The sequence below is a fragment of the Acinonyx jubatus genome, chromosome B3, assembly GCF_027475565.1.
Source record: "Acinonyx jubatus isolate Ajub_Pintada_27869175 chromosome B3, VMU_Ajub_asm_v1.0, whole genome shotgun sequence".
Lineage (NCBI taxonomy): Eukaryota > Metazoa > Chordata > Mammalia > Carnivora > Felidae > Acinonyx > Acinonyx jubatus.
This window is the reverse complement of record NC_069386.1, coordinates 9,941,824-10,230,181: the sequence shown is the minus strand read 5'-3', so window position 1 is coordinate 10,230,181 and position 288,358 is coordinate 9,941,824. Positions and strand designations below refer to the sequence as shown.

At 43.3% G+C, this 288,358-nt stretch overlaps 1 protein-coding gene, 1 long non-coding RNA gene and 2 pseudogenes across 6 annotated transcripts; 2 read left to right on the top strand and 2 right to left on the bottom strand.

Annotated features, from left to right (window-relative positions):
* The window catches only part of LOC106980221 (S-formylglutathione hydrolase-like), an 8,986-nt pseudogene extending 314 nt beyond the window's left edge, over positions 1 to 8,672 (bottom strand).
* Positions 8,673 to 68,178: 59,506 nt separating this feature from the next.
* SV2B (synaptic vesicle glycoprotein 2B) lies at positions 68,179 to 287,548 on the bottom strand. 5 transcript variants are annotated; one of them, XM_027067989.2, is made up of 15 exons: positions 287,434 to 287,548; positions 278,646 to 278,899; positions 275,514 to 275,757; positions 144,400 to 145,237; positions 115,274 to 115,454; positions 114,783 to 114,934; positions 108,514 to 108,647; positions 106,297 to 106,386; positions 100,741 to 100,851; positions 99,845 to 99,933; positions 97,366 to 97,530; positions 82,347 to 82,480; positions 78,619 to 78,819; positions 73,804 to 73,963; positions 68,179 to 71,162 (listed from the first exon to the last, which is right to left on the bottom strand). In XM_027067989.2, exons 4-15 carry the CDS (start codon positions 144,848 to 144,850, stop codon positions 70,979 to 70,981), a joined length of 2,052 nt encoding a protein of 683 aa, XP_026923790.1. In that variant the 5' UTR covers positions 144,851 to 145,237; positions 275,514 to 275,757; positions 278,646 to 278,899; positions 287,434 to 287,548; the 3' UTR covers positions 68,179 to 70,978. The 5 variants fall into 5 exon arrangements, with proteins under 5 accessions (XP_026923790.1, XP_026923787.1, XP_026923788.1 ...); XM_027067986.2 differs by lacking the exons at positions 275,514 to 275,757; positions 278,646 to 278,899; positions 287,434 to 287,548 and adding an exon at positions 253,009 to 253,149; XM_027067987.2 differs by lacking the exons at positions 275,514 to 275,757; positions 278,646 to 278,899; positions 287,434 to 287,548 and adding an exon at positions 252,270 to 252,410.
* Positions 90,051 to 113,115, top strand: LOC128315867 (uncharacterized). Its single transcript, XR_008298981.1, has 3 exons — positions 90,051 to 90,293; positions 109,884 to 109,915; positions 113,004 to 113,115. It is a non-coding gene; the product is annotated as an uncharacterized LOC128315867 (long non-coding RNA).
* Positions 153,714 to 153,831, top strand: LOC113602060 (uncharacterized; annotated as a pseudogene).
* Positions 287,549 to 288,358: the final 810 nt, after the last annotated feature.

Below are 288,358 nucleotides of genomic sequence, written 5' to 3'. Positions count from 1 at the left end.
GAACCTCACACACCCACTCAGAGGCCGACAAGTGCTCCTGAAGTCGGAAGAACTCAGGGATTGCCATTCACATCTGAATCAAGTCCAAGGGCAAGAAGGTTGGACTGGAGGGAGGGGACAGAAAGAAGAAATAACTGAATTGGGAGGGGCCCATACTTCAAGTTAGGCTGGACAAAGGTGCGCGTGTGTTTTCCCAAGGCCAAATATGGACTCCACAATAGAGAACCAGCCAGAGAGATTAAAAGAGACTGCCCCCAAAACCTTCCTCCCGGGGGTGAGGCAATCTCTGTGGGAAGAGGCCACCAGAGGTAGGTCGCGGGGGCGTTCGAAGTGGCCATCCAGACGATATTGCCTAAGTTAGCAAACCGCAGCCAGAGATTCCTACTAGAGAAATCTCTGTGGAACCCACAGACAGGTCCCCTGAGAAGAGGATGACAAGTGCAACTGACCTATTCAGTACGACCCTCTTGCTTCTCCTGTCTCCTCTCCTCTTAGTCAACCCTAGAAAAGCCTGAAGCCATTACTAAGAGGCTATATGAGGTGGACAGACAGACACCAAACGCACTGCCTTCCTCCCCTTTCCCCACTGCAGATTTCTCAGGCTGAGGCTGTCACAAAGAGGGGGAGGGATGAAGAGGTTTGGGGCCTTTGTTTTTTTATGAAAGTGTTCAGACACACGGCAAAGGTTGAAAAAATGTTAGAGAACATCTGTACGCCCACCACCTAGATCCTTGCTGTATCACATATCTATCCATCTTTCTAGCCGTTCATTACTCCATATTGGTTTTTATGCATTTCAAAGTCAGTTGCAGACACAAATATACATTGCCTAAACAGCTCAGCATGCATTAACTGGAGTTCAGTACAGTTTTTGATAAAAAGTTTACATATGATGAAATTACAAATCTTAAGTATGTATTCGCTGAGTTTTGACAAAGTATAATATGTATAACCTAAAATTCGTATCAAATACAGAACATTACCATAACCCCTAAAGTCCCTTTGTGTCCTTCCTCAGGCAATTGCCACCCATATACTCTTAGATTTTTTTCAAGCCAAGGATAGATTGGGTTTGCCAAATTTTAGAAGTCCATGTAAATTAAATCATTTAGTTAAAAAATTATAGAGTAATGACTTCATTTCAGCAAAATGTTTTTGATATTCAACCCTATTGCTGTACATGTCAAGAGTTCTTTGGCTTGTATTGCTGGGTACTATTCCACAAATGAATTAATATATTTGCTTATGCATTCTCATGTTTATAGACACCAGAACTGTGTCCAGTCTTTGGCTGTATAAATAAAGCTATTATGTTCTCCTACCAGGTTTGTTTTAAAAAATTTTTTTTAACATTTATTTATTTTTGAAAGGGACAGAGCATAAGCAGGAGATGAACAGAGAGAGAGAGAGACACAGAATCTGAAGCAGTCTCCAGGCTCTGAGCTGTCAGTACAGAGCCTAATGTGGGGCTTGCACCCACGAGCCGTGAGATCATGACCTGGGCTGAAGTCGGACGCCCAACCGACTGAGCCGCCCAGGCACCCCTACCAAGTTTGTTTTTTTAAATATACATTTTCCTTAACCTTGAGTAAATACTTACCAGTGACGTTACTGGATGTATAGAGTAAGTGTGTGTTTACTTTTATAAGGAAACTCCAGAAATTTTCCAAAGTCATTGTACTTTGTATTCCTACCAGCAATATGGGAGAGTTTTGGTCACTCCACATTCTTACCAACACTACTGCTTAATCTTCCGAAACACCCATTTTGGTGGGTGTGGAGTGGTACCTTGTTGTGGTTTAATTTGTATTTCCTTGATGAGTAATCATGCCGGGTACTCTTTCCCATCTGTGTATCATCCTTGTGAAGTGTATCCTGAAATCTTTCCTTCTCCTGGAGGGTCGTTTTTGTTGTTGCTGTTCTTTTATCTTTTTATGGTCAGGTTGTAAAAAAATCTTTATATACCTTCAAATCTTGTCTTTGGTCAGAAAGTGCATTTAGTTTTTTTTTTTTTAATTTTTTTTTTTAACATTTATTTATTTTTGAGACAGAGACAGAGCATGAACGGGGGAGGGTCAGAGAGAGAGGGAGACACAGAATCTGAAACAGGCTCCAGGCTCTGAGCGGTCAGCACAGAGCCCGACGCGGGGCTCGAACTCATGGACCGCGAGATGGTGACCTGAGCCGAAGTCGGACGCCCAACCGACTGAGCCACCCAGGCGCCCCAGAAAATGCATTTATAAATCTCCCAGTCTGTGGCTTGCATATTCATTGACTTAATGTATCTTTAGATTGGCAGAAGCTTTTACCAATTTTTCTGCTAGATCCTGTGTCACTTGTTATAAGCTGTATTTTCCAAAAAAAAAAAAATGTGTTCATTTCATCCACACTGTTGAATTTGTCCCCTTAAAGTTGTTCATAATAGTCTCTTTTTTTTTCTCCTGGTTTTATATATTTACTCAGAAAGTGATTCAACTATGGAATGATGTATTTTTAGCACTCTGAAATCCAATGTCTTGAAATCCTCTTTCCCTGCAGTACTGTTTATTACAATTTTATAATCCTGAACAAATTCTCTTATCTGAAGTTTTTCATGCATTCAGGTATTTTGCATGATGTCTGATGTGATCAGTAATGAAGGTTGCAATGAAGTAGTAGCTGTAATCTACTCTACATAGCCCTCTTGTAATCTAAAAACAGGGGAAATTCTTTTCTGTACTGGCAGCTATAAAGTTGCCAAGTAGTAACTGTCCACCTGAAAGGAACTGGTCATCTTTTCCTTGATCAATTAGTATGTCCAGCTGAGAACCCAGATAGGATTTCACAAGATGGGTAGCATCATAAACCTTCCATTTACTTTGATCTGTTCCTAAATATCCACTAAAGGGGTTTTTTTTTGTTTTTTTGTTTTTTGTTGTTTTTTTTTTTTTTGCCCCAAGGACAGAGCACTGGGTTACAAATTGGAGCAAATGCTGATACAGATTTGTATTTTCCAGGATTCTTCAAAGCACAAATCAAAGCTCTGTGGCCTCCCATGGAGTGGCCAAAAATAGGCATCCTTTGGAGGTCCACCGGAAAATGGGCATTTATGAGTTGGAGAAGCTCTTCAGTTACATAAGAGTACATTCTGTAGTTAGTTTTCCAAGGATCTTTATGGCATCCACATAAAACCCTGCACCTGTGCCAAAGTCCCAGTTCTCATCTCCTCCTTTAATATTGCAGCCATGAGGGCTGGTATCTGGAGTGATTACAAGGCTATATTCTGAGGCAGCTTGATGAGAACCAGAGTTTGATATAACATTTTGTTCTGTGCCAGTGAAACCAGACAGCCAATACAGTGCAAGGCATTTTCCAGTTTCTGCCTTTGGTGGTAAGTAGATAGCAAATTTCATTTTGCAGTTCAGTTCAACACTGTCATGTTCAAAAACTTTCTGCAATCCTCCAAAGCACCTGTTGCTGGAAATCGGTTTATGAGCAGCAGCCAGAGTGGAAAGGCAGGGCCTCAACTTCTAACGTTGTTCCTGATATTTTCTTATCTTCCTCATGTCTATAGGATCTGTAGTGATAATCCCTCTTTCGCTTCTGATATTGAGAACTAGTGTTTTCTCCTCTTTTTTTCATGATCAGAGTAGCTAGTGGTTTATTAATTATAATCTTCTCAAAGAGCCAGCTTTTGTTTTGTTAGTTTTCTCTCTTTTCTGTTTTCATTTATCCAATCTCTGCACTTTTATCTTTATAATTTCCTTTATACTATTTCCTTTGGGTTTTCTTTGCCTTTTTTTGTTTCCCCTATATTCTTCAGGCCATTGAGTTGAGATCCTTCCCTTTTCCTAATATTAGCATATAGAGCTATAACTTTCCCTCTAAGCACTCCTACAGCTGTATTCTACAAATACTGATATGTTTTATTTTTATTGCTATTCATATTACAATGTTTTCTATTTTCTCCTGTGATTTTTCTCTTTGCTCCGTGGATTATGTCTAATCTCCAAATAGTCGAAACTTTCCTACATATCTTATTGCTGATTTCTATTTTAATTTTATTGTGGTCAGGGAACATACTGTGTGTGGTTTCAATTTGATTTAAACCATTGAATTTTTTTTAATGACCCAGACTATGATTTACCATATGCTGGTGAATACAATATACACTTGAAAAATATGTGTATTCTGTGGTTGTTGGGTATAGTCTTCTATAAATTAGCTTGGCTAAATTTTGTCTAGTTGATCTATCAATTGCTTGAGAGATGAGTATTCAAATTACCAATAAAAATTGTGGATTATCTATTACTACTTATTTTGCTTCATGTAGATTAAAGCTCTGTTATTAGGTACTTATATATTTTTTTAATGTTTGTGCTTCCTGGTGAATTGATTTTTTTATTATCAGGAAAGATCCTTCTTTTTCTTTTTGACTTATAACACATATTGTCCAATATTAATATAGCTACTCTATCATTTTGTTTACATAGTATATTTTTAAAGTATATTTATTTAAATCTATCTATAGTTTTATATTTGAAGTGAACCTCTTATAGACAGCCTATAATTGGGTCTTTGAGCTTTGTTGTTTTTTTTTAACCAAGTAGCAATCTTTACATATTAATTGGAGTGTGTAGCTTATTAACATTTAATGTTATTAAATATTGACTTACTGGTGACTGAATGATGTGATTGGATTTAGGTCCATCATTTCATTGTTTGCTTTGCAATTTTGTTGGTTTTCTGTTTGTCCTCTCAGCTTTTTGTCCCTGTTCCTTTTTTCTGACTTCTTTTGGAATATTTACATAGTTTTTATGATGCCACTTAAAATTATCCATTGAATTTTAGCATTTCTCATTGATTTTTCTAAACATTAAAATATGCAAGGAAGAATAGGTTTTAAATTGGATGAGATTTTAAAATTTTGAAATTAAATGGGATAGGATTTCTTAAACCCTAAAGTTGTTTAAAAAAATACATAGGATGCCAAATTCTTTATCTAAAGGATGGATAAGAATGAACCCCAGAGCAACTTTGAAGGATAAGGGGAAAAATTAACCATCTCTGTTTCCTCCTTACTAGAGTCAGTGCATTCCAGAAATTCTGGAATTCTGGAATAACTGTTTTTGTTATTTTTTATAATTGTTACAATCATTACAATTATTCCCAGACAAGAGAATAAAAGCAGTGGGAAACTGATGGCAAGAAAGCAAGAATTATCAAGAGCTGCCTTTCTGCCTCACTTTACCATTTGAGAAATACAGTCCACGTGATGGCTTTTCACAAAGATGACTGAAGAATTTTGCCTCTATTACCCTTCTTTTTACATTCTGAATGGACAATATATCTTTCTTTCCATAGGAATCTGTTAGAGATATTGGAGAACAATTCCAGCTCAAGACCAAAATCTGATATGAGTGGAAATGTGTTTCATTTCCGTTTTTGATACTTCCTTTTTGCTGAGAACGAGGTGAAAAACAGACATTGATTGAACCTCTACTATGGTCCAAACTCTGTGTACAAACTTTATATACATTATCTCATTCAGTCCTCAAACTACCTTATCATTGGGGCCCCTGGGTGGCTCAGTTGGTTAAGTGGGCAATTCTTGATTTTGGCTCAGGTCATGATTTCACTGTTCATGGCATCAAGCCCCAAGTTGGGCTCTGTGATGACAGCACACAGCCTGCTTGGGATTCTCTCTATCCCTTTCTCTCTCTCACTGCCTCTCCCCTGGTTGCATGTGCACATTCTCACTCTCTCTCTCTCTCAAAATAAAGAAGTAAACTTAAAAAAAAAAACAACTACCCTATCAGGCAGTTACTATTACTTCCACCATTTTACACAAAGCATAAAGTTCACAGAATCGACGTACTACGTCCAAAACCTACCGAGAAGTCACCAGTTTATCAGGAACTCAAAAAATTGGTATGTAAAAAGCACTTCTAGAAATTTTCTCCTGAGGCAAATGTCCAAAGATGTCCAAAGACATTTGCAGGAATGTTTTCCCCAACACTGTTTACAAATGGAAAACTGGAAGCAGCCTAAATTTAGCCCATAATTAGCAGAATTTGGTTAGTTATGGTGCTTCCATACTATAGAATACTGCACAGATGGTGACAGATCATATTAAGTTAAAAAAATTTTATGAACCCAAGAGACATGTTCAATAACATTCATTGTATTGGTGCATAAACACAAATAGGAAGGAAAAAGCACAGGTTATCTACAAGTGGTTATTTATTGGATAAGGGGGACAAGATTGTAAGAGGATTTGCACTTTCCATATGCTCTGGTATTGCATGTATATGCTCTGGTTTCATGTATAACTTGTATAATTAATTTAAGTATATTTTATGGTCAGCATGATTAGTAGGTAAGATGATGATGAGAGTTGCTTTAATAGAATCCTTCCTGTTACTGCAGCTGATTTCTATAGCCAGAACCTTCCCAGGGAGGAGAAGGGGAAGAAGGAGAACTCTAGAACCAGAAGACAGCAATACTGATGGCGGTGGAGGGCTGGAGAAGGTAGATCTGAGCGGCCAGGCTTGGCAGCAGCCCTGCTTAGCAACCTCAGAAAACCCTGAACTTGATGAGTACTCAATAAATGAGTTGAACTGAAAAGCAAATCCACACCAGTTGTGACTTACAAATAAAAGTCACATGTATCACCAATAATAAGGTATAGGCAACATACAATGAAAGAAGCCATTTTACGCTCTTAAGATTAGCAAACACTTTAAAGCTTAGCAATACCAAGTGAAGCCAAAAACAAAACGAGCTGTCCAATGTCGCTTATGGGAATACAAATCATTACGACCACTTTAAACAATTTGTCAATGTCTGGTAAAGTTGGACACAAGCCTGCCCCACATATTAGCAATGCCACACATGTTAAGAGATGCTTTTCAAGAGACCTACATGGGAACGCATATGGCAATAGTGTAGATATGTCCATTTGGTAGAATATTAGTCAGCAGTGAAATTAAATAGACTAGAGTTTCACATTTCAATATGGATAAATCTTGAAAAGATAAAAATGAGCACAGGGAGCATCAGCCGTATCTGTAATGTTCCATTTTGCCAAAAAAAAGGGGGGGGGGGAAGAAGAGGGACACTGGATAACAAAAAATAAATAAATAAAAGAATCTGAACTATATGTAGAAAAATATTCATATTGTTGATACTTTGATGTTGGATACATGGGTGTCGGTTATCTTAGTCTCTGTCTTTTCTGTAGTTTTGAAGAATTTAATAGGAAGAAAAAAGAGAAAAGGCCTAGAAAAGAATATTCTGAGAAAATACACCAAAATTTTAATGGTGATTATCTGGGAAGATTCTAAGTGACCTTAGTTTTCCTTTTTATGTTTTTGTATGTGTTCTATTTGTACATATAAAGCATGTATTTCATTTATAATAATCAAATGTGTTATTTTAATGTAATATAGGGACACCTGGGTGGCTCAGTCAGTTAAGCATCTGACTTTGGCTTGGGTCATGATCTCATGGTTCATGCCATGATATGGCATCAGGCTCTCTGCTGACAGCTCAGAGCCTGGAGCCTGCTTCTGATTCTGTGTCTCCCTCTCTCTCTGCCCTCCACAGCTTGCACTCTGTCTCTCTCTCTCTCTCTCAAAAATAAATGAACATTAAAAAAATTTTTTTATGTAATATATATACAATTTTTGTGACATGTGATGAAACTATATGAAATACAGGTGCAGCAAAAAGGACCAGAATTAGACTAAGATTAACAGTATTGTTTAATCTTTGGAGTTGGGGTAACAGATGGCTTTTTGTTCATACTTTGCTCTAAACACCAATTTTTCTAGAGTGGGAAAGTACAATATTTATGAACATTGGCTTATATAAAAGGCTACAGGTTTTAAATGAAAAGAAATTCAAATAGGTTTTTCCAGCACTGTAAAATGTTCACGGTCCTAATGATAAACTTAGTTATAAAAAAAAAAAATTCTGTTCTTAAAGAAAAATTGAATTAGAGCAGATAATTGTTAAATGAAGTCTGGTATGATAGTGCAATTTATATTGATATTCCATGAATGCTAGCCCTGCTAATCAAAATATTGAGTTAAATAGCATGAGCTACTCCCTAAATAAATTCTATGAGTGGGGGTTATTGGCAAAGGGGAACATGAGGTCCTAAGTAGCCTACTGACCTGAGTTGTCTCCATGGAGAAGGACGCATCACAGTCATTTAATCAATGCTGTTTCTTTTATAAATCGTCAGGGACTCTCCTAGGAAACCTTTAAGAGATTGATTCCTTATTACCACTGATATATGTTCCAATTAAATTTTTCACATTGCCCTCCTGGGACTGCCCAGCCTGAAGGGAAAGAAGATGTGATCCCAGTCTTCCATGCCCCGTCATTGACAAGATTCTTGCATGTTAGGGACGCCATGACCAGCCTGTTGCCTAAAATCTGTAATGGAAAACCATGGCACTGCCCAAAATCTTAAAGCGCTACTCTAGAATAAGCACAAAGCTCTGACAACCTTAGGATTTCCATATGCCTGTCCAGAGATGTGTCTTCAAATACAAGTGCAATGTTTTCTTTCTGGAGAAAAAAAAAGAATCTATGAAAATCCTAACATCCCCTCCTCTGACACTGCTCTCCAGTCCACCCTGTTGGTACCAGGCAAACCCCAAGAAACAGTTGCCCTCAGCCATGGTCGGTGGTGAGTTTTCCAAAGCCCGTATGTAACCAATGATCTTAGGAGATCTGAACAATATTATCTCAAGATATGAAAATCCAGGATTATTTCCCCAAAGTGTATAAACTCAAAATATAGAGAATTGAAGCAACTTGCCCAGGTCACCCTTGTAGCTCATAAGCCAGGTGGCCATAGACAGGAAGAAGGAAAATGTAACTGTGATGACAAGAAAGCATCAGAAGCAGATAAGCAAATCAAACACTGAATTTTAAAAATTTACATTGTTTTTAGTCCTTTCTGTTTTGCACTTTTCTTGGGTTAATGAGACCCTATAAACATATTTCCATCCACAGTTTTAGAGCCTTCTATCTGGCTATCCATAAGAGATACGGCTGACCACATCCCTAGGTGTTTAATGGCCTCATAAGCTCTCCCTTTTTTCACTTTGCTGTCTCCACCCCCATAGAAGACATACAAGGATTTTGCTGCCCCCGAGATTTTGCATCTTTCTGCTCAGCTAATTATCTCCAACTGAAAAAATGACTGTCCCTCATACTTGGAGAAATATGGTAATCAAGCAACTAAATGCTCCTTTTGCTAATGACATGTTTTTTCAATATGTTCAAATGAGAGGCTCATTGGAAATTATTCACTTTCTTCTAAGTTGCAAAGGAAAATGAAAGGCAAATTATGGCTGTCTAAGCACGTGTTTGCATGGATCCTATCTCCCTGAATTAATTTGCCATCCGCAGAGCTATTGACAGCTAGTGCTTCCCTTCAGCCTTTGCACTTACCCGGTGGAAATGATTAAAGATTTCATTTCCGTGAGGGGTCATTTAGGTGGGAGATGACACCAAAAGACAACACAGAAGTCATAATGTCCGAAGGAGAGAGTGAGACAACAATGGTTTCCATAAGTATTTCAACAGTAGGAAGACAGAGAATGGAGTGTCCGATTTGAAAGGAACTCAGGCCTGCTTATTCACTCTGGTTTTTCAGATGAGGAAACTGAGGCCCAGAGAGGTTATAAGGGGATTGATCAAATTCCATTTGCTCATTTGTAGCAGAACTGAAACCAGGAGCTAAGTGTTGGCTCCTCTCTCCCTCTCCTCCATCCCGTAGCCATCAGTACCAGTAAATAAAAGTAAGTTCAAGATGATGTGGTTTCTGGGGCAGGGGGGCGGTGCTTAAGACAAAGTATGATGGCATACTTGGAATTTTCTACCAATTCCTCAATTGCGCAACTTCATTGATTCAAAGAAACTGCTTCACTCATACATAAGCCAACACACACAATCCAACAGAGGTCATTCATCATTATGTCACTGCACTCAGGGTAGGGAGCTCCACGTAGAATGCAGAAAAGGCAAGGGTCAAGGGCACTATAGAAGAAGCCACTCTCCTTCACCCTCCAGCCCCCACCCCGTCCCATCAGCCCAGGTTGATCCATTTTCATTACATTTCTCTTTGATGCAAAATCCCCAAACCTTGGGCAGACAGCTCGGCTTATCAAGTCTGTTCTTAATAATCCATTTTTATCAAACTTTATCTGATGGAACCAAAATATGTTTGATCTTAGTATAAAGTATACTTATCAGTCCTACTGCTAGAATGACACTGCCCTAAAGTGAATGGTATTAAGTGCAAAGTCTTTAGAGTCAGAAAGAAATGAGTTTAAATCCCCAGTCCGTCACTTCCTAGCTTCGATGCCTTGACCAAGTCACCCACAAACTCAGCAATATCTCCCTTAGCATGCTAGGCTCTAGGAACTCAGATACCAGCCCTGCCTTCCTGGCTTTACACTTTGGAGGCAGAGACAGATACCAGCATACCTGTTACCCAAGTTATAGCAACTGTTATAAGTGTTGGGAAGGAAGGTTCCCTGGAACTATGAGGGCATCAACCAGGAGGATGTGTCTTTCTTGCAAAGGTCAGAGAAGGCTTGCCTTAGGGGGAACGCTAGAGCAGAGATGAGAAGGATAAGAGGGCGAAATGAGGAAGAGCCAGCATCCCAGGCAAGGGCACAGTGCTGGGATGGACCATGTCCAGCCTGGGAGAGTGAGTGTGCACAGTACGGAGCAGAGAAGAGGGGCCCATGGAGAGGTCTGAACAATGGAGAGGCACCTGTGACCACGGTTAAGAGGTTTGCTCTCCTTCTGAGTGGCATGGGGCTGTAGGACATGATCAGTCCCAAGCGTGAACACATCAGAGGACAGCAAGGACACCGGTACCCGGGTAGAAGGCCAGTGCCGTGATTCATACAAGAGCTAGTGATGACATGAATAGAAAGAGTGAACAGAATCTAGGGGATACTTAAGAACTAAAATCATTTAGGTTGTCATGATACATTGGATCAGGGAAGTAAGAGAAAGGAGTACATCAATGCCAACTCAGAGCACTTTGGCTTGTGAAACCAGTTAAGTGGTGGTCCATATTCTGAAAACTAAGATTCAAAGGAGGCAGACAGATGACCTAAACATCTGAGCCTCAGTTTCCTCATCCATAAAACAAGAATGGTAATGCCGTCTTTTAGGTTTTCTTACCCAATCCAACATGGTGGAAAGGGAGGTGGGAGTTCCCACACATACAACCCCAAGCAATTCTCGGACACCAGCAGGGTATCCAAGGATTCACCTGAATTCTAACACCATCTACCCAGAGATAGCATCAGATCCCACAGGTCAAGGGTTCAGTCCTACAAGACTGCCCCCAACCCCACTTCAGACTCCCGCTGCAAGCCCCAGGTTTTACCTGTGCTTCTGACCTACCAGCTGCAGATTGGAGGTTCCAACAATCTCTTCCCCAGGTTCGACTCATATGCTAGAGTGGCTCACAGAACTCAGGGAAACACCATTTACTTAGGTTTGCAGTTTATTAAAGGATATGATAAAGAATATGAATCAACAGCCACATGAAAAGATGCACAGGGTGAGGTGTGAGGAAAGAGGGCGGAGCTCCCATGCCCTCTCCAGGACACCACTCTCTCCAAACCCCCCTCCTTCCATGTTCACCAACCTGGAAGCTCTCCTAATCTGGTCCTTTGGGGTTTTATGGGGGCTTCATTACATAGTCACGACTAAGTCATTGGTCATTGGCTGATTCAATCTCCAGTCCCTTTCCCATTCCCCACCCCCACCGCCCCATCTGGGGGTAAAACTGAAAGTTCCACCCCTCCAGTCACACGCTTGGTTCTCCTGGCAACCAGCCCCAACCCCCATCCTTTCCAAAAGTCACCTCATTAACATAAAAAAGGTAACTTTGTTGCCCTTATCACAGGAAATTTCAAGGGGTTTAGGAGCTATAAGCCAGAAACCCTGGACAAGAACCAAATACATAAGGAATATTATATTTTGATCATTTGAATGACCAAAAATATATTTCTTATAAATCACAATATTGCGTACATAAATCACAACGTTGTCGGAAGGCTTAGAGAAGGTTCCTAGAAAGTGACTGGTATATGGCACACCCTGAAATAAATGGTAGCTCGTCTCAGAGGTTATTCTTTCTTGATCTGATTGCAAATTCAGGATCTCAGGCACTCATTTCTCTTCACTCTCCTCTCTGACCATTCCTTCAAACTGTCAGTTTGCAGATCTAATCACCCTAAATCATCTCTATTATGCCATACTAGCAAAATAGGCAAGGTAGCGATTGCTCTTATAAACTTATTATTGTAAATGTCACAGCTACAGTTTAGCTCACAATGGCCCACTTTGCTGTTGAAGGGAAAACATGTATTGCAAAGGTAGTTCCCATTATTAGCCAAATGCTCGTGCACAAATGTGTTTATTAACCAAGGGCAAAGTGTTGGGTCATTTAAGGGGAGCTGAAAAGCACTGCTCTCAGATGGAAGGGAGGGGAAAAAAAATAACACCTACACAGCACTTAGTTCATAAAGCACCGTCACAATCACTATATCAGCCAAACCTCACACTGTAGGTAGGGGGTGGGGAGGAAGGGCAGGTGTTTTCATGGTTATTTTTACATGTAAGATTAATTTAGAAAAAGTAACTTGCTCAAGCTTACAAAACAAGTGAGTAACAGAAATGATTTAAATACAAGCTTCCGGTTCTGTATGTGTATCAGAATCCCCCCTTCGACCTCTGCCAATGTCAAACCACTCCATAGGGACCATAAAATTCGCACAGCCACCAAACAGAGGAGCGGGGGCAAAATCAAAACTCAGCGGAACTCTCATGCTGATATGTTATCAATTCATTACTACTTCACCATGATTGTGGTTGCCATTAACAAACAACATGAGCTGAATGATTAGTATATGCCAAGCTACGTGTTAAATATTCCGCAGGCATGATCTCATTGAATCTTTACAGCAACCTATAACATGGATGCTTTTATAAATTAGAATTATAAAAAATACAGATGAAAACGGAGGCTTAGAAAGTTTAAGTTGCTTGGCCAGTTCCTAAATCCTGGTCTCTTTCCACAGCCACTATACTAGACGGGCGTGCTTCTACGGGACATACATATATACATGGCAGCAACATGACTTACCAATAAAGCTAGTAAAGTGAGTAATTTCAAGTTATCCTGATTTTTTTGGAAAATCACACCATACCTCCCATTATCCTACAAGAAAAGTATGTAATCTAGTTCCCCCATTCAGTGAACAAATGGGTATGAGCCCTTGTCTGGGCCAGGTACCACCACAGATTCTTGTAATGGTCCCTTTGGAGTACTGAGGTTCCTGTCTCAAATTTCAATCTTGGCTCTGCTCCTTACCTGCTAGAAAACCTTGGACAAGTTACTTAGCAGCTCAGACACTTAATTTAGTAGTCCATGAGGCGGGGGTGATAATAGTTCCAACATCATAAGATAAGTGGGACCACATGCCTAAAACATTCAGCATGGTGCCTGGGACACGGTCGGTGCTCCACACATATTTGCTATGATGATTTTATATTTTGATGATCCTCCAGATAGCAGAACAGATGTTAGTTTCATTCTACAGAAAGGAAACTTGTTTCAAGACATAAAGTATTTTGCATAATCTCACACAGTTTGTAAATGGATAAGACAAAGATAAGAAATCGGGTCTTCTAAACACAACATAACAAATTTTTGTCATTAAAATCCCGCACAGCTCTCTACGGAGAATGGATCCCGGTATCTGGAAGATCTTGGAAGTAAAAGCAGGGTGGAGCCATATGGCTTGTCACACAGGGTTGAGAGGTTAAAAGACCTGGAAGATGATTCAGAAGTGGGAAGGAAGGACCAAGGATTAGAGGCACGGAGGGGAGCATAGGAGAAAGTAGGGGGAGGAGGTGACAAGAGAGAAGGGCTGGAAAAAGAGAGTATGTCCACAGGGATCTGAGAAATTGGCCCCAGGGTACATAATATACCTCCATCCTCCTTCTGTCTTCAGAATTGCCATGAAAATCTAGACTACTTATAAATATAGATGACCCCCATCTGAAACTGGATAAGGAGTGGCAAGAGATAGCATACAGCACAACACCCTCCGAAGCACTGTCTCGGGAAAGCAGTGGGGCCCGTGCTTCACGTTTCATAAGGAGGATAAAAGGTGTGGAATTGGACTGTATGGACCAGGTGTGGCTGAAGACAGAAAGAGGGAGGTAGGGAGGAAATCACCCAATTCTGCACGTTCTGAGAAAACACAGCAAGCAGCGTTGGCTTCTAGGATACCATTCTTAGTCTAGCCATCTTATAAGGGGGGACCCAGGCCATTTGTTCAGAAAGCTTCCATCCTGTCACAAAGCCTAGAAGAGGATTCTTCATTGAAATGCTCGCTGACAGTCTTGGAAAGGACATGCCAGATTTAGATAGAAGAGTAAAACTGGATATTTTTCATGATTGCTCCTCATTTATTATTTCACCATGCTAGATAAAGGCCAACCAGGGAGTTCCAATAGCACACACTGAAATAAACGTGTTGTCCCCTTAGTTCTGTCCTTCCCTCTTTGATGAAAATATAATTGATGAAAAACAGAATCTGCATTGGCCACATGTGACTGAAGTTCAAATACTTAGGTTGTTGGGTTTCAAAATCAGATCTGCTAAGATATCATTTGCTTTTATGTCCCTGAGCCTGGATGTAGTAATAATTGCTGGCAACTGCTGGCGGTGGGTAGCAAGAGGGATGGGGAAGAGAGACAAGGGTGGGGAGCAGGGTACTCAGGGAGGAAAAAATAGACCAAGAAAGCTGATCACTCTGCTTAGGAAACTGAACAAATACATCCCTGCTATGTTTTGTTCAGAAGTCAGACTCGGGGCACCTAGGTGGCTCAGCCAGGTAAGCGTCTGATTCTTAATTCAGCTCAGGTCATGATCCCAGGGTCATGGGACTGAGCCCCACCTCAGGCTCCATGCTGACAATGCCGAGCCTGCTTGGGATTCTCTCTCTCTCTCCCTCTCTTTCTGTCCCTTCTCTGGGCTCACTCTCTCTTTCTCTTTCTCTCTCTCAAAATAAACAAATAAATATTTAAAAAAGGAGAAGAAGGCAGAGTTGGGTGTTCCATTAGCCCTCCCTTCTCTCCTCATGCCCCCTTCAACTCCTTTCAAAAGGTACCGTATAAAGGATCAGGTAGGGTGGGTGAAAGATAATAGCATTTGGAGTCAAATGATCCAGGGGCGGGTCCCAACATCTACCATTGATTAGTTGAGCAATTCGAAATGGAATATTGTATCCCTTTTGGTTTTGCTTCTTCTCACAGGAAACATGATTATGAGTATGATCGATGAGATAATGCAAGTACTATGTATATTTCCATGAATACTTATTAACATTAATGGACAAAAATATATCGGATCATGGATTTGAACATAAGACCCGAGAGTATAAAACTCCTAGAGGAACACATGGAGGAGAAGCTCCATGACCTTGGACTTGGCAATGTTTTCTCAGATTTGACACAGGAAATAAATGCACAAGAAATAAATCCCAAATTAGACAAGCAGGACTCCATAAAACTAAAAAGCTTCTACACAGCAGAAAGCAATCTATAGAGTGAAAAGGCAAACTACAGAAGGGAGAAAATATTTTCAAACATGAGAAGGAATTAGTATCCAAAATACATAAGGACATCCTACAACTCCATAGCATCAAAACAAATAAGCTGATTTAAAAGTGAGGCAAAGAGGGTGTCTGAGTGTTTCAGTGGGTTGAGCGTGCGACTCTTGATTTCAGCTCAGGTCATGATCCCAGAGTTGTGGGGTCAAGCCCTGTCTCAGGCTCCACACTGAGCTTGGAGCCTACTTAGATTCTCTCTGTCTCCCTTTGCCCCTCTCCTCCACTCACATGCTCTCTTTCTCTCTTAAAAAAAAAAAAATAGGGCAAAGGACTTGAATAGACATTTTCCAAAGCAAGACTGGACCTTACATTGCCGCACTAAATGTGCCAGATTGACATGTCTTCCCTTCACCCAGCTCTCCCATCACCACCTAATTTGCAGGCATGTTTTTCTGTCTTCTGAGCCCAGCTATTCCATCCATTGGCCTGACTGCAGTCACCAGACCCCAGCCTGGGACAACCAGTGCAGAGGCACATGAAGAAAGTCTGAGTTAGAAATTCAAGGATTCCCCCAACCTGCCCACAGAATCTCAGCAGCCTGTGGGGAAGATGGCCCCAACAGACATGCATCCTCCGCTTTCTTGTGCTGCAGCTCTACTATCTATGGGTGTGTTTCAACTCCAAATGTGACCTGGAGACGGAGGTTGCCCTGTGAAGTTTGCATTTACTATGACTGGCACGCCTGCATGTTCCAAGACCACACAGGTAAATATGGCAATGGAATTGCAATAGGCTACCATGAGTGGGCAAACTATGGCCTGTGGGTGAATTGCATTCCATTGCCCGCTTTTGGAAGGCCCAGGAACCAAGAATGGGTTCCACATTTTTACATAGTTGAAAAAATTCAAGAGAAGAATAATATGTCATGGCATGTGAAAATTCTATGAAATTATGTGAAAATTATATAAAATTCAAATTTATCATCCATAAATAAAGTTTTATTGGACCACAGCCAAATGCAATCATTTACATATTGTCTATGGCTGCTTTCCCACAATTGCAGAGTCGAGTATTTGCCACAGAGACCGTATGGCCAGGAAAGTCTAAAATATTTGCCATCTAGCCCTTTATGTAAAAGGCTTCTTGACCCCTTTGAGCTACTGCTCAAAGGCTAGAGATTCATTTATCCTTAAGTACAGGTCAAGACAAAACTCTCTTTCATTCCAGTCTGACCCACTTCATCAACTATGAGCTTACTGCTTTCATTCTTGCCCTTTTTATAACACATTTTTCATAACTCTCTTCATGCCATCACCCTGTCCAAAAGCCTTCTCTATACTTTTATAATCAAGAAAAGATCTTTTTTTTAATTTTATTTATTTACAGAGAGAGAGAGAGAGAGAAAAAGAGAGAGAGAGAGAGAGAGAGAGAGAGAGAGAGAGGACAAGCAGGGGAAGGGCAGAGAGAGAGGGAGGGAAGGAGGGAGAATCCCAAGCAGGTTCCAGGCTGTCAGTACAGAGCCTGACATGGGGCTGGATCTCACAAACTGTGAGATCATGACCTGAGCGGAAATCAAGAGTCGGACACTCAACTGACTGAGCCACCAAGCTGCCCCTGAGGAAAACGTCTTTTAATATGCCAGTGGTTCTCCACCATGTATAGAACTAAATCCAAAATAGCTATGATATGCCTTCAGGGCCATTCAAATCTAGCCCCAGTCCCCCCTCTCTTTTGAAACAAGCTGCTGCCAAGCTCCCCACTTTGCCACAATGCCTTTCCCCTTCACTGACCTAGAAGCTCCCTTACTGCCCTCAAAGTCCAGCCCAAAGCACCACTCCCCTTCTCTTCATATCCTTGAGCAGAAGACTATTTTGTCCACCAATGTTTCCACCAAGGCACATACTTTTAATGAACTTCTGCAAAGAGATGTATCCTACTACCTTGAAATGACTCACATGTACATCTAGCCTGACTGTATCTGCCATGTCCACCAGGAAGTGAGCCGCAAACCATGGTTTCTTCCTCTTTATGACTCCAGCACTTGTCATGAAGAAAGACCATACTATGTGTTTATAAAATTTAATAATAATAGTTATGATTCCTTTTATTGCCTTTTTCATCTCAGTAGTCGAGAAGAGGATTTTTTTTTTTAAGAGAGAGAGTGGGGAGCCTGGATGGCTCAGTCAGTTAAACATCTAAATCTTGATTATAGCTCAGGTCATGATCTCACAGTTCGTGAGATTGACCCCTGTGCCGGGCTCCATGCCGACAATGAAGACCCTGCTTAGAATTCTCTCTCCTTCTCTCTCTGCCCCTGACCTACTTGCACATTTTCTCTCCCATTTTTCTCTCTCTCCCTCTCAAAATAAATAAATAAACATTTAAAGAGAGACAGAGAGAGAGCACAAGTAGGGGAGGGACAAAGAGAGAGGGAGAGAGAGAATCTTAAGCAGGCTCTGTGCTCAGTATGGAGCCCAACACAGGGCTCAATCCCACAATCCTGAGATTATGACCTGAGCCAAAATCAAGAGTCTGACACTCAACTGATTGAGCCACACGAGCATTCTACGAACAGGATTATTAAAAATAAAAGATAACCACAGACATATCTCCACAGATTCATCCTAAGTAGCTCTGTGACCTTAGATAATCCACTTAGTTTTTCTGAGATGCACATTTCTCATGTGATAGAAAATAATGATGGGACCTAAGTGGCTGACTTTGCCTATTTAAAGGGAGAGGATGATAATCAATCATAAAAGTAACAGCCAGCATGAATAGTAGACATTCACATGTCTAAACATTACTAGTTTCAAAAGAACTTTCATAAACAAGTTATTTGACGTTGGCAACAACAACAACAACAACGACAACAACGAATGCCCAAATAACATACCGTCAGTAACAGCTATTTATAAATTGTAAAATACACATATGAAATGATATGGCTTTTAGTTTGTATTATAATAACCACCTGACATGGTTCAAAAGCTTCCACCCTAGGCTGGCAGATAGAAGAGGCTGTTTGGAGGCTCCTAATGCATTGCAGAGTAGCGTAATTTTATTCTGTATGGTAATGAACCTGCCGTCTGGCTTCCTATACTTCAGCTTGCCCATGAGGAAATAAAACAATACCTCACAAGTTCACAGACCTTAGATTTACAGGATATGTCCACATCCATTATCTGTTATAACCCTCAGGACTGTCCTCACTTGAGATCAGAAATCCATTCTTCAGAGCTGTAAGTGGCTTGCTTTAGACCTTCCAGCAAGGGAGAAAGGACTGCAATTTGAACTGAGGTCCTCACTCTGTAAGTCCCTGATTTTCCATCATTTCAAGAGCCTGTAGCATCTTTAGAAATTAAGAAATTGAGACTAAGACATTACAAATCATCTAAGATCATATAATTCATGAGAAAGTTAGGAATCCAGGCAGAACACTTCCCCCTTGGTCCCTAAATAGTTATATTTTCTCTTCTGTGGTAACCAGCCTCAAAGATGGCCTCCAGGGATCCCTATCTACTAGTATTTACACTATAGTATCATCTCCTCCCGTACCGAAGAGGGAAGACTTGTAGAACTAATAGGATATTGAGGAAATAACAATGTGTATTTCTGATGCTAGGTCGTAAAAGACATTGTGATTTGCATCTTGCTTCCATGAATCATTTTCTCTGAGGGAAGCCAGTCACCATGCTGTGAGGACACTCAGCAACCCTTTGGAGAAGTCCACATGGCAAGGAGCAGAAACATTCTGCCAAGAGGCAGCACCAACTTCCCAGTCGTGTGACTGGACCTTTTTAGAAATGGATCCTCCAGCCTCATTCAAGTCTTTAAATGACTGCAGCCCCTGCCAATATCTTAACTGTGATCTCATAAGAGACCCTGAGACAGAACCACCCAGCCCAATCGCTCCTGAATTCCTGACACACAGAGGTTGTGTGAGACAATAAATGTTTGTTGCCATCTAAATCACTGAGCTTTGGGGGTGCCTGGGTGGCTCAGTTGGTTAAGCATCCAACTTCAGGTCATGATCTCACAGATTGTGAGTTCGAGCCCTACGTCAGGCTCGGAGCCTGGAGCCTGCTTTGGATTCTATGTCTCCTTCTCTCTCTGCCCCTCCCCATCTTGTGCTCCATCTCTCAAAACTAAATAAATGTAAAAAACAAAAAACCTTTTAAATCACTTAGCTTTGAAGTAATTTGCTATGAAGCAATAAATAACTAACATACTTTTCATTGTGGGCAGTAGTTACTCTGAGGTATGTGCACATTCTTCTTTCCTCTCCTGGATTCCAGGGTTTTCTTCCTAAAATGTAGTCACAAATCCATTTTTCGGCTGTTTCCCAAAGTCGTTTTCAGAGACATTAATCAAATGAAAGGTGTTGCTTCAGTAATCTGATTCTCCATGGCCTTCACCCAGCTAGATGCCCCAGAAGCTTTCCATCTTGTCCCCAAGCAATTTCCTCATGGTATACTCATGTCTAAAGCCCGAGATAAGGTTGAATAGAAAGTGTGGATGTCACATGCTCTATATCTGATGTGTCCTCTGAGGAACACATAATAAGATCTCAGTTACATCTGTTGGAAAATTGGATCCCGAAATGATAGGATCATGGTACTTAAATTATTCTTGTTTATTCAGTCCCGATCCTATGTTTCTCTCTTCTTTAAATACTTCTACCCTGCTCCTGTCCTTTATGATTTATCATCCTTATTACTGAGAAACCAAAACCACAGAAACTGGTTGTTAGCAGTAAATATGCTCATCCTTTTAAAAAATGTATTTATGAATCAGAGCCCCTTCTTTTTCCAAAGCAAATAAATTGTGAAGCTTCTAGTCCTCCAGAGACTGGATCATTTATACAACTCTCTTGAGAAATGGAAATAAAGGGTGAAAATCCCGAATTCATCCCCTGTATGCCCTATGAAAATCTAAGATGCTTGTCAAGAGAAAGGAAACAGGATGCTGGCCTATCAGCGTGTTGCCCCGTGGCCTAGCTACACGACCAGGAACAAATGTCACCAAGTCTTTGCAGTGGGGGTGAGAAAGAAGCAGAGCTGGCCACACCTTCCCGAAATACCCAGTATTATAATGAGAACCGAATGAGCTGATTACAAGCGCTTCTCAAACTTTCATGAGTGAGCAAATGATGTAGAGATTTTAGTAAAATGCAGATTCTGGAATATGGCCTGAGATTCTGTATTTCTAGCAAAGCTGCCAGGAGATGCTGGTCTGAGGACCGCATTATGAGTAATGAGGATGTAAAAGAATCATAGCTGTTAGCAACGAGTCTTGCGTTGTTAACATGATCTCCATGGCAAGACACGCAATGCTGGCGAGTGGCAGCGGGAGGACTTAAATCCAAGATGACCTACCCTGGCCTTGCAGCCCCCATGTTGCCTCTGAAAAGGAGCAGGATGTGCTTGGAGAAGGTTTAGGCAACACTTCCAAAGAGTCATCCTGCCAATGGTTTACCACCAGCCCAGTGCCTTCCCTTGTGACAGTGCAGCCCTGATCTCTCAAAGGCTCCAGAAAATAATTCCAGCAGAGGAGTTATGGATTCATTATAGCTTCCATCACATTATCACATGCTGAGGACTTTCCGGGTTGCCCAGAAAACATCTGTCAGCAAAGACAGATTCAATCAAAAATAAAAATTGAGGCTTAATTCAGCCTGGGGAGGAAACCGATTAACCAGGACATGGGAGGTTAACCCCCTGGGCCACATCTCAGGGAGGAGCCGGGGCTGACGGTTCTGTGTTCATTAGAATCAATTAAGAACTGTCTGCCCCCAGGGATCACAGCGGGGTGAGGGGGGGGGGTGGTTTCTCTTCCAGGACTGAATGGCCCCAGAGATGTGGGCTCAGGGCTTAACTCTATTGCTTCTCAGTGGAGGGCTGGGCCTGAATAAGCAGATATTTGGCTTTGCAGAGTATCTGATGAGGTTGCAAAGACAAGCCTGGCATTATTATTTTACACTTACAGCACTTTTGAAGCAAGAGTGCTTTGCCCTGTTTTATGAGTTTGTCTTAAATATGCCAGTAGTCATGGGGAAAAGCAAAGACAAATTCTGAGAAAGAGAAAGGAGTGGGCAGTGCTTACATTCCAAAACCCTGGCGTCAGACCCTTTAGGAATCATGTTCTTGGAACCTGGGAGTTAGGGCAGGTGCATCAGCAGCTAGCCACAGAAAGTTGAGACCTAGCGAAGTACTTGAAATCACAACTAATTTAAAATTGGACTAGGAATAGCCTATACAGCCTTCGGCCAGACACTCTATTACATATTAGTACTCCAACGAGTTCTTTCCAAATATATGTGTATGTGCAATCTACATCTGTATCTGTAGATATATAATAAATATATAGAAATTACTTCTAACCTAAAAAAAAAATAAAATAAAATTGGACTAGGAAGAGTTATAATTAATAATAGCTACTATCTCTTCTCTGGTGCTTTGTTGAGCACGATAAATGCATTTTCGGAGTAAATCTTTCCCTTAGTCTCGCAGAGGATGCGACCCCTATTTTACCAAGAAGTGGAGTGATATTACTTGCCTATTTCCATAGGCAGAATCAATGCTATAAATGAATCTACCATTTCATTTCAATTAAATCTGTGGTAGAAACACAGCACCAGGTAGACTCAGCACCAGTCAGAACACAGAATTTGAGAGAGCACACAAGAGAGAAGAAAATGGAAGGGTCTTATTGTTACTGACCAAAATATAATCACTATCACCTAGGGTTTGTTTTTTGTTTTTTGTTTTTGTTTGTTTGTTTGTTTGTTTTGTTGGGTTTTTTTTCAGTTGCACATAAGCATTCAGTAGAATATTTGTAAGCTTTATTTGAGGGCAGCATGCTGGAGGTTCAGATTAATTCTAGATGTGGCTATAGTTTCTTACTAATGCTTCTTTCTTGCCTCCATTTAGAGCCACACCCATTGGAGGAGGGTGGGACTGATCTGATGGAATTCTCACTTGGCATCACGAAGCGTGAGTCTGCACCCAGGTCACTGATGGGCTCTGGCAACTCCGAGAAGACAAGTAACCTTTCTGATCCTGTGTCCTTATCTGTACAATGGAGCTAATCCTACTCACTCTAAAGGATTATTGAGACACGCAGACATATACTTGTGAAAATCCTTGAGTGTGCTATACAAGTGTTAGGTACCATCCTTAGGGACAACTGGCTCTCCTTTCTTCCCCAGGGAACACACCCTGCCCCAAGTGTCTTTAGTTACTACTTCCCACAAAGGGGAGGGACTACAAGAGATACATAAATCATCAGAGCACACAGCACATCTTTGCTTTCTTCAGGGTCATCTTCCCTCTGTCATCTCTTTCTATTGGCCACATGGCCTTTGAGGACTGACAGTGACCTCAGTCGGGTGGCTCACTCCTTCATGCCCGACCAGAAGTCTCTTTAGGAAACTGAAATACGTTTCCAGCCAGCACCCACCCTGTAAGGGGCAAGTTGACATGAAGATAATCTAAAATCATGGGCAAACCAACCAAAGCAGTTATATCTGCACTGTCCTCAAAAATCTCAGAAGCAAACACAAGTACACATGCCTGCACACGTTCACGTAAGACATGCAACCTCAGTGTGACGAGAAACTCTCGCCCTATGGCATGCTCCCTGCCAGAGCAGGGGCTCCACCAACTGGCAGTAACATCCTAGAAGGACAAAAGCTCTCCACTGAAGTCAAGGTGGGGCCGTTTACTGATCATCTTGGGTCAAAGCCTCGATGCCAAAGCAAGAACAAGGTTAGGAATGGGCTGAAGTTCTTCCCAGTCTGAGAGGGGATCTCCTCATCTCTGTGGCCATCCCCTAGTGCCAAAGTGGTCTAGCTTCTGGGAGTATTGACCTCGGCTTGTCGTGTTGACTGCCCCAACCCCTCTTCCAGGCTACTACTGTGCACTGGCCGAGCCACCTCCAGCTGTCTAGAAGAATGCCCTGTAGTGGGAAGTGGAAAGAGGCTTGGTACACTTCAGCTGGGATGCAGTAGCCGCCCATGCAAGCAGAGGCACGCCTTTCTAATTCAGCCGCAGCAGCGATTAGAGGTAGACCCACCAGGATGTGACAAGCAACAGCAAAAGGGTCTGCTACACACAGATACATATCATAACCCCTGTCTGCTCCTTTCACCATATGACTCTTGGGCAACTTCTATGGAGAGCAATTTAGCAATGTCTCCAAATGAAAAATGCACGTGCCGCTTGATCAGGAAGTTCAGATTCTAGAGATTTGCCGTATGAATGCCCTTGCTCATGTGTGAAATGTCCTATGTCCAGTATTTATTGAAGCAACATTTGTAATGGCAAGCAAATTGGGAGGAAAATAAGCGTCAATCAATATGGAACCCATCAAATAAGTAATGACATGTCCATGGAACAGAGGAATCATGGTGATAATTAACCATGTTTAGCAAGCTACATGAATTGGTAACTAACAAATCAGAATGGACACTCAGTAGATAAGAACAGAAGCCAGCTGGCACACCCATGACTATGCACATGAGCCGAATGTCAGTCACGAATGGCAAACCACGTGGCAGTTAAGCCATGTGACCTCCCTGTGGTCACAGTTCTTGCTCCTGCTTTTAAAGTTGGTTTTAGATCATTGTTCAGTTAAGAAGCTCAGGCTGCAAGTTCAACCATCTTGCCCTCAATTCCCCTGGCTGAATTCTTCTGCCCTGGGAACAGCCCAGCCTTCCTACAAGCATGGAATGTCCATGCTTATTTAAAGGGTGAATGGAAGAACATATTTATTACACTAGGCTTATTATGTAGTTATTAGTAGAGGGTTTTTTTTTCCTGCTCTGCTCTTCATTTTATTCTAGATGTTTAGGCAGCTGATTGAATCATAAAGCCAAGAGTCCTGCATTTGAATGGCCAGACCTCACAGAGTTAAACTAATTTCACAGCAGGATCACTACATCAAGCAAACTGATAAATCATGCTCAGCAGGGTTTTTTCTTCTTCCTGATAGCTTTCCTCTCAGTTTTAATATGCAAACAAAATTGTACTAGCCGGAAAGAAAAGGAGTCCAGAACCTAGAATCCTCCTTGGTCTCCCCAGTGGGAGCTAAGAGGCTGGAGAGCTATGTCCAGCCCCATCTGACACAGATCCCCCCATCTGGCCTCCTGTATTCTCTCTTTAAAGGCAAGGAAAATTCACCAAATCACACCGTGCTTTTTAAATCTCAAAAGAGTCTCAGCCAGGATCCCATGCCTAGAATCATGCCTTATTTTCCAGGTGAAAAAGAAATTTCTGGTCCTGGGCTGGACCCTCCTGGAGAGTTAGTTAACCCCTGCAGGGTCCCTCCTGCACCCATTTATGCGGCCATCCCTCTTTCTGCTTCAACATGTGCTCAGCCATGGGCAGCATGTCAACAGAGTGGGATGCACCCAAAGCAAACATTAGCGTTTAGACTATCAGGGAAGCAAAAGCAGTCCCTATCTGGTGTCCTGTCTGGTATTCTGTCCCTTTTCCCAGTGGGAAGAAATCCCTGAAGAGAAGAGGAAAACTTCCCATAGCAGGGTTAATTCCAGGAGTGGTGCATATTCTGCAGTGTAGAAAGTCTCTGTTCATTAAAAACAACTTTCCTTGACATTTTATGAAGGACTGTGAACAATCCCATAAAGCACTTCCCCACCTCATCTCCCAACCACGGAGATAAGAGTTGGGATCCACAGCAGCTTATAACAAAGCACATGGTGAGAAGGCTCATTCATCACACTGACAAGGACTGCTGTAAAATTTCAAAGAATTGGACACCACTCAGCAATGTTCACAGGGACTGAATATGATGATAAAACTTGTTGATTCCCTAGTCTTCAGGAGGGATCCTGGAGCCCAAGAAGCCATGGGGAGATTGGGGGCTGCAGAGGGAGACAAAGGGGCTGGTGGGGAAATGAGTGGGCAGAGCAGAGAGGAGAGGGGCGAGTGCTGGCATCTGGTTGGAGCCTCCGTCTCCAGACAGGCTTGTCCTATTTCCCTGTCTTGCCTCTGAATCTTGCTCAGGACTGAAACAGACACAGAGATGCTAAGCTCACATCATGAACTCGGAAAAGTGCAAAGTGTAGAAATGCAAGATTAGGCATCTCTCATCTAGATCTTGTAGCTAATGGAAGGTAAACAGGACACAAGTTTTTTTATTATTATTTTAAAATACTGTTTAAATTAGTGGAGGCAATGTCCCTTCCACTAGGACCTTTATTTTCCATTTGTCATTTGAAATATTTCAGATACATGAAACAGCCCTGTCCCTGCCCATTAGATTCTCTTCTCTCTCCACATCCCCCATGACACTTCAAGTTTAGTGCATATTTTTCCCATAGGTTCATCTGTACTTTATTTATATACGTATATACAGTTGGCCCTTGAACTGAATGGATCCACTTATAGGTGGATTTTTTTCTTTTTTAAGAAATGACAGCAAAAGGCACAAGGCATTTATTCACAGCTGCTCACCCCAGTCTCCAAGGGACAGAATGGAAGGCTGTGCCTTTAAGCAGAGATTGTGCCTGCTGCCCTCTGAGCACCCTGGGGGGTGGGGTGGAGGGAGCCCCCCCAACCCCCTTCAAGGCCATCAGCAGCCCCGGGGCTGATACCAGAAAGAGTTACAGCCCCCCCTCCATGTGCAGACAGGCTGGTGGGGTCAAGCATGGGGACTGGTGGGCAGGACGCTGGGCTGAAGCAGAGTATCCAGAGGGCAGGGGTGATGCTGTGCAGGGAGCTTCGAAGCCCCAGCGCTCCCGCCCTCCCTCCCCGTAGTGCTCCAGGCCAGGCTCAGGGGCGCAGACCCTTCCTGGATCAGGCTTGTAACCCTCCTCCCTGCTACTGCACCCCAACCCCTCCACCTCCTGGAGCCCAGCACACTCAAGATTGACCACAGCTGTCCATGGCCACAGGCAGATGGTGCACCTCTGGGTCCTGTTGCCGCTTGCCTGTGCACCCCTCCCCCTCCACCCAGGCTTCCTACTGGACCAAGGTCTCCACGCTCAGGAAACTCTCCATCCTGGGCCCCCTGCCATCCACCACCCCACTTTGTCCAGTGCATCCAGCTTGGCCTGCCCACAGGCAGATAATTTTTCAGTAAATATACACACAGCACTATAAATGTATTTTTCTCTTCCTTATGATGTTCTTAATATTTTTTCTCTAGCTTACTTAATTGTAATAATCCAATATATAAGACATGTAACACACAGAAATATATGCTACCATTAACATGTTCATATTACCATTAGGGCTTCCAGTCAACAAGGGGCTACTAATTATGTTTTTAAGGGAGTCTTAAGTTATTCATGGGTTTTTGACTCTGGGGGCATCAATGCCCCTAACCCATGCATTGGGCAAGGGTCAACTGTACTACTAAATAATACGTAGTGTAATTTTGCATGCATTTAACTTCTAAAAGATACACATACTTCCTTCTGCATTTGCTATTCACCCATATCGATACAACCCCTCTAGTTTAATCTAGCTGCCATGTAATCATCCATTTTATGAATCCACCACAATTAGTTACCACGTCCCCTGCGGATGGGTATTTAACTTGTTTTCAACTTGTCACTAGTGTGGTAGTAAACACCAACACACATCCTCGTCCTTGTCTCCATGTGCACACGTGAAATGGTTGTGGTACATTTTTAATGATGTGGTACATCTTGGAGATATTTTCATGCCCGTATGTATGTTTAACTCATTTTAACAAGCTTAGGAAAACACTAAAATATATCTGATCCAGGTTTATTGCCGGACCGTTCGATTGCCCCTTCCTTCCTTTGTGCGGTTAACAACCATGCTCACACATCTCCACGGACACGTGTGACAGCTGCTCCTGAGTACTCACCTACAAAGGCAATCACTTGGTCAAAGGCTGCGTGTACTTTCAACATGACTACATATTGTCAAATCACTCTCCAAAGTCGTTTTACTCATTTGCAAAGCCATTAGCAGTGTGTGAGGATCTCCATTGTTCTGCCACCTCACCGTCTCTTAGTACTGATGATCTTACACTTTTTGGCAGGTGGATGGATCTGAAATGACGCTTCGTAATATTTATTTTCACTTACATGATTAAGATTGAGGATCTTCTTATGTGTTTATTGACCACTAGGTTTTAATCTTCCATTAATTGCACGCCCATATTCCTGGTTCCTTTTCCTTCTGGGTGAATCTTAGAAAAGTCTGTTCTGAATAAGCTCTATATTCTATTTACTTTAGAGGAGGATAGTCCATGGAAATCTTGACTGAGAAAAATCTAATAAGTGAATGATAAATAAAATAAACCTAATTAGGTAAAGTAATTTAAAAATCCAATAAGTAAATAAAATTAATTCATGGCTGCTTCTCAGGGCTCTGGAAATTCAACAATGATGGCTGTACTATAGGTGAAAGATATCCTCCTTGAGGAATGTGGGTCTCTGCTTACAGTGTGAGCCAGACACTGCTTCCTGCTCCTTTGACTAAGGAAATAGGGAAGGAACAAACATCATTGAATATTGACTCTTCACTCAGTTTAACAGATATCACATCATCTAATCTTTGCAAAAGAAAGCTGTGAAAGAAGTATTATTTCTCTCCCTCAAGGATGAGGAAATGGAGTCTCAGAAAGAATAAATGTTTATCCTGAGGTCACAGACTTTGTATTCAGCAGAGCCAGAATTTGGACCCAGCTGTTTCTGCCTCTAAAGCACACGCACTTTCCATTATACAAAAGAATAATAATCTTTATGGATAATGTAGTTTGAAGAGACGGTTAGTATGTAGAGTGGTGGCCATTCTTTCAAAAATAACCATTTGAGGAGCTGAATATTATGCCCAACCTTCTCTGAATCTAACCATTAGAGATTGTCAGAGTCACACTCTCCCCACCCCCAACACATCCCCAAGAGGAAACTGTGGCCATTGCATTATTTTTCAAATACTATGCATGCCTGTGGGGAATTGATATGCATTCTCTTCTTCTCCTTCACTTAGACTACGTGTCCTCCTGCTAAGAAAAGAGTGGTTAGTTTTTCAGGAAGCAATTATCAGCTGCTTCCTCAGGGGGTTGATGATTTGACAAGGCATGCTAAGAGATGAGTCAGGCTTTGAGAGAATATAAAACAAGTTTTAGTTTCAAAAAATGCTAGAATTTATTCTGAAAAAAGTTAAATCACACACACACACACACACACACTCAGTGAATATATTACACATTTTTTAAAACTAGTGGTTTGTTTCTCAACTATGATTGTTGGGTAGTTACAGAAGGAAGCCAACTGAACCCTGATGCTGTGTAACTGTGGGAAAATTCAGGAATTTCTGAAGTGGTTTTCATAGCTCTTAAGATGTCTTGAATGCTGGCAAATTTCCCATGAGGTTTAGGGCAAAGCGTTTTTTTTTTATCCCAATGGGTAGATAGATGGTCAAGGCCCTCTACATTGTACATAGTCACCTTGGATGTGATTTCAGCTGAAGCTCTGCTGGACAGTTCCCCCTGCACCCTCCCACCTCCCACAAACCTTTCTCCACTTTCTGCCTTAAGATTCTTCGGATGTCAAAGTTGGCTCAGCCTCTTCTAAGTATAAAAAGTATAGCTGAACTTCCCTTTTTAACACAATATGTGTTACTTTACTCTTTATCCATATTCCTCATGAGCCTGTGAGCTTTCTGAAGATAGGGACTGCATACCAGCATGCCTAGCCCCTAGCACATCTGGCACTCAATAAGTACCTGATGAATAAACAGAGACAGGTACTTGGCAGTATGTGCAGGTACTGGCCTCAGTACTCGTTAGTCATGTACCAAGATTAACAATATTCATAGCACGCCTTTTGGTCAAAAGGATCCAGTGGACTGGAAGTGACAGATTAAAAAAAAAAAGATAAATTACCAACAACATGTTTTGAACTTCAACTGAGACCTGAAATAACCATTGCCTAAGCTCTACCTTGAAAAGCCAGGAAAAAAAAGCTCTCAGAAAAGATACTTGAGCAAATACTTTAAGAAATCTAATGTATCTTAATAAAATGAGTAGGTAAAAACAATTAAAATAACTCACATTTGTTGGGCTCTTATTTCATGCCTGTGACTTGCACAAGGGGCTCTCCAGGCATTATCTCATCCAGCCTCTGTAGGTAGATATTGATCAATTCCATTTTCCAATTGAAGGTTGAGGCTCATGAGGTTAAGAATTTGTCTCTCTTTGCCCAGGCAGCAAAGATAAAACTAGGATTCTAGGTTATTTAATGCCCAGACTCTTAACCTAGCATTTATTATCACAAAACTTGCTAATGGAAAAAAAAAAAGAGTCAGATCACGGGTTATTCCTCATATGCCATGAATTCGCACATGAAACAGGCTTTGCTTAGCAATGACAAAGAAAGCCTCAGGCAAAGAGATATGGTGTCATCTTTGAGGAATGACAAACATTACCGTGCATGCCCACATATGCCCAGCCACATGCTCACCCCACACCAAAGCTCGCATTCATCCTTCTGTAACTGGAGAGTTTTAGGGTCTGCCCCCCTCTCTAATCTGAATGGGGTGCACTAGTCTCTTTCCAAAATCTCCCTAAAATGTGATTCTAATCAGAATCAGCTTATAGTTCTTCAAGCACTTCTCAGTCATTTTAAATCAGTCTTCAGAACCTCCCCAGAGGTGCATCTTTCCACTCTTTCCACCCTACACACACACACACACACACACACACACACACACACACACACGTACACACGCACACACATGCACAGAAAGATGCACCAAAGAAAGATCTCCAACAACCATCTGGGTTATACATAGAAAGGATAACTCACTATTCACTAGTTAGGAGCTGATGCAAAATATTTTAAAGTGAAATTCTCAAATCCAGACTTCAAATTTCCTCTCAAAATCTGATCAACTCGACTGTAGAAACAGATTATTTTTGGTTGTTTTCATTCTCAGGAGATTCAGAGCACTATTTTGGCAATTCCTCAGAGGTGAAATTATGCAGAACATAATCTATTATAGAAGTCACTGTATAAAAGTGAGAAAAAAGAGAGAGAGAAGGCAGGAGGAAAGGAAGGAGGGAGGAAGAGAGGGAAAAGAAGAAAAGAGGAAGATGCTTCTCTAAGAGGAATAAGTGTGGCTGGTGAATAAAAAATAAATAAATGGTAGGGAAACAAAATCCTTTTCCTAGGTTTCTTTTCCATGAAAACAAGAGAGGAAGCTTCTTACATTGCCTCTGTTCTGCAGGACACCAGACAGGAAGGAAAACTCCAGAGGAGGAAAAATATCTCTGCCCTTAATCGAAATGCAGTGTGGAGAGTTGAAGAAATTGTAGACCTTCTAATGGCCCAGAAACGGCAGAATTGATTAAGCGAGATCAGGAAGAAATGAGTGACTTTCTTTTATATTCTTTAAAGGAGCTGGTCCAGGCTCCAAAGAAGGAGGAGAGGCCAGTCACGCAGGGGCAAGCTGTTATCAGCACCATATCGAAGGTTTGTTAATAGGATCTTGGAAAGAGAACAGGGTTGGGCGGGGAAGGGCTTCAAGCTGGTTTAGCTGAAGACAGTAAGAACCTCTTCCGGTAAGACTCTAATCCCCACAGGATCCTAGAGAGTGGCTGCACTGTGTAAAACATGACCACAATTTATGGCACGCTTTCTGGCGAAGATCTCAGGCAGCCCCTGAGGAATCTACAAAGCTGTGACTCCATGTTAATTGATGCAAAGGGTGCTATTTTCCAGATGATGTCAGGCCTAATTGAATGAGGCAGACACACTTAGCACACGTGATCATCTTTATTGCATGCATCATCATTATTTGGCATTTAGCATCATTTACCAGGAGCACATAATGGTTAAGAGGAGTGGCTCTGTACCCTGACAGATCCAAGCCCTGTAAAAAAAGAAAAAAAAAAAAAAAAAAAAAAAAAAGCTCTGGGGCATCTGTGCTGCTCAGTCAGTTGAGCATCTGACTCTTGATTTCAGCTCAGGTCATGATCCCAAGGTTGTGAGATCAAGCCTCGCGTCAGGATCTTCACTGAGGGTGGAGGTTTTTTAAGACTATTTCTCTCTCCCTCTGACCTTATCCCCTGCTTGCATGCCCTTTCTCTCTAAAAACAATAAAAATAAAATAAAAAATAAAATAAAATGATGGCAAAGCACAGCATCTACCTCAAAAGGTTGCTGTGAGTGAAGGAGCCTGATGATTGAAAAATATAATATTAGATATACACTAAACATTTGTAAGTAGTCCTATCATTTGCATTTTCTGAAAGCATTATGGATGGGTTTGTTAGCTATGCTTTGTTCCTTGGGCAAACTCAACCGGTATCTTTCAAGCATCTATTTTGTACACAATGCTAAATTCATTCATATTAGAGCTTTCCTCCTCATAGTACTCCAGTGAGGTAGGCATGATGATTCCTACTTAAAAGCTAGGAAAATCAAAGCCCAGGTAGGACAAAATAATTTTCCCTTCATCACTTGGCTATAAGGTTGTAAACTGTTTGACTTGAGCTCCCATTTCTGACTCCATAGCATGGACACTTGCACTGCATCATACAGCATTGAGCCTTTTATATACATGAAGTTTCATAACTCATGCAAATTGCATCCACCGGCATTCTGGTCAACCAACTCTCTAAAAAACAAGCCCTGATTTGTCACATTTGCCCCTTTCTGTGGTATAAATACTCTCACTGTGGCTAACTTAACCTACCACCAATCAGCTTGGAAAATTCTTCCGTACTTAACAATCTGCTCCCACTCGCCATCATAAGGGGATGGTTAGGAGGCTGGCGAGGGAGACGCTGGTAAAAAGGTACAAGCTTTCAGTCAAAAGATGATTCAGGCCTGAGGATCTAATGAATAACATTAGACTATAGTTGATAACACTGTATTGTATCACTGAAATTTGCTAAAATTCCAACATTCTTACCAAAAAAAGAAAAGGGAGAGGGGTAAATATGTGAGGTAATGGAAGTATTAATTAACTCAGCGGGAGGAATCCTTTGACAATGTGTACATATATCAAATCATCACATTGTGCACTTAAATATCTTACAGTTTGTGGGCACCTGGGCGGCTCAGTCTGTTAAGTGTCTGACTTCGGCTCAGCTCATGATCTCACAGTGAGTGAGTCTGAACCCTGCATCGGGCTCTCTGCTGTCAGCACAGAGCCTGCTTCAGATCCTCTGTTCCCCCCATCTCTCTGCCCCTCCCCAGGCTCTCTTTTTCTGTCTCTCTCAAAAATAAATAAACATTTAAAAATCATAAACATTTAAATATAAATTATCAATTAAAAAAAATAAAAAGTATCCATTTAGCACTAAAATTCAAACTTCCAACCAGTAATTCTCAGCCTTGACTGTATACTGCAGTCACCTGGCAAGCTTTCTGAAAATGTTTGTTGCCAAGATTGCACCCCCTACTAGTTATATCAGAATCTCTGAAGATGGAACTTGTCCACCCATATTTCAAAGTGCCCACAATCACAGCCGAAAGAGTTAAATAAAGCCTGATCCTATGCTTCTTTCTGCCTACTGCTGCCTGTGTTCTTTCTCTCTGCCTCCAGCGCCCTGACCTTGGGGATGCAATGCTGGAGCCACCCTGGTGAGGTGCAAGTGTGTTGGTGAACCAGGAGAGAGCCAGCCTGCACATCAGGGCCAGACAGTAGCATCAGAGAGCAAGGCAGGTGACAGGAGACCAGTGACTCGGAAAGAAGACAAACACCTGAGAGAAAGGAAGGAATCCAACTCTAGACATGAGGAAAGGGCCGAAGAAGCTGAAGAGACACAGATGCTAAGTTATGGATGATCCAATGGGAACTGCCAAGGCTCAGGGTGGGAATCACACAGACTGGAGTTCAACCCCCTGCCCACCACTACTCATGGTGTATCTATGGACAGCTTACTTAAATTCTCTTTGCCTCAGTTTCCTCTCATTTAAATGAGAGCAATGTTGCCTTCATGTAGAAGATTTAATGATGTAAGACAACCTCTCATATAGTAGAATTCAATAATACTAGGTTTTTAAAATTGGTGTTATCCCTGCTAAGAAAGCCCACTCTGCCTCAAGCAGGAGAGACTATCTTTCTATTTTACTTTATTCCATTTTTTAAGTTCAGGTACAGATTTGAATGGATCACCTTCTCAAACACATGGCACACTATTATCACCCATCCATGCATGGCTCTCTTTTTAGATTGTTTTTCACCTTATTTCCTGCCCCAATACCATTCTCTTTCCCTCACAGTCACCTCCACTCCGGAATGTAATACACGTACTCCTGATCTGCACACGTGTTTAGTCAACTCCCTTTGTATCTGTGGAAAACACAATCATGGCTTGCGGGTGAACCCTTTACAATTAGATGAATACCACCATATGAGTTAGCTCGGGCTGCCATGACAAAACACCACAGATGGGGTAGCTTGACCAACACAAGTTTTTCACAGTTTTAGAGGCTAGAGTCTAAGATCAAGATGTCAGCAGGGTTGATTTCTTCTCAGGCCTCTGCCTTTGGCTTACCAATGGCTGTCTCTCACTGCAGCCTCACGTTGTCTCTCCTCTGTGTGAGCACAAACGTGGTATCCCAATTTCCTCTTCTTGTAAGGACATCAGTCAGATAGTACTGGGGCCCAGGCTGAAAACTTCATTTTAACTTAATTACCTTTTTTAAGACTTTGTCTCTAAATATGGTTACATCCCGAGGTCCTGGTGTTAAGTCTTCAACATATGAATTTGTGGGGGAACACCATTTGGCCTACAACAATTAGTATTCTATTGTGGCAGATTGTTGCTGTTCTGGCATCCAGTGACCCACCCACCTCCTTGGATCCATGCTGTCATGTACCCTCTTCATTTGTGACCCCAGGTGTGGCACATAACTTGCACGTGATCAAGCAAAGGCTTAATAACAGCTTGTCCTTTGGGGCCTGACCTCTCTTGCTCTGGCAACTCTCCTGCTACTATGTGAGAAAGCCCAGGCTAGCCCACAAGTTGTTGCAAACATGAGGCCCTCCGAGACAGAAGAAGCCAACATCAGTGCCAAGATGGGCAGGTAAAGCCATCTAAGACAACCTTGTAACAACTGTTCCAATTGCCAACCAACTGCAGGGGAATGATGAGCCCAGAAGAGACCAGCAGAAATGCCCTGCACATCCCAACCCCAAACGCGGACGCATAGCCTCATGAGCTAATAAACAGTCGTTTTAAGCCAATAAATTCGGGGTGGTTTGTTAGTAGCAACAGACCTCATTCTATGATCTCATTCTATTTCCTTTTTTTTCATTTAACATTATGTGTTTGAGACATTGCTATTTGTAGATCCGTTTCATCCTTCTGGCTGCTATATGGCATTGTGTCACATACACACGTTGTATTTTACATACCCCTTGTTTTAGGGATAAACAGTGCCGCTGCCTCCAATTTTTTATTCTACGCATATTCTCATAGATTCTCATCCACCCATGGGCGAGGTTCTCTGGATACACTACTCACAAATGAAATTGTTGAGTTACAAGGCAATTACTTAACTGCACTGAATATTGTTGGATTGGTCTTCAGAATAGCTGTAGCAATTTACACTCCTTCCAGAAGTACAGGAGGGTCAGCCAGGGGGCTTTTATGCTTCTTATTAGAGCAGGAATCATTCCTGGACAATGGCCAGCTTTCAGCATGCAAGAAAAAGGAAGTAGTGGTCCCTAGCTGGAGGAACAAGGAGTGGTCCAGGGATCAAAGCTCAGCTACGGTCACGGGCAGATCTTAACACTCTTTCCCCTCTACCTCTCTTCTTCACTAGCCTTACCTGGAATTGACATATTATTGAGGTTTTCATTATTATTGTTATGCACCTGATATATTATCAAATTCAGTTCTCTGTTCTCTAGTGTTAGATCGAAATTTTATGATCTTCAATATTTTTATTTCTCCAGTATAAAAGATCTAAAAGGTAATCAGAATTTACTGGTAATAAATTTTGCTGGAAAAATTTGTTTAAGTTCTTAATACGGTGGAAATCCTGTGAAGATTTTTTTTAAGCAGTTTTTGGGACACCCAGGTGGCTCAGTCAGTTAAGCACCTAACTCTTGGTTTCAGCTCAGGTCATGATCTCACAGGTCATGGGTTACAGCTCCACATCAGGCTCTGCACTGACAGTGTGGAGTATGCTTAGGATTCTCTCTCTTTTCCCCTCTCTCTGCCCCTCCCAAGCTCTTTCTCCCTCTCTCAGAATAAATAAACTTTTTTTTTAAAGCAGCTTTTGATAACTCTAAAAAAGAATTACATTATTTTGTTAAAAGATAAACATCAGGTATGGAGTATATGGAAAACATAATGTTAAGAGAAAAAATCAGGATGCAGAATATCACGCAATGAATAATCACAAGTATAATGAATGTAGCACTTGCTCTGAGGTTGTCAGTACCAACTTCTTACCCTCTGGTCCTAAGGCTTCGCAGAGCATGAGGGCAGAAGTTCAGGCCCAAGACCTGCCTGAGTTTGGGATTATTACAGGAGTTCTTTCCTTCTATAAACATGACCCTTAAGGGTAGGGGCAAACCAGATCAAAACCCATCTGCTAACCTCCCGTCCACAGACATGTATAGCCTAATGCAGGCCAGGAAACCTCAAGCTTCTAAGGCACTCTGGAGTAAGGCCCATTTATCTCTGACCTCAAGGAATCTGAACAAATATTTTTCCAGTGCAATGACCAGGAGGCTGGCAAAGATAACCAGCTGTACAAGGAAGCAAGGCAACATGAAAGAAAATGAACAAAAGGAATAGAATTGCACACTGATTATAAAATAACCATGACGTCTACAGAAATAAAAAGCAAGCTTGAAAATATTCAGTGGTAACAGAAAACTGTAAGAAATGATACAGTAGATTTGAAAAAAAAAAAACCCCAGAACTTCTGTATATAAAATATACAGTAGAAGGAACTAAGAGCTCCACAGTTGTATTGGACAGCAGATTAGACATAACTAAAGGGAGACCAGGAAAGAAGATGATGTTTTCCAGTGTCTAAGTCACTGGGGCTGTTTCAACAGAATACCACAGACTGGGCAGCTCATAAACAACTGGAATTTATTTCTCACAGTTCTGGAGGCTGGAAAGTCTAAGGTCACAGTACCAGCAGGTCCAGTACCTACTTCCTGGTTCATACACAGCATCTTTTTGTTGTGCCCTCACACACAGAAAGAGTGAGATAATTCTCTGGATTCTCATTAATAAGTGCACTGATCCCAATCATAAAGGTTTACCCTTATGACCCAATCACCTCTCAAAGACCCCACCTCCTCGTACCATCATTATGGGGTTAGGATTTCAGCATATGAATTTGGGGAGAACATAAGCATTCAGACAATAGCATCCACATACAGCCCAGAGACAGAAAGAGAGACAGAAATACTGGTGACTATAAGTTTCAGAAGGAGAAGAAAGAAAATGGAACAGAGGCAATATTTGAAGAGATAATATGTGATAATTTTCCAGAATTGATGAATGAAATGAATCCACAAACTCAGGTTCAGAAAACCCAAGCAGGATAAATAAAAAAAGAAAATAATATCTATATGCATTATTGCCAAACTGTGACAAATGACAAAGTGACAGAAAGAAAGAAAGAAAGAAAGAGGGAGGGAGGAAGGAAGGAAAGAGAGAAAGAAGGAGGGAGGGAGGGGAGAAAGAAAGAAAGAAAGAAGAGAAAGAAAGAAAAGAAAGAATAAAAGGGAAATAAAGTAGATTACTCTCAAAGTTTAGCAATGGATAGATATATGACTTCAATATCAACCATGAAATCCCAATGTACTGAAAGAAAATTCATGTAAATTTATTTTTTTTTTTAATTTTTTTCAACGTTTATTTATTTTTGGGACAGAGAGAGACAGAGCATGAACGGGGGAGGGGCAGAGAGAGAGGGAGACACAGAATCGGAAACAGGCTCCAGGCTCTGAGCCATCAGCCCAGAGCCCGATGCGGGGCTCGAACTCACAGACCGCGAGATCGTGACCTGGCTGAAGTCGGACGCTTAACCGACTGCGCCACCCAGGCGCCCCAGTAAATTTAAAATCCTACACTGCGTAAAATTATCTTTTGAGAATGAGGGTGAAACAGTCTTCAAACACCAAAACCAAATTCACGATCAAACATCTCACTGACAAAGAATATAGTTCAAACAAAAAGGAAAGTGACCCCAGATGGAAAGCTGAGATGTTGGAGCGAATGAAGAGCAAAGAAAGTGATAAGTATGTAGGTAAGTGGACACTTACCTTAATGTCTAGTCACATATACGCACATAAATAATGTCACACATATATGCATATGCACAGCACAGAAAAGCACATCCCTAGAGAGTAAAATACCATATAACAATAAGATAATGGGACGGGTAACTGAAATTGAAGTATTCTAAGGTCTCTCAAGGAAGAGGGTAAAGAGTTTTATTAAACTTTAATTTTTAATAAGTTAGGTGTGCATGTTGTAATTTCTGTGGTGACTACTAACACAGCCATGGAAAAATAATAGAAGGAAAATATAATACCTAGAGCAACAATTCTCATATTTCTATGCATATAAACAGCAATTGAACAATTAAGTAAGTGGGTGGTGGATACCAGAAACTGGTTTTCTCACTGTTGGAATCCAACTTTACAGATAAGCAAGGGAAGAAGCTGGAATGATCCATGAGGTAACGAATGAAAGTTGGAGACATCGGTAAAAACTCATGCTCAGCTTAATACAGATACATTTGTTTACATAACAGCAATATTTATAAATATGTGTACACCAGCTAACGTATACGCACATATCTCTTTGCTCTGTCAGCGAAGCGGAAATAAAAGAAATGATACCCCATTAGCAACAAGCACATCCAGAGCCCAGATTTTCATTCTTAAAATCATTCTCCAATGAAAGGAACCAAGGCTCTTTGGAAATGTGATTGATTCTAAGATCAGCAAAGGAAATATATAAGATGAACCCAGAATATCTTGTATTGGCAAGAAGTAAGGAAGTGTTCACACACACACACACACACACACACACACACACACTGATAAGAGTATGGCAGGAAGACACGGGACACAACTGACAGAGCTCCCAATGGCCAAAGATGCCATAATTTGAACAATAAAGTATGGATTATAGCCCAAAATGCAAAATAGATATCCATGAGTCAATACTGACATAAATACATAATTGAGTAAATTAATAAGTGGAAAATAAGAGACAATTCTGTGCAGAAGAATTCCAAATAATGTATGTAGCTACTCAGCTCTCCATTGCTTAGGTGTGAACCGCTCATAGTAAATTCCTTCCAAAGAGGACAGTATGGAAAGAAGGGGGAAAGAGTAACCTTGCAGTGGGACAATGAATACTGCCTTAGTTAGCCAGGTGACCAAGGTCAACATCAACAGGCACAAATCACCTTTTAGATGATTTGTATATATACCTTTTAGATGATGTGATGACTGTGCCACTGTGTCTCTGCAATCTTCCCTCCCAAAGCCCAAAACTCCAGTCTAATCATGAGAAAAAAAAAAATTTTTTTAATTCCAGGAGAGGATGCCCTACAAGATACCTGGCCAGTACTCCTCAAAACTGTTAAGGTCACCAAAAACAAGGAAAGTCTAAACAACTGTCACAGCCAAGAGGAGCTTGAGGAGGCATGACAATGAAATGTATTGGGGTGTCATAGATGGATCCTGGAACAGAAGAAGGGCAGTAGATGAAAACTAAGGAAATCTGAATAAACTATAGACTTTAGGGGTGCGTGGTGAGTGTCTTGACTCTTGATTTCGGCTCAGGTCATGATCCCAGAGTCGTGGAATCGACCTCCGTGTCAGTGTGGAGCCTGCTTAAGATTTTCTCTCTCTCTCTCTCTTCCCCTCTCCTGCTCATGCTCTCTCTTTCTCTCTCTAATAAAAAACAAACAACGACAGCTATAGACTTTAGTTAATAATAATGGATATTGGTTCATTCTTTGCAACAAGTGTTACAATTAATGTATAGTGTAGGGACACCTGTATAGGTACTAAAACTATACAGAGAAGCTACAGAAATATAGTGATTATACAAAAGGAAGGTTGCAATCGCAAGAGCCATAGATATTTTCTGGGGTACTTATAATGTATTTCCTGACCCGAATGACAGATAATAGGTGTTAAAATAAATTTTCAATTTAGTAATACTCATTAAATTTTATAACTATATGTCAAGGCATACACATATGTTTTATATACTTTTATCACCATAAAAATTTTTTAAAAAGGGAAAGAGTATGAAATGCATTGAAATAACAAAGGAGATTTTCTCTGAATGGTGAAATCATGGGTATTTTTTTTCTTTTTACTACATTTTAAAATATTTTCCAATTTTTCTGCAGTGATCCTGAATGCCATTTATTAGCGGAGAAGAAAAAACTCTACCTACTTGTAAAGGAGACAAAATCAAACCATCAAGGAGTATCTGGCTAGGAATTGTCTTTTTCTTTCTATTTACAGCTTTTTGTTGTGCTAAGAGTTGACTGGAATATACCAGTTATGGTCATTTAATTGCATACCAAATGGAAATGTAAGGTAGAGTACAATGCCTGAAAAATCTAGAAATGCTGTATTATAGTTTGCCATAAGTCATTCTAATGCCTTAAGAGATCGTTTTCATAATTCCCAGTTTGGAAATAAGCTAACAAACAACAAAAATACAATGACTTTGGAGAAGACACAATGACCCACAGAAAAGATGGCAAAAAGTTGCTTATCATTTCACAGCCTCCATTTAGAAGCAGTTAAGCATCTGGCCTTGTGCTTTCGTGTGTAATGTCAAATACCAGAGGAGAAATTATATGTGAAATAGACAACAGCCTCAGCTTGATTTTGTGCAGGCATTTCAAGGGAGCTGCTCCACAAGATGTTCATCCTTAGAGAAGTCCAATATTGGAGATTTTTTTTGATTATATGTGACCTTCTTCAAGCCACAGAGGCCTCCCTGGGCTCTGTGTCCTCATCTGTAAAATGAGAGGCTTGAAGAAATGACCTCTAAGGACTCTCCTAGCATTAAAATCTCTGGCTGAAGCCACATACAAGAGGATAGATCTTATGCTAAAATCAATGGTGATGATAATAGCATTGAATATTCTGTAACATTTTAATCTATAACAATGCTTTTCAATTTGTGTTCACTTTATCCACAACAACTTCTATTTTGGGTAGGAAGAGAAATATCATTACACCTACCTTGAAATGAGAGAGCTGGAATGAAGTGGGATATTGACATAATGCAATGGAAAGTAATACAATGCAACATTCCAGTGTATTCTGAAAACTAGGATCTGGAACTAAATAACTGTGGGCTCTTGAGGATTCTGGTTGTCAAGGTGTTGTGGGTTTTTTTTTAATTTTTTTCCCATCTGTAAAGTGAGCAGGTTGAACAAGGCTAGATGATCTCTATGATTATTCACATTCTAGTAAGTAGATAAGCATATACAAAGTAAGCATAGTAAGCACCATACAAATATAGTTATGAATACAGTCTTCCCTAAACAATGGTCACCTTATAGATAGCTCAGAAAACATTGATGTGCATGGAGGGGCGCCTGGGTGGCTCAATCGGTTAAGTGTCTGACTCTTGGTTTCAGCTTAGGTCATGATCTCACGGTTCACGAGTGCGAGCCCCACATGCGGCTCTGTGCTGACAGTGTGGAGCCTGCTTGGGATTCTCTCTCTCCCTTTCTCCTCTGCGCCCCTCCCACTCTCTCTTTCTCTCTCTCAAAATAAATAAATAAACTTAAGAAAAGAAAACAGATTTGCATGGCAATAAAAGCAAAGTAATGATACTGGTTAATGCCGTTCTTAAATCTCTCCAAATTCTAAGATATTTGCTTTAAAAACAGTCATTATATCCTATCTGTGCTGCATTATTCTTTATTAATTTGAATATGTCCTCTCTCCCCAGTTTGATTCCATAGGTTTCATTCCAAGCTCTACATTGAGAATAGATATATTTAAATAAATATAGAGGCATACGCCTCATAGAGTTAAAAATCCACAACTGCTCACTTCCTAGGAAAATGGATTGACTTGACTTCGCAGAACTAATGAATTCAGTGTTTGCTCACAAATGCATTGACAGGTTGCTGGTTTTCATGCTTATTTTTCATTTTCCCAACACCTTCGCCCTTCTTCTGACACCCACCTACTGCATCTGACAACTCCATCCAGATGGTTACCAGGAGACCCCTGTGAGTCAGGCACCTCTCCCAAGTTAAGCCAACCAGAGGGCTGGCGTGGGCGTCTTGGAACTAGAACCAAGGAAAAAGAAAGTCAGTCGGTCCTTGAATGGTTTACTGTAGGATAGGACGTGCATGCTGGGTTTATATTCTAGCTTCCTGTGATGTAAGTAAATGGAAGGACCACTTATACATAGAAAAGGGGAAGAATGAAAGGGATATGTAGAGAGAATCAGAGATAAAAGAAACAGAAATTGAATCCTGAGAGCATCCCTGTTTCTGATGGAAATAGAAATTGAACCCTGAGAGCATCTCTGTTTCTGATCCCAGGAACTGGTCATATTTGTGTTCCCAGATTCTGTGGGACATCCCAGTGTCCTTAAAATAAATCCCTCTTTTGTCTAATTCAGCCAGAGTGATTGTCTTCCACTTATACTTAAATGATCCTGATTAATGGTATGTCCGCCCAACGCAACCAGTCTGAAGGTCACCATTCATTTAGGTATAATTGAAGCCATCCCCAGAATTCTCTAGTAACTTAGGTTTTAAAATGATATGTAAAAAAATATATGGCCATAAAAGTATTCATCTGAGATATAATATAATATATATATAATATATATTTTGGGTAAAATTGAGGAAGGTCAAAGTCTGAATCTTACATGAGGTCTACAGTCAGTAAGAAGAATTAATGAAACAGACAGGTGAGCCCAGGCACAACCGGGTTCATTCTCTGGTTCAGCTCTGAGATTTTGGCTTCAGGATAAAATGGTATCTCAGCCTTCAGTGAATGTGGCACATTCAAGGCCCACCCTCTCATGTGAGGGAGCCAGACCGTAATAGACAATCTTGATCTCAAAAAAAAAAAAAAAAAAAAAAAGTCTAAGACAAAGGAAAAAAACGATGAATAAAAAAGACCACGCTTTTTTTGGCTCTTCTTGAGAAGTCTAAGCTACATTTCTGCAGTCCCAACCAACCAATCAGAAGACAAGCCTCCAGGGGGCTAAGTGGTAATGGAGGAGAAAGATCCATGGGCCAGGCTTGGAGATGCACCCAAAAGAGGCCATGGGCCATCGCTTTGCATACCTAAAGTGCTATTTTCTCCATTGTCCAGAATAGTGTTAGATGCTGCTTTAACAGGCACTTCCTAGAACAGACAAACTATAATCTGGCTTTAAGGGTTTCCTCATTATCTCCAAAGTAAATTTACAAAAAAAAAAAAAAAATCAGGGAGACTTGCCATGCTAGCCATGGCTACAGTGAATACTATGGCTGTTGGTAATATGGTTTTAGATTCCAATCCAAAGGGAAAACCCTCATCCCACCTCCTCTGGCTGATTTGTTCTATCTTGTTGTTCCATCCGATTGAAGACCTAAAAATTAAACCAGCCTGCAGAGGGAATATTTCAAGAAAACACAGGAGGGGGTACCTGGGTGGCTCAGTTGGTTGAGTGTCCCACACTTGGTTTCAACTTAGGTCATGATCCCAGAGCCATGTGATTGAGCCCCGTGTTGGGCTCCACACTCAGCGTGGAGCCTGCTTGAGATTCTTTCTCTTTCTCTCTCTACCCCCCTCCTCAACTTGCTATAAATAAATAAACCTCAAAAACAAAAAGCAAGAAAGAATGAATGCCTGCCTGAGAGAGCTGCTACATCCTAACCCATTCATTCTGTCAACCAGGGTCTATGATTCAATCTGATAACTGCAATAAATGGGTTTGAATAAAATCCTATGGCACAAACAAAAGCAGCTTGGTTGATTCTGCCTGGAGGACTTAGGCAAGGTGCTCAGGGAAGGCAGACTGGAACTTGGAAGGTCCATCAAGTCAGCCGCGACCAGGGATCATTGTGAGAAGAGGCAGGAAGTCACAAGAGCCACGTGAGTTGAGAGATGACATGTGGGCTCCGTGGATGGAGGCTCCCGCAGGCAGCACTGGGCATATGGAGGCTGGAAAGGGAGGTTGGGCCCCGATCGGGATGCTTGGAATCCAATGGGAAACTGCGTTGGGGAACATTTTCTAAACTGTAGAAGGAACGTGAACATCTGCTGTTATGATTATTTCTTTTCCTCTTTCCTTCCCTAGTCTTCCTTAAGTGCTGCTGGAAATGCCAAATTCTATCAGGGTTTCACAAAGAGAAGCTGTGAAGCCTTCAAACCTGTACTTGAACCTTAGCTCCACATACTTGCCCTGGGAACCTCCATCTCCCCATCTTTAAGCTGGGGATGATACCACCTACTCTTCAAAAAACGTTAAGGGTAGTAAAGATCGCTTATACGAAATGCCTGGCACATTCTAGGTGGTCAATAAATGGTAGCTATTAGTATACTTTTATTAGCAATACTGTATCTGAAGTGCCAGGATCAATGCCTGGCACAGAGGAGATGTTAATAAATCCCTTGCATTTTCCTTGGAGGCGACAAGGACAGCTTCTGAATTAGCATTGTTTGAGAAGAGATCAGAATTCTAATTCCCCCGATGATTCTCCCCATCTGAAATTTTCACTCTCCTTCCATAGGTTGTGAGAAAATATTTCCAAAGTGTGTTTTTCAGGCACATTAGCTCTATGGTCTGAATGTGTATTAGAAATACACACACACACACACAGAACCATGCAGCATTTCTCAAACTTATGTGACCTCAGGACACTTGCCTCTGTAGAGTCAAACTCAAATGGAGAAAAAGGCAGATTCAGTCTCTATCTGCAGGAGGCCCCTGTTAACATTGAGACATCTTACCTACAAGGAGATAAAACTCAAACATCTTGTAGTAATAGTGATAGTATCTACAATTCAATGCCTTTATATGCTTAGAACGTTAACTGGCTCTATCTCATTTAATTATCTCACTTAATTCATTAAGGTCTCAAGATAATAATGGCCACATTTAGGTAACACTTTATATAGTTATATAAACATCAGGTCATTTATCCATTAACTTGGGGATCCATTGCTGGGCATGTAAATTGAGGCACAAAAACAGAAGAAATGTTCCACAGGGAAATCAAAAGATGCTTACGGGAAATAGGATAAATACTCAGAGTACCCTCTGAAGTTCCTCGACGTAATCACCTCTAGAGAGATGCTGCTTATGACATGGTGGGGTTCGGGACCCTCAGGGAGCCAGTCTCACCTCCACAAGGCAATTCACAAGAAAATGTTTATCAGACAACCCCAAACAAAATCTCTTTTCCTACATAAACGGAGTCCCTAATTTGACATGGAGCCTCTGGAAGCTAGTAATGGACAAGCCTTAGCAACAGTGGCTTGTCACATGAGTCCCTTCAAAAGAGCAGTGACTTGCTGCCCAAACCTTCCCCAATTGTACTGAACCTGCCCAGGGAATGGGGTTCACCTGCCACTCGCCACACCTGTTTAGCCACTTCCTTATTAAACCAATTCTAGGTCCACTTCACTTACTGCTTTCAAATTTAACAAATGAGCCAATATGGCTCCTTCATTGGATTTACAAAACCACAGATCTAGCCCTACATCCGGCTAAAATACCTTAGACCACAAAATCAGCTCTGTGGGGCTGGAGCTGGGTGCTATGTGTCATTGTCATTGACAGCACCTGCAGATGGCTTTGTTTTTCCTCCCTCGGGCACAGTCACACTAATATAACATTGAGGACTTTATTACTTTTCCTGCATGCTTGCTTGTCTTCTCAGGGAAGAGAGGATTTATAGGAGCTCAAGAACCCCCATGCCCCGAGACCTTCCCCGCCATCACTCAGCAGGTGCCAACACTCTGAAACCAAAAGGACACCAGCCCAGGTAATTGATGCTCAGGCTAGAGGCCTCAAAACCTCTCCATGAAACAGTTTGCCTCATATGGTCCAGCCAAATGATAAACTATCACAAAGCCTCAGAAAGAGATTATGAGGGAAAACAGTGTAAGAAGTATAAAACAATGTTTTGTTTTGTTTTTTTTTAATGTTTATTTATTTCTGGGAGAGAGAGAGAGAGAGAGAGAGAGAGAGAGAGAGAGAGAGAGAAAGAGCGTGCACGCGTGAGAGTTGAGGAAGGGCAGAGAGAGAGGGAGATACAGAATCCAAAGCAGGCTCCAGGCTCCAAGCTGTCAGCACAGAGCCTGATGCAGGGCTCAAACCCACAAACTATGAGATATGACCTGAGCCGAAGTCGGACACTTAACCAACTGAGCCCCTGTAACACAGTGTTTTGATGTGAGAAAATTTTAAATAGCAAAATTCAGAATGGCCCATATACTCAGGATGCAAATATGCAAAAGTATGTGTGCACAAGTATGTGTGCACGTGGTATTTAATACGTAATGTGGAAGTCATTATTGTACTAGGGTGTTGAGAAAATCATTTTTTTAACTTATGGCCTACGCTTTTCAAATTTTTTCAATTTGATCAACATGGTTTAAGATTTTGAACATAAAACCGTCATATATTCCAATGTAGCTATTATAAAGCAAGGAAGTTAATAGCCATTGATTATGTACTACATGCCAAGGGATGTACCTACAATATTGCAACTAACGCTCAACACAAAATTACAAAGGTGCATACTATTATCTCCTTCTTTCAGATAACACAAAGTAACTTGCTCACAAATGACTATAATAGACCGAGCAATGGTTCCAAATCTTTACTTCATCCCCAATAACAGGATCATGCATCCCTTTGTGTCGCCATGTACGTAAGCTTGCAGTGCTCTGGTGACTCTGGGTTCAACTACGTGACTTGTTTGGCTGATGGGAGGTTAGCAGACAGGATGTAAGCAGAGGCTGCAAAAGTGCAGAAAGATTACCATAGTTGAGGGTATTCTCTTGCACCTCTGCCATCATCAGCCTAGTTTTCTTGCCAGACACATGAAGCAAGGCACCCCAACTGAGCCAAGGCTTGATCAGTCTATCCCCTGCACCCCCAGCCTTCATTAGTCCTCATTGTTGTGCACTACTGGGATTTCACAATTGGTCATTATCTAACATTATCATGGCCATTGTCAACTGAAATGGTGACTAACGTGAATTCAAACTCAGCCACTCACTCCAAATCCGTAGCCTTTTTTTCCGTGCCATACTAACACACAGTCTAAACTTCTACTAAAATCACACTTGATACATGGGAAATTGGGCTGAACCAAATGGAATACTGATCAAGTTCATCTTTGTCATCTTCTTCTTTTCCCACTGTGACCTCCCATGCGTAAGTATTCACAGGACAATGAATTCTACTGCAACTATTCTAGCACAGGTATTTCCCTGAACTTCTAAAATTGGGCTAGATGTGGTTGGGAATAAATTTTACATGGTGATGACTGCTATTAGATAAACAGAATCACAGTTTTTAAAGATCTAACAAGGCAATGGTTGAATAGGGAAATAGCTACATAAATCGTGATGCATCAAACAATGGAATATTATCCCTCTATATTGTATATTAAAAAGCTAAATACGTAGGTTTGCTTATTTTTGCATGAGCATGTAAAAAAGTCTAGAAGGATACACACCAAGCAGTTGTACTGGCTGCCTGAGGGGAGGGTCAGGAACACAGTTGTGAGTGAAAGATTGTCAGCATTTACTTTATACATCTTCATATTGCTTCACTTGCTAGAGCAATCTTACATAACTTGTAAGCCACTATTTCTTTGAATGTTTTTTCCTCTCTCTCTCTTTCCTCTCCTGTTCGCCCATTATGCATGAACTGGTACGATTGATGGTCTCCCACGTTTCTCTGAGATGCTGTTCATTTTCATTCACTTTTTTTCTATTTCTCATCTTGCACAGTCTTTTTTAATCTACAGGTTTGGGAATTCTTGGGTTTGCTGTTTCAAATCAACTGGTGAGCCCCTGTAGCAAATTTTTATGTCAGTTATGTATTTTTTCAACTCTGGAATTTCCACTAGGCTGTATGTTATAATTTTTATTTCTTTGTGAATATTCTCTATTTGATGTGACACTGCCTTCTGTTTCTTCTTTAATCATGGCTTCCTTCAATTCTGTGAACATATTTACAAAGACTACTTTGAAGCCTCTGGTTGTTAAATCTGACATCTGGTCATTCCCACAAGCAGTTTCTATTGTCTTCTTTATTTCCCTCATGTGTAGGTTACACTTTCCCATTTCTTTATAGGCCTCATAATTTTTTGTTGGTAACCGAACATTGGAGATTAAATATTGTAGCAACTCTGGGTACTGGTATTTTGTTACTGGTATTGTGGGGTGCCTGACCAGATTTTAGTGAAGTCTATTCCAAGCCACACCTCCCTCCCCGCCCCCAACACACACACACACACACACACACACACGCACGCACGCACGCACGCACACACGCACATGCACACAGTGCTAAGCCTCTGGTGTTGCTCTTCAGAAGGTGCAGATTTGGGGATAATGAAGGTATTGGTTGGGTTCTCTTTGTCTCTTCCTGACTTTACCAGAGCTGTTAAACTCTACTCCTTGTCTACTGTTTTCAACAACTCTCCCGGGGACATAAATTGCTCTATACTGTAATCCAGATTGTGGCTCCTTTGGAGGAACGGTTCCTGTGAATCTGTGTCTGATATTTGTTCTGAGCCCAGAAGAGCTCCTACTAGCTCCTACCAACTCCTTCCCCAGTTCTCTCCTGAAAACTAGCCTGCCTATAGCCTGGGCCGTATCTTCATTAAATTGATGAGTCCCTACCCAATTAATTACCTTTTACCACAACCTTCACCCTCCCTGAGGTTTGAACTTCTCCACGCTGAACTGACGAGATTAGAAGCTCTCTGTCTTATGGTCTGCTAATCTCCTAGGCAAAATCTCTGAGTGATATCTCCGGAGCTGGAGGCTAAGGGCAAGCTTTGCTGTGAGGAACACTCTGTGGTCTACTTCCTGAGCACTTTGTTGAGGGTTGAGAAGGAAATACAACCTAAAGTACTCTTGCTTTGCCTTTGCTGGTATGGAACCACCACCTCACAAGCCCTGCCAAAGGCAACAAGACCCCAACATTGACTGCACACGATGCCTAAGGTAGAACCTTGTCCCTCACGTGGGGGCTGGGCAGAAGAAGGGAGTCTCCACCTCCCACGCCCACTAATCTGCATCTTTGCCTCAGCAGCAGATAATTTGGGGCAAGATAAGAGGGCTTTCCTGGGAAGAAAGTCCTCCAACTGGAAGCAGGGACAAGGGAGCCCAGTGTTCTTGGCCACAGCAGCCTGGAGTGGAGTCTCCTCTTTGCTGAGAAGGAGTGGGTGATAAAGGAAGTGTCTTGATTCAGATTCTACAAGCTCCACCCTTTACCTAATTTGCATAGATTTTTTTGAATCCATGTTTTTTCACTTGTCATTTGCAAACGGGACCATTTCCAGAAGTTTTTTTTTTTTAATTTTTTTTTAATGTTTATTTATCTTAGAGAGAGAGAGAGAGAGAGAGCGAGCATGAGTGGGGGAGGGGCAGAGAGAGAGGGAGACACAGAATGCGAAACAGGCTCCAGGCTCTGAGCTGTCAGCGCAGAGCCCGATGCGGGGCTCGAACTCACAGACCGCAAGATTATGACCTAAGCCAAAGTCGGACGCTCAACCAACTGAGCCACCCAGGCGCCCCATCCAGAGGTTCTTAATGGTTGGGTTTTTAAAGCATTTTCTCCAGTCTCACTGGTGAGTGGATCAAGAGAGGACCTCATGCTATCATTCCAGAAGTCTCTGTTCCACCCACTGACCTTACACGACATGTGTAAGCAATGAAAATGTAAAGTGAAAAGTAAAACATCTGGAAGACTTTTTACTCCAAACCTGATTATTTGTGGATGTAGAACCTGAGGCCCAAAGTCAGTGGTTCATCCTTACCCTCCTTCCTTATGTTATCTCTCCCCAGTGCCATGGTGTGCTTGGGAGCCCAGGCAGCCCCACTAGAGATGGGGCAGGTGTAGATTAAGACAGGATGATGAGAGGGATGCCCAGATGGCTCAGTTGGTTAAGCATCTGACTTCAGCTCAGGTCATGATCTCACGGTTCGTGGGTTCAAGTCCCATGTCGGGCTCTGTGCTGACAGCTCAGAGCCTAGAACCTACTTTGGATTCTATGTCTCCCTCTTTCTCTGCTCACACTCTGTCTCTCTCTCAAAAATAAATTTAAAAAAACACTCAAAAATTTTTGAAGAAAAGATGACAAGAATTGTCGTGTTGTCCACTTCACCCTCCCTAGTTCAACAAGGGTGCTCCCCTTGAGGGGATAGTTTATTTATGAGGCACAGAGACCCCCGACAATGCCGGTGAAATCAAGCAGCACTGTGGAGTCAATTCCCAGACTTCCTTAGAATTATTACATTCAGTCACTGCTCCTTCAATGTTCTATTACTAAAGATAACTCTGCTTTGTTTGACAAAAATGCATCTGGAGTACAGAATCTTAAAAGAGAATGTGCCCAGATGGTAGTGATATTTAAGGAAATATAGTTTTCCAATTTGGGAATTTGTAACCCCCTCTGATTTCATTTGTATGATTTTTCAGACCCTCCTTTTGCCCATACACTGTTCAAGTTGCCAGGGGAGTTTCGTGGTGTAGTCATGGTAACCACGAAGCCTCACTAGGATACCCACCCCCTACACACACGCACGCAAGCACGCACACACACACACACACACACACACACACACACACTTCACATGCTTTACCCACCAACCACAACTCCAACTCCAAAAGTCATTTATACCCTGAAAATGAGTTTAAAATAACAAATTCCAAAAGTTGTATGAGCCACATGTTGTGTTTTTGTCACTATGTCTAATTACTATTCACACTGAAGGTACAAAATATAAATGGAATTCAGTAGCAGATTGCTTGCTGTTGAGGATTTCCTTTTTAATAGGAGGAGGATGGGGAATGGGTGTGTTCCCCACTCTGCTAAGGAGAAAAGCTGAAATTGAAGGTGGCTTTATTGAAAGTGGCCTTCCTGATTGTTTTCACTTTCCTTGGAGTAATAATTATTCTTGGCTAATAATGTTGGTTTTTAAAGCAGGTAATTAGTGCTTCCAACACTGTAATTGAATTCTCTGAAAGCCAAGATCTGTATTTTACTATCTGGGTCCCAATTATGTGACCAAGAACTAAGTCTCAGTGACAAGAAGCAAGAATCCCCCTGCAATTGCTTTGGTCAGGTCACAGCTGGAGGGATGTCCAGGGTTCAGGAGACCAACTTGGGGGGAACGTTGATGACTAGGTCTGCATGCATGGGCCAGAGACCAAATCCGTGAGCAGATCTGGAAATCCTATCTTAAAACTAAGCTTTGTGGAAACTGAGAGCCTTTGGTCTGGAGAAGTGTATGGGATTTTAAGTCTGAAACTATGTGTTTTCTGTGACATGATCTCTGAAGAGCAGAGGAACTGAAACAGGAGTGTCCTTAACCAGGGAGAAACCCGGCCCAAGCTGTACCCTCCAAAGCAAAGGAGTGGGAAAGTGTCCCCACTGTTTGCTCTGAAGCCCCTCCTACCCCTGCCCTGCAAGGTGATAGGTTATGTACAAGAAGCCTTCCCAGGGAGGCTTAGCTCCTTCTCACTCAGTCTATTATTTTCCTAGCCTGTGTCAGCCTGGAGTGGAGCCGGAAATAAAGGTTGATGTCAGAGTAGTTTATTTGGGAGGATGATTCCAGTGAGCAGGACAGAGGGACAGGGAAGGGAAAGGAGACTAAGGAAACCTATACAAAGAAGCATTTGCAGGGTCTAACTGGCCCTCGTTCCTGGGCCACTTACTCACACACAATCACCTGAGAAGTCATGAAATGGGTCTCTGAACCATCTTCCTGGGGTTTTGGAAAGCATTTATCCTAGGGTCCTTTCCCATGATAGTCTAGGGCTTTCTCCTACAGGGCATGGACTCCCCTCCATTTTCAGAGCTGAGCATTGGTGCGTACTGAGCAGTTCTTCAGCTGTGCCATGCTGTGGTGTCAGAAATGGAGGAAACTGTACGGATGGATTGCCACAGTAGCATCAGTTGAAAGAAGGGGCAAAGCCAAGGGGATTCAAAATGGTGCCCCAGAGGCATCCACAACCAGGACAGAGGATAGGCAGACACTGTTCTGGAACCCTTGGGCACTCCTTGGGCATGTGGTACTAAAGACCTGACTGTCCACTTCTGACCCAGGGATGCAGCTTCCCAGTGCCTTCTTTAGAATCTTCTCCAACTACTGTACTGTGCTGCATGTACATCCCGCTGAAACTGTCCCGCTGAATCTTCATCCTTAAACATGAATCCCATCTCCCTCTGACCTATTGGAATGCACAGTGCTGACCGGAGCCTATAATCTTTGCTTCTCACCTTTTCAGGTTCCCCCTGTTGGAGGAATCAGAATTTCTGAACACATTCTCCTTCTGTCTTCTTAGAATTTTTCAGATGACCTCTTTCTTGCTTCTGTGTGCACCACCTGCTGTCCCTTCTGACCTGGCCTCTTTCCATGTCCTGGCCTCCTCCTCGCCTTCTGTGCTCTCTCTGTGTCCATCACCTAATTCATTCTCTCTGTCTCTCTTCTTGATCCTCTTTCCTTTAGACTAGGTTTCTCCAGGGAAAATCCTATATGTGGTGTAAATTACATTGGAGAACTTCATGCAGAAGCAATATTGATTTTTTTTAAAGCAAGATTATGTAAATTGCAGAGAGTCTATTATTTTGCTTGCCAAAATTCCTTTAGCAAAATTATGAAGTCAAAGTTCTTTAATATGAGGCAGGCCAAAAAAGAAAAATATGTACGATCAAATCACGAAAACATGCAATTCGGATGCATTCCTGTTGGTGTCTCAGGCATTGCATTTGGACTCCATGAAACCCTAACACCAGAGTGTTTCTGCTAAACTCCACTCCATCTTCTTATACTTCTTTTCTATGTGAGAAACCTGAACTTCTCTCAGTCATTCTTCACAGGGTGCATGGCCTACGTTTCTAAGTTTCCCGTAAAGTGGGTCATGTTTACAGTAATCGGCTAGGTCTCTTAAGATTTCCTCTGGGCTGGTAACGTAGGATTTCCAATCCCATTTAAAAGTTTCACCTGGTTCTTTCTGGAAGTCCACAAGAGGTGCCACACGTTTGCATATAAGTGCTTTCCTCAAGTTCCTCTGCCAGCTTGGCTTCCCCACTTTGATATACGGTGCCCTCCACAGAGCCTTTCCCACTGGTACCATTGCTAGGATTGCTATTCATAGCCCCACAGCAGGCTCCCCGACAGGGCTCCCATTCAGGTGGGGGGAGTGGCTCGTGACTGATCTCTGAGATGACATTGTCTTCCCCACCCTTCTTTAACAGGCCTGATGCACATGACCATCTCTGTTCTTCTCCAGATGAAAAGGATTCTGCTCTGCAAGCTTATGCCAGGAAGGCCCATTTCATGATACACACCAGGACTCACACTCAGACACATTTCCAGATCCTTCCCCATCTGTCTTTTCTGGTCTCTTTTCTCTGTGTGCTCATCTTTAGTGGTGGAATGTTCTGCAAATGGCAATGGTTTCTTCAGGACAGATTTAGTGTACTGTGACTTTTCTATACATTTCCTGGTACTTTTTCTACCCATTTGGTTTCAGAGAGAATTATTTGTATTAAATAGATGAAACAGAAAGCGCTTTTTTTCCTCCTTAGAACTACAGATTCAAAGAAAAGCAAAAGGGAGAGGCAGCTCACATTTACAGACATTGGAGGAGAAAAAGAAGGCTCAGAGAGGTCTCTCATTTGCCCAAGCTTAACCCATCTAGTAAATGACAGAACCAGGATATGAACCCTGGCACTTTCTAGCTGCAAATCTCTCTCTGTTTCTCTCTCTCTCCCTCCCTCCCTCTCCCTCTTTCTCTCTCTCTCTCAATTTCTGGCCTCTTTGATTGCCTTCTTTTATAGCTTCTGTTGATGTGGCCAAATGAAGTTTCCTGTCGCTATTTTGTAAACATCTCAGTTAACATCTGAACATAAAACTAAGCTCCGTTTTCTCCATAGAATCTTCATTTTCCTTTTCTCTTTAAGTGAGTCCTAAGTCCAGATTTCAGATTTCCCTCCACATTACACTTACAGGTCACCTGCTGCTTCTTCCTTCAGCAGAAGCCACCGTGAGGAGCAAGCAAAGCACATCCCACGAAGTGTCTCAAAATGAAACATATCTAACAGTACATGCGTTTTCTTCCTCGCATCCTACCAAGAGTCACCCTCAGAAAATTCTATTTCTGTGCTTTGCTTTGTAAGCATTCCCTAGAGGACATTGTTCTCACTGTAGAGAGTCAAAACTTGGAAGGACGTTACAGTCATTTCGCCACCTCTTCCATTTTTTTTTAAATTTTTAATGTTTATTTTTAAGAGAGAGAAAGAGAGCGGGGGTGGGGGGGGGGTGGACAGAGGATCCGATGTGGGCTCTGGGCCGACAGCAGAGAGCCCAGTGTGGGGCTCCAACTCATGAACCTTGGGATCATGACCTGAGCCGAAGTCGGACGCTCAATTGACTGAGCCACCCAGGGGCCTCTCCACCTCTTCTATTTTAAAGATGAGGAGATTGGGATTAAGCACCCAGCCCAGAACCTCACAGCCTTTCCCTCCATCACATAAGTTAGGACTAGAATCAAGAACCTCTGGGCTCCCAAACTGAACTTCTCCTAGTGTATCTGACCACCTTTCCATGGATCAGTTGTGCTGGAAAGATGTGCTCCCACGAGCTCAGTTAGGGCAATGCCTATATGTGTTTAAATATGGGTTAATGTCGGGGCCACCTCCCATACGTGGAAGAGTTCAATTTTTGAGTAGATACATTATGAATAGAGAAAGCACCACTCACTTCTGCATTCTCATTTATAACATTTACCTTCACAAATTCCCAGGCACACCCAGAGGTTTTGCCCATATAAAACCCCAGCAGCTGCAAATGGGGAAGGACCCCTGAAATAACCACGGGTTAAATGCCAGCCATCTGCTAGGATGGTTCTAGGGGTTTCCACAGGAGCATTTAATAAATGTTAGCTGAATCTGATCTAGATAATTCCCCCACCAAGATTAAGAAAGTCCTTCTGTGTGAGACTGGAGTATATTATACATGGTTGAAAAACACCCTGGGCTCTCCAGCAAATGTGTTCTGAAATCATGTCTACATTTGGATGCACCCTAAAGAACAGAGGGGAAATAAGCAATGTTTTGCAAAGGCTGTCTCATTCCACTTGACGGAGACTGGGAGGAAAGGCTAACCAACCCTGGAGTATAATGCATCTTCAAGGTAGTTACTGCCCTCTAGTGTTACAGGAATAGAGCAAAAAGTGTACCTGGCAGAACCTAAATCCAACTCCATAGTTTTTGAATTCATGGTAAGTCTCAGCAGCCTTAGGAGGTCCTTGGAAAACACCGCTGGAAACGGATGCCTCACTGGGGTTGGCCAGTTGTGGCTCCCAGGGTGTGCACACAGCCAGTTCACACTAGTATTTCCATATTCCTGAAATACTAAAATGCATCTATACTGGTTGGCAAAAAGCCACTACCCTATGCCCCCTGGCCCCCCACCACCAGCCCAGAACCAGGACCCTCCCTTGTACCCCTCCCCTCAGAGCTCCCCACCGCCCAACAACTGAAGCTTTAATGTTTGCCAAAGCAAGGGACCTCCAAGACCCTGATCCAGTGCTATGGGTGCAGTGTTAGGCCAGTGTTTGAATCGACCCAGTGATTAAATATTACAAATGTGACATTTAATTGCCTCTCACCATTCAACTATCATGTTTCTTCATCTGTCCATCCATAATTAAGTGAGGAGGGTCCTATTAAAAAATCACCATCCTGTGGAATTCTCAGAACTGAAGATGGCATTCAATTTGGTTACTATTGTCCTGGTGGCTTGGAAACACCTGTAGCCAATGACTAATCTACATCCCGGCTTCTTTGGGAGGAACTCAGGGGAATGATTACACTGTTCTATATGCCTGGTGACGAGGGGCCAGACCTTAGCCTCACCTCTGAATCACTCTTTGGACTTTGCTGAGTTACTTTGTCTTTCTCCATTTCAGGCCCCCCATCTCTAAGGTGGGGGGGGGGACAATACCTATATTATTAGGTGATTATGATAATTAAAGGAGGTAATCTGTATCACAGCCCTTGTCACACAGTAAGTTTTTAATAAGTGTTTGCTAATATGTGGATTGCAAAGTATTAAACGTTAAAATTTTAGTCACCAGTCACCAAACCAACTATTTCTACTACTTCAATATTTTAAAGAACCAAAAGACTTAGGTCATCAGGGCAATTCCACTTTCCAGGGACAGTCAGATGGAAAACAAGGAAGGACAGAGGGGAAATTAAAGGGTGGAAAATAGGGAAACAACAATTGGTTCTGGTTAGTCCACACTCTCGGTGTGAGCTCGGTCACCAAGTGGGTGTGCTCACTGCACGTGACATTATTGACAGACGTAGCCAAACAGCTCTAGATGGACATATGGCAAGGGGTTGTTCAGCCATTTGTCAAGTTGTTGCAACCCAGGTAATGGGTCCCTCTGCACCTGCAGACTTCCTTTTCACAGTTCACAGCATGTGGGTCTGTCCACCTCGTGGCCATGGAACTGAGGACTGGTCAGTATGACACAGGACTATGAAACATAACTGACTTCTGGTCATCTCAACTTGCAGATGCTTGACAGAAAGATGGCGGGCTTCCAGAGAAACATCTCCTTCCTCCACTGGCTGTGTGTCAGCATACTTCATCAACAGTGATGGTATTACCAATACCTTCTATCCTACAAAGTATTCTTTACAAACCTGAGAGCACGCCACAGGACCCCATGAATACCTGGCGAGATGGCCTTTAACTTTTTCCCAAACACCACTGTTCTAGGAGCAAGACTCTACACCTGACAGGCTAGAAAACATGTCCCATCCAGTCAAAGAACTGAGATAGCCACGTTTGTAACAGTGGCTATAAAACAATTCAACACTGCTGGCCAAACATTCAGGGATGACCATGACCGGTCACCCGTATCTGGATACTTTTAACCTCTCCCCCAAAATGGCATGTCTCTTGACTCTCTTCCCAAAAGAGAATAAAAATTCTTAATCCCCCAGCATTGCTCTTGGGAACCTACAGTTTGGACTTCCCAAATTTTGAAATAGAAAAGAAAAATGATACATAGGCATAAATCGGTATGGAAAGATGGACCGGTAACTTTAAGAAGAGCTCTTCCTAATACCTCACATCTCACCTGTTGTATCTCCCTAACCTATCACATCAAGAACAGAGAAGGGAGAACAAAAGATACAGACACTCCCTTAATCTCTTAGGTTTGAGGACCTCCAGGATTCAAATGGACCAAAACGCTGAGGCCAAATCTCATGCAGAAAAACAACCTTAAATTCTCCTCCATTTCTGAAACCGAAAATGCACAGATCAGCTCTTTTAACATTCAGCCCCATTTGAAATGTAGCCTAATTGACAAATCTGTGTTTAACTACTTAATGTTCCACATTTATAAATTTTGAAATATCTTTTAGATTTTAACCCTTATGTGAAAATAGCCCAAATCAAAACTGGCCAATCCATGGCAGGTAGATTAATCAGTAAGAGTTTTCACATCTAGATGCCATGGGAGGTATTTTGTTTTGTTTTGTCTTGATATACCACAAATTCCTCCATCTTCCCCCAAATATAATTTTTTAAATGTTGAGCTCTTAAGGTGCCTGGGTGGCTCAGTCAGTTGAATCTCTCACTCTTGATTTCAGCTCAGGCCATGATCTCACAGTTTGTGAGTTCAAGCCCTGCATCGGGCTCTGTGCTAAGACCATGGAACCGGCTTGGCCTTCTGTCCCCCCTTCTCTCTGCCCCTCCCCACTTGTGTTTCTCCTCCCATTCTCTCTCTCTTTCTCTCTGTCTCTCGTACAAAGACTGGCAAATCAGCTAACAGCAATCCACTCCAAACATCTGTTAAACTTGGGTTTCTTTGCCTCCAACTGGCCAATTCCAAATCGAAAAGAAACACATTTTACAAAACACATTTTAAAGTCTAATTTTATCTCTTTCAAATATTTTTGAGGTCGATAGTATTTGCTTTGTAATTTTCTGGGAGAAACATGTTAATAAACAAGAGTCACTTATAATATGTTCGTCTATTGATTACGTCTATTGCTTACTTGTTTTTCTAAGCATTTTTGAAACATTCTTTTGTGATATAGTCCAAAGTCTAATTTTCCTGCAAAGACATTGCTATGGGTCTTTTGTTCATGCCCTAATGAAATCACATAGGCTGACTTTGACAAATTGAAATCACTGAGATTATTTAATGTATATAAGAAGAGGAGGACAGGACAGTGGGTTTGAGTGACACTTACTGATTAAACAGACCTCCCTTCCCAGCAAAATTATCCAATGTGGTGACCACATTAACTTGGGTAGAGGATAGTCCCTTTCTGAAGGAATACATATTTATGGTCTCTGAAATTTTAAAATCATCTAAGCCAGCAGGCCCAGAGGTGCTTGGACAGAAAAGTGTGTGTTTTAGGTGAAGTGACAAGGACTCTCTGTCCCCCGGCTCATGGCTCAAAGCTTCCAAACCTTCCAGAGGATGTATTATAGTCCCGGTAAGCAGAGTTCCTCTTCATTCTGTAATCAGCAATAATGCAACTTTTATTTCTCCACTTCACCTTTGTGGACAGCTCTAGTCTGTTTCATTTCATTCTCAATCTTCCTAGAATCTTTGGTTTTTTGTGTGTCTTGCATCCATGAATATAGCCAGACCAACCCCAGACCATCCTACACACCTAGAAAACTGATCGGAGGATTAATACAACAATCTGCACAACCTGAACCACAGAATTCAGCAGGTTCGCGGCGCAGAGAGGTGAACTTGGGGAGAGAGAAGCCGGCGGTGGGCAGGGAGCCGCTTTGGCAGGCGGAGAGAGAGGACGGAGACTGGGGTGGGGGGGCAGGGAATGCGGGAAAAGCACCCCCTCCCCAAAACCAGCTGGAGAGAAAGTGGAAAACTGGAAACATCAGCAGGCACTAAACTAAAAAGGGAGAAAGGAGAGGGTTTAAATTGCATTAAGACTGTAAACAAGGGGAACACAAAGGCTGCAACCCCGCAGCTAGGTACCTGGTGTTGCTCTGGTGGGAAGAGCGAATCCCCAGGAGCAGAGTGGGATCCAGGAGGTTCTCGGGCCACACTGGGAAAAGCGGTTCCACTGCTGGAAGGACATTCAGTAGAGACTGTTGAAGCCACCTGGTCCCAGCAGACCCCAGAAAACGGCCACATTCGCTGCTGCTGGAACAAGGTCATTAAGGGTGGAGCCTGGTGCCAGATGTGTGTTGTTATTTTCCATAATCCCTGAAACGGTGCTGCTACACTATCTCGAGAACTTTTTCTGGGGCAGCTGGCACCTGGCCGCAGTCTCGGGGCACCGGCAGCAGCAGGGTCCGGCAGGCGTTCCTGGGTGCAGCCGACATTCGGCCATTGCTCGGTGAGACCCTCCCGCAGAGGGGCGGAACGGCTCAAAGCCGCAGTCCTTCGCAAGTAAGGGGCCGGGAAAAACAGCCGCGTCTGAGACAAAACTCCGGAGAGAGGTACGGCCTGGGGCCTGGTCACGGAGGGGGAAAAAGCGGGGAGTGGACGAAAGGTGAAGACAGAAGACCAGTGCGTGATTGCTGACCTGGGAGAACAGACTGGTTAGCTGGGTGGAGGCATTTTCACCGCTCCAGCGCATGCACGTAGGCACACGCACGCGCACCTAAGAGCGCGGCAACAATCCACCCCAGTAGGCTAGCAGCGCCATCTAGTGGAGAGCGGAGCTGTTACACTGAGCCCCGCTCAACTGGGCCAACTTGGCTCTTGAACACAAGTCTCACCGCTGGCTTAGTTTATGGACCATAAAGCACTACATACACTGACTTCTAGGGGAAAATGAAGCAATTTCAGTCCTACTTCAATCTGTTAGCAGGTTCATCTATTCAATTTTCTTTCTTTTTTTTTCTATTTTCTTTTTCTCTTTTACAATTCTTTTTCTTGAATACAGAAAGAGAAAAACTTCATTTTTACTTTCAATTTCTATTAAAAATATTTTTATTTAATTTTTATTACTATATTTTTTGCTTTTATGTAAAGTTTTTCAAATTCTATTTTACTTCCATCATTTTATTTTAGTCTACTACAGTGTATTCACTTTTTTCAAATTTTCAAACGATTTCTTTTTTCTTTTTTTATCTTTTTTCTCATTTTCATTTCTTTTCTTTTTTCTTAAATGCAGAAAAATAAAAAATTCATATTTATTTTTAATTTTTATTAAAAATAGTTTTCTTTAATTTTTTTTCTACTATAGTCTTTACTTTTGCGTAAATTTTTTCAAATTCTATTTTACCCTCATCATCTCATTTTAGTCTACTTCAGTGAATTCATTTTTTCAAATTCTCAAATGGTTTCCTTTTTTTTTCCTTCCCCCCTTCTTTTTCTCTACTCTGTCAAACCACTTTCAACACCCAGAACAAAACACACCTAGGATCTAGCATCACCTATTCGATTTGTGTGTGTGTGTGTGTGTGTTTAATTTTTAATTTTACTATTTTTTAAATTATAACTTTTTTTAGTTTCAATTTTTCTACCTCATTAATTCCTTTTCTCCCTTCAAAATGACAAAACAAAGGAACTAACCCCAAAAGAAAGAGCGCGAAGAAACGACAGCCAGGGACTTAACCAACACAGATACAGGCAAGATGTCTGAACCAGAATTTAGAATCACGGTAATAAGAATACTACCTGGAGTCAAAAATAGACTAGAATCCCTTTCTGTGGAGATAAAAGAAGTCAAAACTAGTCCGGATGAAGTAAAAAAAGCTATAACAGAGCTGCACTCACGATGGATGCCGCAGCGGCAAGGAAGGTTGAGGCAGAACAGAGAATCAGCAACACAGAGGACAAACTTATGGAGAATAATGAAGCAGAAAAAAGAGGGAGATGAAGGCAAAAGAGCACGATTTAAGAATTAGAGAAATCAGGGACTCATTAAAAAGGAACAACATCAGAATTATAGGGGTCCCAGAAGAGGAAGAGAGAGAGAAATAGGGGTAGAAGGGTTATGTGAGCATATCATAGCAGAAAACTTTCCTAATCTGGGGAAAGACACAGACATCAAAATCCAGGAGTCACAGAGGACCCCCCATTAGATTCAACAAAAACCGGCCATCAACAAGGCATATCATAGTCAAATTCACAAAATACTCAGGCAAGGAGAGAATCATGAAAGCAGCAAGGGGAAAAAAGTCCCTAACCTACAAGGGAAGACAGGTCAGGTTTGCAGCAGACCTGTCCACAGAAACATGGCAGGCCAGAAAAGAGTGGTGGGATATATTCAGTGTGCTGAATCAGAAAAATATGTAGCCAAGAATTCTTTATCCAGCAAGGCTGTCATTCAAAATAGAAGGAGAGATAAAAAGTATCCCAGACAAACAAAAATTAAAGGAGCTTGTGACCACTAAACCAGCCCTGCAAGAAATTTTAAGGAGGACTCTCTGAGGGGAGAAAAGATGAAAAAAAAAATTATATATATATATATATATATATATATATATATATATATATATATATATATAGCAACAAAGATTAGAAAGGACCAGAGAACACCACCTGAAACTCCAACACTACAAGCATCATGATGGCAATAAATTCATATCTTTCAGCACTCACTCTAAACGTCAATGGACTCACTGCTCCAATAAAAAGACATAGGGTAACAGAGTGGATAAGAAAACAAGATCCATCTATATGCTGTTTACAAGAGACCCACTTGAGACCTAAAGACACCTTCAGATTGAAAATAAGGGGATGGAGAACCATCTATCATGCTAATGGTCGACAAAAGAAAGCCAGAGTAGCCATACTTATATCAGACAATCAAGACTTTAAAATAAAGACTTATCAAGAGATGCAGAAGGGCATTGTATCATAATCAAGGGGTATATTCACCAAGAAAACCTAACAGTTGTAAACATTTATGCAACAAATGTGAGAGCACCCAAATATATAAACCAATTAATCACAAACATAAAGAAACTCATTGATAGTAATAACATAATAGTAAGAGACTTCAACACCCCACTGACAACAATGGACAGATCATCTAATCAAAAAATCAACAAGGAAACAAAGGCTTTGAATGACAGACACACTGGACCAGATGGACTTAACAGATATATTCAGAACACTTCATCCTAAAGCAGCAGAATATACATTCTTCTCCAGTGCACATGGAACGTTCTCCAGAATAGACCATATACTGGGACACAAATCAGCCCTAAGTAAGTACAAAAAGATCGAGATCATACTGTGCATAGTTTCAGACCAGAACGCTATGAAACTCTAAATCAACCACAATAAAAAATGTGGAAAGGTAACAAATACTTGGAGACTGAAGAACATCCTACTAAAGAATGAATGGGCTAACCAAGAAGTTAAAGAGGAAATTAAAAAGTATATGGAAGCCGATGAAAATGATAACAACACAACCCAAAACCTCTGGGACACAGCAAAGGCGGTCATAAGAGGAAAGTATATAGCAATCCAGGCCTTCCTAAAGAAGGAAGAAAGATCTCAGATACACAACCTAACCTTATGCCTTAAGGAACTGGAAAAGGAACAGCAAATAAAACCCAAAACCAGCAGAAGACAGGAAATAATAAAGATTAGAGCAGAAATTAATGCTATAGAAACCAAAAAACAAACAAACAAAAAAAAACAGTAGAACAGATCAATAAAACCAGGAGTTGGTTCTTTGAAAGAATTAAACAAAATTGATAAACCACTGGCCAGTTTGATCAAAAAGAAAAAGGAAAGGACCCAAATAAATAAAATCAAGAATGAAAAAGGAGAGATCTCAACCAACACAACAGAAATAAAAACAATAATAGGATAGTATGAGCAAGTATATGCCAATAAAATGGGTACCATCTGGAAGAAATGGACAAATTCCTAGAAACATATACACTATCAAAACTGAAACAGGAAGAAATAGAAAATTTGAACAGACCCATAACCATTAAGGAAATCAAATTAGTAATCAAAAATCTGCCAAAAAACAAGAGTCCAGGGCCAGATGGGTTTCCAGAGGAATTCTACCAAACATTTAAGGAAGAGTTAACACCTATTCTCTTGAAACTGTTCCAAAAAATAGAAATGGAAGGAAAACTTCCAAACTCCTATGAAGCCAGCATTACCTTGATTCCAAAACCAGACAGAGACCCCACTAAAAAGGAGAACTATAGACCAATTTCCCTGATGAACATGGATGCAAAAATCCTTAACAAGATATTAGCCAACCGGATCCAATAATACATTTCAAAACTTATTCATCATAACCAAGTTGGATTTACACCTGGGATGCAGGGCTGGTTCAATATCCGCAAAACAATGAACGTGATTCATCATATCAATACAAGAAAGGACAAGAACTATATGATCCTCTCAATAGATTCAGAGAAAACATTTGACAAAATACAGCATCCTTTCTTGATAAAAACCCTCAAGAAAGTAGGGATAGAAGGAGCATACCTTGAGATCATAAAAGCCATATATGAATGACCCAATGCTAATATCATCCTCTATGGGGAAAAACTGAGAGCTTTCCCCCTAAGGTCAGGAACAAGACAGGGATGTCCACTCTCACCACTGTTATTCAACATATTATTGGAAGTCTTAGCCTCTGCAATCAGACAACACAAAGAAATAAAAGGCATCCAAATTGGCCAGGAGGAGGTCAAACTTTCACTCTTCGCAGATGACATGATAATCTATATGGAAACCCAAAAGATTCCACCAAAAAACTGCTAGAATTGATTCATGAATTCAGAAAAGTTGCAGGATATAAAATCTACACACAGAAATCGGTTGCATTCCTATACACCAACAATGCAGCGACAGAAAAAGGAATCAAGGAATCGATCCCATTTACAGTTGCACAAAAAAACTATAAAATACCTACGAATAATCTAACCAAAGAGGTGAAAAATCTATACACTGAAAACTATAGAAAACTTATGAAAGAAATTGAAGAAGTCACAAAAAATTGGAAAAATATTCCATGCTCCTGGATAGGAAGAACAAATATTGTTAAAATGTCAATACTACCCAAAGCAGTCTACATATTCAATGCAATCCCTATCAAAGTAACACCAGCATTCTTCACAGAACTAGAACAAATAATCCTAAAATTTGTATGGAACCAGAAGAGACCCCGAATAGCTAAAGCAATCTTGAAAAAGAAAACCAAAGCAGGAGGCATCACAATCCCAGACTTCAAGCTAAACTAAAAAGCTATAATCATCAAGACAGTATGGTACTGACACAAGAACAGACACTCAGATCAATGGAACAGAATAGAGAACCCAGAAATGGACCCACAAACATATGGCCAACTAATCTTTGACAAAGCAGGAAAGAATATCCAGTGGAATAAAGACAGTCTTTTCAGCAAGTGCTGGGAAAACTGGACAGCAACATGCAGAAGAATGAACCTGGACCACTTTCTTACACCCTACACAAAAACAAACTCAAAATGGATGAAACACCTCCATGTAGGATGGGAAGCCATCAAAATCCTCCAGGAGAAAGCAGGCAAAAACCTCTTTGATTTTGGCCACAGCAACTTCTTACTGAACACGTCTCCGGAGGGACAGGGGAAACAAAAGCAAAAATGAACTACTGGGACCTCTTCCAAATAAAAATTTCTGCACAGTGAAGTAAACAATAAGCAAAACTAAAAGGCAACCAACAGAATGGGAGAAGATATTTGCAATCACATATCAGATAAAGGGTTAGTACCCAAAATCTATACAGAACTTATCAAACTCAACACCCAAAAAAACAAATAATCCAGTGAAGAAATCGGCAAAAGACATGAATAGACACTTCTCCAAGGAAGACATCCAGATGGCCAACCGACACATGAAAAAATGTTCAACATCATTCATCATCAGGGAAATACAAATCAAAACCACAATGAGATACCACCTTACACCTGTCAGAATGGCTCACATTAACAACTCAGGCAACAACAGATGTTGGTGAGGATGTGGAGAAAGAGGATCCCTTTTGCATTGTTGGTAGGAATGCAAGCTGGTGCAGCCACTCTGGAAAACAGTATGGAGGTTCCTCAAAAAACTAAAAAGAGAACTACCCTACGATCCAGCTATTGCACTACTAGGTATTTATCCAAGGGATATAGGCGTGCTGTTTCGAAGGGACACATGCACCCCCATGTTTATAGCAGCACTATCCACAATAGCCAAAGTATGGAAAGAGCCCAAATGTCCGTTGATGGATGAATGCATAAAGAAAATGTGATACACACACACACACACACACACACACACACACACACACACAATGGAGTATTACTCGTCAATCAAAAAGAATGAAATCTTGCCATTTGCAACTATGTGGGTGGAACTGGAGGGTATTATGCTAAGTGAAATTAGAGAAAGACAAAAATCATATGACTTCACTCATATGAGGACTTTAAGAGACAAACAGATGAACATAAGGGAAGGGAAACAAAAATAATATAAAAACAGGGAGGGGGACAAAACATAAGAGACTCTTAAATATGGAGAACAAACAAAGGGTTGCTGGAGGGTTGTGGAAGGGGGGATGGGCTAAATGGGTAAGGGGCATTAAGGAATCTACTCCTGAAATCATTGTTGCACTATATGCTAACTGATTTGGATGTAAATTTTAAAAAATAAAATTAAAAAAAATCTTCTTAGAATCCGCATTGCTGCCACCAAAACCATGCATACAAATTTCCTCCCCGCAAAAAATAAAAAAATAAAAATAAAATAAGCTTGCCTCATATGCAAAAGCTCTGTGGGATTTATTTCCAAACTGTTCCTACGGCTGCACCTGAACACAGCATAGCTACCCACAAAAGCACAAAGCTTGGGATGGGGATGAGGGGTTGGGGGGACCACCTAAAGGTCGGGACCTGGTACACCACGGGACACACAAGAGCCATTCTGCAAATACATGTTGAATGAGCTCTAAGTGAAGGACTTTATCCCACTCTGCCTTTTTCTTATCTAAAGGAAAAATCGCTTCACTTTTTCAAGAGACATTTCCAAACCAAGTTCAGGTTAGCTGTCAGCAGGTCAGGTTCACACCTAGGTACGTCTTTATTACTGCCTGTTCATCCCTACATAGAAAAAAGCTTTTAGTATAGTAGAGTACCAATAGAAGGCCTAATGGATTAGAATGTGCCAAAAATTTTTTAAAAATTTGTTTAAAAAGGGGGGTGACTGGGTAGCTCAGTTGGTTAAGCATCTGACTTTTGCTCAGGTCATGATCTGAGGGTTTGTGGGTTCGAGCCCCGCGTCGGGCTCTGTGCTGACAGCGAGGAGCCTGGAGCCTGCTTCAGATTCTGTGTTTCCCTCTCTCTCTCTCTCTCTCTCTCTCTGCCCCTCCACCACTTGTTGTCTGTCTGTCTGTCTCTCTCTCTCAAAAATAAATAAACATTAAAAAAATTTAGAATGTGCCACAAATATATTTGTGTCTGTAAAAATCATTACCTTATGGAAAGAGTCAAAACAGAGCTCATCAACCCCAGGTGAAATGGTGTCCACCCTCTCCTGAGCCTAGAAAATAGAGGCCTACAAACAGACATGGGCTCACAAGTTCAAGGCCTGAGTGAAACCAAGCAGTTTCCAGGGAAGGGAATATTTTCACTGATGCTCTTCAATTACTGATACACTGCCACTTATGGACTGTCTCTGAACTTTAAGAAAGATGATGATCATTTTTCATGAGCTGCTAGTTTTTGTGAGTTTCTGGTTGGGCTGGATTTAAATTACCAGGGTAATAGAGCTTCCCCAACAAATGTAATGGGCAGGTTTTCAGCACTGCTCAAAATATGGCCAAGGGTGACACCATCCACATCACCTGGGAGCTGTTAAAAATGTATAGTCTCCGTTCCCACCCCAGCTGAGGGTGGAGCCCAGCAGTGTGAGGTTGAATGCCCCTCCAGGTGATTCTGATACACAGAAAAGTTCAAGAAGCATGAGCCACCCATCCTTTCTCCCCTGCTCCTTTAGTTTGGACAAAGTGTGGCAATGTTCCCAGGTAAATGGTAGATTTCCCAGCCTCCCCTACAATATTAAGGGAGGCCGATGAATATATATGTGGAAGCAACTGGAAGAAGCATCTAAGAGAATAGTTTCGAGGGACGCTGGCTTAGCTGGCAGGTGAGGTCCCTTTGCCCCTTGCCCTTTTGTCTGCTTCCTGCCTGAACTGGGGACATGAGCATCAGCCCTTCAACTGCCATCTTGGTCCCTGAGGCAGCCTCATGGAATACTGCACTAAAAACTCAGAAGCCTAAAGGCAGGAGTCTTTTCCCAGTAACAAGATCACAAAGCAGCCATACCAGCCATGGCTTTCTTTCCTCCAGAATTCCTCAATCCAAGAGAGAAATAAAACTTTAACTTTTATAAATGTTTTCTACACCTGCTTGTGGGTTTTCACTTGTGTGTCATCAAAGGACCAACCATGGAAATGGAAACATGTTTCCAGGGACTACTGGGAGACTTGCCCATGAACCAATGTCCAGCTTGCATTCCTGGCCCCCATCCCTTCTTCCATGTACAACTATTTGTAAAGTCAATTAAGTAAAAACTGATTAAGCTCTGTAGAAAATGAGCAAGGGTGTTTGTTGTCTTTTCCCTTACCAGGTTTATAAAGATGAGAAAATAGCACACTCCTTGAAGAAAGGAGAAACAAGAAAAAACAAACAAACAATGGCATTCTGAAATCCACGGTTGACCGGTAAAAAAGTAAGAATCCTCTTACAAACAAAAGATGTATTTTACTGATGATAAGATCATCGTGCATTTTTTTTTTTTTTATGGCCAACTGAATAACCATCTTGCCCACTTGTAAGTAGTAGGAAGCAGGAGGCAGGAACCATGACCAGAGTTTTCACGACTGGATTCCCAGGTGCCTGGCACAAGGTTTGGGCTCAGTAAGGATTTGTTGAATAAATGAAGAATGAGTGACTAGATGGATTAATAATACCAATCATTTCATACGTATACTGATCCTTCCACTTATCACATGAGTTTTCGGTGAATGGCCTCCAGGAATGGAGGGTAAATGTTTGTCACACTGTCCCATTCCTCAAAGATTCAATGACTGAGAGATAACTCCAGAACTATAGACAGAACATCGCCATAGGCCTGGTAGCCCACTCCCAGCACTACGTGTCACCTTGGTCACATCATTTGACCTTTGCGTTATACAAATTAAGAAAGCTGAAGGAAAGGAGTCTCAGCGTGCCAACCCCAGCTGATCCCATCAATTTAGGAATCCAGAAGAAACCTTAGTGTCTGGAAATAACCTCTAGTCTCACTTCTTAAAGGTTTGTTTACAATGATTTTTATTATTATTTTTAATGAGCTAATACAAGGTCACGGGGAATCCTGGGGATGTGGTTATTTATGACCTTGGGTGCATGTGCTACTTCACAAATAGGCACACCCCTTTCACTAATTATTTCCAATAAAACAGAAGGTCAAAAATCAGCATCAGGAGATAACACAACACAGTGGAGGCTGTTAAAAGTAACTACTCCCAAAATGAGCATCATAAAATACATCATGAACTGGGAACAGTTTCGTTCAACGAAGGAGAGCTTCATCCTTCTACTCTCCAAGGATGCCATCGGTAGTTTCTCCAGGTGGAATGCAAAATGAAAAAGAAGTGCCTGGCCAGATATGCTGTGCATGATCCCCGCCCCCCACCCCCAATGACAAGCCACAGAGACTATTTTTAAAGATGCATTTATCTCAGCAGTAATGACTGCACTTGAGAAGTGGCCGGGTACCAGTGCCAGGCAATTCTTCAAGAGGAAAGGCTGCAGGGCATGGCTGCACCCTTTACAAAGGCTTACGTGATGGATGAGACGGGAATTGCCCTTGGTTGGCTAGGTGGTCAGTTGAAGGAGCCATAAAGGTAATACAGAAGTGACCCCCAAATAATGGCAGCCACCTCAACACTTAAAAACGAATCAGATGTTAAATGTGCAAGATCCATTTTCACTAGAAATGCAGACGCTAACTGCTTTCTAAATTTCTTAACCGGCAGCTGCTCATTAAATTGTATCCCATTGAAGAATAATGTTACAAGGGATGTGACCACCTCCAGTTTACAGTGGAAAGTATATTACAGCTATGTTACATGGGGCTTCTCATGATCAATGTAGCATTTACGTTAGGTACCTCTTGTAAAACACAGAGAAACGTTAATCCACAATAGTATGTTTATATATTTGGGGGAATCAGGGTATCAAATCAGCGTTAAGATGTCTTCCTTCCCTGGGCAGGAAAAAAAGAATAGTGAAGAAAGAGGTAGGGGACAAGAGAACCAGAGTAAACATTTTAACCATTAAAACTGATCTCAGTTCCAGGGTAGAAAGGTTTCATAATATTTACTCTTTCCTTCAGCTGACCTGTTTGTTACTCCAGAGAATAACAGAAAGATGGCCTGAAGCTATCGTGGGGCCCAAGCGTTTCTCTAAATCTGACAAAACATTCCATGCGGTCATCATTATCCTGTTTAAATTTTTGGAGATTTCTGGTGGGGAACATATGACATTCGCAGCACTGAGAACACTGGAAATCAACTTAAACAACAAGTTCTTGCAAACTGATACTCTCCTGGCCTCGGCCAGTTCACCCCCAGGGGCATGAGCTCATAGCTCACCGTCCTTCCATGCTAGACAGTTCTGGTGTCCGAAATGTTCCTTTCCTGTGTTGTCAAGACTTCAGTCTATTGCTGATCTTTGTCCAAAGCAGTATTCTCCCAGGTTCCCCACCCCGGTTCATGCTCCAAACGGGTCTCAGGAAAGAGTTCTGTTGGAACACGGAAGGGAAACATCTTTGACATCCACTACATTCCCTAATTCCCATGCCAGTGACATCTGCTTCAAAAGTCCTGAACCGGGACACATTCTCCTGCCGTGATAACAAACATGGATCGTGTTTTACAGTTGAAAGAAACAGAAAGAATTTACGCTTTGGAGAACTGTGGCTACACTTCCCTCCCTCCATCGCCCCTGTTGTCCGCTGCATTTTATTCTCGTCTCCAAAGGGAGGGCCAGAAACCCCTTCTCACACTGTTTCCGGGTGAGCAGCCACGTCAAATGCCGGGGCCCACGTTGGCGAACTTGAGTTTCACAAGTGATCTGTGTAAGAGAGAAAAGTATCTACTCCACCTACACGAAGAACAGCGCCTGGGTTAAATGAACTGTACAACGTGAGTTTGCCGAGTGCATCCTCCTGACAGCGAGTTAAATGGCTATAAGATATTGTGCTTGCATTTCATTCAATCAGACCCAATATCCTGGGACCTCAAACGCCAACTCCCCCCAAAATATGGCTAAAATTCTGGCAAATATCTGCAGATACCACTTCCGCAAATTAAATCCGAATATAGTTATGTACAAAGTTAGTTTACAGGATACCTAAGTCTCTTTGAATAGATCGAAGCAGGAATAAATAGCATCCTTAAATTTACCATTTGATCATCATGGGAAACTTAGGACACCTGGTGGGAGGTGAGTAGATTTCTACAGATATTGCTCAAATATTTGGTTTTCTATATTAGAGTATCTTCAATGCTATTGTGCCAATTTTCAAATGGAACATATGACCGGTGACACTTCTCAGTGCAAAAATATAAGTATCCTGTTTTTCAAGCCCACTATTTATATGACTCTAATTTCCTGGCAAGTCAGTTTGCTAGGTCATTGGGCTCCAAGGAACTTTACGGAGGAGGAGCTTAAATGTTTCTCACCCTCAAATTCATTCTGAAATGCAAATAAGTCCTCGCACCTCCCCATTGGGGAACACACACTCCTTGGTCAGTGTGTGCACCCTCTGGAAGGTGTTATCCCTCTTCCCCTGCTCTGGGCTGGGGAGACCTGAAGCCAAGAACACAGCTCTGGGATTGTAAAGGTGATTCAGGACACCCCCAAATCAGTCACCTGAGTTACAAGCATATTGACAGCTGAAATGGATCCTAAACTAGGAGTCCCAAAATCGACTTCTCCTCCTGAGTTCGCCAGACAGTGTCCTCTGGACAGTGACAGACAGGAAGCGTGGGCGCATCGAAGGTTCCTGGATAAGATTCTTCCAACATTTTCTTTCCCCAGAGGGTGTTCACATCAGGACCTGTTCTCGGGTCTCTGGCAGTCGAAGAGCGATCAGGCCACCCCCGACAAGAGAGGCAGCAGCCAGAAGGATGGGGACCACTATGGTTATCCCAACAAAAGAAGCAAAGATGGTGTTTCCCAGGATGGCTCCAAATTTGCATAATCCATTGAGGATGCCAAAGGCCGTGGCCCTGTAAAAGAAGAAGAAAGTAAGTCATCGTGAAAGTCAAACCAGACTTCCTTAGATGAGCGGGACCATGGGTCCTTTCTTTTCCTTGTTGTGAGAGAAGGTACAGTGAAGGTGTGGAAGGGAACTTTTTTCCTAAACAGGAAGCATTCTCATTTAAATCAAATGTGGAAATACAGAACAACATAAAGATGCAAACTTATATAACTCCACCACTAAAAGGCAATCACCACTATTCACATCCTACAGTGTTTCCTTAAAACTTCTTTCTCTTTTCTAATGTTAGCTCTTTTTGAAATTGTCACAAGTAGTACATGCAAACCGTGAAACACTGAAACAAATGGAGAGAACGAGGCGGAAAGGATCAGCGTTCCTCCTTAATAACACCCGGATCCTCTTGTGGCAGACACTGCTGGGTGTCCCTAAATAGCATTTCTCCAAATATAGACTACATTTCCCAGACTCCCTTGCTGCAGAGTCTGGCCATGTGACTAAGTTTTAGCCAATGGGATGTAGGTGCAAGTGGCAGCTCCCGAGAAATTTCCTTAAGAGGTGTCGTGAGTGGTACTTTTTGCTCTCTTCCCTTCCATTTCTCTTCCTTCCTCCCTTCCCACTTCCTGGAATGGAGATGGTCTTCTCTTGGACCCCTGGCAGAGCTCATGAAAGGGATAAAAAGAGCCTGCAGTGCCTGTTCTGGACTTCTACAGGAGAGAAAAAGGAAATGTCTGTCTTCCTAAGGCTGCATTTTTTTGAGATTTCTGTCACCCATGGCAAAGCCTAATCCTAATTATTATCCCTCAGTCACACTTCTGAGGGGTAACTATTATATATTTAAGTTTATTTATTTATTTATTTAGTAATCTCTACCCTCAACGTGGGGCTCAAACTCAAGACCCCGTGATCAAGAGCTGTGGGTTCCACTGACAGAGCCAGCCAGGTGCCCCCTGAGTGGTAACTGTTAGGAACCATCTACCCTTTCTTGACTCCATCTGTACACAGAGACTATATTCCCAGCACCGTCTTCCTTCACCTGAAGTAAAATAGTTCTTTTATTAATATATTTCATACCACAGGTTTATCAAGAAGGTGCCTACATTTTTGTACCTTAAATTCTTTTTATAATTTTTAATCATTTTGTGGATAACTAACCCCTCAGTCCCAATCTTCTGGTTTTCAGAAGTTTCTTGGGTATTTTCACATGCATATTTTTCCAAATGAAATTTCCAAAGTTGTCCCAAGTTTCCAGAGGGAGGGGGAAAATATCTCATTGAATTTTGAATGGACTCTTTGAAGTTAGAAGAAAACTAAAGAAGATTTGAAAGATTTGTAAGATTAAATCTACTTAGAATTTCATAAGGTGTATCTTAACATATATGTAAGTCTCCTGTTCTATCTCTCAGTAAAGCTGTGTGGTTTTTTCCACATACAGCCCGGGGAAGAACTGACCTCTGGTTGGTAGTGAAACCTAAGTGTTTCACTTTTCTTAACAAATTGATTCCTAGATATTTTATGATTTCTTCTATTATTAAATGGAATTCAATTTTGTTTTTAAATGTGGTGATATATTTGTAAATTCCATATGCAGCTAAGTTACTTTTATTATTGACCACCTTATCAAATTATTTTATTGTTTATAGCAGTCTCTTTAGTTAATTGTCTTGAGTTTCATAGATGTAAAATCATATACTGTTGATATAATGATAATTTTTCCTCCTCTTATTTTTTGTAAAGCTTAGAAAGCTCTTTGGTTCAGGGGAGGGGGGCTCCAAATATGGGATGCTATCCATATTCCAACACTTCTGTCACCCATTTGGAGAATATCATTAAGATATTTTTCAGAATTTCATTCACCTGCCTTCCGTATCACTTCACACTCCTTTTTTTTTAAATATGAAATTTATTATCACATTGGTTTCCATCCAACACCCAGTGCTCATCCCCACAGGTGCCCTCCTCAATGCCCATCACCCACTTTCCCCTCCCTCCCACCCCCCATCAACCCTCAGTTTATTCTCAGTTTTTAAGAGTCTCTTATGGTTTGGCTCCCCCTCTTCACACTCCTTTGTGACCACAGGACCACTTACCTGCTACCCTTCAAACTCACAACTCCTTCTCCATAATGAGAAATAACTGCTACGTAATGGCCTTGACCCTACACCTTTAAACTAGGACTCTTCTCATATGGCTTGCACAAAATAAAAGTAAATGCTGGGCTTCCCTACCACGTTCTCTGCACATGCCCTAGACCATCATGCCTCATCCCTACCTTTATCTTCCCTTACCTCTCATCTACCTTTTGTTTATCTAGTTCCTCATCTTTGTCCCATATCTCCCAACAGAGGCCTATTCTCACCTCTCTTTGGATTGCATGACACATACGGTGTCACCCTCATTCCTCTCTCCTGAACATGGTTCGCACCTGTCCTTTGTATCTAGCCACCCACCCCACCCTATCAGGCTTTAGCCTGCTCATCTCCATGCCTCTGCTGGCCCCCCTACAGGAGAAACTCAACAGCTTCAGAGATGCTTTGCTCACGAAACACCCGGAAGAACAAGATGGCAGCGACGGAGGATCTTGGAACGGGTAGACCTCTGGCCACAGAAGTCCAAACAACTCCCAGAGGGAAGCCCAGGGAAGAACTGACCTCTGGTTGGTAGGATATAGTTCCACCGTGATCACATCCAGAGCATTCCAGGCGGCAATGCTGGTCCCACAGAACAGGCACTGCCAGCCAATCATCTCAGACTCGCTGTTGCCGAAAAACAGGAAGAAGCAGCAGACCGCGGAGATTAGCATGGAGCCACCTACAGGGGGAGGTCAAGGGCAGAAGAAAAAAATGAAGACAAGACTGTCACCCACCAGTTTTTCCCCTTCTCCCACCTTCACAGGTGCAGCCTGTGCAACAGGTCCATCTCTACACGGAGAAAGCACAGCTTGAGGCCCCAAACATGGTGCTCCGGTCATGGGAGCAGAGCCTTCTGCTTGGGTCATGTCACCAGAGTTAGCCCCCGAGAAGGATTTTGAAATCCTCATGCTGTGGTGCTGCCCAGCCCAGAATTACTGGGGATGAGCCAGAGGGGGCCCTAGTTGAAAATCTATGTCCCAGACATTGTTCTGGGTGCCTGAGATACATGAGTATCAAAACCACCTTGTGGAGCTTACCTGCTATTGAGAGCATAACCATCAATGGGCTGCCGAAGAAAACCTGAAAGGCCGGCTGTTAATTCTTCATTTATTCCCATCTCCGGCCCAGATATCTGACCTGCCCTTCTCAGCCCTTGCCCTGTGCCCTGAGAAGCTACCCCCAGAGACTGCATACCTTGTCAGCTGAGAGCGGAGAGGGGTTGGAGTGTTTCTTCCCAATTCCCATCCCATTTATAAGCCCCGTTTTGGTGATGGCTGCAGCCCCCACAGGACTGCGGTTCCTTCCAGGAGCCTCCACCTCCATGGTTCCAGTTCTCACTGGGCTATTTTTTTCCCTGTAACCCCAGAGGCGGAAACTGCTGCCACTTCTGCTAGCATCCGGGTGCCTCATCTCCCTTATTTGTTCCCATAGCCCTGCCCACCCCTCTAAAAGTCACATCCCATCAATAAAGTCTCTTCACTAGAACTCTCTGGGATGGCTTCTTTTTCCCACCAGCACGCTGGCTGATCCAGCTAATGATAAGAGGTCCCACTGAAAGAAGGCTGTGTCAAACCATGCCCAAATCCAACCTGCCCAGCCCAGCCCAGAAGAGCTTGGGAAGTGTGGAGTAGATGCACAGCATAGACCAGGGGTCTGGCTGGAAATGCAGTGAGAATGGTTAGCAGAAAGAAAGAAAGCCGCATGCAAATTACCAGCTGGGAAACAGGCCAAGGCGCCCCACCAGGCAACCGGGGGTGGGGGGGGAGGTGGGGGTGGGGAAGACAGGTCCTCCAGTTGCCAAGAAGCCATGCTGGGGGCCTGGTCTCACCAACAAGTGCCTCCTGGGGGGCCTCTGCCTGGAATCTCACACTCAGACCTGGAGCTGCGAAGATTGAGGCCAAACCCTGCTGATGAGCGGGGACATGGTAAGCATCGCCTGGGTTCTGCTGATTCTGGGAGGGGGTAGGGCTGTGAGCAGGTCACCTTGTAATCTCTTTCCAAACAGCGAGGAAGGAGACAAACATCTACTTGAGAACCCTATCATCTAAACGCATGCCTCCCTCAAAGTGGCCAGCCATGGCACCTGGCTTACAATAAATGTTGACAGCTGTTTGTTGAATACAAAATATGACCGTCAAATGCATCAAGTGATAGTTGAGGAACTGGCCTCTCATCTATGTTAGGTAATCCTACCGTAGATCCCTGTGGCCCCCTATAGATCCTTGGTTAATTCCTTTCACTTGTGATTGAGAGGCCTGAGTTCAAATCCCTGCTTCCCCTGCGTGACACTGAGCAAGTCTCATAACCTCTCTGTCCTGCCTCACTTTCCCCATCTGTAAAGTGTGGGCAAAAACAGTACCTACCTCACAGGTTTATTTCGAGTGTTAAATATGTTAATATTAACAAAATGCTTGGCACAAAGCCTGACCTATAATGCGTGCTTCGTAAGTGTTCGTTAAATGAACTTTCTAGTTTCTGTCTCTCTCTCCCAATAGATCATTTGCTCTGTAAGCATAAGGACAGTGTCTGTCTCAGTTACCGCCGTGTTCTCATTGTCTACCGCACAGCCTGGCAGAGAGTATGCGCCACATAAATTATTGCTTATTGAATGAATACACGAGGACTAACGGTCTCATCAGGAAAACTTCTACCCTTGTTAACAAGACGCTAGTTCAGCCCAGGAAACAGCACAGCATCGCAAACAGGACAAACTCTGCCCTCGCAGATTCTGCAGGGAATTTGAGGAAATAGTCATTTCGTTTCATGGAAAGGCTATTTCAAAACAGGTCACCCACACGCCACTGAGACATTTATTGAGCATCTACTACTGCGCACTGATAATATCACAGTTGGTCCACGGCATGCCAGGCTTTCTACTAGAGATCAAAGAAAGAACGGTCTGAGCTCTCAACAGAACCAGAGAAACAAAATACAGATGCTAATAAGAGAGTAGAACATAGGGGAGCCTGGGTGGCTTGGTTGGTGAAGCACCTGACTTCCACCCAGGTCATGATCTCATGGTTCATGGGTTCAAGCCCTGCACCGGGCTCAGTGCTGACAGCTCAGAGCCTGGAGTCTGACTCGAATTCTGTGTCTCCCTTTTTCTCTCTGCCCCTCCCCTGTTTGCACCCTCTCTCTCTATCTCTCAAAAATAAATAAACTTTTAATAAAATTTTTTTTAAATAAATAAATTTTTTTTAAAAAACATGTAGAACATAAAGAATGAGAAATATTGGGGTGCCTGGGTGGCGCAGTTGGTTAAGCGTCCGACTTCAGCCAGGTCATGATCTTGCGGTCCGTGAGTTCGAGCCCCGCGTCGGGCTCTGGGCGGATGGCTCGGAGCCTGGAGCCTGTTTCCGATTCTGTGTCTCCCTCTCTCTCTGCCCCTCCCCCGTTCATGCTCTGTCTCTCTCTGTCCCAAAAATAAACAAACATTGAAAAAAAAATTTTTTTTAAAAAGAATGAGAATTATTAGTTCCGGTTATCCAATTTGGGGAGCATGCCGGAAATCAGTTTTGATCTGGGGTACATTCACGGTGCTAAGGAGAGCTTCAGTAGCGGTGAAGGGGATGTCTGCTCTCTGGCTGTCCTGCCTTCTCCCCGGGGCCCAACCTTCCCGCTGTCTCCATTGGGGAACACGTGCCTGCTCTGGGCAGTGAGCCACGCCCCTGCACATGGGCACCCACCCCATTCCTCACAGGCCCTGCCTTCCCAAAGACTACCCCAGGCCTCAACCTCAGGATTCACTATTCAGCCTGGGACTCAAGAGGCCAGTGGCAGAAGGGCAGAAATGTCACATGCCTATGCTCACATGCCTTATCTCATTGGAGCAAACAGAGGTAGTACTTTAACAACTGTGTAATATAAGCTCGCAGAAGGAAAGGAAGGTGTGCAGACTCAAAGAGAATGTTGGCCAAGATGGTCACCTGACTCCCAGCCACTGGTCTTATGCATGGTGTAGCCCCTTCCTCAGAAAAGCTTGGGCATTGCCCGAGTTAGAAAACACTGTCCTTCCCTCAGGGGACTCGGGTCTAACCAGTACACAGGAGACAGCTCAATCTTCCAGGCCTAGAGATGACCCTATCCTCACCACACACCTAAAAAGCTGAACTCATGCTGGGGCGCCTGGGGGGGCTCAGTCGGTCAAGCGTCTAACTCTCAGTTTCGGCTCAGGCCATGATCTCATGGTTCATGAGTTCAACTGACATCGGGCTCTGAGCTGACAGTGCAGAACCTGCTTGGGATTCTCTCTCTCTCTCTCTCTCTCTCTCTCTCTGTCCCTCCCCAACTCCTGCTGTCACTCTCTCAAAATAGATAAACTTAAAAAAGAAAAAGCTGAAATCACAGCCATGTCTTGTGCTTACCCTTCCAAATATCTATGCTCCTCTATAACAACAATATTCAATATGAGCCCAACATCAGGAAAAGATTCCCTTGCCAAGATCTACCTGATTGATTTGTTCTTCTCTGACAAAACAACGTGACTTATTTTCTTTGCCTTTGAACTCCACTGCTAGGGAGCTGGTATTAATTTTCCTGATCAGCTGCAACCCTAGAGCAGACCCTTCGTGACATGTGAATCCGTGTGTTGTTCTGGTCCCCACCCTGGGCTGACAATACATATATTCTAATGTATGTTTTTCCTGGCCCTGGGTGTGTACTTTTTGGTTCTTGTTTCTGTAGCAAACTTCTGGGGATCCTGGTGCAGTGAAGCAAAGTACGTGAATGCTGCCACCATTTTTAAGGACCATGTGTGCACCAAGCACTGTGAGATCCTCTGGCGACACGATGTGCCAGCCAGTTACAGTTACCGATAAGGAAACTGAGGCCTGGAGAAATAAAGGAGCATTTCCAAAGTCAAATAAGCCTCAGGAGGACTCCAACACAATTCTGTCCATCTCCAAAGCCCAAGTGTTAACACTACTAAATAATAATAAGTAATGCAATTTATTTTAAAGCCTGCAAATGAATCGATGTTCATCTAAGAGCACTTTATATATTTTTCTGACAATAATCATACACAGTGGGTAGAGCGGATATATTTAATATCCTTACTGAAGTGCTAATACCATGACTGTCAAAGAATCGCTCAGTCAGGAAATTAAAGAGGACTCCCTGACCTGGACCGTGGGTCTCAAACTATCTCCGTGGAGTCCTGGGGTTTTGGAAACATGCCTGCCCCCTCGGCTCCTACACCAGCAGATGCCGTCTCATCTGTTTGGTTTCCAGTGGGAGATTTCTTCAAGGAAAAGAAAAAAAACTCTGCTTCTTTATTACGCTTGAAAGCCACCGTCCTTACCTACTGGAGGAGAGGCGGCATGCCTGACTACTCACCGATCATCTTGAGTCTTCCAACTTTGTCCATGAGCAGAGCAGAAATGATGTTCCCAGGCAACACAGACAGACTGCCAAGGAAGCTGACGAGGTAAATCAGGAAGTCATTATCTTGCTCAAAGTCCATGTGGCAGCCTTCTTTCTGCTCCAGAAAGGTGCTGTTGATAAACCGGCAGTTGATGAACTTATGCTCGTAGAGGTCTGGGGAGAGAAGGAAACCTTTGGTTCGTGGCAAGTGGACGGGGGCTGGGGAGAGATGGGGCAGAGGAAGGGATGAAGTCACGCCCCTTCCATGGGCAGACTGCCACAAGCCTCTGGCAATCAGACAGTCTCAAAGTCAAGGCGACATGTGGCCAGGTATGAATGAAGAGAGGAAACTCTAAAAATGTAAGGACGGCTTCAACTTCCTATAAGGAAAATGTAAGGAACACTCACTGAGAGACATGCCTGAATATGTCATCTCTCAGGCTACAGAACAGCCTGTTTCTATCAATGAGATGACACCAAGGTCCAAGGCTACCAGCTTATAGGAAGCAGAAGACAAGAGTATTCCATCCAGGGACGCCTGGGTGGCTCAGTTGGTTAAGTATCCGACTTTGGCTCAGGTCATGATCTCGTGGTCCGTGAGTTCAAGCCCCATGTCGGGCTCTGTGCTGACAGCTCAGAGCCTGGAGGCTCCTTCGGATTCTGTGCCTCCCTCTCTCTCTGCCCCTTCCCAGCTCGTCTTCTCTCTCTCAAAAATAAATAAACATTAAAAAAATTTTTTAAAAGAGAGAGAATTAGGTCCAGAGCCCACGCAGAAACCTGAACATTCTTCAAAAGAAAAACCATCTGCTCAGTGGTGTCCAGGATGGGAAGCAGGGGGTGGTGATTATGGAGAGCACAGAGGATTTTTAGGGCAGTAAAAATACTCTATATGGCATGGTAATGATGAATATATGCCATCATCCATTTGTCCAAGCCCATAAAATGCTCAACATCAAGAGTGATCCCTACCGTCAACTCTGGACTTGAGATGATCCTGATATACCAGTACAGGTTCATCAATGGTAACAAATGCACCCCTCTAGTAGGGGGATGTTGATAATCGGGGAGGGGGGGTGGGGTAGGAGTTACATGGAAATCTCTGTACCTTCTTTCCAATTTCATTGTAAACCTAAATCATGTCCAAAAACATAAAGTCTTTAAAAAGTATAAACCATTTGCTTTAAAACTAGTTCCCAAGTCTTCCGGCACCTTCTACCACCAACTGTTCTTGCAGAAAGATCGCCTACGTGGGCTCTCAGGAAACCTGCCTTTCGGGAACCGGCTCTGCTGTTGACCCTCTTTAACCTTCCCAAACTCCCTCCTACAAAATTAGAAAATTACACCTGATTATCTCCATCACTTCCCAGCCCACCGACATTTCATGACTACAGGTGTTCTCAGAAATCCCCATGTAAGAGTACGCAAACAAGGAGGCAACATTAAAGCTTGAAAGAAGAGGGGCACATTGTGGTTCAGTTGATTAAGTGTCCAACTCTTGGTTTCAACTCAGGTCATGATCTCACGGTTCGTGAGCTCGAGCCCTGCATTGGGCACTGTGCTGACAGGGCGGAGCTTGCTTGGGATTCTCTCTCTTTCCCTCTCTCTCTCTGCTGCTCCCCTGATTGTGCTCATGCTCTCTCTCTCTCTCTCTCTCTGTCTCTCTTTCTCTCAAAACAAATAAATAAAAAACTTTCTTCTTGAAAGAAGAAACTAAAAGATTCGTCAGGTTTTAATGACAAATAGGAAATGTATAGCTCTCATTTTTTTTAAGTTCAGGCTAAAAAAAATAATTTAGGAAGGTAAATCTCATAATGGATTATTTAGAGACTGAGGGATATTTGGAGGCCAGACATTGAACCTTTTGAGGCTGACCTGATAGAAGAAAAAGATGTTCTTGCATAAACCCTGGTGCTGATGCCAGGGAGAACGCACTGATATGGCATGATGCATGGAGTTCAGTGACAAGATGACAGACTTCAGAGCCAAACAACTAAGGAATAAATCCAAGCTCCCTGTGGCCTTGGGCAAGATGCGTAATCCTGGGTTTCCTCGGCTATAAGATGGGAATAATCGTGCATTTCTCACTGGAGACAATGTAGGTGGAGCCCCTGGTAAAACTCAGGTAGTTTCCCTACATCCCAACTTGACCTGGTATGTTAACGTATGATGTAGTAAAAGTAACAAGGAGAGGTGGCCTGGTGGGATTTTGTGAACTTTTTTTAATCACGGAAATCTGAAATGGTGCGATTTTAAAATATCCTTATCATCTCACTTCAAGCACAAACCTTGAAAACATACAATTTTTCCTTTTCCTTCATTATTGTGAGAACATGACTCTTGAATTTTGCAAGATTCAAATTCTGTGAGGTCTTCAAGAGCACCCCGTGTACATAAAATGCAGCCTTCCTGGAACCCTGGGTTTTCATCTGTGCCTTATTTTTTAATGTAGTTTATTTATTTATTTAATTATTGTTTTGATGTATCTTGTTTTATTTAACAAAGCCTCTGTCAGTTAATATTAAAGACAATTCCAGATGTTCTTTACACATGTATAATTTCTCATATACGTAATTACAACTGTATCTGCTAGCACGGTTCAATAGTAATATGATGTGAACAACTTACATAAATTTAAATGTTCTAGTAGCCACATTAAAAAAAGTAAAAGAATCAAGTAAAATTACATTTTTTTAAATACTTCATTGTCAAGTTAGCTAACATACGATATATATGGTATAGTCTTGGCTTTGGGAGTAGGTTCCTGTGATTCATCACTTACATACAACACCAATGCTCATCCTAACAAGTGCCCTCCTTAATGCCCAACACCCATTTTCCCCACCCCCCCAAGCCTCCCGCCCCCATGAACCCTCAGTTTGTTCTCTGTATTTAAGAATTTCTTGTGGTTTGCGTCCCTCTCTGTTTTTACCTTATTTTTCCTTCCCTTTCCCTATGATCACCTGTTAAGTTTCTCAAATTCCACAAATGAGTGAAAACATATGATATCTGTCTTTTTCTGACTGACTTATTTCACTTAGCATAATATCTTCCAGTTCCATCCATGTTGTTGCAAATGGCAAGATTTCATTCTTTTTCATCACCGAGTAATATTCCATTGTGTGTGTGTGTGTGTGTGTGTGTGTGTGTGTGTGTACATATCACATCTTCTTTATCCATTCATTTTGAGAGAGAGAGAGAGCATGTGTGAGCAGGGGGAGGGGGCAGAGACAGAGGGAGAGAGAGAATCCCAAGCAGGCTGTCAGAATGTAAAGGGCTTAATTTCATGAACTGTGAGATCATGACCTGAGCCGAAATCAAGAGCAGGACACTCAGCCGACTGAGCCACCCACGCACCCCTCATCTGTGTTATATTTTGTTCCTGCTGAGGACGTGTCGCACATATCATCAGTCTCCTCGAGACTAGAGCGCTCACCCAAACTTTTGTTTCTCGCTTCACGTGCAATAAAACATGCAGACAAAATAAATGCATCGGCAAAGACTGTGCAACTAATCCATGCCATACCTAGGGTCTCTCATACCTAGGGTGAGAACCCATTTTTCCAACCTGAGTGAGACTCAGTAGTCACATCTGTAAATACCTTGCTACCGACCCCTAAAGCTTATGACTGAGACTATCGTGTCTTAGATAAGACTAGTCCAAGACCCTTGACCCAGCGCACCCACACCACCCATGTCCTTACCTGTGTTGTAGAAGGTGGTTGATTCAATGGTGCAGTTTTTGAAATAGGTATCAGTAGATGTAACATCTTGAAAATAGCACTCATCAAAGAATGTGTCCTCAAAGAGTACGTGTTTAAAGTACATCTTTGTGAACCTGTGGGAAAGACATTAGCCCCTGAGTGATTCAACCAGGCAGAAAGAAGACTTGAGACCAAAATCAAAAGCACAGAAAGGCAGAAAATGGAGAACTTCAAACCAAAGGTGCTGGAACATGGAGTGTTTTTCCATTTCTTTGTGTCTTCTTCAATTTATTTCATAAGCTTTCTGTACTTTTCAGCATACGGATCTTATATGTAGGAGAATCACTGGGTTCTACTCCTGAAACCAAGACTACATTGTATGTTAACTAACTTGAATTTAAATAATAATAATTTTTTTTAAAGATCATTTGGGGCACCTGGGTGGCTCAGTAGGTTGAGTGTCAGTTAAGTGACCGACTTCAGCTCAGGTCATGATCTCACCATTCCTGAGTTTGAGCCCCTCATCGGGCTCTGTGCTGACAGCTAGGAGCCTGGAGCTTGCTTTACATTCTGTGTCTCCCTCTGCCATTCCCCCACTCACATCTGTCTCTCTCAAAAATAAACATTAAATTTTTTTAATTAAATAAAATTAAAATTAAAAAAAGAAAGATCACTTGCTTCAGTGGCTCTCAATCCTGCCCGTATATCAGAATCATTGGAAGGCTTGTTAACAATGGCTGGTTACATAATTTGTGGGGTCCAGAGTAAAATGAAAATGCTGGCCCTATGTTCAGAAAGTAAGAAAAAAATGCCTTTAAATGTACTAAAATAATATAAAGCTTTTCCTTTTTACTACGGTCTCTCCCTCTCCCTTCTCCTGATTTGTCCTGGTAGGTTTTTTTTTACTTGACTAATGTTATTCTAAATAAAGAAACATTTAGAACTTTTTTAAAAAAGGACTAAAACATTATTTTTGACGTAGACTAGTCCCTGTTCCTTAGCTGGTGTTTATAAAGGCGGGAGGGCAGCAGGAGTGAGGAAGCTGGTGCCTACACCCGGTAGATACAGGATCTTCTACAGCACCTGGTGATTCCCAATACGGTCATGGACATTATGCATCAGACTCATTGACATGTGGGATAGTGTGAAATGAAAATATTGATAAAATGTCACTCTAAGCGGAGCTTTAAGAACATGCAGTTCCCTCAGCTGGTCTTAGTAGGTTTGGAAGCAATAGATTTGGGAGGAACTGAGCATCTTCATTTTAAAGATTTCCCCAACCAAGATCTGGAGGGACAGGCACTCTCATTCACACGGTTGGTAGAATATAATTGGCGTAGCCTCCTTGGGGAGCAGTTTTGCAAAATTTTAAGTGTGTAATCGCTTTGACCTAGAAATCCGCCTTGAAGAATTTATCCTACGGTTTGCCTCCCTCTCCGTTTGAAACTAGTTTTTCCCCTTCCCTTCCCTCAATGGCCCTCCATTAAGTTTCTCAAGTTCCACATATGGGTGAAAACATATGATATCTGTCTTTCCCTGACTGACTTATTTCCCTTGGCATAATACCATAAGAGACTCTTGAATGCAGAGAACAAACTGAGGGTTGATGGGGGGGTGGGCAGGGGTGAGGGGAAAATGGGTGATGGGCATTGAGGAGGGCACTTGTTGGGATGAGCACTGGGTGTTGTATTTAGGTGATGAATCACTGGAATCTACCCCCAAAACCAAGAGCACACTGTATACACTATATGTTAACTAACTTGACAATAAATTAAAATGAGAGAAAGAAAGAAAGAAAGAGAAATAATTTATCCTACCTATACCTGCTCATACATTCAAAGAGAAGCATTCACTGATGCTCATTGCAACATCTCTTATTTTTTCTTTTTGAGAGAGAGAGAGAGAGAGAGAGAGAGAGAGAGAACATGAGCATGAGTCGGGGGAGGGGCAGAGGGAGAGAGAAACTCTTAATCAGGCTGCATGCTCATTGTGGAGCCCAACTTGGGACTCAATCTCACAACCATGAGATCATGACCTCAGCCAAAATCAACAGTCAGACGCTTAAGCGACTGAGCTACCCAGCCACCCTGCAACATTTCTTTTTTTTAAAAAATTGTTTTTAACATTTATTTACTTTTGAGACACGGAGCATGAGCAGGGAAGGGGCAGAGAGGGAGACACAGAATCTGAAGCAGGCTCCAGGCTCTGAGCTGTCAGCACAGAGCTCGATGCGGGGCTCAAACCCACAAACTGTGAGATCATGACCTGAGCTGCAGTCGGACGCTTAACGGACTGAACCACCCAGGAGCCCCATAACATTTCTTATAATAATTGATTACTAGAAGGATGATGGGTATGTAGGTAGGTAGGTAGACAGATAAACAGATAGATAGCACACAGTGGAATCACATGTGGCAGTTATTAGGTAGATCTGTATGTCTTAATATGGAATAATCTTCAAGGTATATTGTTAACTGAAAAAAAAAAAATCAAGTGCAATATAGTGTCTCTAGCATGTGAGCATTCCCATAAGAAAAGATATGGTACATCACCTCTGACGCATAGAATATATCCAAAAAGTTGCATAAGAAACTGGTAGGTGTGGTTGGCCCTAGGGAGGTGCAATGGGGGTCAGGAATGAGATAATGTCAATCCTTCCTTTATACCACACATATACACACTTGTCACTTAAAAATGAAACAACTAATAAGGGGGAAGCATCTACGTGACTCTGAGATGCAGCCACATTTGGAAGTATTGCTCTAGTCCAACTCCTTACTAGGAAAAAACAATCTTACATTCAAAAACGTGGACTGACATACATGAACTAACTTCTTCCTCTGCTGGGCCTTTCCCAAGCTCAGTCAAACCTGTAAGCTAGAAGCCTTGGATGTGATTTGTGGAGAATTACAACCCATTCATTCGTCTATTCATGTATTTATACACTCAGTCTCCAGCAAAACTTAACTTAGCATGGTATTAGGTGCTACGAATGTAGAGAGGAAAGACATGGTCCCTGCCTTCAAGTCTAATTGGAGAACAAGCCAAGCAAACAGACAACACACAATACAGTGGGAATCACAGTGACAGAGGTAGCACAGGCTGCTGAGACTCATTGTTCCCCTTCAGGGCCACCACATAATTCAGTCCATGACCACGTATGATGACCAGTTCCCCTTTTCCTCCACGCTATATTGTATTTTGCTAACAGCCCTAATCTAGATTCACCTGTCGCTAGCTTCTGCAAAACAACCCCCACCCAGTAAGAAGGCCTGAGCGTGAGCTTCTCAAAGAGAGGTCCCCGGACCTCTTGCAACAGAACACAACAGAAGACTGCTGTGAAAGATGCTGTCTCCTATATGCCTAGACCACTTGAACCAGAATCACCAGAGGCAGAGGCCAAATTACTTTGTACAATGTTTCATAGGGTCAGATGTGCTACAGACTTTTAAACAGGGGCCTCCAAAGGCTATCACTGAACTCTTCAGGTTTCCACGGAGAAATGAATCGGTAAGCCTTTTGTTACAGGAAGATGCCTTTGATTTCAAAATTAATGTGATTCGTATGCTGGATATGTTTACTCAGGAAAGCTATTCCTGGAGCCTGTCTCAGGTCTTTGCCTTTCTTAATATATCCTTCTCTTTAATATAGTAATAGGCTGCTGATGTGGCCTTCAGATATATTTTAATGTTCTGGCGAGGGTGGGTGAGGGAGCAGAGCCATAAATCATAATGGGCCTGACGCAAGCAGACCTTAAAATGTATCTCCAAGTGAGTTATAAAGAGTCAAAGTTATAAAGAAAGAGATAAAAGGAGAAAGGGCCATGGCATATTTTATGAGTCTTTATATAAATCATCCCCTATCTCTAATTTATATACTGAACTGGTCCAAGATTCTTCATACAGGAGACTTAAAAGGCTGAAAGGAAAGTTTGCGCAAGTATCTTATGGAACTTGTCCTGTAAGAAAACAGGATCCGTTGGCAATCCAGAGTCCATGGCAGACTTATTACTACAAACACTTTATGTCAATGGTTAGTCTACCAAAGGATCTAAACTGTGCCCAAAATTGTATCAATGTAGTCACGTGTTTTACCTGACGGCATCCTCAAGAAACTCAGTCTAATTAAAGAGATAAACAAGGAAACTAATCCCTAAAATTTAGTGTCATAATCATCAAGATAGAGGTATGTCATAAGATATTTCAAAGGGAGCACTTTTCAGGGAGAATATTTCAAACAATGGGCACAGTTCTCCAAAGCTTCTGCACATATATCCTATTATATCATAAGCCTTCCAGGTACAGTAAAATGAAACAGAATGGTCAAGAAAGGAACTGGAATTCTAGTCTCTCACACATTATCTCATGTCAGGTCCTAATCTGATGGAAAGCAGAGTGTAAACAAGGGAATCGTTGGCTTCAGAAAATATATGCTTGGACCTAGTTTGCTTAAAGAATGGAGGAAACTGAAAATGCCGCCTGAACTCTCTATAGAACTTCCCAAATTCCCTAAATGTAGTCATCAGGCTTTTTCCCCACCTCTGATACCATTCTCCGGAAAATGAAGAGTAGGGTCCCAACTTTCAGAGCTTAATCACCAAGAGGTCTCGGGCAAGTCTTTTTTCCTCTCTAAGCTTGCATTTAAAAATCTTTAAAACAGGGGTATGGAGGAGGTGTTTCTTCCCAGCTCCATATGGTTCTATAAATGAGAAGGGCCTTAACTGTGTGTTGCCTGAGAGGAAATAAAAGATATGGCCTAGGATATGGTCATCTTACTTCTCCACATTATGAAAATATGCTTTCACGGAGAATAGGAAGATATTTATGGAAGGAAATACTGGTGCCAATGTCAACCAAATAGTCTCTAAAAACACATACTTATGCCTCAGTGAATCTGCCAGTAAACCCAATCTCCTTGCTTCCACTTCTTTCACACTCAAGGCCAACCAAGTGCTGAAATCGCAAGAATTCATCCTGTCTCTTTTACAAAGATCCTAGCATGTGTATAGCATTTGGGAATAAAATCTTAAATGGAATGACAAAAGTAGCATATAGGGGGGCACCTGGGTGACTCCCATCGGTTCAGCTCCCAACTCTTGATCGTGGCTCAGGTCATGAGCTCACAGTTCATAATACTGAGCCCCACGCTGGACTCTGTGCTGACAGCTAGAGCTTGCTTAAGATTCTCTCTCCCCCTCTCTCTCTGCCCCTCCCCCAATCACATGGTCTCTCTCTCTCTCTCTCTCCCTCCCTCCCTCCCTCCCTCCCTCCCTCTCCCTGTATGCTCCCCAGTTCACATGTTCTCATTCTCTCCCTCCATCTCTCTCTCCCTCTCTCTCACAAAATATTGTGCGCCCTAACATATGTAAAAGTAAACTGCATGACAGTAGCATAAAACATGACAGAAAATGACAGTGTTCTATTGAAAAGCTCTCACATGACGTGTGAAGTTAATATATTATTTGAAGATAGTGATTAATGAAAGATATATATTGTAAGCTCAAGGCAACCACTCAATTTTTTTAAAAGAGGAATAAATAATAAGCTAGTAGTGAAGGTAAAACAGAATTATGAAAATAATATAAAACAGAGCAGGAAACAGTAAAAAAAAAAAAAGAGAATAGAGAAAACAGCTAACAATATGATAGAAAAAGTGGGACTATATGCTATCTATAAGGAACCTACTTAACCCCAAAAACATAATGAAAGAAAAAAAATGGAAACAGTAAATACCAATCAGAAGAATCCTGGAGATTCAGATAATATCAGATAAAGTAAACTTAGAGCAAGGAATATTATCAGGGAATAAGGGGTATATTACATAATGATAAAGGCATCAATTCACCAATAAGACGAAACCAATACAAATGTGTATGCACCTCACAACAGAACTTTAAGAAAAGAAAGCCCTATGGCATACAGATTGCATTATCTGGCCAAAACATAAATATATATAAATTATATTTTGACACTTCTAAATACACTTCTAAATAATTTTGAGATGAAGAGTAAATATTATGGGAAAATATAAAATAGATATAAGAAGTTGATGCTGCTGAAGCAAAACTGGAGTGAAATGTTCCTAATTAAATTCACTCACTTTTTAAAAAATATCAAGAAATACGAAAAAGAAACTAAGACATAAAGAAAGAAATATGAGAAAAAATATTATTATTTAAATACAAAATATGCAAAACTCCAGTAAGACTGATTGTAAAAAAAAGACTAAAAGCGCAAATGGGTAGTATTAGTATAGTAGTAAAAAGGAAGAATTTATTGTTACAAATCTAATAAAAATGTATATATCATAAGACAATGTTGTGAAGAACTTTGTGACAATATAATTAAAGCTTAAAAGAAATAATTTTCCAAAAGAAAAATGAGCATATCTGAATATATTAATGTCATTTAAAAATGAATTGTTAATCAAAATCTGTTACGTCAATTAATGGCAAGCTGATATGGTTAGAGAGGCTATCTTTACCAAACCCTCAAGGAATCGACTACCACTACCTTACGCAATTTGTTTTAGAAGAAAAAGTGTGTGTGTGTGGGGGGGGGGGTGGTGGTAATAAACTTGATACCAAAGGCAAATGGAAAAGTATAAGGAAAATATATACCATCTTATGAACAGGTTTAAAAATCCTAAATAGTACTTTAGCAAATCAAATTTGTCAATCTATTGCCATGAAACAAATTAACAATGAATTAGTAATACACATCCCAGGAATCAAGTATGGTTGAAAACCAGAAAAACTATTATTTTAACGTATCATATGAGTAGGTCCAAGGAGAAAACCTTATAATTATCATAGTAGATGCAGAAAAACATTTGACAGACTCAATATACTTTTTTGACAAAAAAGAAGCTCGGCATAATCAAAACAGCAGAGATTTTTCTTAACTTTCTAAAGGCTAAGAGTCAAAACATACAGCAGATATCATATTTAAGGATGAGATACCAAAAGCACCCACTGATGTCAAGATACCCATTAGTCCTGCTCCTATCCATCACTGAGCACAACACAACGAAAAGAGAACATAATTATAGGGAGAAGAAAGGAAGAGATAAAATTATCATTAATTTTTGTCAATGTGTTTGCCACATACAAGAACCAAGCAAATCTACCAAGAAGTTATCAAAATGAATAGAGTTGTGTCAATGTGTTAGATCAAAAAAAAAATCATGTATAAAGGAAAAAGGTGAAGAAGGGGCAAGAGAAGAGGAGGAGGAGAGAAGAGGGAGGAGGAGGAGAAAAAGAGAGGGTAAAGGTCCCACTCACAATAGCAGCAGGAACAATAAAGCATCAGTAATAAGCCTCACAAAATACATATGAGATTTTTTGTAATGTTTATTTATTTTTGAGAGAGAGAGAGAGCAGGAGGAGCACAGAGAAAGGGAGACAGAGGATGCAAAGCAGGCTCTGCACTGACAGCAGAGAGCTCGATGCGGACTCGAACTCACAAACCACGAGATCATGACCTGAGCTGAAGTCAGCACTTAACCGACTGAGCCACCCACATGCCCCGTGAGATCTTTATAGAGAATATTTTAAACCAATATTGAAGGGCATAAAACAATGACTAAGTAAACAGAAATGCAGTATTCAATGATTGGAAGATTCTACTTTGTAAAGATGTCCCCCGATGAATCTAGACCTTCTATGTCACTCCAATCAAAATCCCAACCAGCTGTTGTTAATGGAATTTTAGAACTTGATCCTAAAACTCATCTGGAACAGCACAGGGGCAAAATCAGCCAAGAAAAATGTTAAGAACGAGGTGGAAGAACCTGGAAACACAACAAAACAATGAAGTTCCGGCAATAACGTCAGCGTGGTAAAGGAAGAGATAAATTAGAACCATGGACCCAAACGGAAAGCCGAGAAATACAGTTACATATATACGGAAAAGTCACTTAAGACAAAGTGTTACTACATAGCAACAGGTGAGAGATGGGCAATTTCATAAATGTAGAAACAACTGGTTATTCCTATGGGAGAAAAATCAAATGATTTCTCTGATAGATGGAGACCACCTCCAGGCAAATTAAGGGCTGGAGTGTGAAAAGAAGCTTTCAAACTTAGAGAAACAAACAGAAAATGACTTTAGGACTTCCCACAGGAAGGATTTCTTAAATTAGAGCCAAAAGGCACAAATCTTAAAGGTAAGTGGCAAACCTGGTGGTAGAATACAAAATCTCTGCCCAAGAAAGGACTGTTTATGCAAAAGTTAAAAAGCAAATCGCAAAATGTCACAGCCAAGAGGAACCCAAGGAGGCATGACTGACCACTAACTGGGATGTAGTGTCCTGGATGGATCCTGGAGCAGACAGAGAACAGTGGGTAAAAGGAAATCCCAGGAAAGCATGGACTTTACTGATAACATACTGATATTGCTTTATTAATCGTAACCCGTGTGCCATGGTAATATAAGATATTATAACAGAACAAACAAGGGGTTGGGTATATGGAAACTCTGCACTACCTTTGCAATTTTTCTGTGAAACTACAACTGTTCGATAATAAATAAAATAGACTTATTTTTTTAAAAACACAGAAAAATTTCAAACATACAGTTGACAATTGGTTTTTACAAATAAATGTAAAGAACTCATGAGCTGTAGACTGAGTGTGTGGGTCCCCCCAAAATCCGTATGTTGAAACCTAATCCTCAATGTGATGGTATTAAGAGGTAGGGCCTCTGGGAGGAATTAGGTCATGAGAGTCATGAAGGGGATTAGTGCCTTTGTAAAAGGGGCCCCAGGAAGCTCCCTCCTGCGTTTCTCCTTATGAGCACACAGCAAGCAGACAGCCATCTAGGAACCAGGAAGAGGACCCTCACCAGACACAGAATCTGCTTGTGCCTTCCCCTTGAACTTCCAGCCTCCAGAACTGGAAGAAATAAATTTCTGTTGTTTATAAGCCACCCAGTCTGTGGTATTTTGCTATGGCAGCTTGAAGGGACTCAGATTATCATGCAAATTAATATGAAAATCATTATCCAATGAATGAAATAAACGGAGCCCATGAACAGGTGCAGAAGAAGAAACCTGAAGAGCCAAGAAATACAGGAAAAGATACTCAAACTCATCAGGACTAGAAAATGCCAATTAAATGACAGAGAGAGACCACATCACCCTCCTCAATCCCACAAACCGAGAGTGAGCCCAGTTGTAGAGAAACAGGTGCACTCATCCTGCTCAGTGGGAAGTGTACTTTGTACAAGCCTCGTGGAGACCGGTGTGGCACTGAGGCTGAAGGTGTTCACATCCTTCCATCCAACAATTCCACCTCTAGGCATATAAGCTAGAAACGTCTTCCACAAGAACACATATAGTCAAAAACTGCGAATGATTTAAATGCCCATCAAAAGAAGAAGAGACAAAGGGGTGCCTGGGTGGCTCAGTCAGTTGAGTGTCTGACTCTTGATTTTGGCTCAGGTCCTGATCCCAGGGTCGTAGGATTGAGCCCTGTGTCCATGCTGGCTGTGGAACCTACTTAAGATTCTCTCTCTCCGTCTGCCCCTCCCCTGCTCACATGTGCACATGTGTGAGTGCTCTCTCAAAAAAAAGTAAATAAACAAATAAATAAAACACAACTACATTATGGAATGCTTACATAATGGGATTTAAATTAATGAAACTGAGTTATGTAGCTATATTAACCAATGCAAAGAATCTTCACGACCCTAATTTATACAAAAAAACAAGTTGTGAAGTTTATAGTATAACTATACATTTACATTTATAACATAGTATGATATTTATCTAAACTTTAAACCACACAAAAGAATACTGTACAATGTTTGTAGATATATAAACACATGGGAAAAATATAAAAACACTCATGAATATAAAACACCAAATTTATTAACAATGGTGATCGTGGGGCACCTGGGTGGCTTAGTCAGTTGAGCATCCAACTTCAGGTTAGGTCATGATCTCGCAGTTCGTGGGTTTAAGTCTCTCATCGGGCTCTGTGCTGACAGCTCAGAGCCTGGAGCCTGCTTTGGATTCTGTGTCTCCCTCTCTCCCTGCCCCTCCCCTGCTTGTGCTCTCTCTCTCTAGAAATAAATAAACATTTAAAAATTTTTTTTAAAAAGCAATGGTGATCATCATGCTTTGGGAGAGGGAAGGATCGCACCAAGTGACACAGAGTGAGTAATATTTAATCTGTTTTAAAATCTGGAGTAAATATAGCCTAGTTTATGATTTTATAATGTTAGGTGCTCTGAATAGGGTTGTTGGCATTATTCTCCATTCTCCACATATTTGATGTATTTCACAATGGAATTAAAAAGAAAGGAGACAGAACAATTGTTATTTGCAAATGATGAGATCATATAACAATAGCAAAGGGAAACTGTTAGGACTAATAAAAGAGCCGAGTTAGATACCAGATAAACACCCCAGAATCAATAGGATCTCTATTTATTTGCAATAACCTGTGTAAATGTTTGATGGGGAGAAAGCAAACCCATTTTCAGAAGCCAATTAAGTTATAAAATATCCTGGAAGGGTCTCCACAAAGAACTAGGCAGGGCCTACATTAAATTACAAAATTTTACTGAGCAATTTTATCAACTCTGAACCATGATGTATGTTTTATATCTCAACATTACGGTGCTCAGATACAGAATTGGAGGCTTACGCAGGTCAGAGAGGGTTTGGCTAGTCTCTGATGCGTATAGACTTGGAACCTAGTCCCTTAAGCTACTTCCTCAGACCCAGAAGCCAGAAGATGCATTTACACATTTCCCAGCCTTTGGAGGTTCACGGACCTTCACTGCCCTGAAACAGACCCCTGCAGCTGAAGAAATTTCTTATGCATGCCTCACTACAAGCAGCTTTGAACAGTGTGGGTTACACCTCAGTGTGATGCATGAAACCAACCTTCTCTTTTCTGCTACACTAGCTGCCTTATTTCAGAGATCAACCCCCTGACCTTCCATTAGAATTCATTAGATGGTATCTCATTGTGGCTTTGATTTGTATTTCTCTGATGATGAGTGATGTTGAGCATCTTTTCATGTGTCCGTTAGCCATCTGGATGTCTTCTTTGGAAAAATGTCTGTTCGTGTCTTCCACCCATTTCTTCACTGGATTATTTGCTTTTTGGGTGTTGAGTCTGATAGCTTTTCTCCTATTTTTTCCCCTGGCTGATTGTCTTGTATAATCTCCTTCCCCAGTCCTAACCCTCCCAGAAAGGAGACCCGCCAAGCAGAAATTCCTTCCCGAGTGGAAAGGGTAAGTTAATTAATTAATTACTTTACACATGCTCTGGGGCAAAACGCTATCCTCCTTTCAATTAACAGTACGAGAAGCCTGGCCTGACATTTTGGCTCAGGGTTTAGAATACAAACTTTTTCTCTTGCCTTTCTTGCACTTTCCAAAAACTCATGAGTTCTACAACAAAAGCGGTGTGAGAACTCAGAGCCCCCTGATCCCATTAGATGCACCAGGAGGTTGCAGATGGTGCTTGGGGGACTGGCCAAAACTGATCTGTGTATACTTTGGTTTCTTCTTGGTGCCAAAGATGGTCTTTCAGGAGGATGAAGTTCAGGTTTCAAGAGGTTCTCTTTTATTGACAAAGCCTGTGGGTTTCCCCCATGTGTGGCAGTCAATAAGGTAAATAATTTCTATCTAAATTTTAAATTAGCAAAATGTGGATAAAATCAGCAAAGTGCGGATTGGAGAAGTGTCCCACCCAAGCTAAAGAGCAGCAGTTAACTCTCGGAAGAGGCGTGGGGTTTTCAAAGATGAGGGGTCTTCTACCGTACGACCGGCAGGTGGCAGCAAAATCCAAGAAAAGAAACCAGGTTCCTTCATTTCTTAGATCAGTTTCAACGTTCCTAATCTTCCAAGTTAAAAAAAAACCCTTTATATTCAAACAATTTGCTGGGAGTAAAAAATATGGGCTTCACGTGATAGCGGGCTACTTTTAGGATCCACTGGTTAAAAAACATACAAATGTCAAGTTAAAATGAACTCACTGCTACTTTTGAAGGAATTTATATTTTACTAATTACACAAAAATAGCCACGTGCTCTTGAAATGTAGAAATATGGCAGCATATCTGTGCATGTGGAATGTTTACATCCATTCTCAGACAATGCTTGGCAAGCCTATGCATTCTCAGACCCTTGGCAATAACTGTATGGTCCCCTAGGGTCCTGAGTCCATTGGAGATCACTGCTTTCATGAACCCTGGCTTCCTCCTCACTCCCACCCGGAAGCTTGACACAAGTTTCCAGAGGCTGAGAAAGTTTAAAAGAACTGAGTGGATCAGAAGTTCCCATTTTCTATGTACCTAAGTCTAAGAACTCTAAAACCAGCCTGTTGCAAACCATGAGGCTCTGGCATTGCAATGAACTTTTCAATGCAGAAGATACCATCTGACACAGGGCCTCTGTGGGAATGGAGAGTTTCCCAGTGAGACACTATCTGGAGTTAACCAAGGGTTTGGGATTGGAGTCCGACTGTTCTATTTACGTTGGATGCGTGATTTGGGCAAGCCAGTCAGCTTCTCTGAGTTTCTGTACCCCCAAGCATATTCCTTGCCTCCTGAAGGGTTCCATCATTTTTGTGAGGATTAAATGTAATAGTCTAGGGGCACCTTGGTGGCTCAGTCGGTTAAGTGTCTGACTTGGGCTCAGGTCATGATCTCGCGGTCCATGGGTTCAAGTCCTGCGTCAGGCTCTGTGCTGACAGCTTAGAGCCTGGAGCCTGCTTGGGATTCTTTGTGTCTCCCTCTCTCTCTGCCCCTGCCCCGCTCATGCGCTCGCTCTCTCTCTCTCTCTCTCTCTCTCAAAAATAAACATTAAAAAATAATAAATGAACTATTAAATGCAATAGTCTATATAAAGCACTTAAGGCAGCTGCCAGCACATAGAAATGCTTCATAATATCAGCGGTCATGGTTATGCTTATAAGCCTCATTAGCCATGTCATACTATGGTCACTACTACTAACATCACAATAGAATATCAATGAACATTGGAAACTTCATAAATGAGGTCTTTTTTACTGACTCGGTCTGTGCAGGGAATGGTGTCACATCATGGGTGACATCTGGCCATCCGTAATGTCCCTTAGTTTCCAACACTTACAAAGAGTTCTTATAAAGCAAGGGCAACATTTCTTCCTTGGCAACGTCAGCACAAAGTTGCCTGACTTAACAGCAAAGAGCCCTGAGAGTGAGAAATCCCGGGGTAACTGCCGTCCATCCCCACTAGCTGCCATCGCTGGAGTGACCACTCTCAGCAGATTTCAGTGACTGAAGTGTCTGCACAGAGGCCGTGTGCACGCGTGGGCAGTAAGTGTGTAGATGTTTGTGACTGGACTTCTACATTTAAACAAACATCATCTATGGGGTGCCTGGGTGGCCATCAGGCTGAACAACCACCTCCTGATTTGGGCCCAGGCCACGATCCCGAGGTCATGAGATCAAGCCCCGTGGCGGGCTCTGAACAGAGCATGGAGCCTGTTTGAGCTTTTCTTTTTTTTAAGGTTTTTTTTTTCTTTTTTAAGTTTATTTATTTTGAGAGAGACAGAGACAGAGTGGGGGAGGGACAGAGAGAAAGGCAGAGAGAGAACCCCAAGCAGGCTCCGCATTGCAGCACAGAGCCGGACGTGGGGCTCAAACTCACGAAACTGTGAGATTATGACCTTAGCTGAAACCAAGAGTCGGACACCTAACCGACTGAGCCACCCAGGCGCACCAAGATTTTCTCTCTCTCTACCCCTCCCCTCTCTCTCCTTCCCTCTCTCTCTCTCTCGAAAAAAAATTAGTAATTTTTTTTTTAAACACATCATCTGAAAGTCTGAATTCCTTGTCCACTCATGCTTGGTCCTAACCTTCTTCCCCAAAGGTCTCATATTTGTAGAAATAATATTCCCCTTTTCATCTGACACTCTCTGTCTCATCCTAAAGAGCAGCGAATGTTTGCTAAGGGGCAGCCTATCAGAGCAATCCGGGCTAGCCTGCAGCAGACATCCTCCTATCCTCCCTGGACTGCACCCAGACACAGGCTCCTCTCCCAATGTGGCTGACTGACGGCCAGGGCCACTTCTCTCAGATGCTTAGCTGGGCACAGGGACCGTGGGACCCCATGCACCGCAGGGCGGAATTCTTGGTGTCAAACCTTGTACAGAGGTGGTAAATAAGGAGTTTACACCACCGACACTGAACTACCTGGGTATTTCTGGTGCCGCCATGCAGCCTGGCTTGATGAGCCTGCAAAGTGCAATTCAGGAAGGGAAACAGGAGTAAACGTTCAGCTGAGTAAATCATGTGGTCTGGGGTCAGCTTTAATGTACTGTCCTGACCCATCTGGGGGCCTGCAGAGACCGGCCTCAAAGAGGCATTCTTAAAGCCCAGTGCGGGGGATGGTCCATGTCACTGGTCCCAGGAATGGGAAGAGAAGTAAAAGGGATTGATGACACAGCCCCACAAAGATGTGGATTCTTGCAAGACAGCACTGCTTTTGCCCCTCTTTATGGCAGTGAGCCATGCAGACCCAGCCTCGGAGGTAATATTAGACAAAAGAATCATATAAGATAGCATCATATCAGCGTCTGGAGTCGCTTCTAGAGAACTTCCAAACTCAAAGAAAAACCTCAAAAACCAGACATTGGTTTGGCATAGGGATCTGAACCCTCTGGGCGGGCCCTGTCTCTAGGCAGTCATGGGTAAGAGGCCACAGCCCTGTGGGCATCTCCATTAAAGGTGTGAGGTCTCAGGAAAAGTGGTCTGATTGCCTCTCCTCAGTCAAACGTCCCCATCCTTGGATGAATCAGCCTCTAGCCAGGAGATTAGGGATGACTGGAGGCCAGCACCACACAGAGCCCCAGGATGCCTCATTATATCTCTGGCAACAGAGTAAAGCCATGGTACTACAATAGCCTCGGAGCTCATCCTCCTGCCATATTGAATTCTCTTTCCAGTGGCCCCCCTGCCAAGAACAGTCCCCACAGACTATCACCTTGATCCGGGGAGAGTCCGTGGTCTCTCACTTACTTGTCGTTCACAAGTTTCCCGCGTCGGTGAATCTGATTCTCCATCGTGAAGTTGATGGTGGCATCGTATACGTGCTCACCAACAAACACCTTCATTTTGGACTTGTATTCTACGTCTTGAAAATACCGAATCATATCAGGGAACCAAACCGTCAGTCCATAGTAGCTGTAATAGAGAAGACAGCACATTCGAGCAGTAACATGCTTTGTGCTTTCATGATCAGAGTCCACATTCCTAGGCTGGGGTAAATCAAGCTCATTTTAAATGTATGAATATGGTTCATGATTAGAAACTTCAGTATTATCACTCATCACACGAACAGATCTAAGGAAAAAATCATAACCATCTCCATAGATGCTGAAAAGCCATGAGACTTTTTTAAAAATGTCATTCCTGATTTAAAGAAACACCAATAGATTGGGAACCAGAGGGCACTTCCTTAACACATAAGAAGATACACATCTCAGTTCAAAAAGGAAATGGTAAAGGCACTCTCACTAACATCAGAAACAAGACCAGGACACCTATTATCCCCACCACTGTTTAACACCACATCTTAGGTCTCGGCCAACTCAGTTAGGCAGGAGCAAAAACAGGAATCTAAAATTGTGAAGCAAGAGGTAAGACTATCTCCATTTACTGGGATGACAAATGTATCGAATATACTGCTGAGTGCGAAAAGCAGATGTGGAACGTGTGTTCCTTTAAATAAGGAAATGAAGAAGAAATAAGAATGAGAAACTATGTCTATACCTCTCTGTTGTTTCAACATTTGAAATGCATTGCCTATTCAACAAAATTAAATCAGATGTAAGTAAATATAAATAAGACCTATTTTAGAACTATCAGAGAATTGAATCCTTGTGTTTACTATCTTTAGCTTCTCAAATGTTTCCTTCTCATTTAGACAGAGGAAGTGGGGGGGAATAGGGTCTGGTTTCCTTTCTAGCTTTACCTATTCGGGTCTCCATGAATAGGTATGGAGAGAAAGTAGGTCTCGCCATGTTCCTCCATGAGTCAAAGAGCTAATAGACCCCCTTTAATTTCCTTTGGGTACAAGTGACGGTGAACAAAGCAATTTCACAAACGGAAGTTTAAAATCTCATTGAAAGTTTCTCGCTGATAACAGCAATTTATTGAGCACTTATTAAGTGCCAGAAACTACTGCAAACACTTTCTACCTACAGTAAATAGCCTCAAAATTTGGTAAATGGCTGAAGTGGCATAGGAGGGTCATTATATTTGGAGGGGCATGAAATGACAGGGATGAGAACCTACCAGTTAAGAGAGGAGCCAGCTAATCACCAATCCTGTTACATTCGATTTTCCTTATTGGGGGGGGGGGGGACATTATTGCAATGTTTCACTGTTGTATCTATTTAAAATCACAGTGCAACTGATGGCCGCCTACTCAGGCCTTGTTCCCTGCTTGTTCCTCAAGAACAGAAGCTAGATTTTGTTTCAGCAGCAATGGTATCTTTAGCTCAGAGGCCAGTCCTGACTAGTCTGAAATCCCTGGTAAATCACATCCCCTTTGCCAGTGATTAGTTAGGCGGTAGGTGTGTGACACATCTAGCTAATAAAGCAGAGAGAAAGGCTGCTGGGGAGCGGGGGGTGTGCTACTGAGAAAGCATTCCTTGCTGTTAAAAAGAGAAGCTCGGGGGGCGCGTGGGTGGCTCAGTCGGTTAAGCGTCCGACTTCAGCTCAGGTCATGATCTCACAGTTTGTGAGTTCAAGCCCCGCATCGGGCTCTGTGCTGACAGCTCAGAGCCCGGAGCCCACTTCAGATTCTGTGTCTCTTTCTCTCTCTGCCCCTCCCCTGCTCACACTCTGTCTCTCTCTCTCTCTCTCTCTCTCTCTCTCTCTCAAAAATAAACAAACACTTAAAAAAATTGAAAATAAAAGGAGGAGCTCAGAGAGAGGCAGCCTCTTCCTCCTTGGAACATTTTCCCATTGGTGTTTTTGTTTGTTTGTTTTGTTTTGTTTTAATTTTGTTAATGTTTATTTATTTTTGAGACAGAGAGATACAAAGCATGAGCAGGGGAGGGGTAGAGAGAGAGGGAGACACAGAATCCAGAGCCAGCTCCAGGCTGAGCAGTCAGCACAGAGCCCGACGCAGGGCTCGGACTCACAAACCCCGAGGTCACAACCTGAGCCGAAGTTGGACGCTTAACCGACTGAGCCACCCAGGCGCCCCACCCCCATTGTTGATGGGATGCCAAGAAGAGGTCAGGCATCTGGCCATCACCAGGAGAACTATAGCCTGAGGCTGAAATGCCACCTAGAGTCTGCCTCTCTATGGAATTCTTGTTACAAAGGAGAAGACATGCCCTTGTTGTAGAAGCTACTAGAATGGGTTGCCTGTTACTTGCAGCCAAAAGCATCCAGACTCTATGTGTTAGAACTAATTGTAATCTTCGGTTTATAGATGAGGCACTTGCACAGGGAAATTAATGAGGTTAAGTAAGACAGAATTTACCTTAAAGCCATGGTGAACCAGACCACGGCCAGAATCAGTGTGTTCATCCTGTAGGGTCCCATCACGCAGTACATAGCATTATCCCAGACCTGTAATCCAGAGAAAAGTTATTAAAGCAAGGGATTTGTGACCTGGAAGATCTCATTTCTAAGATGTTCTGATAAATTCGCAAGGAACCCAAGAGAATGGGGAACCACGGTCTCCTAGAGGCAGCAACGCTGTTCAAATAACAAAGAAAGCCTCTTTTCTCACTGCCTGGCCTCAGCCTCCAACATAACAGTCCTAGAGCATCTTCCCTGGGAACATGACAATATTCCACACATGTCATCAAAAGCACACTGAGTTGGGATGCTGAGACACTGAATAACCTTGAGTAGTGAGTTCTGCTCCCTGCCTGTGGGAATGGGTGATATTCCCAACATTTAACAGCCGTTCAAAACGAAGGTCATTGGCTGCCTCAGTGCTAGACAGCGACTTGACTGGAGAAGTCACTTCTCCAGAGAAATGGCCTTGCTCTACACAGAGACTTTCTCAGAAATCTCCAACACACTTCAAGGAATCTTCTACTTCATACACTCCTTTCTTTCTCTGAATTATGTAAAAAGAAGATGCTAGAGAGAAGGATGTTTACTAAGAGTAGATGTTGCATCTGCGTACAAAATCTCTTCTTTGGGGAGGAAGAGCAAAGAAAAGCACTAAGGTTTAGAGAGTTTGTGGTTCAAGTCACCCAGGGAGTGAGAAGCTGGCATGAGCTACGTCCCAAACATGCCCGTCCAAGGTACTTCCTCCCATCACACTGCCTTGGGTTGATGGGGGCATTCAGGGTCTTTATCCTTCATCCACCGAAGTTACAGCTTGCCTACACCCTCTCATCTCCTGCATGTTCCCAGGCATACCTGCTTGAAAGTGGTCTTGAACCTGACCAGCCAGCGCTGGTACCAAGTTCCTGTTGAACTTTGGATCTCAATGAATTCATCCATTTGCTTGGGAGTTTTGATGTGGGACACCTGCAAAACAAAGACGATGGAGACAATCTTAACCCCACTTTGTGTCACACTTTTCAATGTTTCATTTAGTGTAACTGACTTTACGTAAGTTATCAAGGGCTACGGGAGCCTTTGATGACCCTCTAGTTCAGTGATCTTAACCAAAGATGGACATGGCCTCTCTTAGGGCTCTTTCCCAGACAGGTACGTCCTACCACAGACAAGATGAACCCATCTTTTCATTAGATCATGCTTTTGAGAAATTTATATTCGTCAGACATACTGCACTGAATTCCCATCTGTATCTGATTTGCCTACACTAGAGTTGACTCCACCTTGAAATCCACAAATCAATCCTTAATAGGTATTAACTATTAACATCACAGAAGTCTAGGACCCATGTAAGCAATGGTGTGTGTGGGTTGGGGAAGGTGTTGCTACTTAAGATATTTGTTTAATGTCTATTTATTTATTTTGAGACCGAGAGAGAGAGAGAGGGAAGAGGCAGAGAGAGAATCCTAGGGACTGTTAGGGCAGAGCCTAATACAGGGCTCAATCTCACGAACTGTGAGATCATGATCTGAGCCAAAATAAACAGTCAGATGCTTGGGGTACCTGGGTGGCCCAGGTCACAATCTCATGGTTTTGAGTTTGAGCCCCACATCAGGCTCTCTGCTGTCAGCACAGAGCCCCCTTCAGATCCTCTCTTCCCCCCGCTCTCTGCCCCTTCCCTTCTAATGTGCTTTCTCTCTCAAAAATAAATTAAACAATTTTTTAATAAATAAAAAATTTCTTTAATTAAAAAAAAAAAGAGTCAGAGGCTTAACTGATTGAGCCATCCAGGTGCCCCACTACTGAAGATATTTTTTTAAAACACAGCAGAATGGAAGAAATCATGTCCTCCTTGCTGTCTCTGGTTTTCCTGGTAGAAACCAAATAAATGCGGAGTAGAGATAAGGTTATATATCTCAGCGCTCCCCCTCAAGCACCCTGCAAAGTGTTGACTTGTCCAATGTCACCAAGTAGCCCCTGTGAGCAATCCTGACTCACCAACACAGTGTCTGTCTAGTTAACCCATGTTTAAAGCAACCACTGAATTCTAGAACCAACCATCATGTCGGGGAGATTCCCAAACACACAAAGTCTTTTGAGCCAAGGTTCATGCTTGCAGACATATTCAGGGGGAAAACAGAAGAACATTCAAAAAAATTCAGAGTTTCCATCACCCTCTCCAACAAACTTGTCTAAGGATAAAGGTTTTAGTCACAAGAGTGTCTCCATCGCTTTCTTCGGCCATCTGAGAACGTGAGGACACGTGAGGAGACAGGGCTGGAAGTCCACAGGGAAAAATCAGACCCTGGATATGGACAATGGACTCATTAACTCTGAGCACTAGGTCGAGGACAGCACAGCTATGCTTTTCTAAACCCTAAAAGCAGTAATTCTTAAACTTGGGGGAGGGCCGGGCACCTCTTGGAGAATCTGGTAAAAGCATCTTCCTGAAATTGGAGGGACATGAGCACACAGAGAGCCTCCTGGGTGTGTCCAACCATCCACAGGTGCGTGTCCATTGCCAATCTCTCTGCCTGGGGACACAGGAGGGTGAACACACAGGTCCTGCAACAGAACTCTCGGCTGGAGCTGGGCTTCATGTTATCAGACACCTGCAGGGAAACCATGAGCCCTTGCTGCAGCCAAAAGAGGTCAGAGGGGAAGGCTGACACCAAAATCAGGAAGCAATCAAAAATCGGACTCCAAAGCATTAATATGGACACTCAAATGCAATCTTTTCCCTTCATTGCTCCTGGGGGAAAAAAAAAAATAACACCCTATTCCCCAGGGATTTAGGGATTGAGTGCATTAACAACTTCAAGCAAAACTACTCTAATTTACAATTAACTAGGATACTTGTCTTTGATTGGGTCTAAATCAGGACATGGCCTGTGTTCACCCCAGCCGTGCAGAACATTTCACTGGGGACACCTGCCAGGGGGCAGTTCCGAAACTTGGGAGGCAGTCAGTAAATGGGGTGGCTGAAATCTAGGGCTTTGTAGGGAAGCAGAAAGTTCTCCTCACCCCTCTTAGCATCCCAGGCTGGGTGTGAAAATTAAACTGACAAATATAAATTAACAGGAGAAAAACCTACACGTTCGATTGAATTTTAACATGTACAGGGAGCCTTCCAAAGAGAACGAAGAAGTGAGCAGAGCAGAAAGCTTTTATTCCTTTTAGATCAGGAACCAAGGAATTTGTAAAGAATTGACAAGACAAAGGGGTTTGGGCTAAGAGTAGTAAATGGTGAAGAAGTAACTGGGACCAAAGCGTTGATTTACAAACAAATGTTTGTTTACACAGCCTTCTCGTGATCCCTCCCCTCCCCCACCATCTCTGGTGATAAGAATGTCTTCTTTCCTCCTGGTACAGGGACAGTAACTTCACACAGCAGATTAACGACCTGTTCCAGGGAAGAAGGGTGAGTGGGGAGAGGTCAGAGTGACCTTCCTGCCTCTGCCATTTTCCCAAACTCCTTCAGTTTAAGACACTCAATATGCCAAGGTGCCATGTTTTAGGGTAGCGTGTCCTGCATCCCGCAGCTCAGAGGCGAAAGCGAGGACCCGAGGACCCGGCATCTGTCGCTCTCCTGCTCGTGCCTTCATTAGCTGCGGGGAGCACTTGGGACCAAAGCAGTTAACCCCATCCGGCTGGAGTTCACTCCGGACTGCCACTGCTCTCTGACCTGTGAGCACTTTCTGGTTGTTCTTTCTTTTCTTTCCCCCTGGCCCATCCACTCACTCACTTCTACATAATTAAGAGGATTACAAAGTCAGCAGGGAATGCTGAGGCCACAGCCTTTTTAATTCTCTTTCCTGTTACAAGAAAACTGCTAAGCGCAGGGGTGATGCCTAAAGACTCGTGGACCAGCATGTGGGCTGGAGTAACAAAACGCCCACGGGTCACAGTACCCACCTCCCCACTCAGGGATCCCCGCCTGAACTCTTCCTCGAGATACACGTCCATCCCCAAGGTGAGGGGCTCTAGGGCGCGAGGGAAAGGCTGAGTTTTTGCCTTTGGAAACCAGAGGCTTCCGGTTTATTGATTTCCAGGCTGAGACCTCCTTCCTCAAAATTAGGCTGCTTAAGGTTGAACACGTTAAGAGAGAATGTGGGATTGCTTCCCTAAAAACCACTCCTGGTCTGGCAAGCCCATACGGTTGATTTAGAAGCGGTCCTTCCAGAAGCAGCAGTCAGGGAAGCCACCGTGTGTCAGATACCGCAGGGCCACCTGGGTGAGACGGAGGCCGGGAAGAGTTTACAGCTACTGGGAAAGGCAGGGACAGGTGCACAAACGAGGCAGAGAGCAATCATCCATCAAGACACCTCTCAGGAGGGTTCTGGGTTTGCTTGGAGTAAATACACCAACAGACTGCTTGAGGGCTCAGGGAATGACAGAGACCAGTGACCTGTGGCGCATGAGCCAGAGGGAGGGCAGGGGAAAGAGAGAGAAGGCTAAAAGGCAGGAGGAAAAGTGGGGGAAGGGGAAGAAGGCTGTGTGCTCTGTGAGGAAGTGCCTCAAATTGTCAGGAAGGTTATTAAACTCGCAAATGCCTGGTACGAATGACGTGTGTCTGTGTCTGTGTGTGTGTGCATGTGTCTTTGTGTCTGTGTGTGTGTTTGTATACATGTGTCTGTGTGTCTGAATGTGTGTGTGTCTATACATGTATGTCTTTGTGTCTGTCTCTAAGGAATAAGCAGGAGCTTGGAGAACAGTCTGTGGAATGGGTGGGGATGGGGGGGGCAGGACAGAGCCAAGCACGCCCAGTGGGCAGGGAGCCCCACTAACATCTAGTGTCCACACCTGCAGGATTACAACCCATCGCAGACAGCGGTAGGGGTGGGGGTCCTGGGAGAACCATGTACGCCCTTAACATCTTTCATTTTGAGTGTTTCTGTTAGTCAGTCGTGCTTCTTAATAAATGTGTGTCATAAAAGCACTGGTCTCATATTTTAGATATTTTTAGGAGCATTGGAATCGACAGAAACAGGCCATTGAACAGCAGCCATTTATTGCTTGGTTTAGTTTATGAAAAATAACAGGTCATAACATTTTTGAATAATAATTAACACTTATGTAGCCCCTACTCCAAGGCAGATACTGGCTTAGGTCATTTATTCAATCCTTACCATAACCATATTTACAGATATTGTTATCGGGTTTTTTTCACAAGAAGGAAACTGAGGCAGAGAGAGTGCCTTGCCTAAGCCCACACAGCCAGAAAGTATCAAAACTGGGATTTGGACCCAGACTGTCTTGCTCTGGGTTGTGGATTCTTAGCCACCACATGGTCCTGCCTGAGCCTTGGGGCTTGTAAGCAACAGTTAACAAGGACAAGTGTTCTGTCCAGAATCGATGGCAGAGGCCAAAGAAGCGAAAGCAGGGAATCGGAGCTGGAGGCGGCTCCCCGGGAAGGGCTTCCTTGTGGAAATGGATTTGAAGTCAGCCTGAAAGGAAGTTATGCAAACAGGTGCTCAGAGACCCTCAGCGAGCCATTCCTCCCTCACCGGCCACAGACCTTGGCCAGGGGAGCAGAGACCGTGGTAACTAACAGGACACCTTCGTCGTGGAAACTGACGCTCACAAGTTCTTCACTTATTAAACCAGCAAGAAACAACATTCAGCCTAAGAGAAACGGCTCTCCTGTTGCTTGCAACACTTAGATTGGCACAATCCAACTGAAATGTAATTTGGCAAGATAACTCAAGAGCTATAAAAATCCTAGTGCTTTTTGAGCCAGTCATTTTATTTCTAGGAGTCTAGTTGGAAAACCAACCCAGAACTGGAAGGGGAAGCAACCAGGAGGGTGAGAAGGTTCACTGCAACAGTGTTAACAGGAACAAAGTAACAAAACAGGGTAAATAAATTTCTAGTATTCCCAGACATGTCCAGAGAAACCGTGTTAATGTTCCCAACATTAATGTTTATTAAAAGGATAATTCTGTGGGGTGCCTGGGTGGCTCAGTAGGTTAAGCATCTGACTTCAGCTCAGGTCATGATCTCGTGGTTCGTGGGTTTGAGCCACACGTTGAACTTTGTGCTGACAGCTCAGAGCCTGGAGTCTGCCTTGGATTCTGTGTCTCCCTCTCTCTCTGCCCCTCCCCTGCTCATGCTCTCTCTCTCTCTCTCTCTCTCTCTCTCTCTCTCTCTCTCTCTGTCTCTCTGTCTCTCAAAAATAAACATGTTTTAAAAAGGATAATTCTGAGACAACAGACAGAATGCTTATGAGTACTCTTAAAAATATGTCGATGTAAATATATGTACATATGCCTATCCCCATAGAAGGTCAGGGGTTTTATTGTATACTTCCTTTGTCCAATTAATATAATAATAGAATAAAATTAATTTTTAGCAAGACAAAATAGTGAAAAAGGACAGTCTGCCCCTTTGTTGGCATAGATGCCACACACTCACCGTGAACACCTTCTCGGGGGCCCCCTTCGCCCTCATGTTGGTGTCATGCACTTGCTTGAGGATCATCCAGGCTTCGTCGTGTTTGCCCATCTGGTTAAAGCAAGCATAGAGGAATGAGAAACCTGTGGCTGAGTAGGGGTGGAAACCCTATGCATCTGAGTGTGTGGTGATTAGACAGGGACTCGAGGCCATCCAGGGCTCGTGAAGGACTAGGACTAATGTCCGCCCCCAGCCCATCTTGGAAGGATAACAGGGTAGCGCCTTCCAGGTAGTGCAAATGGGAGGCACTACTCGGGGCTCCTGGGTGGCTCAGTTGGTTAAGTGTCCAAGTTCGGCTCAGGTCATGATCTCACAGTAGTTCGTGGGTTCGAACCCCGCGTCGGGCTCTGTGCTGACAGCTCAAGCCTGGAGCCTGCTTCATATTCTGTGTCTCCCTCTCTCTCTCTCTGCCCCTCCCTCGCTCATGTTCTGTCTCTCTCAAAAACAAATAAACACTTTTTTAAAATTGTAAAAAATGTGAGATATTACTCCATTATACACTATTCCCATCACACAGTACAACACTCCTAGTTGTAAAGTTGAATGGACTGCTGGGGTGTCTGGGTGGCTCAGTCGGTTGTGTGTCCGAATTCAGTTTAGGTCATGAGCTCACAGTTTCTGAGTCTGAGCCCCGAGTTGGGGTTGCTGCTGACAGTGTGGAGCCCGCTTCAAATCCTCTGTCTCTTTCTCTGCTCCTCCCCCTCTGGTGCTCTCGATCTCAAAAATAAACAAACATTTTTTTTTTAATTTTTTTTTTTAACGTTTATTTATTTTTGAGACAGAGACAGAGCATGAACAGGGGAGGGGCAGAGAGAGAGGGAGACACAGAATCTGAAACAGGCTCCAGGCTCTGAGCTGTCAGCACAGAGCCCGCCACGGGGCTTGAACTCACGGACCGTGAGATCATGACCTGAGCCGAAGTCGGACGCTTAACCGACCAAGCCACCCAGGCGCCCCAACAAACATTTTTTAAAAATTGCACGGACCACTAAGTGGGAGCCACGTTCCTCTCTGACTAGGGAGAGCAAAGCAGCAATATGTTACGATTGAATTGTGTTCCTCCCACCCCAGGACCTTGGAACATGACCCTATTTGGAAAGAGGGTTGCTGTAGATGTAACTAAGAAGAGGCCCTACTGGAGCAGCGTGGGCCCCTAATCTGGTTCGACTGGAGTCTTTATAAAAAGCCAGCCACAGGAATATAGACACACACCAGGAGACGACCTGGGATGATTCGGGCAGGAAGTGGACACATACCAGGAGACCACCTGGGATGAGTCAGGCAGGAAGTGGAGTGAGGCAGCCGTGAGCCAAGCGACTGCCGGCAAAGCACCGGAAGCTGGAAGACGCAAGGAAGGACTGCCCTACAGACTTCAGAGGGAACGTGGCCCAGCTGACACCTTGATGTTGGACTTCCAGCCTCCAAAACTGTGAGACAATTTCTGTTACTTTAAGCCACTCAGTTTGTAACAGAGTCCTTTGAAACTAATACACAACAAAGGGTGTATTTTGAGATATCCCTGGTTAAAACAAAATGAAAACAAACAAACAACAACAACAAAAAAAAACCCTTGCTGTGTCTGCCCCTGATCAATGGGACAAAAGGGAATTTGACAAGGTGATCACTCTGTAGAAAGATCTAGAAGGAGACACATAGGTGGACTCAGAATTGGGGGTGGAAGAGATTTCTCCTCTGCCAGCCCCACCCTGTCTGACCACCACAAGCCCAAGTGCCCCGCCCCACCCCGAGCTGGAAGGATATTTCTCTCAAGACACCAGCAGAAACTCTCAGATGGTCTGGATGGTCAAGAGTCCTCATGGACTTGGGAACCACACAAGTATTGCCACAGATCTCGCTGCAGCAACTTGAAAAAACACCCCACCGCTTTCAAGAGCCTCTGGAGAGAGTGGGGGCTGGAGGCAGCGTCGGGAAGCCCCCTCCACCGCCACCCAGCCTGGGGGAGCCCTGTCCCACTCTGCACTCGGGGAGCCCCTGCGCCCCTCCGCCCCTGACAGTCTGCGATCCAGGGTGCGCGGCCACCGCGGATGGCAGTGAAGCCAGACATAATGATGGGCCAGGTCGGCCAACAGAGGGGGTGGTTTGCAACCTGCAGGCAGGAGGGGACGCGGGGCTAAAGGGCTCTCACATGGGGTGGGGGGGGTGGGGGTGCTGACTCACCTCCAGGAGGAACCGTGGGCTCTCTGGCATGAACCTCAGGGCCACCATGGACACGGTGCAGGGCAGAGCGCAGATGATGACAAACACCCGCCAGCTGTGGAAGTGGTAATTGGTGCCCATGCTGAAGCCCCAGCCTGCGAAGAAGCAGCCAGAGCACTTTGGACATGATCTCAGAGTCACCTTCCAGCCCTGGCTCTCAGCTTAGGGCGCGAGAGCATCACCTGGGGAGCAGGTTAAAGTGCAGGCCCCCGCCTGTGCCCCCAGCTTCTGACACAGAAGTCTGGAATGGGCTCTGGGAATGTGCATCCCAACAGCCCCCCAGGGTGGGCCAGGCCCGTTCTCTTGGCCAAGAGTACAAAGGAAGGCAGCATCCCATATTTCGATATATTCATTAAAATTTAACGCCACTGACAGCGCGGACCCTGCTGGGGATCCTCTCTTTCCACCCCGCCTCTCTCCCTGCCCCTCCCCCGCTCATTTTTTCTCTCTCTCTTTCTCAAAATAAATAAATGAACTTCTAAAAAACTTAAGTTAAACAAACTGTTAAATAACAGATGATCTATTCCCTGGCCTTGACAAATAAGGTGCCCTGACCTACCCTTGCAGGATTCCTTTCCTTTCCTTCTCCTAGCCCCTCCCACAGAGTGAGGGGCCTTGCGTTGACCCATGTGACCAAATCTCGCTCCACCACAATGAGAATGAGTGCCCTTGTCATGATTCCTTGAGTTTAGTGGGAATTCCTGGGTTCTGAGCACCAGAGCATGATCTGGTAGGAGGGTGATCACTCTTCAGGGACCCCTTGCCTTATAGGAAGGGGTATGGCTGAAGGAGAGCCAGATCAGGGCCTTACATGACCCTGGGGATCCCTCTTACCCAGGTCAAAGGGCAATACCAGCTCCGGGTGATTCTAATGCAAAGGGTTACAGGACCCACACTTTGAAAAACACCGTCAGTCATAATACGGGCACACCTCGATGTATCGTGCTCCACAGATACTGAGGTTTTTGCACATTGCAGGTTTGTGGCAACCCCGTGTTGAGCAAATCTACTGACACCATTTTCCCATCAGCATCCACTCACTTTGTGTGTCTGTGTCAGGCCTTGGTAATTCTAGAAATATTTCAAACGTTCCATTATTACCATATTTGTAACGGGGATCTGTGATCTGTGATGATTTGCCATCAGCTCAGGAGATGGTGAGCATGTTTTCAGCAGTAAAGTATTTTTTTAATTAGGATGTGTACATTTTTTAGACATAATGCTACTGTACCCTTAATAGAGTATAATTTGGTATAAACATAACTGCCGTATGCACTGGAAGCCAAATAATTCACTTGACTCACTTTACTGTGATATTTGCTTTATTGCAGCAGTCTGAAACTGAACTCCTAATATCTCCAAGGTATGCCTATATTACATTTTTTTTTTATTTTAAAGAGATGGGGCTTCTAAATTCAAATGAATTCTATCATCACTGAAATGGAGAGACTAGCTCCTACTCAGCGTTGGTTATTGAAAGCACTCTAAAATTCATTTTAGAAATTGCTTCGGGATCTACAAAACATTATTTCAAATGTGCCCATGGGTCGCAAAAGTCCCTCTTTTGAGGAATGGTAGCACAGAGGAAAGAGCCTAGACATTTGTAGTCACATAGATCAGAGTATAAATCCTGGCTTTCTCACATCATTACTGTGTTGGTGGGTTTTCATAGCTGCAGAATGCAGGTAACACTATCACCACAGATCTGCTGGGTACAAAAGCTTCTGACAACCAATCGTTCATCTGCTTTGAGGGTAGATTTGATTTGTTTGGAAATAGCTACATGATACTTAGTGCCAAAGCTGTTGACTGAAATAGACGAATATCAGCAAAGATCAGCAAAAGAATTGCTTAAAAAAAAAAAAAAGAAATCCGGGGCGCCTGGGTGGCGCAGTCGGTTAAGCGTCCAATTTCAGCTCAGGTCACGATCTTGCGGTCCGTGAGTTCGAGCCCTGCGTCGGGCTCTGGGCTGATGGCTCGGAGCCTGGAGCCTGTTTCCCATTCTGTGTCTCCCTCTCTCTCTGCCCCTCCCCCGTTCATGCTCTGTCTCTCTCTGTCCCAAAAATAAATAAACGTTAAAAAAAAAAAATCCAAGGTTAGGGGCACCTGGGTGGCTCAGTCAGTTAGGCATCCGACTTCGTCTCAGGTCATGATCTTGCTGCCTGTGGGTTTGAGCCCCGTGTCGGGCTCTGTGCTGACAGCTTGGAGCCTGGAGCCTGCTTTGGATTCAGTTTCTCTCCCCACACTCCCCCCACCCCCCCACCTCATGCTTTGTCTCTCTCTCAAAAATAAACATTAAAAAAAAATTTTTTTTAAATCCAACGTTATAAAATAGATTGGTTTTCTCATGCCACTCAGAGCAGCTTTGAAGACACTCCAACAGCATATTTTTAAGGCAGAACTGTATAAATGAATATATTGATTTCTCAAGTTCGGAGGGTAATCATTACTGGGACACAAAGTATCTACTACATTTACTATCTGTGAAGCACAATAAAATGCAGTGCAATAAAATGAGGTATGTTTATACTTCAGAATACACCATATGGCCAACTCCGTGGTGGGCAGTGAATGTCTTCAATGCTCTATTCCTCTCATTGTGCTTCAACTCGGTCTACGCACTGCTGTTTCTGCTGATTCTTCCTACTTGGAGCAATTAAAGGACGAGCCAGAGGGAATCCCAGGTTGGGGGGGAAAGAGGGACTGAAACCACCGTGACACATTTGGTCACACAATACACACTTCATCCAACTTTCTCAACGGGAACCAAATCTCTGTTTTGCACAGCATGCTGTCCCTGGGGTTTGTTTGCTTTAATTTTAATTAAAAAGCCTTTCCTTCCTCCTGAGAGCAACACTAGAAAGGGGAAGATAAAACCACAGTCATATTTACACATTTGCAGTTCATGTCCAAAAGCTACTCTGGAGTAATTAGAAGTCAAGTTGATCAAAACTACACAGCAGTGAAACTCAGGTGGACAATGAGGGAAGGAGAGCAGAAGCAGGTGTGTTTCTAAAGCATTCTGCCCAAGACAAACTTTTTTCTTTATGATAATATGTATAAATTATCTAAAATCCATTATTCCCTTGTGCCTCTATGGTTTTTATGGCGGCTTTACTAATCTGCATTTATCACGTTCATTAGGCAGATCTTTGGGACCTTAAATTAAATAAAATTAAACAGTGAACTGCTTCCAAATATATGTAGCAACTATTAATTTGGAGACAGGGATTGTTCTGGTTACTGATCTTTTAGCTTGCCCTCCATCATGATTTCACAAACAGCTGGTGGTGCTGACTACAATGGGAATTCATCTTCCATAATATATTCATACTTTTTTTTTCTGGGCTGTGCCCATGAATTCCCAGGAAAACATTCTGAGTTTTGTAATTTTCTTTCTCAATGACTCAGTCGCCCGAATTCCTGGTGCCAAGACCTCCCATCACTTCATTCCTGCAAAAGCAATTAAGTGGGTTGCACAAGCCGAGCACAAACATGAGTCTCCTTTCTTTAGTTCCCCTGGCGTGTGTCCCTGCTCAGGGGAGGGGTGTGAGAGGATTAATGTCTTAGGCACATTGAGAAATATTATCAAATGTCTGGTTCACTGTGGACAGGACATCTGGTCCCGGTAAAATGAGGCTTAAGGTAAATAATCACTCCTGTGATAAGGTCATTCTAGTCTCCCATGTTCCTAGGGTAGGCTCCCCGCCCCAGCTCATGCTTGTTTCAATGAAGCATAATCATCCCAGAGGCTTGTATGTTAAAAAGGGACTATAAAAGTCACAGATTTCATACAAGCCTGCAAACAGGAAACACATCCTGTCCGTTTGGGGTAAAATATTTCACCAGGAGCCCTGATGTCAGCCAGCAGCGGCCAGCCAGCAGCTATGTGGCCCCTCCGCCATGGGCATCCCATTCAACTTGGTCAACACGCTCCCAACTCGAATCCTAGTATTGCTTCCTTAGCAGCCAGACCCCCAGACATCAGTGTGTGCTTGTATGCGTAAAGCAAAGTGAAAAGGCGATGCACCGTGCAGGGACCATTGTGGGTAGTCCCTCTCACAACACCCCACAAGCTGTGGGCTCGGTCATAAAAATGCAGACACGTGGTCTGGGGGGCACTGACTCCACCCCCCATGCCGGAGAGGAGGGAAAAGTATCCGGAAACCAATCAGGACCCAGCATCCCTGGGGTGTCGTGATTGGCTGAGGTGGGCTCATGACCTAAGCTGAACCAATCAGAAGCTCCCTGGTCAGGTGTGCGGGGGAACTTCCTTGGTGGAACAAGCAGTGTGCAAATGGGAGGGTGACCTTGTTGGTACTGCTGGGATGGAAGCTAGCTCGAGGACGAGAAGCATTTTAAACATATTCTCAGCACTGCCCTTTGCATCCTAGTTATTACTGAATGAGAGGCACGGATCTCTATGGCTTCCTTCCCTCTCCGCCTTCTAGGTGAAGGAACCACGGCTGGACGAGATGAAGTGACTTGGCCGCAACCACACAGCATCACTACTTTGGCTCAGCTTTTATGCAGGTTTTATTTGTCCCTACATGCCTCTCCTCCATAAAAAAAAAAAAAAAAAAAAAAAGATTGTTTACTTAATTTAAATGTGGAAATAGTTTCTTAGAGCTCACACATGGGGATGAGTTAACAGTGCTAATGATACTATAGCAAGAATTGCTGGGGAGGGGAAGCAATTCCTCTGACCCGTGTAACCAACACTATAGCATATGGGTCATTAAAGTATGTGTTTGCGTGAAAGGCAGAGTGCAGAAATGATATTAGGAGTAATATGATTTTGTATCTAAAATGATGGAGAATTGCTTCTGGTGACAGAATTCTCTGGAAAACCCTTCATCCCTTGATTTCATTATTCCTGTTTCTATTTCTTTTCTGTTTCTTATACGAAAATCCAGTGGGTTCTCAAAGACGAGATATGGCAAAGATTCCACGTTCACAAACCCGTTTCCTCTACTTGCTGGGCACACGGCAAGATTGCATCGCCAAGTGTCCTTTGCAGTATTGGTGATCACGTTACAGATTTGGGGCCAATGGGATGGAAGCAGAGAGGGCTGTTGGCCCTTCACAACCACGCACGTACAATTGCCCATACTCTTTCCCCAAGCAGACTTTAAGCCACGTGTTACAGACGGTGCAATCACACGCTGGAAAGAGTCTGAGCCCCAATATTGCTGATGGAACAGAGCCACCTGCACATCAGGAATATCAGCCCTATTTTACAAGAGGGAGAAACTTCTGTTATGTTAAAACAATGAGATTTTAGGATTTATCAGATTACCAGGGTAATGAATCCAGCATCATCCAGGGTAGGCAGTGTCTATACCAGAACTTCTTAAAAAGATATACAAGAGCTTCCATCACCTCAGAACACACAAAGAGGATGAGATTTCAAGGAGGTGAATGGCTAGGGAAGTGTTGGTTAGCTTCGGGCAGTTCTCTGCTACCCCTATAGTTCTGCAGGATTCTAAATGATGGCACAGTCTCACCCATCATCAGGGGTTTACCGAAAACAATTTTAAGGACGCTGATGGCATTTATTGCCCAGGATGCTTAAAAGACATAATCGAAATCAAAACTGCTGCGTTCTTCCTACTTTACTCTTAACAAAACCAATTGTGAGAGTAAACACTGCCAGGTCTCTGTCCAGAGAATCTGGTTTTTGCAATTATCCAGGATAATAAAATTGTCCCAGCTGAATCGAAGACCTTGTCTGTAAGGGCTGCCCCACTTCTGCAGCCAAACAAGAGTGACAGCAGGCACTAGAATGGAGAGTATACAAGAGTACCGCATGGGAGCAGGGGGCAGGCAGAGCACCAGGATTCAAGGTCATGCCAGGACGCGACCATGGCTAAGTCACCAACTTCTCTTGCTTTTGTTATGGAATCTATAAAATGGGGTTATCAAAGCCTAACTTGCTAGGGGGAGGAGGGCTGGGGAGATAAAGGTTGAAATTCTTTCAAATAGAACAAAGAAAAGAAGGAAGGAGAGAGGGAGGGAGGCAGGAAGGACAGATTGTATTCTATCCAGAAAGCTGTGTGTACTGAAATTAGTGATGTGTCTTCCAGCGTTGGAAGTTCTATAGAGAGATCAAGGTCACACACAGGAACTGTGTGTGAGCTTGGGGAATAAGGTTGAGGACGGCAAATGTTGTTGGATGCAGGTGCCATAGTGACAAGGATCCCTGGGCTTTTTGAAGGCAGTGCACTCACCATAGTGTGGAATGATGCTCCAGGCCATGGCAGATGCATAAATGCCCCCCGTCATCCAGAAGATGCCCAGCCAACTGAGGTGTTCTCCTCGCTTCTCCCGAGACAAGAATTCAGAAAAATAGGCAAAAACAATGGGCAGAGCACCCCCAATCCTGCAAAAAGAAAATGCCAAAAAGAAAGAATCGAGTCATACACTAAAAACGGGCTTAGCAGAAACCTAGTCACCTTACACCCCACCCGTAAGTTCTGTGGTAAAGTAACCCAGTGAATTTGAAAGACTGGCTAAGGTGAAGCCAGTATCGGGTTATTTTGACCTTATACACTGACTTTACAACCTAACCCCTTTCTAAAGTTCAGCTTTAATGTACTATCTTGGAAGTCAAACACAAAACCCAGTCCAAGGTTTTCCAGAAGTACCACTCGGAACTATAGTGCCAGGATGGATGGAAAACTGGTCTATGAGGGTCCAGCAAAGCCCTGCGTTTGCATACCCTATGCCTGAGAGGAGTCGGCAGAAGAGGAAGGCTCCATATCCCTGCACGAAGGAGGAGAGAGAGGCGAAGGAGGCGTTGACGGCCAGAGACATGCTGAGGACTCTCTTCCTCCCCAGCTTATCGGCCAGGCCCCCCAGCACGAAGGCCCCCGCCATCATTCCTAGGTAGACTATCACCCCTGCAAGGTGGGGGGAAAGAGAAGACAGGGTGGAGAGAAAAGACAAGACATTAGAAACCATGCAATGTTCTAGAAAATCCAATGCCCCTTTTTATGTGTTCTAGAGAGTCTGCATCACAGACATAAAAGGTGGACTATAACAGATGTTCATGGCAAATTAGAAGTGCTGTATGAATTCAAATTCTTAGGAATGCCATTTGAAAAACTAGCCTCACAGGTTGCCACATATGTGCACATACTAAAATAGATCAACCATAGCTGGGTCTGATGTACCCTCCTTGAAGATGACTCTTTCAGAGGCATAATCCGCAGAAGGTAGTGCTGTCATTTTATTTTTAAGCAAGCAAGAAAGAAAGAAAGAAAGAAAGAGAAAGATAAAGAGAAAGAAAGAAGGAAAGGAAGAAAGAAAGAAAAAAGAAAAAGAAGGAAGGAAGGAAGGAAGGAAGGAAGGAAGGAAGGAAGGAAGGAAGGACGGACTGTGTGATAAAAATCCTTACCTGCAGGGTTATGTTTAAAGAGAGAATTTCAAGGGGAAAGTGTGACCAAAAGGTTATAAGGAACATGGGAAGGAAGAAAAGGGTGTGAGTGAAAAATGCCAACTACCCATAAGACTGGCTATGTTATTATTCCCCCCAAAAAAGACCATCTCCAAGCTACAACCAATGTTCAGATTTCTTAGGGTAATAAGAGCCCAGCAATGAGCATCCTTTCTTTATCACATGTAACTTTACTTCCCTTCTAATAATAAGATCGGTTAATTTAAGATATCCTATAAATATATTGCTATTGACATGTTTATGGTATTGCAATGAAAGTCAGCATCTTCACGGTCATGGCACATCCCCAGAAGCATGTGGATAATGTCTTCCTACTAAATATTGAGGGCTTACTAATTATCAATGCCTGTGCTAAGTCCCGATGTGATTTACCACACCTGTGAAGGAAACTTTGCAGACCATCCTTCACAAAGTCAAAAATATGGAATACAGATTACATAAGTATCCTTTCACCCGGCCTTGACTGGAAACCAAATGGTGAACACAAACTGTCTTTCACAGAAAGGAAGCTTCTGGATCTGCAGATGCTTTATTTCTGCAGGTGTGTGCCAGGAAGGGCCGACAGAAAGCAAAGAGCTTCAATTAGCTGATTAACTTGAAGGCTGGTCCCCGAAAGGAGAGATTTAACTACGCTCTGTCTTATCTTCCCCATGACAGAGTTCTTTCTTTTATCATTTTATTCCATGAGATGAAAAGAAATGATAGCTTTGGTGTTGTCAATGGTGTTCATTAAGATTTTTTTCACTCACCTGTATTGTCACTTTCAGCCTTTACACACCTCAAAGCCATGGAAGATGCTATTTCCTTTTACGTTTCTGTATATGCTGTTACTTCATGAAATATGCCTATGAGTCTACAGTATATATTAAATGCCTATTATTAGGTAAGCATTCTTTTAGTTACTGGGCATACAGTGAGGTACAAACACCTGAAAATCTTGGCCTTCGTAGAGCTTACGTTCCAATTGGGGAAAAGAAATAATAAATGAGTAAAATATACAGTTGGTAGGTGGCTGATAAGAGTCATAGAGAAAAATAATGGGAAGGAAGGGAACCAGGAGAGCCAGGGTGGGAGGTGGAGATTTTAAATAAGATGGTTCAGGAAGCTCTCACTGAGACAGGACATTTAGGCAAAGACCTAAAGGAAATCAACCATGGGGATGTCTAGGGTAAATTGCCAAGCCTGTGTTCAAATCTGCCATTTCTCTGTACACTCGGAGGATCCACAGACAACTAATAGAATGAGGATAACTCCTCCTCCCTATTTCACCAGTTCCCAGCCCAAAGCCCAGAAAATGTAGCGAGCAATTTCCCACTAATATTAAGTCACCCACACTTGTGTTTCAGAAAATGAGTGAAGACTGCAAACCCAACTCACAGTATGTGTCATGCCGTATGGAAATGATGTGTCGGTCAGTATGCTCTGCTAGACTGAGTGTATCTGTTCCCCAGACCTGAGCAACTAAGGATCTCCATCATCTGGTTCCCTGTAGACTTAATCTTGCTCAGTTCTTAGCCATTGTGAGCTATGTCCAACAGAACTGCCTTACTCACCATGAGGGTATCTTAAAACCATCTTCTGTAGCTATGACCCCAGAATCCCACTACACAAGCCCAAGTGAGGGTCAGCCTGCAGCCTCCCTGATACTTTCACCTGGTCTTTCCAGTCCACATAACTTCCTTGTGCCGGGTCCTGAGATCCTGGCCCCATGCTAATTTCCCATTAGCATCCAATACCTTAACCAATTGGAAAAGACCCAAACTCCATCCATGCCCAACCAGGTTCTCACCAGGAAAGAACTGGGTTCTAATTCCTCTGACTTAGGTAACCCACCTAACATAATTGCCACGTTCAGGAGCCCCACACCTGAGATGCCCCGCCCTTCCCCCCACCTTCCAGGTAGACTGCTGGGCTATCACCACTGGCCCAACGTAGAGTGGGGTTTTACACAAGCCCTTGTACTTGGTAATTTAGGACTTCCAGATAAGAGCAGAGAGGGAACGTCTTTTTCCAAGTTAGGTCTGTTCAGCTTCCAAACTGCATTGGCCTCAGCACAACTTCTTGTCAAGAATTTCCAATATCTCATTCAGCCAACAAATGCCTTGTGGTTCTCTCATGATACCTGGTCAATAAATGTTTTGGAATAAAGAGCAGATGTTGTAAGGAAGGAAGGGAGGGAGGGAGGAGGAGAGTCCTGCCCAAATTGCAAAGGAAATGCTATGGGTGCTTTAAGCCCGCAGGTTATACAGCAATAGATCATAAGAGCTTAACATATACATCATACTACCCAGCTGGCAAACACAAGAGTGAGCGCTCACCACCAGCCAGGCTTCATGCAAAGCATTTTACTGGCATAGTAGATCCCCTTTAATGTTCACAACAACCCCACAGATACCATTACTGTTTTATAGGGAAGAAAACTGATTTACAGAGAGCTAAAGTAGTTCCGGAAGGTCAGACAACTAGCAGAAGTACCAAGATTTTGATCTGGGAATCCCAACCTCAGAGTCGATGTTTAACCACTACGCTTTATTGTTCTTTACAGATAAGCATCGGTCAGACTTACTAGCTCTGTATTAGTTTCTTCCTTCCTTGTTTGCTCCTCCTCAGAACTGCTTGCTAAGTGGGGCAAGGTTCCTTCCTTTCAAGGAGATAAACCATAAATTATACGATTATCTCCTAGTGAGAAAGAATGTTCCATGAAAGGTGTGTGTTGGGTATTATACAAATGCAGAGAATGAGCGCAGCCTGAATACACCTTACTCAACGTGGGAAGGCTTCTAAGAGCCAGACAATGAGCTGATGGTCAGGTTTCCATCTTGGTCATTGGGCGTGTGAATCACAGGCAGTGGCAGGCAGCATGCACACAAGACTGAGGAGGCGAAGGGGGCACCTGATATGTTCGGGCAACTGTGTCCAAGTAGATCAGTGTGAGTAGAGCCCAGTGCACAGCGGGGAACGAGGTGAGGGATTCGGGCCGGGCGGGGAGAACAGAGGCCACATGATAATGGCTCATGAGTGAGTGTGTGTGTGTGTGTGTGTGTGAGAGAGAGAGAGAGAGAGAGAGGAGAGAGGGAGAGAGAATGCATATGATGTAGGCATGCATGCACATGTGGTTATATGTGTGCATGTAGCTGTTTGCATCGTGTGTGGGGGCCTGTAAATCGGGAGGAAGGGAGGAGGGAAATCAGAATAATTGTCAGGAGACTTGCTGAGAACCAACCTGTACACTTCATACTCTGGCCCTACCCCAAAGGAAAACAGTAACATCCAATTAATGTTTGCTTCTCTTTGTTCTATAAAGCTATCTTCGGCATGTCTCAGATGCTACTGTGCACACGGAAAGCATGACGGGATCACAGTAAAATCAGTTACTGACTCAGGGGCACCTGGGCAGCTCAGTGAGTTAAGCATCTGACCTCAGCTCAGGTCATGATCTCACAGTTCGTGGGTTCAAGCCCCGCATAGGGCTCTGTGCTGACAGCTCAGAGCCTGGAGCCTGCTTTGGATTCTGTGTCTCCCTCTGTCTCTGCCCCTCCCCTGCTCACACTCTGTCTCTGTCTCTCTCTGTCTCTGTCTTTCCCTCTCTCTCTCTCAAAAATAAACATTAAAAAAAATTTTTTAATTAAAAAAAATCAGGTATGATTCAGTAAGTCTGGGGCAGGGCCTGACATTCTGCATTTCTGACAAGACTAGTGTTGCTGATCCGAGGACCACACTTCGAGGAAGTAGCAGACCAGAGCTCACCCATCCTCCTGGGAGCACACTGACGGGCAGGGATGAGAATCCTGGCCTTAGAACCACAAAATCTCATTCACTGGTTGTGAGATTTGGGAGAATATTCTCACACCCTCTAAGGGCCCTACCACCACATGTGTAAACTGATCACTGGTTTCCAAACTGCCTTCCTATTCATTTTTTTTTTTAAATATAAATCATGAACAATGAAAGTGTGTGGATTTCCCAGGAAGAACATATTCAGATTTAAAAAATAAACCCAGATAGGGGCGCCTGGGTGGCTCAATCGGTTAAGTGTCCAACTCTTGATTTCAGCTCAGGCCGTGATCTCACGGTTCGTGAGTTCAAGCCCCACATCGGGCTTTGTATTGACAGTGAAGAGCCTCCTTGGGATTCTCTCTCCTTGTTTCTCTGCCCCTCACCTGCTCTGCCCCTCTCCTGCTCATCCTTTCTCTCTCTCTCTCTCTCTCTCTCTCTCAAAATAAATAAGTAAACATTAAAAAAAATTTTTTAAATAAGCCCAGACACAAATGTTTAGGTCAACTATTGTGAATGCCACACAAAACATGTCTACAGACCAGACTTTGGCCAGTGGTCAAAAGTAGCTTCTAGACTAGCAGTGTGCAATCTCAGCGATGAACATTGTGCCACTTATTAAGCTATTGTCACTCAGCCCCGAAGCCACCCTTCCAGCTCCTACTTTGTCCACAAACACCTATGCTCTGCCAGACAGTCCCTGCTGGGCCTCTGCCAATAGGGGGCACTAGAGAGAGAGGCTGAAAGGCTGGAGCAAGAAGAAGGGACCTGAGGTTTCTGCTCCTGTAAATTCCACCCCAGCATCCATCAGCAGGAAGCAGCAATGCCTTTCCACAGGAGCCACTGAATGCAATTAGCAGAACCAGCCACATCCTGCCCTTTCCTCCCCTCCCACACCAACACCGGCCAGGCAGGGTCCCGTCTCCAGAGATCTGAGTTATGGCTCCTCGGGTTTCCTCCTCTGAGCTCTGCAGTTACAATAATGCGGATCTCTTTACTTTACTCCCCCAGTCCCACGGTGGTACCTGCTCCCTGCATTCACTATCTCGGTACATTTTATAAACACATTTCACTCACTCAGCTAATAATTCTTTATATTAAATTCTCTCTGTTCCAATAACTGCTACGATGTCTGTCTGCTGACCACGCCCTGACCGATCCAGACACATCGGCAAATTGATGCATCTCAGAGATTGGATATTGACTCCAGCAACTCAGCTTTAGTAGATGAGGACTCCCAAGCCCCAGATAAGGTCAGTGACTCTTCTGGAAGTTCCCTGCTGGCCCAGAACCTGCTGGCACCGCACCTCTGGTCTCCTGGCTCCGAGCCTGGTGCTTTTGCTACCCACTGTCTGCAGCAAAAGGAGGAATTAGAAAGAATAAGAAACGCTTCTCAAAATGCTGTGGTAGTGGTCAAGATATGCTGCCCCCAAAATATGCCACTTTGGTTGAAGGGTTATTTTGAGCTGATGACAGCTGAGAAACAGCAGACTCCAAAAGAGAGCTCTGTGCCCTCCCTCACATTTGCCTAAAAAACAGGCTTGGGATTGTAATCACCACAGACTCTTTCCAGCTCAGGGACAGCACCAAGAGGCATCAACATAACAAACCTTACTGCAACAACCTTATCTTCCATTAGTTTGCACCATTTGCCAGCCCTGGAAGGCTTTCTTGCCTTCCCCTGGGACTTGTTCCTTCTCTACAAATGTATTGTCCTTTGGGAAAATGCTAAGGCGAAGTCCTAACCATCCCTTTGGAGTGCTTCTGTGTGTGTGCATGTATTGCACATGCTAATAAGCTGCTTTCCTCTTGTTAATCTGTCTTTTGTCACTTTAATTCACAGGGCTTCCAGCCAGGGAGGGCAGAGGGAAGATTTTCCTCCCCTGCACTTTTTTGGGAGGCTATGACGGGGAAGAAATGGACGGAAGAAGGGCTGATCCACAGAGAAGAGAAATAGAAAATTAACGATGCCTCTGAAATGGCTGTGCTATTAAACCCATTTAAAATCTGTCTTTAGCAGAGGAAATTAAGACAATAAATTTGGAAAATTGAAATGCAATGGAGTTATCAAAAATTACTTTAGCATGCAGCAGATAAGGGACTAGCTAGAAGGCTAGAGAGTATCACCCTTCAGTTCCACTCAACAAGCTCAGTGGCATATTAAGAAAATCTGCCGCCCAATACACTGAGGTTTTAAGGAAATTAAAAACCACGATGGCTACTTGCAGAGTCGGGGGAATGGGGGCAAAAGGAGGGGAATGTGGTAGAGCGAGAAGGGCTCTTAATAGTGAGAACACCACACAGGAAATGAATTAGGCCTCCATGGAAGAAGGAGGGGCCCGCACCGACAGGTGCCATAAGAGAAAGAGCCCCGTCTTGAAAGTGAGATGAGCCAGCTCTTAGCCCTGGCTTCATGAATTACCCGCAGCATGACCACGGGCGACCCATTCGGCTTCTCTGATCGTTGCTCCTTCTTTGTAAAAGTCAGATAATGTGCTCATCCTGTGGAGTTGTTAGGATTGCATGACACAGTGGATGGAGAGTACCTAGCAGGACGCCTGGCACAGAAGTAAATGCACAATTAATACAAGTGCGATTGTCGTTGGGAGTGGTGCAGCGTGGAACTGGCTGTGACCTAAGAAAGCCACGGGATTAGAAACATGAAAATAAGTTGGTGGTATTTTAAAGTCAAACCCACCATATATTAAAGGCATTTGAGGTAAAAGGACATAGACTGGCAGAAGAAACTTATTTATAGTAGCATGCCCTTTAAATGTACCTCCCTCCTTACCTGCAGAAGGAGCCAGATTCCCAATAAAAAAGCTTTTTTTAACTAAAACATTTTCCGAGTTTCCTCCAATAAGACTTTGTTGGGAATTTTTTTTTCTTTTTGCTAACTCGTGGGTAAGTGCCCAGATTTATTGCCATCTCCTTAGAGAGGCCTCCTGATGTTCCAAAGTAGGACTCAGCAAACTTTTTCTGTCAAGGGGCAGAGAAAAAAACATTTCTCTTGTAAAAATAGTTTACTTTGCAGATGTCCTATAGCTCTTTAACATCTTCTTCTTCTTCCTATTTTTCTTTACAGTCCTTTAAAAACGTAAAAACAGGGGCACCTGGGTGGCTCATTTGGTTGAGCGTTGGGCTCTTGATCTTGGCTAAGGTCATGATTTCTCGGTTCCTGAGTTCAAGCCCTGTGTCGGGCTCTGTGCTGACAGTACAGAGCCTGCTTGGGATTCTCTCTCTCCCTCTGTCTCTGCCACTCCCCTGCTCATGCTCTCTTGCTCTCTCTCTCTCAAAATAAATAAAACATTTTTAAAAATATGTAAAAACAAAAACAGGTTATAGTTCCCTAGCCCCTGTTCCAAATGCAATTCTGTCCTCTCTGCTGGTATTTCTGCAATATATTCTTCCTTCTTCCCTATCACATATGTCTGTTTGCTCTCACACATGTATTTGTTCAACATCTGTCAACCCCTGGAGGAAGGGATTGTGTTGGTTTTGTTTGAGTGAAATTCTCTACGTCTCTAGCACCCAGCTCAGAGTTTGGCACATAGGAAGCTCTCCCATTAATATTTGTTCCAGAAATAAATAAAATAATTCATAATCACAATAGAAAAATATGAAAAATACAAATACACACACACACACACACACACACACCCAAAACTGTATAAAAGCGGAGGCAAAAACCCTCCACCATGCCGCCCACCCAAAGCTGTTGTTAGCATGTTTCTGTCTTTGTATTTCTATTTGTACACATACAACTACACACTGCATTTATATGGTTGAGATCATTCTGTATTGGAAGTCTCATAACCTACTTTTCCATTTGATAAATATCCCTACAGAGAACATGTTTGTACATATGTCTCTGTCTGTGTTGCTGGTCATTTGCTCAGAATTGATTCCAAGAAACGAAACTATGAGGTCAAACAGGCTGGATGAGTTTGTGGCCAAATTTCCTTCCAGAGAGCTGGTACATATCACACTCTTGCCATCTCTAGAGATGCTTTTCATGTAAACAGAATATACTCTCTGAGCATTCGAGGCAGCAGGGTGAAGTGTACAATGAACCAAGGACTAAGAAGCCATTTTGAACTCTTTTTTTTTTTTTTGCTTGAATACATAGAAATTAAATGCATTAATTATCCTGGGAGGCTTCTGAGCTCCCTTTCTGTACAACAACTTATTTGTTGGACTGTACACGTATACTTTGCAGGGATCAAAAGGAGCACCTCCCAAATGAACGATTTCCTTTCCATTTCTTTATTATTCAACCAAATATACCTCCTTGAAGGGCAATATTGCCTTAGACTGGGGTCTGGGAAGTAAATTTGATAAAGATTTAACATATGCAGGAACCCCCTAGTGAAGTCTCACTTTGGTATTAAGTCACAGAAGGACATCAGGGTATCTGTTTGCACACCTCCATGAAATCAGATGTGTTAGGTTAAGTCAGCCAAGCACTGTGTGTATATGACATCTGGATGCTTGGAAACTTCTGGGATGAGTAAATGCTTTCTTTTGGATCCAGGTACTTGGCACCAAAAAGGTTTGGCTTGAACAACTTGTCAAGTGGAAAACAATCTGGCAATTACTGTGTTGGACTTTTCTAGTACTTTATGTGTCCAATGAACTCAAGTGAATGAATCTTTGGAGGTAGGTTCACTTTCCTAATCTATTGGAAGCTGGGACTCTTTCCTAACTGTCACACAAGATACTTAGAAATAAATGGGCAGAGGAAAAAGGAAGGGGCAAAGGAACTGGTATCTGTTTAGCTCCTACTGTGTCCTAAGTACTATACCAGGTGACATATGTAATAATTTCAGTTTGTCATTCCAACCATGTGAGGGAATTATTAATATCTTTACTTAACAGATGAAGAGGGGCACCTGGGTGGCTCAGCCAGTTAAGCATCCAACTCTTGATTTTGGCTCGGTTCTTGGGTTCAAGCCCCACATCTGGCTCTGTGCTGACAGTGCAGGGCCTGTTTGGGATTCTCTCTCTCCCTCTCTCTCTGCCCCTCTCTCTCTCTCTCTCAAACATAAATAAACATTAAAAAAAAATTAACAGATGAACAGATGAAGAAACTGAAGTTAAGAGTTTTCCTCTCTGACCACAATTTAAAAATAGCTAATAAAGTTTTCTGATATCTGATGGAAGAAATCCGGGCTTACAGTTAAGTGACCGGCTCGTCAATGTATGGAGAAACCCCCAAGAAAAGACACACCAGTACCATTCAAGGACACCTGGGTTGGATAAGGCCTTTGTCACTCTGCCTGAGGATTCAACACACCCCCTCAGGTCTGGCCCCTCAGCTCAGGAGAAGCCCCAACCCTATGGAAGAGTAGAATTACCACTTCTGGAAGTTCTAGGTTCTGCGTGTGCCTAACAGGTCCAGAGATGGAAGTCTGCAGACAGACTGGGGGGTCTGAGGGACAGAAGTCCCTTGCTTCAGCAACATAGCATAAGGGTAGCACCTTAAATCAGGGAAGGGTTCTCTCTCCAACCATACTTATGGGAAATAAAGATGCTGCAAGGCAGCCTGGAGACTTCACCCTCCCAGCAGTGTGTGATCAAGCTTAAGCTACACGCAATATTCTGGGTCAAGCCATGAACCTGTGAGCAGACGAGGCCATGTCTTTGGTGAGTAGAAGACAGGCCCACAGCCATGGTGGGAGCAACTGTAACAGAAAGGAATCAGGTCACTGGTGAGGTTTCTGTCCGCTAGCCCTGGGGCAGTGGTACTTGTCACTTCCCTTAATCTTCTCTCACACTGGACACAAGAGGCCTCAAAAAGTATTTCCTGACAGGGGTGCCCAGGTGGCTCAGTTGGGTAGTCATCTGACTCTTGGTTCTGGCCCACGTTATGGTCTCACAGTTCAGGAGTTTGAGCCCCAAGTCAGGCTCTGCACTGGCAGCACAGAGCCTGCTTGGGATTCTCTCTCTCCCTCTCTCTCTGCCCCTCCTCTGCTTGCTCTCTATCTCTCTCTCAAAAAAAAGAAAAAATTCCTGAGAATACTGTGAGAATCTTGAAATTGCCTTGTTCACATATGGCCACACTAGAAATCTCTTAGAAAAGCAAAGCTTCCCTCTGGACACCTCCCACAGCAGGTGAGAGGAGGTAAGGCAGGTGACAGAGGGTGTCACCTGGGCCAAAGCCAGTGAAGGGAGGTATGTACTGTGGGCATCTCAGATGTGATCATTACCCAGTGAGACTGGGTGATCCCTCGGCTATTCCACTAAAGAAAAAGTTGGGACTGCCATTGTGGTGGTTTCTAGAGGGTGGACCCGTTCAGGGGAACCACAATAAGGCCAGTCATGGACAGTACAGCCAAGAGCCAGAGTCTGAGATGGGAATGGTTGATAAAAGAGCAGGAGAGGAAACCAAAGTCTTCACAAGGAAATTTGCTAAGCCCCATTCTCCGCATGTCAGTGAACCCGGAAGAGTGGCATAAAGATAAATAAATCCTTGCCCTGTGCTTTCAAAAAACTCAGTCTTTCAGAAATAAAGAGGTAGAAATAAAGGAGAAGGGGTGGATCAGGGCAAGGGCCAGAGAGGAGACACAGCAAGAACTCTGGCAAGCCGGTAAGTGGAAAGAGGCTGATAGCTGTACTTGGCTGTCTTACAACAGGCAGATGGCCAGTGGGGCGGGAGCGGGGCTGAGCTTCACCCCAAGGGACCAGAAGGTGATGCAGCTGGTTATTGGCAGAAGTCAAACCCATGATCTTCCAGAACTCAGCTGCCTTTTTGGTACAATGTCTCTATACCAAAGTGGGCTACCTTGTCTTCAAAGCACATTATCTTCTTTATTAGGATAGACTTGATTTGCAGCCAGACTGGAAAAGATCTATGTTTATCTTTAGAGTCACCTGGATATTGGCTCTGACTTCTGGGCAAGATAAGGGCAATGGTATTTATGAGGTGCTGTTTAAAGTCTGAAACTCCCCTGGCAACCCTGGGGCCAGTTTGTTTACTAATGATTTTCGGTGGTATCACTGGTCGGTCAGGGCTTGATCGTAAGACCAAAGGGACATGAAAGTCCCTGTGGAAACTTCTATCTTGAGCTCTCCAAGAGTGAAGATTTCTTGCACAGACCTTGGTGGTTCAATCTAGAGATAGGTCTATATGGGAATAAGAAGGACCCTGGAGAGACTGTGCCTGGATGTCTCTTGAATCCCCAATGCTTACCTACATGATCTTCCATTGCTCCACCATGGCCTTTGCCTTTAAATAAAAGCCTTATTTGACCATACTCAGTGGAGTCTTATGAATCCTTCTCAATATCCAAAATGATAAAATCTTTTCACCTCCTGGCCTCAGGGTCACACCTACAAGGGCCAGGCAGGGAAAGGAGTGAAGCTACCCAGACATACCTTGTAAGGAATGGCAGAGACTCGGAAATACATGCCCACCTAAAGGGAGCAGCCATACCCAACCTTAGCCAATTGCTGTGTTGTAGAATATAGATGCTATTTCTACAATTTCAAAAAGCATCAGAAATCTGGATTTCTAAATAAAATTCTTTGCTTTTTAAAACATGTTACTGGCAAAGCAATTATTTTCATCCACTGTTTGAGAATTCCATGTGACAGAGAGCAGTGCAGGTTTTAGTAGTATATTAGGAATGCGAGTATTCACATCTTTATTAAAATGTTTCCCATGGTTCAGATCTCTTAATTTTTCTATTCCTTTGACAATTTGTCCTAAGTTGCTATTTGCCTTTTTATCACGCATCCATTACCCCCTGGGTAGTGATGATCTGTGTTCTTTCTCACCCTAGAATCTTCACACTGTTTGCTTTTTGTCCTACTTAGTATATTCTTTATTCATATCTTTGCATGGGTGGCTCCTTCTTATACTCCAGCCCTAGGCTCTGAGAGCCCTTCCCTGACCACCCAGTCACAGTGACTCTCCTTCCAAAGGTGGAATCATATAGGCCAGTTAGAAGACCATTACATATATTCCAAGTGAGTGATGCCAATGGGGTGGGCCAGGGTGGTGGGGAGCAGTGGAAATGGTAGGGAGTGGCTGGATTCTGGATGTTTTCAAGGTAGGGTCAAGCGAATAGATGACATTTAAAGCAGAGACAAAGAGATCCCCAAAGGAAGGGCAATAGAGAAGAGATTCCAGGACTGAGCACTGAAATGTTCCAATGGTTAAGGGTCAAAAACATGATAAGAAGCCAGCAACGGAGACTGGGAAGGACCAGCAGGGGACAGGCAGAAGGAAAGTTAGAAGACTGTGGTAGCTACAGGTCCAATAAAGAAAGTGTATCAAGAAGGAGGAAGGGGTAGACTGTTACAGGTTCTGCTGACAGGTCAAGAAAGCTGAGGACCGAGATTGGGCCACTGGATTGGCCAAGTGGGGCCACTAGTGATCTAGACAAGCACAGTTTTATGAAATGGCAGGGACTGAATCTCACTCCCAGATGTTCCAGTGAGAATGAGAAATGAGGTACTGGATTCAGCGAATTTTACCAAAAAGGGAATAGAAAAGATACACGTAGGGTCAAGATGAGAGAAATTATATGATGTTTGTGCGCTGATGGGAGGGTTCCAGACAGGTAGAAAAAGAGATCAGGAGGAGAAGGTGATAATTATGAAAGAAGTGTCCTGGGGAGGTGAGAAGGGATGGGCATCTGGTGTGAGAAGGGACAGGTCACACTAAGGCTCCTCCACAGCAACTGGAATAAGGTAAAAACAGAGGCAATTAGCAGGGTAGGCGTGGTGGTCAGAGCCGTGGGACTTCTTTTCTGGTTTCTGTTTCCGCGGCGAAAGAGGAATGAGTTCTTTGCACTGAGGACAAGGATGGGGAGGAGATTCTGGGAATTGGCAGCAATGGATAAGGAACAGAATAGTCACCAAGGGGCAGGGGAAAGTAAGCAGTTCACGGAAATGGAGGATGACAGCTGGCAGCACAAAGGGCCCCTCGAGGTTGCTGATCATGAATTTAAAGTGAGGCCAGTGGACAGCACTGTATGCTGTCATGATCAGCCATGTTCAGTTCCAGGGTCTGGGGACTGGCTGATGATGAGTTTGAGGTGACCAGATTTGGGTAACACAGCAAAGTAAAAGATGTACATGGAAGTTGATGGTGTACACAGGGAATGGGGATGATTCTGGTCCACAGAGTTTAAGCTCAGTGAAAAATGTGGTGAGGACAAGAGGGTGGTGACAGACAGACCAATGGCTGAAGGTGTCCCTGAGGCTGAACAGCTGGGGAGTGGGGAGGGAGAACTAGGCAGAGTGAGCTGAAGACAGAAGAAGGGGTGCTTGACATTAGGGGTTGTGAAGGGGTTGGAGTTACCAGTCATGATAAGACCTGGGTAAGACCGGGAGGGTAAGTACTTGAGGTGGGGGGTGTTGCTGGAGAGGGTCTCGACAAATGACAAACCGGGATATTGGAAAGCACTTACTGAAATTACCAAGAATTATAACGGAAATAGTTTTGGAGTGTGACAGTGGACCTCGGACTAAGATCCTCCAGGAATGAGGGGATGAAATAGAGATCATTAGATGACTATGAGAATAAGCAGAAGGCAATGCACCCCAATGACAGATTAAACATGGGATGTGTAGGGAGGAGGAAGGGAGAATGGTCTGGAAATTTCAGGGAGAAGTATGGAAGAGCAATGGTACGAGGGGTGCGGAGTGTGAGAAAGAAAACAGCTGCCATCTAAGACTTCAGGAGGATGCATTTCAGCTACAGCAAGAAGGTGGACGACATTGAGAGAAGAGGGGAGGAAAGGGATGGGCAATGTTGTATGGGGCTGCAAATCCAGGTGATAAGAAAGGCTTGGGAGATATGGACCGCCTCATAGTGACCAACACATAGAGTGATAAAAGGGCATAACAGAATTAGTTCTGATGGTTTTGAGACCAATTTTGTTGGCAAGGCTGGTAGTGTCGGGAGAGAAAGAAGTATCAGAGGGCGTACCAAGAGCACAATGAGCTCTGGAGCCCCCTTTGTTCCTGCCAGTGGAGGAGTGGAGATCAGCAGAACCACCTTATTTATTGTCTCCTTCCCCTAAAATGTTAGCTCCATGAGAAAAAGACCTGTATGTCATTCAGCAATGAGTCAGCCAACAAATAATTGATTCCTTAGAGTTATTAAATAAAATAAAGAATATACAAAGCAAGTTCATATTTATTGGGTCCTTGTGGGGCACTGTGATAAGTCTTTACTTATTGCATTATCTTATTTAATCCTCACAGTGGTTCTGTAAGGTAAGTACTAATAATATTGTAATCTTATAGATAAAGAAGCCAAGGTTCAGGGAGGTTAAGTGACTTGTCTGCAGTGATAGAGGCAGTTAATGGTGTAGTAGCCAAGATGTATAACCGCACCATCTGCCTTTAAAGCACTTACGCACACTGTAGAGTCTGTTGGCCACATTCCCCACAAAACTTTTTCCTTCTCCTTCCCTATTAAGGAAACCTTGGTTTTTGTTTCGGTATTAAAATAGTCTCAGAGCAATTGTCCCTCTACATACATACTCAACCCTAGAGGGTGGATCATAGCTAACTTAAGATGGTCGTCTCCATCCAATTCTTCTTGCCAGGGATTTATTCAAGGAGTTATCAGAGGTTTCTGGGCAATATTTTTGCGCCTAATAAAAGCAGAAGCACTTCCTTGCCACCATCCTTCTTACTTTCTGCTGGGAAAGCCATTACGGGAGGATATAGAGCTTAGAGCTACAGTGATCACCTTGTGACCATGAGGAAAAGGGAAGGAGAATGACAGAGATGCCCGACCTTACGCCCTGACATCAGTGAAGCACTAACCCACGCCGGGACCACCTAGTCAGGGAATTCTTGATAAGTAAACAATAAACATCTCTATGATTCAAAGCCATTGCTATCGGCAACTGAGTGTATCCTAAACATATACTGCCTCCTAAAAAAGAAGTCATACAGAGAAAAGATCATCTGATTGATTTGTATAGTCTTCCTTAAGACCAAAAGGCAAGATTACTTGGTGCAGAGGCAAGAGCTCTGTGCCAGTAGGCAGGGGTCCCAGGTCCCAATCTCAGAGTATATGACCTCAACCAACTCACTTCCTCTTGGGGCTTGGTTTCCTCCAGTTGGAAACGAAGGGCATACTAGGAGCCATCCTTCATCCCTTTCACTTCTAGTATTAGATGACTCTATACTGTTGTAATTAATGGCTCATGCCTTATAATTTGTTATCACATCTCCTTTCAAGGACAACACTTCCCTTTCGGGGTCCTAAGAGAGGTGAGGCAGAGAGGCCAAGGAAAGGATGAAACTTCACTGGGTCATTTCCTGCACATCCATAGCAGAGATTGATGCCCATCTCTGAGTCAGCAAAAATTCCAGCAGTGAAACAAAAAATGTTCACTCTGCACATGTGAGCAGCCCCAGCTGGCCCCCATTGGAGGGGAAGGTGTTCACATTCAGTCTGTTCAGTGGGCCCCATGGGGCATGTCAACGGCTGTTACATTCCCGGGACTATCTATCTGACCCTCCCTTCCCTCCTCCCTGCTCTGCTACTATCTGAGACTTTTTCTGGAAACAAAACTGATCTTTTGCAAAGTGAAAATCAGTTCAGCTGGGCTTGGCTGCACGAGACTTATAAAGAGGAATTTTTACATCCACTGGCCTACCAAGGACCATTTTAGCTGAGCAGTTATGAGCTCCACCTCTGACATGATTCTTGGCCGTGGGGATATGGGGAGTCCTTTTAGCTTCTGCTGCTCTGGTCCATGTAGGGTGATGGATCATTCCTTAGAACCCTTACATGGCCTGATACAGGAGGAGGGTGGTATTGCTCTTCAATCTCTGGACAGCCTATTCTCGGCCAACAGTCTCTGCCTCCGGAACTGCTGTGGATCCCAGTAAGATCATCACCCCTGCCTTTCTGGTCCAGCTGCCTGGGACATGGACTACATCCTTCTCTCACCTACAGAGATGGGCTGCACCCTACCCGGCACTCCAGTGGGGGCCCAGTTGCCTTGCAACTGCCTCTTATTGGAGTGATACATTTCACATAAAAGGTTGTTTAAGGTTAATGGGCACCTAGGGGCGCCTGGGTGGCTCAGTCGGTTAAGCGTCTGACTCTCGATTTCAGCTCAGGTCATGATCTCATGATCTCTGACCAGCTCAGGTCAGGTTTTGTGGGTTTGAGCCCCACGCCGGGCTCTACACTGAAAGTGTGGAGCTTGCTCAGGATTCTTTCTCTCTCTCTCTCTCTCTCTCTCTCTCTCCCTCTACCCTTCCCCCACTCACTCTGTCTCTCTCAAAATAAATAAATAAACTTTAAAAAAAAAAAAGGTTAATGGGCACCTAGGAACAACTTTCATGGATGCGGCAGCCAAGTGAGAGGAGAAACCTTTGAAGTTAAGCCTTTGGAGTCAGACATAATTGGTTTCAAATCCTAGATGTATCTCTAACTACTTTTGACAAGTTACTTTAACCTCTGTGAGCCTAACTTTTCCCATCTGTAAAATGGAAGAAAATAAAGCTTCCCTTGCAGGCTGTTACAATATTGAGGAAGATCAAATAAAAAAATGCCTAATACAGAATGGTTGCAAGGGAAGAGCTTATCAAATTATAGCCCTTGATGGTGATAGTGGAATTATTGTAATTGACTTTTAAATGAGAAGGAAGGTAACAGAGGTTGTAGCAGGCACTGGGAAATCACGATTCTCCTTTGGGTTTCTATGAATAAATCTGTCCATGAGAAAATAACCTCCCAGCCTCATCACTATAAAGTAGCCCACGGTGAGCACCGGTGGCAGTGAGTGTCGAACCGCAGGCCAGCATGCAATCACTTAAGGTCTCTGACAACATCTCCCTCATTGTGCAAACCGGGGATTATCACTCTGACCATCTCACAGGGTCATTTAAAATTCAGAGTATCCATGAAAACCACTGAAAATCTGTAAAGCACTGTGCAAAAGTAAATCTGATTTTTGGACACAACCCCGTTTTTTTCATGCTGGTCAAGGTGTGTGCAAATGTCCCAGCCATCGTCACCAACATGAGAAGGAAGCCTTTGGGGGACAGTTCCTACACAGCATAGTAAGCAAAACCCCTGACATCTCAGCAGCTCTTACTGGGTCTCTGTAGAATACCTAGTTCTCGAACCCGGCTACACCACAGAATCACAAGGGAGCCGTGAACAAATGCCTATGCCCACACCATACCCAGTGATACTCTGACTGAATTATTCTAGAGCAGGGCCTATTTTTTTTGTTTTTGTTTTTGGTTTCGTTTTTTTAACAGCTCCTTGGATGATGTCATGGGCAGCCAGGGCTGAGAATGCTCATCTAGAAGTGGTTCTCCACTAAGGCTGATTTCCACCCTCCCCCTCCACCCCGGGGAACATCTGGCACCATCTGGAGACATTTTTGGTGGTCATAACTGGGAGCTGGGTGCTTCTGGCATCTGGTGGGGTGGAGGCCTGGGATGCTGCTCAATAGCTTTGAATGCCCAGGACAGAGCCCCAGAGCAAAGAATTATCTAGAGCAAAATGGCAATAATGCATGCCATTAAGAAGGGCCATCCAGAGGACCAGTTCCAAATAAGATCGGTCGCTGATTGTATTGCACAAAATGGCTAAAGCAATATTTCTGGTCCCATTGCACCCCTCTGTCCAGAACCCTGTCACTTCTGAATCAGGAGATAGAGACTATTTCCCCTCCCTGTTGAAATGGGAAAGGTCTTTATGATGGTCTCAACGAATAGAATGTAGAGAAAGTAACACTGCCTGCCTTCTCAGACTTCGTCACAAAAAACAATATGGCTTTGTATATGTGTATATATGTATTTCCTTTATCCATTCATCCGTTGATGACCCTTGGGCTGTGTCCGTAATTAGGCTCTTGGAGATAGTGCTGCAATACACATTGGGGTACATATATCCCTTTGAATCAGTGGTATATACATACAATGGAATACAACTACTCAGCCATAAAAAGAGTGAAATCTTGTCATTTGCAATGATGCGGATGGAGCTAGAGAGCATCATGCTAAGCGAAATGAGTCAGTCAGAGAAAGACATATACCACACGATTTCACCCATATGTGGAATTTAAGAAACAAATGAGGAAGCAGGGGCAGGGAGGGGGCGGGGAGAGAAGAGAGAAGCAAACCAAGATACAGATTCTTAACTACAGAGAACAAACTGCTGGTTACCAGAATGCAGGCGGGTGGGGAGGTGGGTGAAATAGGTGACGGGGGACTAAGGAGTGCACTTGTCCTGAGGAGCCACCAGCGGATGTATGAAGTGTTGAATCACCATATTGTATGCCTGAAGCTAGTATTACATTGTATGTTAACCGACTGAAATTTAAATAAAAATTTAGGAAGAAAAAAACACAATATGGCTTTTGCTTATCTTTCTCTTCCAGGAAATGCATGTTGGCCACCCTGAGCCAGCAAGTATGAAATCTAGCTGCTTTGAAGGCTGCCTTGTTGGCACAGAGAGATCGTATAACATAAGCAGCCCCCAGATGTTTGTGTCTTCCCAGCCTTGGCACCAGAAGTGTGTGAGTGAACCTTTGGATGATTCTAGTTCCACCCTCCAGTCGCCCCAGGTAATGCCAAGTGGAGCAGAGGCCAGATGTCTGCCAAGACTGCAGGTTCATTAGCAAAGAAAATGGTGTGAAGGTTTTGGTGTGTTTGTTTGGTATTCAGCAATATAGAGCCAGAACAAAGCCCATTAAGATGCCGTGAGAGATCCATTCCAGGCTCCCCTTGATTGGGCCACTCATATCAAAGGCTTCATATCCTTTTACAGGGAATGGACTACTTATCTATGTAGCCTATGCCCAACCCTGAAACTTCTCCTCCATTCCCAGTAAATATACCAGTCTACTTAGAAATTGCCCTCATTCATTCCTGTTGTATTTTCCATGGTCTGGGGATCATATTTTCAAATATGTGGATTAACAGCCTTATGAGCTTTTTTAAATTTGCTGAAGTTTTCCATGATGGGGGCAAATATAAACATAAATACAGGTAGGTCAATATAAATAAATAACTACAACATTTTTATTCTGATAATCAATAAGGCGATAGTTACCAAACATCTTTTATTTACAAGGTCTCAAGGAGTGTGCATATAACTGTAGTGGCAAAAAAAAATCCTTCAAGTCTTTGAAGGTCTCATGCCGAAGGAGATGTTCTGCAAGGACAGTAGAAAGAATTGGCTGAGATATCCTTGCCCTAACCAAGGTTAAAACAAGTCAGAAGATAAAACATCGGTTTTGCAGATGGATCGGAGGAGCAAGGTGAATACTGACCAAGCACCTACTGTGTGCCTCTCCTGAGTTGCATGGTTAGCATGGGTGATTTCATTTAATTCCCCCAGCAACCCCAGGGGGTAAATGCCATCTTCTGTTGCCCTCTCCTTCCTCTCTCTGTCTCTGTCTCTCTTTCTATCTCCCTCTCTCTCCAGACAATGCCGTTTATTCCAAGTAAAACTAAAAACTACACATGCATAAGTTCCAAATACCTTTGATTCAATCTAGATTAAAATCAGAGTAAAGCCCAAGATCCGTAAGTTTGAATCAGCAGTTAATAATTTGAAGTCACTGACACAAGTGCTTTGAGATCGAGGTAGGCACTATCCTCTGATGTAGGAGTAAGTGGAAAAACACAAAAACGGACACAGCTGTAGACAAGTGGAAAAGCGTCCCACTCAAAGCTAAATCCATAGTTAATCTGGATCCCACATCATGAAAGTGAGGGTTTTCTTTGCAAGAAGTTCTCCTTGTAAGATTTTTTTTCTAAACCCCAATGGTTAATTGTGGAGAAAAAAAACACCTTAATCTTGAGAACATGATGCTGGTTTTTTGGATGGTTGTTTGGCTGGTGGGTTGGTTGGTTATATAGGAAATTCTTTTTATACATTGTATATTTATTACCAAAAAAATTGCATTTACTTGTCAGCTTTGTAATAGCCAACACTTTGCTATGAATTCAATTATCTTATAATAAATACAACCAGCTGTGGAAAGGTGTAAATCTCTTAAAGAGGGGTTGTCTTCTTTGCCTGGGCCCTCTGTTTCCTTCCTTGCATAAATTCACAAAAAATGGTGCTTATAGCAGAAATACTTTAAAGCTCTATATAAAAATCTCAATTTTTCAAAACACTCAAATGCTACCTACTATTTCCTTCCCATACTAGCCCAGGGACACACACTTCTCCCCTGGGCTATTCCGGGACCTTCTATCGGCTCTCCTACATCTAGTCTCCCTGACAATCCATTCTTCATCAATGTAGGGGTTTTGCCAGTTGCTGAGTAGGTCTACCCCAATTGCGCATTCCAGAACTGGGGTAGTAACCAAAGGAGGGTTTGGGGACCCACTGAGCCTACTGTGAGAGGGGCCTGAGCTAAATCTCCACAGATCGCCTAACCTCCATGAGCCCCCACTCTTTCTGGTGAACCACAGAAATGTTCGGGTCTCCTGGGATTAGAGCCATTTCAGAGCCATTTCAACCCTCAAGAGGTCGTATTTCCTTTTTCCCAGTGCACAATTACTCTGGTAAAAAGACCATAGGTCCCTTGGGAAGACTGGGGGGAAGTATGCTTTCAGCATATACTGGTACCCTTCCTCACAGGGACTCAGCCTCCCTCTTCATGAAAGGAGTTCTGGATCTGTAAACTGGATCAAGTCTGGAAATTGACGTGATGCTATTTTTATGACACAAGTTGGAGCTTTGTTCACTTTACCTAGAATTTTTCTGCTTATACAGAACAAGTGACAATTTAGCAGGCTTCCTACCTATTTCGCTTTTGGAAACACTACAGTCTTCCAGAATCAGACTATTCAGATTGCTGCTTTGACTCCACCACGCTCATTATACTCGTTAGACAAAAAATTCCAAGGGATTATGCACATGGTCACCTTGCCTCTTCAAAATGTCTAATCAGGAGTATCCAAGGATGATATTTTCTGTGTCTCTGTTGCCACATCACACCATTGGCGAAGTCCATCATGTCTAAATCTAATCAGACTAGAAAGCCAATTCCAGAAGCTCCAGAACCAATTCAGAATCTCATCCTTAAGATCATAAGATCATTAATTCATCCTTAAGAACGACTCCCGGTACCAAAGCCACTCTGGCAGAGTGATCCTCCTAAACCCCAGGTCCCACCTTGTCATTCCCTTTCTCAAAGGCAATCAATAGCTCCTCATTAAATAGCTCTCCAATGCCCGTGGAATCAAGCCCACACTCCTAAATATGGCGGTCAGTGTGAACTCTATTAAGGGAGCCCTTATCTTTTCTTCTAAAGAATCCCATGATCTAAAGAAATAAATAAGAACAGCTCATATAAATAACACACACACACACACACACACATACACAAAACATATGTATATATGGAAATTCCTACTGGTGGATTTTGCCATAAAGAGTATTTATTTTCACGGTGGTAAGTACTCAACTGAACACCTATTTTGTGCCAGGCCCTGGGACACAGAGTGGCCCCTCTTTTCAGGAACCGACACTCTGAATTCAGGGCTAAAGAAAAAGTGGTTCAGAAATCAATGCTCTTCTCTGATGTTCACCAGGAATTCACACATAAAACAATTAAACGATAATTTTTCATGACACCCAAGTAATACATCCATCTCAGAGCAGCTGTGGAAATTCAGCTCAAAATGTATTCTCGTGAATCCACCCCATGTGACATCACTCCATGCCCTCACAGGGTCCTCTCTTAGGCTCTAAATTACTGTCTAAAGGTAATTTGGGTCTCCCTGAGCTGTCCCACAGTGGATGGCAAGAAAAAACTAAGAGCCAATAAAATACATACCGAGCATCTAGACCCTTCCAGGAAATCAAAATTCTGAAGGCAAAAATGGAACTCTTGCCTGAAAATGGGACACTCTTGCTTTTGGTCAGCATGAAGGTGGGAAGAGACCACAATTGGGGTGTTTTTGCAATCATGGGGAGACTTTGGTATCGATTTACCCACTGCAGGCAGAGGAGGATGCCATTTGTATGTCCTCTGTGTCACCAATATTAAATGCCATCCTAGCTGCAAGGAAACAAGGCATTGAGATACAAACAACTCCGTTGAAAACACCAAACACAGGGGCCCCTGGGTGGCTCAGGCAGTTAAGCCTTGGACATCGGCTCAGGACATGATCTCACGGTTTGTGAGTTCAAGCCCCCACGTCGGGCTCTGTGCTCACAGCTCAGAGCCTGGAGCCTGTTTCGGATTCTGTGCCTTCCTCTCTCTCTGCCCCTCCCCTGCTCACGTTCTGTCTCTCTCTTTCAAAAATAAAATAAACATTAAAAAAATGTTAAAAAAAAAAGCACCAAACACAGTCCCATCTCTTTGCATGGAAAATACATCAAAATTACATGCAAAGGGATTAGAAAGAAATGTGGATTCTTCCGCCAACCACCTAAGATCACGGGATCCCAGAGGAAGACTTCTGGACGGCCCGAGCTCGGACTCCATCCCTTAAACGGCCTTTCTTCCCTTCATATCTGGGCAACAGGGGTAACATTAAATGCGGCACTGTGAGTCTCATCACGCTATTTCATATTTTCTATTTCTTGTGTGAGCTCTAGTTCTGCCTTTAGAATGAAACTCATTGATTTGTGTCAACTACACTCACACTAAAAAAAAAAAAAGCAAAACATAAAACTGCAAAAAAATAAATGTAATTAAACCCATAGTACAGATGGACATTAGGTATTGGATATCCGCCCCCCCCCCCACCCATTTTTAACTTTTTGAAAGTGACCTTTAAATAAATAAAAGCATTTTTCTCTGTCCTGCAGTGTGCAGACAGGCCCTGCCAGAGTCCTCTATTCTTGAGATGTTCTGAACCACACTCTGGAAGTAATCAGTGACTGAAAGCAGTAAACCTGCATTGATTTCCTTCGATGCACTGCGTGCAAGGAAGTCATGGTTTTGAAAACAAAGTAGCATTATTGCACAAAAAATTGTTCTTAGGTCAGAAAAGTAGCATGCAGAGTGTTCCTTCTTGTTTTGTGATAAACTACCGAAAAACTGTTCTCGTAATAATGTTACTAAGTTAGCACACGCATACATATATGGAGAAAAATAAAACTCACCGAGTGCCTTGACTTGCCCTCTTGGTGTGGCCACCGAATAGAGGACATATCAGGCATGTGGTAATATCCAATAGTTTTGTTTGTTTGTTTGTTTAATGTTTATTTTTGAGAGAGAGACAAAGACAGAGCGGGAGTGGGGGAGGGGGCAGAGAGAGAGGGAGACACAGAATCCGAAGCAGGCTCCAGGCTCTGAGCTGTCAGCACAGAGCCCAACGCGGGGCTCAAACTCATGGACCGTGAGATCATGACCTGAGCCAAAGTCAGATGCTTAACCGACTGAGCCACCTAGGGGCAACTGAATGAATATTTTAATTAACAGGAGACCATCTGCTTGAGAGTTAGCAGGATAGGGCCTTCGTCGCTGACAATGTTCTCCTAGACTTTTTCTTCCTGAAGAAAGACAGTTCTGGATAAGTGACCCCCTAAACCTCCACACTTGAAGAAGCTCACCTTTCTTCTTTCTAAAAGCTCAGGAAAGAGGCACAGGGACACCCAGATATTTTTGTTACCTGGCCTAAGGATACTTCTCTTATTTTCTGAACTGATTCATTTGATTCCAGGAAGAAAATAACAAAATACTCTACGACCTGAGGTCTGAATTTTGGGGTAAAGAATGTTCTCTTAATGAATTCTCTTCCTGGAACATCAAGGAGGAGTCAAGTCTAGGGGCATCACTTTCTTTCTGTTTCTTTATAAAAGAAGCAGAGTCCGAAGGAGAAGATAGGTCACAGACTAGGAGAAAATATTTGCAAAACACACATCCTGAAAAAGGACTGTTAGCCAAAATGTACAAAGAACTCTTCAAACTCAACAATCAGGAAGCACCTCATTTAAAAATGGCCAAACACCTTTACAGACACTCACAAAAGAAGATACATATTTGCTAAATAAACATAGGAAAAGATGCTCTGCATGGTACGTCATCAGGGAAATGCTGGTGAAAACATCAAGGAGATACACGTGTAAGAGCGGTCAAAACCCAAGACACCAACGACACCAAACCCAGGTGAGGACGCAGAGTGGCAGGACCTCTCATTCACTGCTGATGGGAATGCAAAGGGGTACCGCCTCTTTGGACGACTGGCAATTTCTTACGAAACCAAACGTATTTTTACTATGTGATCCAGCAATCACACTCCTTGGTGTTTATCCACAGGAGCTGAAACCTTATGTCCACATAAAAATCTGCACGCAGATGTTTACAGCAGCTTTATCGTAGCTGCCAAAACTTGGAATCAACCAGGATGTCCTTCAGTAGGTGAACGGATAAACTGTGGTGCATCCAGACAATGGAATATTATTCAGCACTAAAAAGACATGAGCCATCAATCCACGAAAAGACTTGCAAGAAATGTAAATGCAAATTACTAAGTGAAAGGAGGCAGTGTGAAAAGGCTACATAAATACTGTATGACCCAACTATTATAACATTCTGGAAAAGGCAAAACCTTACAAAAACAGAAAAAAAAAAAAAAAAATCAGTGGTTTCCAGGGGTCAGAGTCAGGGAAAGGCTGAATGCACAGAGCACAGAGGATTTTTTAGGGTAGTGAAACTACCTGTGTATGATACTATTATAATAGATACATGTCATTGCATTGAATGTGTAACACCAAGAGTCAGCCCAATTAAAAGTAAAGTACAATTTTAATTTACCAATCAAAAGTAAAGTACAAACTTTGGGTAACAGCAATGTGTCAATGTAGGTTATACAATTATAAAAAATGTATCAGTCTGGTGGGGTGATATTGGTAATGGAAGGAGACCAGGCACATGTAGGGGCAGAGACATGCTGGAAATCTCTGTACCTTCCTCTCTGTTTGGCTGTGAAGCTAAAACTGCTCTTAAAAAATTAAGTGTTAAACACATACAAACACACGTGTGTATGCACGCACGCACGTGCACACACACACGCACACACACACACACACACACACAGACGAAAGAGAAAGAGAGCTAGAACTGGGTTAGCATTGAACGAGGAGGCATTGTCACCAGCCAAGGGAGGGCAGCTTGATCTTAAAAGCCTGCAATAAATAATTTAGGCTGAAAAAAAAATATGCAATGTCATCACCTGAGAAGATGTAGCCCTGAATTTGGGTGGTTCATCATTATCAAGCCATCAGTTTAGTAAGAATAACAACTGTATAACAACAACAACAACTGAGATATCTTGAGCACCTATTATGTGCAAGCACTGTTTCAGGCAAGTTAAATACATCGAACTCACTGAATCGTCACAAAACCCTATAAAGTAGATCCTATTGCCAATCTCCATTTTGCAGACAAGGAAACCGAGGCTCAGAGAAGTGAGGCAACTTTCCGCAAATCATCCTACTAAGACTCAAACCCAGGCCACCTGACTCCAGAGTGCATGCTGCTCCTGTATCACTGCGACTGTAATTTGCGGCCAGTGCTGGGAAGGAGAATGTCAGGATACACAGTAACGACAACTAACAGTGGTTCAGGACTTACGGAGAGCTGGTTGCTTTACCAGCTTTATGTCACTTAGTCCTCACATACACACACACCAAGTGTTATCACCCTCATCCACATACGGGAAACTCGGAGAATTTACGACCTGCCCAAGGCCACTAGCTGATAAATGACATACCAGTGGCCAAACCCTCGTGGCCAGACGCCAGCGCCCACACCATCATTTCTCACACCATGCTGCCTCTCTGTGGGAAGCAGTCTATGGTACTCTAAGCAACCTACCAGGTGCCTGAAGACATGGAAAGCAGACCCGCCCCATGGCATAACCTCTTTTCCCAAGACCGTGTATGAGAGAAAGGCAGTATGGTGTAGCAGAACGAGTGTAGACCTTGAAACCAGACAGACCTGGGTTGGAATCCCAGCTCCAGCAATGATTACTGTGTAACCTAGGATATGGCTCTCCAAGCCTGTTTCCTGATGCCTCCGAACAGGATGAAACTGCTCTCTAACTACCATGGTGACCACAAAGGTCAGAAGAAACAGCATGTGGAAATGCTGGTCCCTGGAGACCTTCCCGTCATCCACCTCCCCGGATCCATTTCCTTGCCCACAAAGGGGGCCCCGTGAGTGCACGGAAAGTCTTCCCTGCCCTTCTTGGGCTGAGTCATAGCACCTTCTTGGCAAACACTGAAAGCAAAATTGCACAAACACGAACTCTCCAGATTAGGACCACGTTCCCTCGACTCCCAGCATTTGCCCGGGGAGCTGTCAGGAGGCGTGACAGCTCTGTTACGAGACTGCCAGGCACCAAGGTGGCAGAGAGACCAAGGGGACATGAAATTATTACTGACATTGCCAATTTGGCCTGACAGGGACCCAGGTTTTCTGTTGAGAATACCACAAAACAAATCAATGTCGTGGGTATGTTTACATCAACTGGGGACTGTATGGTTTGGTTGGAGGCTTGAGGTCTGTTTTGGTTTTTGCCCTTATTTAAAAAAAAAGAAAGAAATTTTAAAAAGCAACTAAACTGGGGCACCTGGGTGGCTCCGTCAGTGAAGCGTCTGACTTCAGCTCAGGTCATGATCTCACAGTCCGTGGGTTCGAGCCCCACGTCGGGCTCTGTGCTGACAGCTCAGAGCCTGGAGCCTGCTTCAGATTCTGTGTCTCCCTCTCTCTCTCTGCCCCTCCCCCACTCACACTCTGTCTCATTCAAAAATAAATAAAACATTAAAAAAAAATTTTTTTAAATAAAAAATAAAAAAAAGCAACTAAACTTCTGTTGGTGTTTAAAAACTTTGGGTAGGGGTGCCTGGGTGGTTCAGTCGGTTGAGCATCCGACTTCAGCCCAGGTCGTGATCTTGCAGTCTATGAGTTTGAGCCCCACGTTGGGATCTGTGCTGACAGCTCAGAGCCTGGAGCCTGTTTCAGATTCTGTGTCTCCCTCTCTCTCTGACCCTCCCCCGTTCATGCTCTGTCTCTCTCTGTCTCAAAAATAAATAAAACGTTAAAAAAAATTTTTTTTAAATAAATAAAAATAAAAACTTTGGGTAATATTCTTGTTCCTCAAGTTACTCCTTCTGCTTGTACATACGCAGCCTCTTTGGGTTCCCTAACAATCACACCTGACGCATTTTAATTATTTTCAGTGGCCCCTTAGTTAAGCAGAAATGGAGAAAAAAAACTTTAAAAGCTTCCAGAAATGAGTCTTTATTGCAGATGTTTTCTTTATTTTAATGTCCCAATCTTATTAATAGTGGCTTTGAATCAGGGCCGGCAAACCACACAGCCCAGAGGCTACATCTGGCCCTTTGCCTTTTTTTGCAAATAAAGTTTTATTGGGACACAGCTATGTCCATGTGTTTGTGTGTTGTCTATGGCTGCTTTTGTGCTGCCAAGGCAGGGTTGAGTAGTGGTCACAGAGACTATCTGTACCTGCAAAGTTTAAAATATTTGCTCTCTGGATCTTTATAGAACATGTCTGCCAACCCTTACTTTAAAGCTAGTGCCGGGGAAGAGAACCACACGAGGCATTTCATAGCACTCGTCTCTACAGTAATTACATAACCCTCTGTGTTTGTCTGTCAACGCATCATTAACACAATGCCTGTTTGTCCTGCTGTGTGTAAGTTCTTTGAGAGGCAGGGACTATGTCTGTCTAGTTCAATATTTTCTCCCCAAGGGCTGAGCACAGAGACTGGCACACAGTATATGCATAATAAATATTTGTTGAATGAATGAGCTAAGTTGCTAGGTAGATTTTTAGTTCTTGAGGGTTAAGAACATGACTCAGAGCAAGTTCACAATAACTGTATGTTCGTTAAATAATCAATCATACAGACTTCAAGTTTAGAGAATGGATATGTTTTGCAAGACATTTAATGATCGAGGCAAATCCTTGTCTGTATTATGATCAGTCTCTTCTACACCACGCCATTCGTGCCAACCTCTCTCTACACAAAATCCTCTGTCTCAGGCACTGACATCTGATGCTTGGTTCTGATGTTGCTAGTCTCATTACTGATTTGCAAGGCTGGTCTTGCCTCCTGTACAATTCATCTGTGCTTCACAGTGTGATTCCCAGTGGCCTGCAGGGGCTCTGGGGGTGTGCTCAGCCCAGCGTACATCCCCAAGGCACACGGGCAGTCAGCCCACTAACACTTACATACAAGAGAAACCAGGAGCAGGTGCCATTGGATTCTAGAAGGACACAGAGAGGACAGAGAGGAAGAGGCCTCTGGCCTACCACTCGCAAAATGTATTTGTCATTTGGATGTAGAAGACAGTTGGTTTTAATACGAAGATGAGAGAAATGTGACTCTCAAAAAGGCAATGAGATTTGGAAAAAGAACCAAGAAGTTGAGATTCAGGAAGACCTAAGCAGGGATCCAAGCTCCAATACTTACTAGCTGGGTAAACTTGAGCCAATTAATTTTCTCTGAGACAAAAATATCTTAAAGGCAAAATGGATGTAAAGTGATAGCATCGCAAGGGAATTGTCATAGATTTAAGGTGTCTAATAGTAACAGGTGCTATACAAGTTTTACTGCTCTTTCCCCTTCATAATTTAATGCCACAGAGAGAATGATCTTTGGAAATTTTACTTACCGAGCATTCCTTTTTTGGAACTGGACAGACACATGTCCTTCTCTGCACTGGGCAGGACAAAACTCACCACGAACACCTCCACTCCGTCGGCCATCAGAGCCAAACCCAAAACGAAAAAGAGGATCCACTGGAAACGCCCGTGGCCACACTCCTCGATGATGTTCTCGTACTGGTGGGCCAACTGCTCCTCGTCTTCCAACCTCTCAGCCATCAGGTCAGCTTGGCCCCGAAGGCCATCGGCTCTGGAGGGTGCCATCTTGGCCTGCTTGGCCTTGACATCATCTGGGTGAGGGATGCCTTGGTACTCCCCCTCATAGATCTCATCCTCTTCATCGTGGCCCTCTGTAACATCACTCTGTGCATCCTCCTCTGGGTTGGACTCGTTGCCACGGTAATAGCCATCACTGGGGGCATGGCCCTCATAGTTGTCCTGGTACTTGTAGTCATCCATTCCTTAGTCCTGGGACTGCCTGGTCACCTCTCAAGCTATATCTCTCACTCCTTGGTAGAGGTTTGGGCTGTTTCAATAACCATCACCCATTATATATGTAGAGGTCTAAATGTAGAATCTGTTCGTGTGACTCCTTGGGTGATTCTCCTCTCGTCTCCCAAATAGAGCAGATGCAGGCAAAGACAAAGTAAGTATCCTTTTGCACTCAATGTCTATTGCAAGTCTTTGGAAAGTTTCAAATTCTAGTCTAGTCTCCTTCAGTGACCCAGCAGTGTTTTTGTGGGGGAGATGTTGATTAGAAATGGGGCCAGCTGTTTTCCTTGACAAGGAGCCCACAGGACTTGGCAGCGTGCTGGCCTGATTTGTTCTGCTACTGAAGGTTATGCCCTGGGAGTGCAGAGAAGGGAGAGAGCAGTGTTACAAAATGCAGAAATTCTCACAAAATACTCTCAGAATTAAACAAATATATTTACTAATGCCAGTGCTTCAGGGGTTAGGTGGAGGAAATCTTGATTAGACGTTCAGATTGGCATCGAATGAATAAGGACTGAATCAGTGAGACAAAGAGTAAGGGGAGAAAAAGCAGAGGGTCAGAGAGGCCCTTTGAAGGGTTGATGAGCCTGTGAAGGGCGTCAACTCAACATAAGGACTAAACAGAAAGCAGGCAAGGGATTCTCAATACAAGGCGATTTTGTACTACAGATTTTCTGTTAGAATTTACCAAACCTTTGGCAACAGGGTAGGTTTCTTACATACCAGCTTCTGTTAGGAAAATGCCAGCTTTTCTAACTTTGCTATGAAGCGGCCATATGATTTTACATCTAGAAAGGTGAGGCAAATATCCAGGACCATTTCTCCAAAGACTCAGCACTGTGGTTTGAAGGCCACTCTGACCTTGGACTTGACTTAACTAGGCAGGAAAAGCTGCTGAAGACCCAGAGCCAGAGGGCTTGAGTCTGCCACATAAGGGCTGTGTGACCATGCTCACATCTTTCTGAGCCTCAGGTTTCTCATCTGTAAATGGGGATAACAAGAGTACCTAACTCATAAGGTTGTTCATAAAATGCTTAGCACAGTATCAGACCTGCATGGTAAACACTATTGAGGCCCTGACATTATTGTTGCTCTTTTTTTTTTTTTTTTGGTAGCCCCAATTCTAGAAACCGGGACACTGTATTGTCAGAGCCGGGTCAAATCCCTGGGGCCACCTGTTGATTCTTATGCCCCATGACTACCACACCCTGCACCAATTAAATTCTTGAATCTCAGTTCTCACAAGGTTTGGAGTCACCACTTAATGAAGCCTACTGTGTGCCAGAAACTGTGCTTAAATGTGTCACATCCCTGGGGCACCTGGGTGGCTCAGTTGGTTAAACGGCCGACTTCAGCTCAAGTCATGATCTTGCAGTTGATGAGTTCGAGCCCCGTGTCAGGCTCTGTGCTGACAGCTCAGAGCCTGGAGCCTGCTACCGATTCTGTGTCTCCCTCTCTCTCTCTGCCTGTCCTCCGTTCATGCTGTGTCTCTCTCCATCTCAAAAATAAAGATAAACATTAAAAAAAATTTTTTTTTAATGTGTCACATCCCTTAGCCCTAACTCTCACAACAATCAAAACAAGAAGAAAGTATTTGTACTTTCGTTTTACAGATAAAGAAACTATGGCTCAGATGGAGTCAGGTCAAGGTCAAATAGCTAGGACCCAACGCCAGGCCCACTGATTCCCAAGGTCAGTTCTTTCCATGGCCCCTGTGCCTTCCAAATGCTATTCAGAGGGAGTGTCACATTAGATCACCCAGAGGGCTTTAGAATGCAGATTCCCAGAGCACACAGAGGGGCTGGTTCAAGTTCAGGAATCTTAATCTTCACACAGCTCCCTGGGGTGGGGGGGCTCCCCAGCTTCTCATTGGGCAGCCCCCAGGGGTGGAGGCAAGGCCCCTCCCACACACAGGACCTCACTTCAACTCTCCCTGGCTGCCAGACTCCTTCATTGGGGCCGCCAGAAACCCACTCCCCAGCTCAACCCACCTGCTGTCATGTATATGTGCCTTCAACCTTTACAACCTTCCCTGTCCCATCTGAAATCCACATGGACCTTTCTCACCAAGCTCAGCAGATGCTACCCCACAAAGGACTGCACACACTTATCCTCACCGTGCTGACGGCACATCTCTGGGCGCCCCGCCCCACACCTGCTTGCCCAGCTCTTCTCACCTTCAGCCCTGAACAGACTCCAGTTCTGGAACTCATCTGACTCAAAAACAAAACATATGTCTTCTGGACGAAGCTGGAGACCAGGGGTTCTCAAACGAAGGGTGAGCCAGAATGACAGGGGCTTGAGGGACTTACTAGAAATGCAAATCCCAGGACCCCCCCTCCAAAGACTCTGAACCTGCAAAGTGGGGGTGGTACCTGAAAATCTGCATTTTCCACAAACACCGCAAGGACTCCACCAGTGGGCTGCCTTCTCAGAAAGGATCATGAGAGTTAGCAAGAAAGATTTACTAAGGACTGATTCTCACTTTATCTTTTCGGATTTTTCACCCACCCCAGTAAATAAATTTGTATTAGACCATGCTGGCCTGAACCATGTCAGAATAATATTCTAAATCTGTTTTTATTATATCCATTTAGGAACCACAGAAGGACTATAAATCGCATGTTTATAGCATGAGAGTTTTGCAAAGTGCTATAAAAAAAAAAAAAAACAGAGAAAGAATGCCAACTGCCTGAGATCTTGTGTGTTATTTCCATCCTGGGGGCTCTGCAAAAATGCCATGAACCAGAAACGATAGATTTGCAATTCTAAAAGTACACGTGGGAACTGTCTCGAGGGGCAGAGGTCCTGGACTCGTGTTTTGCAGAAAGACGCAGATCTTCCTCAAAGCTGATTCCACTCATCTGATCCAGGGAAATGAGCTGCTGTGAGTGACTAGTGCAGAAGAGTAGGGAGGAATCCCTGTCAGGTGTTGTGGGTTGTTTTCTCTTCCACTGAGAAATGCCAAGTTATTTTTCCAGCAAAGCATTTTCTAGAGAATACAACCATCAATCACTTTCAGTGCGATGGGCGGAAACGTGATCCCCCAAGAAGGTGCACCAAAGCCATAAACCCCAGTACTTCAGAATGTGACCTTATTTGGAAATATGGTCTTTATAGAAGTAATTGGGTCAAGAGGAGGTCATTGGGGTGGGCTCTAATCCAGTATGACTGGTGTGACCTTATAAAGAAGGGAAATGTGGACTCAGAGACCCATCTGAAGAGAGAGATGAGGTCAAGACACAGGGAACGTGCCATCCATAAGCCAAGGAATGCCTGAGGCTAACAGAGAAGACTGGAACAGTCTCCCTCACTGGCCTTGAAAGGAACCAACCCTGATTGTGGATTTCTAGCCTTCAGACCCATGAGACAGTGAATTTCTTTAAGCCACCCAAGTTGTTGAACTTGGTTATGGCAGCCCCAGTAAACTAACACATTCAACACCATTGACAAGCCAAGCGTTTATCAACTGAAGAACAATAATAAAATAACCACAAGAGCAACCATTCACTGAAAAGCAATACCTCATTTATTCTCACAGCCAACAGTGAAGCAAGATTATTCTCTCCATTTCATGTAGGATGAAAGCCAAGGCTTCAAGGAAATTAAAGAATGTGTCCAAATAAACACAGAGAACCAGCATCAAGGATTGGATTTGAAGTTCACAAAGAGCCTTAAGGATGATGTACAAGGTGGAAGACACTGGACTCCAAAGATACAAGTTCAAGGTCACACGCTGAGTTGCCTGCAGAGCTAAGAGTGACATCAAGCTTCTGACTCACAGGTTGGGCTTTGGGTGCCTATCCCCCACAAACATCCCCCAGGATCTTTGGTGCTTGAGGCATTGTGATAGATACCGACCTGACCTGAGCCCCATTCTCAAGAGGTCTGCTCCTCATGAAAGAGTCAGATAAAACAACACAAAGCATCATACAGTAATAAAAATGACAATCTTAATTATTAACAATATTATCTGTTATTTATTGAATACTTGCCTCGTGGCTTTGTGCCCAGGTGCTATGCTAAGTGTATCATGTGCTTTAGGCCTTTTAACCAGGACAACAACCCAATGAGGCAAGGATTATTATTATACTTATTTCACAGTAAACAAGACTGATGCTAAAAACATCATGATTGTAGGCTCTCCCAAGGAGTTCAGAAGAGGGACGGGTCCTCGTGGGCTGGGATGTGCTGAAATAGCATCCTGGGGATTTCCAAGGGCAGGAAAGGGCTCAAAGAAGCCAGCAATTGAGAGGAAGGCACTTCAGGCTGGGAAATAAGGATCAGCAAAGTCATGGAGAACAACTTGGCTTAGCTTGTCTGGGCAGCAAAGAAGCACGTGCCCATAGCAGATGATGCATGAAGGAAAACTTACAGGAGACACAGTGGGGAAGAAAAGAGCAGTCGATCTGAATGCCCTGCTCAGGGACTGGGAATTTTCCATTGAGCGAAGGGAGCCATGACAGTTGCTGAAGTGACCACAGCAGCATATCACACAAAGCAGGGATCTAGAATGATCTCCCTGGTGGGGATATGCGGCCTAGTTTTTAAGATAAAACCTAGGGATGACAAAACTAAGTAGAAGTGTGTGTGTGTGTGTGTGTGTGTGTGGTTGGTAATAATCCAAAGGTGAGATCAAGCCCAGAAAAAGATGGTAGTCATGGGACTGGAAGAGAAGGAAGGACACAAGGAGACTCCCACAGGAGAACACGTGTACATTTCCTGTCAGCTGAGAAGGAGGAAGTGAGGTGACCAGGACAGTGGTGACTCCAGGGGGGCAAACTCTGGACTGGAAATCTTTCCAGAATCCTCCGGTTGCTGTATAATTAAAACAACAACGACAAAAATCTTTTGACTTCTTTCAAACTGCCTTGGCCGGGGGGAGGTGGGAGGGAGGTATATGCAACAGAGCGGTTCAAGAGCACAAACTCGGAGTCATAAGGCGCCAGGTTCAAGTCCTGACTCCGCCATTTCCTCTGACCTGAGCACAAGCTATTAATCATCTGTGTCTCAATTTTCTTATCTGTAAAATGGTTGTGATAAAAAATAACCACATGAGAAAATCCGTGAAGAAGGCTTAGCATGCTGCCTGGCACAGATGTGACTGATACAAATCTGATCTGATTTTCATTGTCGTTGTTGTCATTATGACCATTATCTGACTGCGCCTTGACAATTAACATGGAGCCAGGATCTCAGCTTGAGCCCAGCCTAGCTCTGCTTGAGATGTGGGGTCCATCTGGGCCAGGCTGGGGAATCAAGTGCAGATAAAAACAAAGTGACATTTAGTTTCTCAAGAAAACCACTGCCTCTCAAAAACACGCCAACCCCAACCTTGTCAGCCTCTTCCCTCACCTCTCACATTCTACAAACCTCTGAGTCTGTGCTGTTTGATTCAGCATCACTGTGTGGTAAACACTTGGTCATAATTAAATATCACAGAGAACAAAGCTAAAAATAATATTATAATAAAGTGATGTAACGCTTCCCAAAATGTGTGCTATAGAAAGTTAGGCATTTAATACGCTCATTTCAGAGGGGAAAAAAAAGAGAATTCTAAGAGCAAGTAAGTTTAGGAAACATGGCATTCTGTTCTGGAGATTCAAACTGCATATTTCTATATTAAGTGCTGTGAAAGACCTGAATAAAAACCTATCTAACACCACAGTGAGATTTACCACACACCCAACAGAACAGCTCCCATCAACAGATAGACAATAGCAAGGGTTGGCAGGGATGTGGTGAACTGGAACCCTCATATGTTGCTGCAAGGAATGAAAAATGGTTCAGCTCCTTTGGAAAACAGTTTAGCAGTTTCTTAAAATGTTAAGCATGCTCTTACGAAATAACCCAGTGATTCCACCCTAAGAATCTACCCGAGAGAAAAAAAAAAACAACAACATATGCCCACCCCTGGAAAGCTGGGAACACTTATTGGCCCCCTTGGCAGGAATCAGCAGCAGCTGTGTCTTCTGTTACAAATGGCCTTGATGGGAAATTCTCCCCAGTGAGTCAGGGCTGAAGAAAATGGCGGATAATCTGGACCAGAAAGACCAGTACCCCAATACATGAGCTAGACTAGGGTACTCCTGAAAATATTTGGCTTAAATGTAAGGGGAAATGAGGCACATAAATGTATAACTTGAGTAAATGTTATTTGAGAACCTTACTGTAATTCTACTTTACATGAACAAGACATAGGGAAGTCAACAGACTCAGATGGATGCTAATGAGATGTCCAATGTGTTAGTTAGCTTTGCAAACACCTCTTCCTTAAATGCCTATCCCAACTGTGTAGGTCATGCCAATAATGAGTACTAAGAGAGGGCAGGGGGACTCAGCACAAAAGAGAAAGACCACTGGACCACTAGACATCAGACCTGAACTATAGTCCTATCTCTACCATCAAGTCATTGTGGGACTTTGGATGAGTCATTCACTCTCTGAGGTCCCTAAAATGAGCGGCTGTGCTAGGTGACTTCTTAAAGTCCTTTCCAGTCTCAGACTCAATATTTTCTTCTGTATCTGTGACAGTGCTTCGAACTATCTACATAATGTTTAAAACATAATTGTTATTATTTTAATATCTAGGATAGTGTCTGTTTTAAGAGCAACCATTTTTAGCAGCCAAAAGATAAACCATTTTTTGGCAATTGGAAGGCTCTTTATTCTTAAACATTTAGAATTATTCCAAGAGGTCCCATGGTATCATGCACATATCTCTCTTATCATATTTTATCATAATTGTTTATATGTCTCCCTGCCAAGAGATTGTAAGCAACTCTAGGATAGATAACACCCTGGGTTTTACTGATTTTTGCACCTACAACACCAAACACAGAGCCTCTAACCACAGAAGGTCGTTGAAAATATTTGCTCATGAAAGAAGGTTAATAGCTATTTAGTGCTGGGCTGGAAGCAAGTCTAAAATGGCCCATGGGCCAGAGTGCCCTTGCACTTGCTGTAACTAGACCAAATGGTTTACCTTTGTTAAAAAAAAAAAAAAAAAAAAGTCAGATCAACTGACATCCTGAAGATGCCCCCTTTCACAAGAAGTCATTCATTCACTCTTTCACCTCCCTCACGAGCTTTCTATTAACGCCATGTTCCCAGCTGAGATGGCTGGGGTGCTTGGGGCTCCAAGGACTGCCTGAGTTATTTATTATCAACTTCCTGACCATACGATAGGTTCGAGCCACCTGCAATGCTTTTTGAAATACACTGCTTGATGTTGCTGGGGTAGCTGACACCAACCAGTGGGCTGAAAAGACCAAAGCTTATCTGGCTGGTTTTGGGAGACGGTGTTCTCTGAGGCACCCCGCAATCACTGTCCTTGTCCCACTTAGAACACCGTTGGCTCATTAGCGTGACACAAAAGCACTTCTCTCCTTTCTTAGCTGAATCACCCAGCTATTTCTATTGTGTTAAAACAGGAAGCTAGTCTCCAAGGAGTGAGAAACGACTGATTATTAAACAGGAACCAAACCACCTGATTTTCCGGTGGGAGAAAAACAGCAAGTATTTCAAAGCAACACTAAATCCTTGAGAGTAATAGGGATGTTCAGAATGCTTCTTCATTTTATACATTTTTAAATTTTATTTTATGGAGGGGGAGAGGGGGAGAGGCATAGGGAGAAAGAGAATCTCAAGCAGGCTCAGTGCGGAGCCCGATGCAGGTCTCAATCCCACAACCCTGGGATCATGACCTGAGCTGAAACCAGGAGTCGGACACTCAACCGACTGAGCCACCCGGGCACCCCAGAATGCTTCTTCATTTTAAAATACAGAAGCAAGATGGGGCGCCCGGGTGGCTCAGTCGGTTGAGTGTCCGACTTCGGCTCAGGTCATGATCTCACGGTTCATGGGTTTGAGCCCTGTGTCAGGCTCTGTGCTGAGAGCCTTGAGGCTGCTTCAGATTCGGTGTCTCCTTCTCTCTCTGCCCCTCCCCTGCTCGTGCTCTGTCTCACTCTGTCTCTCAAAAATAAATAAATGTAAAAGAAAAATTTTATAGACAAAAACAAGAGCACAATTTATGGAGAAGTATGCTAATCAACATATTTTTTACAACATCAAACTTGGAAAACAAACGTATTACACAACAGGGAACAGGTAAATAAAGGTTAGCATATTTATACAGCTAAATATTATGGTGTTATAAAATTTTGTTTTTTGAAGGACTTGTTAAGAAAGAAGAAAATGATCACACTATAAAGTAGGTGCAAATGCTAGGTAAATAGTATATTTATATCATTATACCAATAGTTTCCATAATATTATATATTGCTAATATGTATTTACATTATGTAAATAGGCAGGATGACTTATTAAGATGTTAATGTTTGCCTAGCATTCCCTGAAGTGCTCATTGTCTCTCTCTGCTCCTCGGTGTGCTAAAGGTGGGTCAGTGTTTTCCATGGTGTGGTTCTCAAACCACCTGCAAGAGAGAGGAGAATCATTTCGTGCCAGTTAAAAACAGAATCCTGGACCCCATTCCTAATCTTATGAAACAGAAAGGGGACAGAAGTCTGTTTTATTAGCAAGGTCTCCAGGTAATTTTGTGCTTGCTCAAGGTCAAGAACCTATGGCTTAGGTTTTTCTTTCTGCAGGAAGCAGGTTACATTTCTGTGTGTGTGTGTGTGTGTGTGTGTGTGTGTGTGTGTGTGCGTGCTGATTCAAGGGCGAAGCCAAAGAAGGCTTCAACCAAGTCTTCAGACATTTAGACCCTTCCAGGCACTAAGCTAGAAGGGAAGAGGAAGAGAAGCTGGTGTTTTGACGTGTAGATGAGGTGCCCAAGCTCTGAGAGAGGGGAACTCTTCGAAATAGGAAGTGAGTCTAGGGCCATACCACCCTGAACGCGCCCGATCTCGTCTGATCTCGGAAGTTAAGCAGGGTCGGGCCTGGTTAGTACTTGGATGGGAGACCGAAATAGGAAGTGAGTTCCCTGAAAGGAGATGGAACCCAGTCCCTCTTGAAGGTAGCACTCTGGATGAGGGATAGCTGGGGAGTATCTACGTAGGCTGTTAACCCTGCAGCTCTGGGATCAGCAACAAGGGTTGCACCCAGTCATACAATCTGTAAACAGAATCAAGAACTGTTAAGTGGTGTCAATGTTTTCATCCAAACTGGAACTGCCTAGCGGATGGCAAAAAGCTTGCTCCTTTGGGCAGCCCTGAGTAGCAGCTAGAACAAGGCTACATGCCATGGACTAAGAGCCAGGTACCCCCAGTGTTTGGGGGACCACTTAAGTGGTCCAATGGAGTGGGGAAGGAAGCCCCAACCAAGACTGATAATGGCCATCTTATCAACACTACTGTAATTTGATTAAGAAAAACATTTTTAATGCTGTTTCTTGCCTTGGGTGATGTCACAAAGAAAATTCTTGCCTGCCATGAACACTTACAGTTACCAGCTCTGACACTTACAAGCTCAGAGAATCAGGGAGAGCTATTTAGCTTTTAAGCTTCAGCTTCTTCATGTGTGAAATGAAGGGAATATGGGTTTTTATTCATTGGGATGTTATGAGATTTAAATGAGTTAATATGTTCAAAAACCTCAGCACAGTGCCTATCGCCAAGACAGAGCTCGCTAAAAACAGCTATTATTATATAAATGCCCAACACACAGACATGCATTTCTACACAGTCACTAACCCCTGCAGCAACACATTGCAGAGCCAAAAGGACAATAAAAGCCTTAACCTCACCCCACAAGCAGAAAATCTGCAGCCTTGGAGGGGAGACCCTCTGGATTTTCAGCACTCTAGTCTGCTGCAGCCCTGCCCTGAATCCCCTCCCCATCCCAGGCCAGGGTCTTGACCACTGCTCCCCACCACCCCACGCCAGCTCCCTTCTCTGGAGATCCTGACCCTGACCCATGTGCCTGCAGTCATGGGCTAATATTTTGCTCCCAAATGATTGATGCCCTAGGCCAGTGTTCCCAAAGTGGAAGAGGCTATCTTTTGTGGGACCCGACCTAGTTGCAAAGGGTGTTCAAATGTAGCATTAAATAACACTGAATCACATACAGAAAGGGTGAATGTATTTTCATGGTCCTTTCAATCCCTTTGATTGTCAAGGAAATCAAAATCTTCCTGGGGGAACCAGCACAGCTCTAACACCTACCTGCCAACTAGCGACTTACCCTTCTTCAACAAAGTGAAAAGAAGCGTTACATTCACAGTCTTTAGCAGAGAACAGTGCCTAGCTGAACATCAGTAACATAACAACACTATATTGTTTTCATTGTGTTTGTTTTTATAGTTACCCTATGGTTAGAGGAGTGATACAGTTTCCTTTCTTAATAAATGCTTTCTGGTAATAGGAATGAGTTCATTTTTTTAATTAAACGGAAGCACAGGTGATGCATGATATTTGCCAAGGATATGGTAAAAATCACAGGAATCTCTGGATGATTGGATGGAGAGCTGGCGAATTCCACCCAGATGGAAAACACTGCCTTCTAGGTAGAAGGAAAGCAACATTTTCTCACTGGAGTACCAAAAAAATGTATCATCTCATTTAACTTAACAACACTACAAGATAGATATCCTCATTTCCCTATTCCATAGAAAACAGAAACTCAGAGAGGTCAAGTCACTTGCCAAGGTCACACAGCTAGTAAGTTTGATCCCCAATACCCATATTTCCTCTCCTGCTGCCAGATAGGTATCTCCTGGAAACCAGTGCTATCTCAAAGAAACCTTAAATGTGCATAGGAATCTGTTGGTTACCACTGGGAGGGCCTGCCTGCCAGACAACTCAGAGCCCCCAACCCAGGTCCTTGGGATCCTGGCTTCCTCTATTCTATACCAGAACATTCCTCTACAATTCCACTTTACCTTACAATCAAATACATTCAACAAAGGGTATATACTGTATCCCAATAACTGAACACATCCCTGTATGTTCACTTAGGAACGTATGTGCCCTAAGTAAATGCTCAGAATGACAAAATTATACAGCAAATCTTATAAATTTGGGGAATACAATGGTTGGAAAAATTTTCCATTCCTGCCTTCTTGGTTCCTTGGCTGGCCTAATAATTGACATAAGACAGACTAACAGAAGAAAAACGAATTTAATTTTGTATGCACAGGAACGCCATAAAAATATGATACTCAACGAAGTGACCAAGACAGGCAGCTTTTATACCTTTTAGACAAAGAAACAGTACATTTTTAAAGAACTGACACGGGACACCTGGGTGGCTCAGTCAATTAAGGCTCTTAATTTCGGCTCAGGTCATGATCTCATGGTTTGTGGGTTCAAGCCCTGCGTCGGGCTCCATGCTGACAACACAGAACCTGTTTGAGATTCTCTCTCTCTGTCTCTCAAAATAAATAAAGAAATATTTTTAAAAAACATAGATTTAAAAATTAATTTTTAATTTAAAATTAATTAAGATTAAAAAAAGATAATTGACAAGAGGAAGGAGTTTGGGCTTGGGGCAGTAAACTAGTTAAGTGACAAGGTTTCTTCAGGCAACCCTCTTGGCCCTAAATTCTCTATTTCTGGTGATAAGGATGCTTTCTACCCTCCTGGTATAAGGAACACACCTTTCACAAAGGGGATTTATTTCCTGCTTTCAGAGGAACAAAGGAGGATCAGAGGAGTCCTCTGGCACCAACTGTTTCTTAAGTAAGCTTAATTCAAAATAATCAATTTGCCAACGTGGCATCTTTTCAGGTGGCCTCTTCTGTGCTCCTTCAGATATGCCAAAGTCTAATGATGCACCTACAGCAGAGCTGATGAGTCAAGAGGGAGCGTGGGGGAAATTTGGGGGGATGGCTGGAGATAAATGTGGACGAGAGGGTGGAGCCAGACTGGGAAGGTCCTTGAGAGACAACAAAAAGGTGTTCAACTAATCGACACCTTGAAGCTCAAGGAGTCTGGCACAGACCCATTTTAGGCTAGGCTGGAGGAAGGGAAAGTTTTTTTTATTTTTTTGTTTTTTAATGGTTGTTTTCTTTGGTTTTCTTTTTCCAGAACCAATAGTTCCTTTGGAAAGAAAAGAGCTGTTAAAACAGATCCCCTGTGCTACCAAGATCCACTGGAGGCTCAGAGAACACAACAGTGGAGGGTCTCTAAGGGGGCATTTATAGGTCGGTTATGTTGGTGGTGGACTTCAATTTCCCGGAGCAAGAAGAGCCATTAGAACCTGCTGGGCCTTTCATACACATTTTCTTCCTTCCCCAAATAGATCTGATTCAAAAACAATTCTCCTGGTTGAAAGCGGCTTAAAGAGAAGGAACAAACAGTTTAGACGAGGACGCCAATAAAAGCATTGGCTTTGAAGACACCCGTGGCCGTCATCAAAGGAAACCAAAGATCCCCTTCTTGTGTGGCCTGCAGATTTTTTCCAGCTGACCCTCTTTGCTTTTAGCTTTTGACATTATGCCAAACAAACGAGGTCTGGAGACGTGCCCCACGTCTCTGGCACTGTCTTAGTGTATCTCTCAACTGCATTCCCACAAGGCTGTTAGCCCCCCTGCGCATGGCCAGACTAAAATCTCTCAGTGGCTTCTCAAACCCCTCAAAAGACTGTCCTTAGTTTGGCCTTGAAGGACCCTCAATAAATACCCACTCTACCTCCCCAGCTTTGTTTGCTCCCTTTCTGGTAACCCCTCCCTAGGGGATCAACCATACCAAACTACCATCATGACAGTCATTCACCATTTCATAAAAACTTTTGGGGGCTCCTATTATGTGGTAGGTGGTAGGTCCCAGCTGCTAGGAAACCCCAAGGAGAACATAACAAGCCTCTGCCCTCATGGCCCGCGTATTCTAGTTGATAGCAATTTTACTGAATCTCAAAGCAACTGGCTATCTGCCAGCAAATGGTCCTCTCTTCACACATAGGATAGTCTCCATCTTTTGGTTTGTTAGCACCTTTGGGAGTATATCCCAAAACGTAAAAATACAGAACTGGCATGAGACAAATGATGTGCTGCTCCCGGAGGGGACCCTCGTAGAAAATCGGGGTCTTCAAAAACTGCAGAAACACATCTGTGAGGAACACAAAGACTATCAGGTGCACAAACTGATGTCGATGGTATCAGGGAGGATCCAAGAACGTCCTGGCTTGCCCCAAAGGCAAGTCGGAGCACCATGGCAGGCTGGGTGAGCACTTCATCCTGTCCTGGTGTCCTGATTCACCTGTGTTCCCCTCTCAGGGGCCGTGCATGTTTTTTCTTGAAATTAACCAGTTTTTTGCTTCATTCTAGCCTCGTAATAATTACCCCACTCCGGAAATGCCCCCTCCTCGAGTACTGCCTGCAGCTCAGGTCCATGGACTTACCCCACGCTGCTTGGCTAGGGTCACCTGGTCCCCACCATCCAGTTACGGCTTCACCCTGTACTCCATCAGCCTGCAGCTTTCCCAGCCCCAGAAAACTCCCTACACTTCTCACTTTGGGGAAACCAGGAGAGGCTCATAGCTCACCTTGCTCTCATCGGTCCCATGTATTTCCCTGAAGTAATAATTTTTTTAATTACCTCGGTGTGTCCGAATTCCTGTCTGCATCTCCTGATTATTGCAGAATTACTCAGCCTCTGGGTGTGATGGGCCCTGTGGCTCTCCTCCTCTCCCCTCCCCCCACTGCAGCGTGTTAGTCTCTATAATTAGCCCGCCCCTTCTCTCCATCCTCACCCCTAATTCAGCTTTGGCAGAGTATAAACTTTGTAATTAGAAAGGGCTAAAATGTTGCCAGGATTGCAAACATAGTTAGTGCGGGAGCCTAGCGTTTTGTACAGTTCTGGGCTCTGCTCCAAATCCTAGAGTAACAGGGAAAGGACAGGGGAGAGGAAGAAACCCTTTAATGAGCTTGTAGTATATGTTGGGAGCTTTCTCACTCAATCTCATATAATCCTCACAAAGACCTGGGAGGTGGGTTTGGGAAACAGAAGCTCAGAGAGGCCAAGAGCATTGCCCAAGGCCGCATGCCCAGAGGGAGGCAGAACAATGGTCTTTGGGGCTTGCCCACTTTATCACAGAATATCATATATTATCTCAGTCTGGCATCTCTGGCCAATCAGGTGATGCAGTTCCTCAGAGTGCCCTCTCTGCTGTTTGGCTTTCCTGCTGAAATTACTCCTTTGTATTTGGCAAGGAAAATTTTCAAAGGGTGTCAACACTTTAAAACACTTTGCTTAAGCCCCGGAAACCAGGATTGCCCCCATGGCTCACTCTTGAGGCTGACAGCCTAGACTGTAAGCGCCTTGAGGGCAGGGTCCATCTCGTGTTCATCTTTGTTTCCTAGGCAGCAGGTGGCGGGACTTTTGCATTGATAGGCTCTCAATGAATATGATATTGCAAAGGAGAAATAAAGCCGAGATTGGGCCCCTGCCCAACTGAAGCCCAGGGCAGTGGAAACCTGCCTCAGTGGAAACCTGAGTAACACATCACAGCATCCTTTATACTGCCCTTGAGATGAAAATGAACTCTGAGAGAGCCAGGTCCTGGCCTCCTGAGCAGGACCGAAGGGAGGGGCAGGTAGGAGAGAATCTGGGTGACAGGAAGATCATCTTTTTTAAAAGATGTGTTTTCACTGTCCTCCTATTCCTAAATTGCGTTATTATATAGAGGGCTGTCATACACAAGGAGGGAAAAAGATGAATTTGGAGAAAACCTAGCAGGGATGTTTTCATGGGCTCCTCAACAGCTCCTGGAATCATCCTAGAAACAGATGGCACATCAGTGTGATACGCCACATGAAGGACAGCTCCCCCCTAGGCCTCGTCCGGGGTCCACCCCCAGAGCAGCCTGCTGTTGTCATCAGGAGCCTTGGAACCAAATACACGATGTGGCTCTGTGTTCCCTGAATACGTGAGTGTCATTCGCAAAATGATCTTTGGAAACCTTCACCTCTGAAACCAACGAATCCAGCGTTGTTTTCCTTTCAAAGGGGAAAATGACACTTTCTTCTTCATCATAAACCACCCAGTAATGATTCCCCCTAGAGATCTAAGGAAAAAGAGGCAGTCTGCAAGCTGTTGTGCGTAGAAAGAGAAGTACAGACACACACCTTTTTGCAAAATGGGAGTGGTCTCTGGTGGAGAAGTTGAAGCCAGCAGCTCAGACACCGGTCGGGCTTCTACTGCATCAGAGTTTCTGCTACATCAGAAGAGCTACAGCTGCTTTCTCTGGGCTCAGAGCCCCTGGCTCGGCTGTTGATGTCAAGTTGACCAAACAGCCTTGATAGACACGCTCCTAAAAACTGGCCCTTTGTTTGCATGAACCAGACAAATCACCCCCCTGGTGGGCGTCACACAGGCCATTTTCAGATACAAAGATGACAAAGGTGCCCTACTGAGGCCACTGGACACAGGATGCTCTCCACAGAGGTGTTCTTCAACCCCACCTTTTAAATTTGCAGCAGGAGAATGATTTAAAAGTAACTGCTTAAGATTCCATTTCACATCTTTTACAGAGTGGTCTCAACCCAAGTGCCCCTTTGTCACTCTCCTGGGCCTCTCTGGTAGACACACGTCCCCATGGGTCACAATCTTCTTTCCTATTTGGGGTGATGTAGCAAAACAAGGGATCCTCACATCAGCACATCAGCCTTTCAAACTTCTAGATTGATCAGAGGACCCATTTTCCTTTAAACTTGCTCTCTATACAGTATAACCAAGTCAAGAGGAAAGATAACAGGCACTAATTAGGTCTAACATTTACAACTTCATGAGCACATCGGTTGACAAACCAGACGACAACTCCATTATCCTCTTAAGGAGTCATGGATCCCCTGAACCCCACTCCCTTTCACTCAAAGCAATTGTACAACTGTGAGCTTCCCAGCAGGCGTTGGGCACAGTGTCCCCGGATGGACAGCCCTTCTGAAGTCCCCCAGCAAAGGGAAAGTTTTCAATCCAATTATAATGCAAAGAAAATAAAGCCTTCTAGAGAAGAAGAGGATACAAAGGAGGGAGAAGAGAAGCAACAAGGTTGAACTCTTTTCTAAAGCACAGTGAGTTGGTAAGCTTTTAGTAAATGCTTACTCACAAACACATACTGGGACCCCTACTTCAGCATTAGATCAACGTGGGTCCAAGTTCTGACTGAGCCTCTCAACATCAATTTGCCTCTTTATTAAAAACAGGCTCATAAGGGGGGCTGCCTGGCTTGCTCAGTTGGTAGAGCAGGCAACCTTTGATTGTGGGGTCATGAGTTCAAGCCCCATGCGTGGAGTACAGTTTACTTAAAATTTAAAGAAATTTAAAATAAAAACAAGCTCAGAGGGTGGTGGTGAAGGTTAGAAGAAAGTGAGTGGATGGATATATAAGTGCCAGTGTGTGTGTGTGTGTGTGTGTGTGTGTGTGTGTGTCTGTGTGTGTAAATCCCAATAAGTATCATCCACCATCATCAACTCTCAACACATCACAAATGTGGGTTAGTTTTTCTTGTAAACAAATACCCCTACCCAAAACTAAAAAATGTTAGAAATTTACAAGAAATGAGGGAATTATCTTCATGCACTTGTCCAGTAGAACTTTCTGCCCTGTCCATTACAGCAGCCACTAGTCACAACCGGTCATCGAGAACTTGAATGGTGGTTCGTAGGACTGAGATACTGAAATAAATTTAAATTTAAATTTAAATTTAAGTGTAAATAGCCACAACAGAGCTAGTGTTGGACAACGTAGACCTAGATAGAGCCCCTTTCACCAAGGGGACAATGAACTTCAGAGACAGTAAGGAACTTGGCATTTGGTAGAAGCTCTCCACCTTCCAGAACACATCTCACCCTAGACTCCACCTCTCTGGCTCCAAGCCTGGTTCTACTGTCCCCCAACTCCCCTCAAGGAAAATGCCCAGGGCCCTGGGTGGCTCAGTCAGTTAAGGTCCGACTTTGGCACAGGTCATGATCTTGAATTCTATGGGTTCAAGCCCTGCCTTGGGCTCTGTGCTGACAGCACAGAGCCTGGAGCCTGTCTCGAATCCTCTGTCTCCCTCTCTCTTCCTGTCGCCTGTTGGCACTCTGTCTCTCTCTCTGTCTCTCTCTCTCTCTCTCTCTCTCTCTCTCTCTCTCAAATATATATACACGTGTATATATATAACAAAAATATATTTTAAAAAAACAACTTACAAATAAAAAGAAAAAGAAAAAAAAGAAAATGTCCAAGTGAAGGAATCCGGATTGTTTTCACTAAAAGCAAATGAAATTCAAGCTAAACCAGAACAAGATCACTGCGTTTTGAATAATTTAAAATGGAATACACAATAACGTTTTTGAATAAAGATACAAAAGTACTTCATCACAAAGGCTTAAGTCTTTAACTTTTACGGTTATTTGCATTTGAACAGGACACTCTTGATGCGTTTTTAAATGCTTCCATACATAATGGAACTCTAATGGTAGAATTCCAGGCAGGAGGGGGATGTCCTTTAAATGGCACCACGCACCAGCCTGCTGACCTAGACTACTGGAAAGGCTTGCCCTGTTTTGTTCTAAATCACCCCGATGACAGGAAATGAGGTAGGACCCGCTGACATCTCAGCCATGTCCTAAGTAATTGGGTGTCTGGGCAAGGCCCCCACTTGATGAAGTCTACAGGGAGAAAGGCTTATAAATCAAATCCAATCTTAAATCTTTGCAGAGAGGTTGAGACTCTCAAAGGATGGCATTTGCCCTGCGCTCCATGGGCCCAGGCATGACTGCAGGCTCTTAGCAGGGAAGTGATTACTAGGCTAGGGCAGTGCGGTGAGAAGGTGTGATCTCAGGCATTTACTGGAGTTGCCTGGAGGGGGTACCGGCATGCTGCACGCAGACCTTCACACACACCTGAGACCTGTACCCTCATTCTCCAGCTGCTGGGAGTGTGGGGGTCTTCAATCCACCCTAGAGAAGGGCTTTGCCCAAGACCATGCCGCCTCCCAGAGAAGCCTGAAGCCAATGACTTAGTGATGTGGGGATACAAAGGTCAGGCCCACTTGCCCCAGTACAAGCCAACTCTACTGGGTCTCTCCAGCTCCTACACTCCCCGGAGTAATGAGACTGTAGCCACCTCTTTCTTCCTCTGGCCACTCTGGCTTTGTTCACTGCCTCTGGTCTCACTCCCAAGCACACAGATCCTACTTGCTAACCCCCCTCTGCTTCTCAGGGAACCCACCTGGGACATGGACTGTGTGCCAAGCCCTGTTCTCAGGATTTACGTGTCCTCACTCTTAGAAGCAAGTGCTATTATTGGGCTCATTTCAGGGATAAAGAAACTGAGGCTAAACAGAGGTAGCTAAATGTTGCAGAGTCATCCAGGGGGCCTCCGAGAGCTTATGAAGATCAAAAGAGCTCATGTATATAAACACGCTTCTAATAGTGACTAGCACGCAAAGTAGTCACCTCATTCATTAATGGGTTTTGTTCACGCTATAAATATTGATTGAGCCTCTAGTGTATGCTAAGCCCTCTCAGCACTACAGGCACAGCACTGAGCAAAAGAGTCAAAGCCTCTGCTCTCATAGAGCTAACATTCCAGCGAGAGGAGCAAGGCCCACTTGCCCCAGTGCAAGCCAACTTTGCAAAGTTGCAAAGTATGCAAGTATGCAAATCAACAAGTGAAGGTAAGTGTCCTATGAGCACTGTGCATAAGGATAAATCAGGGTAAGGGGGACAGGAAGGCAGCAGTGAGGATGGGGCTATGTTATGTAGGCAGGTGAGGGAAGACCTCATTGGCAAGTTGACTTTGGGTAGAAATCAGAAGTGAGAAGGGAGACAGCCAGGCAGATATTTAAAGAAAGAGTATTTCAGGTAAAGGGGGCAAGTACAAAGTCACCAACAAATACAAAAGACACTGAACACAGGTATGACATGATCTGACTGATTTCAAAAGGGATCACTCTGGCTGCTGCTGTGCTGGGAATGGGTCCGGGGTGGGGGACAAGAAAGGAAGCAGGAAGCCTACAGGAAGCGTATCTTGCCATCATCCAGGCCACCAACAGCAGCGGGTTAGCCCAGGACAGTCACAATGGAAGGGGTAGGAACTTCCAGATGGGGCTCCTTGCTGAAAGTAAAGCTCTCCGGATTTGCAAATGAATCCAATGTGGGTGTGACAGCAAGAGAAGAGTCAAGGAGTCGAGGATTTGGGGGCTGAGCAGTTCTGAGGATGCAGTAGCCACGAATAGAGATGGAAAAACCCATGGGAGGGGGCACCTGGGTGGTTCAGTCAGTTAAGCATCTGACTCTTGATTTCAGCTCAGGTCATGGGTTCCAGCCCCGGGTCAGGCTCTGCACTGTCAGTCATATTGCATAGACAGACTACCCAGAGCTGAATCTCGGCTCTACTACTATGAGCCGTGTGACCTCGGGCAGGATACTACACCTCTCTGGGCTACACTATTCTCATCTGTAAAATAGGTTGAATATTTGCACTCCCCTCATGTGGCCACTATGAGACTTAAATGAATAAATATACATAAAAGCGCTTAGAATAGGGGTTGTCAGGCAATAAGCACAATATAAGTATTTAAAAACTAAAAACTAGCCCTTCAAATAGTGTCAAACTTGAGGATTCCTATGCAGTCTATAGGGGGAGAACTAGTTTTCCTCAACCCTCCTAGGGCCCTGGGCTGGGTCTGAAAATTAAACTGACATTAACAGGAAGATTTATTTAATGTCAGTTTTATGTGACATGGGATCTTTCGTAAAGAAATGAAGACCCAAAGAAACAGTTATAGCTGAGTATAGTTATGCTAGCTTTGATGAAGAGTGGGCAGTTGGGTAGAAAAATGATAGGATAAAGAACCTGGGGTAAGTGTAGTGAACTGGACAAACTTAGCAAGACCTATTCGTTGGGATTCTTCTTGGGGTTCATTTGGATTCAAAGATAAGGATGTTCCTTTCTTCTGGATATAGGGAGGGCACCTCTCACATGCAGGTTTTATGACTCATTTCAAGGAAGAAGGGCAAAGGGGAGCAGGTAAGAGTGACCTTCCTGCTCCTGCCATTTTCTCAAACTCCTTCAGCTTAAAATATTCAACGTGCCAAGGTGCCATTTTGGGGGTAGCATGCCCTGAACCCAATGAGGTACAAGATGGTGCCCAGGAAAGGAGATTCACTGTATCTGAAGACTTGCTTCCCAGAGATGAAACCTGACCTTGACTCTGAAAGATGAATAAAGGGTAGTCAGATGGACACAGGGTGTGGGGTATGGGGAGCATTCAAAATGGAGGGGTCAGAGGGCACCTGGGTGGCTCAGTCAGTTAAGCATCCGACTTCGGCTCAGGGCATGATCTCATAGTCCATGAGTTTGAGCCCCGCATCGGGCTCTGTGCTGACAGCTCAGAACCTGGAGCCTGTTTCAGATTCTGTGTCTCCCTCTCTCTCTCCCCCTCCCCTGTTCATGCTCTGTTTCTCTCTGTCTCAAAAATAAATAAATGTTTTAAAAAAATGGAGGGGCCAGCATGTCCATTTCCCCAAAACTATAGCCAACATAAAATAGTTATCTTATGACACTTGTATCAATCCTTCTCCCTGATACTGGAAATGGCAATACGTCTAAAGAGAATGAGAATGGCTTCCAGTTTATTTACAGAAAATAAATCACCTCTGGTACAGTTCATCTGACCTTCTCATGCATCTGTCTTTAAGAGTTGGGCCAGGACTGCCACCACTGACCATGTGAAAGCCCCTGTTGACACACTGGAGTTTCCAGCAGCTGCTAAAGGTCACTGCCAACACCTCTGAAGTTTCCTCCCTTAGCCCCCAGGGCAAGTGTGTTCAAAAAGTAATCAATAGTAGCTGGTATTTGCCTTTCTTCTAACTGTAGTTATCCCTCACTTTTTGAAAGTTCACCTTATACCACTTTGCTTTTAAGAAAGACCTACCTATTTTCTTTTTTTTTTTTTATCTTTTTTAATACTTACTCATTTTTGAGAGACAGAGCACAAGCAGGGGAGGGGCACAGAGAGACAGGGAGACACAGAATCCAAGCAGGCTCCAGGCTCTGAGCTGTTAGCACAGAGCTCGGTGTGGGTCTGGAACCCACACACTGTGAGATCATGACCTGAACTGAAATTGGACGCATAACCAACTGAGCCACCCCAACACCTACCTTTTTTTGCTAACTGAAATAAATCCAGAGAGGATTTTTGCTGTCGTGAAAAATATGAAAATAGCATTCAGTGACTGTTTTGCAGTGAGCCGTTACAGAGGCAGCATGCACCCCAAGCAGCAAGAGTGGCCCCCCCAACATCCTTCCCCCAGAACCACACTCACCACCACCAAGCTCCATAGCTTTGAACTGTCTGTGAGCATCTATGCTTTACCTCCATTTATTTTGTGCATCTGTTAGCAAGATGTGTCCTCAGGCATCAGAAAAGCCTAAGAGAGGTTATTTTGGGGTCTAAAAATGCTCAAAAATTTTTCCATATAAATTAATGGTAATTGCTTTTTTGCTTTACATCATTTTGGCCTATGAAGGATTTCATGGGAATGCTCTACTTTCAAATAGTGGCGAGCACCTGTGTATTTGAACAGGTTTCAAGGCCATGTGGCTCAATAAAAATCCCTAAACTCTCTGCATCTCACCATTGTTATCAGTTCTAGAAATAGCATTTCAAAGGTCAAAAGCTTGATTCTGACAGACCAATTCTGCCTGAATCTCAGTGAATTGGGCCACAAAGACCAGACACAAATATAAAGCATCTGATTCCCTCAGCAGAAACCTTACCTCTATGTAAGTTATCAAATATCAGAACATAAACAATAGGAGAGGGCTGAACTTGTGTAGGATCAAGGCAGTTGCTGGACTTTTGAATGCACCTTAGATACCTAAAGATGGAAGTCCTAACCAGTGGTACGAGTTCAGAAGAAAGCAAGACTCAGCTGTCAGAGCTTGCCTCCCTCTCTAGCTGGGCCACACATCTGAAGCCCCTCGGCACTCAGGCCCTGCGCCATTTGGTCCCCAGTTAGAGAGAGGCACACCTAACCACCCAGGTGCCACAATATGTCCTAAAGGGTGGCAGGCTATGCCACCCCCAAATATACCACAATGGCATATTCATTGTTTTGAGCTGAAGACAGTTGAGAAGAAACAGATACAAGGAAAGCTCTCTGCTTTCTCCCATTTGCCTAAAAGAAGGACTTAAATTTGTAAAGGTGTCTCTTCTTTCCTCTCTACCAGAAAGGACAGAATTTAATCACCAGAGATAATTCTAAGACCCTTATCAGCCTGAGGTGGTGCAGGAGGAGTTTACATAACAAATCTTACTAACCAACTCTCACTTTCCATTCTTTTCCCCCATATTCACTTTCCCACAATTTGCCACCCTAGAAGCTTGAAGCCTTTCTCTTTTATCTTGTCACTTCTCTCAAAATGTAGTGTTCTCTTGCTAAGATGCTATATAAGCCCAAGTTCTAACCACCTCTTTGAGTTCCTCATCGCTACACGCGTCTGTGTGTCTGCACACTGCACTTGGCCCTAAGCTTCAGTTAGTTTCTCTGGTTAAACTGTCTTTGGTCAGTTTAATTGACAGGGCCCCAGCCAACAAACCTAAGATGGATAGAGAAAAAGAATAATTTTCCTCCTCAGTAATTTAAAGCTGCTTCCTCATCAGCAAGTTGATGGCCTGAAGTTAATAGCCCTCAGCCCAGAATAACCCACCAAGCCCTCATCCTTAGTATGCAAGCCCAGAAACTTCCATTAGGCCTCTGCTCTACTATCTGGCTTACCCATCACCTTACCTGGGCCCTGAAACCTGCATCCCTCGATGGTTCCTCTCAGCCCATATGGCCCATGGTCCTAATTCAACAGGGACAGGTTTGGAAACAAACAAGGAACACCACTGCCTGTCACTGCAGTTCTCAAAGCATTTGCTCTGCCCTGAAGCATCTGAGGGCCTAACATCCCCCAGAGGCAACTTGATTTATGACAGCAGCATTTGACAAACAGAACCACGACCCAATCACCCCAACTCCAGGTGGGGGGATCTCAGTGAGGAAGATCACACTTTGCTTGTCAACCCCTCTCCCCAACCCCCTCACCATCACCACCAAGATTCTGGTTCCCTGAGCATGCTCCCTGCTCTTCTGACAAATCTCATGGCCATTCGTTCCCAAATCCTCATTCTCCCCCACTCACTCCCACAAGGAAGCAATGGCTTCAGTTAAGAGTCAGATTATTTCCTGAAAATTCTTCCCCCAAGATTTGTTGAGTTTAACTTTCTGTAGTTTACATGGAAAAAAATATTCACAATAGAAAATATATTTAATGATAGGCTGTTTCCAACTTTAAATACACACGGATATTGTGACAGTCCCAGAAGGCATCTCCACATAGTTAGAATCCCTGGCTTTTGTTTCTCCCCCCACCAGCTCAGGCCACATGCACACTAGCCTGGGTCCAGGCCCAAGTTGGCCACAAAGCTTTGAAAATCATAATTAAGATCTCCAGCCACTCCCCTGGGGCAAGATCACCCCAGCCAGGTTCTTGCTTTCCCACTCTAGAACATGCTTACCCCTTCGGTGCCCCTCATCTTTTGTGGCCTTGGCCCAGCTGCCCAGAACACAAGCCCTTTTCTCATTAAGATAACATATTCTGGGGGTGCCTGGGTGGCTCAGCTGGTTAAGCGTCTGACTTCAGCTCAGGTCATGATCTCACTGTTTGTGAGTTTGAGCCCCCCATCGGGCTCTGTGCTGACAGTTCAGAGTCTGCAGCCTGCTTCAAATTCTGTGTCTCCCTCTCTCTGCCCCTCCCCTGCTCGTGCTCTGTCTCTCTCTGTCAACAATAAATAAACATACAAAAAAAAAAGATAGCATGTTCTGCATTTCTTTTTTTTAATGTTTTTTTATTCATTTTGAGAGAGCACAAGCACATGTGCACACAAGCAGGAGAGGGGCAGAGAGATGGAGAGAGAGAATCCCAAGTAGGCTCTGTCAGGGCTCAGATCCCATGAACCGCGAGATCATGACCTGGGCCAAAATCAAGAGGTGGATGCATAACTGACTAAGCCACCCAGGTGCCCCTCTTCTGGATTTCTTTTAAAGAAAATATGTTTTGGGGCACCTGGGTGGCTCAGTCGGTTAAGCATCGACTTCGGCTCAGGTCATGATCTCACGGTCCGTGGGTTCGAGCCCCGCATCGGGCTCTGTGCTGACAGCTCAGAGCCTGGAGCCCGTTTCAGATTCTGTGTCTCCCTCTCTTTCTGCCCCTCCCTGTTCATGCTCTGTCTCTCTCTGTCTCAAAAATAAATAAACGTTAAAAAAAATTAAAAAAAGAAAAAGAAAATATGCTTTTAGGTCTCTGATACGAACATAATAATCCACTTTGATAAATGTGCTAACTTTCACTAACAGACCCCCCAAATACACCCCTATACACCCACATGCATAATGGATAAAAACCAAAAGCTGCCACTGGGAAGAAAAAGCAATTCAAATAGTCATTCAGTCTCAAAAGCAGCGTCTTTGTTTGAGTAGGCCTTGGTACCCTGATGAAAACATTTCCTTTTAAAATTTTACCATATTACGAAATTTCTCTTTCTATTTCTTAATAATATAATGAACTCATTGCACAGCTTTATCTAATCTTAACATTTACTTTATTGGCTTTGTTTCCAAAATAAAGGAAGCACTACAGGTAAAATTGACACCCCCCCCCCCACCTTGTAGACCTTTCTGTCTTGTCCCTCTGTCTTCCTGCCAGAGATTCAGCAGTTTTTACATCTTCCTACATATTAATACATAATTAATGTATGTGTCCAATATGCTTTGTGTGTGTTTTAAGTAGTATCATATTTGTAAGTATGTTTGCTTTTCAGCCCAACATCATATTTCAGAGATTTATATTACATTTATTTAGCATATATGTAGTTCTAATCAATTTATTTTAACTCCTATATCATACTCCCCTGTACACCTCTCTTTAATGACCCATTCTTTTCTCTATGGTGATTTTTTTTGCTATTAAAACTAGGATGAGAACATTCTTTTATGTCAACTGATATTGACTCTGGGAAGAAGTGAGATATCTTGATAAGGCCAGCCTCACTCCTGTATCTATCAGGAGCAGGGCATACAGACCTTCCTCATTTGCTTCCATCTAAGACCAGCATGTATGGACTATAGGCTGAACAGGAGAGGGGCAAGATCCCACAGCCCCGGGATTAGATCTCAGCTGCCCCATGCAATGGGGCCAAGTGTCATAGCCGGGCATGATACTGGTGCTATGTGAAAAATAGTCATCATTCTTATTACCTATCCAACCCTGTGCTTAGCTAGAATCCCAGGGCTCCCTTCCTCCTTCTCTCCTTTAGATTCACCCCACGGTGATACTTTTACTCATTAATAGTTCCAAATGGCATAGCCCTTACTTTAGTGCAATGTCATCTTGACAACTAGGCACACCTTGTTCAGCAGACAAAAAAGGAAGGAAGGAAGGAAGGAAGGAAGGAAGGAAGGAAGGAAGGAAGGAAGGAAGGAAGGAAAGAAAGAAAGAAAGAAAGAAAGAAAGAAAGAAAGAAAGAAAGAAAGGAGAAAGAAAACAACAACACAAAACTTTGCTTGATATATAAGTAGAAAATAATTCATCACTTTGCTGATTTTCCATCCTCTCTGTCTCTGGTGTTTCTCCAAGGCACAGGTGCCAAACGCATATGGCTCTACAACGTCCCTCCTTCAGCAGCCAAATCAAATCCAAATTCCCTAACTTGGCATCAAGGACCTCACAACCAACCTCAGCTACTTGCTTCATCTGTATCCAGGCCTCTCTCCATCCCACAGGGTCCCACATATCCAGGGAGGATCCAGTTAGTATGTAAAACCTAATTCAAATGTCACTTCCTCACCAAGGCTTTGGCCAGGACCCACCTAGACATAACATGTCACTCCCAGCTTGTCTGTGTAATTCTGTGATGCAACAACACTTAGAGAATCTTATTTTAATTCTTTAATTCTTTATATAGAACTATATACATCCTCTAGACGGAGCACCTTAGTACACAGGCTCTGCTTTCTGCATCATTTTATCCCCAAACCTTGCCTGGGACATAGGAGAGTAAATACAGGTTTCACAAATATGTCAAAAGTGATTTTTCTTTCCATGACTAATTTCTAGCAAAAAGAAGAGAATTTTAGTATCTTGGCCTATGTGTGAACTATTGATTTATTTTTGAAAGAAGATACTTTTAGTAGCAGATCTCTAATAAATTACTATGAACATGAAGTCGAGAGCACTTAAACAGTTTCCTTTGTACGGATATTTTCCCTGCCTGCAGAATTTTTTAAAAAGAGATGGGCATATTTTGTTCCAGCTTCAATAGACTAGAACTAACTGCAGAACCCCAGCCCTCCCCGGGACCCTCCGATCCTGAGGCGGACAGAAAATGTACCTAGGTAACAATGTCAACATCCATAACTCAATGAAGGCAGCTATAGCAGGTTACCATCGAGTGTCAGCCACTCTGCTATGCCTTACCTGTACTTTTGCATTTAACCTGAACACCACCCTAGAAGGTAGTGAAAGTTCATTTTACATGTCAACTGGAATGGTCCATGGGGTGCCCAGGTTAAATATTATTTCTGGGTGCGTCCGTGAGGGTGTTTCCAGATGAGACTATTCTCAATCACCCCAAACTGGAAGTAACCTAGCTGCCCAAAGGCATTATCCCCACTTTACCGAGACAGGAACTGAAGTGCATGAGCAGGCTGGCCCAGGGACACCCTGGTACAAGGCAGAGCCGAAATGGGGAGGCCAAGCCTTCTGGTGCCATGCGCATTGCTCTGTTCATCATCCTTCTGACAAGTCACCAAGCCAGAGCTCCCTGCTTCTCCATCTTCCCATTTCTGCTTCACTGGAACATCGTCTTCTCTCTCCAGAACTTCTCTCTGTACTAGTTCCCTTGTGCAAGACACTAATCAAAGCTGCCCTCAACTGATCTCAGCTGACTCTGCTCAAAATTCCGTTCTCTCCTGCACTGGCCATCCATTCCAGCATCCCAGTGCCTTGGCCAGTTCCTATAAGAAAGCCAGCTCTCTGACTCATCTATACCCTGATGATTAGTTAGCTAACACAAACATGGGTCTGCAATTCCTGCACTTACACTATAAAAGGAGGGCGGAAACTTGGGGGTCCTCAAGGTTATAATCTAGGTTTGATATACCTAAACATGCCACAGTGTGGAGGAAAACAAAATGTTTTTCTGGCCTGCTGTCTGTGAGCTGATAAGCACATTCATACCACTTAAATCTACTCCAGTGATCTCTTTGGGGGTCATTTTACAAGCATTTCACTTGAGGATTAGTCCTCATGTTAATATAGATGGACAGCTATGAAAAGCCAAGTGCTTTCCAGAACTAGGACGTGACGCAACTTGAGAGGCTGAAAGCTGCTTTCATTCTGTGTTGGCAAAGTGTCTTTGTGCTTTTCTCGTGTATTTGGATGTCTTCAAAGACCTTAAAATTTTTAAACGTGCACGGTGTGGGTCCACTCTTCGATCTGCCTCTTCTTGCTCAGATCTGGCCCACAGAGCTACCATCTGCTGTGCTCCAAGGGAGAGAAGGAAGCACAGGCAGTCTGGGTCTTCCTGAGGGGGTTCCCTGGCTCCGAGGCTGCTTTTGTTCTTGGTCTTTTTAATATCCAGTTTTGAAGACGTCAAGGCAAAGCAAAACTGGCCCTACTTCATTGGAAACGAGAGGCTAACCATACATATCAGGTGAACAAGGAACACCAATTGTTGAGGTGCTACTGTGCGGTGGGGACATCAGGCTGGCGTGGCAAAATCTCCCGGTATTGGTTCCCTTCCCACAAACTTGCAGGCCCTCCTTCCCAGCTGCTGCCTTCTCCCCGACTCACTCCCTTCCAAGAGCGGAACAGGGCACACTGTTGAGCAGACACAGATGCCTAAGAAACAAATGCCTCACTGAGCCAAAGTGACCACTATGTGCTAACAGACAGAAAACAAATCAGTGACCAGGTTAACATTTTTTCACCTCGAAAAGAAAAAAAAAATGGGCCAAATAGTCACGTATGGTATGAAAGCAGCCACAAGCCCGAAAACGACAGGTTTGAACGGCTGCAGTGGGAACAGTGTCCATCCTGCTCTGCCTCAGAAGCCTGTACAGCAAGGTGCTTGGCAAACAGCATGGCTTTGTCTGAAGCTAGGAATCACAGGCCAGTCCCCAAGGCCCACTTCATAAAAAGAAGCTGCTAAAAGTCATTCACCTGTCCACAGCGAGAAAAATTTTCTACAGTTTTTACTTTTTTTTTTACTTCATTTTTTTTAAGTAGGCTCCATGCCCAATGTAAGTCTTGAAGTCACAACTCTGAGATCAAGAGTCACATGCTCCACCAACTGAACCAACCAGGTGCCACCATGGTCTTTAAAAGTGGGAAAAATCACAGAGAAATCCCTGGCCTTGTGAAACAGAAGAAAATGTCACCTGCTCTCCCTTTTTCTTCCTATCCTTTTGTAAAAGGAAGAATTTTATCAAAAATTTTACAGACAGGGGCGCCTGGATGGCTCAGTCAGTTAAGCCTCTGACTTAGGCTCAGGTCATGATCTTGCACTCTGTGAGTTCGAGCCCCACTTCAGGCTCTGTGCTGACCACTCAGAAGCTGGAACCTGTTTCAGATTCTGTGTCTCCGTCTCTCTCTCTCTCTGCCCTTCCGCCTCTCATGCTCTGTCTCTTGTCTCTGTCTCTCTCTCTCTCAAAAATAAATAAACATTAAAAATGTTTTTAACTTTACAGACATAGTGGAGGTAATTCAGTGACTACTCTCTTATCTGTAAGCACATCATATGTCTCATCCACTATTTCATTAATTTCTTATCACATCCACTGTAAAATACGTACTGATACTCATCTCATTTTGCAGATGAGGAATTTGAAGTCCAGTGAGGCCAAAGGTCACTTCCAAGACTGCCCTCAGACCTTATAATAGAAACACTAAATTCAAGAAATCATTTTACAAAGACTAGCAGGCCAAGGTCAAGGTGTAGTCAAGGAGAGGGTAAAAAGGAGTCTGACAGAAGTTTGGTCAAGGAGAGAGTCTTTGTCAGTTGAAAATAAAGGAATGAGACAATATGAATCAAAAGAAATTCACAATAACAACTCTAATATCAGACTAGGGAAAGTTTAAAGTAAAAATTATAAGGATAAAAGCATTATAAGGATAAAAACATTTGATATATACTGGTAGAAGGAGCACTAGATCAAGGAATTATAATAGGCATGACCATAATGCACTAAATAATTCAGTATCAAAGTATATGAAGCAGGGGCACCTGGTGTCTCAGTCGGTTGAGCATCCAACTCTTGATTCCAGCTCAGATCATGACCCCAGGATCATGGCGTCGAGCCCCATTTTGGGCTCCACGCTGGACACAGAGCCTCCCTAAGATCCTCCCTCTGCCTCTCCCTCTGCCTCTCTCCCCCGCTCACACTCTCTCTCTCAAAAAGCCTCATAAATAAATAAATAAATAAATAAATAAATAAATGTAATTATATATATATACATATATGTGTGTGTGTATATATATGTATGTATATATATATATATATATATATATATATATATATATATATGAAGCAACACTGATAAAACTATAGAGAGAAGTAGATAAATCAACCATTGTAGCTGGAGATTTCAATACTTCCTTCTCAGAAAAAGATAAGGCAAACACAAAGTCATTTCACAGAAGAACTAAAAAAGTTTCTGTGTATGAGTGTGTTGATACATATGAAATATTTGAAAACATTTGCAATGTACCCGGCCACAACAGAAACTTCACGCATATTAGCTTCTGACCTTGAAGCAATAAAATTAGAAATCAACATCGTATGTCTGAAAAATAAGAAATGTTCTGTGTCTGGGAGGAAGCTAAAATGAAAATGGAAAACTGAAGATTCTTGGAGCTTAATGAAAAAGAAGGCACTCTAAGTAAGTATTTATTACTATAGATAAAACATATTAACGAGAAAATTTTATACGCATCCTCTTTAAAATCAAGAAAATAATACAGACGTTTATCACAACTGTACAACACAGAATTGGAGGTCGTCACCAAAGCAATTAGGGAAGAAAATGAAACAAGGAAAAAACAGAAAACATTGGAAGCAAAAGGCATAATAAGCATTACTGATGAAGGATGTAATCAATCACATAGATTATTCATATAGATGTAATAATCCAAGGTTGATAGATAAAAGATCAACATACTAAAATAAGATTTCTCTTTATCAGCAGTAACTAACAAGAAAACATAGTATGAAATAAGATAATATACAGAATAGCAATAAAATATAACAAGTATCAAGGAGTTATTCTAAAAATAAGTGGACAAGACCTTTATGGAGATTATCTAAAACCCTGCCAAATAACACTTTTATTATATTATATATTATATGGAGAGATTTACCATATTCATGTATTAAATTACAACATTACAATAAAGGAGGATTTTCTTATAATTAGATTATATTGGTAAGTTAATTTGGAGAAAATTGACTTCTTCATAAAATCAGAAGCACTGAAATACATATAAACATGTATGTGTATACACATTAGCACATATATATTAGCGTGGGTAGATCTTTAAAAAAATAGCACCGAGCTGGGGTGGCCTGGGTGTCTCAGTCAGTTGGACTTCCAACTTCAGCTCGGGTCATGATCTCACAGTTCATGAGTTCAAACCCTGCATCAGAGTCTCAGGCTCTGTGTTGACAGCTCAGAGCCTGGAGCCTGCTTCAGATTCTGTGTCTCCCTTTCTCTCTGCCCTCCTCTGCTCATGCTCTGTCTCTCTCTCTCTCTCTCAAAAAGAAACATTAAAAAGTTAAAAAAAGATAGCACTGAGTGAAAAAGGAAGAAACAGAACAAAACTATGGTGCGGTGCCATCTACGTATATAAAACACATAAAAATAAAATGATGAATGTATTTTAAGAATATATGTAGGTGTACTCATCAAACATGTTGGAGTGAATGCGTAGGAGAGGAGGTAAGTGGGATGGAGGTAAGGCAAGAAGACAATGGCTAACCTACAGAACACAGGACATCTTTCCAAGGACCAATTATGAGAGTGCATCATGAATTAAATGTGATCCACAAAAGGAATAGAGGTGGGGGAGGGGGGAATTTGGAGAAAAACACTAAGGTAAGAAGGAATATGCAGATAAACTAAGGCTTAGTATTAAAAGGTAGGTCATGAGAACAATCTTAATGAAACCTGTCTTGGCATCTGTAGAAGGCAGGTGGTAGAACTGTGCATATCTCACTTAATCTCTGTATAATTATTCTTTTAAAAAAAATGAAGTATAATTGGCATAACAAGCTTATATTAGTTTCAGATGCACAACATTGTGATTTAGCAATTCCATACATTACGCTGTGCTCACCATGATTAAGTGCAGCTACCATCAGTCACCATAGAAAATTATTACAATATTGTTGACTATATTCCCTATGCTGTACTTTTTACCCCCATAACTTATTTAGTTTGTAACTATAAGTTTGTATCTCTTAATCCCCTTTACCTACTTCACCCATGTCCCCATCATCCTCCTCTCTGGCAACCACCAGTTTGCTCTCTGTAGTTATGATTCTATAATGATTCCTTTTAGACTAAGGTGAGTAAAGGAAAACTTATTGGTAAAATAAAATGACTAAATAAAAGCTAATATATAGTTTTAAACAACATGGTAAGCTTTCAGCCCCAAATTTCTCAGTAATTCATATTTGGATATTTTATGAATATAAGCTAACTTCATTATTATCATTTTATTTTGTGGTTTTAAATTAAATCCAAATATAGTGAATTAAATCCAGTTTAACTTCCAGTTATGTGGTTCATTTTTTCTTCAAAAGCTCTAGGCATCAAATACCAGCCTTAAAAGATATATAGTCTGAGTTTTGTGAAGAAGAAAGCCCACAAATCCCAAATGCTGCTTCCTAATAAATGAATATACAAAATCATTATATTAGTTATAATTAACACTCAATAAAAAATATACAAATCCACTGACTTTGCAGCAGGTGAAAATTTTATTTATTGCCATAATAAAAAACATAAAGTCAACTAATTTCAGGGTTATCACAATTATTCTAGGTAACAAACCAGTATTTGACAGATGTTATCCTACAAGCCACAAAAATTACTTTAAATACTGAAGAGGGTTTTTAATTTTGGGATTTTATATTAGAAAGAGGTGTCTTCCAGAAAACAAAGCCAGGGGCACTTATTTCAAAAGCAGTAGCAGCTTTCAGCACATTGGACAGTGACCTTTACCTGCTGTTTTCTGATGCTGGTGAGCAAGCTGGTTGCGGTGCTCTCCTACTCTGCTGTCAAGTAGAAAATCATTGATTAAATCTGATCTGAGACTCGGAAATCCATCTCTTACTGAGAAACATTTAAGAGCATTACAGAATTCATTTTACCTATGCAATATATCTATTGAGAAATGAGAAAGAAGAATCCGCTTGCAAATATGGAGAAATACTTCCTCACCAGATAAATTATTTACCTCCAACAACATGCCACAAAATGTAACGCCAGTAGATTTTTTTAATGCAATATTCACGCACCAGGGATGGATGTCTGTGAAATGTTAATGCCTGTCAGTTTTTCTTAAAAGTATGCCTTGTGTGTGACTCAGGACTTCTCCTGCACTCATTATAAGAATAGAGTATGATCAAACAATCCTCTCTTTCTGGTACAAAAATAATGTGTACTTTAAAAAAGGTAAAGTCATCCAAACAAATTTCTTTTGTGTATTAGATTGATACATCATGCTTCCCAGTTAATTGCCTCAGAAAGACTAGTCTTATTTTTTTTTTAAGTCCATTAAGCCCATAAATCTTTCCACATTTCTACAGCTTGTTCAATAACTCTGCTGGTAGATGAGCTTACCTCCTCTAAAAGTTAGAAAACTAAGTCTCCGAGAGGTCAGGTGACTTACTAAAGGACACACAGCAAGTTAAGTTGCTGAGCTGAGCTTTGGAACTAGCTTTAGCCAACTCCATGCTTAATGATATTTGTATTTATCGTGATGTTACTCCTCTACAGTACATTTTACCAATAGTTTTTGCTCAGTGGTTTATCTCACTTCTAGACAAGCATAAAGAAATTTAAACTATATCATTAGTTCTACTTACATAAAGGAAAACATGTCTATGACAGTGAGCTGTCAAGTAGGTGTTCTGAAGACTTGTAGTTACCAGCTTTGGGTATAAAGGAAACCAGTCTCAGTCCTTCATTCCACATCTTGCTAAGAAATATCCAGATTGGCCAGGGCATATTTTGTTAGGAGAAAGGAAGCAGGGAATTTCCTGCCAACACCCACACTTGTTCTGAGAAGAAAAATACCATAATATAATAATCCCTTATTTATAAATTATATATTTATAAATGATTAAGATGGGAGAGAAAAAAAGCAGAGGTTCAGAGAGAGCCTCAGATATACAGGAGTCTATCTTCAGAACGGTCTGGCCATACTCCATTAGGTTATCAAGATACATTAATGACAAAACACTGGCTGACCTCATCGAGTGGTAACGAGTGCAGGTTTTGGAGTCAGGCCACAGCAACATGACCTTGGGCAAGTTACTTTATCCCCCTGGGTTTTAAGTTCCTTTAGCTGAGAAAAGGAGGTAATGAGATCTACCTTACAGAGTACTTGAGAGTTCAATGACTTACTGAGGGCAGGGTAAGTGTTGAACAAAAATGTTGGCCATTATTATCGCCCTAATCACCATTATATCACTTTTCCAGTTCAGCAATTTGACCTTTGAAAATGTACTCTTTTTCCCAGGAAACCTCAAAGGACACTGAACTTGGGTATGAAGGGCAGAATGATATCCATTCCATTTCATTCATTCGTGTATGCTTTGCCGGGGAAAAAACAAAATATCTTCTGACAGAGCTGTGAGCTCTGGACTCACAAGACTAGGACATGTTCAGTGTTTGGGAGACAGCTGTGTATCTTACAGGCCAAGCAGTGCCCATCGACTATTTAAATGGAAGGAAGGAAAATGTCAACTGTATCATGTCAAAAGAACTACACACAAAAAGCCAAATAGATGCAAACAAATGTGCTGTAGATCTTTGTGAATTAAAATCAAAATAAATTTGAGGGTTTTTTTTTCCTTAAGTATCTTTTAGTTGATATTCAACTAGATGGATAGAATATCTGCTTCAGAAGTTTCTTCTAATATCATACCTCTTTTAAAAAGGAAAGAAAATTTTATAAATATTTATCTTAATTGAAATATATGTTTAATAATGTTATATTACTAGCATTAATATATGTTTTGTCTACATTTATGCAAAATAGCCTGAGAAATCCTAAGACACAATGGTGATATTTTGACTCAGAGTTTCCGAGCAAACATTTGAGGAGATGAAGGGCAATTGATTCTGACTGCTTGAATCCTGAATAAAGTAGTGAAGGTCAGATAGATAAGTCGGATGCCAATGATAAAATAAAACATATAGCTTTGAAGTAGCAGATAAGTCATGAGTAAGCACTTTCCAAGCTCACAAAGCAAGAAGCAGCTGACCAGCCATGGAAAAAAACAAGCTAAAGAAGAAAGAAATGGGGGGATAGAGTTCTGGGGTGATGAATCAGAAGGAAGGGTAGATTCTAATAGCAGAACCTTGGGGAAGATTCCAAGGGACATTTTAGAGAGCATTACCAAGGCCAAAATATCCCCCCAAGAAATACCTGGCAACTATTTGTCAAATCTCACAACACCTATCACCTGCTCATGATATCCAAGTAAGAGATGAATAGGTCACTTTACTGAAAAGTGACTATGTGCCATATATTTTTAAAGCATTCTTTACAAGCATTGTCTCACCTTTCAGGTGGGAGCCACTATAATCTCCATTTTTCAGATGAAAAAACTAAGGCTCTGAGAAATTAAATAACTTGCCTAAGGATGTGTAGCAAATCCATGGTGGTGTCCAGGTATGAAGCAGGAAAATGTGATACAGAGCCTATGGTCCTAACTACATAACTGCACTTTTGTATACATCATGGGACAAATTGCTTGAAAGTTAAAAAAAATTAATAGAGCTCAACCTAATGAAATGAAGAAGAGAGCATTCCATGCAGCCCTTCTTCCTTCAACAGTAAAATCTCATTAGATACCTATTCATATTCTCACCACATCATACTTTTTTTTAGAACAGGCAGTATAGGAGAGTTCCAGACCCATGGGGATAAGACTTCCATACATCAGGGACTTTCTTAAGCTAGGTAGTGCTTTCTCCCTTTCCTTTTTATACACAAAAAGCCACTGCTTTTTACCACACTAAAGCTTCTTTAAAAAATATTATTTCATCTCATTGTCTTTAAATAATGACTCGCCCAATTAACCAATTAGATAAACAAATGGAATAATCAGTTTGGCAGCCAAAACGAGGTTGTCACTTCTCTGAGTAAAGGGGTTTGTCACACGTCACTTCTCATATGTGGGAGTCGTGGTTGAAGCTGTATTAGTTTATTTGTAAAATAATGTAAGAAACTTCATGGCATCTGGTCTAGAATGAGAAAGACTTTAGTTCAAGCTGGATTGCATGTCTCTGTAATTAATATCTAGAGATAGATGATAGATATATAGATAGATATGTATATGTATATTTACATTACAGGCATTTTTTTTAAGAGTTTAACTCTAAAAGACAAGGAGAATAGACCTTTGGGATTTTGCACTTTCTTCTTTCATTTTGAAATACACATCTCAAATAATACTGTCTAGAACCACATTATCACTAGCCTTCTGATTAAAAATGCATCCAAATAGAAAACATAGTGACACTTCAAAAGAAATTCAAGTAGGAGAAACATAGCTTGTACAAAACAGAAGAGGAATGTTTTTCCTATGATTAATTTAAAGCAAGGATCAGTTCAAGCAGGGAGTGCTTTCTTCTGTAGAAACCTCTCAAGGTATGATGTGGGACCATCCATCTAACCGTCATTGTGATTGAGCACCTGCTTTGCTTCAGCACCTTGCACTGTGGCTGACAAACAGCAAGTGCTCAATTAATATTTGTTGAATGCATGCATACATATTAATAACCCAATAAACCTATCTCAAAAAGCTCAAAGTCTGCAAGTTCTTATTTCAAGAGTCTGAAATATTGTGGACCTGAATACAGTCCAATGATGATGATAGTACCAATGACACTCTTCAGGCAATGTTCTTGAGCTTGATTCCATGAGAGGCCAGTGAGCTTTGGTGACTCTGAGCCAGAGGCTCAATGGGCCATCTCTCAAATGCATGCCACTTACCACAAGGGCATCTCAGATGAATCAGCATTGAACCACAGCCAGATGAAACAATTCCAAGTGCCTGTTCCATGGCAGAGGTCAGGAACACCTCTTTGCGTCCTTCATCTTAAGGACTTTATCTTTATTTTCTTATCCCTATAACCTTTAAAAATGCCACTTGTGAATGGGAAAAGTCCACAGTTCCATCAGATATTAGTTCATCACAAGCCACATTCAAAAGCACATAGGACTTTCAAGTTTGGAAATGGTTACAGAGAACTGTCATTTATCCATATATCCAAAGTCTGCATTAGCTGTTCATCTTGACTCATTCAACAGCCTCTTTTGAGCACTTACTATGTGCCAATCACCTCCTGTGACAAGGTAGGAGAGACCTGCCCTTATGGAGTACATCAAAAGAGATAGACATTGCAAGTATATAATTCTATAAAAGGAAAGGACTAACACAAGGACTTAGGTAGTCTAGGATCAAGAAAGAAGGTAGTCTGAGGATGAGGTCTGAAGGATGAAAATTTGCTTAAAATATAGCCACGGTCACCATGTGATCCTAATTACATACAAATTAGGATTAAACTAGATAAGTATGGGGAAAGTTGGACTTCACTTTAATTAAACAGATACTGCAATTTGATTTTCTGTTGTAAACTACCGAAATGCCAAGTGGAGAATCAAAGCAATTGACCAGAAAATATGTTTGCTGCTATTATACAGACACTTGATGAAAAGAAGTTAGACAGGAACTATACAGACAGCTGCTTGGATTCTCCACATCACTTGTACACTTGTATCTGGCTCAAGATTGAGGACTTGAAGCAGGTCAAAACTTTGAGGCACATGTCTCAAAAACTCTTCACATCTCTGATGGTAGATGACATCGTATATTATTTCCTTGATTGTACATTATTTCCTAGACTAAGCTCTACTGTGGAATCCATATTCTTGGACTTCACAGTCATTTTGCTATGTGACTGCCCAGGCATTCATCAAGATGACAAAGGAAATGAAAACCCCAGTCCCAAAGCTGTGTGAATGCCAATGAGCAAACAGATAAAAGAAGTAAATAAGCCAGATCTACATTCACTTGTGATTAATAAGAAAACAGAGGGGGAGGAAACTGACTATTTGCCAAGGACAGGATGGAACACAAATTGAATTTTCCTCCTGGCCTTTGAAAATGTTGACATTTTCATCTGCTCATCATTTCTACATGTCTTATTTTCACAACTTGTCCAACACCCTAAATAATTGCCTGGGGCCAAAAATATATATATAACTTAATTTCTGGTCTTGTTAAGAAGAAACTGTAGCCACTTTCATCTTTTACAAAGTGTTTAGAACACAAAATTCACAACACTGTGAACTCATAAAGCATGAGGGAGACTTGAAGAATATATGTCTCACTTAATCTAGCACAGACCTGTCACGAAGTCCCATTAAATAGAACCCCCTAAACCCTTGAGCATAAAAGCAACTTGCCCATCATCAGTAGGAAAGGTAATACGGTGAGTGGAAATTGGTGGTCTTAGGAATCAGAAATATGAGATTTTGAATCCTGACCTCTATTTCTTAGTCACATGACCCAGGGTCAATGGCTTAAACATTCTACACCATAGATTCCTTATCTATCAAGAACAGGTATGTAGCACCTACATCACAGGGATAAGGTGAGAAGCAAACCAGATCATGCCTGTAAAATGTCAGCACTTACTAGGAAATAAGGAAATGCTTGTTCTCTTTCCTTTATTTAAAACACCCAGTAGATCAGCTTGGGACACGTCAGTGGTATGGAATTTTTATTTTTCTTTTACCAGTGGAGGAAAGATGGGGGAGGAGGCCATGTTGCATTCAATATGACAAATACATCGTTGGAAAGTTACTCTTCAACAGACTTGCTTCATTCATGCCAGCACGGCGCACTATATAATCATGTGTCTGAAACGTGCTCTCCTGTGGTGGTGTAGCTACAGGGCTGATAGAGAAGACTTCCCACCATGTTCTTAGAGACATTAACTCCATCATCATGCTCACTGTCTCTGAAGCAATAAACACAAAGAACTTCAAGGCCATCTACTTCCTCTTTCATCTCTACTGTGAGCTACAGGATGGGCAATGACTCCCCCACCTCCAGATCGAGATGGCTGGGTACCAGCTTACCTTCACTCCACTCAGTGTCTACAACTCAAGCTGAATCCTTCACTGGGGGTGCCAGTAGGCTCAGAAGGTTCAATGCAAAAAGACTGGCCCATCCAGGAGTGGGCTACACAGAAATGACCTACACAGAAATGTCACAAATTTGGAGAGCTATTTTAGAGAAAGCTTTCCTTCCATTATTACCACAGTAAGATTCCATTTGCCCCCTGAGTTAAAATTCCCTGCATGGGCTGCTCCCTGAAATATAAACTGTCTGAGCTAGCCAGCAGCTTTATACACACTGGTTCCCATTAACGAAGATGATTATTGGGGTGCCTGGCTGGCTCAGTCCATGCGTGGAACAGGGGACTCTTGATCTTGGGCTTGTATGTTCAAGCCCCACGTTGGGTGTAGAGATTACCTAAAAACAAAATATTTTTTTAAAAAATATTGAATGGAGGGCAAAGGAGGGTAGAATGGGATAGTTCAGGGGGCTTAAACTAATGGGAGAATGTGACCTTCGGTTTTAAGTCAAAGGCCACTAAACTAAGTGATAACATGGCCTTCAACATTCAATTTCCAGCCAGGAACAGAACATATAGAGTACCTACTATGCACTTTCAGACAGTTTACAGAATTATTGCACGCAGAGGTACTACATTGGTAATGGCAAAGTTTAATGATTTACCCCAATGAAGCACAAAAAATTTAAGTAACTTGCTTGAAGCCACAAAAATACTCAGTGAAACTGAGATTCAAAGCCAGGTTTCTCTGTCATTTAAGTCAAACTTCCTTAGCCACAGACCCTTCTATTTTTCAGGCTCTAGCCTACTTCATTTGCTGTTTTTTCAAATCAGAATTGGCGTTGCTGAAGGCTATATCTCCACATTGATCCACTGGCTCTTTAGGAATCGGTTTAGCGTCAGCCTGTTGGACAAGTGATCGGAAGATTCATGCAGTCAGGACACTAAACTGCTCAATGATTATGGGAGATGATGACTGAGCATATTTTCTCACGTGAATACTGGCTGGCTTGATTTGAGGACCATTGCAGTGGCTCTCAACATACACCAAAGCCAAGATCCCAAGGACGGGATGGAAATCCTCAGATAGGTAAGATAAAGGCAAACCCACGTCACAATGCCAAGAAGGTGTCCAGAGGAAGAGACTTCCACATCAGAGGCACGGTCAGATCTGAGAAAGCCACAGGGACTGGTCTTTTGACTCAACATTTGCATCAGCTGGTTTGCATGATGCTAATTCTGTGTCCGGGAATATTCACCCATGCACACCTGCCCTTCCTCGGTGGGCCTTCCCCTTAAAGAACTTTGGAAGAGATGGGGAACATTTCTCCCAGGCTGGAGCCGGATGGTCACTTAGGAAGGTCATGAGGGCGTGGACACAGGCTAGGTAAGTTTGAATGGGCTGGGGGACAAAGAGGCAGGATGAGAGAGCAGGGCAGGCCTGGGCGGGCCACTCTACCGCAGGAAACAGCATCATGACAACACCACAGGAGAACCCTTGCAGGGAACAACAACCCACAAGCCAGTGTTCCTGATTTGGCTTTAACTGGAGACTGAAGGTATTAAATGTTCTGACGGGAGCAGACCTGCTTAAGGCTCTCCAGTGGCTTCCAACATAGTTAAAATCAAATTCAGACTTCTGGTCACAGCTGGCACATGTTTGCGTGACCAAGCTCCCGCCGGCCCCATGACCCCGTCTCCCAGCCTCCCTGCGCTCCAGTTGAAACAGCTCCTTCCTGTTCTTCAAACACGCCACACTCATGCCTCCACAGGGCTTTTTCCCTTACTGTTCTCTCTTCCTGGACTACCCTTTGCATGCCTGGCTCCTTGTCAGCACTCAGGCTGAGTATACCCTCTTCGCAGAGGTCCCACCACACCAGCCAGAAAGTTCTCCTTTCCTCCAAAACTAAGTACTCCAGAGCACGTTACCCTCTCTGCTCCTTTCAGGGGAACTATCACGATGTGGTATCACCTTGGCTTGTTCATTTGACCGTCTGAACTTCACCAGGAAAAAAAAATGCTCCTTCAAGGTGGGGCAATATTTGGTGGGCAATCATAATACTAGCAATCCTTACATGACCTTTGTTAGGAGCAAGATACTGTCTTTAGTACTGTACGAACGAGCGGGGGAGGGGCAGAGAGAGGGGGAAAGAGAGAATCCCAAGCAGGCTCCGCACTGTCAGCACAGAGCCCGATGCAGGGCTGGAACCCACGAGCTGCAAGATCATGTCCTGAGCCAAAATCAAGAGTAGGATGCTTAACCGACTGAACCATCCAGGCGCCCCAGGACTTTATACATATGAATCCACTTAATCCTCTGGGCTGAGAAACTATTATTGTCCTCATGATCTTACAGATATAAAATCAAGGTACAGAGAGGGTAAGTAAGATGCCTCAAGTCACACAGCTGGACAAGAGGCTGGAAACCTCAACAGACTGGCTTCAGAGTCCAAACTCTTAACCACTCTGCTCTCCTGCTTCTTTTGTTGTTGTTGTTTGTTTATTTACTATTTTTGAGACAGAGACAGAGAAAGAGAGAGACAGAGAGCAGGTGGGGGGGGGGGCAGAGAGAGAGGGAGAATGAGGATCCAAAGCAGGCTCCGTGCTGACAGCAGACAGCCGGACACGGGGCTTGCACTCACAAACCGTGAGATCATGACCTGAGCCAAATCAGACACTTAACTGACTGAGCCACCCAGGCACCCCTGCTCTCCTGCTTCTGTTTGTTGGAAGGAGGACAGGAGATTTCTTGGAAGAAGCAGCAATAGAGAGGCTTTGGGAATCTTATTTACATCAGCCTGTGTGTATCCTGGCCGTCCTATCTGCTCCTGCCTCCCTCCTTTCCCTCTTTTTAAAGTTCCCATGTTCCAGAAGAAGAAAAAGAAAAGACTCAATGGCACAGAAAGGCCCTATGAGGGGATAGTAGACTTGTTCAGTGTGATCCAGAGAGCCTGGCACACAGGAGATCCTGAAAGGCATGGAGGGCAGGAAGGACAGAGAAGAGTTTTTCTGGAAGAAGAAACAGCACGTGCAAATGTTTGGGCTTGTGCATGGCTATGACAGATGCAAGGAAAGGTGCCCGGCTATAGTGTAGGGGTCAGGGAAGCAGCATGGCAAGAAAGGAGGCTATAAAGATGCTGTGGCCAGGCAGAAGAGCACTCTGGATGAGCACTGAGGCAGTTTGGGCTCTTCTCTGCTCCTGGTTACTTTTATTGTATTGAAGCGTAATTTACATATGGTACGCGGCACAAATGTTAATGATGCGATGGTAATGGAGTTTGATGAGTCTTGATCGATAATCACCACTACAATCATGACTATCTATCAATATTTCGATCATCCCAAAAGCATCCCTCACCACTGAAGATTTTTTTTTTTAGTTTTTTTTTTTCAACGTTTATTTATTTTTGGGACAGAGAGAGACAGAGCATGAACGGGGGAGGGGCAGAGAGAGAGGGAGACACAGAATCGGAAACAGGCTCCAGGCTCTGAGCCATCAGCCCGGAGCCCGACGCGGGGCTCGAACTCACGGACCGCGAGATCATGACCTGGCTGAAGTCGGACGCTTAACCGACTGCGCCACCCAGGCGCCCCTGAAGATTTTTTTAAGCAGAACAATGACACAGTCAGGTTGGTGTTCCAGAAAGATGATTCTGCAGCTGGCATGGGGAGGGAGTGGACCAAGGAGGCAATAACAATCTTCAGTCGTCTCAGTGCTTGAGCCACGGAGAAAGATAGATTCATAAACAGCCAACCACTTCAAAACACTCCCTGGAACATTGTTAATTCGCAGACTTTGTCAAAATGTCAAAAGAAAAGAAAGCACAAAACAGCAGAACGGGTCTCTGTGGGGTAAGCACAGGGCTTTTCGTGAGAACAAGAGATTGCTGCCTGATCAATAAAGCTGCAGCAATCCATACGCATCACGAGGAAAGATGATGACCGTTCTAGCCGGGTCTGTGTGTTTTAGGACTATAGGCACATTCTCTGAGTCTCATTCCAGCCAACCGCTCTGGGAAAACGAGCTGCCAGTGTGATACACGACCCAAACCAGCACACCAGGCAAGTGTGAAGTGTCTGACACCAACTGCAGTCGACTGCACGGGGCTAGGCTGTTGCCAGAGTTACTGCAGCAGCAGAAAGGCAGCCTCGCCCAGATGATCAAGACCATATAAACCACCAGCCTGGCACTTTGCCCCAGCTCAAAAGAATACGCTAAAGCTATTACCCGCTAATACCCAAAGTCTCTGTGCTCAGAAATAATGCTAGAAAGTGACTCTTGTGAACTCACCATTCATTTTACATAAAAATGTATTTAATTATCTTAACAACCCTATTAGGTGAGCATGAGCTTATCTCCATTTTAGAGGGGATAAAACAGAGGCACAGAGAGGTCCAGCCTCTTGTCCAAAGTCACACAGCAGAGCTGTGATTCCAACCCCAACCAGCCCAGCTCCAGAGACTTTGAGACCTTGAGACCATGATCCCCATGCTTTCCTGCCTTTGTGCAACACAATAGCTGGGAGCACAGATTTCAGAGTCAGACTTACTGAGATACAAATTCAGGGTCTGACAACCAACCAGCCGCACGACCTTGAACTTGACCTCTTTCGGCCACAGTTTTCTTACCTGCAAAATGGGCAGAGTTGTGAGGATTTAAATGTGTAAAAGCGCCTGGCATAGAGTGAGTCTTCAATGAACAGTGGATGGGACAGTATTTATTTGGGAGCTCACAAACCTCTAATTCCAAGGTGGATATGATTCAAACTTCACCATCAAATAGCCACTAAAAAAACCCGAATACTAATAAACTTTCGTTGGTTTTAATAAAAGCTTTATTATTCTGTTAGACGGGAAAGCATGCATTCAGTTGACACATATCAAGTACTTACTCAGTGCCAAGTACTATTCTGATTTCAGAAAATACAATGGTAAACCTAAGAGGAGAACCTTTGACCTCATGGCGGGGACAGTTAGATTTTTTTCTAATGTATTTTTAATCAAGTTGGTATAATGTTCCTCTTCATTTTAAAAAAGCTCTAACAAACCAACATCTTTACCTATAGTCAGGCAACACAAGTAATGTAAAAGAAAGGAAGAAAGAAAGAAAGAAAGAAAGAAAGAGAGAGCGAGAGAGAGAGAGAGAGAGAGAAAGAAAGAAAGAAAGAAAGAAAGAAAGAAAGAAAGAAAGAAAGAAAGTAAGTCAAGGGTCCATCTTTTGACTGGAACTGTGTGCCAATCTTGATCTCAGGGTCGTGAGTTCAAGCCCCACGTTAGGTACAGAGATTCCTTAAAATAAATGTCGACTGGAACTGCAATCCTGTGAGAAACCTACTTAACTAATTAAGGTTTTCTGGAAGGTTCTCTGGCTTTTTGTTGCTGTTGCCATTGTTTGTTTTCTTTTGTTTTTGGTGGTCAAACTCTGAAAACAGAGACTTGGGGAGACAAATTAAATAATAGTAATTTTTTAATTAACCTTTGATGATTAGATAAAAACCTCACCGAGCTAACACAAGTCATTGGATGGTCTCCAAGGCTCCTTCAACAATATGACAGTAACTTGATTCCCTGCGGTCAAATTTAACCGTTTCTCCTTCAGTCTTCCATATGGTATGAAATTTCCCAGTAAAAACAATAGCATTTTAAGCAAGAGGAAAATTCCAGGTTGGTGTGAGACCCTGCAGATGAATCCTTTCTCGCAACTCAGTTCACACGTGACCTCCTCAGAGAATCTCCCCAACCACCCTAACTCAAGTAGCCCCACATCCCTAGGGTCTGTCCATTACCCTATTTTATTTCTTCATATCACTTACCACCATCTGAAATTATCTCATTTGTGTATCATACTTGTTTCTTGCCTGTCTTTCACACACTGGAATGTAACTTCCATGGGGCTGGGGTCCCAACTGCCTTTCCCTACTGTGTATCTCCAGCAGCCAGAATGCTTGCTGCCTGATGCATATTTGTTGAGTTAACAGATGAACAGCAAAACCGAGGTACTCCTTTGAACGGGTCTTTCCCCTCATCTGCAGCAAGGAAAGAGAAGCATATACAAATCCCTAAATTCTCCTCAAAATGCCTACAAAGCAGTGTGTGGGTCAAGGGTGGTCCCACATCCATCCATTCACTGGGCAGATTATTTACTGAGCAACCATTATGACCAGGTGCTGGACTACGTGCAAGAGAATAAAACAGATGTACTCCAGGTTCCTAAAGAAGCCATTATTGCACAAGCCCAAGCCTGGAACACCCAAGCCTGGAAGCATCCACAGAAGGGGCTACTTCAAAGATCTACAATAAGCCCTTAGCATGAGCCCTGGAGCACAGGAAGCACTCAGGAACCAATGAGAAGGAAGAAAATATTCAGGACGACAATAAGATGATGACTAATTTATATGCAGAAAGATAAAGTAACCTCCGATAGACATCAAATGAGCAATAAATATTTACTGGGGTTATTTTAAAAAGTATCAATATCTACCCTTGGAATAACTAGGAGAATTCAATATAAGTTCTTTGTGCAGATAAGATGAATCACCATGGCCAAGACTGGTGATGTATTTCACTTTCTTATCTAAAGCCACAGCCATGTCGTCATTTATATTATTAATAATCTGGTAGGGACTTCCAGTCCTTGGGAAGATGATATGAGTACACTTTGCTCTATCACTCCCACTGGTTGCAGCTAAAATCTGTGGACAAGCTAGATAGAACAGCTATATGAGAATTCTAAAAGGAAAATGATAGCAAACATGCTGGGGAGGAAAATCAAAAGTCAAAGAACGACCAATATAGCAGTGAGTTTCCTGGTTTAATTTTTTTTAACTCAACTCTCCAGCTTAGACCCCAGAGCAACCCAAATCCCAGAACAACACAGCAAGCACAGGCAGGAAAAAAAAATCCCCAAGAGAAACTTTCTTTTGTTTTTTTTTAATGTTCATTTATTTTTGAGAGAGAGAGAGCATGCACATGCAAATGGGAAGAGGCAGAGAGAGATGGAGAGAGGGAATCCCAAGCAGGCCCCATGCTTGTCAGCACAGAGCCCGATGCGGGGCTTGGACTAACGAACTGTGACATCATGACCTGAACCAAAACCAACAGAGCCACTTGTTTAACCAACTGAGCCACCCAGGCTCCTCAAGAAACTTTCTTTTTTTGGAGGGAGTGGGGGCTAGAAAACTAGAAAAGGGGACCCCAATGAGACAGCGGATGTGGTGGTATCCCCATATTTTTTCTTCTTTTTACCTCTCCTGGTTCTGTCCCAAGCAAGCCTCAGTCATGAACCTGCACTTGTATAGTAGTTGCAACAGTGTCAGCCACAAAGGCACCAAAAACTCTAAGAAAGATCCTGCTCTTTGACCAGAAGAATGAGAAATCCCATGCAAAGCGTGTGGGAGAAATCCCATTGTTTTTCTCTCTCTTTTGTCCCACTGTTTCACCCGAAGGTGGACCCATTAAGGTGGACCCATTCACATTAAGTGTGGAACTGGTCAGAGAGACTGAAACCCCAGACTTTTAGCCAGAGAATCAAGAGAGTAAGGAAGCAATCACAAATTGGAACAGGCTGGCAAAAGCTATCCTCTGTGTATAAGTATGAAATCCTAGCCTCACTCTCAAACTGCCCATGTGTAGAATTTCCCAAAGCAGCATAGCAAAACCTGGGAACTGAACTATAGCACGGACCATCCCACAGAGCCCAGGCTGGCCCCTGAGTGGGCAGACCCAAAAGCAATACAGACACTTCAAAAATAAAACTGGCATTGGAACCAGAACCTACCAAATGCAAGACTTGCAATATAAACCTTACTGAATTGCTTTTTTTAAAAAAAATAATAATAACATCAATAAAAATCCCACATTCTCCAGAAGATTTTACAGAACCCAGGGTCTCATAAACACAATATTTACTATGTACAGAATGCAATCTGTGGTTGGCTGAATAATGTCCCACCAAAAGAGCTCCATGCCCTAATCCTCAGAACCTATGAATACGTTAAAAGGGATTTCACAAATGTGAGGAAGTTAAGGATCTTGAAATGGAGACGATTATCCTGGATTGTCTGGTTGGGTTCAATGCAGTCACAAGAGTCCTTATATGAGAGGAGCAGGAAGATTGGGACCAGACAAATAAGAGATGTGAGGATAAAACCAGAAGTCTAAGTGATATATTTTGAAGATGGAGAAAGGAGCCACAAGCCAAGGAATACAGAAACCCCTACAAGGTGGGAGAGCTAAGGACTGTCTTCTCCTTTCAAGCCTCCAGAAGGAACGCAGCCATGGCAAGTCCTTAATGTTAGACTTCTAATCTCCAGGACTATAAGAGAATAAATTTATGTTGTTTTAAACCACGAAATGTGTGGTAATTTGTTATATCAGCAATAGGAAACTGACACACAATTTAAAATTACTTAACAAAGGAGAAGAAGAGGGGGGAAATGAGATAAAATCACTCCATAAAACACTCAGAAAGTCTTAGCCACTCTCAAGGAAAAGTCAACAGATGCCAACCCGAGGTGACCCAGGTGTTGACTTTATCAGACAAAGGCTTTAGAATAGCTACTATAGGGGCGCCTGGGTGGCTCAGTCGGTTGGGCGTCCGACTTCAGCTCAGGTCATGATCTCACAGTCCGTGAGCTCGAGCCCCGCGTGGGGCTCTGTGCTGACAGCTCGGAGCCTGGAGCCTGCTTCCCAGTCTGTGTCTCCCTCTATCTCTGCTCCTCCCCTGCTCATGCTCTGTCTCTCTCTCTGTCTCAAAAATAAATAAAAACATTAAAAAAAAAAAAAAAAGAATAGCTACTATAGGGGGCACCTGGCTGGCTCAGTGGGTTAAACGTGCAACTTGGCTCAGCCCATGATCTCCCAGCTCATGGGTTCAAGCCCCGTATCAGGCTCTGTGCTGACAGTGCAGAGCCTGGAGCCGGCTTTGGGCTCTGTGTCTCCCTCTCTCTCTGCCCCTCCCCTGTTCACTCTCTATCTCTCTCTCAAAAAATGAAAAAACAATAAAAAATTTTTAGCAAAAAATAAAAAAGATATTATAACCATGTTCCATGAAGTAAAGGCAAACTTTAGAGAAATGAAGAGAGATTTTCAGCAAAGATGTAGAAACTACAAAGAAATAGAAATTTTTGAACTGAAAAATATAACTCAAATTAAAAATTCCCTAGATGGGTTCAACAGAAGACAAATAACTCAAGAAAGAGCCCATGAACTTGAGATTGATCAACAAAAATGTCTAATGTGAACAAAAGCAGAACAAAAATTGGAAAACAAATAACAGTTCAGGAACCTATGGAGCATATTAAAAGGTCTAAAATCTATGTCACTGGAGTCTCAAAAAGATAGGAGAAAGAGACTAATGCAGGAAAGAAATATTTGAACAAATGTCTCAATACTTCCCAAATATGCAGGACGTAATTACAGATTCAAGACATTCAGTGAACCTCAATTAAGATAAGCTCAAAAAATAAAAACAAAAAACTATGACCAGATACATTGTAATCAAACTGCTGAAAACCAAAGTCAGAGAGATGGATGGTTGGAAGGATGGATGGATGGATGGATGGATGGATAGATAGAGAAATACAGAGATACAGAGATACAAGACAGATGGAGGAATGAGGCATGATGCATGGAAGGATAGACAGATATAGAGATGATAGATAGATGATAGATGATAGATAGATAGATAGATAGATAGATAGATACAGAAAAAAGAAAGAAAAAATTAAGGAAGGAGGGAAGGAAGGAAGGAAGGAAGGAAGGAAGGAAGGAAGGAAGGAAGGAAGGAAGAGAGAAAGAGAGAAAAAGTAAGAAGGAGGGAAGAAGAAAGGGAGGGAGGGAGGAAGTAATTTTTTTTTTAGATTATATATAGGGCATGACAGTGGTTCTCAACAAGGGTGGCTTTGCCTCCGAGGAGACATTTGGCAATGTCTGGAGATATTTTTGTTTGTGACTGTCATCTAGTAGGCCAAGGATGCTGCTAAACATCCTACAGTACACAGGACAGCCCCACAACAAAGAATCATTCAGCCCAAAATGTCGATAGTTTTGAAGTCCACAACCCTGAAATAAGGAAACAATTCAAATTACTGGAGAGTTCTCATCAGAAAGCATGGTGGCCAGTAGACAGTTAAACAACACTGTTAAAGTGCCAAAAGAGCTGTCTACCTAAAATTCTATATCCAGTGAAAATATCCTTCAGGGATGAAGGCACGATAAAGATATCTTCGGATGAATAAAACTAAAAAAAGAATTTTTTGCCAGCAGAGTTGATGTAAAAGAAACACGGCAAGAAAATCATCAGGTGGAAAGGAAGTAATACCAGAAAGAAATTGGAAATGTTAAAAATCTAGATAAATGTAATCGACAATTTTTCTCCTGTTAAATTCTTTAAAATACGTATGATTGTTGAGAAAAAATTATAACCTTGTCTGATGAGACTTTCAATGTATGAAGATGTAAAATACAGGAAAAGTACAACCTATATAATTGTAATTAAAGACTCTAAATTTCTCTTCAAGTGGTAAAAAAAAAATTTCAGAAGTTAAATACAGGCACACTTTGTTTTATTGTGCTTTGCTTTATTGCATTTTGCAGATACTGTGCTTTTTACAAATGGAAAAAAGTTGTTTGTGGCAACCCACATCGAGTAAGTCTATCAGAGCAATTTTTCCAACAGCATTTGTTCACTTCATATCTCTGGGTCACATATTGGTAATTCTCACGATATTTTGAGTTTTCCATCGTTTTTATATTTGTTATGGTGATCTGTGACCAGTTTACTACTCACCGAAAGCTCAAATGAATAATAGCAATTTTTAGCAATAAAGTATTATTTAATTAAGGTATATACATTGCTTTTTTAGATGTAATGCTATTGCATACTTAATAGACTACAGTACAATGTAAACATAACTTTTATATGCACTGGGAAACAAAAAATTTATTTGACTCACTTTACTGCAATATTCACCTTATTGTGGCCACCTGGAACCAAACCCACAATATCTCTGACGTATGCCTTGTATGTACATTGTCATTTATAAAAATTTTTACGTTGTAATTCTTTGCAAGAAGAGAGAAAGAGAGAGAGGGAGGGAGAGAGACTTTCAATGAAATATAATTTTTTAAAGCCAACAAATAATAAAACATTTAAAAAATTCAAATCCAAAAAGAGAGCAGGAGAGACAGAACAAAGACAAACAGAAAACAATAATAGTAAAATTAATTCCACCATATCAATAATTACATTAATGGTCTAAATCAATCTATGAAAAGACAGATTGTAAATTGGTTTTAAAAAAGACCCAACTATTGGGCCGCCTGGGTGGCTCAGTAGGTTAAGCATCTGACGTCAGGTCAGGTCATGATCTTGTGCTCCGTGAGGTCAAGCCCCATGTCAGGCTCTGTGCTGATGGCTTGGAGCCTGGAGCCTGCTTTGGATTCTCTCTCTCTCTCTCTCTCTCTCTCTCTCTCTCTCTCAAAAACAAAAATAAAATCAAATATATGCTGTCTTCAGTAACCCACCTGACCACATAGCCAAACTACTTTGTTGGGTGAGAGATAGCAGTACTAGATGATAAAGAAACCCTGAATTGCCAGAACTTTACAGATAGTCTTGTACATGCATCCTGTCCTCAGAAGCTCTCAGTGGCTCTCCACTGTCAGCCCCAGCCTATACCAGTCTAAGTGTCTGATTTTTTCACAGTCGCTTATTTCTTTATCCAAATCTTACCTAGAACCATTGGTCAAGGCCTCGTATGTTCTAGCCCCTTTCTTATCATTTTCTTTGTCATAGAGTCTTTGTTCACAGCAGAACCTATGCACTGGTGTTAACTTGTAAGCATCCTTCGTCCTGCATCCCTCAGTAACCATTAGCAGGAAACAGGGTCTCTCACTATCTTTCCACACACGGAAAAGCCTTGTCTTGTGGGTCCATTCTGAGTGTGGAGTCCTTCGCAACCTACTTGTTTGTATGAACCTTTCCTACTTCATCATCCCCTACATTTGCATTTAAGTACATCCCTTGCTAATTATGTGCTCCCTAAATGCATAAATTCTGTCCACAGCCATGGGACAGAATCCTTTCCCTTAGGAGCCTTCCCTTCCCCCCATCCCACCCCCCACCAAATTTGTCTAATTTTACCTTTGGAGGGAGCGGCATCATGGCTTGGGCTATGAGCAGAAAAAACTGAGAGACAGTGTGACCCACAGATGGACCACTTTCCTCCCTCAGATGTGTCTACGAAGGTGACATCTGGGGCCTTATGTGTTCATATGAATCATTAGGGTGTGCATTCTTTAAAAAAAAAAACCCACTAAAAATCATAAGATAAACATCCATAATTTCATAATTTAAAACATTTAAAAACATAAAAAGTAAAAGTCCCCTCTGCCCCATCTAATCCCACTCCCAGAAACAGTCACTGTGAACAGTGTGCCCTTGAATGTTCTTGAGTGGCACTCCACTGCCCAGCTCCATAATAATCTCTGTGTGTACATGTGTAAACATATCCATCTATGTGTCTAGCCATATAGAAACAAACATTTTTAGTGGATTCATGCTCAACCTTTTGATCTAGGAATAGCTTTTTCATCGTGGTAGAATTCTAAGATGACCCCACTATTCCAGGACCCTAATGTACACGTGTACACATACCTTCTCCCACTATTCAATCAAACATGGATCGAAGCATTCCTGTGAAGAGATTTTGCAGATGTAATGAATGCCCCAAATCAGTTCACCTTAAGATAGGGAGATTATCTAGGTGAAACTGACATAATCACATGAACACTTCAAATCTGGGTCTAGAGGTCAGAGACAGAGGAAGTCAGAGGTTGAAATCTTGAAGATCTGATGTGCTACTCTGGTTTAAAGATGGAAGGGGACACATGACAAGGACCACAAGTGGTCTCTAGGAGCTGAGAGCAGTCCCTAATTGACAACCAGCAAGGAAATGGGGACCTCAGTCCTACAGCCACAAGAACTGAATTTATCCAACAATAAGTATCAAGTTGGGAAGCTGACTTTCCCCCAGAGCTTCTGGATGAGAACTCATTCCAGCTGACTCTTCAATTTCAGCCTTGGGATACCCTGAGCCCAGAACCCAGCCATACCAAACTTCTGAGTAGGTGTTATTTTAAGTTCCTAAATTTGTGGCAATTTGTTACACAGCAAGAGAAAACTATTACAACAATATACAGCTTTCCAAGTCAATATAGATAAATGTTTCTACTTATTTTAAGAGTCGTATAATATATTGTTTTGATATTATTTTGATATAGCAAAACATATCCAAACACATCCCTACTTATAGACATGCACCTGTTCCTATTTCTTGTTATTTTCAAATAACCAACCAACAAACATCCTAATGCACCTGTCTTGAAATAGCTTGGAAGACAAATTACAAAAAGAGGAGTTATTTTACTAACAGCTTGCACATTTTTTAATAGCCATCATTCAGTTAATCCCCAAAATTGAATTGATTTACCCTCCCCCAAAAATAGACTGCCCAATTCCACACACCCTTATAGATAATACCAAGTATTATTCAATTTTATAAATTTTCTACAGTCAGTAAGTATTCAGTTTTCATGTTCGTGACTACCTAAGCAAATTTACTCATTTTATTGTCCATTCATACTGTCATCTGTGAATATCTTTTGCTAATTTGAGATTAAATTGTTTGCCTCTTCTCATTTTTATGAGGTTTTATATAACAGAAGTGGTCATTCTTTGTTTTTTACAAATGAGGGCAAATATTTTCTCCAAATCTATCATTTGCACTTTCACAGTTTACATGTCTTTCACCATGATTTTTAATTTTTTTATGTTATCAAATGTACATTTTTCTCAATGGCTTTTGTTTTTCTAATTTTTAAAAAAAAATTTTAATGTTTTTCTTTATTTTTGAGACAGAGAGAGACAGAGCATGATCAGGGGAGGGGCAAAGAGAGAGGGAGACAGAATCCAAAGCAGGCTCCAGGCTCCAAGCTGTCAGCACAGAGTCCAACATGGGGCTCGAACTCACAAACCGCAAGATCATGACCTGAGCTGTAATCAGATGCTCAACCGACCGAGCCACCCAGGTGTCCCAAATGGCTTTTGTTTTTTATAAATTATTTAAGAAAGCCTTCCTCATCATATGATTATACACCCTATCTTGCAATATGCTCCTCCAATATTTTATACTTTTTCTTTTCTACCCATAACATTTTTAATAGCTTTATTGAGGACAATTTACCCCCCCAAAAAATCACCCATTTCAATTCTGCAGCTTGATAACATGGAAAAACTCATGCAAGTTGTGCAACCATCTCTACAATCTAGTGTGAAAGCACATCAAACATCCTAGAAATGTCCCTGTGCTTGTTTTCAGGCAATCCTTGCTTCCATTCCAGCCCCTAGGAAACCACTGATTTCATGGAGTTTGCCTTTTCTAGAAACTGCATATAATAGAATCATACAAGATGTAGTCTTTTGTGTTTGGCTTCTTTTACTGAGCATGATGTCTTTGAACTTAATCCAGGTTGTATGTAGTTCAGTCCTTTTTGTGGCTGAGTAGTTAGTATTCCACTGTCCCAATAAGCCACCTTTTGTTTATCCAGTTACCACTGAATGCCACTCAGGTTGTTTCCTATTTAGAGCTATTCTTAGATGATTACTCCATATGAAATTTATTTTTAATATAAGGTTTCATGTAGGGATCCATTCTTTTCTAAATTGGTAACAATCCTTCCCCCACTATTTAATGAATAATACTAACCCCACTGATTTGAATTACTACGTTTATCACAAATTAACTTCCAATTTATCCTTGAGTCTATTTCTAGACTTCCTTTTTCTTTTTTTTTTTTTTAAGATTTTTTTTTCAGGAATCTCTACCCCCAATGTGGGGCTTGAACTCACAACCCCGAGATTAAGAGTTGCATGCTCCACAAACTGAGCCAGCCAGGTGTTCCTAGACTTCCTCTTTCTTTCCACTGTTTGTCCGTAGCTTTATGCTATTTTAATATCTAGTAGGGTAGTTACTTTTCTTTGTCAAAGATTTCTTAGCCATTCCCACACATTTAGTATTTTTTTAAGTTTATTTATTTATTTTGAGAGAGAGAGAGAGAGAGAGAGAGAGAGAGAGAGAATGTCAAGCAGGCTCTGTGCTTTCAGCATTAGCCCAACACAGGGCTCAAACTCATGAACCCTGAGATCATGACCTGAGCCTAAATCAAGAGTTGGATGCTTAACCAAGGTTAAGCTACCCAAATCCCCCCATTTAGTATTTGATATGAAACTTAGAATACATTTTTTCAGTTCCCCACCTCTCCAAAAAGATAAATTATCAGAACTGCATTGAATATTTATGTTGGTTTTAGAAGGATTTTTATCTTTAGGGTGTTAATCTTCTATCCAAGAACATAGCACATGCTTTCATTTATTCCTTTGGTAAAATTTATGCCCTTCCGTAAAAGCTTAGCATTTTCTTCACATTGCTATTATATTCCTTATTTAATTTATCATTAGGTTTTTGATAGCTTTTGCACTCGTTTTTATTCCATTTTATTTTCTAAATCGTTTTTGACAGTGGAAAATTGAAAATTAGTTTTTGCTTATTCATCTTATTTCTAGCTAAATTCCCTTACTAGTTATAATAGTTTTTCATTTGGGCTCATAGCTTTCGTACATATAAAGTGATATCAGAAGCATGTAGTAATAATTTTAATCATTCTCTTTCAAAATTTAAGTCATGTATCTTTATTGTTGTGTTCCATCAATTAGACCTTAAAATTTTTGTTGACTGCTGGCAGTGTTAACAAGTATCCCTGCTTTATACAAAACTTGAATGGCAAGTCTTATACAGTTTTGCTATAATGCTTGCTGTTGATTTTTAATAAATTTCCTTATCCCTTCTATGAAGTTTTCTTCTACTCTTTTTGTAATTTTCTTTATTTATTTTGAGAGAGAGAGAACCCGTGCACCAGCAGGGTAGGGGCAGAGAAAGAGAGGGAGAATCCCAAGCAGGCTCCACTCTGTTACCACAGAGCCCAACACGGGACTTGATCCCACAAATCCTGAAATCACGACCTGAGCCAAAATCAAGAGTCAGATGCTTCACTGATGGAGCCACACAGGTGCCCCAAGTTTTCTTCTATCCTTAACTTCCCTATATTTTATCAGAAATAGTTGCTGAAATGGTGATCTACTGATTTGGCCATATTTTGTCCAATTTATTAATGCAATTATTTGGCTAGGTGATTTCCCAATGTTAAATCACTATGACATGCTTAAAAATAACCCCCTTTTCAGGAGGGCAGAACTTCGTTGTATAGGCTGATCTAAATATCTAGAAATTTTATTTTCTACCATACATCCAACTACCCAGTAAATCATTGGGATTTCCTTGGGCAGTTAGGACTTCCTAGCAAGGCCCCACTGCTGTTCACTGAACCTCCTCCAACATGCCAGGCTCTCCTCAAATATGCTTTGTCTCAGATGGATAACCCTTATTTATTGCTTGGGCCTCAACTCTGGTGTCATTTCCCCAGGAAGCTTTCTCTGAAGCTCCCAGGTGGGGAGGTATCTCCCCCTTGCATGTTCCCAAAGGTCTTAGCACTTCCTGCTATCCCATGTCATTCTGCCTTTTGGGGGAGCCCAGGGACTTGGAAAGTCCTGGCATTTCCATGAGGCAGGATTAGAGAATTAGATTTCAATGAAGAGAGCTAAGTAACTTGCCCAAGATCATACAGGAAGAAAAGGGAAGAACAGGTGCTCACAGCCACGTTTTTGACTGCAAGTCCATGCTTTTAACCACAAGGGAACCATTATCTACTCCAAAAGGTACATGGTTAAGTTCTTTTCATGTTTTTAAGCTGTATTGGACAGGATACAGGAAATGTCCATGAAACCATAAGGGACTTCTTAAGGGTAGTGGTCCAAGTTAAGGCTCCCAACACATGTGTTAGGAAAAGCCAACATGTTTCAATGACCACAACCATCTGGACCAGGGATCAACAGTGCCCATGCCATAGGCCAGCATGTCTCAGATGCACATGATAGGTCGACTGCCTCTGAGGAAGTTTGGTGTAAAGCTCTGTGCTTTGAGGTCTTCTATATGGGAGGAAGACAAACTAACCAAATCGGAGCCTCTCTTGGGAAACATTAAGCTGGTTGCATGCACAGAAACTGGAGCAGGATATAAGGCGCAAACTAGGCCCAGAATAAAGGACTCATCCATGCACATCCATCTAGACCATCTCACTGTGATGGGAGAGCATCATAGAATCCCAGTATGTCCAAACTGGAGAGAGCAGGGAGACCATGCAGTCCAACTTCCACCTTCCAAGGGTGAGGAAACAGAATGATGGAAGGAAGCTGGCCCACCCAAGGGCTCACAGAGGTCAGTAGCAGAATGAGATTCAACCAAAACCTCTGAATCCTAGGCCAGTCCTTCCACGTGCACTCCCAGAACTGGACATGCCTAGAAGATCAGAGAGGACACTCCAGGTGGAGATAAGAAAGCACACAGAGTACTTGCAGGCATAGACAGGGTATACAACAGATGGGGTCCAGGTGGTGGAAGACGCTGACTGCCAGTCCAGTGAACTTGTTCTTAATTCTACAGGCAGAGCTGATAACAGTGTGGACCCTCAATCCAGATCCCAGGCTCAGATCCTGCCTCTGCCACTTATCAGCTGTGACTCGGTACAAGTAAATTAAGCCCTGTACATCTTAGTTCTCGCCTCTTGAAAATGAAGATGGTGATAGCATCGACATCACAGTGTTGTTGTGAGGAGTAAATGAGCTGCAATGTGCGAAGGGCTCAGAACACCCCCTCCCAGCATATTGTAAGCATCAAAAAGTGTCTGCTTTATTACTATTTTTGATCAAGAGAGTCATGAAGAAAGCCATGTTTTCAGATGGTTACTCTGGCCAAAATTATCCCAGAGCCAGGGAGAGATGAGAGAAGTGTTACATCACCTCGTGTGTGGGATGGGAAGGGAGAGAAGGGAAAAAGAAGCAGGATGGCTGGGTCTCCCATGGTCGATCTAGAACACCTCTTCTGATTTCATGCCTCTTTCTTGTTGCTTTGTGGAGATGAACTAACTCAAAGACCATTTCTTCTCTGTACAGCCAATGATTTCACACCCAGTTCCTTCAGAATGAGGATGGAAATGGGGAAAAGGAGAAAGTCCTCCCTGAATCTTGCTCAGCTGTCTCTAACCTCTCCAAACTTCCCCATCCCTAACTTGTCCTTGTGACTTCAGTGTTTAATATGCACAGGGCATTAACCACACCCTTACCGTGACCTGACTGACCCTGCAGCTGAGGCCAAGCACAGTGACAGAGAGCCCCAGGCAACAAGCAATGGGCTTGTGCCTGTACCTGTTTATCTGAGGATTTAGTTTCCAAATAAAGCATCTGTCCTGGTGCTTTATGTAAATGCAAAAATGGCAATTAGCAGCCCACATAAAGGAGCTAAGGAGTTCCGCATCCATGTGGCTCATACACCAGGGGGGTGTTCATGCCCAAGAACAATGGACTGAAGGGATCATACACCTGGAGGTTTTCCAGGCAGTGTTATAAGCAGGTGACAATGACCTCCTTAGGGGATTTTGGTTTTCACTCTGGCTTAATGATGAGCCTCCATCTATCTGACTTTGCCTTCAATTAGAGATTCTCAAGAAGAAAAGAGTGCATGTCCCTGTATGTGGAAGCCAGGCCAATGGTCGTCAAGGATGAACAGTCCAGAGCCATTAGCACCAGTCTCCCCTGTACATTTTCATGTCAGTAACCTACTCCCATTCTGCTGTGATTTCTCACATCACCTTGCATTCAGCTTTAGCTTCTCATTCCCACTCTAATCCAGCCATTTTGTTTAGGGTTTGGCTTTGATGTATCTGATGCTTACACACTTCTGCCCACCTCCAACTCCAGAGTTCATTTAGCTTTGGTGTCTTGTGTAGTGTCCTCTGCCATAATTGTATTCCAGGGAATTAAAAGCCCATAGGGCCCCACACTGACTCCTAAGAAGGATCATCAAGAAAAGGAAGGCTATGCCTGTGGCCCTGGTGGCCAACTGAGGTACACATCTCTTACACTGGAAGTCCTGAGTCTCACATCAGCCTTTCCAAAGTGCTCACATTCATCAAATGACCTCACACAAAAGAATCCACCTCCAAGAAATCCCAAGTGGTCACATTTGGCCTCTCATTCCACTCCAGGGAAGAAAGGATAGCTATCTGTATGCTTGCCCTAAAATCTGGCGAAAAGAATACAAGCTTACTGGGACTTCTCCTTTCGTATGTCCCTTGGGCATTGCAGCTAAGTTCCCCTGCGACATTTTTCCCCAACCTCCAGCCTAAAGTGACCTGAAGGCTCTATTACATGAACATAAAGCATTACTCCATTCCTTGCTTTCTGCCTGATCTTCCTGCTCCTCTCTAACCAACTCCTGTGTTTGAAATTCATGTCTATATGATCTCAGCTGAATAACAGTATCTGGGTCTATCAGTTCTTGGAAAGAGGGAAGATAGCATTCAGAGTTGAGGTAATATGAATTTGGAGTGGTCACATGGGCTTAGGGAACTGCTTAAGATGCACAAGATTCCAATAAGTCTAGATGGCAGTTTTAACTGTCTATAACAATGACTACCACACAATATCAAAATGTCTAGAATGATGACCACCACACAATATCAAAATGTCTAGAACAATGACCACCACACAATATCAAAAAAACAAAATTGTGATCCAATCCTTCCAGTTTTCTCAAATGGCACAGATTATTTTAACTCTCTTCTTTACATTGAATGCAATTCAACAGATGAGTACTTCTTTCTTTTCATAAAGACCACCATGAGGGAGAAGAAGTCCATTATGAAGACCCTACTAAATGGGTCTCCGTCCCAGGTACTGGGGCTTAGGACATGAACATATCTTTTCAGGAGAAAGTTCAACCCACAACAGGACAGAAGAACTCCTGGAACAGGCAGTGGAGGGAGCAGTTTCCTAGAGCTGCCATAACAACCACAAACTGGGTGACTTAACACAATAGAAATTTATGCTCTCACAGTTCTGGAGGCCAGAAGTTCAAATTCAAGGTGTCTGCAGGGCTGTGTTCCCTCTGAAGACTGTAAGGGAGCCCTTCTTTGCCTCTTCCAGCTTCCAGTGGTTTCTGGCATTTCTTGGTGGTCTGTGGCCAGCAGCTACAGTGCTCCAGTCTCTGCCTGTGTCCTCACATGGCCATCTTCCTTCTGTGTGTGTCTCTGTGTTCAAACTCCCTCTACTTATAAGGACACCAGTCATTGGACTAGTGTCTACTCTGATCCAGTATGACTTCATCTTAACTTGATTATGAATACCCTACTTCCACATAAGGTCCCCTTCTCGGGTACTGGGGCTTAGGGCATGAACATTTCTTTTCAGGACAAAATTCAACACACAACAGGGGAGTAAGGACAGGCACTAACCTGACTCTACAAGCCAAGTGGGGCTGGGTCTGTCTTGCATCCTGCCTGCTCCTTCCAGAATAGGTTCCCTCTCTAGCACTCAGCCTCTGTCCTTTGATCCCGGTATCTCCAGGACCCCTCACTCTGGGCCATCCTGACCAACCATGCTTCTGTCCTACCCTGCCTAGTGCCTAGCACTGTACCCAGCACATAGCAGGCATACAAAAGATGATGGATGCATGACATCCAACTGGTCTTGTTTTGGAGACAAGACCGAAGACCCTAGACATATTATCTCAGAGGAACTGAGGATACCGAAGCTGTCTCCCTTAATCAGGACCACCCACCCACGGAGGGGAACTGAGGGCCAGCAAATCTTCAGGCACACCTCAGAACTGCCTGCCAGTGTTCTGGGAGTCCTCTTTCTTGTTCCTACCATGTTCTTGACAGATGTTCTATTGTTGTTCCCTTCCCTGGGGTTATCTATTTTGTTTTGACCCTTGTCTCCAGCCCTGCTTTTATGATCTTGATGCAACAGGAAGTGACCTCAGCACTCAGCTTGCCCTTCCCCTTCCCCTATCAGTTTGGATGGACATTCCCTGTTACCCAGATCTGACCTCTAGGACCCACCCAGCCACTAGCTGTTTGCAAGATGCAGAGCACAAGCTTGTCCCAGCATCCTAGCTCCTGTGTATGGAAACTGTAGTCTATGCCAGACATGGTGTTAATGGTTTCCCATGGATCAGTTCATTAGATCCTCAGAGAAACCCCAAGAGGTCAGACGAATTACTATACCCATTGTACAGATGAGGAAGCTGAGCCTTGGAGAGGTTGAATACCTGTCCCAAGGCCACATACCTAAGAAGTGGTGGCCTTGATTCCTTCCTGGGCCTCCAACTGTGCAGCCAATGGTCTCAGAGCACAATGCCAGTTTCCCTGAGTATGGGACACACTGTCCTGTTGGGACCACCATGATCTGGGGTGGTGCACAAACACAGTCAAATTGACTCCTTACATTAGGTTTAATCCTCTCCCATCTCTCTGGTTGTATAATGGAAAAGTCTTGCTCTAGAGCTGAATGCGATCTGATTTAGCACCTTTCTGACATTTGCTATTATCCTCTCCACCATCCCCACCCCCACCACCATCCCTGGTTTTTATTTTTTTAAAGGCAAGTCAATCCTCCAGCTCAGGCAATTTGACAGGCAACCATCTAGGGAAGAAAATGCTACTGGTCATCATCTTATTTATTTTTCATGGTTACTTTGAATTCATGCAAGTGATACTGTTTTTCCTTTCATGGTAGCAATTAAAGGCTTCATTTTGTAATGTATTTGCTTAAGTACACGGGAATCCACTTCTTAAAAATTAATAGTGCATGTGATACACCCAATATGGAACACTCAAAAGGTGGAGCACAGGAGACTCCAGTGTGGAACAGTAAGGGCCCTGTGTGTTACTACCTCCCAGGACTAGGGGATCCCAGCTACCATACCAGCTGAGCTGGTGTCTCCCACCTAGATGCTCTTCAAATACCTTCGTGGTGTGTAGTCATTTAGAAAAGCTACAATTTTTCACAAGTTTCGGAAACATCAAAGAGCACTGACCCATTAACCACCACATTCTCCTCCAAAAAACCTCAAAGTTTGGAGAAAGTAATGATTAGCTCAGACTGAAGAAGTAAAAAATCTGCCCTGCCATTCATCAAGCTGAGATAACACACACAGATGAAGCCAGGAGCAATGGAATTGAAAACAATATTTCTCCCAAGGACACTGCACATTATAACCTTCTTTAACTATGGCTTTCTCACATCCTGAAAATCCTTGATCTCTAAAATCAGGGACCACGAGAAACTCAGCTTAGGAAATCATACGGGTAAAAATGAAACATTTCCCTCTTGCTTGGTGGAGGATCTAAGTCACTTTGACACAGAGATGCAGCCCCAATTTCCAGCCCAGGTGCAGAGCTTCAGAGAAGGGGGTTTCGAAGACATTTATCTTAACTCTGTTGTTTCCAAGGAAACAAGAGCCTGGCCCAATTTACAGTCCAGAACTGACACTAACACGCTGATATCCATCTCTGCTTTGTTTCGAACCTTTATTTCCATTTTCACCCTAAATGTTACCCTTCCCGAAAACCCTGTAACAATTCTACCTCCTCCTATGTTGGGTGAGATGCCCCATGGTGAGCAGCCTCCCCCATCACAATGAGCCAACACCTCTTCATTAGGCCACAGATGGTGGTCTTAGGCTGATCTCGCATATTCCCACCTCTGTTTGTTTCTGTTTACCTTTTCAAATAACCAAACAAACAAATCACAATTTGTCCCCTAGGGGTATCAGAGCAAAATTATGAAAACTGTAATTGAGCTCTTCTATAGAAACCACCTGATAATTTGACTCAACCTCTCTAGGCAACCATTAATGTTATGGTTCTTTTTTTTTTTTTAACATTTATTTATTATTCAGAGACAGAGAGACGCTGAGCATGAGCAGGGAAGGGGCAGAGAGAGGGGGAGACACAGAATCCGAAGCAGGCTCCAGGCTGTGAGCTGTCAGCACAGAGCCCGATGCGGGGCTTGAACTCACAAACTGCGAGGTCATGACCTGAGCTGAAGTTGGCCGCTTAACCGACTGAGCCACCCAGGCACGCCATCTCTTTTTTGATGATTGTGGTTTTGTTTTGTTTCAGTCAGGAGTTCTGGCCTTGATCAATGTTGCGAGTAAACACACAGGCTTGAATTTCCACAAGGCTGCTTAGCTGTCCGCGCTCCGCATCTGCACGGGCAAAGTTCCATGCCCATCATGAGGCAGCATCTGTGGTCAAAGCCCACAGGCTCTTACACAAATTGTGTTGACTGGAGGTCATCTGGATGAAGAGAAGACCATGCCGCCCCCCAGCTACATGTGGGGTTCTTGAGTCATGTGGCTCTTTTAGACAAGTCTAGCCTGGGATGGGATGGGGTGCAGGGTCCAAACTCCTTCCACACTGAGCCATCTGTTCTCTCGCCTCTGCTTCCTGGCAAGCATCTGCCTGCTCCCTGCTCACTCAGAGCTCCTCAGCTCTCCCCTAGCTGAGGCTCACACTTGATTTTGCAGCACGGCTGGCCACAGCATGACTATGTCAGTCACTCACAGCCACAGGACTAAATCCCCAGGGCAGAAAATGTGATCAGATCAGTATCGCCTCACGCACGGGGCTGCCCTGTGCTTCTGAAAGCAGATACAAACACGGGCACCTGGTCCTCCCTTGGGTGACAGAAGGAGATCCAAAGAGGGAAAGGGCTTTATACATCCATTCTGTATTAACCTTAATAACAGAAGGATCGAAGACAGCCAAACTTCTTTTGCAACTTATGTTTGTCTAACTCAGGTATCACAATTATCTGCCTACTGATACCTCAGGAGAAAGTCTCAATAGGTCAAGGGTAGGGTGAGCCCAGCATTAGATGCCTTGATTGGCTCAGGAACATGACATACTACCAACATCTGTATGCACCTGATGAAAGAGAGACAAGGAGAGGAGAGAAGGGGATAGGAGGAGAGGGGGGTAGGAAGAGGGAGGAGAAAGAAGAGAGGAGAAGAGACAGGAGGTCAGAGGGTCAGTGCAACTTATTACTCCATCAGAAAAACAACTTCCTGCCACTCAGGAAGAAGTCAGTGAGTCAGTGCGAGAAGAAGTGTAGAAGTGTACAATTATAGCATTATTAATTCATGCTGTGCCTTTGAAAGGTCATTTTCCTGGGGGAACAGCCGAGTATCATGGAAAGGGCACCAGTTCTATCGTCAGGCGGCCCCAGACTCCACTGTGTGACTTTCCTAGATGTGTGACCTGGGCAAATTCCTCCCCTTCCCTGACCTCAGTTTTCTCTCTTGGGAACAATAGGGAGCACTACCTTGCCCAAGGATGAATCTGAAGGTTACATAAGATAATGTGATTCACCCTCCCCTTGGGCTCCAAACCAGATCGAAGATGGAGTGACTAAGGTCTCGGCTGCCATGGTTCAGGCTGCAATCAACATCAACAGCCCCATCCCTTAAGCTTCTGTGTACAGGATCCTTGTTTTGTCTTCAGTAGTTTGTTCCCAGAGAAAACATCACAAGAGCACAAGTTTCTCTTCTGAGATAAAGTCCTAGAGGTCAAAACATCCGAGCCTTCGAATGAATCTCCAGCTTTAAAATGTCTTAGTGATAAAAAAAAAAAAAAAAAAAAAAAAAAAACACTTGATGAACTTCTACGGGCTTCACCACATCCTATGTATGGGACATAGGGGATGTAGGGGACACTGTCAGTGCCCACCCTGTGCACCAATGGGAAAGGGCAGGGAGAGAGGGAGAGAGAGAGAGAGAGAGAGACAGAGAGAGAGAGAATCCCAAGCAGGCTCTGTGCTGTCAGCACAGAGCCTGACGCGGGGCTTGAACTCACAAACCATGAGATCATAACCTAAGCAGAAGTCAAGAGTCAGACACTTAACTGACTAAGCCACCCAAGCGCCTCCATCTCTCCTCATCTCACTACTTTAGATCACCCTCCAGACATCCAATGGCCGCACCTGCACCACTTTGCCTGAAGGCATTCTCTGGCCAAAGCCTGTTTGCCAGCTCACGGGCAGGACGGAAGTGTCAGGGACTAAAACTCCCCAGGCAGCCCTCAACCAGCGGCCAGTGCCAGGGTGATAACCCCCAAGGGTATATTTTACTCCAGCTCTCAAAGTTACACCAACAGAACTGGGCTCCAGCTGCCCTCAGCGGCAGCCGCCTTTCCTGGAGTGATGGTTAACTTTATGTGTCAACTTGGCTGGGCCACGGGATGCCCAGAAATTTGGTCAAACATTCTGGATGTGTCTGTGAGGGAGTTTCTGAATGAAATTAGCATTTGAATGGGTAGACTGAGTAAAGCAGACCGCCTCCTCCTGGTGGGCCTCATCCAATCCACCAAAGGCCCAAATAGAACAAAAGTCTGACTGGAAAGAACTCTTCCTCTCTGCTTGACTGTCTTTGAGTTAGGACACCATCTTCGGCCTTCAGACTCAGACTGGGAATTATGCCTTCAGCTCTCCTGCTTCTCCCACTAGCTGACTGCTAATCTTGGACAGATTCTCAGTCTCTATCATCTGAGACAATTCCTTATGGTAAGTGTGTGTGTGTGTGTGTGTGTGTGTGTGTGTGTGTGTGTGTGTGTAATCATATATATATATATACACACACATACAATGTGCATGTATAAATATACATGTAAGTTATTGGTTCTGTTCCTCTGGAGAGCTCTTACTAACACAGGAGACTTCTTTACCTCACGTCTCCACTTCTCTACTAGGGATTACTCTACCAACCAACCAACCAAGCTACTAACATTCAAATCCTTGTGTCAGAATCTGCTTCTGAGGGCACTCAGACTAATACAGACCAGCTCCATTCCTGACCCCCTCTGCCTTGCCGTCTCTGACACGGTGAGGCTGGAAACCCAGCCATTGCTTTCCTAGCTTCCTGTGTAGTTACAGGTGGCCATGGGACCCAGTCTCGGCCAATGAGATATAAGAGTTAATCTACTGGGGCTTCTGAAATGCTATTTTACTTCTTGTTAAAATGGCAACGTATGGAAAGAAAACTTGTCTCTTCTGTTCTTCTTCCTGCCTTTAAATGCAAAGATGGTACCTAGAGTTTTATCACCATCTTACAACCCTAATGAATCCAGAGTCCCGAAAGGCCTGTAACATTTGCCATGTCTAGTAAGACAAATCCCCAGAATCTAATTATTTTCTCCTGGGCACTATGTATATAGTATTTTAAGATATTGACTCTCCCTTCCCCCATTCAAGCAAGTAGGGAGTTCTGCACATTGGCACCCAGGAGAGGTTTATGGCAGAGCAGAAAATAAATCTCCTGAAAGTGTTTCCGGCTCATATGTTCCAAAGACCTAAGGCCTTTAGGAAAGAGGATTCTGGCCATGGGATTGAGTGTCTTAAAAAAGAGAGAGTTGATCTCACACAGGCAAAAAAGAAACTCCCCTGGGGTTGGAGAAGAAGGGCAGAAGCAGGGATTACAGAGAGGCCTCTGATGCAGAGGAGACGTAGGCCCCACTATGTGTCACACTCTGTTTGTCTATAGCACTGTCATTGGCCAATGACAAGACTCAAGACAGGAAGAGTTGCATGGTGCATCTGGGCTGTCTGGGCCAGACCACCGGCATCTCTGCGAAGTTCCAGGGAGCTACAGAAGACTCCCAGAAGGACTGTGTAGGAAGGACAGGTCAATTCTCAGTGCAGTCTTTGGGGACTGGCAAAGCCCAATACTCTGAGGTTGAGTGATGGGTCCAAACTCCTTTATGGACAGAGACATATTATGAGTGTAGGGATCAAAAGTTGGCCCACACCAGCAATAACCACTGCACTGTTGTGAAGGTTACAAACCAAATGAGACCAATTCATCTTTCATTCTTTAAAAAATGAGTTCCTACCTTTAATGAGCATTGGAGACAAAAATGAAATAGGACACAGCGTGTTTCCAAGGAGTTTGTAGTGTGATAGGATAAATGCTTATGGCCAACTTGTAGGCTCATGGGTTGAGTTACACATCTCAGAAGCTTCCCAAATGTTGCCTGAACTAATTCTACCAAAAAGGCTTGTTCTGTGCCCCATCGATGGAATGAGCAAACATGACTCCAATTGGCTAAGCAGCTTACCAAAGGTCACACAGTCATTGTGGGGTGGCACGGAGACTCAGACTCAGGGGGCACCTCAGTCGGTTAAGTGGACAGCTCTTGATTTCAGCTCAGGTCACGGTCTCATGTTCATGAGTTCAAGACCCACGTCGGGCTTCGAGCTGACAGTGCAGAGCCTGCTTGGGATTCTCTCTCACTCCTTCTCTCTCTCTCTCTCTCTGCCCTTCCCTGCTCTCTCTCAAAATAAATAAATAAACTTAAAAAAAAAGACTCAGATTCAGGTCTGACTGATTTCAATGGATGGGTTTCTTTCACTCTGCTCATCATTCTCCAATACCTACAGAGAGAACCGAGAGGAGTCTGAGGACCACTCTCCATACCCTAGACCCTAGACTGTATCAAGCAGAATTAGTTGTGTCTTGCTCTCCAGCGTGAATGTTTCCCAAAGCCAAATGCTACATCTGCTAAAGCTCTAGGTGACTTCCACGAAAACCAGCTCTATTCATCACACCTTACAGGAAAACAGCAACCTCCTGTATACACACATTAATTAACACAGCCGAAATAGGCTCAAGTTAATTATAGAGTCTTCCCAGTTTAAAAAAAAAACAATGAGGAACAGACTAGCTGCCAGAGAAGACTCCACACCACGGAATGAAGTGAGAAAAGTAGAGGAAGACATCCCCTCACTACACTGTGTCTTTGCCTGAGAGATGACCCTCTGTTGAGAAGGAAAAGGTTTAGTGGTCAACGCCTCCAAGACTACGGAGCTGGCTACAGACTCAGAAGGTCTCTCGCAGCTTTGTCCACATTATGCCTCCCTTTCAGGAAAGGCCCTGTGCCACTAGAAAAGATGTGTACATCAATTATTCAGAAGGGCTTATATCAAAGAGGAAGGAAAAATTTCGCATCATTTTCCTAGCTTTCGATATTTTTTCATTATTTATTACTAGCATCCATCTACTTGGGGAAGCATGAGCCAATGCTTTTAAAAAATCCATGAAAGATCCAACTCAAGAACCAGAGAGATATTGAGCAGTGTCTTCTCCGAGACCCAGAAAATAGACATTTACCACTGAATCTCCTGAATTCACGTTTTCTTTTGCTCCTCCAAGCATGCCAAGAAAAAGTGTAGTAAGCATGCTACGTTGCTCAAACCATCTCAGTCCTATGTTTACCTTTCTGGGGTTTTTTTAAATTTAATTTATTTATTTTGAGAGAGAGGGAGGGAGGAAGAGAGAGGGAGAGAGACAGAGCACGCCAGCAGGGGAGGGGCAGAGAGAGAGAGAGGGAGAGAAGGAGAAAGAGAGAATCCCAAGCAGTTTCTGTGCTGTCAGTGCAGAGCCCGACATGGAGCTCGATCTCACAAACCATGAGATTATGACCTGAGCTGAAACCAAGAGTCAGATGCTTAACCGGCTGAGCCACCCAGGCCCCGTTTTTTAAAATAAATTTGATACCAACCAAGAATCTCATCTCATCTTGATCTCTCTAGCCAATGCCTGCAGGTGTATAAACATTATCCGGCTTCTTCAAAGTAAAGTGTGTGTGGTCTGCTGGCATCATCAACAAGTACCACCGGAGCAAATAACATTTTCCATTACAAACAGAATGAGCAACCAAGATATTTTAAAAGCAGCTCAGTATCATATCTTCCCCCAAGAAAGAAACAGAAATAATGTTTACCAGCTGTCACTGCCCACATGAACAGAAGATTGTGCTTTAAAGACTACAAGGGGCACCTGAGTGGCTCAGTCCATTAAGCGTCTGACTCTTGACCTCAGCTTAGGTCGTGATCTCGCAGTTTGTGAGTTCGAGCCCCGTGTCAAGATCTGCGCTGACAGTAAAGATCCTGCTTGGGATTCTGTCTCCCCTCTCTCTCTCTGTTCCTTCCCCATTCATGCTCTCTCTCTCTCTCAAAAATAAACATAACAACAACAACAACAATAACAATAAAGAATACAAGATAGGGAAGACCGTGATTCTCCCTCTCTTGACAGAAGACAAAATTCATAGAATCTTGACATACAGGGAAATTTAATGGCAATCAATTCCAACAGTCCTCAAAGCTGGGTGTGTAATCAGTCTAACTAGGGTTTTGGGGGGATTACATGAGCTAGATACTGGCTTTCAGTTAAATGTTGGTTCCTTCCTTCCCTTTCCTTTTGTTTTTCTTCTATGCTCGATTTGTTGTGGGACCTTATTTCCAAGTATCTCCTGGATCCAGTCTGTCTTTTCCATTACTAACACAGCCTCCACCACTCGCATGACCATGCCTATATTTGTTCAGCATTGTGTTGCTTAAATATTTAGGTTTGGATGGGGGATAAGAAATAAATTATCATTGTAAGAGCAAGCCTCAAGCTCCCTTTCAGGGAGTTATTCTCTGCTCGGGAAAATATCTTGCAGTGCGTGTTGGGCAGCAGAAACCCTGGGAGCACGGGTGAGCAAGAGAAAACATAGCAAAAGAGGTAACGAAATTGTTCTGCATTTGAAATGAACAGGATGAGCTAAACAAGAAAGAGGGAGGAAAGTGACAGCACAGTGAGATTGGGGGCAGCAAGGAAGAGAGGTCTTACGACAGACAGGTTTAATATTTGAGTGTAAGTTGTCACCCTGCTGTGCTATCAACTCATGCCCATTTCTCCAAACTTAGGTAAAATGTGCTACACATGAAAAAGAGTTTTTGAGGCAACAAGGAAAGGAGCTGCACAAGCCAGAGTAAAAGGACAGAAGTCGGAGGGAAGGAAGTCAAAGTCGACCTTGGCATGAAAGCCCCCAAGAACTGCAAGAAATTCTGGGCTTTGCCACGGGATCAGCCAACCTTACCTAACTCTGAAGAGTCAGACTGCTTCCTGCTAACATCTAGGCTGCACTGAGATTCCTGCCAAGGCCACCTGCTCTCGGGGCACCTGGGCGGCTAAGGTGGGTAAGTATCTGGCTCTTGATTTCGTCTCAGGTCATGATCTCATGGTTCGTGGGATCGAGCTCTGCATCGGGCAGTGCAGAGCCTGCTTGGGATTCTCTCCCTCTCTCTGTCTACCCCTCCCCTGATGGTGCTCTCACTCTCCCTCTCTCTCAAAAGAAATAAATGAACTTAAAGAAGAAAAAAGCCACCTACTGTCTTATATCTCTACTCTTTTCGTGCCACTCGGCCAGCTGCTTGAGACCTTGCACCACCATTGGTAGGACCGGGTGTTCTTTACTGGCAATTTCCATCAGAAAGTCCAGTCTTTTAAACACATACTCTTCCAGTTACAGCATTCACTCTCAGAATGAAACTTTCTATAATCTCTCTTAGCAGAAAAGTGTTACCAAAATGTGGTCTCTGTTCAGAAAAAAAAAAAAAAAAATCAACTATGTGGCAACTCTTTAGGCTTGAACCTTCAAGAAAAAAAAAAAAAACCTATTTATTGAGTTTCCACTAGGTGCCAGGCTGTTGGCTAAGTATTTTACGTATATTTTCTCATTTAATCCTCATAAGAGCCCTCTCAGGTAGATATTATTCTCACCATCGTTCAGATAAGCAAAATGAGGCTCACAGGAGCTTGATAATCTGCCCAACGTGGTGAGGAGCAGAGCCAGGTTTACCTCGTCTATGCTGGTGCCTCTCTGTGCCCCTGGCCAGGCCACCCTGACGGACTTGCCCTTCACTGGACTGGGACGAGGTTAGAATAGCAAACTCCAAAGCTGCTCCCGAAAACACCAAGTCTTCCTGGAGAAGAGCGGGTCCCAGCTCTGCAACAGATCTTAGACACCAGCAAAGGACCTGGGAAAACTTCCAGCCTTTGCCCGAACAGCCCTGAGCCCACCCCAGCAGTTTCCAAACTCAAGCTGTATGTCAGAATCCCCTAAAACACCTTCCAACCTTGGGAGTTTCTCAGGTCTCAATGCAGACCTGCTAATCGAAATTCTTTGGAGATGGGGTACAAAAGAGACTATATCTTTCAACAGGTCCCCAAAGAATGTAGCCAGTTCCAGAAGTGGGGTTTAAGAAAGAGTGTGATTCTAGGACTCTGAGTATAATCCTTACCAGCCTGGTGAAAGCGGTGCCCCTAGCTTCCATCACAATAACTGCTCTATTTTTAAGAGAAGCTGGGGGAAGTGTTGGGAATCTTAGCATTAACATATGTTCATCTGACGCTCTATGGGTTTCTGTTTGGTGCCTGTGACCACAAGAAAGCAGGGAGACTTCTACCTCTCCATCTGTTTATTAACTTCTAGCAAGGCTGTAATTAATGAGGGACCCATCTTATTATGCTTAATACAGAAGTGATAAACAGCCGCTGAGGCATGCCAAAAACTCGTTCAGGACAAGCACAAGCATGCTCTTAGCAGAAGATGGTCGTTTAAGCCACAAAAATATCTGGTACATGCCCTCCAAACCCAGTCTGGTTAGTTCAGGAAGTCCAGTGGGGACAGAGACTGAACATCAGCCATATTCTCCAATTTTTGTTGAAAATAGATCAAAGAAAAGAGACAGGAATGGGTGCTGCTCAGATCCCAGGTTAAGTGAGACCAGACCTAAATGAGCTAGTGCTAATTAAAGACAGTTCCAGACAGAAGTGTTTGAGATGCCAACTCCTTGGAGGAAGGTTCCATGGAGAGGCATACAGCTAATTAAAGCCCCCTTTGAGAAGGTAATATTTTTGTCCGTCTCTGGGACAGTCACCATACCTTTGGGATACTAAATATGTACACAAAATGCTAAAAAATACATTTTTATTATTTTTAAAAACTTCTTAATGGATAATTGTCAAATGACTTTTATTAGCCTTTATTTATAGAATTACCTAGGGCCATCAAAATGTTTATTATTGGGGGCGCCTGGGTAGCTCAGTTGGTTAAGCGTCTGACTCTTGATTTTGGCTCAGGTCACGGTCTCAGTTTGTGGGTTCGAGCCCTGCATAGGGCTCTGGGCTGACACCTCAGAGCCTGGAGCCTGCTTCAGATTCTGTGTCTCATTCTCTCTCTGACCCTCCCTCACTTGTGCTCAGTCTCTCTCTGTCTCTCAAAAATAAATAAATGTAAAAAAAAAACACTAAAAATGTTTACTATTGGGAAACTGTTAACTTTTTTTCCTATCTGCTGAAAAATATCACTGGCCTGGTGATGTTCATGAAATGTTTCCTAATAGCTGATGAACATCAGTTTTAAAACGTTTACCTAGACCAGAGGCTCTCACACTTGGTGCATCAGAATCACCTGGAGGGGTTGTTCCAAAGCAGGTGGCTGGGCCCCGCCACCTGATTTATTAGGTCTAGGGTAGGGCCCAAGAATCTGCATTTCTAACAAGTTCCCAGGGGATGCTGTGCTACTGGTCCCAGGACCACACACCAAGAACCACTCTCCAGGACAATCCTACTTTATGTTTTTGTAGTAATTTATACCTTTTAGTTACTTGGGCACACTCTCTCACCCTCCAAAGTCCCCCACTTTAGATGATAGTTTCCACATGCACCCTACTCTTGGTTCATATCTGCTTGACCTTAATCCATGGAAATCCCACATACCAAAAATGGAGGATGTTTTCCTGCAAAGAATGTGCTTTTGCTTTCTCTGAGAGTCAGGGATGCTGTAGTTCTGGGCTCATGTGAGCTGGTGTTGCAGCTTGCTGGAGAAGTCTTAGTTCCAGTTCTTCAACGCTGCCCCTGGCCCTGGGCTTACTCTCCTTATCGCCGTGTTGATAGCGGTGTTTGCCCTCAGAGGACCCTGTCTTTCCCTTGGGGTACACTCCATACACCCTCACTGTCCCTGGCTCCCAGCTCTGAAATCAGCTCAAGGGTGAAGTTCTTGTTGCTGCTGTTACGGCTATTGTTTGTTGGGGTTGGAGGGGTTCCTTGGAAGTTCCCCATACTTATTTCTGCTTTTCACATTTTATTATGAAAATTTTCAAACACATTCAAACATAAAGAGAATGATATAATGAACTCCTATATACCCACCAATCCACTTTAATAATTACCAACCCATTCCAGTCTTGTTACATCTACACCCCACCCGGTTTTCCTTTTCACACACCCCAGACATCACATGATTTCATCCATAAATATATCAGTAGTGTCTCTTTGAAAATAGGACTCCTTTAGGGGCGCCTGGGTGGCTCAGTCGGTTAAGCGGTTAAGCGTCTGACTCTTGATTTTGGCTCAGGTCATGATCTCACAGTTTGTAAGGTGGAGCCCTGAGTTGGGCTCTGTGCTGATAGCTCAAGGATTCTCTCTCTCTCTCTCTCTCTCTCTCTCTCTGCCCCTCCTCTGCTTGCACGTGCATGCTCTCTCTCTCAAAATAAAGAAATAAACATTTATAAATAAATAAACAAAAACAGGACTCCTTTAAAAATTAGAACTCCTTTTAAAAATAATCAGTATAGCATTATAACACCTAAAACAATAATATTTTTGTAATATCATTTCATAATCTTTATAGAAAATTTATTCAAATCATGATTTAGATAAGCCCCATACCTTATTATTGGTTGATATCACTTGTCCTTAATAATTTATATGTTCCCCCCCCATACTATTTCTTTTTTATTCATTTTATGTTATTTGTTGATGAGACCAGATAGTTTGTCCTATAAAGTTTCCTATAGAGTGTGTTTTGCTGTTTGCATTCTTATGGTGTCATTTAACATGTTGTTCTGTCCCCTGTGTCTCCCTCAGTTCATGGGTTAAGTCTAGAGCCAGGCTGCCGAATGGAGCAGCTTTTAGCCACACATAGCTATTTAAATTAAAATTAAAATTCAATAAATTTTAATAATTCAGTTCCTCAGCCACACTACTCTATTTCAAGGTCTCAATACCTACCTATGGCTAGTAGCTACTATGTTGGACTGTGCAGACAGAATTTCTCTATCACAGAAAGTTCTACTGGATAGCTGTTCTTTTATATTCAGGTTAGCCTTGTAGGGAGGGGAGCAAGGCTACTTCATAGGCAGTGTTGTGGTACTTCTATCAAAGGCACATAAAATCTTGCTCTCCTTCTCCTCATGGTATTAACAGACACCAGGGATCATTGCCTGGACTCAGGATTACAAAATCCCAGTTATAAAGTCATTTCTTCAATTACTAGCTGGGATACTTCTATAAAGAGAAACTTTCCGGTATCCACTATTTGGTTGTCCTGAGATACAGTTTGTAAAGGAAAATCAAAGTAAACATCTAATTCTTTGCCCTCATCTATCTACCAGTTTTCAAAACAATAAGTTGGCTCCCTAGCATCATCCAAAATGACCAGTGAGATGTTCTGTTCTGAGTTCCATTATGAACCTATAAGTTTTTAACCTATTGGATGTGTTTAGATCAACTGTAGTCTTAGCCACAACTAACAGCATTGAGGGCATAGTTTTCATATTTCCATGGCTGTACTTTTGTAACTAAATCTTAGAAGTAAGATTTCTGAGTCTAAAGGTAAGTGTACATGTAATGTGTTCACTGTCTCATGCTTGGCGTATGGCTACTCATGCATTATTTGTGGACTCTTTACCCACAGTAAATCTAATAATAACTTAGAAATAAGTAATAGCGCTAAGTAAATGCTGGGGTGCCACTCTCATCTTCAGCTGCTGGATTCTGATATGAACATGGCTTCATTAGTTGGGGTGAATAATAATTAGAGTCTGGAGGAGGGCCCCAAGAGCAGATTCAAGTTTTCAATAAAACCACTTATTTTAATTTGAGAAAGAGAGAGAGTGGGGGAGAGGGGCAGAGGGATAGAAAGAGAGAATTCCAAGTAGGCTCCACACTCAGCATGGAGCCCAATACAGGGCTTGATCCCACAACCTTGAGGTTATGACCTGAGCTGAAATCAAGAGTCAGATGCTCAACCGACTGAGCCACCCAGGCACCCTCCCCACAACAAAACCATTTTAAAGTAGTATAGAAAACAGTAAATGGTGTGTAGAACTTATCTGACCCACCCCTCTCATCTTATACCTGGGGAAACTGAGGCTTGGCATTTTCCTGATGCCTGATTTCCCCCAAGTCATCCCAACAACTGACTTACAGTTGGGACTTCCGTTCCCTGCAAATCAGACACGGGCACTTTTGATTTGCCTATAGACTATCTTTTGCACAGGACCTGATTTTTTCATTTAGGACCAGATATCTCTCCCTCAATCTGCCATAACCCTAGTCAGGTGAGCAGCCTGTGTCCAGGAGGGCAGGAATGAGCAACCACCTCAGAGGCATCTTGCTTCTCCGGCCAAAGCTGCAGCTCTGTGTTTCATCACTGCCAGCTCTAGATCCCCGGGAACCAGCCTCCAGATGCCTCTCAGCACAGCAGGAGAGCCAGCCAACCCTGGCTGTCACCACCCCCGCCTTCCCCGGGGAAGGAGGCAGCCATTCCCACTCCTGGAAAGACAGACATGATGACTAAAAAAGCAGTCCACCTACGGGACCCTAAACTCTTCCTCTAGGGTGTGGAAGCCAGGGTTGATCCTGCCTGGTTGTCAGGTCAGGGCTCAGCGAATCAGGCCAATGAGAAAATGAAAGACGTAAGGGGCTTGCTGACAGCTTCTCCCAAGATCCCTCATTCCACTGCCTGGTTCTCTGCCTGAGGCAAAGCACCAGAGGGGACTGGGTCCTCCCCCCCCCCTCCATGCTTCACTGGCTGGGATCAGCACATGTAGATGAAGACTGTCTCCCCAAAGACATACGAAAGGGCCCTAGAGAGGAACCCCCCAGAAACTGACTCCTTGTGTTCTGGAGTTGTCAGTTGCATTAACCCTGCATCGAACCTCCCAGCAACCTGCTCAAGTAAGGCCACTCTCTCTTCCTCCAGACCTGAGGTTCACCTCTAAACCACACCATCCGCCCATGACTGCCTGAATGCCATCCTGCTATATTATCTCCAAAGAGCACAGGTCACTCTTTGCCATATCAGGGACCAGTGATTTCAGCTGGGATTCCCAGATCCTCATAGTTTGTGACAGTAGTGATATTTACAGTTTTCAAAACAGTATAATTTATATTTCTCGTTCTATCTAACTGTGCCCCAAAAAAACTGAGTGTGTGTTGGGGAAGGGGAGTTGAAGCACATAAAATACTGGCCGTGGGAGAAAGCTACAACTTTGGGGGGATGGTTTCTCTCACCCTCCTGCAAGGTAGGGGCTCAGAGCACTTCCTCTAGGGAGTCTCTTTCCTCATGGTCAGAGAGAGGGGTTTTAGGAGCAAGCAGACCTGGGTTATAATCCAGCCTTCATGAATGCTGGCCGTGTGCGAGCTATAACAAAATAATCACTGCGAACCCATTTTCATCTCCAAAACTGGGGACCACCCGCCTCACAGAGCAGAGGTGACAATTACATGAGATAAAGTGGATAAAGCCCCTAAGAGAGCCCCAGGCACATAGTAGGAGCTCAGGTAATGCTGGTTTCCTTCTACCATCACCTTCTCCCTGGCCAGGGTGTCAGAGAGGTTTCAACTTTCCTATCTGACAGACACAGTTTTAAATTCTCTTTCTGTCACTCAATAGTCATTTCAGCCATAGGTGACATTCCCTCTCTGAGCCTAAGCTTTCTAATCCATGAAAAAAAATTTTTTTTTCTTTTGCAGGATTACTGTGAGGGTTAGCGATAAAGTGCCTTGAGGCGTTTGCTCAACCAAAAGTAGCTCTTACTGGTTTTCATGGCTTTTCCCCTCCCCACCACATGGGCTCCAGCTGAGAAGCACCACATTCTGGGCATGGGCAAATCTATCATGGGTAGATAGTGCGTAGATCAAAGACGACCATGCTGTATGCCAGGAATTCTCAAAGGGGGACCTTGCCCCCCTCCCAGGGTGTGAAAACCACTTCTTACAGGGGGCACCTGGGTGGCTCAGTGTGTTAAACGTCTGAGTCTTGATTTCAGCTCAAGTCACGATCTCACAGTTTATGAGATCGAGCCCTGCATCGGGCTGCACGATGACAGTGCAGAGCCTGCTTGGGATTCTCTTTCACTCTCTCTCTGCCCCACCCCTGCTCGTGCTCTCTCTCTCTCTCTCTCTCTCTCTCTCTCTCTCTGTCTCAAAATAAATAAACTTTAAAAAAGAAAAAGAAAATCACTTCTAGGAGGGAGCAAAAATTGGTTCTACGGGGTGAGAAGAAGGCATCACAATGGTCTGGGCTCCTCAAAGGGCCACCATATGTGAACAGATACATGGTGTACCTGTAGTATTAAAATTTCATGGTGGGGAGGAAAGGGTTAGCAATTAGGAGGAAAAAATATCTAAAAAGCCTCCTGAGGGCTAATAATGAAAAAAGAAAAAAAGTTGAGAAACACCACTATATATAGAGACCAGAAACATCTGAGAAAAAAGGAAATGGCTGACTGAAAACTCAACACCCCAGTCTGGGTTAGCAAGAGCGCTGAGGCGTGGTAGGAGAAAACAGGTGTTCAATCCCACCTGCTGGGAGCCTACAGATGATTCTGGTGCCACTGCTTTATTTTTTTTTTTTTAGCTGAGTTTTTTTAAACTAAAAAGAAGAAAGAGCTAATATATATTGAACGCTTACATGCTAGGCATAGTGCCTGGCCTATTAGCTATATTACTGCCACGTGATCATGAAAAGTAGGCTTCAGTTCAACAGATGAGAAAACTGAGGTCCCTTGAAGTTAAGCATACAGTTCGTTCTGGAGCCTGTGTTCCTTCGAGAACATCGTGCTAAATTATGCCTGGTGTTCTGGAACCACTATGAAAGAGAGCCCCCTTTTCACTCTGGTAGGTGTCCTGGTTTGGGCAATAAACAATCTTCCCATGTCACCACTACATGGTTGTGCCGTCCAGCCCTCCAGGAGCTTGGACATAAACAGGGCTGGAATGAGAGCTATTCAATCCTGAAGAGCCTCTTGCACCAACATCCTCATCAGAGGAGGCACAAAGGTTCCTGGAGGAGAGGAGGCTGAGTAGAACCAAGAAAAGTGGAGAGTTATAAGAGGACTCCACGTTCAGAAATCACAGCCCACCTCACTTTTGGAAAGATCCTGCACAAAGCCCCAGTGGACGCGTGTGGACCTTTGGGAGCCCAGAGAAAAGCAAACACCACGTGTGTGGTGACCCCACATTGGCTGGCTGGAAACATCGGTTCCAGCATCTGGTGGATTGCATAACTTACTAGCACACCTACACACAAGCGAAGAAGCTCCAGCCAGGGTCTGGTTGCCAGGGCGCCAGTCCTGCCCAGGGACCCCACAGCCTGGGACTGGAAACGGCAAGGGTTCAGAGTTGCAGATGCAAGCCCTGCCACCTGCCCACCCAAGATATCGTCTGCAGACCCTCACTGGGCTCTGCAAACTGACATCTGCAAGTTCAAGCAGGAAGTCAAGGCTGCTGGAGACATTCTATTTGAGCCTGCATCTGAATAATTTAACACTCCCTCCAAAATAGACTATCATTAGAATTTGTCAATTCCTGTGCATTTGAGCAGTCTCCAAAAAAGAAAAGAGAGAGAGAGAGAAAAAAGGGAAGGAAAAGTTCCCATACATACTGCCTGAGAGCAGTGCTATGGGAAGGTGGCAGTTCAATGTTGGTTTCTTTTCTAGAGTCAAAGCCCTGTGCTTACAGGTGCCTCTGACCCAACAGACAAACGCAGCTCCTTCCACGTCTATTTCACTCTAAAACCAAGTCTGCACTGTGCACACAGGAAGTCAGAGAAAATGCCTGTTTCTCACATGGTCACAGATGTCCACTGCCACCTTCACCACTTATTCTGTGTGTGACCGTATTCAACTCCCTTAACTTCTCTGGTCCTCAGTTTCTCCATCTGCAAGATATGAGTAATAGCATAGCCTTCCTCCTGGGGTTTTTATAGCATTAACTGAGCCATCAGGGGTGATGGGAGAGGTCTCCTATGCTCTGGCATGTAACAGATCCCAATAGTCTTTAGTCTCCCTGTCCTTATTATGCACCAACTGTATGTAAAATGCTGCTGGTTCCATGTTCCACAGACAGGCACCCTTTCCAGCAGAAACTCATTTTCTTTTTTTCCCGTTGCTTATGCTGCTGAACACTCATTCTAAAAGCAAACCACCAACAGTGGAACAAAAAACAAACAAAATACATGGATACATATACACACACACTACACATATATGTAGACACACACACACACACACACACACACACACACACACACACACACACACTCAACTTCCAAGGCAGGTGCTCACATCAGCTGAGCCCCCATCCTGCTTGTCAGTGACTGGACAGCCCCCAGTAAGTACCTAGTTTTATTCCCTTGGGGGTTGTTCCAAACCTTTCTCATGAATCCCGTCCCACTTCCTAAACCTTCCCTCCTGCTTCCTGATCACATTCCCAACTCAGTGAGCCCTGTCGCCTTGGCTCACAGTGACTCCCACCTCTGTCCACCCCAAACTCTCCCCCATCCCCTGTGCTCTGCCTCCCCAGCACCACTACTGACTTCTAAGGCTCACCTCCTCCCTGGGCTCAGCCCCGCCTGCCCCCATTTGTTCCTGAACTTGGTTCCATCCACTGCCTCCTCCGTCTGAATCTCTAAGCTTGGTCTCCTCACACTATTCCTTTTTTACCCTATAAAGATGCTCAAACATCACACCATCCGGAAACATTTCTCTCAGCAACCTTTCCCGCCGCCTTGAGCTGAAGGGGCTCCATTTTAGAAAGTCTCGTCTCTGCAGTTTTTCTACTAAGGCTCTATTTCCAAAGCAGCCGAAGAAGCCTGAAGTTCCCGCTTCAAGGGGAAAGCAAGAAAATTAAGCATCCTCGGCCCGAAACACCTGATCACAACCTAAGAAGAGCCAGATCCCATGGGGCACCTGGGTGGCTCAGTCGGTTGAGCATCCGACTTTGGCTGAGGTCATGATCTCGTGGTCTGTGAGTTCGAGCCCCACGTCAGGCTCTGTGCTGACAGCTCAGAGCCTGGAGCCTGCTTCAGATTCTCTGTCTCCCTCTCCCTCTGACCCTCCCCAGCTCACACTCAAAAATAAGTAAACATTAAAAAAATAAAGAAAAAAAAAAAAGAAGCAGATCCCAAACCTGCTCCAGGACATTAGCTTCAAACAAACCTCGGCCAATGTCAGCACTTTGGGTAATTTATGGAATAACACCTATTGGTCACCTGGTACTCGCCTTTGATTGGACCCTTCCCTGGATTCCTGGAGCAACATGTCCCCTAGACCCTTTTCTGATATAAGTGCCTACCCTGGGTCACAATGAGACTCCTTCTCCCCTTTCCAAATCTCCCAGACACTCTGTCTTCTCTTCTCTGTCACTCATGCTATTCAACAAATTCTGTTTTTTCTCCAGCACACTGTGGGATCCTCCTCTGGGTTCCTGGACCCAGCCAGCCTGTATCACTTTCACCAGCAAATACCTTAAGGAATGTGTGGATTCACTGGACCCCCATCCTCCTGAACCCCCTTCTTGGTCAGCCCTCTTCTCTTTGGGATCCATGCACCCTGCTCTCTCCTGGATCTCCTCCTTCCTCCCTGAATGCCTCTTCTCTCTCCCATTCCCTGCTCCTCATCCTCCAACTCCAGTTTAAATAGAAATGTTTTCTGTGACTGTGCATAGCACACCTCTCTTCTGCCTCCACCCTGTCTCCCTGGAAGATCGCAGTCACTCCTCCCACATCACCACAACACTTGACTCTGGTCTTGCCCCTGAATTTGCAATTAGCTCATGAACCTGCCCACTCGGATGTCCACCAGCACCTGCTGAGTCATGCCAAGTGTCAGCCACTGAACAAAGTGCTCTCCCAGGCTGGCACACTGAACTCTCTCAAGCCCCCTTCACGCGTGCCATTCCTGCCTCCATTTTACAGGAAATGAAGCAGAGGCCGAGGAAAATCGTGCTCATGGGCACATACGTAGTAAGGGGCAGGGCTCGGATTCTAACCAGGGGACACACCAAAACCCACAAAGTCATACTGCCTCCAACCACAGACCAGAGCAGATTGAAAAACATCCCCTCCGAAGAAGCCATGGCTCCCTACTGCCTAACAACTTCCCCCACATAGGCCCTCCCGGGGGTTCTCGCCCACGCCAGGCTCATCGTGCTGGACGCCTATGTGGTAGCTCCACCTGGGTTCCGTCCACCTTTGCAGCCACATCTGTGCCCCCGGACCACATTCCCATCCTGGGCTGTTCCCAAACATACTACACCTTTGCTGGCTTTGGCTCCTTGCCTGGCTCAGCCACAGTGCCGCATTGCCTCTACTCATTCAACCCCGGGCGACTGACCTCTCCTTCAGCACACCCATCACTGTGATTCTTTTACCCCTGTCTAGAAAGCTGCAGGACAAGGGACTTGCACATGGAGACACAGGGACCTCATATTCAACCAGGTGGCGGCGAGGTGGGGGGCGTGGGGGGGATTCTGGACCCTGGGTCGCTATCTGCTTCACTCACTTGTTCTGACGCGTGCAGAAAAATCATTGCTTCCAAGCTGCAAAGTTCATTGTCGAGGAAAAGGACAGAACAGCTTTTGCGTGCTGACACCTCCCCCAGTTCTCCCGTCCCACTTCCTCGGAGAGCGGGCTCGGAGGCTGGCTCACAGTGGGAGGGGGTGAGTACAGCTCCCCGGAGGGGCTGACAACCTCTGTGAGACACTGCATGGGGCTGGTGACGCGATGTGACCCCGGAGTGGGGAACTGTAGTTTCTGTACAGTCTTGAGTTTGGTTTGAGCCCTTGGGATGAACGTGAGAAGGACAACAGGGCTCACAGGTGTGCTGCCTTCCTTTTCTCTATGGAATCCGCTCAGATACCTGGGGGATGATTTTCTGTGCAGGGCCCCAAATATTATTTGCTACCTCCACCCGAGTCTTCTTAGAGTCCATAAAATACATGTCACGTCAAGGCTTATAATGAGAAAAAGAAAAGAAAAGCTCAGAGAACTACTCCTGAATCTGCTTAGCTGGGCAGAGCTAATGCAGAAATCCTGATGAACCCCTGGGACTATTTATTTCTACACCCCCAGAATGCAGGGGTTAAAACTTGAACTCCATCTGTAAAGGCATAGGGCTAGACTCAGCAGAACACTTAGCTCCTCCTTCCCACCTCCCCCCTCTCCACCTCCTCACTGCCATCTCAGCTCCTTATGCACCCAAACCCCCTCTGGGCTGTTCCTGGGCCCATTCTGGGTCTGTTATGCCTCTGGAGTATTTCTTTCCTTTTTCATCACAGAAGCTATTTATTCCATAGAAAGAGCTTTTCTTTCCCAAAATCAGGACAGGTGGACAACCTGCTTTCTAAGCCCCTACTGAGCCTCTCCGCCAGAGGATGCAAGAAAAGCTGGCTGGACAGGGCTTTCAGTGTGAGGTTAGAGACTACAGAATGCCTTCCCAGCAACCTCAAACAGGGGGGCATGGCATAACAAGCTTGTTCTAGAACAGCCACACAAAGGGTGCAGCTGATCTGTTTCCAGGCTGGCCTTTGCCCGTTAATTAGTTTATTATATCCCAGAATGTTGAAATTCATCGCCCACGCTCCCTACCACACTCATCCATCCTTTTTCTCTTTTCTCTAAAGGTAAATCTAAGCCCCAAGGGGCAGGACAGTGAGAGAACATCTCATAAGCATACTGCCACGAGCCCAACTTAGAGCTGAAAGCTTGACATTCATTCAGTCCTCATGAGGACCCTCCAAAGGTAGCTACAGTTATTACCCCATTGTATAGAAAGAAAAAACGAGGCAAGCTCAGAGAAGTTAAGCAACCGGCCCGGGATCACACACTAGGGATGGATGGAGCTAGCATTTGAGTCCATGGTTTCCGATTCCAAAACCTCTGCTGTGTGGCCGGCAAGACAGATGACCAGACTGAACTGCTCAGCTGTAGACTCCTTTAAACTTTTTTTCAACATTTATTTACTTTTGAGAGACAGAGAGAGAGAGCATGAGCGGGGGAAGGGCAGGCAGAGAGAGACAGAGAGAGGCACAGAATCCCAAGCAGGCTCCAGGCTCTGCTCCAGGCACAGAACCCGATGTAGGGCTTGAACCCACGAAATGTTCATCATGACCTGAGCCAAAGTCTGACGCTTAACCAGATGAGCTACCCAGGTGCCCAGATGTAGACTCCTTTAGAACAAAAGCCATACCTTAAACGCCTCTGTATTCCCAAAGCACTCACCAAAGGAAAAGACCTCTATGGGTGATAAAAGAATGAATGAATGAGTGAGTGAGTGAATGAATGAACAATTAAATGAAATAAGAAATAAAATAAAAGATTTTCCTGCTTCCTTCTGAAGGTGTTTTGTAACCTGATTTGCTGGTTTAGTTTTACAATAAAGCTAAACACAGAATGACACCAGCAACTGAGGAATGTTAGCTTTTGAGGCAGACAGGGCAATTCCCGGCACACCTCATGAAGATCTACACCCGTAGATTCCTACATTCCCACCACCTGGTTGGGAAACTGTATTCCTTCTCCTGGTTCTCCACTTACCTATCTAACAGAAATAAGTCTCCGCGTCCCTATCTGTTAAATGGATCAGAAAGGAAGCATGGTGTAATGAAAAGGACAGAGCTGCTGGCCAGAATAGGTTCCAACCCCAGGGAACTACTCAGCTTCTGTGAAACTCAGTTTCCTTGATGTCCACATGGAGTACTAACACCCTCCCCCTTGCCTCCTCGGGAAGGGAGGATGACCTCAAAAATTAGAGAATTTGGGGTAACTAAGGTGACCAGCTGACCATCATTCAAGAGTCTTCCCAAATCTGAGTTATCTCAGGATAACTGTGGATAATTGCGGAAGGCAGAGGAATGACCCCCCCCCCCCCGAAAGCCATCCATGTCCTAATCCCTGGAGCCTGTGCAGGTGTTATTTTACACGGCAAAAGGGACTTGCAGATAAGATTCAGTTAAGGATCATAAGAGCGAGAGACTATCCTGGGTTATCTGAGTGAACCCACTGTAGGATCGCAAGGGTCCTCATAACTAATGGAGGAAGGCAGGCGGGTGTCAGAGTCAGAGAGAAGTTTGAAAATGCTAAGCTGCTGGTTTTGAACATAAAGAAAGGGGCCATAAGTCTAACAATGCACTGGGCCTCCAGACACTGTAAAAAGTAAAGGAACAGAAGGAAATGTTAGCCCAGTGACACCCATTTCAACCTCCGATCTCCAGAACTGTGAGACGACAAACGTGTGTTGTTTTAAGCCACTAAGTTCACAGTCATTGGCTCCAGCAGCCATGGAAAACAGACTATTCTTGCCTGAGGTCTGGCTCCCACCCTAAATCAGGTTGCACCAACCCTACACTGGCCCCTCTAAATTGATCACGCATTCTGGGCAGAGATATCAACCAGAATGCCACATGGCTCATTGCCAAGGAGAGATCTACCTGTCAGACAGGATGCTCAGCTTGGTGTGACTGGCATCCCCTCCTCCCCTTAGGCAGACCAGCTCGGGAAGGATATCTGGAAGGAGGCTGAAGAACACAGAATTGCAGCAAGCAGAGGCAGACGAGTCACCCGGCTCCAACTCAGAGACCCCATACCCATGCCCACAGCAGCAGCAGCCTCGCCAAGGGACCCCTCCTACCTGAGTCTCTCGGGGACAGCGCCCTCTCTCTTACACAGACTCGGAAGTCACTTGCTGACACCACCTTCTGAGGAGCCCCCCTTTCCCCGCATGCTTGGCTGACCAACACCTCTGAAAAGTGTTAGATGTGCTTTCTTTAGAATTCTGACAATTAAACAGCTAATACATTTAAAGCACTTAGAACACAGGAAGCACTCAGCAAATATCAGGTATTATCATTATTAGTATATTCGATCCAGTGATGTTCAAGTACAGCGGCGCTGGAGGCCCTTTTCTCTCTTCAAAGTGAGTTCATTTTCCGACTCTGCTCCTCATGCCCTGATGTTAACTTTCCAGGTTCCCAAGGGAAGCCTCATCCCTTGTACGAACTGCACAGGGGTGATGATGAAGAGGTCACCTGGGATCACTGTCAGGTGAGCTGGGGGATCCTCTTTAATAAACGAGAAAAGGTAGGGGCACCTGGGTGGCTCAGTCAGTTAAGCGTCCGACTTCAGCTCAGGTCATGACCTCACAGTTTGTGAGTTCGAGCCCGTGTAGGGCTCCGTGCTGACAGCTCAGAGCCTGGAGCCTGCTTTGGATTCTCTGTCCCCCTCTTTCTGCCCCTCCCTAACTCAGGTTCTGTCTCTGTCTCTCAAAAATAAACATTAAAAAAATTCTTTTTAAATAAATGCGAAAAGGTAGGTGAAGCTGTGAGTACAGCACCTGGCACAGAATAGAAACTCAGGTGTTTACCTCATCACTCATTCACTGTCTGTCAGGGGCTGAATTGTGCCCCTCAGAATTCGTATGCTGAAGTCCTAGCCCCCAGCACCTCGGAATGTGACTGTGTCAAGATAGGACCTTTAATTTAATTTTTTTTAATGTTTATTTATTTTTGAGACAGAGAGAGACAGAGCATGAATGGGGGAGGGTCAGAGAGAGAGGGAGACACAGAATCTGAAACAGGCTCCAGGCTCTGAGAGGTCAGCACAGAGCCCAACGCGGGGCTCGAACTCACAGACTGTGAAATCATGACCTGAGCCGAAGTTGGACGCATAACTGACTGAGCCACCCAGGCACCCCAAAGTAGTTCCTTTAAAGAGGTGTAAACATGAGGCCCTTAGAGTGGTCCCTGACCCCATCTGACTGGTGTTCTTATAAGAAGAAGAGATTGGGGGGGGATGGGTATCTTGGTGGCTCAGTCGGTTGAGCATCTGACTTTCTCTCTGCCCCTCCCCTGCTTGTACTCTCTCTCTCTCAAAAATAAATAAACATTAAAAAAAGAAGAAGAAGAAGAGACTGGGACACACAAGGAGACACCAGGGATGTGCACACGCAGAAGGACGCCCGTGTGGAGAGTGGGTGGATCATGAGGGTGGCATCCTCAAGCCACGGAGAGAAGCTTTAGAGGAAACCAACCTGCTGGTACCTCGAAGTCAAATTTCTAGCCTCCAGAACCACGTGAGAAAAGAAATGTCTGCTGTTTAAGTCGCCCAGTCGTGGTGTTTTGTTACGGCAGCCCAAGCCAACTAATGCACTCCCCTTTCGAGAACAAATACTTTTTAAAAAAATGTTTCTTCACTTTTGAGAGACAGTGTGTGAGCAGGCAAGGGGCAGAGGCAGGGAGGGGGACAGAGGATCCAGAGCGGGTTCTGCATTGACAGCAGGGAGCCCGATGTGGGGCTTGAACCCACGAAACGGGAGGTCATGACCTGAGCTGAAACCAAGAGTCGGACGCTCAACAGACTGAGCCGCCCAGCAGCCCCGAGAACAAATACTCTTGCATTTCTGGACAGCAGAACGTTGTTGTATGACTTCGCAGCAGCCTCCCATCTCTCTGTGGGCTGAAAACGTCTGCTTTGTACACGAAGGGTGTACGTGCTCCCACAAGCGCAGGGCTGCTGGGCACGCGTGACAGCGTTTCTCGCTCCCTGAGGAAGAGGGTGCCACTAGCTTCCCGATCCCCCCAAGAGTCCTGCTTGGAGAGTCATGCATCGTCGCCTGCAGAGGAAACGCCACGGGCACTGCGGATACGCAAAGCTGTAGAATCGCAAATGACAGATTCGTGAGGTCCCTGAGAGAATAAATAGCGAGAACAGATGGAGAGATGAGGCTGGGAGGTTTCATTTAAATCTTAATAACATTTTGATAATTGAATGAATGTAGTGAGAAAAGCATAGCAGACCAGTACTGGCGAGCCAAAACCGTTGCCTACCCAAGCTGCCTTTCCCATAATGAGGGGCCAAGGTTACGCGGACAAATGGCGTCCTAAGGGAGATTAAGCATCCTCTCTGAACTGGCAAAGCCAGGTGTCTTGTGATGGGGTGACATTCAGGGCAACACAGTGCACCCCACTTTCCCTATACACCTCTCCAGGGCACGTCTCTGGACCACAGTCCTCCACACGGTCCCACGTGATTTCCAGGTAAAGGGGTGACTTACAGACATGCAGACAACACAGACAAGTGTGTTCACCGCTCAGGTCTGTCTCCCCTGGAGATGGCTTAACCACAAATCCAGCCTGTTCCCAAGTAGTCTCTGGAGACCTTCAGTGAAGACAGGCCCAGTATAGAGAAAAAAAGCACTAGGCAAGGAGTCCACAGGCCTGGATCACCACTCTATTGTGCACCCCTTATAAGACTTGGAATGTGTGATTTAGCTCCCCTGTAAAATGGAAACAACACTTCCTACCTCACAGGAATTTGTTGCAAAGCATAAGCGAGGTCTGCTCTTCAGAAAATGGTAGGCAATTAATTACCTGACATTCAACAAACTCAAATTCCCCCACCACCCTCATTTCTGTTCCACAAATGGCACCATGTACACAGGGACCCATGAGCGTTTGCCCCATGGATCTTGACTTTTGAGGTTATTCCTGGATAAGCACATGCCGACACTATGGTTTTATGGCCCACCCACACCCACTTTCCTCAAGCTCTAAATAGACATCTTGGGTCTATTTGCACCTGGGTGGCTCAGTCGGTTGAGCCTCCGACTTCGGCTCAGGTCATGATCTTGCTGTTGACAAGTTAGAGCCCCATGTCGGGCTCTGTGCTGACAGCTAAAAGCCTGGAGCCTACTTTGGATTCTGTGTCTCCCTCTCTCTCTCTGCCCCTCCCCAGCTCATGCTCTGTCTCTCTCTGTCTCAAAAATAAATATAAAACATTAAAAAAAAATTTTTTTTAAACAGACATCTTGGAACATGTAGGCCTGAAGACAGGCAAAAGGTTGGGGCAGATGAGCCCCAGATGCAAAATATCTTAACTGGGACATCCAGGTTTGTTAAATTGCTCAGAGAGCTGAAACAAGCAACTAGAAGCAGCAGAGGGGAATGGAGAAGGAGCCAGAACTGGGGAGTACCAGCTCTATAGCAAGTGTGCTGGCAGAGAACAAGCAGGGGACTGGTGTCCAAATGGCTCACGGCACAAAAGGCTGGGGCAGAGTCAACCCAGCAGGAGAAAGCTTAGTGATTAAAGATGATTCACACAGAGAAACCAACCTCAGGCACTCCTGCTTTCCTAACTGAATCCTCAGGGAGGATGTCTGGGGACCCCATTTGCGAGCAGTGTTGATGGAGCGGAGGGAGGGCGCCTATGATAAACACCCACTCTGAATCAGGCTCTGTGCACACCTGACCTGCATCCACAGCATCCCTGGCCTAATGAGATATATATCCATAAGGTAATATGTTCATAGTGCTTGGCATATTGGGAGTTTTACCAAACAGGGACCAGTTAGCACATATTGGAAATGCAGTCTTTGTAGTAAGACTCCTGGAGTCAATGGGTAAGATCACACTACAAATATTGATACAGGGGCACCTGGGTGGCTCAGTCGGTGAAGCATCCGACTTTGGCTTAGGTCACGATTCTGCGGTTTGTGAATTTGAGCCCCACGTCGGGCTCTGTGCTGACAGCTCAGAGCCTGGAGCCTGCTTCAGATTCTGTGTCTCCCTCTCTTTCTGCCCCTCCTCCATTTGCGCTTGCTCGCGCTCTCTCTCTCTCTCTCTCTCTCTCTCTCTCCCAAAAATAAATAAACCTTAAAAAAATATTACTGATACAAAGGAATGCTTTCTTAAGGTGGGTGTGGAAGGGAAGGAAATGGAAAAAAGGAAATAATTCCCTGCTTAGGAGGAGGACCCACCACAGTTCAAGAGAAAGAATGTTCTGATCTCATTTGCTACTATTTCTAACGCCAACTCCTCCCTCTTCCGTTCTAGCTAGGGAGTGCCCTGTCTGGTTTGCCTGGCTATGGAGTCCATCTTCAGAAGAAAAAGAAAAAATATAAAAAGGTACAAATGATGAGAGAATATAATAGGCATGAAAGACAAAGAAACAAAATTCTACCCAAGAATTATAGGTGACTCCAGCAAGAAAATAAAAACAGTAGTAACCAAAATAATAATTGAAGATATACTCTATCACTGGGTCCTTTGGCTGCATATTGGGGTCATTGGGCAGTTTATTTTAAAAAGTCGATTTCCCAGCCCCATCCCTACAGTTTTGGGCTTTCCTAACTGTCTCAGGACAGTTAGGAAGTGAATTTTTTACAAATAAATTCCTCAGCTGATTCTGATGTACAGTCAGGTTTGAAAACCATAGCACTAGATGAAAACCTGCCTAAGGAGGTCTTTGGGGGGTTCAGTCAGTTAAGTGTCCAACTTCAGCTCAGGTCATGATCTCACAGTTCGTGAGTTCAGGCCCTGCATCAGGCTCTGTGTTCCTGGAAACTGCTTCAGATTCTGTGTCTCCTTCTCTCTCTGCCCCTTCCCTGCTTGCACTCTCTCTCTCTCAAAAAAAAAAAAAAAAAAAAAAAAAAAAGATAAATAAACATTTTTTAAAAAATAAAAAAAAAACCTGCCTAAGGTGACAGAACAAAAATTTGTAGGTTCATAGACATTAGTCCCCACCACTCAAATTGCATGATTTTTAAGTATTTATTTATTTATTTTGAGAGAGAGAGAGAGAAAGATAGTGTGATCACAGGGCAGGGGGCAGAGATAGGGAGAGAGAATCCCAGACAGCCCCCATGATCAGCGAGGAGCCCTATTCAGGGCTCAGTCCCACAACCAACCATGAGATCATGACCTGAGCCAAAATCAAGAGCCAGACACATAAACTGAGACACCCAGGTGCTGCTTGATTTGCTGGAATCTTAAAGAAAGGAATATATTGTAGAAGTTAACAGCTCAAGCTTCAGAATCAGAAAGCTCTGACTGGGTGCCATGGCACTGCCATTCGCTATCTGTATCATCTGGGGTAAGTTGGGAGGATTAAGTGAGATACTAAATTTAAAGAACCCAAAGCCTCACACATATTAAGTTCTCAATAAGTATAAGTTTCTATTATTTTATTATGATTTTTAAATGCAAAGTTTTATAGGGAGACTGAAAACAAACATTCCATGGTAAATAAAGAAATTTACCATGTTATGGAATGCCAATTCTCACCAAATGGTTTGCAAGGTTACTACATAAGTACAAATGTAATTTGTAATAAAATTGAACTGTAATTTCTATCCAAGTTCCTCCACCAGGATTTTTTTTTTAACTTGGCAACATGATTCAGCAATTTATCTGGAAGAATAAATGGGTGAAAAGAGCCAAGGAACATTTTAAAAGAATGAAGAGGGACTTGTACTGCTAGATATTAAAACATAACATAAAACTAAAACAATTACATTAGTTTGGGCACAAAGAGGCAGAAAGATCAAATGGAACAAAATATAAGGTGGATTTTCAATTCACTGGGGAAAGGAGGAGTATTCATTAAGTACATATGAAAGAACTGATTAACAGATAAGTGGACTAAAATAGAGACAGATCCCTACCTCACACTATATGCCATAATAAAGTCCAAACGATTAACATTACATCACATATAAAATAAAAATAATAAAAATAGTTAAGACATCCAGATGAGTACTTTTCTGATTTTAGGGTAAAACAGGACTTCCTAAGCATGAAATGAAAGAGATTTTACCTGAAAATACTGGTAATATGAGTATATAAAACTAGATTTCTACATGGCTAGAAGACCACATAAATACAAAATTAAAGGCAAATAGACTGGAGAAATGTTGACAATAATTATAAGTCACTGATTTAATATCCCCAATATACACAGAGCTCTTACTAACAATATACACAGAGCTTTAATGACAAATACAGAAAACACCAACACTCAATTTGAAATGGCATAGAGCATGAAAAGACAGTGCTTATAAGAGGAAACACAATTAGTAAGTAAAAGTGCTGAATCATGTTAGCAATCAAATAAATGAAAAGTAAAAGAAGACATTTTCTCATTTAACAAATTGACCATGTTTCATTTTTCTCTTAAAGATAATACTTCAAGCAAGGATACATTGAGGGGGCACTCAGACATTGCTGCTTGTAGGGTAAATTAGAACAAACTGTGGCTAGCAAACTGGAAGCAGAAATAAAGAGCTTTATAGTGCTCTTTTCCAAACCTTATTTAATAGCAAGCACCACTTTTCTAATCAGAAAAAAATTAATAAGCATCAGAAAACCAACTATTTGCATGGCAAACTTGAACGCTCACTGATTTCACCAACAGATTTAGGTAATTTCAAACTTCCTTGCAAACACAAGGTTTGGAACAAGTCGCCCGTTTGTGTGACATTAGTTTACAACACCCAGAGCCCGAAGTGGGAGTTGTCACTTGCTAAATTCAAGCGGGTCACCCAGCAGCCCAAACCCAAGCACGAGAACAAAAGAACTGCTAACCATAGCTTTGTATTTGTATCTCAAATGACAGAGAACCTTCAGCACAGCTTACCTTTCCTCATCCACTTTAGCCACTAATCTCTCCCTGAATGCTAAAAGATTAACAAATTAGGAGATTTATCTTTAAAAAGACAGTTCTTATCTTTGGAAAAAGCTTGTTCCCCCAGAAATCCCAACCCTTTGCTCCTTGCAAAGATAGGTTTTCTACCAGGATTTTGTTTATGTATTTTGGACCCTGCCTTATTCTCAAAAGTGAAGCAACTTGGCCGAGCCTCCTGCAGAGAATTCCATCTGCTGCCGGCCAGACAGAAGCTGGAGATTAGGAGTAAAAGCCAGGAACCCCAAGCGGATCAGCCAGCATGCCCACACCCCCAGACCCTACCTCCGTGCAGAGAGAGCTCATTAGCCCATGCATAAAATATGTAAGGCTCCAAACCGAGCTGAAGGAGCTATAAAGAGAGGCCAGAAGTGGAGAAAGGAAGTAAACCAATTTTGTTCATTCAACCCAGAATGGGAGTGAAGCATAAAAGCAGTAACAATGGTGGTGGTGGTGGTGGTGGTGATGATGATGATGATGATGATGATAGGGAGATGTCTTTCCCTGGCATTACTCTGGTTTGCACTGGCCTCTCTCATGCCGATGGCTGCTCCATATGCAGATTTCTTGAGGCAAAGTGTTCAGTCTCACTTTGGTCCCCATCGCACTGAGGAGCCACTCAGAGAGGGGCAGCCAAGTCCCACCTCAAAGCCACCAGCTGTCCTCACATCCGGCCATTCTTTAGGTAGATTTCCCACTGGTGCAGGATTCAGCATCATGATTCAGCTACTATTTGGACAGCCCCAGGGCTTCTGCTCCTCCCCTGAGTTTTATGCCCCTCCCATGGAGACTTTTGCACCTTCCTGAGCCCTTAATGAATGCACTGGAAAAATGATCTTTTTTCCCTTGGCACTATACTACCATCCATCCTTCCCTGCTAGCATGGGCTATTCCATGAAGCCACCCATTTGCCAAAATTTCCAGACTACAAGTAGGCATCAGGCTTTATGCGTTCATTGTCCCAGCCAGAATCAGCAGGTGCATCAAGTCCTCAAAGGAACTCTGTTGTACAGCCACTTGAGTCCATTAGTACCCCAAGGGGTTGGAGGGTGGCTGACTCACAGGTCAACAAACACTCAGCCAGGGTGTATGGTGCCCCGTCTCTGATCCCCCCTCCCCCCGTCAAGATCCCATCTCCACAAGGGAGTCTCTCAAAGCCCCTTCACTTGACTTTGTGGAGAATGAAAAGCCTTTCACTTTCAAGCAAGTACTTCCTATAGGCCAAGGTTCCAAAGAGTCTACGTTCCTTTTCCATCTCTATACTTACATAGACCCTGGGCTTAGACTTGAGGGCTCTGAGGCCAGTTTTGATACCTCCTGGGAAGTCACAAGGGACCCCAGTTATCTGTGGCTCAAGTTAAAAAGCGGAGTGCCTGCTTAAGTGTCCAACTCTTGATATAGGCTCAGGTCATGAGATCAAGCCCCATGTCAGGCTCCATGCTGATAGCACAGAGCTTGCTTGGGATTCTCTCTCTCCCTGTCCCCTGCCCCTCCCCTTCTCTCTGTCTCTCTCAAAATAAATAAGTAAACTTTTTAAAAAAGCAGAATGCCCAAGACTTTTTATTTTATAGGTTTGCACTCTGAGTGCCATTCTGGGACAATAGAAAAGTCCCATCAACATCCTGTTACAGAGCTAACTTGCGTTGGTACACAAATCATCATTCCTGATGCTTCTCCTCCATGTAATCATGATCCACGTTCTTAGCCATGTAACAATACAGTATTTTCCACTGTAAGAGGAGAAGTGTACTCTCCCAGCTCATTGATGTTGGGCTTGGCCATGTGATATACTTTGGCCAATGAAATGTTAGCAAACATGATGTGCACAGAGGCTTTAAATGTGCATCTAATGTCCTTTTACCATTTTCCATGAGAACAAATGTCCCTAGTAGCTAACAGTAGCATCCTGATAGCTGGATTGAACCTGACCTGCAGTGTGGAGACCCACCCCAGCTGACAAGCCAGCTCATAAGTGAGATAGATAATGTTTGTTGTGTGAACCACTGAGATATCTGGGGATGTCTGTTATGCAGCATTATCATTATGCAGTAATCATTATGCAGTAATAGCTGACTAATACACTTGCTCTACACCCAACATCATGCTGAGCACCGTACTATCTCATTTAATTCTCTTAACAACTGTATGAGATAGAGCACTATTAATATTGCCCTTGTCTTACAAATAAGGAAAGTGAGGTACAGAGCAGTTAAGCACACTTTATAAGTAAAGGAGATGAGCTTCAAACCTAGTAATCTGAGTCCAGAGCCTACACTCTAACTGCTATGGAACAGAAAACAGAAAGAGAAACGTAGCTCTGTGCACTTTCAAGTCTGTACTCTGGTGCTGACCTTGGGCTCTAAGCCACAATGGCTCCTTGTGAGTTCCCTATCAGCACAGGTCTGACCAGATCCCCAGGGCCAAGGCACTTTTTCTAGTTCTGTCAGTGCGTGCAAAGAGAATGAGACTGGCTTCCCTGCCAGAATACGTGACCCTTTCCTGAACTTTGAGGAGGGGAAGTCCCACAGGGAATTCTAACCAAGGAACAATCCTGCCTTTGTGAAGTGCAGCCATCCCACGTTCTGCACGGGATTGAGCGACACGCCTCCTCATTCTCTGCCTGTTTTCATTCTCTCTCTAAGCAAACATCTTCGGGCTTTTTTCCTTTGAAAATTATTACACAACTACCAGCTGCCGGGATTATACAAATAGCCTGATAATAGCCAGGCGATAGGCTGTCCGGTGTTCAAACGCCAGCACCCAACAACAAAGAAGCCCAGGGTGCCAGCTCTCATTCACAGCCTGCAGACAGCAGCAGCAGAAAGCAGGCCACCCACTCTCTCCCAGCTTCGGAGCGGCAGGCAGTTTGGTTGGGTCCCAAGACAGATTGTTTTTTACTCATCATCTTCCAAGATTTTCTATGCACAAAAGAATGCAAAGTCACATTCTTTGACAGAACAACTCGTCATCAGAGTGACTCAACAATGCACTTTCTTTAAGCAAACTCAGTACCCCCAATGGGCAGCAATGGTGCTCATGGGTCTTCAAGTAATAGATGAGCTAGCAGCTCAGAGGGCAAGGCTCATGTCTTGCTTGCCCATCACTAACCCCAGTGCCTAGCTCAGTGGGCAGTCAGTAAATGTTTGCTGGAGAAATCAATGTACATGGGATTTAAGGGGGAGAGGGAATCCATCTTTGAGTTTTGCTTATTTTAATTCTTATAATGCAAGGTTGGGGCAAGCAAGGACATGGTTATGGAAACTGGAAACCATTTGAAAAGGAAGGAAAGACGGAAATACAGCCAAAGTCTTTAACAATCGCCAACAAAGCTAATACTTAGGATTCCTTATTTCAGCAAGAGAAGCCAGCCCAGGGTGTGTGGTGGCCAACTGTGGGGTCTGCCTGTCCAGCAGCCATGTCCCCTTTAGTGATAGTCCTCAGTTTTCCTCTGAGAACCACCCTCCCACCCGATATGCAACTTATAGTGACGGTACCCTTGGGTGTGGACCAGGCAGATATCTTTCAGAATGGGAATCTTGGGCAGAGCACCCAAAGCCAGACAATGGTTGGGGAACCCAGCCCCACGGAGGTGTTTCTAAATAGTCCACCTATCAATAAGGAAGCAGGCTGGACTTTCCACAGACTGACTGGAGACTTCCCCAGAACAATATGGAATTTACATCAGCACCAGACAGAGCTCTCCCACTGATCCACAGTTTGACTCTTTCAGCTAAGCTCCTTTTCCTGAACCCTTCACTGGAGACAAGCACAGAACTGAGGCGAGATCTCCAAGCTGGCAATTGGGGTTGTGATCACACATTTACTACAGGAAATAATAAGTTACTTCCCCTGTCAGGGCCTCAGTCTCTCCCTCCATGGCATTAAGGGGCTGGGATCAAATAACCACAAAGGACCCTTGTGTGCTGGGTCAACAGAAATTGACCCCTCGAAGCCCTAGCTCTTGGCAACATAAAGCTCCCATTGTCTGGGCCAGTGAGGCTTGGAGTTTAAAGCAGTTAATCCCCCAGCTGGATGACTCGGACAAAGAGGATTAACCCTCAAACGAGAGAGTCATCATCCAAATATAGAGCAATCCCAAGTGCATATGCCAGAAATGGGAAGAACAAATTCTTGTTCTTGAACCTTTTGGGGAAGCAGATAGATTAACCCCCCTGCACCCCACGGTCAAGGTGTTATACCTTCTCCACCTTCCTCTCATACCTTTCTTAATTCTGCAATCCAGGGTCACAGCAATTCCTCTTCGTCATATGCAGTTTTCTTTAAGGTGCTCTGAGCTTGGTAAGTAAGTTTGAGCACCTGCTGTGTGCCAGGGGCAGTGTTAAACACCAGAGCTATGGTGATAGAGAAGATGACACGGTCCCAGCTCTCAAGAAGTCTCCTGTCAAGTGGGGAAGCACCTACTGAGTACCATGTATTCTGCTAAGCACCATCATCTCCTTGATAAATGCCTCTCCATAACACCAGAAAGATCTTATTGTCACCATTTCACAGATGATGACACTGAGGCTCTGAAAAGTTAAACAACCTACCCCAAATTATACAACCTTTAAGTATCAGAGCAAGCCTCTTGGCTTAAAAATTATATGCGACAGGGGCACCTGGGTGGCTCAGTCAGTTAAGCGTCTGACTCCTGATTTCGGCTCAGGACGCGAACTTGCGGTTTGTGGGATTGAGCCCCAGTCAGGTTCTGCACTGACAGCCTGGAGCCTGCTTGGGATTCTCTCTCTTCCCCTCCCTGCTTGTGCATGCACGTGCTCGCTCTCTCTCTCAAAAATAAAAATAAATTAATATACATGTATTAAATTATACAGGACATAAAATGTACCACACCAAGAATGAATCTTTAGGTAAACTACGGGTTTCAGGGGATTATGATGTGTGAATGCAGGCTCATCAGTTAGCTATAACACGTGCACCACTGGGGGAGGGGCGGGGTTGGGGGAGGCTGATAACCATGGATGCTCTGCATGCGTAGAGGCAGAAGACCATGGAAATTCCCTGTCACTTCCGCTCAACTTTGCTGTGAACCTAAAACTCCTCTATAAAAATAAACTCTTTTTAAAAAATTGATTTTGGGCACCTGGGTGGCTCAGTCAGTTAAGTGTCCTACTTCAGCTCAGGTCATGATCTCATGGCTCATGGTTTCGAGCCCTGTGTCAGCTCTGTGCTGACAGCTCAGAAGCTGGAGCCTGCTTTGGAGTCTGTGTCTCCCTCTCTCTCTGCCCCTCCCTCCCTCCCTCTCTCTCAAAAATAAACATTTTTTTAAAAAATGGATTCTAGGGGAGCCTGGGTGGCTCAGTCAGTTAAGCATCCAACTTCAGCTCAGGTCATGATTTCACTGTTCATGAGTTCGAGCCCCACATCAGGCTTTGTGCTGACAGTGCAAAGCCTGCTTGAGATTCTCTCTCCCCCTCTCTCAAAGTGAATAAATAAGCTTAAAAAAAAATGTCTTTTAATGGATTCTACAAGATAGCCCCATCAGTATTGTACAAGTCAGAAACAATGAGAGAAGGAAGGGGAAAATATTGAACTTTAGACTTTTCAGAGTGTATACGCTCCTGGAATAGTCACCAGAGGGAAGGCTGATGTTTAACCCCACACCCTCCTCTGCACTGAAGGAGCTCCTTAAAAACAGGCAACCCAACGGTCAACCCAGGGCCAACCTGTTAATTTCCATGTTGCCAAGAAACACTCTTCTTCACTGTTGACAATGTGCTCCCATAAGCTTCTGAAAAAAAGGCTAATTACAATTTCAGGCTCTGTATTGGTGAAGGTAGGGTGTCAGTCGGTATTTTAATATAGACAAGGTTTATTTCTTGCACATGAGACAGCCCCAAGCAGGACCAGCCAGTGGATGGGAAAAGGAGCTGGAGGAGCACATGGAGGTTCAGCCGCCAGGGACTGGTCACATGGCCACACCCACTCGCAAAGGAGGCTGGGAGATGTAGTCCACATGCACCGGAAGAGGAGGAAATGGGTTTTTTGGTGGGTTTTTTTTTTTTGTTTCTGTTTTTGTTTTTGTTTTGATGAAGAGCTTGCCAGTCTCTGCCACAGGCTCCAAAAACTGTATACAACTCAACATACTCACTTAGATGATGGGATTATAGGTGGCTTTCCCTTTTCCCAGTTTTCCAGTTGTGTGGTTCTAATACATCCAAAATGGTGGCCGGAAGGGGAAAGGAGGGGAAACCCCCTAATTAGTAACTCTTGGAGCAGTTATGGGTTGGAATCATGTAATCCAAGCAACGGCCTGAGAAATAGTGGCTCAGGCTCTGTCAAATACAGGACACAGAACTTTCTGCTCCATTTGTTCTGGGCAACTATGGTCTAAGGACTTTTTTGTACTTCTTAAATGTTATCCGTGGTCTCTTAGGTCTTTCTGCACCTGAAAGCATCTCACAGACATCAATTTCCAAAGCGTCGTTTCTCTAATTGGATGGATGTGTATGATGGAGGCCATATCGGACTTCTGATCCGCTCAATTCACACACAGCCAGGCCTTGTGGCTGCAGCACAGAACAGCAAGCAGTTATCTCCTTATTTACAGGACCATTTCAAGGAGCCAAGACAATCAGCTCCTCTATGCATCTCAGTGGTTCCTGAGCTTTTTTCTCCTTGGCACACCTGATGATAACCTTTAGCCACCCCCCCCCCCCAAGAGATTCCACTAAGTGTTCGCACCACTTTCCAACAAATTTCTCTTCCCCATTCCCCTCTCCTCGACTTTCACCCCTGACCAAAACCACCTCACACCCCACACCCCGGCCACACCTACCTATTGCCCAAATCAGCCGAACATTTGCAGATCTATATGCTACTCTCCAAGCTATGTTTGCTATCAGGAATCCCCTTCTCCTCCCCACCACCCACCTGGAAAACTCCTACCCATCCTTCAGGGCCCAATGAAGCAATACCCCATCACCCAATCCAATAGCTTTTCCTGGCCCCCAGTCTTCTCTCCCCAGACAGTAACAGCAACTTCTTAGAGTTTGTGATACTACAAGCATTCACTCAGGATATATCTCTGTGATATCACCTTCTTACGTTGTGCTCTAGTTATTAATTAATGAGCTCCCTGATGGTAGAGCCCAGGCACTGCAGCCTTTGTAGGACCAGGACAAGAGAGGCAGCTCGGCCCCGGCCAAGTCATGGCCCTGCTTCCCTGAGGAGCCAGAAGCAGGGGGCCAAGTGTATGTGACCACGTGAGCTCTGAAGTAGGGGGAAGAAACGGTATGGAGATGTTTTGACCCGTGCAGAAAAATCACCTGGGGATCTTGTCAAAATGCAGGTTCTCATTCAGCAGGTCTGGGGTGGGGCCTGAAATTCTACATTTCTAACAAGCTCCAAGAGATGCTGATGCTAACGGTTCAGGGCCCATACTTTGAGTGGCAAGGCCCTGGGGTTTATTTGCATAGGCACCCGGTGCACCTCAGGCAAAAATCAAAGACCCCTGCTTCCAGAGGGGAAAGATTCTAGAGAGAAAAGACACGAACTCTTCCAATAAGAGAAAAGTGTAAGAGACAAAGCCTGGAACATAGCAGTGGCTGAATAGAGATCTGCGGAAGACCGTGGTTTGGGTGTGGGTCCAAACCCAACCCTACAGTCCAGAATAAATGAAGTCAGATTATGCAGAGGAACATAAGCAGAGTTCTCTCAAAGCATCTTTGGGGAAAACAGGAAGTTGGTCTTAAAGTTATAGAAGAAACTCAGTTATGAGCTACGGAGCACTGAGTTAGGGACCATTATCCCTCAAGGACCCTTGAAGTCTGACCCTTTTAGAAGTTAAACATCTCCAGCCACAGGTGAGTACTGACCCTGAGAACAAGCCTACAGGTAGGGCAGATGGACATCAGTATAGGAAACCAGCTCCAGAGGCAGGGAAGCCGATTGGATCCAATGCCTGGTTTAAGCCCACGTGGCACTAGCCAGATGTTTGCAAATCCCCTTTAGAAGATGGGGGGGGGGGGTTGTAGCAGGAAAAGCAGGGGAGGCTAAGTCAAGGTGGTGGGTAGAGGCCCAGAGCCACACCTAACAAGCCTTCCTGGACCACAGCACAGTGCAGAGAACATTATTCTAGAGCAGGAAGCAGCTTTGCATTAGAATCCACTCTGCCCTTTAGCAGATGCTACACTTTGGCCAAATTATTTAACTTGTCTGAACCTCAGTTTGAACAGGTGTCTGAACCTCCACCATGAAATGGAGACAATAAGCCCCCACTTCATAGAGATCGTGAAAATCCAATGAGATCAAGGCTGCGTGATAATAATCATTAGTGTTACATGATCGGACTGCTCGAGGAAGCTCCCAGAGAAAGAGCATCTAATGCATACGTGTTCCCGGCACCTCATATGAAATTGTTTGCTACACTTCTCTGTTGTTTGCATTTCTTTATCTATAAAATGAGAATACAACAGATTTATAAGCAAGCCCTAAGCACTCCCTTGTCTCTCCAAGGTGAGAGCAGAGGGGACAGAACCCTGAGCATGCTCCCTCGAATGTGGGATGACAGACTCAGACTGGAATGGCAGCTGCCATAAAGGGACTTCAGCCAGTCCTTGGATTCAGGATGTGGCATTTATACTATCTGCCCCCAGTGAATGTTCCCCTAGGAGGCAGGCGCTATTCTGAGCTCCTGGTGCAAGTCAACTCATGTCTTCTTCCCCATAACTCTACAGAGCAGGAAACACTATCATCATTCCCATTTTACTGATTTGGAGACTGAGGCACAGAGCTGTTAAATGACCTGCCCAAGTTCCCACATTCATAAGAAGCAGAGCCAGGCTGGGGACCCAGGCACACTGGCTCTGGGGTTCTTTGCCTTCTATAGTCTCAAAGGAGCTCAAGAATTGAGGAACCGATGAGAAGATCAAGTCGACCAGAAGAGGCTGTCCTTGTCTCCAGGAGATGGGCTGAAACCATGCTGCGTGGTGCCCCCAGGTCCCACACCCTGAGCCTCTGTGGAAACAGGAGGCCACCAATCTAGTGATGTGAGGGCTGGAGCCCATCACAGCTTCTGTGCCAGAGACTGGCCAGCACAACCCAAGGAAGGAAAAATAAGTCCTCCGTTGTGGGCAGCAAGAAGACTTGGCTCAACCTCACCCCCTGCTTCCATATTGCTTCTGACAATTCCACCGGAGCTCATCTTTCATCTTTAACATTCCTCTCCTATGGCTTTCCTTTCCTTAATGATTAATTGTTATGCTTTGCTTCAAAAAAAAATGCAAGTGACTGTATTTAACCCATGGGCATTTAAGCAAGCATGGGTGGGAGATGTTCATTATTCATCGTGACGGTAGGAGTGGAACTGAGTCCCTGGAGCCCTCCTGGGCCAAGGTCAGGAGCTCCAGTCTTTGCCGTGAGCTCTCCAGCCCAGTCCCGGGGCCCAGCACTCTCTGCCTGGAGCAGGCCACCCCACAAGGCTGTTTCCTCTCTCTCAGAGCCACCCACATGCCAGCTGAGCTCCATTCCTCTCTCTGTGCCATCTGCTGCACCCCAGATCAGACCAGAGGCCATGGTCACATTCTGCATGTGGCAAGAGAGCAGGGGCCACAGGCAAGGCGAGAGCAAGGCCTGGGCTTTGGAGCCTGGCAGGAGAAATCCCCAAGGACTTCTCAGAGGAAAGCACTGAGGGGTCTAACCAGGCTCTTTCCTGGCCAGGAAAACTAGTCATGCTGATTCAGAGGATTTCTAAGCATAACAATGAAGGGAACCCAGGCCCCATTTTTCCAGTCCCTCTCAGTCCCTATCCTCAAGTTAACTTTTGTTGCTACAAGCCTGATTGGCCCCTGATCCTCTTGCCATTGGTGACTTACTACAGGACCTTAGATAAGTCATTTCCTTCTCCAGACTCAGCTCCCCCTTTCCTAGGAGGAAGACTTCCTCTCCTACCCCTACAACGAGCAATGAGTGCATCCCAAGGAGTTGAGATTCCTGCATTCTGAGGTCCCTTCAGCTCTGCAACGCTAGGACCCAGTAGTTCAAGTGAATCCTTCCACTGACTTGGAATTGCTCCGGACCTAAAAGGAAAATGCCCATCAAATATTCATTGCAACAAAGCCTGTGCACTTGAGAGTAATGATGGCCCATTTATCCACAGACAGGTATTCATTTGCATGTTTCTGTCTTGAAAACTGACACCTATTGCCTGCTTAGGTGAGTTTTAGGAGCCCGGAGCTCCTGAAAATAGATGTGTCATCTGGGGCTGGCATGGAAGCAGATAATGGCACCGCGCCCCCAGCTTAAGCAGCCACCTTCCAGACTCTGATGTCTGTGGTTCAAAAAGGCTCTGCAGGTCTGGCAAAATGACCTTCTGCTGCATCTACGCAGAGCTGGATGAGAAGGAAAGGAGGTTGGTCCTCCACGTCTCCAAGGGTACTTTTCTCTGTGATTTCTTTTCGCTGGGCCTCAGGTGTCCCATCTATAAAATGGAACAGGGAGAAAGGCTGTGGCCTACATGATCGAAATCCTAAAAGTAGTGCAGCTCAATTCTATTTCTGAAGAGTTCTGCAGTCACCAGCTAGGGAAGAATTTTTAGCTGCCTTTTGGGAGAAAAAAAGTTAAAGCTACTCTCTCCCCTGCCACCCAAGACAGAAGCAAGCTCTAAAGACTGAAGGGAACAGGAAATGAATGGAGCAGGAATTTTTACAGAAAACAGGAAGATCTGATAGGACTTCTTTCTGTGTGGAGGGAATCATGATGTGGATCTTCCCTCCTGGAGCAGGGGACACTGTTGGATGAGCGGTAATCAATAGTCAGGACAGCAGAGGAGCTTTGACCTTTGCTGCTGATGTATCCGACAGTTCCAAGGGAAAGTTGAGTGTATGATCTTTGATCTAGAAGAGGCCAGAATAGCAGCAAAGGCACAGAGGTTGGGGAAGGAGACACCATTAGCTGCTGAGTACCTACTAGGTGCCGAAAACTTAGCTCATTACTGTCACATATGCTCTCATTTCTTGCCTAGGCCAGTGAAGAATCACCAGGAAGAAATTCAACTAATAGAACAACCACAACAGTATTTACTCACTCATGTATCAAATAAATATCTAGTACAAGTCTACTATGGGCCTGGAGCAGAGATACCAGCAGATTTTTCCAGCAGAAGACACCACGGGGTAGATTTTGTGAGAGCAATGCCCGGAGGCATATGATAGGAAAGTTTCTGCATCTACATAATCCAAGGGACTCAGAAATTTGCATCATAGAATTCCAACAAACTGTGGGATATTGCCAAGCTGAGCTAGTGGGATTGGTTTACTGCAGAGAATAGAAGGTTGGTTTCCTTCTGAGGCACTTGGAAATCTCCAGCCCATAAGGCTGATTATTATCCACTTGTCTTATTTTTAACATCATGAACGCCATGCAAATCATTTTCTCAATAGCACTGGCAACAGTAAATGACAGATTCTCAATTCTCTCTTCACACAGAATCCTTAAGTCCTTCAGAAACTTAAAGGTATGGTGATCACATAATCAGCATTTTAACCAACATCATTCCAAGTCCAGGAGCATGAAAGGAACTGCAGAGCACTTCGATGTTATTACCATCACTGTCACCATCATTATCATCACCACCACCACCACCATCATCACCACCATCATGACCACCATCACCAACAACTTCATCACCACCATCAACATCAACACCATCACCACCATCACCATCATCATCATCAAAATCATCACCACCATCAACACCATCACCATCATCAACATCATCAACATCATCACCACCACCATCATCATCATCATCATCATCTTACAGCTGAGAAAGTCAAGGCTCAGAGAAATTAAATAACTTGCTCAAGTTTACACAGAAAGTAAGGAAACTTGAGTTCAAACCAACTTCTGTCTGATTCCAAACCCCACTGCTCTATCCTATGCCCCACGTGGTCAGGCTTATTGCCCACACATCAAAATGGAGGCCAACTTACTACCTTTCTCTTATGTCCTGCTGGGTTTCAATTCCTTTTCTCACACTAGTATTGTCTCTCTCTCTCTCTCTCTCTCTCCCTATCTATCTCTCATACACACACAAACACACGCAGAAGAAACCACTTTCAATTATAGTACCTCCTTTTTTTTTCATTCCCTCCCTCTCAATATCATGGTGAACAAAACCCACTCTCACACATATCCAGCCACACCATGGAAAGGAACTGGATAGCACTTAGAATTTGAGAATTTTAGCACCCTCCCCCCTTTCCAATAAAACCATTGCCTATTTCTCTCCTTTTATAAACAGGAACACATTATGCAAGATGCTGTAGATGTGGGATTTTTCAAGTGAGCTGGTGACACTCTTTCACTTGGCATAAAGTTGATTTAAATAAATCGCTCCCTTTTTCAAGATTCTTCCCTGCTCCTGCTTAATCTTAAATTAAGAGCAGTACAATAATAACCAAAGAACATCACACCCCTGAATTTCAGCCACCTCTCTCTGGAAGATCTTGTCTCCTTTTTTGAAAGTATGAGCTATTTTTTGGCTTCCATTTGTTTCTTTTTCTTACTTGTCACCACACACTGCTTTCTGTAAGATATAAGCAATTGGAACCTTTGTATTTAAAGTCTGTTTTTAGTCCACGAGATCCACAATAACGCTCCCACGAGACTTTGGAAAGAAAGGGAATAACTTCAGGGAGTTACACTTCAAGATCCACTGAAGCAAGGATGTGCAGTCACCTCCAGTGATTAAATGGTTCCATTCATTCATTCAGTAAATATTCATTGAGCACATAATATGTGCCAGGCAATATTCTGGGCACTGGTGATACAGCAATGAATTGGCTTGCTGAGGGGACAAATAAATAACATGCTAACAACACTCAAATCTGCATCTCCTTCTCGAACCCCTTCCTTCAACTCTAAACTCACATATACAAATGTCTACTTAAAATCTCCCATTGGACAACCAGTTGACCACATAACTGTTCCTTCTCCATTTCAGTAAAGGGCCTCTTACAGTTGCTGAAGTCAAAATATGTGGTCGGGTGGCTGGGTGGCTCAGTCGGTTAAGCATCTGACTCTTGATCTCCACTCAGGTCATGATCTCACAGTTCATGAGTTTGAGCCCCATATCAGGCTCTGCACTGATGGCAAGGAGCCTATTTGGAATGCCCTCTCCCTCTCTTTCTCTCTCTCTCTCTCTCTCTCTCTCTCTGCCCCTCCCCTGCTCTTTCTCTCTCTCTCAAAATAAATAAACTTCAAAAAATATGTGGAGTCATCCTTGACTCCTTTCTTTCTCTCATACCCTAAATCTACCAATCAGCAAGCCCTGTCTTCTCCATCATCAAATACATCCAAAATTTGACCGCTTCTCACAGTCACCACTCTCCACCTTGGTCCAAACCACCACCTTCTCTCACCTGAAGAACTACAGTAGCCTCCTGGATGCTCTCTCTGTTTTCATTCTTGAACCCCTAGAGTCACTTATAAGGTTAAATCTCAAGGGATCATTGTAAAACATAAATCAGATCATGGAAACCAGTGCTCAAAATTCTCCAGTGATTCCCCATTTGCTCAGAGAAAAAGCCAAAGTCCACACAAGGCCCTACAAGACTTTGTATTACTAGCTCCCTGCTACTTCTCTGACCTCAGCTTTTACCATGGTCACCCTCTCAGTTCCTTCTACATGAGTCTCCTTGCTCTTCCCAGAACATGCCAGCACCTTGTTGCCTCAGGGCCTTTGCACTTATTGCTCCCTCTGCCTAAAAGAGTCTTTCCCCAGATATCCATCTGGCTCACTCTTTCACTTCCTTCATGTCACCTTGACCACTTTGTATAAAATGCCCACCACCTACTCAACCCTGTCCCCAACTCCCACTCAACCTGACGCTTCCCATCCTCCCTTCCCCGCTTGATGTCCCGCATTACACATTTACTTATTTACTTCCACATTATTTGTCTCCCCCAGCTAGAGTAAATGCTTCACGAGGATGGACGTTGTATTTTTATTGCTGTATACCCTGCCTGTAACACGCCTGACACATAGAGAACACTCAACAAACGGCTGGCCAATGAATGACTATCTAAAGGTATATATGTCTGAAGTTGGTCAGCCACAGAAACACAGAGAAAAAGAAAAAGAGGAAGTTGCAGGCATTGCCCTTTCAAGCAGAGTTCAGGAGAAAAGGAGCCTTAGCCAGGGGACTCTAAATATTAAGGTCCCTGTAACAGTAGGTCGATGGCAAAAATATCCCTAATTCTTCCCTTCCCTGTATCCACACTCTCTGCAATGTGACTATGTAGCTCCTCTCACCAAGAAGTGGAGTCTATTCCCTGCTCCCTCACTCTGCACTGGCCTTATGACATCCTGCCAATAGAAAAGGATGAAGTGATAGTGTGCTAGCTATAAGATTAGGCCTCCAGAGATCATGCCAGTTTCCACTCTCTCTTGGATTCCTGTCACCACTGTGTGAACATGCCAAGTCACCCCGGCTGAGGCCATCCCAAAGCAGCTAGCCCTCGGCCACTCCATCAGCAAACCAAAATCACATGAGCAAACCCACCAAACCAGGCATAAGCCCGATCTGCAAACTTCCCAGCCAACCAATAGACGTGGGAGAAAAATACTATCTGGTTGTTTTGGGGCAGGTTTCTTCTGGAGTCCCATTAGCAGTATCAGCCCTAAAACGTGTGATCTTACTAGGGTAGGCATCTAAGCTGCTCTGCTCTGCGTGCATGCTCATTGGGATACTTCCTCCTTATGGTTTAGACATCAGGAGGGGGCTGGCCATGCCACACAGCGTCTCAGCCGTTTCAAATCAGTAGACTGGCATGCCATTGGGCAAGGTCACTGTGATGTGGCCCAGAGAGACAGATGAGGTTTGCAAGGCAGCAAAACTAAAAGCCGGACCTCAGAGGGGAGAAATTCACCCAGGTAAATGTCACCTTCTGAGGTATCGTGGGAGACACCCTGCCAGTCACTCTTACGGGGACCCAGCCACATCATATCCTATTTCACAGAGACTTTGACAAGATTCTCAGACATCTCTCCACGGGACACCTTGCAGTAGCCCCACTGTACCAAGACCAGTGGTTGGAGCTCTCAAATCTACAGAGGAACTAAGTCTCAAGGGGACAGAGCAGCAAACTGTGGTCTTCATACTAACCATACAAGATAAAAGCTTCGAATAAATGCATCGAATGATACTAGGTAAGTGCATTCCATGATCCTCTGCAGGTGAGTCTACTTCCAATCAATTCTAACACCTTCCATAACCACAGAAACTATATCGTCCTCAAAGAAAACAAATAATAACTAGCAAGAGCAACATAAGCAGGGCTGTTTAGTAAAGGTGACACTTTCTTTTATAATTGGGGGGGGGGGTGCGGAGAGGAAGAAACAAACATAACATTAAGGTTCCAAAAGAAACTCAAATACTCTATCTGGAGGAAAGATATCTGAACACTGTTTTGACCTCCTCCCTCATTCCTGTGCCCCTGGTTGCCTTGCAAAGATTTGTACCTCTGCTTGCTGCATTGGCTTATGTTCTGAGTGACCACAGGAACCTATACCTTCTAAACATAGAGTGTAGGATCTCAGCCGATTCCTTAAACAAGAGCTGGGGACATGAAGCTTAGTGACAAATATAAATCATGAGAGGCAATATCCCAGTGACCTTGCTGCGTCCACCCCCTCAAGTCCCACTGCTGATCCCCGCACTCACTCAACCACAGCCTCCTTGGCCTCCTTTCTGATTTTCCTATGAAAACATCTCTCTCCTATTTCAGGGTTTTTGCAGGTGCTGTTGCTCTGCCCGGAATGCTTAGTCTCTGCATCTGGCTGGCTCGCTCCCTCACTTCCCCAGGGGTCTGATCAAATGTCATTTATCAGCAAAGCCTTCCCTGACCCAGCTGCATAAAAAAAAAAAAACAAAACAAACAAACAAACAAACAAACAAAAACCATCCTTACCCCACCCTCTGGCAGAACTCCTCATTCCTCTTACCCTGCTTTATTCCTCTCCATTAGAACGCATCACTGGCTGATTCACTTTCTAGTTACTTAGTTATTTGTTGTCTCACAGGCACACACACACACTAAGCTCTTTCAGTATAGGGGCTTCATCTAGTTCAGTTCTGCATTCCCCACACATAAAGCAGTCTCTGGACACCTAGTAGGTACTCAATAAATGAACTGCAATTTCTTGACCATTTACTTAGTGCCAAGCAATTTATGTCTGAAAATCATTCAACAAGGAACAAATATTCTTTAAGCATCCACTATGCGGCTATTGTAACAACTCTTGTTATCCCCACGTTACAGATCAGAAGATCAAAGCTCAAAGAGAGGCTATGTAACTTGCCCAAGACTGTTTGCCCATCAAAGCCCAGGCGCCTTGCAGAGGCCAGCCTGCTTTTCAAACACCTTAATGACGGTTCGTATTTCCAAACGCATGTGATACGCATCTCTGCCAAGCACGCATCACACAAAAGCTCTCATTTCTCATCACCCACCGCAGCTTCTGTGCAGGAAGAAACATCCATTAGATTGGATTTTCCTCTCCCAGAGAGCAGGCTGGTAATAACAGCTTCCTTTTTCCTTTCCTTTCCACCCATTGAGACATAATCAAGGTCAGACTTTTCCTTTTGAACTGGGCTGGCACAAGTACAGACAGGTCAGGGACACAAGGGGAGCGAAGACAGAAGTTCATGTGCTCTGAGAATCCCCCAGAAATTTCCAGAATCCTTGCCTTTGAGAAGTACTGCTTCAAACCCTTGTTGGTCCTGGAGTTTAGGAAAACAATCAATTTAAAAAAAGAAGAAGAAGAAGAACCTGACGGGCATTGTGCACACTTCTGTGTTTTGTGTCTGCTGGGTCTGGGCATACAGCACAAGCGCCCGCCCTGAAGTGGCTTGCAGAACTCTTGCCCATCCAGTTGCCCACCCAGTAGGTAGGATGTTGATGGGGTGGGAGAGCGATGTGGGTCGCTCACAGCCCAAGGGACCAAACAGAGGGACACAATCCCTGCGGAAATCCTTCCGTGGCATGCCTCATCTGTGAGCGCTTCGTTTTAAAAACAATCGACTGGCACAATTAATTCCTCCCTCCTCCCTGCGCCCGACACTCTTTTCTCCCACCTGCATGACTGAACTCACCACACTTCATTATTACAGGTGTTTCTCCCTGACCAGGTGTGATGAGCTTCTGGGGAACGTGGACTTTGTTTTCCTCACCGCTGCATCCCCAAGGACTAATCCAGCCTCTGACACATCCTAGGTGCTGGATGAGTATTTGCTGACTCAAGAAAGATGCAGAATGAGCCTGTACCGGACCTGCTGCATTGAGTGGAGCCCGCAGGACAAGCCACCACCTCTTCTGGAAAGGGCAGGAGGCAGAAACATAGAAGAGGTCCAGTACAGCAGAACGACCCCGGAGCTGGCCGCAATGCCCAGTTCTCCCCGCGACACACACCTCTCGCGCCCCTCAATCGCCACTCCTCGGACCTCAAAGCCACCCACGTTGACCTCCCAAACCGGCTTTAAGAAAACAAGCAGGGACCCCCTTGCACCCCACCCCACCCCACCCGGCTGCTCTTAGCAGAGCCCAAGACAACGACGTTAAGTTACCTTGAAACGGAGCCAGACTGCATCTGCAATTGGTTCAAGGGTCGGGTCTCAGCAGTCCTGCTGGACCCTGGACAGCAGACACAGCTAACACCCGTCTGCGGAAGAAACGGCTGTGCCTCGCTCCTCCCTGGCTAAACGCGTTTGCTCACCCGTCCCTGCAGAACAAATGATGTTCTTTTCCTTGCGCTAAAATCCATCTCTAAACAAATCCTCTCTGCCTCCCTAAGAAACGGCTCCCACGCCCGCGGGGGGCGCCCTCCACATACAGAGACACACACTCGCCGACTGACCCCAACCCAAGCCACCAGGTGTAAGCAGGTTTTTCCTCCGTTCTTTAGGAACAGACCGCCCCCCACCCCCAGGCAAAACCCATCTGCTTGGAAGAGAACTCAAACGAAACGCCCTGGCTGGGAAGCCTATGCAAACGGAGTTAGCAAATGTCAGTAGCCTAAGTTGCAGAACTGCGTGGCGCTAACAGTTCAAACCACGTTTAAAAAACAGCCCTTGGGGATGCCACCTTCAATGAAGCGCGCAGCCGCAGGCAGCCGGCAGTCCTCGCCGCTCTGCGCCTGCTTTCCAAGACTCTCCCCTGGCTTTGGTGCCATTTACTATCAACAACATTCACAGGGAGCAAGCGGGTACGTTGCGGCCCCGCAGGCGAGCGGGGGAGGCCCCTGCAGCGCGGGGTCGGCGCCCGGCCGGGTCTGCAAGCACCCGAGCGAGAAACGGCGTCGCCTACCTGGGTGGGAAATCCGCGGGCCGGAGGGATGCGGGAGCGGGTGCGGGTGCGCGCGGAGCGGCGTCCGCGCTGGCGGCTCGGCCCCGCAGCTCCGGCCACCGCGGCGCTGGGGCGATCCCGGCGGAGGCAGGAGTCCGCGGCTGTCACACCTGCATCACGGCGCCCACGCCGCCGCCGCCGCCGCCGCCTGCCCAGGCGCGGCACGCAGCGCGCCCCCGCCACTCCGAGAACCGAGGGCGGGCGGCTCCGGGCTCCTCGGTGCGGCGGGATCAGATCCTAACCCGCTTTCTCGGTCTGGGCATTAGCGGCATCCGCTGCAGGCAGCTCCCTGCTTCTAAATCCCTCCTGATTCCAGGCGGAGTGAATGGGAAAGCTGGCTGGGAAGGGGGCCGCCGGGGCCCCAGGCTGTCTGGATTTGCAGACCGATAGATGTCAAACTTCTTATTCCTCGAGTTCCCAGTTTGGTAGCCAACCGATTCCGGGAGTCACCTCGCTTCGCTCTCTCCACCCCGCCTGGAGCGAGGGGGCGCTGTGTACTCTGGATGCCCTCTCTCCAACTCCGAACTAGGACGCATCAGAGGGCCGGACTCAAATTCCTGGCAAGGGGAATCCTCTGCTAATTTCATCGCCCAACTATCTTAGATAATGGATGCAATTAAACCGCTCTGTCTTGTTACCTCATCGGGGAACCGAGAAGAACCTATTTGGCGAGTGGGAAGAAGGAGCAAGACGCGGGGGGGCTTGCTGCATCGAACAGGCCCTCTCCACCTGTCTCCCTCCTTCCAACCCCCCTCCCGCCCCCCCCCGCATCCATGCACAGAAGACTTCACCCTGCAGTGAAAGGCTCTTTTCAGGAGCAAAGCTCCTTCTAGAAGGAAGGGAGAGGCAACCAAATGACACTGGAAATTCGGAGGTGAAATCAAACAACGTATCGCCCAGAGGGGGCCTGTGGCCCCCTGGGTCTGGAACTGCTTTCCTTTCCTACTAGTTTCTGAAATGCTGGCAGGTCCCGAACGACTTCCTCTTCCCCACCCAGCACAAGACACCATCACGAGGTCCTCGGTCCCCCCGCCCCCCGCCCCCGCCGTTGTCACTAGCTCTACAGTCAGTGCGCAGCTGGCCAGCTCCTATGTCCCCGCCCCGCTCCAGCCCCCCTCCCCCCGCCCGCCCCAGCATCCCTCACTGGGCTCACCCCGGGAGCTCCCACTGCTCAGCCTCCTAAACTCACTTCTTAAAATGTAAATGTGATCTTGGCTCTTTCTTACCTACAACCAGGCACTGGTTTCCTAGTGGCCTTAGAACTAAGCTGAAACTCTTCTAACGCATCTCATTCAGTCACCAAAGGGCAAGGCCACTCGCAGCCCAGCCACCCCGCCCCCACCCCACCCCCACCCTTTCCCCCTACTCCCGTGATACCAAATTTTCCTGCCTCGCGTTTGGTGTCACCCCCAGGCCTTTGCACATGCTGTTCTGGCTTGCCTGGAATGTTCTGTCTCCCACTCTCCTGTCCCTAATGCCTAATGGTTCTCAACTGAACAATCTGTCCTTTGGGGAATTCTTCCCTCATCCCTGCAATAACCCAGCCACCGACTACTTCCTCCACCACAGCACCCAACACATTACTAAAGTCAGCTGCCTAATGTCTGTCCTCCTCACTAGAACATAAGCTATAGGAAAGCATGATCTCTTGTTTGCTGCTGTTGCAAAGGCCACCGGGCATGTAGTGTCTGCTCAGCCCCCATCCAGATTAAGATATCGAACAGTTCTGGCATCCAGAGCTTTCTTTGTGCTCCTTCCCAAGCAATAACCACTCATCACCCAGATGTAACTCGCTATTCTCACCTCTTTCCACACCAAGTAGTATTGCCTGTTCTTGAACTACATGGGAATGGAATCATTCAGTGGGTATTTTTTGTGTATGGCTTCTTTTACTCCAACATAATGTCTGAGATTCATCCATATTGTTATATACATTCATAGGACATTCTTTTTTATTGCCGTCTCATGCTCCACTGCCTGAGTATAACACAAGTTATGTATCCCTTCTGTGGAGGGTGGACATTTGTGTTGCTTCCAGTTTTTAGCTGTTATGAATAAAGCCACCACCAATAAAGTGTGTGACAGGTGTGTGCACTTTTCTGTCGGGTGTGTAACCAGGAGTAGAATTGCTAGGTCACAGGATAAGTCCATGCTTTGCTTTAGTAGACACTACCATACAGCTTTGCAAAGACGTTGTGCCAATACAGTCCCACCTGCAGTATGAGAATGCCAGATATTCCACTTCTTTGTCATAACGTGGCATCGTGTTTTTAATTTTAACCATTCTCCCTGGTGTGTAGTGATACTTCAGTGTAGTTTTAATTTGCCTTTCCTTGTTGACTAATGATGTTGACCTTTTTAATGGCTTACTGCGGAGCACCTGGGTGGCTCAGTCGGTTAAGCCTCTGACTTCAGGTCAGGTCATGATCCCACTGTACATGGGTTCAAGCCCTGTGTCCGGCTCTGTGCTGACAACTCAGAGCCTGGAGCCTGCGTTGGATCCTGTGTCTCCCTCTCTCTCTGTCCTGCCCCTCCTTGTGCTCTCTCTCTCCCTCTCTCAAGAAATGGATAAAAATTTTTAAAATGGCTCATTGGCCATTTGAATATCTTTTTGTGAAGTGCCATTTCAAGCCCTTTGACCAATATATCGGTTTGTCTTATTGATCTGTAGTCATTCTATTTACTTAATATGAGTCTTTGATTAGATATATGTAGTTTTAACATCTCCCAATTTGGGGCTTATGTTTTTATTTTATTTTGATGAAATACAATGTATCAGTTGTTTCTTTTATGATTAAAATATTAATCACATAATTTTGGAGGTCCTGTTTAAGAAATCCAATCTACCTCAGGGTCAGGCAACTATTATTTTTATGTTTCCTTGTCAAGTGACTTTTTGTTTTACCCTTCCTATTTTGGTCTCTGTTCTATTCATGTATGGAATGAAGTAGGTCAAAGTTTATTTTGTCTCCATAGAGACCCAGATGTTCCAGAAACATTATGGGAAAGACCACTTTTACCCTTTGGCTTATAAGTTTGGGGAAAGTCAAATAGTTGAAAATCCATGTATCACTTTTGACTTTCCCAAAACTTAACCACCAATAACGTACTGGTTACAAGAAGCCTTACCAATAACATAGTTGATTGATACACATTTTGTATGTCCTATGTATTATATACCGTATTCTTACAATAAAGTAAGCTGGAGGGTGACTAAAAAATCGTGAGGGTAAAATACATTTACAATACTGTTTTGTATTTATCAAAAGAACTGCATATAAGTAGACCCATGCAGTTCAAACCTGTGCCCTTCAAAACCAACTGGATACGAAAACCCACAAGATATTGTTCTCATTACTCTTTTTTTTTTTTAATTTTTTTTTCAACGTTTTGTTTTGTTTTGTTTTGTTTTTTGGGACAGAGAGAGACAGAGCATGAACAGGGGAGGGGCAGAGAGAGAGGGAGACACAGAATCGGAAACAGGCTCCAGGCTCCGAGCCATCAGCCCAGAGCCTGACGCAGGGCTCGAACTCACGGACTGCGAGATCGTGACCTGGCTGAAGTCGGACGCTTAACCGACTGCGCCACCCAGGCGCCCCTCATTACTCTTTTAAAAAGTCGATATTTTTATATGTATATGACCACATAGTTTCCAGTGCTACTGGTTTTCATTCCTTCCTGGAGTTCTGTGCATCTATTGGAGATCTTTTTACTTCAGTCTGAACAACTCTTTTTAGTATTTCTTGTAGTGACGTTCTGCTAGAGACCAACTGTCTCAGTTTTTCTTGGCATAAAATGTCTTTATTTTACCTTTATTTTTGAACATTATTTTTCACTATGTATTGACTTTGTAGATGAAAGTCTCTTTTTGTTTAATCATTTTAAAGATATCATTCATTGTCTTCCTGCTGCCACACTTTCAATTGAAAAGTCTGCTGTTAGTCTTGTTATCACTTCTTTGAAAGTAATCTCTTTTCACTGTCTTTAATATTTTCTTTTAGAAGTTTAATTATGATGTTCCTATGGATTTTTTCTTTATATTTATCCTGATTGTAGTTCTCTGAACATCTCCGAACAAATTCTCAGCCTCTATCTTTTCAAATGTTGTTTCTGCCCTATTAACTCCCCTATGCTCTTACATCAAGACAGAGCACATACCCATGTTCCACATAATTAAACCATTTCGATATCTTCCTACATTTCTATTACATTCTATTTTTTCTATTCCCTTTTTACCCTCTCTGTTCTTTAGCTTGAATATTTTCTATTGGCTTTTCTTTGAGTTCACTAAACTTGTTTTCTGCTGTGACCAATTTGCTGTTAAACACATCCAATGAGTTCTAACTCAAGTCTAAATATTACATTTTTCAATGTCCACTTGATTACTTTGCATAGGCTTTTTTGAAGTTTTATTTTTGTCCATTTTGTTCATCCTTTCCTCTATTTTCTTTGATGTATTTGTAATAACCTCTACTAACTTCAACATGTGGATAGTCTCCTTAATTATCTTTTCCTTTACATAAATTATTACTAACAATTTCCTTGCCTCTTTGCATGTATCCTGATTTTTTCATTGTATGTGAAGAAACCATTGAAAACTGAACTTGTTATTTTCCTCCAGAAATGGCTCACCATGACTCTCTTAGGTAGACAAGATGAGGTGTCGATCACCTTGATCTATTCAGGAGTTAAGTTTCCAAAGAGCTGGATAGTAGCTTTACTTAGACTAATTTCACCCATTTTTATATGTCTCAAAGATGAAATCTGTCTTGTGTTTGTTGTAGGACATCACTTCCAACGGAAGTTTTTCTCAGAAGCACTGTGAGCCTGCAAAATATTTCATCTGCCTCTCCAGTCCAGGACCTGGCTTCATATACCCCCAACTCAGTGCTCAGCAAATATCTGACATTTGAGCATTCTCTAGATTTCAAACCAGCATATCAAGCCATATAGTAGTCTAAATCTCTGCTGGTATAGTCTCTCTGCCTATTTCTCAGCCCATGATCAGACTCAGCAAATCTGCCTAAGGAAGAAAAAAGTAAACTCAGCTCACCTAGAAAGAGCACCTCTGTCTCTGGAAGTTCGTTTAGTCCTTTTTGCTTCCACCCTCCTCAGATATCTTTTAAAATATGATTTCTAATTTCTTTTCTAGTTGATCAAAAGATTAATGGCTTACCATTACTTATTAAATCTCACTGGAAGTAGGAACTGATTTGCTAACTCTTTAATCCTCCATACATTTTTATGAGATAGTTACCATGTTCATTTTCAGCTGTGTAACTTGCCAAGGATCACATAATAGCAAATAAGGAAACCAGGAGATGGGCCTAAGCTCTCTCATTCCCAAACTAGGGCTGATGCTAGCCATGATGGTATATTGCCTCCAATGGATGGGAATATCCTTTTCTAATAGGTGAAGAAATGCACATTCTGATTTCTGACTGAAAATCTGAAGAGAAGACCATTTTTTAAGCCTTCCTTTGGGATTTGTTTTGAGTCAGATATGTAAATTAATTACTTTAAATGCAAGGCACATCTCTTACCAAAAATTTTCTGTAGAAACGAAATTACCTTTTTCTATCGCTCAAGACCCAAGAGATAAATTTCACTTAATCAAAAGCCTCTTTTGTCCCTGTTTTCTTTAAGAAACATAAGGGACAACTCTCAAATTTTCCATGTCCTCCTCCCACAGAATACTACTGTTAATTGTGACAATTCCCTTCAATAATACAAATACATCATAGAGAACACCTTCATTTTATGTTTTTCATGTTTGGAATGTAAGTGACCTCCTAAACAGCTGGATTGGAACAACAAAGGTTAAGATTAATTAGAGCAAAACCTGGAAATCCACAATCAATTTGTATTTTGAAAAGAACCAAAGAATACCAGATGAAAGCCTAGAGGCCATCAGGCAGCTATTGGTTCATGGCTACAAAGGATAAGTCACAACACACGTTACGATGTGGAAACAAGCACATTCTCAAACAGTGTTCATTCACTCTTTGTGGGCCTTTGCCTAAGAATAATGTGATAATGATAAACTCCTTCTAGCTACAGTTTTAACCGGAGAAAGGTTTAAGATGCAAAGAATCAGAATCTCTTCCACTCCCTGTCCTGGCAGGAAGGAACTTCAGATTTGACCATAATAAAATCCAGTGCATCAACTTACTAAACAGACTCAGGGTTGTTGGTTTTTAAGAAGGAGAGTCACGTGAGAGTGCAGAAAAATAATAATAATAATATAATCATTATTATTATTATTATTATATAAAGAAAGCAATGGTCTGCTTGAAAGCAGAATCATAAACCCAAATCTCGAAGAGGAAAAAAGAAACCCACCAAATCTCATGACAGGAGTTTAAATATTCCTATTACCTTTTGCTGCTTGCCAATCAACCAAAGAAGGCCATGATTTCCTTGCATTGGGATGTCTGCTAGACTCGTCGGTTCATTTCCTGGATTATCACTCTATAAATTTTGATGCTTCAATTATGCTACCATCAAATGATGTTAAAATTCCACTCCATGTGTATTCACAAAAGGCCTTTAACTCTACCTGCCAGTGTAACAATCAACTTAACAGCTGTCTTTACATGTGTTTACCACTTAAAAGGTATTGAATGAAAATTTTTGTTAATCTTCATAAACAGACTGCAAGTTATGCACATTATTTTTATTTTATAGATAAAAAACAAGCTTAGAGTGGTGAGGTGGTTTGCCTAAAGCCACACAAACAGGAAATGGTGGGGCTAAGAGTTAAATCATGAGATAGTTCAAAGCCTGGGCTGATTCCATAAAATTGCCCTTATTCCCTTGGAAGTCTTGGCTCCTCTTCACTTTGGTTCCATTCCAGCTGTCCTGTCTTATCCCTTGTCACTTCCAACCCCCCACCCCCATTCTACGCAAATTGGTCCATCCCTTCAAATGTTTGGTACTTACTTTCTCTTCTGCATCCTTGCACACATAAATTCCTCATAACAATTTTCAGTCCTCAGCCCTATAAAAAGCCAATTTCTCTTTCAAGTTCCTGCTGAGATTCTATCTCCTCCAATAAATCTGACGAAACCACCCTATTACCTCTGCCAGCTCTCCACAGCAATCTCTCCTTCCCAGATATGTCTATGACATGTATTCTGTACTATTTGTTCATTCATTCATTCAAGAGAAGTATATTAACTTCAAACAATGGAGACACAGAGACAACTAGAAGTGAAATCCCGTAACAGATATACAAAGGTAAGGTATGTTTCAAAATGCATGAACAGGGGTAGCTGGGTGGCTCAGTGGGTTGGTGTCTGAACCTTGATATCCACTCAGGTTGTGATCTGGTCGTGGGAATGAGCCCTGAGCCAGGGTCTGCACTGGGCATGAAACCTGCTTGGGATTGTCTCTCTCTTTCTCTGCCCCTCCCCCACTCACACTTTCTCTCTCTCTCTCTCTTTCTCTCTCTCTCTCAAAAATAAACATTAAAAAATGTATTAACATATACACCTATATGTACAACCATATTAATAATAGCTGACATTATTGAGTACTTACTATTTACCAGGCACTATGCTAGGCCACGTACATGTTCTAACTCAATCTTCAGAGCAACTCTCTGAAGTACTTTTTTATTTGTGAGATTACCGATTCACAGTTCAAACGAGTTTTCCAAGGTCATAGAGCTAGGAGATTGAATGAATTAGCTTCAGAACCTGTGCTTTCAAAACCACTACCATATTTATGTTCAGATACATCACAGAGGAAACAAGCCTGCCTCATGGAAGACTTCACAAAAGAGGTGATGTTTTAACAGTCTTGAAGAAGGATGAGTTGATCAAGGGGACCAGAAGATTGACACTGTAGTTGGTTCCCTAGCACCCAATCCAGTCTTCTTAAGCAACTGTGAAGTTTGGAAAAGTATGGAGAAGATGGAACCCCATGAGTGGCCCATGACTGGTTAGTGAGGTCAGTAATTCCAGTATTTCCAGTGCTCTGGTCCATGACTCACTCAGAAACTCAAGCCTAATAGCATTTCTTTGCAACAGAAATTGGTTCAAGAAAGTCCACAAGATCACACTGAAGAGAAAACTGCTCTTTCTCTTCTCCTGGACATGAAAAACGAAATAAGTAGCCCTGCTTGCTACTGGCAGTCATTTCACAACCATGAAGAGGACCAGCATTAACCTGATGGTCACGGTTTTCATCTGAGTTGCCCACTCCTCAGCCAGGATTTCACCTTCCACCTGCTTTTCACCTAACTCTCCACCATAGGAAGTCATCAGTTGTAATGGTGGTTCAGGCCGGGGCTTTGAACCACCCTCCTTTCCACCAACAACGGGGTCCTCGCCACCATCTGACTAGTGAGTGATCCAGTCACAGAATCCATCCTGAGTGAGCCTGAGGCAGGGGTTCGTAAGCACCTAGTCTACCCAAAGTGACCCCCGGGAACAAGACTGGGGAGACTCTGAGGAGCAAAACAAGAGGAAAAGGAAACTAAGTACAAGGGCACATTACCAAACTAGTCACTACTGTTGATAGATGGACGCTTCTGCTACTGGGAAACTCTGAGGAATTCTATAGACTATAACTCAGAAATGTCACCACTGGATATCTGGAAGAGTGAACCATTTTTCTGCCAGTTTTCATCTCCCATTGGTCAAATGTTGCCCATGAAGTGTTAACTTCTTCATGCTTGCAGATTTGCATGCGCACCAGCGTCCAGCTGGCCCTTTCGTTCGTTCCCACGAGAGCCGGGAAACGGGTATCGGAAAAGGCCTGGGGCAGAAAGTGAAAAACATGGCGTACGCAGCTGAAGCAAGGTGCTGATACAGCTGTGCAGAGCTTACCCCTGCACGAATGGCTAGATTGGAGGTGGAATGAAGTATGTACACAATAGTACCAGGTGTCACAGAGAGAAATCAAAAGCACTTGCAAGCCCAAGGTCATTATCCAGCTGCTAGAATTTGGCTACCTCTATAGCTCCAGTTATGTGAGGACGATAACTTCCTTATTGTCGAAGCCACTTCATTCCTTTTAACCCTCTCCCCTTTCTTAAAAGGAGACTACTAGGGGAAACGTATACATATATCATGTGTGAACTGTGACACGGGACGTAGCAGGAGGAAGGCAGCCAGAAATATAGAATTTGTTTTCCTTGAGACAGAAGATTTGTTTTCCTCATTGGTTGCAAAGCCTTAATGGTACTGTGTTGTCCATGTTCAAAATTGGTATTTTTTATAAAAACTAAAGCATGTTGTCTTTTCTGTATTCTGAAGCTAAAATCCTGCCAACTTTTACAGAGGGCATTCCATACAGAAGAAATAATACGGACAAAAGAAGCAAAAAAAGTCATTAATCAGCTCAGTTTTTCATTCAATAAATTTAGGGTGCCTCTCATGTTCCAGTTGTTGTCACTGACGATACAACAGGGAAACACACAGACAAAATTCCCCACTATCAAGGTGCTTACAGTCTGGTAAGGGAAACAGACAGTAAATGAATAAATACTCAGGAAGGGGGGAAGGTAAGATGGACAGTTTTTTAAAAATTTTTTTTAATGTTTTATTTTATTTCTGAGAGAGAGAGACAGAGCATGAGTGGTGGAGGGACAGAGAGAGAGACAGAGACATAGAATCCGAAGCAGGCTCCAGGCTCTGAGCTGTCAGCACAGAGCCCGACGCGGGGCTCGAACTCACAAAATGCAAGATCATGACCTGAACTGAAGTCAGATGCTTAACCAACTGAACCACCCAGGCACCCCAAGACTACATAGTTTTAAAGGCTCATTTGGCTTCTGTATTAAGGACAGACTGTAAGGGACAGGAGTGGAAGCAAGGAAACCAGTTTAGATGTCAAGGCAGTAATTTGGGCTAGAAATGATGGTGGCCGGACAAGAGTGGTGAGAGGTATCCATTCCCATCCCCTTTATTGGGTATGTCAGTAAAATCTTTGAGGAAGCAGATGGCTGAGAAGGAAAAATGAACTCCAGAAGGACAGAGAAAGAAATAACATAGAAAAGGGCACTGGGTAAGTGTTAGAGAGGACATTTGATTGGGAGTGGGGATGGGGGGCAAGTATATGAAAGAGGCAGAGATTTAAAGAAATGTGGGTTATGAACTGAATCTACTTTAATGTTAAACAATAGGCATATGATTGATAATACTGGAATTACTTTTAACTACTTTAAGTCACTGGGTTGTGTTTCTTTAAATATAACACCTTGCAAAGGCTGGACCCTGTGGGACCCAAAATATATCGGGTTGCACTGAATGAAATTTGTCCTGTTTAACACATTTTGAAAGTGATTTTAAAATATGTCTACTCCTTAGTTTATTAAACCTTTCCCTCTGGAATACATTAAATACCGACTCCTGCAAAGAAAATTAGAAAGAAGGCATTTAGATATGAATCAAACTAGAACCAGGATCAAAGGGAGTCTTGTTAGATAGAATGTAGTTCAGAAATGAAGTTAACTAGGGCGCCTGGCTGGCTCAGTCGGTTAGGCATCCAACTTCAGCTCAGGTCATGATCTCACGGTTCGTGGGTTCAAGCCTCACGTCAGGCTCTGTGCTGACAGCTCAGAGCCTGGAGCCTGCTTTGGATTCTGTGTCTCCCTCTCTCTGCCCCTCTCAGGTCATTCTCTCTCTCTCTCTCTCAAAAATAAATAAACATTAAAAAAAAAATTTAGTGAAGTTTACTAAGTCCAGACTCCTCACATTAATCGTTTCATCATTCATATTTCCAAATATTTGCACTTTCTTAAACAAGCCCCTTTTCTTTCCCTGAGAGAGATGCTTGGTTCTTAAGGAGCCCCAGGGTTTAGTAAAGGACAAGTGTATGAAGTAAAGTATGAATCATATTTGACCGTGAGGCCAAATCTTTGTGATTTGGTTGGTCTCCTTTCCACACTCAGTGGAACAGTAGAGGAGCAGCTGGATGACCAGTTGAGCAGAGAGCACTGTATGGCCTCCTGGTTTAAAACACTGGAGGGACACCTGAGTGGCTCAGTCAATTGAGCCTCCAACTCACAGCTGAGCCTCACAGTCGTGAGACTGAGCCAGGCATCGGACTCCATGCTGGGCGTGGAGTCTGCCTGAGATTCTCTCTTTCCCTCTGCCTCTTGCTCTCTCTCTCTTCGAAAAGAAAAAAAAAATGGGACAACAAATATTTTTTTTAGTTTACTCATTTATTTTGAGAGACAGAGAGTGAGCAGGGGAGGGGCAGAGAGAGAGGGAAAGAGAAAGAATCCCAAGGAGGCTCCATACTGGCAGTGCAGAGCTCAATGTGGGGCTCAAACTCACAAACCGTGAGATCATGACCCGAACTAAAACCGAGAGTTGGATGCTTAGCCAAATGAGCCACTCAGGTGCCCCAACAATTTCTTCCTTTAAAATGCAAGTATAGGGGCAGCTGGGTGGCTCAGTCAGTTGAGCACCTGACTCCTAGTTTTATCTCAGGTCATGATTTCACAGTTCATGGGTTCGAGCCCCACTTCAGGTTCTACACTGGTAACTTGGAGCCTGCTTGGGATTCTCTGTCTCCTTCTCTCTCTCCCCCTCCCCTGATCACACACTTTGTTTCTCTATCAAAATAAATAAATAAACTTAATAAAATGAAATGAAAAGTATACAATGGAATATTACTCAGCAATCAAAAAGAATGAAATCTTGCAATTTGCAACAACGTGGATGGAACTAGAGTATATTATGCTAACAGAAATAAATCAGTCAGAGAAAGACAAATATATGATTTCATTCAAACGTGAAATTAAAGAAATACAATGGATAAACATAGGGGAAAGGAAGGAAAAACAAGATAAAAACATAGAGGGAGGCAAACCATGAGAGACTCTTAAATTTTTTTTTCACTGGTTATTTGTTTTTGAGAGAGAGACAGATAGAGTGTAAGTGGGGGAAGAAGAGAGAGGGAGGGAGACACAGAATCGGAAGCAGGCTCCAGGCTCTGAGCTGTCAGCACAGAGCCCGACTCAGGGTGCAAACACAACCACGAATGAGATCATGATCTGGGCTGTAGTCAGACGCTTAACCTACTGAGCCACCCAGGCACCATGAAGAGACTCTTAAATACAGAGAAGAAACTGAGGGTTGCTGAAGGGGAGGTGGGTGGGGGAATGAACTACATGGAGATAGGTATTAAGGAGGGCACTCAGTGGGATGAGCACTGGGTGTTATACGTAAGTGATGAATCACTGGGTTCTACTCCTGAAACCAATACTATACTGTATGTTAACTAACTTCAATTTAAGTAAGTAAGTAAATAAATAAAATTCAAGTATACTCTGAGAGTATCTATAACACCTCTAGGCACTTATAACAATGTCCCAATTATCGAGGATGGTAGGCAATGGGGCACTGACAAAGACTATGAGGAAGAATCCTAAAAACTAAGGAAATCAGGGAACCGAAGCTCTGGTCCATCTCTGCCTAGTATCTAGATTTATAGCTTTATGAAAGGCACATCGCTTCAACAAATGGCATTGGGAAAACTGGACAGCCACATGAAAAAGAATGAAGTGCAACTTTATACCATATTCAAAAATTAATTCAAAATAGAACAACGACCTAAATATTAGAGCTGAAATATAAAACTCTTAGAAGAACACGTAAGAGGAAATCTGCATGACATTGGATTTGGCATTGCTTTTTTATACGACACCAAAAGGACAGGAAACAAAAACAAAAATAGATAAATTGGACTCCATCAAAATTACAAGCTTTCGTGCATCAAAGAACATAATCAATGGAGTGAAAAGCAACCCACAGAATGGGAGAAAATATTTGCAAGTCCTATATTACAGAAGGGGTAATATCAAAAATATATATATAGAACTCCTACAACTCAGCAACTAAAACCAACAACCTAATTTTAAAAATGGACAAAGAACTTGAATAGATCCTTCCCCAAAGAAAATATACAAATGCCAATAAGCACATAAAAAGATGCTCAACATCACTCATCACTAAAGAAATGCAAATAAATACCACAATGAGATGCCACCTCACATTCATTATGATGGGAAAGAAAGAAAGAAAGAAAGAAAGAAAGAAAGAAAGAAAGAGAAAGGAAGGAAGGAAGGAAAAGGGGGAGGGAGGTGAGGGAAGAAAAGAATAGAAAAGCAAAGAAAAGCAAAGAAAAGCAAAGAAAAGAAAAGGACAGAAAGGAAAGGAAAGGAAAACAAGAGACAAGAAGTGTTGACAAAGATGTAGAAAAATTAGAACCCTTATACCCTGTTGGTAGAAATGTAAAATGGTGCTGCTTCTGTCGAAAACTGTTGTTCTTCAAAAAATAAAAAATAAGGGTGCTTGGGTGGCTCAGTCATTTGAGCATCAGACTCTTGATTTCGGCTCAGGTCATGATCCCAGGGTTGTGGGATACAGGGTTGTCGGGCTCTGGACTGAGCATGGACCCTGCTTGAGATTCTATCTCTCTCTCTCCCTCTGCCCCTCTCCTCCACTCTCATGCTCTCTCTCTGAAATGAAATGAAATGAAATAAATTAAAATAAAAAAAGAAACAGCATTAACATTTGATCCAGCAATTTGACCTATGGGCATATGCCCAAAAAGAAATGGAAGGAGGGACTTGAAGATATATTTTTAGACCCAAGTTATACCGGCATTATTTACAATAGCCAAGCAGTGAAAGCAGCCCAGTGTCCATTAATGGATGAGTGGATAAACAGAAGGTGGTTTACACATACAATGGACTATCAGTCAGCCTTTAAAAAGAAGGAAATGCTCTATAGAGGCCAAGATGGCAGAAGAGCCTGGAAGTTGTTTTTGCATCTCTCATCCCTGAAATGCAGCCAGATCAACACTAAACCATCCTGCACACCTAGAAACTTGATTTGAGGATTAACACAACAATCTGCACAACCTGAACCACAGAACTTGGCGGGTACGTGTTGCAGAGAGGTGAACTGGGGGAGAGAGAAGCTGCGGAGGGCAGGGAGCTGTTTTTCCTTGTGGAGAGAGGATGGAGATGGCAGGTGGGGGTGGAAATACGGGAAAGCATCCCTCTCCTCAAGGCGGCTGGAGAGAAAAGAAAGAGTATGCAAGGGACTGAACAAAAAAATGGAGAAAGGAGAAAGGAGAGCGTTTAAATTCCATTAAGACTCTATGAACAGGGGGAGAGCAGAGTCTGAAACTCCACAGCTCATTAACTGGCAGAGCTCTGGTGGGAAGGGTGAATCCCCAGGAACGGAGAGCTAGGTCCTCAGGGTCCTTAGGCCACACAGGGAGAGGAGGTCCCCCTGCTGGGAGGACCTTGGTAGAGGCTGTGTGACCATCCCACAGGCAATGGTCCCAGCAGACCCATTGTGTTGTGGAGAACAACCACATTCACTGGTGCTGGAACAAGGACATAAAATGGGAAACCTGGTACCACATGTGTGTTGTGATTTTCCATAATCCCTGAAAACGCTGCTGCTACACGATCGCATGAACTTTTTCTGGGGCGGGCTAGCACCCAGCCAGTCTCTGGGCATGGGCAGCAGCACGGTCCCGTGAATGTTCCTGAGTCCCGCCGGCACCCGGCCAGTGCTCGGTGAGACCCTCCCGCAGAGGGGCTGAGCGGGTCAAAGCCACAGTCCCTCAGAAGTGAGGGGTGGGGAAACACAGCGGCATCCGAGAGAAACTCAGGAGGGAGGCGCCGCCAGGCAACCTGATGGCTTGGTCACAGGCGGTGTCAAAGCAGGCAGTGGCAGAAGCTGGAGACAGGACAGGTGTGCGACTCCTGGTCGGGAGAACGGAGTTGTAATACTAGAGTCTGGTAGCTGGGTGAGACCTTTTTCACCACTCCCGAGCATGCTCATTAGCACCTACAAGTGCCACAACAATTCACCCCAGTAAGCTAAGCAGCGCCATCTAGTGGAGAGTGGAGCTGTTACACTAGGCCCCGCCCAACTGAGCCAACCTCTTCAGGAACACAAGTCTCTCTGCCTGCTTAGTTTCTGGACTATAAAGGGCTTCATAGTTTGGCTTCTAGGGGAAATCGATGTAATTTGAATCGTATTTCAGTCTGTTCACTGGTCCATCTATTCCATTTTTTTCTTTTCCTTTTCTTTTCTTATTCTTGAATACAGAAAGAGAAAAAATTATTTTTATTTTCCATTTTTATTAAAAATACTTTAATTTTTTTCTCTACAATATTTTTTATTTTTGTAAATTTTTCAAATTTTACTTCCATCATCCCAATTTATTCTATCTCACTGTATTCATTTTTTCAAATTTTCAAACGTTTTCCTTTTTTTTTTTCTTTTCTTTATCTTTACCTTTTTTCTCTAATCTATCAAGCTCCTTTCCACAACCAGACCAAAACACACCTAGGATCTAGCATCATTTACTTAATTTTTTCTGTTGTTTTTACTTTTTAATTTTAATTTTTTTACCTTATTAATTGCTTTTCTTCCTTCAAAATGATGGAACAAAGGAATTCACCCCAAAAGAAAGAACTGGAAGAAATGACAGCCAGGGACTTAATCAACAAAAGATACAAGCAAGATGTCTGAACCAGAATTTAGAATCAAAATAATAAGAATACTAGCTGGGATAGAAAATAGATTAGAATCTCTTTCTCTGGAGATAAAAGAAGAAAAAGTTAGGATGAAATAAAAAATGGTATAATAAGCTGCAATCTTGAATGGATGCCACGGTGGCAAGGATGGATGAGGCAGAAAAATGAATCAGCAATATAGAAGACAAACTTATGGAGAATAATGGAGAAAAAAAAGAGGGAGACTAAGGCAAAAGAGCACGATTAAAGAATTAGAAATCAGTGACTCATTAAAAAGCAACAACATCAGAATCATATGGGTCCCAGAAGAGGAAGAGAGAGAAAAAGGGGTAGAAGGGTTATGTGAGCATATCATAGCAGAATCCTAACCTGGGGAAAGACACACACATCAAAATCCAGGAAGCACAGAGGACTCTCATTAGATTAAAAAAAAACCACCATCAATAAGGCATATCACAGTCAAATTCACAAAATACTCAGGCAAGGAAAGAATCATGAAAGCAGCAAGGGAAAAAAAGTCCCTAACCTACAAGGGAAGACAGACCAGGTTCGCAGCAGACCTATCCACAGAAACTTGGCAGGCCAGAAAGGAGGGGCAGGATATATTCAATGTGCTGAATCAGAAAAATATGTAGCCAAGAATTCTTTATCCAGCAAGGTTGTCATTCAAAATAGAAGGAGAGATAAAATGTTTTCCAGACAAACAAAAGTTAAAGGAGTTTGTGACCACTAAACCAGCCCTGCAAGAAATTTTAAGGGGGACTCTCTGAGGGGAGAAAACAACAACAACAACAACAACAACAACACAACAGCAACAACAACAACAACAAAACTAAAGCAAGAAAGACTAGAAAGGACCAGAGAACACCAGAAACTCCAACTCTACAAGCAACATGATGGCAATAAATTCCTATCTTTCAGTACTCACTCTAAGCTTCAATGAACTAAACGCTCCAATCAAAAGTCATAGGATAACAGAATGGATAAGAAAACAAGATCCATCTATGTACTATTTACAAGAGACTCACTTGAGACCTAAAGACACCTTCAGATTAAAAGTAAGGGGATGGAGAACCATCTATCATGCTAATGGTCTCCAAAAAAAAGCCAGAATAACCATATTTATATCAGACAATCTAGACTTCAAAATAAAGAGTGTAACGAGATGAAGAAGGGCATTATATCATAATTAAGGGGTCTTTCCACCAAGAAGACCTAACAATTGTAAACATTTATGCTCCAAATGTGAGAGCACCCAAATATATAAATCAATTAATTACAAACATAAAGAAATTCATTGATAATAATACCATATTAGTAGGGGACTTCAAAACCCCACTTACAACAATGGACAGATCCTCTAAACAGAAAATCAACAAGGAAACAATGGCTTTAAATGACACACTGGACCAGATGGACTTAAAAGATATATTCAGAACATTTCATCTGAAAGCAGCAAATACACATTCTTCTCCAGTGCACATGGAACATTCTCCAGAATAGATCACATACTGGGACACAAATCAGCCTTCAACAGGTACAAAAAGATTGAGATCATACCATGCATATTTTCAGACCACAATACTATGAAACTCGAAATCAACCACAAGAAAAAATGTGGAAAGATAAGAAATACTTGGAGACTAAAGACCATCCTACTAAAGAATGAATGGGCTAATCAAGAAGTTAAAGAGGAAATTAAAAAGTACATGGAATCCAATGGAAATGATAACACCACAGCCCAAAACGTCTGGGATGCAGCAAAGGTGGTCACAAGGGGAAAGTATATAGCAATCCAGGCCTTCTTAAAGAAGGAAGAAAGGTCTCAGATGCATAACCTAACCTTACACCTTAAAGAGCTGGAAAAAAGAACAGCAAATAACACCCAAAACCAGCAGAAGACAGGAAATAATAAAGATTAGAGCAGAAATCAATGCTATCGACAACAAAAAAACAAAACAAAACAAAAAACAGTAGAACAGATCAATGAAACCAGGAACTGGTTCTTTGAAAGAATTAACAAAATTGATAAACCACTAGCCAGTTTGATCAAAAAGAAAAAGAAAAGGACCCAAATAAATAATATCAAGAATGAAAGAGGAGAGATCACAACAAACACAACAGAAATACAAACAATATAAGAGACTATTATCAGCAATTATATGCCAATAAAATGGGCAATCTGGAAGAAATGGACAAATTCCTAGAAACATATACACTACCAAAACTGAAATAGGAAGAAATAGAAAATTTGAACACACCAATAACCAGTAAAGAAACTGAATTAGTAACAAAAAATCTGCCACAAAAAAAAAAAAAAAAAAATACAAGAGTTCAGGGCCAGATGGCTTTCCAGGGGAATTCTATCAAATACTTAACGAAGAGTTAACACATATTCTCTTGAATCTTGAAGCTGTTCCAGAAAACAGAAGTAGAAGGAAAACTTCCAAACTCTTTCTATGAAGCCAGCATTACCTTGATTCCAAAACCAGACAAACACCCCAGTAAAAAGGAGAACTATAGACCAATTTCCCTGATGAACATGGATGCAAAAATCCTCAACAAGATATTAGCCAACCAGATCCAATAATACATTAAAAAAATTATTCACCACGACCAAGTTGGATTTATACCTGGGATGCGGAGCTGGTTTAATATCCACAAAACAATCAATGTGATACATCACATAAATAAAAGAAAGGATAAGAACCACATTATCCTTTCAATAGATGCAGAGAAAGCATTTGACAAAATACAGCATCCTTTCTTGATAAAAACCCTCAAGAAAGTAGGGATAGAAGGAGCATACCTTGAGATCATAAAAGCCATACATGAAACACCCAATGCTAATATCATCCTCAGTGGAGAAAACCTGAGAGCTTTCCCCTAAGGTCAGGAACAAGACAGGGATGTCCACTCTCACCACTGTTATTCAGCATAGTATTGGAAGTCTTAGCCTCAGAAATTAGATAACACAAAGAAGAAAAGGCATCCAAATCGGCCATGAGGAGGTCAAACTTTCACTCTTCGTGGATGCCATGATAATCTATATGGAAAACCCAAAATATTCCACCAAGAAACTGCTAGAACTGATTCATGAATTCAGCAAAGTTGCAGGATATAAAATCAATGCACAGAAATTGGTTGCATTCCTATATACCAACAATGAAGCAACAGAAAGAGAAACCAAGGAATCGATCCCATTTACAATTGCACCAAAAACCATAAAATACCTAGGAATAAATCTCACCAAAGAGGTGAAAAATCTGCACACTGAAAACTATAGAAAGCTTATGAAAGAAATTGAAGACACAAAAAAACGGAACAATATTCCATGCTCCTGGATAGGAAGAACAAATATTGTTAAAATGTCGATACTATCCAAAGCAATCTACATATCAAAATAACACCATCATTCTTCACAGAGCTAGAACAAATGATCCTAAAATTTGTATGGAAACAGTAAAAACCCTGAATAGCCAAAGCAATCTTCAAAAAGAAAACCAAAGCTGGAGGCATCACAATCCCAGACTTCAAGCTGTATTACAAAGCTGTAATCATCAAGACAGTATGGTACTGGCACAAGAACAGACACTCAGATCAATGGAACAGAATAGAGAACCCAGAAATGGACCCACAAACATATGGCCAACTAATCTTTGACAAAGCAGGAAAGAATATCCAATCGAATAAAGACAGTCTCTTCAGCAAGTGGTGCTGGGAAAACTGGACAGCGACATGCAGAAGAATGAACCTGGACCACTTTCTTACACCAGACACAAAAATAAACTCAAAATGGATGAAAGACCTAAATGTAAGACAAGAAGCCATCAAAATCCTCGAGGAGAAAGCAGGCAAAAACCTGTTTGATCTTGGCCGCAGCAACTTCTTACTGAACACGTCTCCGGAGGCAAGGGAAACAAAAGCAAAAATGAACTACTGGGACCTCATCAAAATAAAAAGCTTCTGCACTGTGAAGGAAACAATCAGCAAAACTAAAAGGCAACCAACAGAATGGGAGAAGATATTTGCAAATGACATATCAGATAAAGGGTTAGTATCCAAATCTACAAAGAACTTATCAAACTCCACACCCAAAAAACAAATAATCCACTGAAGAAATGGGCAAAAGACATGAATAGACACTTCTCCAAAGAAGACATCCAGATGGCCAACCGACACATGAAAAAATGCTCCACATGACTCATCATCAGGGAAGTACAAATCAAACCCACAACAAGATATCACCTCACACCTGTCAGGATGGCTAACATTAACAACTCAGGCAACAACAGATTTTGGGGAGGGTGTGGAGAAAGAGGATCTCTTTTGCGCTGCTGGTGGGAACGCAAACTGGTGCAGCCACTCTGGAAAACAGTATGGAGGTTCCTCAGAAAATTAAAAATAGAACTACCCTACGACCCAGCAATTGCACTACTAGGTATTTATCCAAGGGATACAGGTGTAGTGTTTCAAAGGGACACACGCACCCCAATGTTTATAGCAGCACTATCAATAATAACTAACGTATGGAAAGAGCCCAAATGTTCATCAATGGATAAATGGATAAAGAAGATGTGGTATATATATACAATGGAATATTACTCAGCAATCAAAAAGAATCAAATCTTGCCATTTGCAACTACATGATGGAACTAGAGGGTATTATGTTAAGTGAAATTAGTCAGAGAAAGACAAAAATTATATGATTTCACTCATATGAGGACTTTAAGAGACAAAACGGATGAACATAAGGGAAGAAAAAATAATATAAAAACAGGGAGGGAGATAAAACATAAGAGACTCTTAAATATGGAGAACAAATAGAGGGTTTCTGGAGGGGTTGTGGGAAGGGGGATGGGCTACATGGGTAAGAGGCACTAAGGAATCTACTCCTGAAATCATTGTGGCCCTATATGCTAACTAACTTGGATGTAAACTAAAAATATATATATAAATTATTTTTTAAAAAAGAAGGAAATGCTGACTCATGCTACAACATGGATGAACCTGAGGACATTACATTAAGTGAAATAAACCAGTCCCAAGGGACAAAGAGTATATGATTCTACTTATAGGAGGTACCTAGAGCAGTCAAATTTGTAGAGACAGAAAGTAGGATGGTGGCTGCCAAGGGCTGGGGGAGGAGGATGGGAGTTGTCTAGTGAGTAGAATTTTGGTTTTGCAAAATATAAGGAGTTCTGGGGATGGATGGTAGAGATGGTCGCCCAACAACAGGAATGTACCAAATGGCGCTGAACTATACACTTAAAAATGGTTCAGATGGTAAGGGTGCCAGGTGGCTCAGCCGGTTGAGCGTCTGACTCTGGATTTCGACTCAGGTCATGACCTCACGGCTTGTGGGATGGAGCCCCACATCAGGCTCTGCACTGACAGCAAGGAGCCTGCTTGGGATTCTCTCTCTCTCTCTCTCACCTCCTGTCTGCTCCTCCCCCCCACACACACACAAATAAATAAAAAGCATTCTTTAAATCTTTTTTAAAAAGTGGTCAAAATGGTAAATTTTATATACATAAAATATAGTTTACGACAATTTAAAAAATGTTTAAGATAATGAATAGAAAATGCTTTCACAGGGGCGCCTGGGTTGCTCAATCAGTTTAGCGTCTGCCTTCGACTCAGGTCATGATCTCCTGGCTCATGAGTTCAAGCCCCGTGTGGGGCTCTGTGCTGACAGCTCAGAGCCTGGAGCCCGCTTCAGATTCCGTGTCTCCCTCTCTGTCTGCCCCTCCCCCATTCTCTCTCTCTCTCTCTCAAATATAAATAAACATTAAAAAAAAAAAAGAAAATGCTTTCACAGTGTGGCATGTACAGAATGTACTCCAACCATAATAAACTGCATACCTGTCATCATATCACTACGTTTTCTTGAGTGGAAGCCCAAGACAGTGCCAACATGTCACAAGTTCCTTTCTGGGAAAAAGCACTGTAGTGGGATGATATCATCAGAAATTTTAGAAATGCCTGAGAAATCATTTAGTCCCATTCCCCAAAAGAAGACAAGTTACAATGCCTTGACAATTCTTAGAGTTCTTATTTCTAAAATGAGAGGTTTAGACAATTTAATTAAACCGTCTGCAAGTCCTTTCCTCTGTCACAGTTCTCTGTTCTGAGTCAATAGTGTGTCAATGTATTCAGGTCCTCCAGGAGGAAGGCAGGCTAAGGGGTTTTGCTCTGGATGTTTCAGTACATATATACACACACACACCTTGCTTCAAGCAGAGACGCTCACTTTTCATACGCTGCAGTTATGTTCAATATTTACTTTCTTGAAAACATTTTTCTAATTTAAAAAAAATCAAAAGCTACATTTTTCAGGAAGCCAGCTAAGCGTCCTAAGTAGAGGTCAGCCTATGAGAAGCTGGGGTGTGGAACCAGGCACGGCATTGGATGGCTAATAAAAATTCAAGGTGCACTGATGTAGGAAAAAATAAGAACTGGATTGGTAGGAGGTACCAAGCTCCTCCTCAGTTATTATGCTCATTTTGGTCTCAAAGTCTTGTGTTCTTCTTGAAAAGAGAACAGAAAATTCACAGGTATAATTTCTATGTAGAGCAGAACCCACCATATGTCAATCACTGGGGAAGCCACATCTTACCGATCTGACTATGGTCAAAGAATCCTATCTTAGAAGGAATGGGACAAAGGTTAGCTTGTATAGGAGGCTCAGTTGGTTAAGCGTCCAACTTTGCTCAGGCCACGATCCCATGGTTCATGGGTTCTAGTCCCGCATCAGGCTTGTGCTGTCAGCTGGGAGCCTGGAGCCTGCTTGATTCTGTGTCTCCCTTGCTCTCTGCCCCTCCCCGACTCACAGTCTATCTCTGTCTCTCTCAAAAATAAATAAACATTACAAAAAATTAAAAAAAAAAAGTTTTGTGACTTAAAAGAGGTAAGTAAATTTCACTTATTTAAAAAATTCACTTACCTGGCTTCCTCAGCCTGCTATTCACTGGGGTGAATTCTTGTCATTGTTAAAAACTCAGCTCATTTGTGGAGCGCCTGGGTGACTCAGTCGGTTGAGTGGCTGACTTCAGTTCAGGTCACGATCTTGCAGTAGGTGGGTTCAAGCCCCAAGTCTGGCTCTGTGCTGACAGCTCAGAGCCTGAAGGCTGCTTCAGATTCTGTGTCTCCCTCTCTCTCTGCCCCACCCCTGCTCATGCTCTGTCTCTCTGAAAAATAAACAAAACGTTAAAAATTAAAAAAAAAAAAAACTTAGCTCATTTGCAACGCTTAAGGAAGCCACCCAGAGTGGGTAAAGTACCTTGTCCTCTCATCCCCAAACATTCTGTCATATATTTACACCACATATGCACACGTACCCCATGGCACTCGCCATTTTTTACTATCATTAACTATCATTTACTGTCACCTTCTCCTTAGCTAGATATGCACTCCTCAAGCCAAAGTCTATGTTCTATTTATCTGTATCCTCAATCCAGACAGGAGGGCCAGAGTACTGAATATGCATTTTTTAACTGCACTAAAATAATTTTACATCAAGAGCCACAAACAATTGACCCTTTCTTCTCTAGCCAACTTTCCTTGATTCATGGGTGGGTCTTCTACCACACTTCATCTTTTAGTTACACGCAGATGATTAAATGTTAACTCCTGTTAACAAGATTATTTAGTGATAGAGAAAAATACAAATAGAAATTAAGTTAAAAGTCTGATGGGTGATGGGCATTAAGGAGGGCACCTTTGGGGATGAGCACTGGGTGTCATAGGTAAGAGATGAGTCAATGGTTCTCCTGCTGAAACCAAGACTACACTTTATGTCAACTAACTTGAATTTAAATAAATAAATAAATAAATAAATAAAATGAAATACCAGTTTTTAAAACAAGCTATAATGCCTAGGTGTTTAGAACTGGTCTTTATGAGTGTATATATTTAAGTTGGATTTTAATAAAAGTGACTTAGGTCAAAAAAAAAAAAAGTCTACATACAAAGCTGTGCAGACTTCAATCAACATTTGTGAAAACAGTTACACATATTATATATGAGTGTATGAATTATATGTATACAGACTGAATGTATATATGCACTTATATATGAAAATGCATCAAGATGGTTAGCAGTGTTCCTATTTCATAGGGATGTCTACAGACATTTTATAAAATATACTTCTGAGACTTCCAGTTTCCAGCCTGGCATCGAAGGAGCTCGGAAATCACCACTCTGTCCTAACATCAAATGAAAAACGAAGCATACTGAGAAATCCTTCTTGGATCCATCCAGGAAGTGAGGTCACGGGGCAAACCGCTACTCCCAAAGCTGGAGAGACCATCAGACAGATACAGAGACTCACAACTTACAGGAGCAGAAACCCGCAAGGGAAAACCTCTGCAGAAACCAGCGTCCAGGCAAGAAACCCTGAACTGGGATTGATGAATTTGCTGGAGGTTTAGCATGGCAAAGTCTACAAGATAAAAACTCCAGGGGACCCAGTCATGGGGTGGGGGAGATCCCCTCCCTGTTGTGAGTTTTCCCTCCTGAGGCTGGACCACGTTCCCGCAGTGAAGATGGAGAAGTCCCCTCATGGCTTCTGGCAACGGGAGGGAGAAATGGGGCCATTCTGAAATATGCCAGACCATTCTGTTCTTCACTAGACCCGTCCTCAAGAGAAACTATTTCGCCAGAGCCAGAGCCTCAGTGACCCTGAGGAAGGGAAATACCTAACTTCAGTCATCCTGCCCCACCTAAGCAAGGAAGAGGGAGACGGAGGGTCCCCTGTGAAGTTCACAGCCAATGGGTGCAGGCTTGCTAACAGACTGAGACTGCACGTAACCTGTACCTGACCACCACATTACGAAAAACCTCTTTACTGCTGTTCTTTTACCCAGCACAGCACGTCCAGCTTTCGACAAATAATTATCAGGCATACTGAAAGGCAAAGAGACATAGCAAACCTCAAAAACACACTCATGCATTGCAGGGAGGCTGGTACAAACAACGATGATTCATATGCAAAGGGCGCTACAGGAAAAAGCAGGCAACACGCAAGAACAGGTGGATAATGTGAGCAGAGAGATGGAAATCCTGAGAAAGAATCGAAAAATGCTAGAAGTCAAAGAAAACCGCCCTAGAAATGAAGAATGTCTTTGATGGGCTCGTTTCTATACTGGACATGGCTGAGCAAAGAATCTCCAAGCTTGGGGACATGCCAATAGAAACTGAAAACTGAAAAACAAAGGGAACAAAACTTTGAAAAAGCATAACAAAATATCCAAGAACTGGAGCACAACCACAAAAGGTGTAATATGCAACCTGAAACTAATGTAACAATTGTGTATCAACTATGCTTCAATTTAAAAAAATTTATCAGGCAGTTGAGGCAAGAATTCCAAAAAAAAAAAAATATATATATATATATATATATATATATATATATATATATATATATATATATAATGTACAAGCAACGTGGATACCAAGGGGAGAAGACAGATAAGGACAGAAAAAATATTTGAAGCAATAAAGACTGAGAATTTCCCTAAATTAATATCAGACACCACACTGCAGATCTGGGAAACAGTCAGCGTAAATGGGGGAAAAATTATACTTAGGCATATCATATTCAAACTGCAGAAAATCAAAGAAAAAAATCTTGAAAGAAGCCAGAGATGGAAAATAAAAAAAAAAACAAAAACAAAAAGACTTCATCTACTGGGCACCAAGGTAACCATTGCATCAACCTTCTCCTCCAGAACCGTGCAAGCAAGAGGTGAAATATTTGGAAGGTCGAGAGGGAAAAAAAAAAAAAAAAAAGCAAGCACCAACCTGGAATTCTGTATTCTGAGACATTATCGTTCAAAAGTGAAGAAAAATGCTTTCTCAGACACACAAAAATTGAGGGAATTTGTCACCAGTAGACTTGCCTTACAAGATATAGATGAGGGGACGTTTTTCAGGCAGAAGGTGCTGGATGGAGACCTCAGGAGCGTCCCAGGTGAAATGGAAGGCTCCCCCATACACTCAGCGGAAGGACAGACCCGAGAACGAAGCCGCCACTTCAGGCTGCAAGGTGGCAGGTTTAACGCACAAGGGGATTTACCTACGAGGCTTGTCTTGGGTGGCCACAGGACCAGTGCATCTCTGCGCCCGTCCTGAGCGTCACCAAATCTCTGCCATCTGCATTCAGCGCGCCGTCCAGACGGTCTCAACAGCACCTTTCTCGAGACTCCGTCCTTGAACGGCTCCCACAGCGGAACGGCAAGTGGGCCGGATGTTCCACGAACAGGGAGGAGCCTCGGATACCCCGGGTCAGGTTAAGGGGCAACCAGGGGTCACGTCCGTGACGACTTCCTCCTGCAGAAGGAAATTGATATAGGTCAGAAACTCAGATCTACATAAAGAAAGGCCATTAGAAAAGGTGCAAATGAAGGTAAGTAACTTTTATTTTTCTTACTCTTAATTGACCAGATAACAGTTCGCTAAAAATAACAAGTGGCAACAATATTTGATTTTGGATGCTCATTATTATTAACGTAAATACATAAGTATATGCAATTGCGTAGAAAAGCCTGAGTTTGTGTAAGTGAGGTGAATGACAGCAACGATACATGGTACAAGCAAGGCACAGGAGGATGGAATTAAGAATATTTTGTTAGTATAAGGTATTTGCACTACTCATGAAGCAATATAGAGTTATTTGAAAGTGGGCTTGGGTTTGTTGTAAATGTATATATTACAAACTCTATCTAGGGCATCCACTTAAAAAAGAAGTAAAAAAAAAAAAGTAAGTCTAATTGAGATGCTAAGAAAGGAGAGAAATCAGAGTCATATAAAATGCTCAATTAAAACCACAAATGACAGGAAAAAAGTGGAAGACACAAATACGGGAAGACAAAAAAAAAAGAATAAGGATAATGGATAGAAAATGGAAACAAATATAGTAGATATTAATGCAACTGTATCAATAATCGCTTTAAAAGTCGATGGTTAAATACACCAATTAAAAGATAAAAATTGACAGAGTGGATCAAAAAGCAAGATTCAACTGTATGTCATTAATAAGAAAGAAATTTACTTTAGATATAAAGACACATATAAGTTAAAAATAAAAGGAAGAGGGGCACCTGGGTGGCTCAGTCGGTTAATCATCCGACTTCGGCTCAGGTCATGATCTCGCAGTTTGTGAGTTCGAGCCCCACCTCAGGCTCTGTGCTGACAGCTCCGAGCCTGGAGCCCTCCCTCATTCACGCTCTGTCTGTCTGTCTGTCTCTCTCTCTCTCAAAAATAAGTAAACATTAAAATTTTTAAAAAATAAATAACTAAAAATGAAGTCTATTTTGGGGTGCCTGGTGGTTTAGTCGGTTAAGCAGTTAAGTGCCTGACCTCGGCTCAGGTCAAAATCTCACAGTTCATGGGTTCAAGCCCTGCATCCACAGCACAGAGCCTACTTGGGATTCTCTCTTTCTCCTTCTCCGTGCTTTCGCCTTCTCCCCTGCTTGCTCACTGTCTGTCTCTCTCTCAAAATAAATAAATAAAAATTTAAAAAATAAACAAATAAAAATAAAAATAAATTCTATTTATATCTTTCTGTATTCTCCAGATTCCCTATAATGAGTATGTGTTCCTTACACATAAACAGATAAAACATGTTAAAATTCTCTCATTCTCCTTTTCTTACCAGCAAAGAGGAGAAAAATCAAACTCATGCATTGGGCTTCTTCAAACCTCCTGCTTGAGTTGTTTGATGAGTAACACGCTCCTGTTCTCTGGCACTGATTGAAATTGTTCTGCACTAAAAACACTGAGAAGAGAATTTCGACCCTCCCAATCTGTCATCTTCCTGGGTTTCTGCTCCTAGTCCTCCTGCCCCACAAACCCAAAGGATGATGAGAAGTGTGACTTTGTCGCACCGTGATGCATAACGCAAAGCTCACTGATTTGGAAGGACCTGATTCTCTAAGTGCAGCCATCAGTTAACAGAGTATTACTATTTTCATGGCTTTTCTGTTCATGTGGACTTCTGAGTCATAGAGTAGAAGGCAAAGGCTGCTGAAAGCTACAGTCTTGTCTGAAACTGTTGAGTGACGAGTGGGACCTCATTTCACATACACAGGTCATCACAGACTCTGAGAGACCACGATGTATATTTAGCCAGGAAGCGTGTTTCCATGGCAATCTTACATTCCTGTGTCTGCCTTTCTTCCCCCACCGGTGGCTTAAGTCCATATTGAGCCTCTGCGAACACTGCCCATCTGCAATGCAGCTGGGGCCTCTGCTGCTTTCTTTATGGGCCACTCATAATCCCAAAAGTTAGGCCAAAAACCCAGACAATAATGTTCACAGTATTTATCTCGTGATTGCTCGCCATTTGTGAAGAGACGCTCACACGAAGATTTCACGAGGAAATACATTATTGCATTATTTGTAGCAGCAAAACACTGGAAATCACCATAACATCCAACAAGAGGGGATTTTGAAAGCAAATCATGGTGAAGGCACATGCTCTGAAACCATTAAAATCACTCCCTGGGAGAATATTCAATTGTAGGAGGAAAGCGTATGATCAGATTATAAAGTGGAAAGGCAGGGTCTCCAGATAGGCCCTACAGTATGATCCTGATTTGGGGTATTTAAGAGATGGGGCAGGTACTCCCAGAGAGTTGATGGAACACAATTCCACCAAAGAACCACGGCTGGGTCTTTCCATATGATCTCACCACCAACCCTCCAGTTGTCCAGCTGGGCTCCCAAGTGTTGTTGACCAATGAAGCAGACACTGGCCACACAAGGTAATTCACATGGAGACTAGCAGTGTCTCCGGGAACAGATGGATAACACTCATGCCAGCTGATCAATATGCCAAAAACCCACTGGCTGATCTCTGTGGGCGTTTCGAGCACAATGGCAGGGAGGGAACACCTACTTAGCTCCTTGGCACTGGTAATACAAATACTTACTCACATGGGACACAATGGTCACTGGGCCCTGACACAGCTCCCCAAGGCTCCCCACGGCTGGCAACAGATGGTGTTCACTAAGGCAGAGGCTCCGTGTGGGGTCCTCTGAGGGCCAGCCCTGCCCACGTCTCTCTTGGCAAGGACTCTGTGTCCCCACAAAGCCTTCCCCCAGGCTGGGGATTCCTCATCTCCTGTGAGAGAGGGAAACCTGGCACCTATTCCCTTCTATCTGTTTACCCCCAGTCAGTGTGATGCACTGAACTCATCAGGACATGAACTTTCAAAACATTCACATCCCAGAGCTGGACATTCAAGGCTTTTAATTCTGACATGAGTTTCACAAAGCAACTGTCAAACTTCTAAGAAGTGATGGAGTAGAGGGAGGAGTGAAGGATGGCCCCAGGGTAGAGTACAAGGGAACGCAGTGGGGGAAGGTACCTACACTAGTAACTCCAATTTATATCCCATCACATAAATCCATGCATCGAATAAATACTGGGAGAGTAATATACCCTTAACAATCATTACAATTGTTATCTCTGTGTAGAAGTGTGAGAGATGCCTTTCAGCTTCTTCTACTATTATATTTTTTTTAAGTTTCTGCAATGAATGTATATCATAAAAGAAATGTATTTTACTGTTAGGATTAGCTTCCAATGGCAGCTTGCTATGTGAAAAAAAATCACAGTCAAAATTGGTTCCTTTAATTGTCTGCTAAACACAGTACTCAGCCATACACTGAGCCATCCAACCAATAACTCTTGTTGGCATTGGGACAAAGTTATGTTTTCAGCTAAGCACAGACAAGGAAGTCAGCTTGCATGTACGCTCCATACTGTATAAACAATAAGCTCTAGAAACACACACATATAGCTGAATTTGCTTAAGTCGATGCACTTATAATGCAATCACACCACCCTCAGAAAATCACAAAAGGCTATATTAGAAACTTATTACTCAAAAGGGGGCACCCGGTGGCTCAGTCAGTTGAGCGTCTGACTCTTGATTTCGCCTCAGGTCATGATCTCGTGGTTCCTGAGATCAAGCCCCACGTTGGGCTCTGCACTGACAGCGTGCAGCCTGCTTGGGATTCTCTCTCGCGCTCTGTCCCTTCCTCTCTCTCTCTCAAAATAAATAAATAAACTTAAAAAAAAAAAAAACATATTACTGAAAAAAAAGTTGTTGAAGAAAATAGAATAACTTCAATACCCAAAAGATAAAAACCTGTGATTCAAGGGTGTTATATAATCCCTTTTTAATAACTTTCTAAAAAGAAAGGAATTGCATCTGCTAACTATGATACTTATTAAATACAAATTAAATAAATCACTATCCTGGTCTGAAGAATAGACATAACCTGACAGAGTAAATGCCCTTTCTTTTTTTTAATGTTTTTAATGTTTTTATTGATTTTTGAGAGGCAGTGAGAGACAGAGCATGAGTGGGGGAGGGGCAGAGAGAGAGAGAGACACAGAATCCGAAGCAGGCTCCAGGCTCTGAGCTGTCAGCACACAGCCAAACACAGGGCTCGAACTCACAAACCGCAAGATCATGACCTGAGCCAAAGTCAGAGGCTGAACCGACTGAGCCCCCCAGGCACCCCAGATGCTCTTTCATACTATATACCAGCCAGGCTGGATGGACAGGAACTTACCAGAACAGGTCCAGCCTGGCTGGAATGGGACTGGCCAGATGACACATGCAGAGTGTGTTGTAAATATTTTCAGATCACGTAATTCCGGACAAGGACACTACAATACAGAGAGGGTCTGCTCCAAGCCCCCACCTAATGGGTGCAGACCAGAGGGTCAGAGAAGCCAGCCACCGACCCAAGTTCACGAACTAGCCAGGGGTTCGTGGGGATAAGACTCCAGGTCTCCTAATTATCCACCCTGAGGGCATTCTGAAGCTTTCTCTTTTTTTCGCAGAGGAGGAAACTGAGAAACAGAGCAGGTGGATGATTTGAAAATATGGGGTAGGAAAAGCATACAAGCAAACCTAGCACACAGAACTCAAAAATCATTTGTTCAATGAAGTTCAGCATATGCTAAAGGCCTATTTTGCTCAGATGTGGATTTTTGCAAGCAAACACATGCTCATTGTAAAAACTAAATACTGAAATATACAAAGAACAAAATTAAAATTCTACCCCCTCTATCCCACCACTAGAGTAAGCCATTATTGGCCATAATGAACAGTTTGAAGAATTTTCTTCCAAATATTTCATTTATATATGTAATATATATTATTTTATATGTAAAAAATATATCTACAATATACATATATTATGTATTAAATAAATACACACTATTTTATGTTTATGTTACACATAAATATGTGTATGCTTTGTTTATGTTACACATAAATATATATTATTCTACATATACTTATATATAAATCAGTAATTTTAAACAAAAGTTGACTCATAATGCCTATTGTTCTATTTTTTTTTTTTACTTTAATATATGAGAGACATGTCAGTACATATGGATTGCCTTATTTGTTATAATGTCTGAATGATATTGGTTCATCTCTCTCACACTAATGTTCTCCCTTAAAGAACAGGGTAAATAAAGAAATTAAAAAGGTCATTGTGGGGATGAACATTTTATAAATGGCACTAGGAAATTTGGAAACTCATTTGAGAAAATAGAAAATTAGATCAATTCTTCATGCCATACACTAGGATAAATTTCAAACAGATCAGAGGTTTAAATGTAAAATACGAAATCAGACAGAAGAAAACAAGGGTGAATATATCTAACCAGGGAGTGGGGATGTCTTCAGAGAATCCAGGAACAGTAATATAAAAATAGATCAATTTGACCACATAATTTTTTTCCTAATGGTCAGGCCAGAAAGGGAAAAAAAAAAAAAAGGAAAGGGAACCTATACATTAAAAAAACACTAAAGAGATAAATCAATAAAATATAATAAATGGACCTTGTTTGCATCCTGATTCCAATAAACCAAGTATAAACACATGTACCACACATACACATGCACATACATATACACATGCACACACATAAACATGCACACACATACACATGAGCATACACATACACATGCACACATACACATGCACACATACACATGCACATACATATACACATGCGCACATGCATATACATATGCATACAAATGCGTATAAATATACACAAGCACACACATATACACACACAAGCACATTCACATACAGACACGCACTTGTGCATATGCACATTGTTACAAGACCATCAGGAAAACTTGGGACACTATTGAATATTCAAGATTGGAAAGTAGTAAATTTATGTTATTTAATGATATTACAGGACTTCTGTCAAATCACATATTTTTTAAAGACAGTGATTAATATTCGCGAATAAAATAGCATGTCTAAGATTTGCTTCAAAAATAATCCAAGGAGTAGGGTGGGAAGAAGCAGTTGGCAATGTAGATGAAATTAGAATGGTCGTGGATTTTTATCATTATTGAATTTGTGAAATGGGTACATGATGGCTCACCATATAATATTTTTCTTTTTTGTATACATATATTTTTTCATGTTTATTTATCTTGAGAGAGAGAGGAAGCAGGGAATGGGCAGAGAGAGGGAGAGAGAATCCCAATCAGGCTCCATGCTGTCAGCACAGAACCCAATGTGGGACTCAATCCTACAAACGGTGAGATCATAATCTGAGCCAAAATCAAGAGTTGGACACTTAACTGACTGAGCCAGCCAGGCACCTCCTTTTTTGTATCTGTTTAAGTTTTTCCATGCTAAATTTACATACTTTTAAAAACTACTGATACAGTGATACAGTTGAAAAACCCTCTCCTGGCTTCAGTTCTGCTACTTAACTGATACTAGCCAATTACACTACACTAGCCAATTGTACAATTACAATCACACACTGCCTTGTTGTTCCAGTATTCCGTGTCCAGTTAGATTTCAAATCCTTGATAAATTGTTTTGTTCATCTTTTTTCCCCCAGTGCCTCCCTTGGAGTAGGATTAGATGGGGGAATAGTTCTCAAATGTTTCCATGTGCAGAGAACTTAGAGCTTGCTCAGCACAAATGCGGACCACTGGTTTTAGTAAATGTTTGATGTTTAACAAATGTTTGATGCCTCTTTTATACAAATTTTGGAAATCCAATAAAAATGGAAGTGGTTTCCTCTTTGGGAGGTGATGGACATGTTTATGGCTTTAATGATAGTGATGGTTTCACAAGTGTGTTCTTCTCCCCAAACTCACCGAGTTGCGTCCATTAAACACATACAGCTTTTTACATGTTAGTCATACCTCAATACAATTGGGCTTTTTAAATTACAAATTAAATTATGTTTTTAAAACAACACCAAGTGGTGGGGCACCCGGGTGGCTCAGTCTGTTAAGCGTCCAACTTTGGCTCAGGTCATGATCCCACAGTTTGTGAGTTCAAGTGCCGTGTCGGGCTCTGTGCTGACAACTCAGTCTGGAGCCTGCTTCGGATTCTGTGTGTGTGTGTCTCTCTCTCTGCCTCTCCCCCGCTCACGCTTTGTCTCTCTCTCAAAAATAAATAAACATTAAAAAAACAATTAAAAAAAAAAGAACGTGAAGCAGTTTCTCCCTGGATGCTACTTTCCCTGCCTTGTTGGATGCTACAGTGACCAGAAATCACATCTGAAAGTCAGAGGATAAATGTTTCTGGGGGAGATGACTTTGAAAACAGACCATTTTCACTCTTTCATGGACTATGGCTCTAGAAAGTATTGTTTCATGTTGCACCACAGTGTGTGAATGTGGATGTAGATTTTTTTTTCATATCAAACAACCTATCTTGTTTTTCTTCATTCTTTATCAAACAAGAGAAGAAAATCATTAACTATTGGCCAACAGTCTAACTGTCCACAAGCAAACCCTGAACCACAGTTCAGCCTACTGAAAGAAATCCTGCTATCTTGTCCTGGGTGTTTACCCTAGAGGTATTTTGCCTCTCGTGTGATCATTTAGACCTCTAATCTACACTATGCAAGATACTGAGATTCAATCAGTATCTCTTGTTTCAAAGACAGAAGTGTACTATCTCGCCACCCAAAACAGTGTGCTCACTGGGGAAAAGCAGTGTTGCCCTAACTGTGTGCATCCCCCGTCAGCATGAGAAGATGATTTGTTCTTATTCACAGTTTTCAGCATTTCCTTCAGTGCTTAGTGAAGATTAGGAGTCATACGGTTAAGTTACTCTTAACCAATTACTCTTTGTGAGAAAGCATTTTGTGGTTTGATACTCGAGAGCCACCTCCTTGATTCGGTTGACAAAGCTCTTTCTCGCTGTAAGCCAGCTGGTGCTCCATCAGTATTTTTCCCAAAAACTCTCCTTAACTTGACATCATGGCCCACAGAGTATGATTGATTACATTTTTAAAAATCTTTCCTCTTGGGGAGCCTGGTTGGCTCAGTCGGTTAAGTAACCGACTTTTGATCTCAGCTCAGGTCACAATTTCATGGTTCATGAGATTGAGCCCCACCTTGGGCTCTGCGATGGCAGCACAGAGTCTGCTTAGGATTCTCTCTCTCTCTCTCTCTCTCTCTCTCTCTCTCTCTGCCCCTTGCCTGCTCGCTCTTTCTCTCTCTGAAAATAAATAAACATTTTTAAGAATTCCTGTTGAAACATGCAATTTCAGTAATAAACAAAATAAAAAGTCATCGCACACTTCTTCATATACATACCACAGTGACCCCTAGTCTGCCCCTATAGTGGGCCAAAAGGCAGCCCCCAAAGATATCAGGACCTAATCCCTAGAAACTATGAATGTTACCTTACCCAGGAAGGTTTTTGAAGATGTGATCCAACTGAGGATCCAGAGATGAGGAGATTATGCTGGATAATCCAGATGTACAATGTGAGGATATAGGCAGGGATCGGAGCAATGCTGTCACGAGCCAAGGAAAGCATGAGGTGCTTACCAATGATGCAAAAGCATCGGTGGTTATATGTCACAGGCAGCCACCAGGAGCTGGAAGAGACAAGGAGTGAGTCTCCCCTAGAGCCTCCAGAGGGAGTGTGGCCTGCCAACACATTGGTTTTCAGCCCAGTGTAACTGGTTTTAGACTTCTGGCCTCCGGAACAGCTTGTGGTCGCGTTTTGCAGTGGCCCAGGAAACGAGTACCTCCCCTCCGTGGCTATATGCAAATGTAAAGTCAGATGCCTCCCTGAATTCTCGGGCAGTGCACCTGCTCTTCCACATTGTACTGTATCAGTTTTATTCTGCATGCAACTCTGTCATAACACCGCCATTCCGTCAATAGCTCTCTCCGGGTCCTGCAGCACACAATGTTTGTCATGAACTCTTTAAGATGTTTTTTCAAGCACTCTAGCAGTAGGGTAATTGTGCTTCTTTTTATTTGAAGAGTGCTTCTCTAAATGATTCCTTTGTAGTATTGGTCTCTCTGTGATGAAATTAATCAATTTCATAAGAAAAACCTCTCTCTCTCTTTTTTTTTTTTTTTTTTTTTTTTTTTTTTGCAATTTTCTGGGAGAAGAAAACTTGACTGGCTTGTGCTTTGCAAGAAAATGATACACAAGCTTCAGTCGTTTTATGTCACTATGGGAAGATCTCTCACCCGATGCATGGGGTCTGGGGGCAAATGAATCAACAATTCATTGACATTCAACTTTCAGATAGTTGTCACTCCATCCCCTTTTTTGAAATCATATTTTTAACTTCAACAAAGTCAATCAACTACATATTTGATTGTTTTTGCCTGCAAATCTGTCCACTATTCAAGTTTACAGCTTTATTATGAATTGTAGCATCGTTCGATTTATTTTTTTGCCTCAAAACCCACCAGGATTGGTGTAAACACTTGACAAGTGGCCTCGCAAAGTTAA

What these genes read in the sequence shown, in the direction of transcription:
- SV2B (XM_027067989.2), bottom strand. Translation starts at nt 144,850, where the DNA reads ATGGATGACTACAAGTACCAGGACAACTATGAGGGCCATGCCCCCAGT. An exon ending in GCCCACGGTTCCTCCTGGAG is followed by an intron (nt 106,387 to 108,513) that starts GTGAGTCAGCAC and finishes TGCTTTAACCAG; the next exon opens with ATGGGCAAACACGACGAAGC. An exon ending in GGGAAACTTGTGAACGACAA is followed by an intron (nt 82,481 to 97,365) that starts GTAAGTGAGAGA and finishes TCTTTCCCACAG; the next exon opens with GTTCACAAAGATGTACTTTA.